This window comes from Dipodomys spectabilis, unplaced genomic scaffold, assembly GCF_019054845.1.
Source record: "Dipodomys spectabilis isolate Male_0828 unplaced genomic scaffold, ASM1905484v1 ptg000115l, whole genome shotgun sequence".
Classification (NCBI taxonomy): Eukaryota; Metazoa; Chordata; class Mammalia; order Rodentia; family Heteromyidae; genus Dipodomys; species Dipodomys spectabilis.
The window spans coordinates 9,716,319-9,988,830 of NW_024870792.1; the positions used below are offsets into that span (position 1 = coordinate 9,716,319).

Below are 272,512 nucleotides of genomic sequence, written 5' to 3' on the forward strand. Positions count from 1 at the left end.
CTCCTGTCTTCTGATAGGAGTTGAATCTTGAATCTACCCTTCTCTTCTCAGGAAGGGAAAGTAGATTTTTTTCGTACAGTGACAAGGCACCTCCGGGTCACTTCTAAGATAATGAACCCAGCTACATCTTTGACAACACCCTGAAGTGGACTATTTAATTATGTATACTTTTATCCCTTATTCCTGTTTAGTAACAGGGACAGATTCTCTCTCTCTCTCTCTCTCTCTCTCTCTCTCTCTCTCTCTCTCTCTCTCTCTCTCTCTCTCTCTCTCTATCACACACACACACACACACACATGTTTGATATTTGCCTATTAAGATATTGCTCTTGAGGGCTAAAATAATCAACTCCACTGTGTTACAAATGTTATCCTGTTTAGCTATATAACAAATATAAAGACTGCCAAAGCACCCTACCAGTGCAAACCAATTAGGAGAATGAAGACATAGCTTTTGTGTCATAGTCATTTTAATCTTGTAATCAAAAATTTAATTTCTTTCCTCCATGTAATTCTCTAAACTTCACTTGGCCTTTTAAGAGTTAATTTTCTTCATTTAAAAAATACCTTATTATGATTTTTCTCTTTTGGACATCTCTAATGAATATATTTGAAACATTTTATCTGTTTAATGACATTCAAAGTAGGATAAAGATAATTTATGTGAAAAGCAATTTTACAGATTTTTTTCAGTTAAGAAGTAAGGAGTATGTTATGTTGGAAATGAACATTACAACTTGGTGAGGGAGGAGGGCAGAGGTGAGGATAGGGAAGGAAGTAGCAGAAAAGGAGGGCGGGGCTAACACTGATCAAAAAGAAATCTGTTCATTACTTTATTACTTACATAACATATACCCCTCTGTATATCACCTTTACAAGGAAATTTAAATTTAAAGTAATAAAAAAGTGGAATAAAGGAATAGAAATGCAATATATTAGTCTGTCCTTACCTGTGGATGTTCCAAAACCTCCAGTAAATGCCTAAAACCCCAGATAGAATTGTTCCATACTGTTGTTATGTTTTCTCTATATATAGACATATATATTATAAAGCTTAACTTATAAATTAGACATAGTAACAGATTAACAATAACTACTAATAGAACAATTGCAACAATATGCTATAATAAAATGTGAGTGTGGTCTCAAAACCTGATACTGTATTCTTCCTTCTTGTAATGATATCAGTTGATTTCTACAGAAAACACTACTGTGGCTTATCTTTGACACATCTGAATTGTCCATTTTGGCATGGGTTGTGGTTTAATAACCCTATAAAGTGGGCATTGGTGTGTAGTCTGGCTAGTATATTCAGGACAGATGAAATTATTTTATTTTCAAGTAAGGTAGAAAACCCAGCATGAGATTGCATGACAGTACTCAGAATGGTGTACTATTTAAAAGTTATTATTTTTTCTTTTTCTTTTGCAGTTTTTTACAAATATTTTTGAACCCTGGTTTGACAGTGGGTAACTGAACCTGAAGAAGGTGAAATCATGGATAATCAAGAGCCATTGTACCTTTGAAAGCTCAATCAGACTAAGTAAGTTTCAAGTTCCAGGACAAACTTAGACTGTGATGGAAGAAATTCCCTTCCATTATTACTACACTTCTTCCATATCTCCTTTCCCTCTCTTTCTTTGACATTATATTCTACTTTGTTAAGGTATCTATTGAAATAGCTGAACAGCTGGAAAAGGAGAGTATATTTCTTTTACCACACAGCTTCACCTACAGAGCATGTGGCTTACTGAAAGAAGCAAGCATTCAAGAAGGTGAGACAGAAAGGCTGTCAAGCTGACAGGCTTAGGGGACAGGGCAGAATGTCAAACTCTCAAACTGTAGGCTTGGCCAAGAAGTTAGTGCCAACTGGGTCTTTCAGATACCTTCTCTCATAGTGCTATTCAAGATTATGTCATACTTTGCTTCCACATGCTGACCTAACTCACGCTCTCTCTAACATAAGACTCGGATAAGTTTGACAGAGTGTGTCCTGAAGTTAGCTGCAGAAATCGTAATTCTTACTAATTGATAGGCATTCAGAACCTTAAGAGAAGATAGAATATACATTTGGTTTGCCTTTCATATAGTGTCTTTTTATTGTTATTATAAAGGTGATGTACGGAGGGGTTACAGTTACATAAGTCAGGTAATGAGTACGTTTCTTGTTAGACAATGTCACCTCTTCCCTTGTTTTCTCCCAGGTTTTCCCCTCTTGACGGCACTCCCCATAAATTGTGTAGCTCATTTTCAACATGAGTATTGCTACTGCATATTTTCACCCTTTGTCCCACCATTTCTGTGCTCCCTTTATCTTTCCCCAAATAGATAAACTTACATACAAGACAAAAGGTACAGTAAATAAAAACATCAACAAAAGAGAAAAGAAAAACAAACAAAAAACCAAAATAACAAAAACCTGTCTTGTTTCTGTTTCTTGGAGTTCATTTCCATAATTTCTTTCTTTCTTTCTTTCTTTCTTTCTTTCTTTCTTTCTTTCTTTCTTTCTTTCTTTCTTTCTTTCTTTCTTTCTTTCTTTCTTTCTTTCTCTCTTTCTTTCTCTCTTTCTTTCTTTCTCTCTCTCTTTCTCTCTTTCTTTCTTTCTCTCTCTCTCTTTCTCTCTCTCTCTTTCTTTCTTTCTTTCTCTCATTCTTTCTTTCTTTCTCTCTTTCTTCTTTCTCTCTTTCTTTCTCTCTTTCTTTCTCTCTTTCTTTCTTTCTTTCTCTCTTTCTTTCTCTCTTTCTCTCTTTCTTTCTTTCTCTCTCTCTCTCTTTCTTTCTTTCTTTCTCTCTTTCTCTCTTTTTCTCTTTCTTTCTCTTTCTCTCTTTCTTTCTTTCTCTCTCTCTCTTTCTTTCTTTCTCTCTCTCTCTTTCTTTCTTTCTTTCCTTTCTTTCTTTCTTTCTTTCCTTTCTTTCTTTCTTTCTTTCTTTCTTTCTTTCTTTCTTTCTTTCTTTCTTTCTTTCTTTCTTTCTTTCTTTCTTTCTTTCTTTCTTTCTTTCTTTCTTTCTTTCTTTCTTTCTTTCTTTCTTTTTCTTTCTTCTTTCCCCTGAGCTCTTCAGCTTAAGGTGAACGCTCTACCACTTGAGCCATAGTACCACTTCCAGTTTTCTGATGGTTTATTGGAGATAAGAGTCTCCCGGACTTTCCTGTCCTGGATGGCTTTGAACCAGGATCCTCAGATCTCAGCCTCCTGAGTAGCTAGGATTACAGGACACCAGCTCATAAACATAATTTTATATGACCATATGAACATAGCTATTGAGTCTTTGTGATTCTTTCCTAAGAATATCCTCCTTTGGTCTCACTGTGCAAATATTTAGAGTCCCGTATAATTTATTATGTCCAAATGTATTTTTCTTCTTCCTCCTCCTGCTTCTCCCCTTCCTTTACCTCCTTCCACTCCTCCTCCTCTACCCTCACTCTCCTCATTCTTTTATAGCAACTATTTCTAATCAATTTTATGCTAAGAACTTTGATGAAGCTCTTTATGAAAGGCAAGATGAAAGGGCAGCCCTCACTTCTGCTCTGGGGCGGGCGATCCCATCTGAAGTCTCCAATCTGAAGTCTCCAAATCAGAAGGTCACACCAAAGATGTGCTTTCCTAGGGAGAGAGAATTGGGGACCACATATCTGGTGGGCCCAGGCAAAGACATTGTAGATACTCAGCTCTGGGTTCCCCTCTCTTCATATTCTATTTGACTACTTTCTCTTTTAAATAAACTGCTCTGTCTGCTTTAAATATGTTCCTGCCTTTTCAATTCTTTAATTGGCAGAGAAAATTAACAAGATCCTAGGTGATATCAATAGTCTTGCTGATTTTTTTTAATCCCTGCATATTCTTAAACTGAGATCCTACTGATTTCTAGCTCCTGAGGACCTGTTCTTACAGGTATGAGTCACTTTGCCCATTAAACTTAATTTTTCACAATTTTCTGCAGAATTTGTATCTATGGCCAATTGCTAGTAAAATATTTAAATATATAGTCTATATAAATACCCTCTCAGTTATTATGACTATAAAGAATTACATTTGCTTTAAAATATTTTTAAATTAAATGTATTCTGAGTGAAGCAAGTTAAGACACTCTCTTAGATATGGGGCAATATAGTATTTTTATAAAAATAATTTGACAATTGATCTTTGGTTTTATTTTGAGGATTATATTGGTTTTGGAAATAATGATGAAGGTTTTAGACTTACTTTATTGTAATTAGGCATTTGCACAGAAACCACAGGGGAATTTTATTATCTGGAATAATATAAAAGGCAAAATGGAAAGCTTTCTGTAATATATAATAACAGATTAAGTAAATAAATTGTTGTTTATAACCTGCATCCTTCATATTTTATTTCTGTTTCCAGTAAAGAATTGTGACGACTACTTCAATTACAGACGCAATGAAACTTGTTTATATATTTATGTAGACATAAATTATTTCATTTTATTTATAGACACCTACATAGATATATTTCTACTATGTAGAATCAACAAGAACTTTCTAGAATGTGAAAGTGATTAAATAATTTATGTCCTCTTCAATCTTATTATCATTATTTTTCTGCAGAGATTAATTTCAGTGCTGAGGATAAAACTCAGGGCTTCCCAAATCCTAGGCAGTGCTCTACTACTGAGCCATACTCATAGACCCTTGCTGTGGAGATCTTAAGAATTTTTAGCATTATTCTCTTGAAGCAAAAATTGAACTGGACAAAGTCATAATGGTAATCCAGTGAAGAAGACATTATTCAAATAGCTTAAATAGGGATACAGGTGGACCCATCGCAACAATGAGATGTACAGTCCTTATGTCGAAAAACGAACTTTACAACTTTGGCAGGGGAGAGGGGAGGGAGTGGGGCGGGGGAGATGAGAAGGGATGGGAAGGGGAAACAAAAGAGGAGGCAACAATGCTTGATAAGAAATGTACTCATTATCTTACTCATGTAATTGTAACCCCTCTGTATGGTATTTTCATAATTAAAAAAAAGAATGCTGGAATATGTGAGAAAAACTAGGACTAAATCTGAAGTCACTACAGAGGGCACTGGAGTAATTAAGCTTCGGAGATGCTACTAAAGGAACACTAGAAAGTGTTAGGGAAGCAGACAGGTAGAGGGCTGAATCAGTGACCAAGAGTATGTACCAATCTTATTAAATTATTTCTTGAATATTCTAACGTATCTCTTTAGAGCTATGCTGAGTTGGCTAATTGACACTTAGGCTTATTGAAGAACTTAGATTCTTGTCTCCCACAGGGACCAAAAGTAAGGCATTATTTTCCTAGATGATTATTATCTAAGAGTGATGACTTCCAGGTCCTTGAAAAAATGTTTCTGGTTCTGCACTGGGCAAGAGGTTTTCCTTACAAACCACACAAAGAGGCAGAGCCTGCATTGACAATTGGACATTTCCTAAAGAAAATGCTCTTAGAAAAGGAAGATTATGGCCCCAAGTCAGGACGACCACCTGAAGTATAGTCAAACTGAGGGGAATGATGGTTGTTGTATTTTTTCTTGTATTTCTTTTTCTCTTTTCTTTTGTTAGAACTCCTTTCTTATAAACCTGAAGTTAATCATTATGCAGATAATACTTAATATGGATCATATTTTGATCTTCTAACATTTCTCCTTTCTCTGTTAGACTAAATGATGTGAAATAAAATATAATAGAGTGATAATTAGTGATAACACAAATAAGAAAGTCACTTTATGTGCTTTTTGAAATGACTCTTTTCTTTTAGCTCACTCTTATAGTTAAGATTTTGATGTATAAATTAGAAAAGGTATTTTTTTATCCTTTCTGCTTCATTTTTTTTTTTTTTTTTTTTTGGTCATGGGGCTTGAATTCTGGGCCTGGGTGCTGTCCCTCAGCTCTTCAGCTCAAGGCGAGCACTCTACCACTTGAGCTACAGCGCCACTTCCGGTTTTCTAGTGGTTTATTGGAGATAAGAGTCTCATGGTCTCTCCTGCCCGGGCTGGCTTTGAACCGCGATTCTCAGATCTCAGCCTCCTGAGTAGCTAGGATTACAGTCGTGAGCCACCGGCGCCCGGCCCCTTTCTGCTTCATTTTATCAATGAACTGGATATATTTTTCAGTGAGGCATTGATGTAAGAACATTCAGTTTCCTGTTATTATCCTTCACAGATTGATTTAGCTAAGATGCAAATCTCTACATGCTCTGAGCTCTTTAGCTTCTTCTTTCCACCATCTAGTTTATAGTATATTTATTCTGTACCTTTGTCTTTGCCAGTATAAGTACATGGAATCTGCTCCATTTTTAAGGTAAGAAAACATTTTCAATGCCTTGAATTGATATTTCTTAAATTTACTTTATTCATGGAAGGGGAGAAGAAAGATATTTCATTCATTACTAGAGTCAGTTCACTGATTAAGCTTACTCTAATAAAAGAAATTATCAAGAGAAAACATATTAATCTCCTTAAAGCAAGTTTTATGGGATATAGGAACTCTCATAAAGAAATGTAGACCAAAAGAAACAGAATATGTATATTTTTATGTTCATTTTGATGAAATTGTTGTGAATTGTATAATTGAACGAAAGGGCATTGGTCGTTAGCAGCTAGCTATGAGTGAAGAGGGGATGCAATTGAACCTCAAATGGAGGAGGAGAATACAAAGTTGTTAAGAAAAATTCCATAATTAAAACCTCACAATTTACAAGTAACCTCTGTTTGGTAGCTGGAGCTAAGACTAGGAATTTCTCACAGACAATCTCAGTAAGTACTTAAACCAAAAGCTTACGTGTTCTCACCAGAGACACAGTCTACTTTCAGTTTATTAAAAACATGTTGTTTACAGGCACTTCAAACTAGTTTTGCTTCCACAAATTAACTAGAAACAGGAGAAAAGCTTCTCTGCTTCCATTTTGTATTTGTCATTGTTCTAAGCCATACTCTCTATAGTCATTTAGTGATCACGTTGGGTTCCAGGAGGGACAAGATAGATTGATAGTATCTTTATAGTAAAGACCGCCCTAAGGAACAGCAGAACCTTGCAGGACAGATCATCTCCAAAGGAATATATTATTTAAAATGTTCAACTTCCACCTGGAAGCAGTAGAAATCATCTCATGGGATGCTTCCCATGATGAACTATGCATACCTTTGTTCCCTGCCTCTAATTCTTCCTCCATTTAAATGCAATGATCATGTCCATACTCTAAAGATTGCTGAAGATTAACTAAAGTGCCTTTTTTCCCCCTTGACATCATGCCATGGGATCTACTTTCTCTGTTGTATTTCTTTTCTAACATCACTTTCATCACATTTCATCTTACCTGAATTCTTGCTAGGCCTTTGTAATAACTTTCTAGTAATTGTGTAATAATAAATTTTAGCAGAGAAATTTTAGCAGGTCTACTGTTGAGACTCTTCCCTTAACCTGTTCCTTTTTCTGGCAATGGATTGAGAACTTCTCCCTTGAACATATTAGAATCAATTTCACAGGATGGGCAGCTAAACTTTATGATTTGGTCTAGGAGAGAATATTTGAGAAGAAGGTAATTTCTTAAATATTAAGAGGCTATATTTTGGTATAATTGTACCAAGTCTACTTCACACATTTAAGAGAGTTTAGCAGGTATCATTTTTTTTAAAGCTTAAAAGTACTTAAAGTGACTTTGATGGATTTTGCTTTCTTGTTGTTTTCATTCAGCATTTTTGTAATGCCCTTTTTGAAAATTCAAAGACTTGAGTACAGGTGTTAGAGATCCATTGAAGGATTTTTTTGAAGATGTTGGTGAGTCAAAACTGTAAAAGCTTTAAAAAATTTGCAATGTTGGAAATAACAATGGTATTGGGATAGAGCATTCTGGAGCAAGCCACTTTGATATAAAATTATTTTGACTGAAAACATGAAAGTTCCTGAAGTCCCTTTGTTACCAGTAGAGGAGGCTGGAGAAGTCTCACAGATAGAAAGAACAGACTGAAACCTTTACCCTGTGTTTACAGATTTTTGTCACCATAAAAAAGAATACAGAATTAAAAAAGGTAAGGAATTGGGAAGAACTTTTATGATAGAGTGAAACTACAAACTCCTAAGTGAAAGCAAGTTTCTCAGATAGTCACATTTCCTGGATTTTGAATAACTTTTTTTGTGCGTAAACATTAATGGACAAGGGATTACTTGTGAATTAAATCTTGGTGAGAATTCCATGAATTGGTTTAATTTCCATGAAATGGAGTTATTACTCCTTTTTGTCTGTTCTTCTATGAAGGTTTGAGTGTGTTATGGTATCAGACATATGATCATAACAACCATTTCTGCCAGGCTAATTATATGGAGATACTTTTAGAATGTTGTAGTGGTGGTACCATGGAGAATGATTTTAAAATTGACAAAAAAATGCAGAGGACCATTTAGTACACTAGAGGATAAAGATGGATCTAGAGTATGAAAATGGAAGGCATATGGATATACAGGGACTATTTGGGGTTCATTTCATCTAACATCAACTTATCTGATGGATTCTGCTTGTGTCAGACATATACTAGTTATTGCAAATAAGGGAAACCATGGGACCTTATGTTTCTTTGGGCCTGGTTTACTTCACTTAATATAATTTTTTCCAAGTCTTTCCATTTCTTAACAAATGGGACAATGTCATTCCCCCAAGATAAGGAATAAAATGTTTTTTCTTTCTTGTTATTGTTTCTAACATATTTATAAGATATTTCTTTGTTGCTTTGTATGTCCCTCCACCACGATATAACCCGTTGTCACTGTATTTGATGTAGGTATAATTTGTGGAGGGGGAGGACCCAATGCAACAATGAGATGTACAAGATGATATGTCGAAAAATAAACTTTACAACTTTGGTGCGGGGGCGTGGGGGATGGGGTTTGGGGGGTTGGGGTGGATTAGGGTGGGGAGAGATGGGAAGAGATGGGAAGGGGAAACAAAGGAGAAGGCAACAATGCTTGATAACAAATGTACTTAATATCTTGCCCATGTAATTGTAACCCCTCTGTGCGGTATTTTCACAATAAACAAAATCAAATTACAAGGGGCTAATTGGAGAAAAGCTAAATAGTAATTAGAAGGTGACAAGAGATGAGAAGATTATGTATAATTTATTTTTTTGTGGATGGTGAAGCAAGGCAATGAAATAGAGAATCAAAAATTAGAGAAAATTTAGATGAAGAAGATGGTATATGAATCGTGGATTCTTCTCAAACATTTTTGTGTTTAATGGGCATGAATATGAATGATTAAAGAATGTGGTCATATAAAATAAAAGAGAAAGGTTAGCTATTGTTATGGTAACAGCTTCTCAGATATAGCCATTGCAATTCCTGCCCTCTTTTCTTAAATGTGTGGGAGACCAATATCAATATTATATAACCCACTGGAGTAAATTATATTAGGGAAACCTTCATTTTACACTCATTTGTTCTCTTCTAAATCATGTAAGAAAAGTAAGAGTAGCTGTGTGTATATGTATATGTAGATGGATATGTGCATATATGAAATATACTTTCATATATAATTGATGCATATTATAAAATGCAATGATCACTTTGGTAACATTTAATGAATATGTGATCTCTTGCAAGGTCAGACAAAAAATTAAGTACCTAGTATTTCTTTTAAAATAAGAGGAAGAAGAGTATGATTGACAGCTGTGTCATCACAGCTGTGGTACAGTGTTTCTCTGTTATCATTGAAAAGAAGTACTAGGGAACTGTGCAATTGAAAATTGAGTTCCTTTAAGCTAATTGGGATGGAAAATGAAGCAAGTTAATGTCTTCTTTTCCCCAGATAATTTTAATTGGCAATTATAGTAAAAAGGAAATTGAATATTTTTAATATATGTTGTGAGACAAGTTCTGGACTATAGGCAGAAGACTTCTAAGAATAAAAAAAAACATTTAAATTTCTTTTTTTAAGACTTGTGAAAGTTGCCATTTCTACTTATCATAAAGAACGTGTTACAGTTTGAATATGAATGTCCCTTGTAGTCTAGTGTAATGGAGCTTTTTTTTTTTCTTTTTGCCAGCTGCTGGGCTACTGGGAATTGATTTGTTCAGAGGTTTCTGGCCTAATCAGTGGATTAAATCCCTTCATTATATGATGACCTCATTGGGAAGTGATGGAAAGCAGGAGAGGTTACTTGGAGGAAGTAGGTGTTCTCTTGAAAGATGTACCGTTTAATTTCCCTTTCTCTTCCCTCTGCTTCCTGGCTTCCATGAGGTAAGAAGCTTTCCTCTGTCACATCTTTCTTTGTGATGTGTTGCCTCACTAGAAGCCTAGAAGCTGGAAGTGAAATGACTATGGACAAAACCCACTGAAAATCTGAACCAAATGCATTTTTACTCCTTTAAGTTGATTGTGTCAGGTATTTTGTCTCAATGATATGAAAGTCTACCTAAGACAGCACTTCAGCACATGGTGTAGTATTATTTTCTTTCTCATATTCATAAAATTAGATCTGTGGATACTGTATTTTCTATGCAAGTCAGAGGCCTCTATAAGAGAAGACAGATTAAGAAGAGTAAAACACACATATTTACTTATCATAAGTTTTATACAACATAAGGACTTTCATAGGAAAATAACATAAAGAAATGAGTAAAGCTGGGTAATCTTGTGCAATGTTAGATAAAGAAAAAGATAATAATGAAGAAGTATGACTGGATAAAAATATGGCCTAACAGTGAGATGCTAGAAGAAAAATGACATGTTTGTATTCTTTTATGTGACTCATCATCTTCAGACATAGCATCATTCTTTTCCTTTTATAGTGGGGATGGCATGTCTCACTTGAAGGTCATATGCTCTGCTGCTAGGGAAGGTCTTGTGTCTGAAAAGAATGGCAAGAGAATGCTGGAGAGAGATCTTTCCACTTCTATGAGCTTTTCAAATTCACTCAGCTTGCAATATTTAGAGTCATGTGTTCTGAGCACTGTCAGTAACAGTCTTAAAATATTCTTTTAAAATATTCTTTTTAGGAACAATGAGATAAAGTACATAATAATAAATCCAATAAAAAAATCCAAGTTTTACAATAACATCCATATGACTATATATTGGATATTTGGAAATTACCTCACACTTTGCTACCTTACAGGCAGAGACAGAATCTAGAGAAGATAAATGACAGCTATGTGGTGGTGAATAATCTAAAGGAGAGATACACCTAACTGAAAGAGCAGAGATCTAGATGAGGCTGGGAAAAGATGTGAGTTGGATTTGAGTCTTCCAGGCACATGGGGATATAAGAGAATATTGCTTCTGTGGACTTCTACATGCTATTAATGATGTTTAATGAGGTGATGGGAGGTGATGTTGGGCAGGTAGGCAAGGACAATAACATAAGCCATAACATAAACAGTTTAAATTTTATCCTGAAAGCCAATGAAGTCATTGGTGTATTTTTTAAAAATTGTCATTATTTGTACAAAGGAATTTCCATTCAATAAAATACCATAGGAATACAGTGAGTGTTGGTCAAGGGGGTGAACATGATAGTTTGAGTTTAGAAAGTCTGCTTGGGAACAGAACAGAGAATGGAAAGGAACGGTATAGAAGAAGATTAAGGAAAGCAGACAGACCAACTAATTGAGAGAATTATAATAACCCATATGACTTAAATCAGTGACTGATTTAATCAAGAAGGGACATAGCTAGATTTATTTAGACATGGGACCCTAAGGACTGATTATGGTGAGAGAATTAATGAGAGTCTAGATGTAACTGCTTTAATCTAAGGTGTGCACAATGGCACTCTGTATTGACAGTGAGTATAGGGAAAGTTGAGCAGATTGCATAACATGTTGATCTCTGTCACTGTAACTAATTTCCCTTGCATTGCTTATGTTCAGTCTTGGATGATAATTATTGACATCTCATGATTGCAACAATGAGAAAAGGAAATTAATTTGGAATTTTTATGAGAACTAAACATGTATTTATGTGTGGAAAGTATGGAAATAACTGTAGTAACAAAGGTATTATGCTATTTTGTTGTATGCTATTTTGTTTTTAGTGCTACAATTACTAGTACAGGGGATGATCAAATGAAAGGAAGTGTTATAATGAGAAGCTCAGCAGATTAAACTAGTTTGGTTTAATTAATTTGGAGAAACAAAATTATTTTTAGTTACAATTTTAAGGTCTTTGTGCATCTCAATATTTTAGTAATATACTAAATATCTTTTGGCCATTGATGTTGATTCCTAAGCGGTGGAAAATTGAATAAACCTTAACATTAATGTAAAGGTACAGATATTTAGATAAAAAGAAAAACAACACAATTGGAAAAGTGTATGAATGATTATAGATTGTACAGTGGATGTAGTGCAAATCCTAACATAATTAGTTCTTAGAATTCTTTAAAATGTGAATATTCAAGTTATGAGAGTAAGCCATTTTGTTATACTTGGAATCAATCAATTAGTAATAGTTTTTAATCATGCATATTCTGTCTAATAATCTTCTTTAATGTTATGAATACAAAAATACATATCTTCTCTAAATATGGACATGTTTACTTTTAATTTTGGACCTAGTATATCTCTTTTTCTCTTATAACATGAAAAAATATCATGTTATATTTTAAAAGTTAATCAGTTTGTACTTATGATTGCTGAGGTCAATTTGAGAATAAGAAAATTAGCTACAGTCACAATGAAAACTTTCACGAGAGCTGTGTAAATATGAAGCCTAATGATATGTCAGTATGCTCTTATAACAAGCCAGAACAAATGCCTTTACAGCAATGAGATATTGGAATGAACTAATTATCCAGATGCAGGTTGATGTGTTAGATTTGATGTATTGTGGTCTTTTCCATTTGTTCCAATTTGCTTCCTTGGTAACTGTTGCTACATCACCAGCCTGGTGCAGTCTGGCTCTTACCCTTTCCTTTTAGTTTGAGATATTCTTTGGTGAAATGCAATTTATTTACCAGAATGTAGTTGGATTTTTGTAAACAACAATTCAATATAATCATATGAATTTTTAAATGATCTTCTCTGTTGGTCTGCAGAAAAAGTATTTTTACATTTGAATCCTTGAATATTCAGTTACTTTCTTAAAATAATTTCCTAATACCTTTGCACATTTTAGAGGAGTGTAATACCTTAGAGTCCTGACATAATATCAAATATCTGGTTCCAAATTTCACCTTCAGAAAACTGACAAGGAAAAAAGCCATGAAGAATATGAAATTTATTGAAAATAATAACCTACACCATATTTTCTTACTATAATAGTACATCATTGAATAATTTTTCAAATTAACTTTTCTTCTTTCATGTATTCCAAAGATAAATAAAAATAGTTATTATGTATTTTTGTCCTGTGAGGAGAATCTGGACCTTGGAGATAGATAGTCTGTGTATCCTGTTACTGCCATATGTTACTTGGTCCCTGGGTAAGTTACCCAAGTGTGTGTGTGTGTGTGTGTGTGTGTGTGCACACGTGTTATTACTGGAGGTTGAACTCAGAGTCTTGTGTTTAAATGCTTTATCATTGAAACTGTATTCCAGGTCTTTTGCTTTTAGTTTGCTTTCAGTTATGATCTTACACTTTTGCTTGTGTTAGCCTTAGACTAAGATTCAACTTTCTATTTCTGTCTCTTGAGTACCTGAAATTGCAAACTTATGTAACAATGCCTCATTTGCATTATTTAGGATGTACAACAAAATAAATATCTTTGTGACAGCTCCTAGTACAACATAAGAACAACAACATAAGAACATGTGAAGTATAGCTTTATTTTTGTTGATAACAGAAAACATTATATTTATCTAGTAAACTTCATCATTTCATATTTATGTTTTTACTTAATTTCTTACCTGCATATAAACTATTTAAAATGATATTTCTGTACATAGGAAAGTGAAAACTATACCATAAATATTTATTATGGGGGAGTTTGAAGATTGTTGATGAAAAGAAATAATAAATGTTTCAGGAGAGGAATCTGATTTGATCATTACATGCTATATACATGTATAGAATTATCACACTGGATCTCTCTTAAGTATGCAAATTATTTTGGTTAATTAAAAAACACAAGAAAGAAAGAAGTAAACTGGGAAATGGCTCAAATATTTAGAACAATGGAAAATTCAGTTTCCCTTTTGAGCTCTTTCATGAAACTCAGAAATACTATTCCATGAAATAGCTGAAAGGAAGTATAATAAAGTAATGTGGTGCATGAAGTATTCAAATTTGAGATGATATTTATTTGTTGGAAAAGAAATGAAGTAATGAATCTGAGCATTTTTATTACCATTACTAAAAGTAAAACATGTGCTATGTGATAAGAGAAATAAAACATTCATGGCTGCCTATGCTTGCATGATTGAAAGAGAAATGACTTTAACTCTAGATCAAATGTGAAGGGAATTTCAATTCTCTGTAACTCAAGAAGAAAACTCCTTTTCCACTGACTCAAAAACTCTTGACAGGAAACTATCAAAAGACTGCATTTTTTCACAGTAATTGAACAGCTATGTAATTTCAGTTTTACCCTATAAGGACACCAGTGAACCCTGGTGATAGAATGGAAAAAAATGAAACTGTGTAAGCTTTACTTGTATTCATTTTCTCCTTCCACAGACAATTATATATAAGATATTTGTATATTGCTATGGAGAAAATGAAATATTAAATTTTAATCTATTCAATATAGTATCATATACAAAATAGTCTAACTTCATTAAAGCCTATGACAAATAGAAACATGTAGGCTTTACATAACAAAATTCTTGTGCACGTTGGAAAGTATAGGAGAAACATCCATTAATTATGTAATATTTGTTAGACTTTGGTGATTAAGCCTAGAGAATAAGTGTATCCCCAACAAACAGCATCTTGGCAGAGATGAGAAGGTTACACTGACCTTCTCCTTCCATTCTCTCCTGAAGCAGGCCACAAAAGAATCTCTGACTTTCTTCTAAAGTACAGCATAAATGCCCTCTCTCTATCCAGAGGAAAGTAAGAGCCTTACCCTTAAAGACACAAGTGTCAAGAGGAAATTTAAAAAAAAGGGGGGGCACTGCTTTTTTCCAGTTTTCCAGTATCAGGACACAGATACCTGCCCTCCACAGCTTCCACTATTTTGTTGACTCTACATTTCTATGACATCTCAACTTACATTAAAATTTGTGTCCTTTATCTTGGTAACTTCTTTTTTTAAACCCAGTAGATTTGAAAGGAAATCTTTTTCTCCCTTACCAGAATATAGTGCTACATTTTGATTTTTTTCTACAAATGTATATGTTTTAAATAGAACTGGTGGTGCAATCCTGTAACTCCTGCACTGAAGAGGAAGGAAGTGTGCAAACTCACCCTTAGTTCCAAGTCAGCCTGGGATGCTTAGTGAGACCTAACCACAACCATACAGAGCCAAACCAAGTCAAATCAAACCAAAGCAAAGTGAAATGAAAACAGAAAACGCAGAAACAAATGTCTCCCAATGTATATGATCTTTAAATGAAAATATCATTCTTTCCTATTCATAGGTTGTTTCTTTATTATGGTAAAACATTTTTTTTCTGTCCAGAAGCCTGTGTAATACTACTATCCCATCTTTCAATCTTGCTCTTACTTCCTAAGTAAACCAACAGTGTAGAACCATTTTTGTATTTGTGTTAGTTTTTGTAATTTTATATTTGTGTAGTTGTGTTAGTCTTTTCTGTGTGTGTCAGGACCTTTAAGTAGGGTTTGCAATTCTCCTTTAGTAATATAGCTTTAGCATTTATTTCAGAACAGTTTTTCTAGTTGTGTTAAATTTTTATGGTTGTGTCTTTATGGAGTTGGATTAATCTTCCTCCTGTGTGTATCAGATTTTGTTAAGTATGTTCTGTAATGCCGGTTTAGTGGTCATGAATTCTATTTTGTTGTTGTTCATTATGGAAGTTTTTAATTAATTGATTAATTTTAGTTTTTCTTTTTAGTTGTGGGGCTTGAACTCAGGTCCTGGGCACTGTCCCTGAGCTCTTTTGCTCAAGGCTAGCACTCTACAACTTTGAGCCACAGTGCCAATGCTGGTTTTCTGGTGGTTAATTGGAGGTAAGAATCTCATGGACTTTCCTGCCATTTCCTGGCTTTGAACTGTGATCCTTAGATCTCAGCCTCCTGAGTAGCTAGATTTACAAGCCTAAGCTACCAGTGCTTGGCTTTTCTTTATTTATAAAGGATAACAAAAGGATATAGTAGTCTAGGTAGGCATTTATCTTCTTTTAAGGCCTGAAATAAATTATCTTATGTCCTCATTGTTTTTAGAGTTTCTGTTGAATAATTTGATGATAATCTGATGGGCTGTTTTTATATGTGAATTGGCAATTGATTGTGTGTGTGTGTGTGTGCAGCTATTATTATTTTCTTATTCTATTTACTTAAAATTATCACTGAAAATATACTGAGAATTAATTCTTTTCTGTCTTGACAGTTTTGTGTCCTAAAATCCTCAAAGATATTAAGGACCATCTATTTTACAATATTTGTTATATTATCTGTAATTATCTTGACTATGATCTATATATCTGTAACTCAATTTCGTTTTACTTTTTAAAATTCCAATTATTCATAAGTTTGGCTTTTTCTTGGTCTTTTTCTAGAAGTCTTAGATTTTTTTTTTCTTGATTTTGTTTCCTATTTCTTGGAGTTCACTTAGATAAATATCATTTTATATGATCACATAACTATGGAGCCTTTGTGATCCTTTCCTAAGAATATTCTCCATTGATTTCATTGTATGAATGTTTCAGAGTCCTGTTTAATTTATCATGTCCAAGTGTAATTTTTTTTGGTATTTTACCATCTTTTGTGTTTACTTGTAGATTTATAGGCACATTCTAATTACTATAAATGAGAGAAACATGTAATCTGTGTTTCTCTGATTCTGTCTTACTTTGTTTAATATAATTTTTCCCAAGTCTTTTCATTTCCTTAGGAACCGGATAATATCATTCCTTCTAATAGATGCATAGAATTCCATTGTTCATATCTCCCACATTTATTTATTTATTTTTTGGGTCCAGGTCGTGGGTCTGAACTCTGGGCCTGGGCGCTGTCCCTCAGCTCTTCAGCTCAAGGCTAGCACTCTACCACTTGAGCCACAGTGCCACTTCTGGCTATTTTTTTCTGCTTATGTGGTGCTGAGGAATCGAACCTAGGGCCTCATGCATGCAAGGCAAGCGCTCTACCACTGAGCCACCTTCCCAGCCCACATATCCCATATTTTCTCTATCCATTTGCCCACTGAGGGGCATCTAAGTTGATTCCATATCTTAACTATGATAAACAATACTGCAATGAACATGTTTGTGCTGGTAGCTTTAGTGTGGCCTGGTTTGTAGTCAATTGGATAAATGCTTCAGAGTAGAATTGCTACATCATAGGGAAGCTCTAAGTTTACTGTTTTCAGGAGCCTCCATGCTGCTATCCAGAGTGGTTGAACAAGTTTACATTCCAACCAACCCTTTTGGCCACATCCACACCAGCATTTGTTCTTGTTAGTTTTCTTGATAATGGTCATTCTAACTGGGGTGATGTAGAATTTTAGTGTTTTGATTTGCATTGCTTTTATGGCCAGAGATGTTGAGCATTTCTTCATGTGTCTCTTTATCTTTTTATGATGGTTTTCATTTCTGCTACTTTGTCTTCAAACCCTATTATTCTGACTACAATTTGATACAATATATCAGGGAGGATTTCACCTGAGTATTTTGACTTATTGATCTTTACATTTCCATAATTTATTTGATTTTTAAATTGAACTTTACCATCTTCCTTGCCTTCTAGCATTTGTTTGAATTGATACTGTCATTTATATTTTATCTTTTTTATTTTCTTTAATCATTTAAAAAAAATTCTTTGCCTTCTATTTGGCTATAATTAGTGGCTGAGAATGGGTCAGTTGTCTGTTCCAGCACTGTTTTTACTTTAGAGGCTTCTCTCTGGCTGCAAGGACCCATGTACTGAATATGTTCCATATATTTCATCATCCCTCACTTTTTTCTTCAGGGACTGGAAGCACCCAACCTAAGGTTATCCCCCAAATATATTAGAAAGGTAGGAGCAAACAGTATCCTGACAGCTACAACACTAGGAAAAACAGGATATTAAGTACTCTGACATTTAGAGTCAGTGCCTCACCCAACAGATTACCACTTTGTAGGAGAAGGGAAACCTGATTGAAATCTCATGAAATTGGATTCCAGATGCAGAGTTTTCATTCCTGTATGGCAGTCTATTCATATAGCCAGTGTCCTCAGTTCTTTCAGACCATTCTGGACAGTCCAGGGGAAAGAAAATTGGATTAAACATGATTTTCTCAGTCGTTTTAAATAGGGATACAGGTGGACCCATTGCAACAATGAGAAGTACAAGTCGTTATGTTGAAAACGAACTTTACAACTTTGGTGGGGGGGGGCGGGGAGGATTTGGGGTGGGGGGGCGGGCGGGGGGAGGATGGGAAGGGATGGGAAGGGGAAACAAAGGAGGGGGCTACAATGCTTAATAATAAATGTGCTCATTACCTTGCCCATGTAATTGTAACCCCTCTGTACAGTATTTTCACAATAAAAAAAAATAAATTTTTTTTAAAAAACATGGTTTCTCTGAAAACACACTTCTTAGTCCTATCAGGAAGCAAAAACGTTGCTGAGTGGCTCTTCTTGAAGCACAAGTACCCACTCCACCTCTGTATGGTTGCTCTGTTTCTTTAATGATCCTCATGAAATGCAACTTTCTACTCACCAGAAAGGGTGGGGCAGTTGCCCTTCACTATCAGAGCTCTTAGATGTTTAAACAGAAGGCCTGTATCAGACTTTCTATCTCTATGACTCACGTGTGCATACTCCCATAGTAAGGCAGGGCAATTTCATCTGAGCAGTGAGTGTTCTTTGATTTCTACTCTCAGAGTACCTCATTTTCAAACAGCAGGCTCCATTTCAAGATATCACCTTTTAGTAGTTCTTAGAGATAAGGGGAGTGGCAAAATATCTTTATCTAAAGATAACCTGTTATGAAGGAGCAATCATCATCATGCCAGGTTTAAGGCTTGTGGAAACTATGTTTTTTTTTTCCTGTGACTAAAATTGCTAGCCTGTCAAGATGGCTGTTTGGCTTATCTTCTTTTTTTTTAATTTTTTTTTATGTTTGATATCTTTGGTTCCCTCCACTACAGTGAACTGAGATTGGAGTTACACAGTGTTTTCTATTTTGCCTTTTCTATTTGCTTTTCATTTTGTCTCTCCAACTCTCTTTTTAATTCTGTCAAGATTTCAATTTTTCTCCACTCTTCTTGAGAATAGTCTCTCCTTTGCTATCCTAATTCATGGAGCCAAGAGGAAGTTATCTCTAACTTTCCATTTCGCCAGTCTATTATAAATCATGCGCTTATGACTATGAACATATTTTTGTATGAAAACATGTTTTCATTTCTTTTGGGGTATAATGTTAAACACAAAGGTAAGATGGTATTTACTATTTCAAAGAGCTACACTCCCCTCCTCCCCCCCCCCCCCCCCCCCCCCGCCCCACACACAAACTGGCTGCACATTTGCCTATTAGCAGTACAGAAAATTGTAATTTCTTAATTTTCTCATCAATGTTTGCTAATACATGCTTTTTTGATAGTCATTTTCATGTGTTAAGGTGGTATTTCTATATGATTTTAACTTTTGATTATTTTACTTTACATGTACTTTTTGGTCACTTGTATACCTTTTTGGATATCTGTCAATGGATGTTTAGTTCTTTAACTAAACACTCAGCCAAGGATCTGTGGGTATATAGAAAAAACACTCAAAATTTGAGAAAAGTGCATAGAAGAAGATGATCTTTCCATAGTGAGAGTTCAGAGGCAGGAAATACATAGAAGAAGCTCACTTGGATAAACATCTTCAGAAAAAGTCACAATAGAAGATACTGTCCAAAATGTTTGAGCTGCATCCTGCCTTGTGTGAAGCATTAAATACAGTCATCTGGGAGAGCAGGGCTCTGAGAGACATGCATCAAGGGTAGGAAAGGCTCAGATCCTTATAGCTACTGGTGAGTGCAAAAAATTACATGTCAACACCTAGAGAAGACTCCAAATATTCAGCTTTTGATTGATTTTGTAGGTAGCTAAGAAGGCAGTATAAATCTGCTTATATTCTGAGATTTTTTTTTTGTTTGCTGGCTGTTTGTCATCTTCTATCCTTGAAATTCACAAATATATCCTATACTAGTATCAAGTAATCAGCTTACTAGCATGTTGTTGGTTAAAAATATAAAATTTATGAATTTGGAATTGATCAACACAATGAATATAGAACTTAAAAAACATGAGTCCTAAGCTTCCTATTCAATAATCTTAGTGAGAAGGATGGGTGAAGAACTGAATTTCTCTGCTGGTTGGATAATAACAGAAAGGACAAAACCTCTCGAGGGGGTGAAAACTGTGGGACATTATATTACTTCATCCTAAGATGCTTCAATAGTAAAAATAGTTAATGATGCATTTAGCATTTCTGCCTTCCACATTGCTTTCCTATGTTCTCATCTAGTGGGTGACCTAAGGTTTCCAGTGAGAAGTATCGGGGTTGAGGTTAGAACTCAGGGAGTCTCATTCCAGTCTTTACACTCAAAACACAGAACCACCTATTCTTTGTCAGGGAAGACAACAAAGAAATAAAAATGTTAAGTTTCCAGTGCCTTTCTCTTGACCTAAGTAAAAGTGGTCACTTTATATCTGCTAACACAGATATCTTATGAAAGAATTGTCTACCTCAAAGCTAACCACTAGAGATTGGAAGGAAAAGCAAATGATTTTTATTTGCCCTAAAAAAATCACTATGCAATTTTTTTCTGATTTAAAAAATTATTTAAATGTTTCCACTTTACAATTAACAGGTACTTTTCCACTTTTAAGTAACAGGATTTGGTAAGTGGACAGAGAAAGAGAAGGAAAGAGAAAGAGAAGAAGAAGCCAGTTAGGTCTGGAGCAATTTTTCTAGTATGTGGAAAAAATTCCTCTACTCTTTGTATGAGGAATATCTGTTATCACGGAGAGTTTTCTTAATAGCTATTAGAGAAACAATAACTTGACTTAGGTGTGTAAAATGAATACTAATGATAGCCCTCAATAAAAGTAACGAAAGCCACTTATCATCCATGGATGATTACCTTATATGTAACAACTATAATGAAAATCATTAGTATCTGTTAATTTATTACTATAGGTTTTATTTGATTACAACACTAAATTATGTTCAAATATGCTCAGGTTCTTTGGTTCTACATCTGAAATTTTAAACTTGAATTGGATATTCTACTCTTTATGACTTCTTTCTCATGAGGATAATAATCTAGGTCAAGTTTAATTGAATAGTTTGATTCTTCTATTATCCTTCTGTAAAATAAACACTGTTCATTTTGAAGACTAAGCAGAATCATTCAAGTGCACAGCAAGTTGGCAAGGTCATTGCAAGCACTATAAGTGTTCATTTGTGTTTGTGTGTGTGTGTGTGTGTGTGTGTGTGTAGCACTGAAGTTAGAACTCAGGGCCTCACACTTGACAGGCATATTCTACCACTTGAATCCTATCCCAGCCAATTTGCTTTGTTATTCTTGAGATGAGGTCTTGTATTATGCTCAGATTAGCCTGGACTAGGATCCTCCTATGCCATGTAGCTGGGATTATAGGAATTGTCCCCGATGTCCAGCTGTTATTAGTTCAAATGGGGTCTTGCCAAATTTTTGTCTGAGTTGGCCTCAAAATATGATCCTCCTGATCTCTATCTAGAGAATAGCTGAAATTACAAGTTTGAGACATCATGGCTTTATGTAATTGATTTTTTATCTCCATTTTAATTTTTCTTCTTTTTAAGATGTTCATATTCCTGACCTTTCATACTCACTTCAGTAACTTTCTTACCTGCATCAATTACCTCCTCATGTCCTTGTCCTTGTAATAAATTACTTCATGTTTCACAAAATTATATCTCTAGGTTCCTGTGTATGAGTGCTCAGTGCTGCAAAGCAGACCACATGTTGATAGATTTATTTTCTTACAAATTCACTTTCTGTATTATGTGAATCCTCAACATCCTTTATTTCTACTTTTACTTATGTTGGCTTAGTTCTCTCTCCTTTGCAGTTATTTGTTACTGCCAAGGTGTATTTTATTCCAGATCTGTCAGATTCATATTTTAGATTACTGCAGTAACATCACTGACAATATGACAGAAAAATGAGTGAATCCTCTCAAATATATGACTAACATTCTCCATTATGGGGCTACATTCACGGAAGTCTGTCTGCTTTCTCAGAGGTGTCCAGGGAATAAATATTTACATACTTTTGATGGCATATTCTTCACTTTGTACTTTGATGCTGTGATCTAAATTATCTGCTATTAGGACCATTCTCTATAAACTTCTTTGCCTCTGACAATATAGATGTCACTCACTCTTGATTTGCAGAAAGAATCTCTATGATGATCCCTTTCTGTCATCTTGTATGTATTTGGTTTTAACAATGTTTATACTTCTTCAATCCAAACATCCTTTTTTTTTTTTTTTTTGGTTGGTCGTGGGGCTTGAACTCTGGGCTTGGACACTGTCCCTGCACTCTTCAGCTCAAGGCAAGCGCTCTACTGCTTGAGCCACAGCACTACTTCCAGTTTTCTAGTGGTTTATTGGAGATAAGAGTCTCACGGACTTTCCTGCCTGGGTTGGCTTTGAAGCACGATCCTCAGGTCTCAGCCTCTTGAGTAGCTAGGATTACAGGCCTGAGCCATGGGTGCCCGGCTTTCCAAACATCCTTTTTTAAGCTCTGGTCTCTCCTTCCTCCTCAGACAACTTCAACATATTTTATTTTCTATTTCTTCAGCTCTGTTTCATTTTTATGCCTTTTGGAACTCTGTTGCAATTGATAGTGCTAAAATTTCCAATTATTCCCTAACTACCAAAATTAAATTTAAATTTAGCCTTAGTTTTGTCATCCTTTTAAAGTATTATATCTCCTTTAGATGCATAGGAGCTTCAGACACACAATTTAAATTTGTCTTTGTTTTCATTTTTTAACTGTTGTTTGGTTTATAAGTTTCCATCCTGTAATTTTACATCTAGATTTTCCTGCCCAATATTCTTTGTGTTTGATGATAATGATGATATTGCACTGATTGATTTGATTTTGGTCTCTCTCTTGGAGGCAACCTTTTTCTTTATCGTTAGTCCTTTGCTGTTGTTACCTCTTCATACACACTCTGGAGTACCAAAGTCACAAAAACCCAGCCTATGTCTGGTGTTCTGTGTTCTGTAAAGACTAGAAAGCCCCCCAAACAATGCACGGAGTCTGATTATTTAGTAGGAAGGAGGGGAGGGAGAAAGAGAAAGAGGGAAGGGAGAGAGTGAGAGGGAGGGAGAGAGAGGAGAGAGAGAAAGAGAGAGAGAGAGAGAGAGAGAGAGAGAGAGAGAGAAACATCAAAGCATGAAGCAAACGTGAATGAAATTTTCAGTCTGAGATTGTCCAGTGATTACTCATTGGTGGCTACATGGAGCCTATCCACTTAAAATTTAGTAAATAGGAATATTAAAATGTATGACAATAAAAAATGTCCTTTGGGCAACACTGTTTGCTTTCTCTAATGCTGTGGCATTCTGTAAGAAGTGGGGGAAAAGAAGAGGATAATAACAAATTGCAAAGATTATGTTGCTGCTCTTGAAAAAGATGACTAATCCACACTCTTGGATTTTAGTGAGCTTCTATAGTTAAACATGAATTGTAAGCCTGGAAACCTGCTTGACCCCCAACTGTCAAGTAGTAGTAGTGCAAGCCACATGGGAGCAGCAAAGAAAGAAGTACCACCCCAGAAAAACAGGGAAAACCAAAATCCATAGCCACTACAGTTATTACATTTCCATTTCATTGTTTATATGTAACTGAATGTCTGGAATTGATAAGATTCTTCAAGTTCTTCATAACAGAGTCTGGCAAAACCTACCTTGCATAATTTCATGGAAAAATGATAATAATGCATAAAAATGCCTAGCATGTTTTGACATTGCTAGTATGCACTGGAAATTTCATAAAATTTCAGACTTCTTTTCTCTTCAACTATCTCCTTTTAAAATGCCTTTCTTTTTAGTTTACTTTTCTTTCATTTTTTTCATTGTTACACCCTCCTTTATTTTTCCCCTACTATCCCTTTCCTCCCCACTTCCTCAACTCTTCCCTCCCCTTCCTTCTCCTGTCCCCCACCACGAAGTTGTAAAGTTTGTTTTCAACATAGTGTCTTATACATCTCATTGTTACAATGAGTCATCTTGCATCCTTATTTCAGCATTTTGTTATTTCCCTTCCCCTTCCCAAATTAGAAAAATACATTTACAAGATGCAGGACACCGGAATCAAATAGTGACAACAGGGGTTATACCATGGGGGAAGAACATACAAACAAACAAGCAACAAAAAAATTACATAGTACAAGTACATTAAAAAGAACAACAGGACAGAGAAAATCTCTTGTGTACCTATCTTAGGGTTCATTTCACTTAGCATCAGGTTATATGGTCATATGTACATAGCTTTCAACCTCTTCTGCTTGTCCTAGACATTTACTAGTTATTGCAGATAAGGGAAGCATGGGACCTATGTTTTTTTGAATATGGCTTACTTCACTTAATATATTTTTTCCCAGGGCTTTCCATTTCCTAACAAATGGGTGGTGTCATTCTTTCTGATGGAGGCATAAAATTCATACACACACACACACACACACACACACACACACACACACACACACACACACACACACACACACACACACACACACTTTCTTGATCTATTCACTGTCCCGGGCCCTCTGCTGCCGCTGGCTGCCATATTTGTTGCCACTGCAAACCAGGGGTGCTCTAATCTGTGTCCTTAACTAAGCTGCTAGATGCCATTGGCATCTAGCTCAATTCTTTTTCTTTTTTTAAAGTCCATTGTCAGGAGCTGGGAAGTTGGCTCAGTGGTAAAGCGCTTGCCTTGCATGCCTGAGGCCCTGGGTTCGATTCCTCAGCACCACATAAGCAAAAAAGAAAAAAACTGGAAGTGGCGCTGTGGCTCAAGTGGTAGAGTGCTAGCCTTGAGCTGAAGAGCTGAGGGACAGCGCTCAGGCCCAGAGTTCAGGCCCCACGACTGGACACCCCCCCCCAAAAAAAAATAAAAAAAAAATAAAGTCCATTGTTAGTGTCATATTTCAGAATCCCTTTAGATTTCATCTATATTACTGTAGTCATCTCTGAACCAATTTTCTCATCTCAGGTCATTCTTCATAACTCATGTTTATCTTTCTAAGACAATGTGATGAGACTGTCTTGCTTAGAATCCATCCTCCTTTGTGGTAACTCTAATTTCTCCTTAACTTTCTTTTCTAAGTCCCTTGAGGGAGGACATTCTAGTCAGAGAGATACTTCAGAAATGATTCCAGTTTCAATCTCTTCTTTCCATCTATAGAACACATTTTATAATTTGAGGAGAAATAAAGAGGGAAATTCTTTTTCTTTCTTTACTTTTTTCAGACAAGATCCCTCTATGTAGTCAAGGTTGGCCTCAAACTAACACTCCTCCTCCCTTAGCCTCTCAGATGCTTTGGTTACAGACATGTACCACTATGCCTGGCTCAAGAAAAAAATTCTTGGGAATATATTTTTAATCATTAACTAAATGTTGTTTTAGCTTTACTTAATGATAAATGATTATGGTAAACCAGATAAGCCTTCAAGACAAAGAGACAAAATTATTTCAGTAGTTTTTATTTCTGTAACTCCTTAAGACTGTATCTACTATTGATTGACTACAAATTATTCAGTTGCAATACAGTATGTGTGTGAATATGATTGAAGTACTTTATATGCATGTATGAAAAATAGAACATTGAAACACAAAAAAAGTGTTTTAAAAGGAGGAGAGGAGGAATAAGAAAGAATAATATGTTATGTGTATGTATGAAAATAACACAATATTTTTTAATATAATTACTACATGCCAATAAAAATAAAAATAAAATCCTTGTAAAGTTCTTTGTACTTTAGATGTTATGTATTTGTATAATGGCCCAATTTCTAAATTAAAAATTAAAATTCTCTTCACCATTTCTTCATGTTCTTATTGATTACAATAGGAGAATAATGTTAAGTGAATGTGTAAAGCTGTGGGTGAAGTTACATACACACTCATTTTACTGCTTTAAAAATAGTGAAGCTAATTTAAAGTGAATATTCACAAGAACTTTAGCTATATTGTCCTTTATTTCCTATGTTTCTATGTTTTGTATCTAAAGAAAGAAAACAAATTGGCTACATTTTAACAGCAACAAATAATAAAGTGGTTATTAAAATCATTAATAAAATATGTAAATACGATTCATATAATAATTACAAAAGTGTAAGCTTATATTACGAGTAATAGATTATAAAGGAATATTAATTTAGTAAAGAGATCATTAGTTTGTTATAATAGAATTATAATGTAACCTTCATTTTAAATTTAATAGACTGACAAGGTTAAGAATATCTTAAAGATAAAATATATACTATATACTTAAATAATTTTGTACTTATGTATAGCTAGGCAGAGATATAATGTTTCATTAATTTTTAGAAGCTTATAAACAGAAAAGACTTTGATGTATTTATTACTAATAAAAACATTACTAAAAGGCATATGAATTCATTATTGCACATTATGATTACAACTAAAATCTAGGTTTCCTCCTGCAAAATGACCAAGCTATTTTATGTTTGGATAACAAATGTTCCTTTTCATTGCCAAATATTCTGCTACATTCTGTACTTCTGGCAAACTCTCAAGACATATGGATATAATGTTATTTTTATGTTTAATTTGTAAAAGTCACAATTATTGCTATGCTTTTAAGTATTATTTATGATTATTATATCTTATGTTTGAAAATATGAATAGTACTCATGTATTGCTTCACCTGAAAATTCCTTTCACTTTTTTCTTTTTCTCCTTTGCTCTTTAACTCTAAATAAACTCTTAAGATTTATTTTATCATTGAATTATATGTGTGTTTTCTGGAATAGCCCTTGGGTAGCATATATATTAACTCCTTCATTTGTAAATGAGGAGAAGATTAATTTGTCTTGAAGTTTTTCAAATCTAGTAAATTGAAAATCATGATGGTAAAATTTGAGGTGTAAGAAAAAATAATGAACTAAAACCAAAGTTATCTTTTAGTTTATATACAAGTAAGAGCTTACTGCAGACACATTTGATAGACTGTTCCAGGTTAAAGGAAATATACTCCTGTTTACGTTACACAACCTGTTCCCAGCCATGATCACAAAGGTGATCTCTTTCCTAGGTGTCCTCACTAGGAATAAATAGTACTGTGTAACATCAGGTTCTGCAGGGTTTCCATTACTCCTGGGGTAACCTTTGATATCTTTCCAAATTAAATGGATGCTATAATTTAAGAGTGGTCTACTCTTCCACTTTGTTAGTACTGATTAACGTAATGTATTGCCCAATGTTGTTAATTTTATTACTATGGCAGGGATAAATTGACCACACTTTGAATCCAGCCTTGCTGAGAAAACTTGAAAGGTACAGCTGCTATATTTCTAATGAATACCTTACAAAATCCTAGCAAAGCCATAAAATGGTTTAGGAACCAGAACCCAACCCCTGAGGAGGGGCCTTTACAGTCTCCCCAAATAGATTTTATTCCTAGCAGTGGTGACATATAATAATGTTACAGATAATAATGTTTTGACCATTGTTTGCCTATTTTTAGAGTGACTAATGCTTTCTCTTGATGCAAAGCCATAGTTTTATCAATAGTAAAATTGATTGGCCTTAATGTTTTTCATCTGGAGAATGTCTATCTTCCTCTGTACTGACAGTAGGCTTATTTTACTGTAACAGAGGTCATAGCCAAAACAATAAGAAAGTAAATGAAGTATAATACTATAATACAAATGTGCCTACTTTTTTTTTTTCAGATGCTCTATCTGCATAGAAAATGAAATGGTTGGGGCTGGGAAGCTGGCTCAGTGGTAGAGTGCTTGCCTTGCATGCATGAGGCCCTGGGTTCGATTCCTCAGCACCACATAAACAGAAAAAGCCAGAAGTGGCACTGTGCCTCAAGTGGTAGAGCGCTAGCCTTGAGCTGATAGCTGAGGGACAGCACCCAGGCCCAGGGTTCAGGCCCCATGACCGACAAAAAAAAAGAAAAAAAAGAAAAAAGAGAAAAGAAAAGAAAAGAAATGAAAGGGGTGACACAGATCAAGATGCATTGTTCACATAAACTGCTTTGTTAAATGGCAAAAAAATCAATATATATCCTACAAAATTAAGAGAGTCGAGGGAAGGGGTGTCTTGGGAGAGCTGGGTGAAAATGTCGCAAGGAGTGACATGACTAAGATACACTACATTCATAAACTGCTTTGTTGAATTGCAATTCCTTTGTACAACTCCTTAAAGATAATGAACATATCTAAAAAAGAAAATGTGGAAGTGTCCATTAACTCAAGCTAATTGTTATTGAGTTGATATTTACCAAGAATTGCTAACCACAATATAGTGTGGAAAATAGTCATAAGATGACATATACCATACTAGTACTTGATCTACTCATATAAAAATAAAAAAGGTAAATTTCTATATGGTACAAATACTACAAAACTCTTACAATCCCCTTGGCATCCTGAATAGTATTAGTTTACGGTTATAAGAAATATTGTGAGAAGCCTTGAGCCAGTGCTGCATGCCTATAATGTTAGCTACTCAGGAGGTAGAGATCAGGAAGAACCCAGCCTGGGCAAAAGCATGTGAGACTCCCATCTCAGTCAATAGCTAGGCATGGTGGCATATACTTGGCATCTCAACTCCATGGAGAAGAAGCTGCAAGGATAACAGTTTCAGGCCAACCCAGAGATGGGGGTGGGGGGAATGTTGTGAGACCCTTGTCAACAAAGGCTGGATTTGGTAACAGATTCCTGACATTTTGGGGGTGGGGAAGGAACATAAAGAGGAGGATTGTGATGCAGGCTGTCTTGGGCAAACATCAGAGACTATCTCAAAAATAACCAAAGAAAAAAGAGTGAAAAGTGCAGCTTAAGGGGAAGAGCCAATGACTAGCAAATGCATGGCCCCAGGTCAAAATCTAGAACAACCAAAGCAACCAAAGCAATCCTAAGATGCTTGTGAGGTATATTACTCAAGGATATGTAATGTCTACATCATTGTTCTCTTTCTTGAAGAGGAGAGAATTGAAGTTTTTATTTTCTAAGCTAGAATTGTTTTAATCAATGGTGAATTGCACAGCCTGGTACATAATAGGGGAGAGACTTCAAAGAAAAGACAATAAATTAAATTTACATGAAGCATATATATCTTTCAGGCATGTCCCTGTGAGGAGAGGGAAGTACTTTCAGAAGAAGTCAATTAGGAAAAGAAGACTGAGATGTTCAGACCTACTTTGCTAGACCAGGGACCCCGGGTATCAACTTTGCTCAGTCTGGCTATTACCTTTATTAACTTGTGTCATATTATTGTATTGATGCAATGCAAAAATGACCTCCGTTTACCTCCTCTTATTCCCAGAGAGATTAGAAGAGAGAAGACAAGAAATCCTAGCTTGAGTTCTGCTGGCCTTTACTATCAGCTTCAACAGACAGATTTTGTAGAGAGTTTTGGCAGGTTTCTTGAAGTGTGAGATCAATGAGCAGCAATTCCCAAAGGCTGCTAAAAATAACACAAAGAACTTTAAAGCTTGAAGAGCTGATTTTCCAAAGTGTGTTTCTGTCAGAGCAAATGGAAGCTTATGGAAGTGTGGCTGAAAATTTGTCTAATTTCTGAATTAGTATATTAATAATTATATCCACAATGCAGATTTTATTTTATTTAGGAAAATAAATTACAATGCAGTTATAATTTTGACCCAAATCCTCATTTTTAACTAGCATTCAGGCTTAAGTGTATGTGATTTTACGAAGTTTTCAGATTTACTTCATAGTTTTATTACTTATTTTTATGAGGTACAAAAAATAGCTCTTATCAATTTTACCATGAGGTACTGATACTCTATGTGCAGGAACAATGAATAATCTTTCCTAAGTAAGTTGCTGAGATTTTGAGAAATCATTGTATATTAATAACAGTAAATCAAGGTATAGTTCTTATAAAATTTTTATAATAGATTTTGCATTTTTGGACTGTGGTTCACTTTTTTCTTTCATAAAGATTTAGGCATTAAATTATATGTGCATTCATTCTTTATTCTAAAGAACCTGAATCAAAACACTATCTTAATAGATTATTGGTATAATATCCTAAATATTTTAATTAATAGGTTACATAGTTGAAGTCATCTTAGTGACAATAAAGGAGAGTTAAAGACTACTAAAATATTATTAAAATTATGTCACTTGCCTCTTATATTAAAAACACATTTAAGTCATTTTCTAGAAATTTTTAATACTAAATTTTAATGAGATGTAAGCAATTGAGGTATGTTTCATAACAGTTATATTTGGAAAGTGTATATTTTTTAGAAATTAGAAATAATTTGTTGAATTCTTTTGAGACATGTCAAACTAATAAGGAGACAGATTTATGGTTGAAGTAAAACCAACATTACAATGTGTGAAGCTGAATTTTTTTTTTTTGGTCCCGTCGTGGGACCTGAACTCTGGGCCTGGCCCTGTCCCTCAGCTCTTCAGCTCAAGGCTAACGCTCTACCACTTGAGCCACAGCACCACTTCTGGCTTTTTTCTTTTTGCTTATGTGGTGCTGAGGAATCGAACCCAGGGCCTCATGCATGCAAGGCAAGCACTCTACCACTGAGCCACCTTCCCCGCCCTAAAGCTGAATTTTAATAAAAAGTAAAGTAATATTGTACAGCAAAGCAACTACTCTCTTGTATGTTAAATACTATCTTCGGCAAACAAAACTAGTTGGTTTAAATAACAAATAATGTAGTTTAAAGATAGAATATAGAGAGTTTCATAATTGCTTGTGTACCTTTGAAATTGTGAGTAGTATTCTTTTTCTTTGTTTTATCTTTAAAGTAAAAACATGAGTTATTTGTATCTCGTAAGCTAATCTGAACTAAAACTGAACCCAATTTTCACCTTTTCTCATAATGAAATGTGAAGATTGTGGTTTCAAGTAATTCTGGGTAGGAAAGTCCATGAAATTCTTATTTCCGATTAATCACGAAAAAAGCCAGAAATGGAGACTATGACAGCTTAAGTGGTAAAGTACCAGACTTGAGTGGGAAAAGCTTAAGGACAGTGCCCAGAATTGGCACAAAAAAAAGAAAAAAGAATAAAAGAAGCTATGTCACTCAGAAATATGAACTCAAGCAAAGATCTGTACTGTTGAGCTAAACAAACTCTACTATTGTTTTGTTGTTGTTGGTTGTGGGCCTTGAATTCTGGGCCTAGGGCCAAAGCTCTTCAGCTCAAGGCGAGTGCTCTACCACTTGAGCCACAGCACCATGTCTGCTTTTCTTTTGGTTTATTGGAGGTAGGAGTCTTATGGACTTTCCTGCGTGGGCTGACTTTGAACTGCGATCCTCAGATCTCAGTCTCCTGAGTAGCTAGGATTACAAGCATGAGCCACCAGTACTCAGCTTATTATAGTCAATTTTAGAAATAGCAATCCAAGTTATTTCTAATGTCTTCATTCTCATCTATTGCTGCCTCTGTTACTGAAAGCTGGCATTGGTTAACTTACCAAAGGTTAAGCAATTTAATCTTCAATTCATTTATCCTCATTTGTATTATAGTCAGCAAGCATTTGCAAAGAGAATGCATTATCATAAATTTCATTGTCAAAATTTAATCAACATTGCTGGGCATGGAAGAGCATGCCCCTAAAACCAGAGTACATAGTTTCAGAAAACAACAACAAAACATCACTGAAAGTAAATATATTTTTGATTCTGTCATCTTTGTGCAATAAGATTCTGAGAGAAGGACTCTCAATGACATATTTAAGCTGAGTTATCAAGGGTTCACTGGAGCCAGTCCTACAAATGTCAGGAGAAATCAGGGATTTTTTTGTTTTTTTCCTGGATGGTTGTGGGGCTTCAACTCAGGGCCTGGGCCCTGTCCTTGAACTCTTTTGCTTAAGGCTAGTGTTCTACCACTTTGAACCACAGTTCCACTTCCAGATTTTGAATGGCTAATTGAAGATAAGAGTTCTCCTCTGGCACTGTTCTCTCCCACCTGGCTTCAAACTGCAATCCTCAGATCTCAGCCTCCTGAGGAGGTAGGATTACAGGCAAGAGCCACCAGCTCCTGACAGGTGGAGACAGTCTTAAGCCCAGGAAAGATAAAGTGATAAATTAAGAATGATCTAGGAAAAGAAAGAACGCCTTCATATCCGAGTGTACTGAACTAGGGGGAGTGGAAGGTGACATCAGGAGTTTAAGGAGGGAGATCATGCCTGGGTCATGTCAACTTGATTTTATTGTTAGGGTAAGGAGAAAGGAAATCATTAAATGCTTAATATATATTGTTCATTATGAAATGTCTCATACATATAGATGTGTATCTACCACTGTGTTTAAGAAATAGAATGATATCTACATAACAAATACTGCTGATGCCTATTTATTTCCTTCTCAGCGTGATCCCCCTCCCTTTCTCCCTTTCATACAAGAATTTTATGCCTTGTCTTCTCTAGATTTTCCTTGTAGACATTTCATTCCTTACAAATACTTGGTTCACTGTTTTCTTCTCTGAACTATAAATGGTAAGATTTTATATTCTATCTATTCCTCTGTGACTTTTATTTCATCTTAATATTAGATATTTGCATAGCATTCTCTAGTATTTTGTTATATAACTATACCACAATTTATTTAAGTATTCTATTATTGATTACTATTTGGTTATTTACTTCCCTTTTCTTGTTCTAGAGAAACTTTGTGAACAAACTTACCTACTGATGAATGTTAGTCTCTTTCTAGAATTGTAGATAGACTAAGTGCATTTCCTGCTTTAATAGGTGATACCAGATTGTTTTTCAAAGAAATCAGACTTACATAAGTACTAACAGAGGGTTATTCTCAGTTCCACTAAGCTAGTATTGTCAAATTTCCTTTTTCTTTTCTTTTCAGTTTCTTTTCTTCTTCCCTTTCTGTGTGTGTAGGGCCTCATGCTCTTGCTTAGCTTTTTTGTTCAATTAGAAAGGTAGCTCTTTACCACTTAATCCACACCTTCACTTGTAGTTTTTTTTTTTTCTAGTTAACTGGAGAAAAGAGTCTTTTGGATTTAACTTCCTGGGTTGGCTTTGAACCATGATCCTTAGATCTATCTCAGCTTCTTCAGTAGGTACTACTGTAGGTGTGAACCATTTGTACCCAACAATTTTTTAAAACCAATTTAATGAGGAAAATAGTAATTCTTCATGATTTTACCTTGTATTTGCTTGGTGTCAAGTTTGTAAACATATTTATGTGCTGTATTAATGCATACATGTGTGTAGATTAAAACCATGACAAATATGAGATATTTTAGTTATAGTTGCAAATATCTTTCATTGTGACTTTTCTTTATATTAATTGTATTGATGATCATAATTTCTTAAATTTAATATAGCCTATGACTCCATGACCCACTTCTGATGGTTCATAGTTTAACCATTTTGTTTAAAAAAGTTTTCATGATTGCAAATAATTAAATTTACCATCTTACATTACTATCTCAAAGCTTTATTGTTTTTCTTTTTTACAAAGATTTGTAATTACTAAGAATCTGGTTTGATGTCTAATATGGGTCAACTTTGTTTTTTCTCATATGAATACTGCATACATGGCTTCTACTTTTTACTCATGATTATTTTCATGTGATTTAGTGGTATTTCTATTTGAAAATGGTTCCCATTTTAGAACCAATTCTTACGTTGGAATCCTAATCCCAATGGAATTCCTAATTCCTTTAGGAAGTAGTAAGGCCACGAGCATGGGACCTTTATAATAAGGTAAGTATCCTTAGGCAAGAGACCCTGAAGAGCTCCCTTTCCTCTTTAGCCATATGAGGACACAGTTTGGATAGAACCCTCTATGACTCTGGAAGAGGACCTTTACCAGACACTGGATTTGCCAGAACCTCAATGTTGAACTCTAGGACTGTGAGAGATGAATTTCTGTTGCTTATAAATCGCCATATCTCTTATAGTCTGCTATTGAAGCCAGATGGACATAGATGCTTTACTGTTTTCTTTTATTATGTTTATTGTAAGTCAAGAGTATACACACATATGTACACATGTATGCATGTGCATGCACATAATCCATGCACACAGATTTTCACTACTGTTCTTAATTTCTTTACATTTTGCTTTTTGCTCGTTCTCTTTGCTCATTCTGTTTTCGTATTTCCAGTGATGTGTGTGTACAACAGCCTTACTTAGTCATCCAAATTTCTAAACTTTCCTCAAATTTTTAATCTCTTTGTATTTTGGTGAATTTCTTTTTTATTTCAATTTTCTCCTCAAATATGATAGATTTGTTTACTAAAGGAATTGTATTTCTAATAGTCTATTTTCATTTCTAAAAACACATCTTGATATTGCTCTAAGATGGGTGATATATTAGTAATGCTTTCTTCTGTTTCTTCAATCACTTGTTTTTGTTTGAACACATTCGGAATAGTACATGATTTTTTGTCATGTTCCTCTGTGAGATTTTTTCCGTACTTTGTGATTGTTGTTGCTGTTTTTTGTTTTTGTTAACACTTATTTATGACAGTATATTTCTTTTTCACTGTAAGGTTATGTGTTAGGAGGAATTAAGGCTCCCAAAGATGTGAAGAGCTTAATCTTGTGAACATTGTAATTTACATGTTAAAAAAAATTGAGATTGGAGATCATATGAGACCAGGAATGAGGACCCAATCTGATCACATGAGATTTGTAAACTAAAGAGCAAGGCCAAAAAGAAGGGAGGAGAATTGAAACAGTAGGGATAGACCATGATTATTGTTTTTGAAGATAAAGGGAGCCATGAACCAAATATTCTGGTAGCTTCTACAAGGAGATAATGACTACTAGTTGATGGCAGGAACCACTGGTTGATGGGAGGAAGGAACTCATGATCTAGGCCCCAAAATAAGAAGAAACTGAATTTACTAATAACCTGAATGAACCTGAATGAACAGGGAAGTGATTTTCTTCTAGAGCCTCCAAAAAGCAATAGAGCCATGATCACACTTTTGTTTAGCCAAGTGAGGCTCAAGACTCAGTAGGACGGAGAGCTATGACTTCCAGAACCTAAGAAAATATATTAGTTTTATAAGGTGCTATATTTTGATAATTTCTTAGATGAACATTAGAAAAATACACCTCATATTTCTACTTACTCTAAATTTCTTTAGTAGAAATTCTTTTACTTTGGAAGTTAAAATGTATTCATCAAGTATATTTCCATTTACATTAAAAAAATGAATGATTATAGGCTGTGTACTTCCAAGTTGTAAGAAATAATTGAAAATAGCCATAGTAAAACATTCTCTTTCATTGATTATTATTCTAATTTCAAAATTAGGTATAGCCTGAGTAAACAGTGCTCCATCTATGTAAGGAAAATTTTAAAATTGATAAAAGGAATCAAATAGTTAAATAAATGGAGATATATATTTGTAGAAAGGAAGACTCAGTATATTTTAAGGTCTCAGTTATTCTGGACTTCATTAATAGATTAAATGAAAATTCAATCAGAAGACCAGCAAGCTATTCATGGTTATAAATAATCTAGTATTAAAATTCATGAAGAAAAGCCAAAGATTCAGAATAGCTAACACAATAACCAAAGAGTAACATCATCATTTAACCGACATGGCCCAATATCAAGATTTACTAAGGTTGGGTATCTTATAAGGTCGGATATATTAACTTTTATCAGTCAAGTGGTAAATGTGTTTTGTTTTTAATTGTTTCATTTCATATGTACTGATGAAAGTGACAGTCTATATATTGTATTAATATACATTTCCCTTCTGTAAAATATCTGCTGTTGTCTTTTTTTCAATTAGATCATCTTTTAGATCAATTTGTGGGAGTTTTTTTTAACTAGTTCTGAAAAGCTGAGGTCATTGTGACATTTCCACACTAGATACAATGTATCCCGATTGATCTCACAACTTTTACTAGCTCTTATATTAATGGTTTATACTAATTGCAAATATCATATCTGATTTTCAGTCTTTCAAGATGTTTTAAAGCAATAGGTGTCCTCAATTTCAATTAGGTTAATTCATAAAGCTCATATGGGAAATAGGTATCAGCAGGAAGGGGCAAGGAATTAGGATGATGAGTTAGGAAGAATATGGCTCATGTAGTTTATTTGCATATATAAAAACAGTGAAACCTGTTGAAATTGTTTTATGAAGGGCACGTGGGATGAAGGAGAGTCATGGTGAAGTTGATAGGGAAACATTGTTTACATGTCACAATGAAATCTCCCTTATATACCTAGTAAATAAATAAATATAAAGTAAATATAGAATATACTTAATATAATATATGCAATATATTATATATGTTACATTATATATTTATACATAAAATGTACATAGCATTTATACTAATAGATTAAAAATGGTTGAATTTGTATATCATTTCTCTTTATTACCTTTTTAAAATAATGTTGAAGGACTAATTTTGTATACCAAGAGATATTTACTTGTATTTTCTAGTTTTAAATTTTTATCTATTTATTTATTTAAATATATAAATACTCAATTAAGTCTTTTATTATGCAAGGCAGTGATAAAGTTTTATTTTTCTTATTTAGATAATTACACTCACCCCTGTTTATTGCTTACTTTATGTAGGTCCTGCTTCTACCACTTTTTCTAATTTCAGTTGTGTAGCTTCATTTCACACAATTCATGTGTCTGCTTCTTTAATGTAATGTTCAGTTTGTCTATGTGTGAACTAAGGATATGCTGTCCTCATTTTTTTGCATTAAAAGAAGATACAAGTTTTAGGAGAGAAATTCCTATCGTCTTCATATATTTCATCAGGAATCGTTTTTCAAACCTTGGCCTTTTGCATGTCGATATAATTTTTAAATAATTTTAATCAGTTCCACTGGAAAAAAACATCTGTTAGCTTCAAACAGAAATTGAACTGCCTGGGGACAACTTTATTATTATTATTATTATTATTATTTTGTGGTATTGAGGAATGGAATCCAGGGCATGAAGCATGTTAGGCTAGCACTCTACCCATAAGCTTTGTTTCATTCTTTATTTATTTTTTCCCCCACAGAGCTTGTAAAAACATTGTTGGATTGATTCATCAGTTTTGATCTTGTGTATATAATACTTTTAATTTGACTTCGAGATTTTTTTTTTGCTTACATGAGAAATGCAATTGACTTTTGTATGTTGACTGTATGCCTGGCTATTTTGTTAAATTCTTCCAATGACGTATATAAATATGAAGGGAAGCTGGGTTTGGTGGCACCTAGCTATTATCCCAGCACTAGGGAGGCTGAGGTAGGAAGATGACTACCATGTAGTTAAGCAGGTGAACATAGTTAATTGACTATGGGCTACCCAGGCAGATATTATCTTTTTTTTTTAAATAAAGGCATGGTGTAAAAGAGTAGAAAAATGTGGCTGGGAGTTGGATTACATGCCTGTAATCCTAGCTACTTAGGAAAATGAGATCTGAGGATCACAGTTCAAAGCCAGCCCAGGCGGGAAAAGTCTGGGAGACCACTAGAAAACTGGAAGTGTCCCTGTGCCTCAAGTGGTAGAGCTCAGCTAGCCTTGAGCTGAAGAGCTCAGGGACAGCACCCAGGCCCAGAGTTCAAGCCCCAGGACCAACCAAAATAGGAAGCTCCACAGTAGAGGGAGCTCAATGAGTTTTCTTAAAAATGACACTTCTAAAGTGAGAGTAACATTTAAAAATTTTATGGATAGAACATGCTTATGAAAATTCTAACTACAGAGAAACATATAAAGGGAAAAGACTTGATTTTCCTCACCTTATTCTAGAAACATGATTATAATCAATGCATCGTTCTAAGAATTGTCTGTTCCTTCAGCACATTCTCTCTGTATGTGTAGGCTATAACTAAACAGGGATAACAATTTACATATTATTTATTCCAAGTAGCTATTTTGGATTGTTAAAATGTCAGATTGATGCATATTTTTACATCACTCTAAGTTGTAATACATTCCCCTATTCAAGAGCACTTGAACAGTATTTTATCTTAAGGATCCTAAGGTTTATTACAGTCCATAATGAGATTCATCAAATGTCGTAAATCATTTGCAGTAGTTTCTACTGTCTCTATAAACAGGGAAAATGTTTTGGACAATAGTACTAATCTCCTTTTCTGTGCAGCTATATCAGACATTGTCATTATATTGTCACTATGGTGAGCCAGTATATTCCATGACAAGCTATTTAATTGATACTGTGTTCAAAGAAATGCCTTGTCAAAGTAAGAACACAAAGATCTAGAGTCATGTTAATTTCATCTTAATCTTTAAATAATCATGCTGTAGTATTAAGATCTCATCTGATTCCCAAACACAACATTACTGCCTCAGGATAGGCTAGAAGTCCTACTCAAATGAATCTATTCTCTACAACTTATTTTTATGTCATCATTTTTTTTGCTTTGTTTTTTCTTTCAATTTACTTAGAGTATTTTGATATTATTTAGCTTATTATTATTGAATTTAATCTGACTTGAGCTTACTTGCTTTTTATTCAAACTGATAACTTTTAGATTTTAAAAGTGAAAATCAACTAGCAGAATAATACGTTTTTTCAGAATTGCTTAGATTATGAATTTCCTTTCTTTCTTTTATTGCTCCTATTAATTTTCTTTCTCTTTTAAAATTATCTTTAAGTGGTTGTACAAAGGAGTTGCCATTTAACAAAGCAGTTTATGAATGTAAAGCATTTTGATCAATGCCATCCCTTCCAACATCCTCACCTATCACTCCCAGCCCATCTCTTCCCTCATCTTCTTAATATTGTAGGATTATTAACTAGATGTTCCCTCTCTTCTCCTCTTCATTTCTTTATGACTTTCACTTTGACCCTATTCCATCTCTTTCAAGTACCTGCTTCTTGGTGTTTTAACTCAATGAACTTTGCCTTTGCCTTTCTATTTGAGTTCTCCCTTGAATCTACCAGTTAATGCATTTGTATACACTTTCATAACCTCCAACGTATTTACTTATGTTTATAAGCTAATTCTAGCTTCCACATATGAGACACAACATGGATCATTTGTCTCTCCAGACCTGACTTACTATACTTAACATAGTATTTTTTTTGGTCTTTCCATTTCTTTACAAATACATGAAAAATGATACTGAAACTTTACTGTATCATTTATAAAGAAATGTTTTTCAAGTATCAAACCTGAAAAATAGTAGAGAAACATCTAAACTTTTTGTTCTGTATTGAGACATTAAAATAGGCAGAGACCATTTTTCTCTGTGTGAAATATGGCATCTTTATATTTGTATTAAGAAAATTATGTGGGATTTATTTCAAAGAAAACTGTTTGTGTTTTCCTGGCAAATGTGTACCATGAAATTTTGAGCAAGGTGAGAGTCTTTGTTTGATGTTGCTGTAAAAGAATGCCTGGGATTTGGTGATATATAAAGAACAGAATACAGTCCAGAAGTCCATTTTTTTAATTGTGAAAATACTGTACAGAGGGGTTACAATTACATGGGCAAGATAATGAGTACATTTCTTATCAAGCATTGTAGCCTCCTCCTTTGTTTCCCCTTCCCATCCCTCCCCATCCTCTCCCCAGCCCCCACCTAATCCTCCCTGTTCCCCCTCCCCCCACCAAAGTTGTAAAGTTTGTTTTTCCACATAACGACTTGTACATCTCATTGTTGCAATGGATCCACCCATTTAAACGATTTGTTTTTCCCTTCCCCTCCACAAATCATACCAACATTAAATACAGTGAAAGCAGGGGTTAAACCATGGGGGAGGGACAGAAGTCCATTTTTTAAACATCCCTATTCTATCTGGTGTAAATTGACTTTCATGTGGTCAGGTGTCTTGCACATGCAAGTATGGATTTACCTATTGAATTCAGTGTTAGAGATCAGGGTTGCATTATGAAAATCATACACTAGTTTTCATAAGTCTTCATATATCCATTCAACCATGTATTGTTTAGATAGTTTTCTAAATTTCCATAATCTCTTTCCTTTATAAATATGAAACTTAAACATAGTTGGCTGTGTGCCAGTGGCTCACGCTTGGAATCCTAGCTACTCAGGAGGCTGAGGTCTGAGGATCACGGTAAAGTCCAGTAAAGTCCCCTTGAGACTCTTATATCCAATTAACCACTCAAAAACTGGAAGTGGCTCAAGTGGTAGAGTACTAGCCTTGAGCACAAAGAGGTTCAGGGACAATACCCAGGCACCAAGTTCAAGCCCCACAACTGACAAAAAAATAAAAATAATAAATAAAATACCTGGAATCTTATTTTTTAATGTATAATTTGAAGCATACAGTTGGTGGATTTTTTTTACCTAAAAGAATAATATAGAGCACTCCCATCACCCTAGAAGTTTATTACAAAAACAAAAAGAAAACAAAATAAAAGAAACCATAATTTCTGGGCTTTTTTTTTAATATACTGGTCCTCAGGCTTGAACTCTGGAAAGCAAAACAACAATCCCCCCCCTCCCCGAATTTCCTTTTTAAATTTAATTAATTTATTTATTTATTTAATAACTGTCCTTGAACTCTGGGCCTGAGTGCTTTCCCTGATCTCCTTATGCTCTCTACCACTTAAGCACAGCACCTCTTCTGTGACTAATTGGAAATGAATCTCAAGGACTTTGCTGTGCTAGCTGGCTTCGAACCGTGATCCTCAGATCTCAGTCTCCTTAGTAGCTAAGATTACAGGCATGAGCCACCAGTGTCTGGTTTCCCAGAAATGTATTGACTTAAAGTTGTAGCTGAAAAGTCTCTGAGAGACATTAGGTGGCATGTAGTGAAGACCTTATTGCTGCATCATCACTTGCAGGATGGGAGAGGATATAGACATGTGACAGGGAGATAGAAAATGCAAACGAACTTATCTTTGCTCCTGGGGCTTAAATTCAAGGCCTAGGCACTGTCCCTGAGCTGTTTTTGCTCAAGGATAGTGCTCTACCACTTGAGCCAAAGTTCTACTTCCAGCTTTTGGTGGTTAATTGGAGATAGAGGTCTCTTGGACTTCCTGGCCCAGCTGACTTCAAACTGAAGAGCTCAGCCTTCTGAATAGCTAAGCTTATAGGCATGGGCCACTGGCACCCAGCTTTTACAAACTCATCTTTCTATGAAGAATCTACTGCCATGATAATGAGCCCAACTCCCACAATGAAGGAATCTAGGAGAGCAGAGGCACAGGACTAAGTCTCCTCTTGTTATTTTCTGTCTTCCAACATTTGCAATGAGGATTAAACTTCCAACATATAATTTCATTGGAGACACATTCAAAATGCAGCAAAAAGTTGTTTACTTGTGCTAAATATTTACTTTACCTTTGTTTTAGTGAGATTTTCAATTCTTGATTTACTTTCATGACATTTCTGGCAAGATATTAATTAATTTAATATGAAAGTCAAAATTTTAGGTCAGCTAGTGCACCACTGGTCATAATAGCACATTTTTTTTTTAATTTAAGAGAGTTCAATCAGCACATTGGTTCTTTTATGGGGATGAGTATGGCATATGTTTACCACTCTATTCGCCTGCTTTTTAAAGAAATAGTCACTATGTTTATTGCAGCTTTATTTACCATAGCTAAGATATGGAACCAACCCAAGATGCCTCTCAGTAGATGAATGGATCAAGAAAATTTGGTATGTATACACAATGGAATTCTATGCCTCCATCAGAAAGAATGACATTGCCCCATTTGTTAGGAAATGGAAAGATTTGGAAAAAATTATATTAAGTGAAGTAAGCCAGGCCCAAAGAAACATAGGTCTCATGGTTTCCCTTATTTGCAATAACTAGTATATGTCTGAGTCAAGCAGAAAAGGTCAGATAAATTGGTGTTAGGTGAAATAAACCCCAAGATAAGAACTCAAATGGTTTTTCTTTCTTGCTATTGTTTCTAACATATTTATAAGATGATTTCTTTGTTGCTTTGTATGTACTTCCCATGGTATAACCTCTGTTTTTCACTGTATTTGATGTTAGTATAATCTGTGGAGGGGAAGGGAAAAAACAAGTCATTTAAATAGGGATACAGGTGGACCCATTGCGGTAATGAGATGTATAAGACGTTATGTTGAAAAATGAACTTTACAACTTTGGCTGGGGGGGGGGGGGGGGGGAGAGATGGCCCGAGGAGAGAGATGGGAGGGCTGGGATGGGAAGGGATGGGAAGGGGAAACAAAGGAGGAGCAACAATGCTTGATAAGAAATGTACTCATTACCTTGCTCATGTAATTGTAACCCCTCTGTACGGTATTTTCACAATAAGATACTTATTAATATTAAAAAATAAATAGACAATATATTCTGAATAATATATACATTTATTATTTTAAAAGTGACCAGATATAAAATTTTTATGATTTGATTTTGCTGATAAATGTAGACAAACATTACTCAGAAATTGGTTCCTTTTAAATTTATCTTTTTATATAACCTGTCTGATAGATGATGCTTTTTACTTACTTTCACAGATATGCTATATCCACATTGAAAATAATATGCCTTTATTTTTCCTTCTTATTACAAATTAGATATTAGTTTGTGAAACATTTCAAACTAAGAAATAGTGCATGAATAAGTATTGAGTTTTTCTGAGTTACCAGTTCCCGTCAGTATTAGCATAAGAATACTTCCCAAACACAGTTGCTTAAAACAATATGCTATTCTCACACTTATAGCACTGTGCACCTGCTGTCCAGCTGAGTCTGATTCTAGATGAAGGTGTATAAAGTGACCGATGAGGCTCTGTTCCAATGGTGGTGGCAGGGGGGAGGTATTGTTACTTGGGGACTTTTTAAATGACAAAAGTGGAAAAATCTCAGGGTAAGTGAAAATCTCTTAAATCTTTGGCTAAATAGTGACAACTCTGTAATTGCTGCCTGCATTCCTTGTATCAATGAAATGGGAAACATATTCCATAGAGTTTAGGGGTAAGGAGTAAATATTTATTGAACATCATCTATTTTACTATTCTGCCTTTCTACTCTTAATCAATAGCTTTGCTTACGATAAATACAGTTGGTATATTACTGTGATCAATTGGAAGTTTAAATTTGAAGAAAAATTCAATTATTTATGATTTATATTTCTTTGTCTTGCTTCTTGGAACAAATATTTTTATTTCCTTGATAGGGATTTTTCCCTAAAATGCATACTATATGTTTTTAACCTTAAATAGTCTGAATTTACAACTTGCTCTACAAACTTTGTTTGAGAATTAAAGTTGTCATAAAAATAAATAAAACTCAAGAATTGTAATTACTGTGGAAAAGGACTTTACTTCCTGATGCTTATTAGGTCATGGAAATTCTACTTTGGCTTTGCATCTCCTACTAATTTGAGTGTAAATTACGGACTGAAACACAAGTATTTTACTTATTGACTGGAAATCCTAAGCAGTTCAATGTTGACAAAATGTTTCAACATTTTGCACTTTTACTCTGCATTCAGTCTATTCTTTCTTTATGCAATTCCTAAGTTTAATGTAATATTTGTGAATAAAATGTGTTTTAAAAAATTTTTTAATGATAAGGTACATATTGTTTGCAAGTAGAAATAGCATTTTGCAAAAATTTATGAAAAAGTACTTTCCTTTTTGTTCATCCTTTTTTCCCCCCCCATGCTTATGATCAAACTCCAGGATGTGTGCATGCTAAACACATACCCTTAACCAGTTCTAGCTACCTGTTAATTGTAAATGTTCTTTACAGCTTTCTTTTGGAGCTCTTCTTCATACTGTTTCTGGGTAGTACCACCATTTCACATGATTCCAGTACATATTTACATGCTCTGCTGATAATATGTAAAGCTTGTATGTCTTTCACAAATTTAAGGTCTACATTTATGAGTTGTTATTGATCATCACATAAATATGAATATGACATAGCAGTATATCATGAACAACTCAAAATCAACATAATAAAATTGGTTATTGTATTTCTTGGCCCAAACATATGTTCCTGCTCATGTCCTAGTTTAAGCAGGAAAATTGATTGTTCTATAATTAAGTAGACATGTCACATCTAACCTTGAGAATGGGTTATCTAGTCTTCCTATTGTCAGGACCTATTAACCTTGTGTTTTCTCTAACCATTCTGTTTTGCTTAACTGATGATGAATGCTGTGGGCTGAATATTTTTGTTCCTAAAATTTTCACATTGAAATCTTACTCTCTGATAAGATGGTAATAAGAAATGAGGCCCGTGGGAAGTAATTGGGTCATGAAACTGGAGCCTTCATGATTGGGATTAATGCCCTTACATAATAATATGAGGGGATACAGAATATCTCTCTTCCCATGTAATTGTAACCTCTCTGTACAGTATGTTCTCAAATAAAATAAAATAAAATTAAAAAAAAAAAAAGAAAACGAGCGTTACAATGTTGGGGGGGGAGAGAAGCGGGGGAGGGGGGATGCTGGGAAGGGATGTGAAGGGTAAACAAAGGAGGAGGCTGCAATGCTTGATAAGAAATGTATGCAAAAAAAAAAAAAAAAAAAAGAAATGTATGCATTAACCTGCCCATGTAATTGTAACCCCTCTGTACAGTGTGTTCACAAAAAATTTAAAAAAAAAAAAAAAGAATATCTCTCTTCTCTGAATCATAAAGATACAATGAGAAAACAGCTCTTGGAAAACTCAGAAAAGGGTCTCATCAGAACCAATCATGCTAGTACCTTGATATCAGGCTCACCAGTCTTTAGAGTTTCAACAAACATTTGTTTAAGCCTATTATATCCTATAAGAGCAGTCTCAACTAAGACAATGTGTAGCATACCAATCCACAGTTAATGGTTTAAAGCAATATACCCTTGCTGCACATTTCCTCTGTGAGTGGATGGCCTCAGCTGGCAGTTTTTATTTGGACACTATCTTACAGTGCCAAGAGGTTGTAGATTAGGTTAAAGTCATTTGCAAGACTGACAGAATTAGACATTCAAAATGCCTTAATAAGATGGCTGACAGTTGAAGCTTTGCAGGTGCTAGTAAGTAAACACCTATAAATAGCCCTTTCTGGTAATCTGGACTTGTCACAGTGTGACAATTGAATTTTCAGAGAGTGTTCCAAAAGCCAGCTTCCCAAGAGTCAGAAAAAGAAAGCAACAAGACAGATAAAGGTTATTCCTCCAAGTAATTTAGCATCATTTTGGTGACATTCTTTTAGTCAGAGTAGTAGAAAGTCACTGGGAAAGCAAATGTTTCCTTATTAGTGAGGGAAAGGTCACACATTTGGGTAGACAGAAAGAGAGAGAAACATAGAGAGAGGAAGAGAGGAGAAAGTTTTGCATCAATATTTGGAAATACAGTCTTCTAAAACTAAATATTTTCATTAGTTTGTTTCCCATCTAATGAGTAAATTGACTTCAGATAAACTTAGCAAAACCTTACTTGGTGATCCATTAATTCACCAAAAAAGTATTTGCCAATTTATCTAAATTATATTTAATTATCTTAAAATTTTAACGTAATATTTAATGGGCCACTTGCAGGTTCTGAACCTACCGACTGACCTAGCCCTGGAGACTGCTTTCCTATGGGCTCCGGTGTCCTCTCTCTAGGTCGACCCTTCGGCTCCTTCTCCTCTGTTTCCAGCGTAGCCTACTTTACAGCAGTAGCTGCAGGCTGTGCTCCTGCTGATTGTCGTTTCCATCTGTCTCCCAGAAGCTGTACTTACTCATTTTCGACAAGGCACTCCTACATTTCTTATTTATGTTATTTACTTTTTGTGTCACTCACTAAATAGAACAACTAGAGGTCAAAGGCAGTGTCTTGTTCATCTTTATAGCCCTATTACCTGGCCTGGCTCAGGGTAGACCATCAATAAATGTTTGTCTATTGAATTACTTATGATTCAAAAAGATCATAATAGCTTCTGAGTGATAACAGAAACAAAAAGGTGAAATTTAACAGTAGTAAATACAAATCTCATTATTCACACACAGATGATTTGCTTTAATTTGACTTGAAAATCAGTCTGCATGTTGACAGTATTTATGAAAAAAATCATCATCGTGGGATTTTGGTAAATGCGATCTCAATATTTAAAAATTTGATACAATATTATATATGCTCAAGACCCTAGACATAATTTACAGAAATATAAAAAAGACTGAGAGTGTGCCTTGGAGAATAGAAAACATTGAGAACTATGATAACACTTTTTTCAAATAAGCTAGCATGTAGGCACTCCGCCAGTTGCTATGTTTATTTTGCTTGTGCTTTCCAGAGGTAGAGGAGTGACCAGAAAACTGGTTTAGGAACCACTGGGCCTACTCTGCAATGGCTCTGTGCTGAAAGTGCTTTTTTTACCTCACCTCCCTAACAACCTGTCCTGACTGGTGGCCGTAGCAATGTTTTAGGTTTTTTAGACATTATGTCAGCTCAGAGCCGGTGGCTTTGTTTTTGTTTTCTTCTAATGTACACTGACCCTATGAAAGTGTTTATTTACTCCTGTAAAAAGTATCTAGTTACATTGGTGAAAGCAAAAAGTTCAACGGGGTACATTTTTGGCAGTGTGCTAGAGTCCTTCCTTCTAGGTACCCGGTTTTTCTGATCTGGAAACTGGCTCAAGTCTGGGAATTTACTGAGGGTCATACTCCTGATGTGTTTGTGATGTGATATAATGTAATGTGATGTGTGGATGTGTGTGTGTGTGTGTGTGTGTGTGTGTGTGTGTGTGTAGTACTGAGGGTTGAACTGAAGTTAGCAGTGCTTGTCCATTGGAGACATACTACTGTCTTTTTGTTTTTGTTTTTCAGTTAGGTTCTTGAGCTTTTGCTGATGTTGGTTTTGGACCATGAACTTTCTATGTCTATCCTCCTGAGTAGCTGAGAACCTGTGGCTTGTTTTAAAAATAGGATTTTGCTACCTATTGTCTAGGTTTGCCTCAAACCCCATTCATTCAATCTTACCTCTCAGAGTAGCTAGGATTACAGTTGTTATGCTATAGCCATGACTGTTTTTATGATGCAAATTAATAGATTTTCTTTTGGTATAGTATGATCAACTAGTTAACCTTGTAGTTCTTTATGAGATAAATTATTACAATTGCTGCTTTGACTTATCTCTCACGTGAGGGAAATGTAAATCCATCTTACCTATGGTGATTGAGTGCTGTTGCTGGGCCTTGACATCTAAGGTCAAAGGCTTCCATTGAACTTAGCAACTGCTAAGTACAATATAACCAAAGGAGACTAGCATCACAGAGCTTTTTGGGCATACTGGAATTCCCCCTCACAAATTTACTGTTGAGAGCCATGTCTTCTGCATTCTCTTTGTGTGACTATGACTTAAGTAACAAATTTTCTCTAACATTTCAATCTCTAAGAGCCTCAGAATTCTTCATCTACACTAAACCAAGGTAGCCTTGGCATTTTAATTCAGTCACTCTGCATTGTTAGAATCTTTCTGATTACCTTAGCTGCAATATTAATGAAGAATCTAGTTTCACACATATTCCCTAGATTACTGTCTGTGCAGCAAAACAAACACCCACCCCCCATCCCAAACTCAAGTAAGTCTCATGGGGTGGATTTTCTGTCTCACTTTAGGACCTTATGGGACTTTAGTGTATTTATAGGCTAGACACAAAGAGCAGAAATGTGGTAGGTCCTCAGGAGACTTGACATTGTCTTGCAGAACATTGGCTCAGAGAGAACACTACAGTTTCCTTAGTACTTGGGAGTCGCCTCCTCGAGCTAGAAGAAAAGATTGATGGTAATTCTAGCCCAAATGCTGGATGGCTTGAGACCCAAGAAGCACGCCTGTTATACTCTGAGAGGAAACATTGGCTCAACAATGTTAGTAAAAGCGAAGGGCTGAGTTTGAAGAAGATTAAATTTTAGCATAGTTTTTAGAGAATTTGTGAAGGGTTGGAGCTGTTCAAACACAAAATAGATTTAACACTGGTAAATCCAGTGTTGTAGAAAGCATTGAGAGTTGAAGGCTTGTGCTTGTCTTATTTTATTGTTTGGGTTTGTGTTTTTTGAAGATGGATGCACATGCTCACCTAACTCATTTCTCTTAAACATTTTCCAGTTCTATGAGCAAGATATGCATTCCTATAGAACCCATGATCCTCACACAGACTTGAGACTCACAATGTGATAAGTAAATTATGAGTTATGAGAGGTACAATTAATAAAATCACAGCTTAGAGGAAGGACTGGGTGAGCTCCAAAATTCTTTCAAATGCCAACAGACTTTGTTCCTTCAAACTGATATGGATTAATGTTCTCGGGTTGCTTTTTAATCTTTTAAGATAATTTGACGCTTTAAGGAATATACTTATTTATTTTTGGCAATTAATGCTAAATTGCTTATGAAGGATACTAGAAATGTATCACATATAAAGATACCTAATTAATCATTTCGGCATAATTCTGGCATATCTTAGATGATCCTGCATTTTTCTTTTCTAACCATAAAATATTTGTGACATGATTTCTTTCAGGCTTGACATCTTCAAAAAAAAAAGTTAAAAAGATATATACTTTAAAAAACCCTGTTCTTTGAGATGACAGAGCTTAAAAAAATACCAGAAAGCAAACAAACAAAACTCCCAAACAATCAACTTTTATTTCTTTACAATATTGGTTTTATTTTGTTAAAAAATAAAAGGGAATTCTTTTCTATATTTGGGTGCTAAAGCCTGACCTGAGGTTGGAAATTGAGTTCTGTGATAGTAATGACTGTAAGTACTAAACTCGCAGGTTAGGATAGGAATATAATAGAGAGCTAATTGCTATCCTTGACTCAGCCTAGAATACTAAGAAAGAAAAAGCCACACGAGCACTACTATAAGAAAGGCAAAGGTAATCTCATGTTCTTTAAAATTGATGAGGATGGCTTGAGAAGCATGATGTATAGCTTCATGCTCTGAACCTTTGGTTCAGAAAGATTTTCTGAAAAATAACTGGGAGATTTCTGTCACCATGTCCCTGGCTTTGGTTGAGGGATAAAGAAAGAACCTAGGTATCAAGTAGATCAAAATTGAAAACTCAACAGCTGGAAGTTATGATATGAAAGAACTTGTGAATAAAATCTTGATGTTGAAACATTTCCAGAGAAATAAGTGCATATGCTAGAAACTATTATCCAAAAGGAAGATAACATTTAAAAATTAATAGTGATAAAATTGGAATATATGTTCCAAAATTCAACTAATGTGGCAGTAAAAGCATAACAGCATTTATTTTGGTATTTTACACAAGGTGGACATAGGTGTGACTGCTTCATTTCTAACTTTAAATTCAGAACATAGATTAAAGATCAATTTTTTTTCGTTCAGGAGTTGTAACCCATTGATATACAGACTATTGAGCATTTACATTTAAAAAATTTTGTCCTTGAGTTGTCTCCTGTTAGCTTTTCCTTATGATAACCTATTCTTTCTTATAGCTATATTCCCTGTGGAGCCATCTTTTACTTGATGCTGGTTACTAAGAAGAGGGGAAAAAACCCTCTACTTCTTTGCTTGTTACATGTCTGTTTTCAGTAGTAACCCAGAGAGGCTGGTGTAATTAAGGAATATTACATTGGAGGAAAAAATAGATTTGTATGCTAGAGATAACTAATCCACAGGAAGACAAAACAAAAACCAAACTCCTTGCAGGGATCACCCATTGTTCTGCTCCAATTTCTTTTTTTTTTTTTTGGGTCTGGTCGTGGGGCCTGAACTCTGGGCCTGGGTGCTGTCCCTCAGCTCTTCAGCTAAAGGCTAGCGCTCTACTACTTGAGCTACAGCGCCACTTCCGGCTTTTTTCTTATGTGGTGCTGAGGAATCGAACCCAGGGCCTCAGGCATGCAAGGCAGGCGCTCTACCACTGAGCCATCTTCCCAGCCCTGCTCCAATTTCTTATAGTGATCTCCTTTGCTCAGATCTGATCTTCACTAATGAGAAGAAAATATCAGATTGGATTTAAAAATTTTCCATCAATATAAAATTGTTTAGCTACAGCATGATGCTGATAAACTGAATAGTATAACTTCCATTGATCCACTCTGACTCCTACAGATTATATAAATGGTAAGCCAGGATTGCCATTGAGTAATTTTAAAACAAAATCACTAATAAGTTGTGTATATTGGAACGTAACAAGCTTTTATTGTCAATTATTCCTAACTTTATAATTTATCTTACTATTGTATACTTGAAGGATATTAAAAATTCTTCTTGAAAAATGCCTACAAGAAGCATATCTGTTTTATGAGGCTTTTTTTTTTTACAAGAAAACATAGAGAATATTAAAAAAGCAAAATGTATAATCTATTTTATAAGAATAAGATGGAAAATCTGAGTAATGAAGCAATATTAATATCAGACATAGAGGAGCTTTTGCAGTTTATAAAGTAGTTAAAATTGTTCATGTCCATCACTTTTGAAAGTATTATATTTATGTGAATTAAGAAACACATTTATTTACCATATACTGAAACAATACTACCTCTCTCTCTCTCTCTCTCTCTCTCTCTATATATATATATCAGATAATTCTCTTTTTTGGTAGTACTAAGGTTTGAACTCAAGGCCTTGTGGGTATGTAGCTGGAGCTCTACTACTTGAGCCACAACAGCTCCAATTCATTCTTTTTGGTAGTTAATTGGATGTAAGAGCCTCACAGTCTTTCCTGCCCAGGCTGGCTTTGAACCTTGATCCCCTCATTTTAGTCTCCTAAGTATCTAGTATTACAAATGTGAGCCAGTGGTGCTTAGCTATTAACTATATTCTTTAATATGGTTTTCTGGCAATTTATAATGCTCATGCTCTGTTCTTTATAAAATTCTACTTAGATTTATAGTATCATGATTGTAAAGAGATGTCATTATGAACAGACACTAGTTCAAGTGATAGGATAAAATACAATTAATATAATTTTAAAAATAAGCTTCTCTGGTTTATTGCTATTTGAGCCACTTAAATCATCTTGAACTTCAAATTTTTTTCTTTATAAGATTGTTTCTTGCTTTAACGATTGTTTATGACACATTCATAAAATCATTTCTTTTTTACTTTGTAAGTCCCTCCCCCATTGTATAACAACTGCTTTCACTGTATTTCATGTCGGTATAATTTGTGGAGGGGAAGGGGAAAAACAATTCGTTTAAATAGGGATAGAGGTGGACTCATAGCAAAAATGCGATGTACAAGTCGTTATGTCCAAAATGAACTTTATAACTTTGGTTTGTGAGTGGTGGGGGGTATGGGAGAGGAGAGGACTGTGGGGGAGGGCAGGAGGAGGATGGGAAAAGGTGGGAATGGGAAACAAAGAGGACGTTACAATACTTTATAAAAAATGTACTCCTTATCTTGCACATGTAATTGTAACCCCTCTGTACATTGTTTGCAAAAAAAAATAAATGAACAAATAAATAAATAAATAAATTTAAAAACAACAAAAAAAAGATTGTTTCTTGCTTTAAAATGTGTGGCTGTATTTGCAGTGCTCATTGTTTCATTGTATTCCTGATCAATGGAAAAAGGCTAATCCAAATTTATAATTATTTTATTATTACAAATAATTGTTTATATGGAAGTAAGTATGCCTTACCATTTGATTAGAATTTTCTGGTTCTAATGATCATTAATTGATATATGATGAATACATGTATGTCCTTTCATCATTCCCATTGAGGAAAATATGAGAAAATCACTTGAAATTATTATTATTATTTTTATTATTATTATTATATTATTATTATTATTTTTATTTTTTTTGAAATTATTATTATTATTATTATTATTATTATTATTTTGTGGGGCCTGTACTCTGGGCCTGGGCGCTGTCCCTCAGCTCTTCAGCTCAAGGCTAGAGCTCTACCACTTGAGCTACAGCGCAACTTCCGGCTTTTTTCTTTTTGCTTATGTGGTGCTGAGGAATCGAACCCAGGGCCTCAGGCATGCAAGGCAAGCGCTCTTCCACTGAGCCACCTTCCCAGCTCCCATCGCTTGAAGTCACTGAAGTCACTTTTACCTTATCTGATGAAAGGATTGTTATATAAATATTTAATATTTAGCTGCTCAATGTCTGCTCAGTCTCTAGGGAAAAGATGGCCATTCTTTTTTTTCTCTGAAGCTGCAGTCACTGAGAGCAGTGTGGATCCAGTGCTGCTTTGGCTTGGCTACATGTAGAGAAACCTACATAGGTGAAAGAAATGGGTGTACTTCTAAGGGTAGTGAATTCAGGGTATCCTCTGGAGACCCTGGCACCCTCACAATGAGAGACTGACCTCCATGGAAAGCCAGTGAGGAAAGTGGCAGTAGCTGTAGGACCTTACTTCTTGAAAGGTATTCAATGCTCTCTTGCCTCTCACCTGAAATAACCAAAATTGTTGTCTTGGTGGATTTTTCTTTTTTTCCTTATTCTTTTGAATTGACATTGAATGGTTTTGGAAGGGATAACTTTCATAAATTGACGTTTTCATAAATTGCCCAGATTTGCCAGTTGTGAAAAGTGAATTTCTAAGGTCAGTTAATTTTTATTAGTTCCTTGTGTTTTGGGGGGTAAAAGAATCCTATCTTTGATTATGCCAGCACATTTCAAATGGATGTGATGGATGGGTTGAGGTACATTGCATGCATATATGGACATGCTAATGTGAAGCCACCTTGTCTAATTGATGCTAGTGAAAAATGTGGAAAAAATTAGAATTGGAACTATTGATGAATTCTCAAAGGTGATGTGCTACACATTCAGAAACATTTCACCTAAAATCTAGGCAAACACAGGAATGTTTCCATAAGGGGCTGGAAAGGGAGCTGATTATGGTTTCTAAGTGCAGGTCCAATCTCAATGCTCCAGGCAGCCAGAAGATGTCACTATTGTGCATAGAATAAGCAAAAGAGAACAAGTTAACTTTTTTTGTAGTTCCATGGTTATCTCCCAATGGTGCTACATTTCTTCTGGAGTTCAAAAAAACACTGAGTCGAAGCATTGTCTTCAAGTTGACAGGCTCTGAAAAATTACTACATTCCTTAGATGGGCATGCCAGTCATACACCCACAGTGTTTCATTTGAAAGAAATAAAATTAAGACATCTTTGCAATAAAATTTCTCCCCAGTTAATAATTTTGTATGGTACTAACTGGAAATTAATAAAATCACAATATATGTTTTGCTTCTATGCAGTATGTCTATCTATATAGCTTTAGTGTAGGTGTCAATTAAGAAATATTGGACTGTTTCACAAATTCCTGTGATTAAAATAATTTAATGTGGAAGAAAAAACCTGCCAAAATATACATTTTGACTTAAGATGAATGGGTGTGATGAATAGAATACATTTTAAAATAATACTTAGTCTGTTAAATTAGAATTCTCTTTATACTGAAAGTGATGTTATAGTTGGTGTTCTGGGAGAGGCTACAAGTGAAATTTAACACTTTCAGAACTACTTTTCTGTTCTCGCAAGAATCAAAATATGGGGAAACTTGTTCCTGGCTGAAGACTTTTTTTGACATATTCATTTCAGGAATAAATGTGAGGACAGGAAACAGGAAGGAATTAAATTCCAAGGGTCTGAAAGACTTGAATAGAAAGATGCTCAGGGTATGAACAGCTGGACTCAAATCAGGTCAGTGGCTGGTTTGACAGGCAAGATATCCTAGGCAAGACAATTAAAAATGATCAGAAGTCTTTTTCATTGAGAACTTTACAACTTTGGTGCAAGGCGGGGGGGGGGGGGGGGGGGGGGGCGGAGGGGAGCGGGTGGGGGGGGGGAGATGGGGAGGGATGGGAAGGGGAAACAAAGGAGGAGGCAACAATGCTTGATAAGAAATGTACTCATTACTTTGCCCATGTAATTGTAACCTCTCTGTACAGTATTTTCACAATAAAAAAAGAAATCTTTTTCATTGAGTTGCTTATTTATTATTCATGGAATGTTTTGCTAAGTTTCCCTTTTGTTTGTTGGAAGTATTCCTTCAGTAGATGTATATATGCATTGGAAAAGAATGATTCAAGTCCTCAAATTAAAAAGTATTCTCTTTTCCGGTTTAGGTAGTGAAAGATCACCAGGTATATTTAAAACTAAAAACATAATAACTCACAGACAATTTATATTTTATCTCATGCTATTATATACTACTTACTATATACAAGAGACCATTCTAATAGCTCCCCTCCTAGCAAGTTTATAAGGAAACTTTTATTATCATTCCTATTTTACATAAAAGAAAATTGAAACACAGGCAGTCTTAATAAATTCTCCAGTGATATTTTGGCAAAGAAAAGCCAAGTTGCCATTCAAATGAGAAAGTTTATATTACAGACCCTGCACCACGCTGCTCTCCATTGCTTCTTTGAGATGTATGAAACATAGGCTGTGGTTGTGGTTACTACTCTGCTGTAAAATTTTTTTCTGTTGAGGTTTAAAAGCAAGTGAAAATGAGTTTTCATAGTGCTCCTTAACTTACCAACATGGACAGAGTGATGAATTTTATTAAGCTCTAGGCAATGATAGTATTTTTTCCTATTTATTAAGACAAATAGAAAAGCGATCTTGAATTTTATTATGCCATTTTCATACATGCACATAGTGTAACATGGTTATATTCGCCTGCTCAGAAGAGCTAGGAAACATTTTATGTTATCTCAGTGGTATGATTTCTTAACCTTGATAAAAGATGGTAATTGTTATAAAAGGATTATTAGAACCTAAAGGTATTTAAATTGTGACCTCATTTAGAAAACATATAAATACATTGTGATAAATAATGGGCTTCACAATATTTTTATGCATGTGTTTAAGGTACTTTAATTGTATTTACTCCCAATGTTCACAATTATCTCTCATCTCTCTCTTCCTGCTCCCCTATTCCCTAACAATTCCCAATCTACTTCCATGTATTTCTTTTAAAAAATCAATATATGAGATAAAGCATATGATACTTGTCTTTTTGAGTCTGGCTTATTTCACTTAATATGATTTTATTTGTTAAGTAGAAAATAAGGATTTAATCTATTTTCTTTTCTAGCTTTGTGAATGGTAGTGTCCATTTAAAAGGTTGAGATTAGGTTGAAATTTGGGCCATTGAAAATTGTAAAATTGAGAGACTGAATTCAAAACAATCTATGCAAACATGTTTTTCTACATAGAAAGTTATTGTAAAAGAGAAGAGAGCCATGTTATGTTTTATCATTTTTTAGGGGAAGTATTATTATCATAATTAAACTGTATAGAGAAAGAGGATTTCCTCATGATAGTTCCATATATGAATATACTGTAATGTGTTTATATTCACCTCTGTTTCTTGAGATATTAATTCCAACCACAATTTTAGATTTCTGGAGATGAGAGGGGATGCAGTAGACTATATTATCTAATAGTGATTTCCAGATAGATGATCACTAAGTAGTCAGTTGAGTCAGTTCAAAATGAGCTTCATTCTTGCCTCCTCCTGACTATGCATGGCACGAACACATCAAGTTGGAATGTTTTGCTTCTTTTACTCATTGTTAATTTTCTGATTTCTGGCTTCTCTGGGGCAGAAGCTTCCTATGTGGTCCCAGCTGCACTCACTTATTCCTGATTACTGAGTCTACAGGCATGCACCATCAGGCCTGGATTTACATTGAGGGCTAAATGAAGAATGAAATGAACAAATATTTATTGATCACCTTAGCATCAGTTATGTAACTGCAACAGGAATATATGACAGGAAAACTCCTGGTGTTACAAATTATGTTTATTTCTATCTTGAAAATTTATAAAATATGTTATTCTTCCCTCCCTACTTCCTTTTATCTTCAGGTTAATCCTGGCTAAAAAAGGAATTTATTTCCTTATAGTTTTTAGCATAGCTGAGCATGCAAATAATATTTCTATTGTCATAAATTCATAGATCTGTAAGAATATGACTAATGACCCAAAGGAAAAGAATATAAAGTTAGATGAACTACACAGGGTATTCTGGGGTGAAGGAAGCATACTATAGACTTAAGAGACCAAGTAATAGTTCATGGATGGGGTGAAGCTTTTGCTGAGCCTTGAAAAATGTTTAAGTTTTAAAAAGGCAAAGAGTCAAGGATGGCTTCTAGACAGAAGCGAATACAGAGATACAGAATTGAGAGAATGATGCTAATTTAATCTAGTGAAGTCAAAAGTTTTAGAAGCTGACTTTGACTCAATGCAAACTAATTTCTATTAGAATTCTTCTTATAATGCATATCATATAGGTAATTAAGATCCATGGCTTGATGTAGTTTATATTCATCCTAACTTGGTATCACTTAAGAGGAAAATGACTCTTTTTATTTCCTTCTCCCATTGGAGGAGAATGTATACTTCCTATCACGTGAACTACAAATTTGATTTATATGTGTATCCAATAGTGTGTTACTCTAGTATTTCTTTTTGTTTTTTCAGATTAATAATTTTTCTTTTTTTATTGTCAAGGTGATGTACAGAGGGGTAAGTAAGGTAATAAGTACATTTCTTGTCAAACTTGCTACCCCTTCTCTCATTTTTTCCTACTTTCCCTCCTCCTCATCCTTCCAAGTTGTACAGATCATTTCCAACATATTGTCTTGTGAATATTGTGGCTACATTAGTTCCCCCTTGTCCTTCGTCTCACCATTATGTTGTTCCCCTCCTTTCCATAATTTAGATAAACATATATACAATACTATGGTGCCAAAATCAAATACAGGGACAACAGGGAATATACCATAGGGGAAGAAAAGAAACAAGAAATCACATAGCACATTAAAAATAACAACATATAAGAAAAACCTCTTGTGTCCATGTCTTGGAATTCATTTCATTTAGCATCATCTTATATGGTCAAATGTACAATTAAATTTGAGATAGAATTTTCTCTCAGATGGAAATTATCTAAACCATCATCTTTAGGAATTAAGCCTGATAGGCAAGTTGTCTATTGAAGCCATGCTCCCAGACTCTTTTTGCCTTAGTTATTTTTGACATGTCTGGGCTGTAAACATGATCTTTATACCTCTGCCTTCCAAGTAACTGGCATTGTAGGTATGAACCACACTGCCAGGTTACATGGCTGTTTTATTTATTTATTTTATTATTAATAAGTTTTTTATTGTGAAAAGAGGGTTTTTTAAAATTGTGAAACAGAGGGGTTACAATTACATGAGCAAGGTAATGAGTACATTTCTTAGCAAGCATTGTTGCCTCCTCCTTTGTTTCCCTTTCCCATCCCTGCCCTTCCATCCCCGCCCCCGCCCCCCCCTGCCCCACCCCAAAATTGTAAAGTTTGTTTTTCCACATAATGTGTTGTACATCTCATTGTTGCAATGGGGCAACCTGCATCCTTATTTAAACAATTTGTTTTTTCCCTTCCCCTCCCCCAAATTATACCAACTTCAAATACATTGAAAACAGGAGTTATACCGTGGGGGAGGGACATACAAAGCAACAAAAAAAATCATCTTATAAATATGTTAGAAACAATAGCAATAAAGAAAAACTGTTTGAGTCCTTATCTTGGGGTTCATTTCGGCTAACATCAACTTATCTGACCATTTCTGCTTGACTCAGACATATACTAGTTATTGCAAATAAGGGAAACCATGGGACCTATGTTTCTTTGTGCCTGGCTTACTTCACTTAATATAATTTTTTCCAAGTCTTTCCATTTCCTAACAAATGGGGCAATGTCATTCTTTCTGATGGAGGCATAAAATTCCATTTTGTTCTCAGTATATACACATTTCAATGAAAATTCATTTAATTCCTATCCAAAGATCCTTGAAAGAATAGTAATATGTCCACAAGCATGCAAATATTGTTTTATGAATATTTACCCAACTTGACTGATAAAATTTATAGCAATGTTAGTTTTAATATAATTGAGTATTTTCAGTATTCAAAAAGGAATTACAAAGCAAACCTCTCTCTTTCATAGGGAAAACTTTACATTCCTTGTCTATATTTCTGTTTAGATCCCTTTCTTCTTGCCTTTTGGGGAAACCTCAGACAATTAGTACTGTCTTTGCATGAAGATATTTCATTTGGAATAAAGTAAAAAAAAAAGAAAAACCTGGAGAAGTTACAGGTCAAACTATATTGGATTTATTTCATTAGAAATGAATATGATATGAGACTGAAAGTTCAGTCTTTTAGCAATTATTTATTTCACTCTGTAATTTTACCCACCCATTATAGATTCTTTTTAATTTTGTATCATGCAATAGTATCAAACAATTACGTTTCAACCCACAGGGGAAATATTTTATTCCCTCAGCACTTTTTGCTAGCTATCAACGAAAAATTTGACTCTGAAGAAATGGAGTATTATCAAAATTTCTAGTGCCTAGGAAAAAAATGAAGCAATTCCAGAAGAATCATATTTTAGCTTCATTCATTACTATGTAAACAAAGAATGACCCCTTAGAAATCATTTAAAATATGAGGATGTTAATATATTTGACTTACAAAGTGTATCAAAGGTTGTGTATATATTTTTACAAAAAGATTTTAGCTTTGGCCAAATTGAAAACTGACTTTTTTGGACATATTTCCATCTTTTATAACTATTTTTAGATTTCCCTTTCTTTATTCCTCTTTTATTTGTCATATGGATAGAGACATAAGGACACATTTTCTCAAGGCTTGAAAAACTCTCTATAGAGAGGGTTAAAATTTTTTTTATTGTAAAGATATTGTACAGAGGGGTTACAGTTTCATGAGTAAGATAATGAATACATTTCCTATTGAGCATTGCTACCTCCTCCTTTGTTTTTCTCCTACTATCCCTTCCCTCCCTACCTACCTAACTCCTCCCCCCCTCCAAAGTTGTAAAGTTCGTTTTCAACAAAGTGTCTTGTATATCTCATTGTTACAATGGGTCAACCTGTACCCTTATTTCACATTTTGTTATTTCCCTTCCCCTCCCCAAATTAGGAAAAAATGTATATACAAGATGCAGGACACCAGAATGAAATACAGTGACAACAGGGGTTATACCATGGGGGAAGAACATACAAAAGAAACAAAAACATTACACCCCAAGATATGGACACAAGAGGTTTTTTCTAAAGAGAGTTTTATATCCTCCTATAGAGAGATATAATGACTATGTATTTTAGTTCCAGGACAGTACTATATGTGTTTGCATTTCAGTGTGATCATTTTTAGCACATTTCTTCACTCTTGGAAGTCTGAGTTTGAGAACAAATTGTATGATTATTCCCAGGACAAAGTTCATTCCCCCTCTTGCTTTTAAAGTCAATTATTTACAATTGCATCTTACAATTATTTAAAAACACAATTTAAATCATTTCAAAACACCATTTTATAAGTGTAATAATACAGATTTTTTTATTATTATTATTATTTTTACTTTTATTGTAAGATGCTGTACAGAGAGGTTACCATTACATGAGTAAGGCAATGAGCACATTGCTTGTCTATCACTGTTACACCTTCCCTTCCTTGTTGTTGTCCCACCATCTCTTCCCTCCCCCACCTCCCCCACTTCTTCAAACCCCCTATCCCCCCAAGTTGTAAAGTTCGCTTCTAATATACTTGTTGCAGTGGGTCATCCTGTGTCCTTGTTTCAGCGTTTTGCTATTCCCCTTCCCATCCCCAGATAGACATATGTATATACAAGATGCAGGGTACCAAAATCAAGTACAGTGACAACAGGGCAAAAATTTCTTTTTATTTTATTTTATTTTGTGAACATACTGTACAGACGGGTTACAATAACATGGGCAGGATAATGCGTACATTTCTTATCAAGCATTGCAGCCTCCTCCTTTGTTTACCCTTCACATCCCTTCCCAGCTTCCCCCCCACCCAGTCCTATCCCCCTCCCCCCCACCAACGTTGTAAAGCTCGTTTTCGACATGACAACTTGTACTTCTCATTGTTGCAACAGGTCCACCTGTATCCTTAAACGACTTGTTTTTCCCCATCTCCTCCACAAGTTATACCGATATCAAATATAGTGAAAGCAGGGGTTATACTGTGGGGGAGGGACATACAAAGCAACAAAGAAATAATCTTATAAATGCGTTAGAAACAAATGCATGAAAGAAAAAAACATTAAAATACATATCTAAGGGTTCATTTTCCTAACATCACATTATCTGACCTTTACTGCTTGACTCATACATATACTAGATATTGCAAATAAGGGAAACCGTGGGACCTATGTTTCTTTGGGCCTGGCTTACTTCACTTAATATAATTTTTTCAGGGCAGAAATTTCTTAATATCACATTTTCTTTTTCTGCAAACATGCCAAGTGCATCCTTAAAGATATCCAGGAGAAAACTATTGAGAAGGCTTTTTGTTATAGTTACTGCAACATAGGAGATTTTACTAAGCAGAGTCTCAGCTTCATATGACAGGGGAGGGAGAGGAAAGGAGACACAAATATCAGCTCAGGGATTGGGTAATATTAAAAGTGCTTAGCAAGGCAGGGAAAGGGGTGGGTTTAAGTAAGGTACCAGTTATAACATTGTAACAGCTTTACAGTTGGGCACAGTGAGGTAAGAAACTGGAAGCTATCTTACTGCGCAAGCTGCTAATCAGAAATTTTGATGAATTGGCTGCTGAATTTGGTACATAAGCTGTTTTAGATAGCTTATAATTTTATCTTTTTGGAGGAAATTTTTTTCTGGAGTAAGTTGCTGGTCTGTTTTTGCTATTTTGTCAGATACAGCCAGGAAACTGGTTTCATTTCTGTTAACAGCTTCAAATAACTTTTATTAAATTGAAATGTAATTTATGCTATCTGTTTAGTTTTAATATTAATTTTTAAAATTTGTTTTGATGGAGAGTTTATACGTTATTGGAGAAGTCAATAGTACTATTTGTGTAGAGTTTCTTGAGGACTTAATCTAGGTGTTCGTGCATCCTCAAACACAATTTTAAATTGTTGGCACTGATGGGAAATTTGAATAAATGTGGGTTTTGCATAAGCTAGAGCTCATATGTGAGTTATGCCATGGATATTACTATCTGATTTTTATTTGTATACCAAATTTCATTATCCAAAATGATGTTTTGAATCATTTGACTTTCAGAGTGTTGGTAAATATGTCTATCTAACTAAGATTATTTGCTTTAAGCTCAAAATATCAAAAATCATTTCAGTTCTGTACTTTAACTCATGAGGAATTTTCAGTTATTAAGAAATACATTATTTTTGTAGAAATTATTCAATTGAAATTTTAATATAAGAAGATTGTAGCTTATTTTAAAACTGTGGGTTTGGCTTCAAAGTGACACAAAATGCCACAGAGTCATTGAAAATAATGTGCTACTTTAATTATTACATAGAATTGAGGTTGCCCTCAAGACTTTTATTTGGTCTTTTTGTTGGAGACCTCATCCCTGACAGCAGAGTGGAGAAAACTGTGGCTAGGCTACTTAAGTCTCTTCTAGGTTTGGATGTCAGAGAGAGCATGCACTATTTATTTTAAGCCTTATACCACAGTTTCACTGGCTCGTTGCCAGGGGTGAATATAAATAAATAAATAATAAAAAGAATTAGGGTATCATAAATCAACAAACAATGTTAGCAATAAATAAGTTAGATTATAATTAAACAATAGAAAAAATAAAAGGCTTTCAGATGTACTGGTTCTTCTAGCTTGAATTTACATATATATATATATATATATATATATATATATTTTTTTTTTTTTTTTTTGGGGTCGGGTCGTGGAGCCTGAACTCTGGGCCTGGGTACTGTCCCTCAGCTCTTCAGCTCAAGGCTAGCGCTCTAACAATTGAGCCACAGCGCCACTTCCGGCTTTTTTCTTTATGCTTATGTGGTGTTGAGGAATCGAACCCAGGGCCTCAGGCATGCAAGGCAAGCACTCTACCACTGAGCCACCTTCCCAGCCCTTGAATTTATATTTTTGAGCTTACATTTTATGGATTATGTTTTAATCAGTTTCTTAAGACTTAGGTGACAGTTTTGGCTTAGAATAAAATTTCTATTGCATTTACCATGGGTCTGTGTCTGATAAAAACTATGTCAGTGCCTGTGTTGTTTGTGTGCAATCTTCAGGCTGATGTAGCTATTATGTACATTACATTGTAAATGAATCTAGTGTGATTACAAGGAAGCCTATTATACCGATGTTCTATAATCTAAATGAATATCAATTTACTGAAGTTAAATTTAAGATGACTATTGTAGTTCTTTAAGTACTATTTGGTTATCTTTTTATGTACTTGCATTTTGATTGTCAGCTGTCAATATGTCTGGTGTAGTAAAGTCCTCTTAGAGGACTCCACTCTTCAATCATTTTTAGCTCCCTTAATTCCATATAGCCCTTGGTTATTGACTCAGAATGGGTTCAACATATATGAATGCCAATTTTAAACTCCTTCAGCAAACATTTATTAAGTTTTTTCTTTACTAGATATCAAATCTTAAATTTAGAATTTCTACATTACTTCCTCTTTGGGGTTGGAAAGTTGAAGTAATGCTCTTAGTTATTGTGGTACAATTTTGACAAATGTTAGCAAACATTCTGTACTATGTTCAATTTAACCCCTCTTTATCAGATTCTCTGTAACTGACAGTGACAATAAGCAATATGATATAAAAGTTGCCTCAAAATACAAAAAATACTGTTATAACCCCCATAAGTTTGCAAACATATCATGGGGGTAGTTTGGCACATAATCTGGGATCTATCAATGTGATGAAAGGGTCCTGGGTGTTAGGTTTTTAAAAAGAGGTAGCCGAGTAAGAACAGCACCACCCATACGGTATTCAGGTAAGGGGTAGGTTTATTCTTCGATCTGGCTGGCACCAGGCCATGTTGGCCTCCGCGTGGTTGGGAAAGGCTTGGGAAAGAGAGGTGGGAAAGAGAGAGCTTGGAAAGAGTGAGAGCTGGGAAAGAACTAGAAAAGAACTAGAAAAGAGAGAGCTGGGAAAGAGATAGCTGGGAAAAGGAAAGAAACGCCTTTGTACAGTATCTTTACAATAATAATAATAAAAAAAAAACCTCAGCTAAGTGTCCCGTCATCCTTTAGCCTCCAGCAATTCAGATTCATTCAGATGCAATGTCTTGAGATCAGTAGGATCTTGCCATCCTGAGTGAGAATGAAAGCCACATCCTGCTGACACAACAGTAAGTTTTAAGGAAAGTGGATCCTTATTTATTTATTATTTATTTAGTGCTAGTCTTGGGGCTAGAACTCAGGGTTTGGGCACTGTCACTGAGCTTTGTGCACAAGGTTAGTGCTCTACCACATGTGACACAGCGCCACCCGTGGACTTTTCTGAGTAGTTTATTGGAGATAAGGACTCAAATGTTTTTTTTTTTTCTTGCTATTGTTTCTAACATATTTATAAGATAATTCTTTGTTGCTTTGTATGTCCTTCCCCCACGGTATAACCCCTGTCTTCACTGTATTTGATGTTGGTAAATTTGTGGAGGGGAAGGGAAAAAATAAATTGTTTAAATAGGGATACAGATGGACCCATTGCAACAATGAGATGTATAAGACGCTATGTTGAAAAACGAACTTTACAACTTGGGCGGGGGGTCGCGGGGTCGGGAGGTGGGGGGAATGGGGGCGCGGAGATGGAAAGGGATGGTAAGGGGAAACAAAGGAGGAAGCAACAATGCTTCATAAGAAATGTACTCATTACCTTGCTCATGTAATTGTAACCCCTCTGTTAAGGTATTTTCACAATTAACCTCCCCTCCCAAAAAAAGTGTCATGGGTTTTCCTGTCAAGTTGGCTTCAAATCACAATCCTCCGATCTCAGCTTCCTGAGTAGCGAGGATTATGGGTGTGAGCTGGCGTCTGCCTTATTTATTGCTTTGTACTAGGAAGTGATTTCACATATTTCATTTTATTTAATATTTCAGCTATTTTAGCAGAAAATGACTCTATACTAGGCAGTGATATGGTGGTAGGTATGGGATTCCAACAGACTGGGTTTGCATTACAGCTTTGCCATTTAGTAGGTAGTGATCCTGCTCAACACTTTAGTAGTGTGTTTATTCTATGTTAAAGAAGAGGAGAGTAGGAGTCAGGAGATTTAAAATCCTCAGTGTTTCTATTCTTTAATCGACTAAACAAGATGTTTGGGGAAACAATCTTAACGGGCTTTAAAGACTCAGAAACTTGCAGTCTAACTTGAGCTTTCCCTCCCCCCTTTTTAAAACCTTTTTCTTTCTCTTTTTTTCTTTCCTTTTCTCTTTCTCATTCTTTCTTTTTTTTCTATTTTTCTCCTTCATTCCTTCATTTGTTCCTTCCTTTTTTCTTTCTCTCTCCCTTCTTCCTTCCTTCTTCCCTTCCTTCCTTCCTTCCTTCCTTCTCTCCCTCTCTCCCTCCCTCCCTCCCTTTCCCTCCCTCCTTTCCTTCCTTCCTTCCTTCCTTCCTTCCTTCCTTCCTTCTCTCCCTCCCTCCCTCCCTTTCCCTCCCTCCCTTCCTTCCTTCCTTCTCTCCCTCTCTCCCTCCCTCCCTCCCTTTCCCTCCCTCCCTCCCTTCCTTCCTTCCTGCCTTCCTTCCTTCCTTCCTTCTCTCCCTCCCTCCCTCCCTCCCTTCCTTTCCCTCCCTCCCTTCCTTCCTTTCTTCCTTCCTTCCTTCCTTCCTTCCTTCCTTCCTTCCTTCCTTCTTTCTTTCTTTCTTTTCTTCTTTCTTTCCTTTTTCCTTTTCTCTCTTTCTTTCTCTTCTCTTCTCCTCGCCCCCCCCCCCCCCATTTATGCCAGTAATGGTGGCACACAAGGCTGGTGCTTTTCCACTTGAGTCACAGAGCAGTGTCTGGCTTTTGGGTGGTTAATTGGAAATAACACTCTCAAGAATTTCATAGTCTGGATTTGAACTGTGCTAACCAGTTTTTACACTCCTGAGAAGCTAGGATTACAGATGTGATTCACTGGAGCCTGGCTTAACATGATCTTTCATAGTATTAATTTTCTGTGTTTTGTGAAACTCTTTATTCTTACCTACTTCTGTTTTGCACCTATAGCTATAATGGCCAGGAAGATTATCTCTCCGATTCTTGCATTCACAGGGGCACTGTTGATCAGTGCTCCTGAAACCCATCATCATGTTTGTTTGAGGTGCATGCCTACAGCAGATGACTAAGGCCCACAGGAATATTAAGGAAGACCCATTGATTAGACTCCAAGATTCCACAACAGACTCCCATAGGTCTGTGTTACAGTTTGAGATTCTTTCCACCAACTCTCCTTTTTTTATTCAATGTCAAACCTTCTTATGATCTGATGGATCTCATAGCTTTTCCTGCTTCCTTTTTCCATTGTGCTCAGAGGATTACTCCCTAAATATCTCTTAAAGATCTAATCTCAACTTGGCATCTGCTTTTAAGAAGCATGCCAGCAAAGAAATCAAATAGCAAAAGACAAATTGTCACATCTTGTTTTCTTCTACATAAAGAAGATACATTTCATGTAAGAGTTGCCATGATTGAAAGATGCAACTTTGAGATGCGTTATTGCAGAGAGCTCCCTTAACCAAAGGCCTCAACTGCTATGCCCTAAAATCGAACACTTTTTTCTTAGGTGCTGGGCATTGGAGCTTGTTTTTCTCTATAATTCCCTTATAATACTCCCTTCCCTTCTTTTTCAGCTGAGAGACCCAACTTTGGAGGTTGTATGTTCACATAAAAACATGGAGGGGCTGATGGGTGTGGTTTTAATTCTCAGATTAACTTTTCTTATGTGTCAGGTTGAGTTTTGAAATCTTTTTTTTGAGTCACTTCTTGGTTCATTACCTTCATGTCTTCCTTTCCCCTCTCAAATAAAAGATACCATTCAGATTTTCCCATGGAAAGCCTGCCCTAGTAATATATCTCTGCCTGCACAATGAGTTGTGTTCCTCACATCTGCTGGTCTTGCTCTCTGAATCTCTCAAAGGTATTTTGCTGCTGTGCTCCCATGGATTTTAACGACCTTAATCTTATTTATGCTTTTGAGTTCTAAATATTACTTTCATCATTTCAATGGCAGTTAGGAGGAAAAAACTGAAAAACCCTGCCCACACTTAGACTGTCATATTTTAGACTTTTTTTGTTATTGATGTAAGTTTATAATAGAAGGAGATCCTAGGACTCTGTTCAGAGAGATCTGGGTCCAAACCACTTACTGCCAATTTGATTGTCTGGTTATTTAATTCAGGACCCAGGATGAAGTACAAAACTTAGTTGCTTGAAATCACAATTACTTTAGAAACTCTAAATAATTTAATTACATCTAAATTGTTTATTATTTTCTTTTGTTCCAAATCTGTCTTTTTGATTCCACATATTCTTTGGTAATATATTAGAAAAAAAATACCCATTGTTTTCTGAGCATTACTATCTTCTCCTGGTATGGAATGTAACACCTATTTATTCTGTCATCAATCATATCTCTTAACTCTCATTAATATTTAATGCTCTCAAAGTCCTAATGCAGCTTGGCTGTAATGGAAGTCACCTAAGGTACTCAACTGAAGCATTTTCTTAAAACAAAAAGTTAATTTTGGAGAGTAGCATCTAACTGTGGTTGTGAAGAGGGATTTATCAATTGTAATCTATTTTGAAAGTTTTCATTTTTAATGCTTTAATTAATGCTCTTTGATCTTGTTCCAAGCTATAAGACTATATAACATGTATTTTAGATTCATAAATTATACATATATTTGATCACTTTTTAGCTTTAATAAATAACTGAAAATATTTCATAATAATTTTCTTTGTACAAACAGTTGGACTTATTACTTAATGGCTCATATTTTAACCAGATTGACTACATTTAAAAGAATGGCATGTGCAGTGGTTAGTTCTCCATTGGAAATTTAAATGTTATATTGAAGACCTATAAATGTTGTCATCTCTTATTTTGAATTTTATCATCTCTTGGAGATATTAGGAATCCTCTGTTTTCTAGCTCAGATATGATATTTTATTATAAATGAAAATCTGAAAATCACTGATATGAAGGAAATCTAAAGAGTATAGCACATGTATACCTTCTCATTAGAAATCTAATTACATTTTCAACTTGTTAAAAAACTTTGCATAAAATTTCAAAAAGTACGTGATTGATTGATGAAGTATTTTTTGTTAACTTTTCCATATTAAGAAAAATGGTATGGAATAAGAGTAAATGGTAATGCTAATATAAAATGCTTATTATCTTTTTGAATTTTCAAATAAGTGAGATTAATTTATTTTTGCTGAGTGTGTCTGGTCTATATTTACTGTACACAAATGAAATCACCTCAATACATTCACACAAACTATAATTGATTAACATAAATACTATAGGCCAGAACCAGTCTAAAGTGTTTTATTAATATTATCATGTTAATTTCATCATAACATCTTTGTGAGATAGAGTTCTGAGAGATCAGCATTCTAATTTTAATATTAGAAGTTAAGGCTTAGCTCTTTTGTTGATGTTGTCCAGCTGGTACTTTCTGGAATGTTAGGCTCCCGACAACCACATTGTTGAGATGTTTGCTTCAAAAATACTCATTTTGCTTGGCCTTTAGAATACAAGCTATATTGTATTCATCCTAAAGATGTGGACAATTTTTTTCAATAGAAGAATGCAACAAGGAAATAAATTGGTTGATTTAGAAATATGAGTTTGAAGAAATGGGAGAGAAAGAAGAAACAGATAAAACTGTATGAAAAGAAATGAACTCATTACCTCATGTATATAAATGAAACCCTTCTATATATCATCTCTATAATAACAATAAAGTAAATTCTAAAAAAGAAAGAAATTTGAATGTGAAATTCTGCCTTTAGCAGTCTGGTAAGATTTCACAGAGCAGGTAAAATTTGAACTAAATCTTCTGTAATGACTTAACAGTTTTGCTAGACCAGGGCTTGGTTTTGAAATTAAAGAAAGAGTGAAATTCTAAGGGCTATGTAACTATTATATAGCTGAGAAACAAATATAAACTTTATGAGTAGGCTGGCTTCTTAAAAAATAAAGTCATGATTTTTGATGGATCTTTTGTTCTCTATCCTAAGTTGTGTGTTAGCATGCACACACATGCATGTCCTAGCATACACACATGCATGCAATGTGCACAAATAATTGTTACTTGAGAAAAGTTATGTTCTGGTCTGAAAAATTTCTGAGAAATGACATATCTTTTCATTCTATTCTTGACATTTTTTTCCTTCTCTTTCCATTTCAGCACAGTGAAATCAGTTTTTATTGGGCACTCTTAAGGGTTTAGAGTGCAGGGTCTGCCCACAGAGTGACTGCAGTTTTCCTCCATTTTTACTTCTTTCCCTCCTTAGCAACACAATTACAAATAAACAGTGACTGCACAGGCACTTTCTGACACTGACGTGAGGAGAAATATGGCCTCAACCTGGCAGGCCTGAGCATTTAAAACTGCAAAGCACCTAAGGTGGAGAATAACCAATTTCAATTTGGACAAGTGATGAGCAATAACGGTTTCAGTGGAAGACCAGAGCAGCGTTACCCTGAGAAAAAACAAAACTGTAATGTCTTTTCTCTAGTTGTTAAAGAATATAAAACTAATAGCAGGGTTGATAGATACCAATTCCTTATTTGGAAAAACTAGCAATATAGTCTTAATTATCAGATAATATTGAAACTATTGAAGGTAGTGCTTTGTCTTTATCTATTTCCATATAATTAAGATGTTCATGAACAATTAAAATTGTTTGTTTTCTAGCATACATAAATAAAAATACTATGAAAAAATTCCATATGGACGAGAAGGGAAGTATCAATATTCCTTATAGCCTTTATAGTCAATTTCTTTATTAATGATAGTCAGTACTCAGTATCAGCACATATCTTAGTCTTATAAACAGACTAATATGTAGGAGTATACTAATAATGTGTACTAATAACTAATAACAGAGGTATACCAGGACTTTTTATACTCTTTAGCTTTGGGTATGTGATAGTGGCCATCACATGTGTGGAATTTTGCCCATCATTTTGATTTAGATATTAAGTGTCCCCTCCCAAAAGCCTCTTATTTGGCTTGGTCCTCAGTGCAGTGTTGAATAGTGGGGTATTTGGGAAGACTCACTTTGGAATAATCCATCGATGAACTAACAATTTGCTTCCATAATTGGTGGAAACGTTGTTTACATTATTGGGTGATGAAGGAAGTTGTATATGTTAATTATTCAAAAGGTTTTATCAGGAGATTGGGTACTACTGGTATGATGAATGAGAAGCTAAAATATTAATATGGTTAAATTTATGTGAAAATGGAATAACGAAGCTTGCTGAGATTGACTAGAAGAGGGGAAGGTGGCGAGGGTGATTGAAGCTATGGGTGAATCAGATGAAGGTATGTTGTATGGGTACACAGACATGCCAAAACTAAACTTTGTTTCACCAATTGATGATAATAAAACATGTAAAATTCTACCTAACCTCAGCACACATTTGTAACCGAGTAATGGAATCTCAGCAAAACAAAGTACCTGAACCTTAGGAAATCAGATTAAAAACCTCCAACTACAGCCAATCCATTTGTCTTCATATCACTTTCTTTTGTCTAGCTATAAACAAAACCTGCACATGTGGTGGAGTGAAACATACCCTAGCTCTCTTTGGTGTGAAATGATGCCATAATATAAAAGCTTTGTATTTAAACTAATAACCTTGCTAAATTAAGCTGGTGTCAATTTTAACACTATCTGGGGTTTCTAAAATGAGAAAGTCAAGCATGAACATGCCTGAGACAAAAATTCCAGGCATCTCAGTTATCATTGGAGTCTCATACTTTTGTGAATTTTACCACTTGGAGTTCCTCCAGGTCCTCAAAGTGAACATTAGAGAAAAATCTTGTGCCACAGGCAGGAGAAGGAGGAAACAATTTTGAAATATGCCAGAGCATTTTGTCCTTAAAAAGATAACCTCAGGAGAGTCTATTTAACTAGAACTTATCCTGCTGGAGTTTTATTACAGCCTAATGACTTGATAGAAGAGAACTCCAGGATCATCTAGCTTCTTATATAGGAGAATGGAAATATACAACTTTAGCTTTCTCTAGCTATCATTCCAACCCAATAGAAGTGAAAACCTGAGGTGCATGTATAAAATTTATAGCCTAGAGGCACACTCTCAATAAAAGCCTGGCACCTAATTGTCAAACTAGAATGTTTCTCTCCCCACTGTAGCTTATTACCAAATTACTGAAGGCCAAGTTGATGCACTTTTAGACCTAGTATATTATGTCTAGCTATCAAGAAAAAGTTTGAAGGTCATGCTAAAAATTGAGCTTATTCCTTCCTTTGGTAAAATTCATCCACTGAACATTTACAAAGCACCTATTTAGTCCCAGGTTCAGAGCACAGCTTATCTAACAGTGAAAGAAACCACATCTTGGATGTTCCTCTCCCATGGTATAACCCCTATTTTCACTGTATTTGATATTGGTGCCCTGCATCTTGTATGTATACTTCTCTAATTTGGGGAGGAGAAGGGAAAAAAACAAAATACTTAAATAGGGATACAGGTTGACCCATTGTAACAATGAGATGCACAAGACACTATGTTGAAAAACGGATGTTACAATTTAGGGTGGGGGGAGTGTAGTTGTGGAGGTGGGAGATTGAAGGGATGTTAGAGGAAAAACAAGGGAGGAGGTAACAATGCTCGATAGGAAATGGACTCATTACCTTGCTCATGTAACTGTAACTCCTCTGTACAGTAGTTTTACAATAAAAAACGTGTTAAAAAAAGAAACCACATCTACTTACAGACAGGAGACACAGACACAGACACCTATGTGAACATGAACATGGGATGACTTCCTGTCTCAAGACCTGCTTGCTCCCTGACCATTCACATCATTCAGGTTTGCTTCCTTCTGCATATGCTTCCTCACAAGAACCTTTCACTAACATTATTTTTAAGTTTTTTAAAAGAAAATTTTATAGGTTTCTATTACTAATAATTTGAAATGACAAAATGGCAGCCACCTGATCTGGTGGCTCATACACGTAATCCTAGCTACTGAAGAGACTGAGATCTTCTCTCCATTTAACCATTAGAAAACCCAATGTCACCCTATGGCTGAAAGTAGTAGAACATTACCCTTGAACAAAAAAGCACAGAGACAGTACCCAGGCCCTGAGTTCAAGACCTACAACTGACAAGAAAAAGAAAGAGAAAAAGAAAAAGAAAAAGAAGAAGAAAAATGCTCTGAGCTATTAACGTCATTATAGAGAATAGTCCATAATTGCTTCTTCTCTGGCAGGGAAGAAACTTTAGTCAAACTAAAGAAATACAAAGCATATTACAATTAAATGCTGAAATTTTGGAGGACTTTCTTTCCCCATTAATTCCTGTATTTTTGTAATATTTAAAAAGTAAATCTAGTAATTTTTGCCCTTCCTCTATGAAACAAGTAGAATTTTTTAAATTGTTATAGAAAAAGTGATCTAAAGAGGGATTGCAGTTATATAAGTTTGGTAATGAGTGCATTTCTTTTTGAACAGTGTCACCTTTTCCCTCATTTTCTCCCAGTTTTTTCTCTCCTGACAACACCCTCCTCACAAGTTGTATAGTTCATCTCCAATGTGGTGTGTAGTGAGTATCACTGCTGCGTTTATTCACCCTTTGTCCCACCATTTCTGTTCTCTTCTTTACTCTCCCTCAAACAAATAAAATTATATACAAGACAAAAGGTTCAGAACCAAAAATAGGAAACAAAGAAAAAGAACAAAAAACTTCTTGTTTTCATTTCTTGGAGTTCATTTTGATAAACATCATTTTATATGATCATATGCACATAGCTATTGATCCTTTGTGATCCTCTCCTAAGAATATCCTTGGTCTCACTGTATGAATGTCTAGAATCCTATGTATTTATCATATCCAAGTGTATGTTTTTGTCTTTTACCATCCAGTGTGTTTACTTGTACTAGTTACAACAAATGAGGGAAACAATGCAACCTATTATTTCTTTGAGTCTGGCTTACTTTGCTTGATATAAATTTTTCCAAGTCTTTCCACTTATGATTGGTACAATATCATTCTTTCTGATGGAAGCATAGAATTCTATTACATATAATGCCAGATTTTCTTGAGCCATTCGTCTGCTGAGAGGTGTCAGGGTTGATTCCATATCTTTACTAACACTAGTGTATTATGTGATATGTATTAATTTGATATTTGATTTATATTTTTAAAATCCAGTTTTTCTTATATTATTCTTTTCTTATATTTGTTTTATATATCTCAACTTAGAATATGAGCAAAAAAAACCTGATAACAGTTTTAGCAGACTTTACAGAGTAGATACTGCATAAAACCTAAGTACAGGAAATGAAAACTACAAAGATGAAAGGAAAACCCACTTTTTTGCCTTTGAAAAACAATTTTAATATCAAAGCATTAAAAAAGACATCATTACAAAAAAAGAAAGAATGGCTGTAGGCTAGAAGACAATATTCTCTATATTAGTAGTTGGAAAGGAAAGTGTTCTAACTACTTTAGAAACTCAAATTTTTTATAAACTCAGCCTACAGTTACAGAAAAAAAATTGTATAAATATCCTAGGCTCATAATTGAATACCCATATTAAGTTTTTCCTTTTTTTTAGAGTTTTATTATTGATTCTTTTTTCCTTAATATATATATTTTGTAAAGATACTGTATAGAGGGGTTACAGTTACATGAGCAAGGTAATGAGTCCATTTCCTATTGAGCATTGTTACACCCTCCTTTGTTTTTTCAATACCATCTCTTCCCTCCCCACTGCCCTCCCTCCCCCACAAATTTGTAAAGTTCGTTTTCAACATAGTGTCTTGTACATCTCATTATTACAGTGGGTCATACGGAATCCTTATTTCAGCATTTTGTTATTTCCCTTCCTCTCCCAATATTAGAAAAATGTATATACAAGATGAAGGACACTGGAATCAAATACAGTAACAACAGGGATTGTACCATGGAAGAAGAACCTACAGAAGAAACAAAAAAATCACATAGTAGATTATAAGTACATTAAAAAGAACAGCAACAAAGATAAAACCTCTTGTGTCCCTATCTTAGGGTTCATTTCATTTAGCATCAGGTTATATGGTCATATGTACATAGCCTTTGACCTCTACTGCTTGTCCCAGACAAGCAGTTATTGGAGATAAGGGCAACCATGGGACCTATGTTTCTTTGAGTCTGGCTTGCTTTACTTAATATAATTTTTTCAAGTCAGAAACCCCATTTTTGCACAGAGCCTTACATGCTAAATATTTTTATATTTACATGTGAAACTTTCTGTCTTTATATGAACTTTAGATTTTTTTCTGTCATATGAGTGAGAGAAGATGTCAGTTACATAGCTTTGCTTGAAATGTCCTCAAAAGTTTGTCAAAATTCATAAGGAAAATTTAATTTTAACTATTCAACAAAACAAATACTAGGAAATGGGTACTTGAAGCAGTGGGGTTATGAAGAAAGGAATTGACTACTAAAGAGAAGAGCGGAGAATTCAGTAAAAAATTCAATGCATATCCTACAAAATTAAGAAAAATGAGGAAGGAGATGCATTTGGAGGGATGGGTGAGAATGTTAAAAGGGGTGATATTGATCAAGATGCATTGTATTCATAAATTCCCTCTTGAATTGCAGCTTCTTTGTACAATTACTTAAAGATAATAATATCATTAAAAATGAAAAAAGGAAGTTGGCTATTAAAATTATTTGAATTGAGTAAAATAAATATAAATTCTCAATAGCTTTTGTCAAGTTATCATTATATCTCAATCCAAAGAAATGATGGGACATAAAAGAAATATATCTATATGGATTGTAAAGCTCTGCCCCCAGTTCGAACTCAATTGATAGAAATGTAAAATCCCATAAAACTCAGGCCAAGAGAAATTCCATTTCTTTCTTGGCCAACACAACAGGACTGTAGAACAGCTGAAAGCCAAATTTTCATGTCTTTGTAATTTAATTCTTTTTTCCCGCCTGCATGTGGCAAACAATTCATCATAACTTCCAACTGTAGCTTTGCCAAGTGTTGGGCAAAGTGGAGAATATATTTAGCTCCTGAAAGCAATTTGATTCCTCAGTTGTGCTTACGTATCAATGATACACGTTCTCATCATTATGCTCATGGCCCATCTAGTATTTCACTACTTTCTCAGTGGAAAGAGTATTGTCTGCTCAGTCTGTTATCATGATATGGACATAATAACTGTTTTTTTTGAAATTGTTATCAAAAGCTCTTCAAGCTAAAAGAAAAGGATGGTCAAAACTTTCCTAAAAGTCTTGGTGTATCTGGCACATTCTAAGCAATGTGCTTAGAAACAAGGTTTACATCTAAATTCCAGGTTTCACCCAATAATTATAGAGATATGTTTATATCTTAAAGAAGTATTTGAGCTATTATAACAATATGCTATATAATAAAATTATATAAGTTATACTTTATAACAAATTACATTACATATTATGATATAATATGCAATTAAGTACATATTACATATTATATATTATCTACTGTCTGCTATATAGAGGGCAGATTTAGGTATACAGTAGTGAAAACTAAGATTATAGAGTGGGGTATAGGCCTTATGAATAATGACAAAAAAAGAATAACAACAAATCCAAACATAGTAAATTGAGATACTGCTGTAAAAGAAAATATTGTAAACTACAGGAGAGTGTAATATAGAAACAAAATTTAGCTAGAATATATAGTGAAACCTTCTCTAAAGGAGTTCTATTTGTTTTAAGATTAAAATAATGAAAAGTAGGTAATTGACAAAATAACTGGGGTTAAGAATAAATATAATTAGTGATAGAAAACATCACATACAAATTTCCAGCACTTAGAAGGAGTTACAAACAGAGGGTGGGTGAGAATGTTGTTAATTCTGGCTGGAGATAAAAGAAATTGATGTACATATATACCTGCAGGAATAAGGAAACCTTAAAGGAAAAGATGATGACTTATCTTTGGGACATGTTTGGTTTCTGCTAACTTTTTATTTGAGCAGATAATCAAAGAGACCTTTAGATGTGTAGAGCTAACAATAGTAGAGGCTTAATATAAAGACATAAACTTGGGAATTATCAGTAGATGAATATCTAATGAATTATAGAAATAGCTTAGATTGTCTAGGAAGAAAGTGACACATAAGAGAGTAAGATACAAGAACAGGAGAAAATAACTGATTATCTATCTATCTATCTATCTATCTATCTATCTATCTATCTATCTATCTATCTATCTATCTATCTATCTATCTTGTTATAATGAGGTGTGAATTCAAAGCCTCATATAGTACTTGCTCTACCTCTTGTGCCATTCCCTCAGCCCCATTTTTCTTCTCAGACAGAGTCTTGCTAACTTTTTGCCTGTATTGGCCTTGAAATCTGAGCCTTCCAAATAACTAGGAAAATATTGTGTGAGCTACCTTGCCCAGCCAATAATTTATTCTTCAGGACTATCAATATTTGTAGTCTAAGTAAAATATCAGAGACAAGTGATAGATGACTCAAGAGTGTGTCAAAATGTAGGAAGAATGTGGTCAAGTATATGTTAAAACTGGTAAGAAACTGATAAATTGTTTTTGAGAATAGTTGTACTACTTTCTATTTCTACCAGTAACATGTGAGTTTTATATCTACATGATTTTGGTAGCACTGGATAATTTTTTTCACTGTTTTGGTGAATTTCATTGTAGTTTTAATTTACATTTTCCAGAAATATGAAATACTTTTTCAGAACAAAACTAATTGTGAGAAGAGACAGAAGATTAAAAATAAAAGAATGCTTGACTCTTAGACATAAAAATCTTGGCAGTACTGAATGAACAATTATTGATTATTTTGTATTTAATACAAGTACAAAAGACATTGAAAAATATTGATTTACTTTTTATTCGCATAAAAGGACCAATCAAGACTTAATAGTTGCTGCAGTGAGTGCAAAGCACAGTAATTATTTTAGCTGAGGAATGGAAAGATTATACCAAAAGAGTTGAACTGAAATTTTGTGCACTGTAATTTCTGTCTTAAATAAAGTAACAGTAACAACTGTGATGTTATCCATTTCCCTAACTCAAATATCTATAATTAAGCAACTTACTTCACCCACCCCTAGTTATTATGAATGTCAGAGTTTTTAAACCTTAATAGCTTTCACAATGCTTTTCAACTGAACAAAATCTAATAGAACAGAATAAAAATATCCAAGTGATATCCAAGAGCTAATGAATAGATGGCTTATTTCCTTCCTTATATCTTTATTAATAGATACAAAGGCAGCTATATTAGGTAATTTTCTGTAGAGAGCTTGAAGTTGCTGCCTTTCCCTTTCTTCTTTAGTGCATTTATTCCTTTTGCTATTTTAGAATTCAATACCAAATAAAATACTCAGAGAAGTGCCTTGTTACAGACAGAGAAATAAGAAATTGGCTAAGAAATTAATGAAGGGCAACACTTGTCTGGGCTGGATATTAAAATACACAATTAAAATCCTTTGCATATTAACTTGGAAATGTTTCAAAGTAAATTCTATTGACTTATTCACAACTCTATCTTGAGCAGTAACAAAATAAGGGTTGACATTCCCATTGTTTATACTTTATACCTTATAAACTATGGGTGGCAAAGGTCAGACCTAGTTCTGAGCAACATTAATTGCTTTATTTCTCCATATTTCTCAGATGCAATATGACCATGTGTAGCAGTCAAAAAGCAAGACGAGATGAAGCAACACATCTGCAATCCTTAGATGTGATTCAATTTCCTGAAAGGGGAACTTTAAAAGTCACCTTTTATTGTGCTATTATAAAATAACACTTTTAAATACATTTATTTTATATTTAATGAAACAAAGAGTGATTTAAATCAATTTGTGATGCTGACCTTTTATTTTCACATAAATTTTGTGAGATATAGTTATGATGTTGACCAGTCATCTCAAATTAATGATCCTTTTGCTTTAGTTTCCTGAATACCTGGGGTTATAGGTGTGCGCACCATGCTGAGCTTCACATCACATTTTAATGCAAGGCTTATGATTTTGTGGGAAATCTATGAATTCATAAAGTGGATAAGATACTCTTCATGGAGATTCCTTTAATATACTATGTACTACTGAGCTAAACTGACAAGCCTAACTGTAGCTATGACATATAAGCCAGAGCTCTGAGTTATTCATTGATTGCTTAATAAATTTAATGAATGATAGAATTGAGAATAAGACTTTAATTCTTCTAATGAACAATTCCATTAAATTACTATAAAAATAAAATTTAATCTCCAACCATTCAGGCACTGTAAATAAATTCCCTGATAATTATCTGGTTTACATGTTTTACTGAGGAAAAGAAGACGTTAGGCCGTGTTATTCTTAAAAGTTTGGAAAAGTAGTTTAAGGTATTCTGCTAAAACTCCAACAACTGTCAAGTTGACTTCCTCTTATTTAAAATTGCTCCTGCATTGACTCATTCCAACTCCAATATTGCATTAGTCAGCTTTACAAAGGAGTAATGGAGAGATAAGGGGATTAAAACTTTTGGAGACATATTTGGCAATAAACAATATTAAATCTTCCCCTAGGCTTCTGACAGCATTTGGACAACATACAGATCAAATCTTGAGGCATTTCAACCACAGAATTAAATTTAAGGGGCAGAGAACCAATGTAAAATGGAGCTCTGGGTTTCAAAACACCTGGCACTTCTGGGTGTCTAAACATAGGAGTCTCTACTTTTTTTTTCCCACACAAAAAATTCCAAATGTAAGCATCACTGCAATGTGGGAGTTTAGATGATAGAATTATTACAGCACAAGAGCTCCTTAAAGAGAATATATGAAAACAATTTCTGAATTTTAATTTAGCCCGTATTTTCACAATTTTTTTCAAGGCCTTTGGGGCTTGATGTGTCATCATGTTTCTCAAGAGATGTTAGAAAAGTTCAAAATGTATTTAAATATAAAAATTTTGGTGAGCTGTCCAAATTCTATGATATTAATAGGGCAGACAGTGGGGTGTTGTCCTGACAGGGTGTTAGATTTACCTTTATAATTTTAAAGTGGCTTTAGGTAAATGCTTATAGCATATATTGTCAATTCTAAAAGTTGTTAGAATATTTCATCTGACACTTTCTAGTGTTATTGTTTATCTCTGAAGGCAGCCCATTATCCACTCTTTTGGCCATTTCTTCCGGCATTTGTCTCTAAGCTTAGAGTAGCTATGAAATTCTGTATTACAGTGTTTTGCTGGATCATTTTTTATTAATATATTTTTATTGTAAAATACTCTAGAGAGAGGTTATTGTCAAATTAGTAATGTATCCAGCCTTTTTACCCCCTCCTTTGTTTTTACCTTACCAGTCCCTTCCCTTCCTACCTCCCCAACTCCTCCCTGTCCCCACCCCCAGAGTTGTAAAGTTCATTTTCAGCATAGTACATATCATTGTTACAATGGGTCAATCTGTATCCTGTTTCAGCATTTTGTTATTTCCCTTCCCTTCTCCAAATTAGAAAAATGTATATACAAGATGCAGGTCACCGGAATCAAATACAGTATAATCAAATACCATATAAGATGACGCTAAGTGAAATGAACCCCAAGATAGGGACACAAAAGGTTTTATCTTTCTTGCTGTTGTTTTTAAGGTATTTATAATGTATTATGTGTTTTTTTTTGTATGTTCTCTCCTATGGATTACTTTTTGTCTTTGTTTTGTGGCAATTACAGATTTTACTTCTGTCCTTTCCTGCTTCCTTTAAGTGTATGTAGTGATATTATCCTTTTTTCATTAAATCTAGTTACTTTTTCATGATTATGATAGTATAAAAATGGATGACATATATCCCCTTATTTCATTGAAAGCTGCCAAGGCTCAGAAAAGCAAAGGGAAAGAGCCTGAGCTATTATTATGGTAAGAAGAGTTTCCCATACGTGTCCTGAAGAAGTGGCAAGTCTTTCATTTAGAGAATTCAGCCAACACTTTTCATAGGACATGACCAGCCAACGGACATGGTGGGTAGAAAAAATGCGAGGTCTATGTTGAAAATGTGGGTGAGGACAGGAAGGAAAATTTCTAACAACAATAAAAAATTAAAAAGGACACATATAACAAAATTCATTTTTATTTTGTCAGAATCTTTCATCACTTTTACTAATAAAATTAATTCTTTCTTAAAAATTCAAACAAAGCTGGACTCTGGTGGCTCACACCTGTAATTCCTACCTACTCAGGAGGCTTAGATCTGAGGCTCACGGTTCAAAGCCAACTCAGCCAGGAAAGTCTATGAGACTCTTATCTCCAATTAACCACCAAAAAACCGGAAGTGGCACTGTGGCTCAAGTGGTAGAGCACTTGCCTTGAGCTGAAGAGCTGAGGGACAGTGCCCAGGCCCAGATTTCAAGCTCCACAACAGGCAAAATAAATAAATAATACATATGATTATAGGCATTGGAATATATTTTTCCAGAAGCATTATGTATAAAAAGTCTATGCATAAATTTATTTATTTTAATCTTATAGGATACTACTGTGCATACTAATCTACAATTTCATTTCATAGTTACTTGAATTATAGTTAATAATGAAATTTTAGAAAGGCTTTAAAATATTTCAGATTATAATATCTGATTTTCATATTGGCATATCCACAAAACTCTTGTTAGTTACAAATGTTAAAGCCTAATGCGGAAAAGGATTGCCTTATAAAATTTGTCACTGAGTCTCTTGTTTTTCTCTACATTTTTACAAATAGATTTCAGTTTAAATAAGTATTGAATATGTTTAGTAGCAAAATACAGAATACCAATATTACTTCTTAAGCTCCATTAAAATTATGAGCTCTTACACGTCTAGGATAATTTTACCAGACAAGCAGAAAAGGTCAAAAGCTAGATACACATGACCATATTAGCTGATGCTAAGTGAAATGAATCACAAGATAGGGATACAAGAGAGTTTATCTTTCTTGCTGTTCTTGTTAATTTACTTATAATGTACTATGTGTTTTTTTTGTTTGTTTCTTGGTATGTTCTTCCCCCCATGGCATAAACCCTGTTACTTCTGTATTTGATTCCAATGCCCTGCATCTTATATATACATTTTTCTAATTTGGGGAGGGGAAGGGGAAATAGGAAAATGCTGAAATAAGGATACAGGTTGACCCACTGTGACAATGAGATGTACAAGACACTATGCTGAAAATGAACTTTACAACTTGGGGGGAGGGAATTGGGGAAGTGTGGAGGGAAGGGATGGTTGGGGAAAAACAAAGGAGGAGGTAACAATGCTCAACTGGAAATGTACTCTTACCTTACTCATGTTATTGTAACCCCTCTGTATAGTATCTTTACAATAATTAAAAAAAACTTAAATTAAAAAAAATCACCAGGGGCTGGGAAGGTGGCTCAGTGGTAGAGCATTTGCCTTGCATGCTCGAGGCCCTGGGTTCGATTCCTCAGCACCACATAATCAAAAAGAAAAAAGCCGGAAGTGGCGCTGTGGCTCAAGTGGTAGAGCACTAGCCTTGCACTGAAGAGCTGAGGGACAGCACCCACGCCCAGAGTCCAGGCCCCACGACCGGACCCCCCCACCCCCAAAAAAAATCACCAGATCTTGTTTTGGAACCATGGGGAAGGAACTTTGCTGAAAGTTTTATATTGCACACTGGTAGGAATTATTATATATATGTATATATATGATCATTGATTTAATCCTACATTTTAAACTATATTGTCTGTAGATTTTTGTGAGGTAGAATTATTCTTATTCTATTGAAGATTTGAATTCTTTTTTTTTTTTTTTTGACAGTCCTGGGGCTTACACTCAGGGCTAGGCACTGTCCCTGAGTTTCATTTGCTCAAGGCTAGCACTCTACCACTTGAGTCACAGCACCATGTACCTTTTATGTTTATGTGGTACTGAGGAAATGAATCCAGGGCTTCATGCACACTAGGCAAGCACTTTAATACTAAGCCAAATTCCCACCCCTGAAGATTTGAATTCTTGATAGGGATAAAAATGTGAGAGCTAAGAAAGGATAGTAAAGCAGACAATTATATTATCTCTCCATAATTTCATGATTGGAAATGCCAGAAAACTACAGAGAAAACTTAAATCATCCAGCATATCCCAATATCCCATTTTGGGGGGAGGGGTCATGATTAAGCAATGGCCTGGTCATCAAAACTTTCTGGAAGAATCAGCAGAGGGCATTTGAGGAGAAGCACAAATGTATGCTAAAATTTAAAACTTTTAAATACATTTCTAAGCTTTTTCTGAACTGCCCATTTCTCCCAAAGTTCTTTCAGAATCTCCTTCCCTATACCTCCATCCCTAGTAATGACAGAGAAAGGGCTACGGAGAAGACATTTGTTAGAAATCGGTCACGTCTTCATTAGAATGTTCTGTACTAGAAACACAGTGGCTGTGGAGTTTCCTGTAATATTTGACATGGTGTTTCTTTCAGTACTTTATCTGTGATGTTCTCTTCCCTAGTGCATGGAATGGTGGAGCTACACTCCTGCTAGCATGTGTCTCCAAATTTACTATTCATAGATTGGCCCCTTTGGGCCATTATGAACTCTGGCCCTGGGCGCTGTCCCTCAGCTCTTCAGCTCAAGATCAACGTTCTTCTACTTGAGCCATAGCACCACTTTCGGTTTTCTGGTGGTTTACTGGAGATAAGAGTCTCATGGACTTATCTGCCGGTGCTGGCTTTCTCAAATCTCAGCCTCCTGAGTAGTTACGATTACAGGCATGAGCCACTGTGCCTGGCCTTGAACTTTTGCGTGATTTTATGCATGGGAATACTGTGCACTAGTTCTTGGTCAGTGTAGTTATATCTTAAATTCTTCATTAAATATGACAGACTAATCATCTTATACTACATCAGAACATGTTAAAATTACAAATGCAGCAAATTCTGTACTTCTATTTAAACAGCCTTAGATATTAAAAAAGGTAGTCTTCTGAGTTTTTACCTTTAATTGCTTCAGCACTACTTAAACAGCACTATATCTTTCCTCCCAGGAAGAAATATTACCACAGTTATGTTATATCTCCTACAGACTCACTAGAGAAACCTCTTCTTTCATTAAAATATATTTTTAAAAAGTTATAAAAAATTAAGTTGCATTTTGCATACCCAAGTTTGAAGCTGATTTCTCAGTTTATAAGATTTGAAATGGTAGGAACTCATTTGCCTTAAATTCTGAGAACTGGTATTAATCACCATGCAATTCAGTTTGTCTGGTACTTGTATTTTGTTTCTACGATCATTTTGGGCAGTTTTTTTTTCTTGTAGAGAATATAAAATGATATGCACATGAAATATAGTTTTTACCAATATTCACAACTTGCAATATCCTACCTTCCTAACTTTGTCATACCTTGATGAATTTGTGGTGGGCTATCATTTCTGAGACACTAGAAAGATTATTTTTCTTTTATAAAAATAAGCTCTGGAGAGGTAGCTTTTCATGAGCAATTCTTGAAAACACTGGCTACCAACTTTTGAACAGATGTTAGAACTGCCATAACATGATGAGAAATATGTGTGCATTGAAAATGTCATTGTCTTAATGAAAGGACTTAGTAACAACACACATGTGGAGAATATATCAAGGGTGTGGATGGGATATTTTGAAATGTTGACTGGCCAGTTTTGTTTTGCTAACTCATTATGAAGTTATCATGACTTGGTGTAGTTTTAAATAGTTACCCAGAAAGAAGTAATTCTTTTTTTTTCTTTTTTCTTTCTTTCTTTTTTTTTTTTTTTTTGGGTAGTCATGGGGTCTGAACTCTGGGCCTGGGTGCTGTCCCTCAGCTCTCCAGCTCACGACTAGCGCTCTACCACTTGAGCCACAGTGCCACTTCCAGATTTTTATGCTTATGTGGTGCTGAGGAATCAAATCCAGGGCCTCTATACCACTGAGCTACTTTCCCAGCCCTGTAATTCATTTTTTTAAGTAACAACAAAAAAAAAAAAAAGAAAAAAATGAACAAAAACTCTTACAGATGTATAGTAGTTTAGTTTCCGAAATATGTCCCAAGATTTTTAAATTTAACATAAAACTCAAAAAGGTTTCTAACTCATTTATAAGATTATTTCTTTGTTGCTTTGTATGTCCCTCCCCCACAGTATAATCCCTGCTTTCACTATATTTGATGTCGGTATAATTTGTGGAGGAGATGGGGAAAAACAAGTCATTTAAGGATACAGGTGGACCCGTTGCAACTATGAGAAGTACAAGTTGTCATGTAGAAAACGAACTTTACAACTTTGTGGGGGAGCTGGGGAGTGTTTGGGGGGGGAGGCTGGAAAGGGATGTGAAAGGTAAACAAAGGAGGAGGCTGCAATGCTTGATAAGAAATGTACTCATTATCTTGCCCATGTAATTGTAACCTCTCTGTACAGTATGTTCACAAAAAATAAAAATTAAAATTAAAAAAAACTCAAAAAGGATGTTTTTAAAAAAGAAGCAGTCTTCTATAAAAGTATGCACATACTAATGTAAAAGCAAGGAATCATCCAGAAATATACTGTGGCTGCAATTCCATTGATGGGGTATATTTATGTTTTTCAACATTTTAGGCATGATTTAATAGACCTCATGTACTATACTTTGGAAATGTGAATTGGTTTGTCTTCTCTAAGGATAGATTATCTTTTATAAAATTATTTATTCACAGTATTTATTAGTGATTTTTATTCTATCTGATATTTTATTTTCATAAATTCTTTCTCAGGGCAAATCTGAACTTGGTTAAATAGTAATTTAACATGTGTGAGTACAAGAGAAGAGTGCAAGTATGACACACTTTTTGGAATTGGCAGTTATAAAGTAAATAACTATTCAAATTACTTGCCAGTTGGGAGTTTACCTGGTAAGAAAAATATTGAAACTAAAACAGGAAGTGTTTAAATTTGCTTTTCAAGACTTGGAAAAAATAATATTAAGAAACATAGTCCCATGGTTTCCCTTATTTGCAATAACTAGTATATGTCTAGGACAAGCAGAAAAGGTCAAAAGCTATGTTATATATGACCATATAAGATGATAAGTGAAATGAACCCCAAGACAGGGACATTAGTGGTTTTTTCTTTCTTGCTATTATTTTTAACATACTTATAACATAGTATGTGGGTTTTTTTGTTTCTTTTGTATGTTCTTCCCCCATGGTATAGCTTCTGTTTTCACGGTATTTGATTCTGGTGCCCTGCATCTTGTTTCTATACTTTTCTAATTTGGGGAAGGGAAGGAAAAAAACCAAAATGCTTAAATAGGGATACAGGTTGACCCATTGTAACAATGAGATGTACAAGACACTATGCTGAAAATGAACTTTACAACTTGTTGAGGGGAGGGAGGGAGGAGATGGGGAAGTAGGGAGGGAAGGGATGGTAGGGGAAAAACAAAGTAGGAGGTAACAATGCTTGATAGGAAATGTACTCATTACCTTACTCATGTCACTGTAACCCCTTTGTACACTATTTTTACAATAACAATGAATTTAAAAAGTTTGCTTTTCATTTGATATATAAAAATGTGCATTGCTCCCTTATGATTTCTTTGCAGTATTATCTTCCCAATGGCATATTTGCTTTATGGATTCACAACCCAGTGTGGTATCTGGTCAATTTAATTCCTTATAACTAAAGGGAATTTAGAAAGACCTAGTGCATGAGCTTGCTGAAATTTCTTGTTAATTAATTTTAAAATCCAAGAAAAATCTCAGAGACACTACTCTGGAGACTAATGACTTAACAACATTGACAAATGTGATTTTTTTTGCCTTTATTATTATCTTTATGTAACACTCAGTAAATATGAAAAAGCTTCATTTCTGTAGCTGATTTAATGAGGAAATTTAATGAAGTTATTTGATTAAAGAAAATATGTTTTTACCAAGTGAAAAACATTGAAGATTTCACTTGAGAGATATTTAGCCATACAGATGTTTAAGGATTTAAACTCTATTTTTGCTAATTTTCAAAATAGCATATTTTGGGTCAGTAATAATGTTTTTGCTTCTGTTTCTTATAGTTGATTATGGGTATTTTAGGCTATATCATTTCTTCCATATTTTTATATTTATATTTTATTTTATTTTATAAAATTATTTTCAAAAGTTAGGAGTTCTGCAGGGTGCTGGTGGCTCAAACCTGTAATCTTAGGTACTCAGGAGGCTGGGATGTGAGGATTTCAGTTTGAAGCTCAAGCAGGAAAGTTTGTGAGATTCTTATCTCCAATTAACTATCAGAAAACTGGAAGTAGAGTTATAGCTCAAAGTGGTAGAACCTTAGCCTCGAATGAAAGAGATCAGCTACAATGCCCAGGCCCTGAGTTCAAGATCCACAACTCATATTTTTTTTAAAAAAGGAGCTTTGTGGAAGGATTTCAGAATGCTAATGAGAAATAGAATCTACTTTGAGTTTTGATTTTTCATCTTTAGTTACAGATCTTATTATTATACCAACTTGTAAATATGATGAACCAACAATAAGTGTAATTGTGTATCAGAATATAAAAAGTTCTTTGAGTAAATTATGTTTTTGATCATCACAAAAATATATTGAGATAGTAGACAGTGTGTTTCCACTAGCCAAATAATAATTACTTGTATTATCTGTCCGCAAATTTGGTGGTTCCCATAAAAAAAAGTCAGTATCTTTAGTCCATATCCTATGGTCTTGTTTTATAACTCACTGTTTCTTGACAGGGAATGAAAGCATGTTCATATAGAGTATTAGTCTTCTCTTTTATTTGAAAGTAATGTGAGCAGCAAATTTATCAAGGACTATCCAAACTGCAAGGAGTTTGATGTCATTAAATACAAAATGAACAATACAGTGCAAACCGTGTTACTTTATCATTTAGCTTCTTTTTTTAAGTAAAAGATCAGGATTCATAAAAGTTATATAACAATTCAGAAAATTACATTTCTTAACTGAGGATATAGTTTAGTGGCAGAGGGCTTAACATAGGTAAAGGCAGAGTTTTAGTAAGCATCAGGATAGGTAAATAAAAAGTCTCATGTATTACAGCAAACATTTGATTAAATGTTGGTAGCATACAACACTTTAAAAATTCAGTTAGAGTAAACTTATGAACATCAATTATTACCACTTCTCTTATTAGTCCTATATAGCAGAGGCAGATGAGTTAAATTTATTTTAATTGGGTAGTCTTTTGTTTGCCATAAACATTTCTTTCATTTTTTTAATTTTTATTTATTTTTTATTGTGAAAATACTGTACAGAGGGGTTACAATTACATGGGCAAGATAATGAGTACATTTCTTATCAAGCATTGAAGCCTCCTCCTTTGTTTCTCCTTCCCATCCCGTCCCATCCTCCCCCTCCCCCCCCCCCACACCAAAGTTGTAAAGTTCGTTTTCGACATAACACTTGTACATCTCATTGTTGCAATGAGTCCACCTGTATCCTTATTTAAATGACTTGTTTTTCCCCTTCCCCTCCACAAATTATACCGACATCAAATACAGTGAAAGCAAGGGTTATACTGTGGGGGAGGGCCATACAAAGCAACAAAGAAATTATCTTATAAATGTGTTAGAAACAATCGCATGAAAGAAAAAAAAAATGACTACATATCTTAGGGTTCATTTCCCTAACCTCACCTTATCTGACCTTTTCTGCTTGACTCAGACATATAGTAGATATTGCAAATAAGGGAAACCATGGGACCTATGTTTCTCTGGGCCTGGCTTACTTACCTTAATATAATTTTTTCCAAGCCTTTCGATTTCCTAACAAATGGGGCAATGTCATTCTTTCTGATGGAGGCATAGAATTCCATTGTGTATATATACCACATTTTCTTGATCCATTCATCTACTGAGGGGCATCTGGGTCTGTTCCATATGGGATTGCAAACAGTTCTTTCTTTCTTTTGTTTTTTGGGGGGGTCCAGTCATGGGGCCTGAACTCTGGGCCTGGGTGCTGTCCCTCAGCTCTTCAGCTCAAGGCTAGCGCTCTACCACTTGAGCCACCTTCCCAGCCCTGCCATAAACATTTCTTAATGTTACCAGTTAAACAATGAATCTTTTCTAGAATTTTTTTAGAGTAATTTTTTTTATTGAGATAAAGTGATAACATAAATTTCACAGTATTGTGGACTAATGATAGTTAAAGTCACAAACACATTTTAATCTTCACAAGGAAAATTGTCATTATCGTGGCCTATAATGTTTGGATTCTATGAGCTTTGACAATACAGCTATTTCATCCACATCGGGTGATATGTACATTTCTTTCCTTTTGCTTAGTGTCAGCTGTTCCCTCTTTCCCTCTCATTCCCTCCCTCCCATGGCTTAGTTGCTTAGTTTGTTTTTATCAATGTCCAGTGCAGCTGATGGGCCCTCTGTTGTATATTTTCCCGTTTCCCGCTGATTCTGTGCCCTCCTCATAGTTTCCCTCAGATGTGCGCACACATGCACACGCACACGCACGCATACACACATGTACATACCATAGGCCAGAACATGGAGTCCTTTAGAAATGATACAGCAAATTGAGTGGAGGTTTTTGTTTTTTGAGTCTTGTCTACTTTGTTATATCTCCTTGTATTTTGGATTTAACATCCACATATCAGGGAGACCATATGTCATTTGTCTTTCTGCTCTTGGCTTACCTCGCTCAAAATGATATCTTCCAGTTCCATTCATTGCCCTGTGAATGCTATTATTTTGTCCTTTCTAATGGCTGCATAATATTCCATTGTATATAGATAACACATTTTTTGTATCCATTCATCTATAGTGGAGCATCTGGATTGTTTTCATATCTTGGCTATTGTGAACAGTGCTGCAGTGAACAAGGAGGTGCATGTGTCTTTGTATCCTGGTTCCTGTTGCTCAGGGTAGAAGTGGAGGAGTAGCAGGGCTGGGTCATGGGGAGATCTATATTTAGCTTTCTCAGGAATTTCCAGACTGTTTTCCAAAATGGCCGTTTTAGTGTACATTCCCACCAGCAGTGCAGTAGGGTTCCTCTTGCTCTAAATCTCCGCCAGCATTTGTCGCTGACTGAATTTAGGATGTGGGCCATTCTGACTGGGGTAAGGTATCTCAGGGTTGTTTTTATTTGTATTTCCTTTATAGCCATGGATGACGAACATTTCCTCATGTGTTTCTTTGCCATTTTAACTCTTCTTCTGAGAAGTCTCTTGTTAGCTCCCTTGACCATTTAATGATTGGTTTGTTAGATTTGGGAGGGATTAGTTTCTTGAGTTCCTTTTATATACTGGATATTAGGCCATTGTCTGATATATTCCTGATATATATTTTTTCCAATTAGTTGGCTGTCTTTCCAGTTTGGTAGCTATGTCTTTAGCTGAGCAGAAACGTTTTATTTTAAGGTAGTCCCATTTGTTGAGTCTTTCTCCAATTTGTTGTGATCCTGGGACTCTATTCAGGAAGTTCCTGCCTGTGCCTATGTCTTCAAATGTCTCTTCTCTAGAATTCATTTTTAATAATTATTGTTAAGCAGTATACAAAGGAGTTGCCATGTAATGAAGCAGTTTACAAATACAATATATCTTTGATCCGTCCCTTCGTCTCCTCCCTCCACAAAAAAGATCAGAGGAGAAATTTATTTTTCAAAACTGGTCTAACTGGTAAGTCAGATGATGAAATGGAGTGAGTGGTAAATGCTGTTAGAGTCTGGCCCTGGGAATTATGCAGTCATTTACCCCTCAGCAACAACTTGGGAGCTGAGGGCTTTCTGCATGGTGTGGGTGCTGACTTCCTACAGGGGCATGTTTATGTAGTAGATGAAACACAGGCGGCTTGGAAGGCTTTAGATGGTTCTATTGGGTCGAGGATTAATGAGGTTAAATTAACTCAGTCACTTAATGCACATTTTATTGAAGTTCAAGCTGTTCAGCCTGATGCAGTTAATATGAGTAGCCTAGAATGTTGCCAGTTAAACGTAAGTTACACATTAGGGATGTCAGGGTCATTAAACAGAGTAAGGAAGCAATTTTATTTGGAGATAGCATTTATCATAAATGTGTATTGTTTAGAGAATGTTTATTATTTGTATGTGGAATATATATATATATTTAGGCTAAATAGACACATGTATGTATGTGTATAGACATAATCTCCAAAAGGTCATTTATTGGGAGATTTGTTATGCAAGGCAGAACTATGATTGTATATGCTAGCTCTACTTTTGTTCTGATTTTAGAAAGCATGAAAAGTGCATGTTAGCAGTATAGTGCATATAAAAAGAGAAAACTATAGTATCATGGAAACAATGTTCTGATAAACTATACTGAGAAGATATATGTTAGGCACATTTGACAAAACCTGGGCATCTGTTGTTTAACTCACTGCTTATCGACCACCTATTATGAGCTACCACTTCATGCTGTGTAGCTTCCTAAGGTTTAATATGCCTATTAGCTTATGCCATTACATATGTGCATATTTGTATGCATACATATGTATATGTATGTATTGATGTCATACAAGGCTTTGCATTTTATCACAATTTACCCACAAATATACTGCTGGCTTAAAATATCATTTCTACATGCTTGTGAAATGAAGAAACTCCTTAGGTAATAGAACCAAGCATTCAGATGAATTTCTTTGTATTCTTGACAGCCAAAGAAGGTTTAGGACATCACAAATGAAAACATCTTTCGCTACCAAAGGTACTAAATACATACTTTGTTAGCTTTTTGTGTGAGGTAATGTGACCTCTCATAGCTTATAAAATCTCATTACCTATTCCATTTTCTATAGGCTGACTTATCACTTCAAATATCCCTTTTCCTTACAGCACACACACACACACACACACACACACACACACACACACACACAATGAACAAAGCACTCATGGCCAGGTTCCAAGAGCCAACAGGAGAACCTGCCTGGGACCCCTGCTGCCCTGTATATTGCCACATCACTCCAGTCCCTGGGCCAGTACTCCACTGTGTGGGAAATTCAGCTCTGCCATCCCTACTGAGAACAGGGTACTGAGAAGTAGTTGCCAGAGGGAAGAAACATTAGAGTTGCCAACCACTGCCGCAGTTTTATTGTTCCACTTGTCATTTCCCTATGGTTATTTTCTATTACCCTCTAGCTTAAAGTTGCAAATGGTATTTACTTAATGCAACAAATTCTTGCTAACTTCCAAGTGTTTTATGGGCTCTTTAAGTCATGTATTTGACTTTGGCCCTTTAGGCATTTTAGGGCAAATGAGAAGATCAAGGACAAATAAAAATCATAGTGATACGAAGTAGTATTTGATAATCGCATAACAAAGGACACTAAAAGTGAGATGGCCGGACAAATATCATCAGTGAAGACTTCAAGAAGGAAGAATTTGAGAGAACCTTTGATAACTACATTTATGTAGGAAAGGCCAGCTTGCTCAACAGCAGAAGGTAGGTAAAATAGACCCTGTGCAAAGTGTGGGTGCTAGTAGGGTAGTGGGAGGGGGCAAACTAAGTAAAGAGGGTGAGGAGGGTGGTGAGCGTGGTCAAAATAGAGCTGGTCTCCTTGTGAAATATGAACTATGAGGCCTTTTGAGATGGGTTTGGGTGGGGGAGAGGTGATGAAGGAGGGTAATGGAGGGAGTGAGTATGAGCAAGGTACGTTATACGCTCATAGGGGTGTGTCCAAAGTAACCCCCGTTACAAACCTAATTGATGCCAATAAAAATATTCCCTTATTTGCAATATCTAGTATATGTCTGAGTCAAGCAGAAAAGGTCAGATAAGGTGATGTTAGGGAAATGAACCCTAAGATATGTATTCAAATGTTTATTTTCTTTCATGTGATTGTTTCTAACACATTTATAAGATTATTTCTTTGTTGCTTTGTATGTCCCCCCCCCCCCCCACAGTATAACCCCTGCTTTCACTGTATTTGATGTTAGTATAATTTGTGGAGGGGAAGGGAAAAACAAATCGTTTAAATAGGGATACAGGTGGACCCATTGGAACAATGAGATGTACAAGTCATCATGTAGAAAACGAACTTTACAAGTTTGGGGGGGCGGGGGAGAGCGGGGAGGATTGGGGTGGGTGGGGGGAGGATGGGAAAGGATGGGAAGGGGAAACAAAGGAGGAGGCTACAATGCTTGATAAGAAATGTACTCATTATCTTGCCCATGTAATTGTAAACCCTCTGTACAATATTTTCACAATAAAAAAAAAGAGAGAAGAAAAAAAAATCTGTGAACAGAAAAAAAAGCAAAAATGAGCCATATGATGAATCAACATGTCACATGGAAACTCATTCATATGTGCAATGCTTATGTTTTCATGTATCAATTAAAAATAAATTTAAGTAAGGGGCTGGGAAGGTGGCTCAGTGGTAGAGCGCTTGCCTTGCATGCATGAGGCCCTGGGTTTGATTCCTCAGCACCACATAAGCAGAAAAAAAAAAGCCGGAAGTGGCACTGTGGCTCAAGTGGTAGAGTGCTAGCCTTGAGCTGAATTGCTGAGGGACAGGGCCCAGGCCTAGAGCTCAGGCCCCACGACCGGACCCAAAAATAAATAAATAAATAAATAAATAAATAAATAAATTTACGTAAAAAAGTTGGACAATTCTAAAAAAACAAAAAAGAAGAAAATAAAAGAAAATTGGAAGGCTGTTAGCCCAGAAGCCTCCTCCCTCATGGCTTAACATGCTCTTTCTCTAGACAACACTAGGCCCATGTAGTAAAAGCAGCAAATGGTCAGCCCCTACCCCACTTTCCCTCAGAGAGCACCCTGTTGGGATAGCTATGAGGATATAAGGCAGCAAGATCCTCTAAATCCCAGAGGTTATAAAAGGTCACCTGGTGAGATGGGGTCTTGCAGGTCGCCTTACTGGCAAAAAATCTTTCCTTTGTTCTTCCTCCCTGGATGTCCAGGTGGCTTTCTGGCTGATTCTAATTTACTCTAACAAAGGCTTGATCTGGGAATAATAAACAGCAGTGTCCCTGGAATGTGGAGAATACATGGAGAGCCAGAGTGGTTGGACAAGGGTTGTTAGTAGACCGGGCCCAAGCAAGGAAGATATCTTTTTGGTCAGAACAAGAATAACTGTGGCTTATGGCCATTTCACTGAGAATACTGAGGAAAGTACATAATACTCAGCACCACAGCCTTCTCATCTAAACTTTTATAGTTTCTTAATATTGTAACAAAAGTACACATACTATATTTAAACTACAGAGTTACCTTTTGTGCTGCTAGGAGTTTGTCTAGTTTATCTAAATTATCTATTTTGTGCTATACAGTTGTTCATAATAATTTCTGATAATTCTTTTAATTTCAGTGAATTTGGTAGTTTCCCACTTTTATTTCTCATTTTAGTATCTTGAGTATTTTCTTCATTTTCCTTAGTTGATATCACTGTGTTTTGTCAATTTATCTTTTCATAATGAACTTGCAATTTGATTTTTCTCTTCTGTTTTATCATACTTATGTCTTCTAATGGCTGTCTATAATCTTTATTATTACATTCTTTATGATTTAGCTTGTTTTCATCTTCTAGTTCCTTAAGTTATGAAATGAGGTCTTTTAAATATATTTCTAACTTCATGTGCTCACATTAGCACTGATTTTGATCCTGTAAGTTTTGATATGTTGATTTTTTTTTGATATGTTGTTTTTTAGGTATCTCTTAAGATTTTTCTAATCTTCCTTGTAATTTTTTTTTGATCCACTGGTTGTATAAAACTGTGTTTGAATTTTGATAATCTTATCAGTTCTTCAGTTTCACTTTTTAAAAAATTTCTATGTTCAGCAATTAGAATCTGAGAAGGTACCTTTGTATAAATGTTTTTAATTCTGGGGAGGCTTAACTGTGGCATAACAAATTATATGCTTGGAAATAACCTATGTGGCCTTGAGAAGAATACTATAATACTATGCTATTATAGGGAGAGTTTATGTATGTGGGATCTAATAGTTTTATTATGTCGAAGTTTCCATTTTCTGACCTACCTTGCATCTAGCTGTTCAATCCATTATTCAGCATGAGAAATGGAAGCGTCTTACTATGACGATAAAATTGCACGTTCCATTCTTCCATACTGTCAGTTGCTCCTTAAATATTGATAAGTAATTGTTTACAATAATTGTATTTTCTTGCTATACTGAATCTTTTTTATTATTATTATTATGTGTGTGTGTGTGTGTGTGTGTGTGTGTGTGTGTGTGTGTGTGTGCAAGCTACTCTAGGGGCTTAAACTCAGGGCCAGGGCAATATCCTTGATCATTTTTTTTTAATTGTGAAAATACCCTACAGAGGGGTTACAATTACATTGACAAGGTAATGAGTATATTTCTTATCAAGCATTGTTCCCTCCTCCTTTGTTTCCCCTTCCCATCCCTTCCTTTCTCCCCTCCACCCTGCCCTTCATCCCCGCCCTCCGCCCCCCAAAGTTGTAAAGTTTATTTTTCAACATAACGTCTTGTACATCTCCTTGTTGCAATGGATTAACTTGTATCCCTATTTAAACAATTTGCTTTTTCCCTTCCCCTCCACAAATTATGCCAATATCAAATACAATGAAAACAGGGGTTATACCATGGGGGAGGAACATACAAAGCAGCAAAGAAATCATCTTATAAATATGTTAGAAACAATAGCAAGAAAGAAAAACAATTTGGGAATCTAGGTCCTTCTCTTGGGGTTCATTTTGCCAAACATCAACTTATCTGACCATTTCTGCTTGTCTCAGACATCTACTAGTTATTGCAAATAAGGGAAACCATGGGACCTATGTTTCTTTGGGCCTGGCTTACGTCACTTAATATAATTTTTTCCAAGTCTTTCCATTTTCTAACAAATGGGGCAATGTCATTCTTTCTGATGGATGCATAGAATTCCATTGTGTATATATACCAAATTTTCTTGATCCATTCATCTACTGAGGGGCTCTGGGTTAGTTCCATAACTTAGCTATGGTAAATAATGCTACAATAAACATAGTTGTGCAGTCTTGTTTGTGATCATTTGGGTAAATGCCCAAAAGTGGGATTGCTGGGTCATAGGGGAGCTATATGTGGAGTCTTTTGAGGAACCTCCATACTACTTTCCAAAGTGGTTGAACAAGTTTACACTCCCATCAACAATGCAGTAGGGTTCCCTTCTGGCCACATCCCCTCCAGTATCTGTTGTTATTAGAGTTCTTGATTATAGCCATTCTAACTGGGGTGAGATGGTATCTCAGTGTAAGCATTTCTTTTATGGCTTGAGAGGTTGAGCATTTCTTCATGTGTCTATTGGCCATCCTTCTTTCCTCTTCAGAGAAGTTTCTCTGTAAGTCTTTAGCCCACTTATTTATTGGGCACTTGTTTCTTTGAGAATTTGACTTATTTTTTTGAGTTCCAGGTATATTTTAGACATGAGACCCTTGTCCATTGTATGGCTAGTGAAGATCTTCTCCCAATCCATGGGCTTTTTATTGATCTTGCTAGCTATGTCCTTTGCCATGCAGAAGCTCTGCAATTTCAAGCAATCCCATTTGTCCAACCTTTCTTTGATTTGTTGTGTTTCTGGGTCTCTATTAAGAAAAATTTGGCCTGTGCCAAGGAGACCTACATTCAGTCCTGTAATGTTTTCAGAGTGTCCGCTTTGACTTCGAGGTCTTTGATCTATTTGGAGTTTATTTTGGTGCAGGGTGATATATAAGGATCTAACTCACAGGTGGACCCGTTGCTACAATGAGATGTACATTGGCGAGGGGGGGGGGCAAAGGGGGCAAAAGGGGGCAGGGAAGGGGGAAGATGGGAAGGGATGGGAAGAGAAACAAAGGAGGAGGCAACAATGCTTGATAAGAAATGTACTCATTATATTGCCCATGTAATTGTAACCCCTCTGTATGGTATTTTCACAATAAAAAATTGTCCCCCAACAACAACAACAGCAACAACAAAAAAAGGATCTAACTTTAGTTTTCTACAAGTGGTTAACCAATTTTGCCAGCACCATTTACTGAAGAGGCTGACTTTCTTCCATTCTATTTTTTTTTTAGCTCCCTTATCAAAGATTAGATGGCTATAAGTCTGTGGGTTCATTTCTGGTTTTTCAATTCTATTCCATTGGTCCTGAGGTCTGTTCTTGTGCCAATACCAAGCTGTTTTGATTACTATGGCTTTGTAGTAGAGTTTGAAATTTGGTATTGATATTCCTCCTGCACTGATCTTTCTGCTAAGGATCTTTTTTGCTGTTCGTGGTCTTTTATTGTTCCATATGAATCTTTGGACTGCCTCTTCTATTTCCTTGAAGAATGAGGTTGGAATATTGATAGGTATCACATTGAATTTGTAGATAGCCTTGGGAAGTATTGCCATTTTCACGATGTTGATCCTTCCAATCCAGGAGCATGGGAGTTTTTGCCACTTTCTAAGTTCTGTTTTGATTTCCTTTTTCAGGTTTTTAAAGTTTTCATCATAGAGGTCCTTCTCTTCTTTGGTTAAGTTAATTCCTAGGCATTTTATTTTTTGTAGGGCTATTATGAATGGAGTTGCTTTCTTGATTTCAGCCATGCTTTTCTCATTGTTGGCATACAGAAAGCCATTGATTTTTCCCAGATCATTTTTGTTCAAGGCTAGTGCTATTCCACTTGAGCCTTAACTGCATTTCTGGCTTTTTGGTGGTTAACTGGAGATGAGTCTTGCAGGCTTTACCTGGTCTGGCTTTGAACAACGATCCTCAGAATTCAGTTTCCTGAAGAGCTGTATTATAAGCATGAGCCACTAGTGTCCAGCCAGAATTTTTATTTTCATCAAAGTTATAAAATATTCTTTATTTGTTATATGCTTAAAAATTTAAGGTATACTCAATTTGATATCGTAACTCTTTTGGTTATCATTTGAATGGAATTTCATTTTTCATCCTTTCACTTTCAATCAGGCTTTTCTAAGCTGGATTGTACATAGTCATTTTTAATTTTTCCACTTCTTGAAGTTGCTCCTGAACATTTTTTTTCTTTAATGTCTGATTCTTAAATTGTAAAATGAAAGGGAGCTAAAAGATTATTAGCCCTTTAAATACCCTGAAAGTCTTTTTATCGTTGGAACTCAGGGCCTGGGCTCTATCTGTCCCTGAGCTCTTTTGATCAAGGGTAACACTGTACCACTTGAACCATACCTCTATTTCTGGTTTTTGAGGGGTTAATTGAAGATAAGAGTCTCAGAGGGCTTTTCTGCCTAGCTGCCTTTGAACTGAAATTCTCAGATTTCAGTTTCCTGAGTAGCTAAGATTACAGGTATGAGACACCAGAGCCTGGCCTGAAAGTCATTTTTAAAGAGTTTTTTTTGTTTTTTGTTTTTTTTGGGTCCGGTCGTGGGGCCTGAACTCTGGGCCTGGGCGCTGTCCCTCAGCTCTTCAGCTCAAGGCTAGTGCTCTACCACTTAAGCCACAGTGACACTTCTGGCTTTTTCTTTTTGTTTATGTGGTGCTGAGGAATCGAACCCAGGGCCTCAGGCATGCAAGGCAAGTGCTCTACCTCTAAGCCACCTTTCCAGCCCATTTTTAAGGAGTTTTAATTGAGGTTTTATTGCATATGTATGATTGATTAAGTCAGTGGTTATTGGTGATTGATTTGATTTTTATTTGATTTCTGCTCCCTGTAGTTTACAGGCCAAGCTGCAATTTCCAATCCTTTAATTATACTTTGCTCTTTAAAAAAATATTGTCAAGGTGATGTACAGAGGGATACAGTTATATAAATGAGGTAGTGATTACATTTCTTGTCTAAGTTGTTACCCCTTTCCTCATTTTTCTCCCTCTTTCCTTTCCCCCCAGTTCCTCTTCCCAAAGTTTTATAGTTCATTTCCAATATTGGAGTATCACTGTTGCATAGGTTCCTCCTTTGTCCTCTGTCTCACCATTTTGTTGATTCCCTTCTCTTTCCTAGTTCAGATAAATGTATATCTGATACACAGGGTAACAAAATTGAACACAGTGACAAGAAGGATTTAACCATAGGGGGTAAACAAAAGAAAAAGAAATCACATAGTACATTGTGAAGTAAGCCAGACCCAAAGAAACATAGGTCCCATGGTCTCCCTTATTTGTAATAATTAGTATACATCTAGGATAATCTTAGCAGATGAGTAGAATACCTCAACAGCTATGTACATATGATCATATAAGATGATGCTAAGTGAAATGAACTTCAGGACATGGACAGAAGAGGTTTTTATCTGTTGTTGTTGTTCTCAATGTATTGAAAGTCATTTTGACTGAGGGAAAGGTTTAATAACTGTGGCTTTCACCTCTTTGTCTATACCTCAGGGATCAGAAGCACTAGTCAGTGTTCTAGGCACAGATCTTCCATTCCTGGAGAGTAGATTTACTTGTGTTCCCTATGTCCTCCATGAACTCATGCAAACCTGCATGCCAAGTAGCACATACTAGTTGCTATGACAAAATCTAAAGTTGACTGAAATGAATGCAATTCATCACCTCACTATTCCTCTGGAACTTTCAAGCCTCAGTAGACTCTAAAGATCTAAGATAATTGTATCAAGAAAGTTTTGTCAGTTTCTGTGCTTCTTATAACATTCTTTTTTCAGATTCTCCTTCTTCACTCACTTTCTGAATTCTTATAATTTAGTAAGATATGTAGGACCGGTGCACATTATATCTGCAGCTCTGTTCTTGTGGACACTCATTCCCTTTATTTATTCTTTGCTGATCTCCTTTATCTTCTTGGAGCTATGGTTTATAGAGAACTTTGAAAAAATAGAAATGTTTATTATACACTCAGTTTTCTATAAAAAGGAAATTATTGAAATATATTCCCATAATACATAGAAATTACAACAAAAGCAAAAATTTTAAGTAGTCCTAATTAAGAAGTAAAAGGATGTATAGACTTAAAAATATGCCTAGGGATATTAATCACTGAACTTTTCTGTATATATAATATGTTCAAAGTTAAGATAATATCTCCAGGTAGATTATACACTAGGAGTGGTAAATGTAGAGTTCAAGATGTAGTTCGGTGGTAGAGTATTTTCCAGCATATATAAGGTCCTAAGCCAATTTCTAGTACCACCAAAAAATGGTTAAGTATATAGGTATTAGAAGTTATATATGTATTAGAATCCTCAGAAACTTTTGTGACACAGAGTAAAAATGAAGGAATTCTAAAAGTAGGATGAAAGTGAAGTGATCAGAAGTTTATTAACACTTAACTTTCAGAACATAATAGAAAGAAATAAACAAGAGAAGAAGATATGACTTGATTCATTCAGGTTTCATAATATGCTATTTAACACTGTTACAGGCCCAACAGTGGTAAATAGTATATTATGAAATCTGAACGAATCTACCACTGAGCTACATCTCTAGCCCTACATTTATCACTCTTCTGTGCTGAAAGTGACATTGTAAAGGAGCTTTAAACATACTAAAACCTGGCAACAAGGTCAGGAGATTTATAAAACTTTGTGTGTTGACATGACAGAAGTACTCTATCATTTAATGTGGAGCTTAGATGGATCCTTGAAAGTAAAACCAGTAACTTTCCTTTGATGGATAAAGTTGCATTAGTGAATGTATGAGGACATGGAAGCTAATATCTCCTTATTATTTAAAGAGCATTACATATAAATATTTGTTCTTTATAATGCAAGGAATATTTATGAACTTCTTATTTTTCTCCATTGTAGGAGAGTTGAGGGAAGCAAGCAGAATATTTTGTTTAACATACATTGAAAAGAGTAAAGGAATATATAGAAAACAAGCTAGGATGAAGTAGACAATTTATGTAAGTTAAGTACAGAAGGTACACAAGGCTTGGATTTTGGATATTGCCTATTCTCCACCTGTCTTGTTTCCTTCTCACCCATAGCACATATTTTGCTACAGAATGTTGTACTGTTTGTGTCAACATATAGTGTGCAAAGTTTTACAAGAATCTTAATGGATGTGTCTTAGAATTAAAACAAATTTATGGTAAAATATTTGAATGATTCATAGAACATCCTAAAACAAAAGCCACTGAATAGCTGAATAGCTAAGTAAATAGCTATTTACTGAATAGCTTAAGTAAAATGTCCCTGTTACAATGATGATATAATACAAGAAAATGCAGATGAAACTATACTGTATACTCTTAGTATGAAAGCCTGATGTGTTGTATTATTTAACTATGGCAGCACAGAATCTTGATACAAAGATCCCAAAAGAAGTGAAGAAAATGACAATACCCTACTTACATAAATAAGTTGAAAACAAATTTTGTTGGAAAATCGTCATATAATTTGAGCCTAAAATATTTGGACAAATCAACAGATATACAATGTTTCTTTTTATTGTTTTTTGCCAGTCTTGGGGCTTGAACTCAGGGCCTGGGCACTGTCCCTAAGCTTATTTTGCTTAAAGCTAGCATTCTACCACTTGTGCCACAGTGCCACTTCCAGGTTTTTCTGTTTATGTGGTACTGAGGAATTGAAACTCAGTCTTCATGCATGCTAGGCCAGCACTCTACCACTAAGCCACATTACCAGCCCTGAATGTATTTTATAATAAAATAGAAGTATCCATTTTCTTTATTATTTTTTCATTTGGTCCTAAGTAATTTATAGCTAAAAGAAAACCGTTGTAGGAGAGATAGACACAGTGCCCAGACTATAGAATATTAAGCATGTCAATGATGCTAAGAGATGAGTTCAGAGGACTAGAACATCACAAAAACTTAGATCTTAAAATATTTCTGGATTTTATTAATCACCTGTTCAGAAGTGATAAGCTAAAAACTGCCAAAGTGCAAGTTTTCTAGGTTAATATATCAGATAAATTGCATGATCTTATTTTCATTCCTTCATTTACTAATTGTATGTGTGTGTGTGTGTGTGTGTGTGTGTGTGTGTGTGTGTGTGTGTATTTGTGCATAGTTTGTGCCAGACACTCTGCTAGGCATAAGGATAATTATTATAGAATGTAACCAATAACAGGTAGAGAAATAAATGTGGCAATTGTTTTGAAGAAAATTTATGATTGACATAAATAGAGTATATAAAGGAGTATGTTGACTTACACAGTGTGTGCAAGAGAAATCTTCCCCAAAGAAGTAGCTTTGAGATTAGAGACTAGAGGTTTGGCTCAAGTAGTAGAATGCTAGTCATGAGCAAGAAAGCCAAGTGAGAATATATAAGAATTAGTTGAAGAAATGAAGAGTGTATCTCGGAGGCAGCAGATTATGTGCTAGGTGTCTGTGAATGCAGGAGTTGTAGCATGTCTGATGAACTAGGTTGTTGCCCTAGGACTGGCAAGTTGATGACTCAATCCCTAGTGCCTTAGAATAGGAACATATTTGGAAAGAGACATTGCATATGTAATTGATTGTTAAAACGAGGCCACATTAGAGTAGGATGGCCTCTTAATTTGCTATATATATTGTAAAAAGAATAGGAGAGACATAGAAAACAAACACAGAGGAAAGTGGAAATTTTAGAGACTGAAATGATAACTCATGCTCCAGGAAGAGGCAATGGATCATTCCCCCTTACAAATTTCTTAGGGAGCCTATGCTCCCAGTTCCATTACTGATTTTAGACTTAAAGTTTCCAAAACATTTGATAATGAATTTCTATCATTTTAGTTTATGGTAATTTTTATGAGCCTCCCTTTCAAACTGATTCAGCATGCTGGAGAAAATGAACAAATCTAATATGGAAATTGTATAATATATTAAGGAGTTTGGTCTCTTAAGAGAGAAATGACTGAATAATTTCAAGCAAGTAGTTGAGTTGATCAAATTTGCATTTTCAAAACATTACATTTACAATTGAGTAAAGGCAAAAATAAATGTTGAAAGACTGCTTAGAGAGTTATTATACCAGTCCCATTAAGAGGCCATGAAAAAGTGGCCTCGCGACCTTACAGTGTACTAGAGGAGTTGCAATGTTTTAACATATTTTTCAAAGTGAATTTGATAGCCTTGGTCGGCAATTGTAGAAAGGAAAGTTGTGTTGAAAACAACTCTGCTAGATACTGCATTGTGTTTGTAGATGGATGGTGGTGTCATTCACTGGCAAAGAAAAGACAAGAAAGTGACTACGTTTGGAAGAAAATATATTGGTTCAATCATATTGAATTCTAAATGTATGTAAACCACCGAAGCAAAGATGGCAGTGCTGGAGATAAAGTTCTGGAGCTCCAAGGGTGGCATGCTGATTTACAACTACCTCTAATGATTAATAACATTGGCTTTCACTCTCAAACATGTTTCAGTTTGGACAACAAGCTATATTGTTTCTCTGTTACATAACATATATTGAAGCTCTTTCCAAATTCTTACATGGTGCATTTTTAGAAGATATATGATGGTTCTTTCCTAGCACTCATTCATCCATTCATCCTTTATCTCCTAGAGTGCTTTAATGTTCCTTTAAAAATTCATATTGCTTTCATTTTCATTTATGTGGGTTGTTCAGGGGTGTGTCTAATTTGTCTTTATTATTAAGACATATTCAATTAGGAAGGGATACATGGTACATTTAGAGATCTGAAAATGCAGTGTATTTCAAGACCCCATGGAAGAGAAAAGAGAATTCCTTCCTTTGGATGACAGAATTTTAGTATGTGACAGCTGAATGTATAGCTAATCCTTATTACAAAAGGAATAATCTGAATCTCATGCTGCTAGAGGCTAAGGAACAAAGAACAGTGTATGTCTTGAGGATTGTAGGTACCAATGCTGGTTGAGAGTCAAAGAGAAACTGGTTCAAATATTGCTGAAATCCAAACCTGCTACTGGAGTTTTATTTATGTGAATTAAAATTTATCCCTTTATAGGCCATGTTTTATTTATGTGGATTAAAATTTGTCCCTTTATAGATCAGCTTGACTTGAGTTTTGCTAATTACAAAATTAGAAGTCATAAGTTTTATGTTGTACTATTAAATTTATGTCTCCTATTGATGGTAATGGTGAAGTTAAATAAGCAGTTTGTTGTTGATTGAATAAAGGCAAAGGATCAATTATTATTCTATCTGCAATCCCCCTCGCCCCAATTGCAGATTGAGAAAGAAGCACAGTGATTTAGAGGCTCTTTAAAGGCACAGTATTTGACAGATAAACATGGAAGTGTCTGGTAAATGTAAGAACAATGCTTTCAAAGATACAGCAAGTATGATGGTCAAAATTACTTCAATAACATCTTTAGGCTGTCCACCCTTTGGCATAACGGGGATCTGGCTCACTAGTGGATCATTATTTTGTTTTAAATTTATTCATTTTTACAGATACAGACCCTTCATATATTAGTGGCTTTTCTTTTAACATTTAATTAGTCTGATGTATTGGGGGATTTAAGTAGATTATATATATATAATTTTATTTTCAAAATATTACATTTACATATATATTATGTTGCATATATATTATATTGCATATATGTGAGATATATATATATATATATATATATATATATATATATAACAATTTCCTTATCATTCCTCTATCTGGGCTGATTCCATATTTTGGCTATGATGAATAGTACTACATTGAATATAGTTGTACTGGTGCCTTTACATTGTTGGTTTGATTTGAATTTCCTTTTTGGCCATTGATGTTGAGCATTTTTTCATGTGTTTTTGTCCATTTTTAAGAAAGGTACAATTAGGTTAAGTAAAAAGTAGAGAGCTAATATCTGAGAATTGAATCAGCCCATTTGAGCCATTAGTGATTATGAAATTTTCCATGGATATTTAAAGGGAGAGTCTACATTGAGTGACTTTAAATGAGAGAGGAAGGACTAGAATTGGAGGCAGAGACTGGTGCCGGTGGCTCATGCCTGTAATCCTAGCTACTCTGGAGGCAGAGATATGAAGATCACAGTTGAAAGCTATCCGGGGCAGGAAAGTCCATGAGACTCTTATCTCCAATGAGTCACTAGAAAACCGGAAGTGGCGCTGTGGAGCGGTAGAGCACTCGCCTTGAGCTCAAGAGTTGAGGGACAGCGCCAGAGTTCAAGCCTCATGACCTCACAACCGACCGAATTGAGGACAGAAAATTCCAGGAGCTTTGCTCTAAAGGAAGCAGAGAATTAGGGGTAATAGCTGTGATGAAAAGCAACATAGTGTTGATTTAAACAAATTTCAGCTTGTTCACTTCCAAATAGAGATCTATCAATTATTTCCAACATTTCATCTTGTTAAGCAGCATTTCTGTGAGTAATCTTACATAAATGTCTTTGGGGTTTTTTTGTATTTATCAGTTGGCTTTCTCAAGGATAGTCAAAATTTTAAACTGAGGTCTCTCTCTCTGTCTCTCTCTCTGTCTCTCTGTGTCTTTGTCTCTGTCTCTCTCTCTGTCTCTGTCTCTCTCTCTCTCTCTGCTACCTACAGATACTTTAATAACTGGGATCTCTGCCCAATTAAGCCATGCATTCTAAAATCTCGTTTTAGATTGGGATGATAATGGACCATACAAAGTTACAAATTACTAAAGACTTTTCCTGGCCAAAATTATTACAAGTCATGATGTAAAATAATAACAGTTAATATTGTCTACTGTTTCTTAAGTTTTTATAAGGAGAGGACAGTTCTGGACCATCTGTTTATTAAAATGTTTGGTCTCACTTTCAGTTGATATTGTACCCAGAGTTAGAAAACACAGCTTCATTCATTTCTACAGCTGTTTGGAAGTAGTTAAAATGAAAATGTGAATTGTCCTGTTACACACTACCCTCCATATAATAATGCCATCTATTAGGGGTGTTCTATATAATCCAAACAGTACAATAAAACTGAGCATTTGTGTCATTTGAAGTCTTATAAGGGAACAGTTTTCAAAACCAAGAGTACTTTTTAATTCTTTTCTTTTTCTTTTCTTTTCTTTTTTTTTTTTTTTTGAGATAGTACGTTGCTATGTAGCCCAGGCTGACTGTGAAGTCTGGACTTTTGTGCTTTCCTGCTTATATGACCCAAGTACTGGGTGATGGGATAAAGAGGCATTCGTTACCATGCCCAGGTGATAGTAAATATTTTATTATAAAAATGAGTGTGTGTATTTAGGTTCTTAATTGCCTTAACATTACGAACATGTACATTCCCATAATATCTTTGAGTTTTAAGAGGGTGTTTTTGTACATAGTATATTGTACAATTTTGGGGCTCAGTCTCCCTCTGCTAACTTTGAAAGTGAAAACAAAAACGTTTTCCCTTATTTGCAATAAAGAGTATATATCTGAGACAAGCACAAAAGGTCAGATAAGATGAGGTTAAGCAAAATGAACCCCAAGGTAAGAACACAGGTGGTTTTTTCTTTCTTGCTATTGTTTTTAATGTATTTATAAGGGACCACATGATTTTTTTTTGTTGCTTTGTATGTTCCTTCCCCACAGTATAACCCCTGTTTTCACTGTATTTGATGTTGGTATAATTTGGGGAGCGGAAGGGAAAAAAACAAATTGTTTAAATAGGGATACAGGTGGATCCATTGCAACAATGAGATGTACAAGATGCTATGTGGAAAAACAAACTTTACAATTGGTGGGGAGGGAGGAAATGTAATTGTGGAGATGGGAGGGAGGGAAAAGTAGGGGAAAAAAAAAGGAGGAGGCAACAATGCTTGATAAGAAATGTACTCATTACCTTGCTCATGTGATTGTAACCCCTCTGTACAGTATTTTCACAATAAAAAACTCATTTAAAAATAAAAAATAAAAAATTAATTCTATTCTCTTCCCATCCAGTATCTTAGAGTGTTTATTTTTGTCAGATAATCTAGTAGCACTTGGCATTTGTTCGTTTTTTGTGGCATTAAACACTTATGTGTTTCCTTTAAGATATTTATCATGAGGAATTTCTTATCAAAGGCTCTTGAGATGATTGTAAGGCACTGCATTAGCCTATATTCAAGGTATGGTTATTTGGTATCTGTTTAAAAATGTGCATTTATTTTTTCCTATTACCTTGTTCATTCAAGCTCTGCTCCACATCAAAAAGATGCATTATTCATCCACTAACTATCAAAAATATAGTATATGTAAAAACCTGTGTGAAGCACTGGTAATTTAGGCATGTATTCATTGTTAAAATAGAAAATAATTGTAAAGAATATGTACATTATGTATGTATAAATTGATTACAATAATACATATAGTCTTAAGTATATAATTATAGTTATATATAATACATATATACTCACATATATGTGTGTTGAGTTCAGCATCTGGACATTGTCCCTTAGATTTTCTGCTCAAAGTTTATGCTCTATCACTTGAGCCACAGCTCCACTTCCAGCTTTTTAGTAGTTAATTGAAGACAAGAGTGACTGGACTTCCTTTCCCCGGCTGTCTTCAAACCATGATTCTCAGACCTCGGCCTCCTGAATAGCTAGGACTGCAGATGTGAGCCACTGGTGCCTATCAAGAATATATATGTGTGTGTGTGTGTGTGTGTGTGTGTGTGTAAATTATATATGTAGACACACATATATATGTACACACATATTCTTCTGAATCTGCATATGTATGTGTTATGCCTTTATTTTGTGTTAATTTTTAGTCGATGAATTAAGCAGGTCTATTGAAAACCACAATGAATTAAACTTACTTTTAGCAAAAAATGGACACTGTCCTTCAACCTACTTGAGGGTTCACATGCAAGTTAGCATTTAAGACTGGCATTTATTCCATTTCTCTTCCTAGGATGTGGAGCGTTCCTATGACCAATAGTCAGTGATGGGTGGGAGTTGGTGAATAAATAGACATTCTTCTTCCCCTTCATCCCTTACCATAATTTGAACTCAGGGTCTTGCATTTGCTCTGCTGTTGCTGTATCATTTGAACCATGCCTCTATCCCTCATTTTTGCTGTTATTTTCTTCTTATTTTTTTATTGTGAAAATAACATATAGAGGGGTTACAACTACATGGGCAAGATAATGAGTACATTTCTTATCAAGCATTGGTGCCTCCTCCTTTGTTTCCCCTTCCCATCCCTTCCCATCTCCCACTCCCTCCCACTCCTCTCTGCCCCCCCCTCCCGCCAAAGTTGTAAAGTTCATTTTTTGGCATAACAACTTGTACATCTCATTGTTGCAATGGGTCCACCTGTATCCCTATTTAAACGATTTGTTTTTTTCCCTTCCCCTTCACAAACTATACCAACATCAAATACAGTGAAAGCAGGGGTTATACTGTGGGGGAGAGACATACTAAGTGGAGTTTAATAGTCTTTTTGCCTTGTCTAGCTTCATCCATCTCTAGATTTCACTCTCCTTTGTGTGTAGGATTACAGATATGAGCCTACAGATATGAGCCTATAACACTGGGCCAGATTAGCAAATTCTGACGTGCATTCTATACGCCCTCAGGAAGGTCCCAGTGGAATGTGAGCCAGTTGCTGTATTAGTCACATTATTGACTTGGTCCTTTTCCATATGTGCTTCCATTCTTGCTAACTGGGACCATTTTTACAAATAAATCACTTGGACTTAAATCCTGGCTTAAGGTCTGCTTTTGTGAAACCAAATAATATGTAATAAATTCAGTTTATGTATTTTCTCTTTTCAGATATTTCTTATTTTGATCATTTTCTTATCAAACAACTTAGAAAGCAGAAATTGGTTTGGGTCTCTGATACATTTTGTTTGTTTGTTTTTATTTTACTAGCTGACTCAAGTCATCTTCCTGCCTTGGGCAAATTGAAAAATGACTTTTTCTGAGGGGCACCGGTCACCCATGATAAAGCATCACTTAGCGTTCTGTTTCCCCCACTGTATATTTTTTATAACTGCCTCAGGCAAGTGTTAGAATGAAAGGGACAACTGGTGGTTTCTAAGGCCATAAATATGACATGGTTGCTTGTAGGATTATGTGTCATGTGTAGATTGTTTGTTTAGACTCTGGGTATTGTTCCTTTTTCAGATTTTATTCTAATAGACTTTCTTTAATTCCAACTATGTTTTCTTTTGGAATAATTGACATATTATAAAACACACATAGATATCTCTTTATTTTTAATAAAAAGAAATTTTGATTATATGTTACTGACAAGACACAAGTTCTTCATATCCTTTAAATTTATGTGTATTTATATGTATAAACTTATACATATATACATGCATATTCAATACTTGCATATTATATATACACATTCACACATGCAATGAAGTACAGAAAAGCAAAACAAAAGTAAAAAGTGATCTGAAGAATGCCATTTTTTCAATTTCATTTTTTTCTGTCATTGATATCTACAATTAGAATACACTGTAAATATAACACATTGTATAGCAACCAGAGGAATGTAAATATACTGATTTAAACTTTAATTATTTTTCTTTGACAATATTTCAAGTTGCTTTAACCTCAGTTTGTGAGTGTTATAATTTGGCACTTTAAAAAAAAAAAGAATAGTAAGACAGTACAAAGAAGATAGAAGTTTTAATCTCCCATGTTCTTCTAGTTGAAGTTTCCACAATATTTAAGAAAGATTGTGAAGTATCAGGTTTATGGCATATTTTCTGTCTGAATTAGGAATGTGTCAAAAATTCACACTTCTCATCGCCTGCTCAAGATACTGAGTCTATCCCTCTGCTGCACTCAAGGAGAACACTAGCTGAAAACACAATTGTAGTGGTGGGTGCACTCATTGTGGAAAATCAGTGTCGTCACTAAGAACAATCAATGCCACTACTCCAGTTAGAAGAATAAAGTAGCAGAGGACACAAGCTAGGAAGAGTCTAGTTCATATAGTCTAATGGGAATGGGATAGGAAGGATGATACTGATCAATAAAGAATGCAGTATTGGTGGCTGAAGCACATAGATTTGGATATTGGAAAAGAAGGAGAGCTAGGTCAAAAAGTTCTTTTTAAAGAGAAAAATGAAAAAAGAAACTTAGAGAAAGAGAAAGAGAAAAGGTGTGATCTGGCAGTCTAACAACCTGCTAAAAACAATAACAATGAAGACGTTAGGAAGAAGAAATAGAGAAGAAAATTTAAAAAGTGGACAGAAAAAATATAGAAAGGACACAAGACAAGAGGAAGTATAGAGATGGCTGAAAAGGGAGTACTAAAATCTGGCTGTTGTGATTCATGTATAATAAGTATACAAAAACAAAAAGGTAAAAAAGAACAGAAAAGAATGTAAGAGAACAGGGATAATACGTCTACAGAAAAGGTTCTAAGGTTGAAGAGTGGCTTCTTTTCTTCCCTAGAACAGCTTGTCTAGAAAAGTATAAACTGGTTAGACAAGTAATGACAATCTAGTTTCAAGATTTAGCTTGATGACAGATAAGCTATCCAATCACTGGTAAAGCTCTAAACCAGGGATGGGCACAGAGATATGGACTTAAAATTCTGTGTGAGAATTCCCTTGCTAGCTCCAAGGGCCATGGTTTTAAATTCCACTTCAGTTGAATTCCCCACTTGAACCGTGTTGCCCTCCAAGACTCCCCAAACCCCTCCAATGCAAAGTCTGTTTTTTTCTTCACCCAAGTGATTCATTACCAAGCTTTGAGGTTTGCTGACTTGATTATGCCACTAGGGTTTCCAAGACACATCTGGGGAAAGGGGCAGGGTTTTGCTGTCCTCAGGGGCTTTATCTTTTGAGTCACAGAGGTGTCTGTGATCTGATTTGTATGCTTTTTTTTGGGTTGAAAAGTCTTTGTAGCAGAGCCAGCAAGTCTGGCCTAGGGATCCAAGCCACCTTCTTACTCTCACTATTCTCCTGGATTGTGGATTGTGTGCTTGTTCTGTACCTGCCAGATCCACCTGACAGGTGGTCTTGTGTGAACAGATACATTGCATTGATATTTCTAGTTTTCTTAGCTCTTCTGAAGTTAATTTTGCCTGAGAATAGCTATTCAATTTGGTGTGTACTGGGAGAAGTTGCTAGGGAATATTGCTCAGCTTCCATCTTGACTCACCCTCATACTTTTTATGTGCCACGTAGATTATGAATTCACACAACCTAGCTATTTTGTGCTAAAATTGTTTTTAGTATTAAGATTCTCTACTTACATTTCTGAAATGTACTAAACTTTGATTTTGAATAATAACTCACAAAGCAGTAGCCCTGTCAATTAAAGTCAATAATCTTTAAAACCAGGAAGCAAAATTTCATTATCAACAAGGGGAAAATTCTCTCATCTAACAAGCAATTCCACAACTTTGCACTGATTTAAGAGTAATGCCATTATGTTGCATTTTAGTAGATAGTTCAACTATCTACTAAAAAAGAAGCAAAATCCACACATACTGTGAATAATATGAATGTGATGAATATGTCTTGGGTGAATGATTCTGAAATGTGCTTCAAAGGCCACTAAAAGTAAATTTCTTTTTATTCTTCCAAGTGCAAGCATTGAAATCGTTTTCCTCTTTAGCTGTGTTGCTTTTATATATATGACTTTTATTAAAATGCCATAATTTTAATATTAGAATAATTTATAAAATAATTTCTATTCTTTGGATTTGTTTTCTTTTTTAACTGTATTTTTTATTTTTTTTTTGTCTGTCATAGGTCTTGAACTCTGGGCCTGGGCACTATCCCTTAGCACTTTAGCTCAAGGCAAGTGCTCTACCACTTGAACTACAGCACCACTTCTGGTTTTCTGGTGGTTTATTGATGATAAGAGTCTTACAGGCTGGCTTTGAACAATGATCCTCAGATCTCAGCCCAGAGTAGTTAGGATTACCCGGTGCCCAGGTAACTGTATTTTTTTTTGTCTTTTCTTTTTTGATAGTGGGGATCCAACCTAGAACTTTGTAGGTTTTGCCACTGAGCTACATCTCACCCTAAGAATTATATTAAGTGCAGTAAGCCAGACCCAAAGAAACATAGGTTTCATGGTTTCCCTCATTTGTTGTAACTAGAACATCCCTATCAAACTACAAGTGAGCATACTGGATGTTAAAACACACAAAAAATATACTTGGACATGATAAATTACACAAGACTTTAGAAATTCACACAGTGAGAACAAAGGAGGATATTCTTAGGAGAGGATCACAAAGATTCAATAGCGATGGGCACCCAATCATATAAAATAATGTTTATTGAAATGAACTCCAAGAAATGGAAACAAGAAATTTTCTGTTATTTTGTTTCATTTTTTTAAAGTCTCCTTTGTCTCTGGTTTTAATATCCTTACCCCTTGTCTTACAAGTAAGTATATCTGGGTAAGGAGGAGTACAGAAATAGTGGGACAAATGCAGCAGTAATACTCACTAGACGCGATGTTGAAAAGGAACTATATAAATTGTAGGAGAAGAGGGAGAGAGGGAAAAACTGGGAGAAAATGTGGAAAGAGGCAAACTGTTCAAAAAAAGATGTACACATCATCTGACATGTAACTGTAACCACACTGCAAATCACCTTTACCATAATAAAAATTTTGCAAAATTGCCAGAAAGTAAACCCTAAGTTTCAGACTAGAGCAAATTAAAAGGTAAATCCATGGAAATTGTAATGACAATGTTAACAGATTAATCAGGGTAAACTTTACAATGAAGTATTTCCTGATGATCATATACTCAACTTACCAGCATTGTGTTTCCATAGCAACTGATGATTTATGTATACTTACATAACAGAGAAATGTAAAAATTATTCTTAAACAGCAGATTATAGGATTTGAGGCAATATTTGAAATCAAAGTAAAATACTCATTTATTACTGTTTAAAATATTTGTTATAAGTGTAAAATGTAGCAGAATAAGTTAGAAACTTGATACACTAGTAAGAGTAAGAAATAATTGTATTATCACTAAAAATAAAATCATTTCCTAATATGATTCCTGCTTGGTTATTACCTAGTTACATATCATCTGACAGATAATCATTGGACGATGAGTAATTACTAATCATTCTTCCAAGATTATGGTGTACACAAAATTTTCCTATTTTGCTATGTGTCTGGGAGGGTAGCAACCAAAAGCCTCATGTAGCCAAGATATATGACTTCATTTATTCTTCCACATTTATAGAGCTGTCATTGGGTAAAAGGGACTTTGATTGGGCTGACATGATTTGTTGTCTGCCAAGTCATGTTGGTTATTACCCTGCCTCTTGTACTTTCTAGGGCTTTGAAAACTGCTGGCTGGGGATTTCTTCTGATATCAGGAAAAATATTGACGTTAAAGCAAGCAAATCTCTAATTCCAAACGAGCTTTCATATTCTACCTCATTCTTCAGCTGCTCACCCTCTAGTCTCTTTTTGTCTTAGGAAAGAAGAAATACATGTAATGTGCTTCAGTTTCAGATTATTAGGCTATGAAGACTTAACATACACATGGTCGTAGTTATACATAGGCATACAGTCATAACTTTGAACAGTTTACTAAAACCCTTAGTTATATATTATCACTAATAGTTAATATTTCAAAGTAACTTTTTTTTTTTTGTCGGTCATGGGGCTTGAACTCTGGGCCTGGGCACTGTCCTTCAGCTCTTCAGCTCAAGGTGAGCACTCTACCACTTGAGCTACAGCGCCACTTCTGATTTTCTGGTGGTTTATTGGAGATAGGAGTCTCACAGTCTTTCCTGCCTGGGCTGGCTTTGAACCGTGATCCTCAGATCTCAGCCTCCTGACTAGCTAGGATTACAAGCGTGAGCCACCAGCGCCCGGCTCAAAGTAACTTTTGAAGTAATATTAAACCATCTTCATAAGTGTTCCATTATGTCACAGATATTTAGGACTTTTCATATTTATATTTGTTCTTGAGCAGCAATCTTTGAAAAGCCAGGGGAGATCTTTCTAAACTTTTAGACTATATAAAAATAATGTACCATGTGATTTTTTTGTTTCTTTGTATGTTCCCCCTCTCCCCCACCCCACGGTATAACTCCTGTTTTCCATGTATTGGATGTTGGTGCCCTACATCTTGTATATACACTTCTCTAATTTGGGGAGGGGAGAGGAAGGGAAAAAGCAATAAAAAATAAGGATACAGGTTGATCCATTGTAACAATGAGATGTACAAAACATTATGTTAAAAATGAACTATACCACTTCGGTGGGGGAGGTAGTTGTGGAGGTGGGAGGGAAGGGATGGTAGGGGGAAAACAAAGGAGGAAAGAACAATGCTTAATAGGAAACATACTCATTATCTTGCTCATGTAAGTGTAACCCCTCTGTACAGCATTTTTACAATTAAAAAACCTACAAAAATAGTAGAGCATAGATTTCAGACTATGTAACAATCCTTTTCTGTACAACTTACTTGAAGGAATAATCAAAATACACTCAAAACCAGTAAAAGTAGCAACTGTAAATGCAAATATAAATATTTTTGTTCACTGATCTTTCTGACTTTGTTTTATTTTTCATCTTACCAGTAATAGGTCTTTATTTATTCATTTTAATTTTATTATCTTTAAGTGGGTTGTATGAGAGAGTTGTCATTTAACAAAGCAGTTTATGAGTTCAGTGCGTCCTGATGTGTGCCACTCCTTTCACCTTTCTTAACCTTTCCTCACTTTTCTTAATTTTGTGATATACATATTTTTATAATGTATTAACATTTAATTATTAAAGAACACCATCCAGGTTTGTTCTTTTACATGTTTTTCACGTTTTAAAAATATTTTATTTTATTGTAAAGATGCTGTACAGTGGGGTTACAGTGACATGAGTAAGGCAATGAGTACTTTTTTTTTTTTTTTTGCTGATCATGGGGCCTGAACTCTGGGCCTGGGCGCTGTCCCTCAGCTCTTCAGCTCAAGGACAGGGCTCTACCACTTGAGCCACAGCACCATTTCCAGCTTTTTCTGCTTATGTGGTGCTGAGGAATTGAACCCAGGGCCTCTTGCATGCAAGCCAAGCACTCTACCACTGAGCCACCTTCCTAGCCCATGAGTACATTTTTTTTGAGCATTGTTACCCCCTCCTTTGTTCTCCCACTATCCCTTCCCCCCTACATCCCCCACTCCTCCCCACCCAAAGTTGTAAAGTTCATTTCCAGTATACAGTCTTGTGAATATCATTGTTGCAAAGGGTCATCCTGTGTCTTTGTTTCAGAGTTTTGTTATTCCCCTTCCCCTCCTCAAATTAGACAAATGTATATACAAGACGCAGGGTACCAAATTCAAGTACAGTGACAACAGGGGATATAACATAGGAGGAAGAACATACAAAGGAAACAAAAAAATCACATACATTAAAAACAACAACAAAGAAAGACCTCTGGTGTCCATATCTTGGGGTTCATTTCACTTGGCATCATTTTATATGGCCATATGTACATAGCTTCTGAGTTTTTCTGATCATCTGATAAAATTATCTTAGATATATACTGATTATTGCAAATGAAGGAAACCATGGGACCTATATTTCTTTGGGTCTGGCTTGCTTCATAACTAAGATATGGAACCAACCCAGCTGCCCCTCAGTAGACAAATGGATCAAGAAAATGTGATATATATTTAGATAGATAGATATCTATACTTTTTCCATATCTATATCTATCTATAATAGAATTCCATGCTTCCATTAGAAAAAATGACACTGACAATTTGTTAGAAAATGGAAAGACTTGGAAAAATTATATTTTGAATTAAGTGTGTACTCCCTCCCCATTCTCCTCTTCATTTTTCTATCCCTTTCAAGTACACATTTCCTGATGTTTATCTTGTTCAACTTTGACTTTGTCTTAGTTCTTACCGATTGTAGTTCTTGAAACTTGACCTACCAAGAGTGTTTACATTTGTTTTCTAATCAGACATTGAATCCACTTGGATATCTTTGGATGCAGTCACTGAAGAATTAAGAACTCCTGACAGTGTTGTGCTGCCTTGTTTTTTCCTATTTCTGTGATTCTGCATTGATATTTGCACATCTGTTGGGATAGATATCTCTTCGCTTTTATGTGAAGGCCTTCTTATTTTATTGCCTTCTCTTCAGGTCTTAATTGCAAGTACCACTCAGGGAGAAGAAAACAAATCCCTAACAGCAGCCAAAACAAACTGGGTACATACCTACAATAAAAATCAATTAAAGCCAACTCCTATACCCCAATAACAATAATTTTTTTAAAATTTCTGTTTTAGGTATCAGGGTTATGAAATACCACATACTTATTCAAATTTATTATTTTACATAATTTTGGTAGTCATTTTGGGTATGTGGTAACATAACATAAAAATTTAATTTGGAGAATAAAATGTATATTTGCTACATGTGTTAAAAGATGACCTTTTGGGCCACAGTGAATCTTAATTCTTTATACAAGTTATTACTTTTATTTCTGCCACATTGGTCATTTTTAATGGTATGGATTTATGACTTACTTTAAAAAGAATACTAGTACCAGCACATGACTATTTTCTTACAGTACTGATATATTTAGGTATAATTTCCTCAAATTTCAATGCTGATTGATAGTTCTTTTCTTTCAGAACATGGAAATATTATGTCACTTACTTTTGATTTCCATTGTTGCAGATGCCATGCCTCTCTCTCTAATTGCTTTTTTGATTTTTGATTTTCTCCTCACATAGCCTCCACTGACACTGATATGTGCTACTGCTTCAAAGTGATTTTTTTGTGCTGAATCAAATTCATGCATTATTAAATGGTCAGTAATTATGTGATCTTGATTATATGAATCATCTAGGTGTCTCTCATAAGTATTTTTAAGGACTCTATCTCTGAGCTACAGTTTAATCTTACCTTGAATATTTCTGGAACATAATTATAATACTTGTCAAACTTGTAAATTAAAATTAAATAAATAGTAATATTGAATGATGCAAACACATACTTTTTCTTTTATTTGTATGGTAATTACCTTTTTAGAATCTAGATTTATATATTGTTAAACTCTAATCTTCAGAAAATACCCATAAAACAAGAATTTCACTATTTTTTTATTAGCTCAAGAGCTTGAACTCAAGGCCTGTGTGCTGCCCCAGACCTCTTTGGCTCAAGACTAGCGCTACATTACTTTGAGCCCCTTAATTGGAGATAAGAGTCTCTCGGACTTTTCTGGGCTGGCTTTGAATGGCAATTCTCAGATCTCAACCTCCTGAGTAACTAGGATTACAGATGTGAGCCGCTAGCACCCAGTGGAAATTTACTTTTAAATTTATATGAGGAACAAATGTAAGAATGGAGATTCTGAAGTAATATATTTCCTACTAGGGAGATAATAAATTACCTTGATCTTGCCAGATGCAGTAAGTTTGTGTTCATACTTATCTTACCAAAACCATCTATGACACTTAGCAGGTTTTTACAGCCATTTATTAAAACTTCTTTTTCTTTTTTCAGTTTTTGCGTAAATATAACTTTTAAACAATACTTTTCTCATAATTCGTTCACAGTGTTCTTTGAATTGATTCATTTAATTAAGTGTCTAAACTCTTTTGAAAGCAAATTTTAAATTAAAGTTTTCATTAGCATATCAGTCTCACAAGTGAGAGTTCAGTGCTACATTTCCACACAAGCATACAATGTACCCCATGAACCTCATCAATCCCTCTATCGTTCTCTTTTTCCTCCTTAACTTTTCTTTTTACTAATTCTTGACTTTTTTTTCAAGTATTATATTAAGTAGATATTCAAAGAGGTTATATTTCCATAAGTCAGGTTATGAGTATAATGTATCTTGATCAATGTCACTCCTTCCATTCTTCTTTGAATATAATGGCTGCATTTGCTCACCCTTCTTCCCTATATTTATGTTTTTACTTAATGTACTTTGAGTGTAAGCACTGTGTTTGCCCCCTCTCCTTCCTTTGTTCATGTGCTTTTCCTCAGTTCCACCCCCCAATATGTTTTCAGTTGGATTTTGTTGAACGGTTCATTAGTTGGTCAAAGGAGTTACACTAGTAGGCTCCACCCTTAAGTATAACATCCTTTAGTCTATTTGTTTGTGGTATAGGCATAAAACCTATGTCCTTTTGAATCCCAATGTTCTTCCTATCATATGATATTGGTTCCTGTGGCTCTGTACTAGTCATAACCCTTTACTACTTCCTGAATCTCTGCATATAATCATCCCATAACTGTCTCAGATTTCCCATTTCTTAAACTTACTATCCTCTACTAAGCTTCCTCATTCCTCTATTCTCTTTGTGTGAAGATCCACTGTCTTCCCACACCACAACCCTGATAGCAGTTCCAGATCTCAACCTCAATCATCCAGGGAGTCACCATCCCTTTTAATTCTACAGTCTTAATCTTTTCCTTTCCACTATACTATCTTCGTGATGCTTACATGAATACCGAATATTGCCAATAACACATAATAAAAAGAGAAATACTTGTCTTTTTATTCTCACAGAATAATACTTGTTTAAATCTGCCATCTGAGATAAGCCACAGGGGAAGTCAGACATTCTTATATGATAGTGTTCATGTTACCTTCTTGTTTGGTAACAAATTTTCACACATCATTGCTTGGAAAAAAATGATGTCCCAGCTCCATAGGGAAAGGACAGCAGAAGCTATGTGTTTGGTATTTTCTCATGAATTGTTGTGTGTGTGTATTTGTGCTGTACTAGGGCTTGAATTCAGGGACTAGGTACTGTCCCTGAGCCTTTTTGCTCAGGAGAAGTGCTTTTCCATTTGAGCCATGGCTCTACTTCCAGTGCTCTCTCCCTTTCTCTTTCTCTTTTGGTATTGTTTATAAAAGTCTCATGGACTTTCTTGCCTGGGCTAGCTTTCAACCAATATTCTCAGACTTCAGCCTCCTGAGCAGCTAAGATTACAGGCATGAGCCACAGGTACCTGGCCCCTTTGTCTGAATTATTTCCTTGTAATAAGCAATGATGTCTCTCAGTGAGGTCTTTGAATCTTTCTAAAGGATTTTTAAAATGGAGGGCACTGAAGATCTCTTAAACTTGCAGTCGTCAGATGTGGAGCAGGGAGGGAAGGGATGGTAGGGGAAAAACAAAGGAGGAGGTAACAAGGCTTAATAGGAAATGACTCATTACCTTACTCATGTAACTGTAACACCTCTGTACAGTATTTTTACAATAAAAACATACAGAAAAAATATAAAAAGAAGTGGAGCAGACTCTTGTAGACAGGGCTACTTCATACTTCATAGTTATCCAACTTCTTGTTACAGAACTCAAATTCTAGAACATCATAAATATTTATTAGGCATGCAATTGATTGGAAAACATTTACCATGCCATCGTGCGTTGAAAATTGTTACTAATTTGGAAAACAGCTTGTGATTTATTGAGGATGACAGTAAAGTCAGGGTTGTGATTTAAAGCTGTATCAGAGGGAAGCAGTCATAAATGATCAGGGCGTGGAGCTTGGGGGATATACTTCCTGCACTTTTTTCTTCAAGCAGATTTATATTATACAATTTAAAAATAAGAATCCAAGTAAAATAATGGTTAATAGATAATGGATAATAGTTATTACTACAATAAATGATAGATATTACAATGTTATCAGATATTAGATCACTCAAATGTCTTCTGTGCTTTTCAGTTTTTGCCATTCAATTGTATTCTTTTTAAAATCCAAGACAATAGCAGAAAGATGTTTTATGCAGTACTGAAGAATGAATTTAGAGCTTTGCATGTAGTGGTTGAAAAGAATTGATGTGACAATGTCACAGAAGATGTGATGCTAGGAAATCATCATGTACAGTTGAAAGAACAACACTTTAGGAACTTGTTGCCTGGCTTGGGGTTTAAGAAAAGTAGTTTGGGAAATGCTCTCAACGTTGAGCTCCTGGTTGGAGACTGACGGAGAATTAGCAAAGATCTTGAGATTCCAATTCATTTACATATAAGTGGATTACTATCTTTGCCTCCTATCAAAGTATTTCCTTCCTTATGGGAATATGCATAGATGAATCGATGATCATAAAAGAGCATCGAGATACATTCTGCAGGCTGTGGAACAGTCTGGTGATCAAAGCCTTCTATATAGATACTTTGCCTTTAGTCTTATTACTGCTTCAGAGAATCCTGGGTAAACTTTAGCAAATACTCACTTCCTAGATCCCTTTTCTAAGGCCTATGTAAGAACACTCTGACAAAGGGACTTTTTGTTCTAGTTATCTTGTTTTCTAATTACCACGTTTCCCATTGGTTAAATTAAAACTGCCCTTCAAATCTTAATAGACTTGATCAGCTTTATAGGTTTGGGTGTTCCTACTTTGTCTTTTCTCATAGGAAACTGTTGAAGATAATTAATCTCATCTATTATGTATTGATTACAGGAGCTTAATTCTCCAAGGACCAGTTCTCATTCTTTTCTCTTTGATGTATATTCTCTTTCTCTTCTCACTAGATGTTATGTTTAAAAAGTATGATTTAACAAGGCAGGATAGAATATTTTCTTGTTAGAATACCTTCTCCCTAAATGGCATTTATTATTGAATGGGAAAAGTGGGACTTGTTATTTCTGCTTTGTGTTCTCATAAAGGATGTTTTTCCTTTGTGCTAGCAAAGAAATGAAATATATAACTTGGTTTCCTGGTAGCTGTTTTGCCACTGAAATATTTTGTAGGTTACACTAATATGGAGATTTTATTTTTTAGCAATTCAAAGAAATGGTGCTTCTGAGCACACTTTTTTTGTTCTTTTTTACTATTCAATGAAAACTATGGGAATACAGCATCCAATTTTGCTTGATAAGAACCTGGTTAGTGGACCACACCATGATGTATTTTTGTTTGCTATCTGGTTGTTTACACTGTGCCATGTAATTTATCAAAAGGACTTTGAAAAAGGAAAATATGACAAACCAGATACACATAATTAATGAATAGTTTACTCTATTTAAAAGGGCAGGTAGTGGACAGTCTGACAAAAAACAACATAGACATGAAGATATTTTTCCTAGTGAAGTTCAGAATTTTATGTGCAATATGACATGGTCAAGTTACTGAAAACCATCTTGAGACAGTAGGCAGGTAGCCTCAAATTTTGATCCTCTTGTATAATTCCCCTGAGTGCTGGGAGCAGTAGTGAGCACTGGGACACCTTGCAAAATGCAATCTTTTACAAGCAGAGTTATGCTACTCAGGAGGCTGAGATCTGAGGACTGTGACCAGACTGACTGGTCAAGGCAGGGCAGGAGAATCCATGAGACTTTTATCTCCAAAAAGCTTCAAGATGGCTTTGGCTCAATTGACAATGCATTAACTTTGAGTAAAATAGCACAGGGACTTTCGCCGCTAAGCTCAAGGACTGGCATGTAAAACAAAAAAAAAGAAAAGAAGAATTGTACTGGACAAAGTATTTACTGAAAAGAGAAGAATGTAGAGTGAAAATTGGGCCAAATATCATATCCTTTCCAGATTCACCCCAACCATGCTCTTTCCTGAGGAAGCTGAGTGTGTCAGTGTGTCACTGTGCTTCTCTGCTGTCTGGATTCAACTGGGATTTGGCCATGGTGATTTACAGCAGGCAGTGGAAAAGATGAAAAGGGACAGTATTACTTCATCCAAGTCCCTCTTTGGGATTGGCTGTGTCCCTTAAGCTAACAGTGCTATTCCTTCTGGGTTGATCCATTGTGCATGAATTTCTCCTTTTGATATGTGTGTGTGTGTGTGTGAGCCTGTCAGTTGTGAATTCTGAGCCTGGGCGCTGTCCTTCAGTTCTTCAGCTTAAGGCTTGTGCTCTACCACTTGAGCCACAGTGCCACTTCCTGCTTTTTCTGCTTATGTGGTGCTAACCCAGGGCCTCATGCATGCAAGGCAAGCACTCTAACACTGAACCACCTTTCCAGCCCACCTTCTGACTTTTTAAAAAATTTCTTCTAACTCTTCTGTGGCTAGCCTCATGTTCTTACTCTTCCCTAAGATTCTCTGTATCCAGTCACCCTTTTTGATAAACTTTTCTTAATATATCTCATTTTGAGTATTAATAGTCTTATTGTTAAGTGCTTAGGATGCCTAATTCTGAACAACAAAGTAAGAGAAATAACAGCCTAAGCTCAAATTTTTGTTCCTTAATAAGGTTTCTGCCTGCATTTTCTTCCTAGTTCAGCCGGACTTAGTCTAAATAGGACAACTCAAGAAAATGAAAGTTTGTTTTTGTAAGTGAAGGTTAAACAAAACAAACTGTATAAATATTCATGAAGTTCCTTTTTTCCTGGATTTTTCTCTCCAGCTTTGTATTGTTCTGGTCAGAATGGGATCCCTCAGTTCCCCGGTCCCCTCTTCTGTTCTGTTTCGAGGTTTTTCCTGGATTGGACCCACTGCTTCCCATGTTTTACGTCTTTGTCTTTTTTGTTTTGTTTGTTCTTTTTGGTTGGTTGTGATAAGCTGAGGAGACAGATGTCTGTGACCAGAAAATTGTAAGCTGCAATACTTTTCTGGGACATCTGCAAATCGAGTCTTCAAGTCCCTAAGGAAATGATTTCTAAAATGAAGTTTGGTTCAAAAATCTAGGAAAGTTCTGTGTTTCTAAAGATTTTTTTTTTTTGAGCAAAAGTTTATGGCTGGAATGGAAATGAAATCTCAGTGGTTTAGCAGAAATCTTGAGTTTCAACAGGAGTCATGAAGTTTTCAGGAAAAGCCACACAAAGATATATTCTGTATCTTCTCTGTATGGACACTTCTGTTAAATTCTGTTTCCTTAGCCAGAACCATTACAAATGTAACACAGATGCTAGTGGTTTTTATTTGTTAACCCTTAACCCATGTTTCAATGACTTCTAAGATGATTGGTGGGAAGTTAACTTCTGCACTTCTGAAAAAATCCTTCACTCTAGATTGATTGGTTGTCTAAATATTAAACTTGAAGTTTCTTGCATATTTTAATGTGATTTCTTTATTTTTAAAATATAGGGTTTTGGTGAGAATTGCATATTAATCTGATTTCCATTCTTTTGTAAAAGTTAACCTAAAATATTATTCTTTCTTCTTTGTATTACCCCAAATTGTCTAATAAAGTATCAGAGGTTTTTTTTTTCCCTTCCTTTTTTTGTTCATTTCAGTTTGAAAGCTTGTCTTCTCTTACAGCTGGGAAATGATTCTCTTTGTTTTTAAATTTTTCTTTCATCCATTTTCTCATTTGGAAATTTCTGTAAGATAAATGTTGAATTCCCTGGATGAATTCTATGTGTATTTTTCTCATCTATTCCTTTTCTTGTTTGTTGGATCTATGTTCTGGGAATTTTCTTGGTTTTGCTTCTAGCCATATCAGACATTTTAAATTTTAGATATTATACTTGTATTCTCTTCCAAGTTGTTCTTATATTATTGTTTCCACTCTCTAGTATCCTATTATTGATTTATGAAAGTAATATTTTCTGAACTCTCTCTGAAGAATCCTAATTATGCTGTTTTTTCTCTTCATGTTCCCTTGGGCTTAGCTTCTCATTTTTTGTCTTGGTCCTTGTCTTGCATGTTCTAAATTCTCATAGACTACTGATTGTTCCTTGTCGATTCAGAATTTTCAGTAAAAGATGAGTTGAAAATTTTTCTCTCTCAATGCACACACACACACAAATAAGCGCTCATATAAAGGATACTCACATGATTATATACTCTGCATATTAAATTCATGTTAATTTTCATCACTAAATTGACATTTTGATTTTAAATACTGTGTGAGAACTATCAAGATCTTCATTCAAATGGCTAGATATGAGTTCCTATGAGCAGGTTAACAGAACTTTATTTTGGGGTACCAATATTTGTACTCGAGATATTTATGTATTTTCTGCATTTTTACAAAGATTTTCCTTCTATTACTTGCCTGGCAGAAGATGACTGATGGGGAGAATTCTGAGAGCAAGGAGCACTTTACCCTTCAGTTCTTTCTTTTGTTCCCATGATACCCTGCCCTGGACCTGTGCCCAATGATTCTGTAACATGCCTATTTTTAGATGCTGTTACTGTGTTTTATGGTCATCTGTTAATGTGTCTTTCCTGCATTACCCTATGAACACTTGGTCATGGCAAGTGCAATGTATTATTCATCTCTCTGTCATGTATTTTACTATCTCTGTAGGATTAGAATGCAGAAGACTCTTTGATATTGAAAAGCACTTTCAATGTTCATACAGATAGCTCATCAGAGCAGTTACTATTTAGCAAAATGCTTGGATTATGTTTTTCTCCTTTTGTGATTTCCCTTGCTCTGTGTTTTAAATAGTCTATGGTATTTGCAGATATTGCTTCTGTTTATAATTTTATTTGTCAAATGATTCAGTCTTATAGCTTGTTTGGTACATTTCATTTGTGATTAATTTTGAGAGGAAAATCATATGATGTTGTGTTTCTAACGCCTTTATAAGATTATTTCTTTGTTGCTTTGTATGTCCCTCCCCCACAGTGTAACCCCCGCTTTCACTATATTTGATGTCAGTATAACATGTGGAGGAGATGGGGACAAACAAGTCGTTTAAGGATTCAGGTGGACCTGTTGCAACAATGAGAAGTACAAAATGTCATGTCAAAACCAGCTTTACAATGTCGGAGGGGGGGGGAGGGGGGGTATGATTGGGTGGGGGGGAGGGGGGAGGCTGGGAAGGGAGGTGAAGGGTAAACAAAGGAGGAGGCTGCAATGCTTGGTAAGAAATGTATGCATTATCCTGCCCATGTAATTGTAACCCCTCTGTACAGTATCTTCTCAAATAAAATAAAATAAAATTTAAAAAAGAAAAAGAAAAAAGAAAATCATATGATGTTTATTTGTCTTGTTTTACTACATGGTGATGGAAAATTAATTGCAATTTTCTTCATGATATGAGGACTTGAATATTTGAATATAAGGATTCTCCTTGAGATCTAATTTCTGGTGTCAATATGGTAGATGTAGTGTTAAACTGTCCAGGTGCTCTTCCACAATAAAACTGTTCTGATGAAAAAAATGTGTCACCATACTTTCTGGTCAACCTGCATAACTTTAGACTAAGTCATGCATGAGTCTTAAGTCCAGACCATTTTAGATTGTTAAGAGAGACCTTGGTGGCAATAGTTGCTCCTGAACTGGAGTTGAGTTAGCTAGTTGGGTTAGTTAGACTATACCAACATCGAAGCAGGCCTAGGAAAGTGGCACAGTGGTAGAGTGCTTGCCTTGAGTGCATGAGGCCTTGGGTTGGATTCCTCAGCACCACATAAACAACAGAAGCCAGAAGTGGTGCCATGGCTCAAGTGGTAGAGCGCTAGCGCTAGCCTTGAGCTGAAGAGCTGAGGGGCAGTGCCTGGGCCCAGAGTTCAGGCCCCACACCCGACAAAAACAAAAAATCTCTCTGCTCTGTTTTTATCCTGTTCTGTTCTTATATGTTGATGCTAAATAAGCCAATCCACCACTGAAGCTCCACAGTCTCATGGTTTCCCTTATTTGCAATAACTAGTATATGTCTGAGACAAGCAGAAAGGGTCAGATCAACTTTGATGTTAGGCGAAATGAACCCCAAGTTAAAGACTCAAAAGTTCTTTTCTTTCTTGCTATTGTTTCTAACATATTTATAAGATGATTTCTTTGTTGCTTTGTATGTTCCTCTCCCATGGTATAACTTGTGTTTTCACTGTATTTGATGTTGGTATAATTTGTGGAGGGGTAGGAAAAAAACAAATTGTCTAAATAGGGATACAAGTGGACCTATTGCAACAATGAGATGTACAAGTCGTTATGTCAAAAAAAGAACTTTACAACTTTGGCGGGACTGGGGTGGGGGGAAGGCAGGGAGAAGGGTGGGGGAGAGGGAGATGGGAAGGGATGGGAAGGGGAAACAAAGGAGGAGGCAACAATGCTACTCATTACCTTGCTCTTGTAATTGTAACCCTTCTTTACGGTATTTTCACAATAAAAAAACATGAAGCTCCACTTTAAAACCTGCTTTTGGGTCTAAAATCATTGGAGACACTTGTATTCTCTAGACCAGGGCACCTTCCTTTTAAGGACACTGTTCTTAGGCTTCTACTACAGTCTTCTATTATTTTACTAACTCTGAAAGCTTTTCTACATGTTTTAGATCAAAATAATGACAGAGGGTTTTTTTTTTCTCCTACAAACGAGATTTGACAATATTTTCCTTACACTCTAGATTCTAATCTTAAAATGCAGATTCTATCCATGTTAGGGCCTAGCAGACCAATTTTGTTCATGGCTAAGATGATACAATATTAGACATTGAACAGCATAATACAAATTTGCCTTGTTCTCATACCGAGTACTGTATGCTTTCCTTGAGCCTATCAGTCTCCGCTCTGTCAGCTACTGCTGGAAGCCAGTTAGAACACCTGATCTCTTAAATTGGTCTTATTCTGAACTTGTTTCCAAATATTTTGTCACCATTGGAGTCATGGTTCTGCTATAAATGATTGAAGCTAATTAATCACTTAAACAAATTAATTCTCTTTTATGATTCTGATTCATACTACAACGTACCATTCTCTTATTGGCTGGATTTTGTTGTTGTTGTTTTTGGTTTGTTTGTATTACTTCCAACATTTGAAACTTGCACACAAACATACATAGACAGAGGGAGACAACTTCTTGCAAATTTTATGCATAAGAAAAAATCTCATAAAATCTCTGAAAGAAAGCCTATATTTCCGAAAAGAACTAACAAATTGCAAAAGTGTCTGCAAAGAACAACTTGCTTTCTTCCCTCAATTCCCTGAGCTCTGCTGTGATGGGATTTTGTCTCTCTGTAATCCATCCATGTCCTTATGCTTGAATTCCTGAGACTTATCTAGAATTCAAAAGATAAAGTAAAATCTTCTTTGTGGGTTTTTTTTTCTTCTCTTTCATAGTTTTATTTCTGTCTCTTGATTTACTTGGGGTGAATGTGTTTTTTTAAGCAAAAGACAGTACAAAGAAAAAGTTTCAGATATGGTATTAGTTGTTAAATTTAGAACTTTGTTTATAAAAACCTTTATGTAATAGAGAAATTAAGGATCACAAGATGGCTAGGCAAAGGTAAAATTATTTGCTTTAGTTCTTAAAATACTAAAGACAAGAATATATCGTGGTTAACAATTTGTGGTTTACAAGTCAAGTAATGTGTAAATATTTTTAGTAAGCAAATAAACTAAATATCTCAGCATTGTAGTAAGGAAGAACATTACATGTACCAAATAAAATAGAGACCTAAACATTTCTATGGGTCATAAAATGTGAAGTGAGTGTTATATTCATTAAACATAGGCTTCTTTCTGGACTATTAATGTTAATGCTATCTTTTCTTCCTGATTATGAAGACTATTATTCCCTGATGGCAGAAAACATGCTAACTTCTTAGTTCTAGCACACATCTACTTAATAGCATTGTTTTGCTTTGTATTGTGTTTCTTATATCATCTCACAAGAAGTCATGTAAGAAAATTTGACACACTGATAGAAATCACAAATAAAATAATCCGTCTATAATGAGCAAAGATAGAAACCTGAAGGGATCTTAACTGTGCAACATAGGTGATTTCCTATAAATATTTGCTTTTGTGGTTTTAGTTTAAGAAAATTGGAACCATAACATATCAATTCCTATGCATAACAATAAAATTTAACAGCTCAATAAGGTAATGAATGTTTACAAAAAAGCATAAAAGTCAGTGAACTACAGTAAGTTCATTTTATTTGAAGATTTATTACGTGTAGTTTTGTCCAATCATGGTAAAAAATTAATAAAAATAAAAATCAAAAGAAATTTTAACTCTTTCCCAGCTCTTTCTTTCCCAGCTCTCTCTTCTCTCTCCCAGCTCTCTCTTCTCTTTCTCACCTCTCTTTCTCAGCTTTCTCTTTTCCAGCTCTCTTTCCCACCTGTCTCTTTCCACCTTTCTCTTTCCCACCTCTCTTTCCCAGCTCTCTCTATTTCCCAGCTCTCTTTCCCAGCTCTTTCCTAGGCCTTTCCCAGCCACGTGGAGGGCCAACCTGGCCTGTTCCCAGCAGGTCTACTGAATAAACTTACCCCTTATCTGAACAACAACAACAAAAAAGAAATTTTAAAAGACTTCAATATAGTAAGGAAAACCATAAAATTCCTTGAATAAAACCAATACATTACAGACAGCCTGAGTTGCCTTGACTATTTATCAATCATTTTGGGTAGTGTGAATAAGAGGATTATTTCTTTCAATAGAAGCTCATGGGAAGCCTTTCCACATATTTGTATCTTTAATATTCCTTATTAATGCTTTAAAATTTTCAGCATGCAATTCTTTCACTTTTTAAATTAAGTTTATTCTAAAATATTTTTGTTATGTAAATTAAATTGTTTTTATAATTTATTTTTCAGATACTTTGTTATTAGAATACAACTGAGTTTTTGTTTTTTGTTTTTGTTCTTGACCAGTTCTGGGGCTTCAACTCAGGACCTGAGCATTTTTCCTGAGCTTCTTTTACTCAAGGCAAGCACTCTGCCCCTTGAGCCACAAGTGCCACTTCTGGCTTTTTGTGTGCATGTGATACTAAGGAATTGAACCTAGGGCTTCGTGCATGCTAGGCAAGCATTGTACCACTAAGCCACATTCCCAGCCCATGACTGACCTTTATATTCTATAATGTAAAAATTGTAACCAGTACTTCTAGCTCATTTCTTTATTGAGATATAACAAAATAAGAGAAGGCAAGGAATTATGTGTTAAAAAGAAGAAGCAGGAGGAGGAGGAGGAGGGAGAGGAGGAGGAGGAGGGAGAGGAGGGGGAGGAGGGGGAGGAGGGGGAGGAGGGGGAGGAGGGGGAAGAGGGGAGGAGGGGAAGGAGGAGGAGGACACATTGAAGCTTAATCCTTGCTTACCATGCTATTCTGAGTCACTTCCGCATCAAGTACTTTCTTAACATTTTTCTTCCCTGTTGTTGGGGAAGGTGATACATAACCTGAACTCTAAGTAATTGCTGAGATTTACTCATGTGTTTCAGATGAGGACCATGTACACTATGTGTGTGTGAGGCATGCTTATTTAAAAAATTGTTTGTTTTTCTCTTGTTTATCTATTTTTTTGGATCCCAATTAAGAACTCAGAGGAGTAACAATTTATTTTTTTTTAGCTTACAGTGCCCTAATCTCTTCTTATAAATTAGATTGGATTAGAGCCCACTGTAATGGCCTCATTAAACTTAATTACCTCTTTAAAGGCCCTGTCTCCAAATAGAATCACATTCTGAGGTACTTGATGTTAGGGCTTCACATTTGAATTTTGAGGGGACATAATTCAGTGAACATTGCATTTTCTTTTATGAGGAGCTTGCTTCTCTTACTTCCCTTCCTGCTCTTTCCCTTTCCTCCCTAAATTCTTTCATTCTTTCACTCCTTACTTTCTCTCAATATTTGTTTTAATTAATATATGAGAAGGAAGAAACTAAAGATGAAATTACTGCATAATTTATGATTATAAAAAATACTTAGCAGCATTACATTGATTGTGGTAGATAATACTAATATGATATTGCAGCCATACAATGGTGATTTCTTTTTGAGGGCTCTAGGTTTGTTAAGCTTTGAGCAGTCTTATCTCACAGAGACTCTAAAACAAGATGTATATTATGAAGCTAACACATTACTCAGTTGAAAATAGTGAGTGAAAATACTGGGAAACAACCCAAATCACAATGTGAGAATAATAATGCTTAGTTATACAGATTAGGAAATTTCTTGATTTATTTTCTGGAGAGGAAGTTGAAATAATAAATGCTGCTTAAAACAATCAGATAATTATGAATCTTATCTTTACCTCTGACTGGATCACATCTGCAGAGGATTTAGGTAATTGGGATTTGGGATTTAAAGGAGCTCAATGTCATTAACTGTCTCCTTTTTCAATTCACTAAATAAATTCTGCTCACATACCCACATACCATTCACAGCTCCTATTTTGCTGTGCAAATGACTCCTATTTTGCTGTGCAAATGGTATGGTCATCTGCTTTAAATTTGAAAAAAAAAAAACACAAGAAAGAACATTGATCCTATGTGGCTTTCTGAATTTGGTCAGGGGCCATCTGGCACAATTTTCAAATGGATAGGTTTCCACATATTGGTTATAGTACTTGTGAAAGCCAACCTGTAGATAATTTTACAGTTTGCAGATGGGAAATCTGACTGTCGCCACCTGTTCTTATCTATAGTGAAATTCTTACAAGGTAGTTCTCTGAATACTTGAGACTTCAAATAATTGTTATTTGCTTTCCTCTACTTTTTATTTTTATTCTAAGAGAAACAGTTCATGAATAACCCACTAGTAAATATTTTCCCATTTATTTACTACTCAGATTCAACTTACAATTTTATTTTGAAAATAATGGCAGGAATGACACCAGTAAGATGACAGAATGAGAGTTTCTAAACTTTATTTTCTTTTAATATGATGATAAGCGAAATGAACCCCAAGATAAGGACACAAGTGTTTTTTCTTTCTTGCTATTGTTTCTAACGTATTTATAAGGTACCACGTGATTTTTTTGTTGCTTTGTATGTCCCTCCCCCATGGTATAATCCCTGTTTTCACTGTATTTGATGTTGGTATAATTTGGGGAGTGGAAGGGAAAAAACAAATGGTTTAAATAGGGATACAGGCTGACTCAATGCAACAATGAGATGTACAAGACGCTATGTTGAAAAACGAACTTTACAATTTAGGCGGGGGGTGGGGGCGCTGGGGTAGTTGTGGAGATGAGAGGGAAGGGATGGTAGGGAAAAAACAAAGGAGCAGGCAACAATGCTGGATAAGAAATGTATTCATTACCTTGCTCATATAATTGTAACCCCTCTGTACAGTATTTTTACAATAAAAAACTTATTTAAAAAAACCCAAAAAAACCAAAAAAAATTTATTTTCTCCCATAGAATCTAGCCAGGATTTATCCACAGGGAAGAATGCCATCCTCCATACAACAGAATTTGGAAGTAAAGCCTAGTCACCCTCTTGGACTTCAGAGCTGAGCAACGTCCTGATTTATAGGTAAGAGAACCATCATCTTTGACTTCGCTTCTCCTCTTTGAAGCCCTCAATGACTCAGAGTATTCCAGTAGACTTGGTGTTTTTATAGTTATTTTCATAGCTTTCATTGAGTTCCAGTCATGCATTCACCTTCACATGAGATTCTTTCATCCCAAGGGAAATATTAGAAGTATGAGCTGTGCCTTATTAGAAACAATGAAGAGAGGAGGAGTTTACCACGACCAGGATGTAAAAATTGGTGCTAGCTCTTCGTGATGATCAATGGAGGTACCACACTATGGAAACTAATGAACAGTATTTCAATGAAGGACATATAACTCACAATTCTTCTGCTCCCCGATTCCTACTCAGTTCTTCCATATAGCTAACTGTTCTTAAGTCTTCTCCAGAATGAGGCAACTTCAGATCAGTGATTACCTATGAAGGGAGCTTCTGGTCCCATTCAACCCCAGATTCTGAGTGATGACCTTCTCAAATCCTGGTAGTCAAGCATGTTTATATCTGTTCCATACCAGGAGGCAAGTACATGTCTACATATATCTATAGAACATAGCCTTTGGTCCTGCCTTTCCTGGGTCACTACTCAATAACTTCAGAGATGTCATCCTACCTTGGAGCTTATCACCTAGGCCTTCTTAACTAGACATTCAATGAAACAATGCAGTCTAGCCAGGGAAGACAACCTAAAATCTTGGAGGCAGCCATTTAGTTGTCTTACTGGGCCACAGGATTAACAGAAGTGTTTAACCTTAGAACACAGAACTTACTGATACTGATGAGAAAATCTGACACCAAGGGCTGCCTGTCCATTTTAGCTAACAACCATCTTCTCTGAAAGTTCTGGCTAGAATTAATAGTAAAGTACTTTTACTATCGAACGACATTTGCAAAATCTGAATGAGGTTAACAACTTCTCGAATGCTTAGGTATGAACACAAATGCACAAGGATTCAAAAAAATCAGAAGGATATGACACTATAGAAAGAGACTAACAGAGCTCTAATAATAGACCCAGAGAAATGACTGACAAAGAATTCAGAGGCAACTCTGAGAAAATATGAATAGAAAATTAAATACAATTTGGAAACTAATTCCGAAAATAAATGAAAAGTTAGATGCAAAATTGTTAAAACCAATAGAAATTCACGCAAATAAGGCAATTACTGACCTGAAAAATTCAATAGGTAATTTCAAGAGCAGATTTGATTAGGTAGAAGAGAGTCAGTAGGTTCAAGATAGGATATTCAAAATTGCTTAATTAGAGGATACAAAAGAATTTAGAAAAATGTGAGGAAGATTGAAAATTATGTTATACCAGATCATCACACAAGCTACTTTTTGCTTAATAGGAATTTCTGCATTTATGAAGTAAAAGGGTAAATGGCCTCAAGCATATAGTTGAGAAAACCTTTAAAATCTGGGGATAAAAGGAAATATCTAGGTACAGGAAGCTCAGAGACTATCAGTAAAGTTTGGTTAAAAAAAAAAAAGTTCAGATGGGCTCTGGTGACTCACGCCTGTAATCCTAGCTACTCAGGAGGCTGAGATCTGAGAATCACAATAAAACCACTCGAATAAACCACTCAGAAAAATGAAGTAGCACTGTGTGGCTCAAGTGGTAGAGCGCAAGCCTTGAGCTGAAGTGCTGAGGGACAGTGCCCAGCCCAGAGTTCAAATGCCATGACCAACCAAAAAAAAAAAAAGTTCAACAGGACACATAACTAATCAAAGACAAAGAATACTGAGAGCAGGAATTATGTCTCACTCTATTTCTTTGTTGACTTCTTATCATGAAACATCACATTTAGCCTTGATAAAGCTTTTGGTAGATTTTTCAGTAGAAATCCTGAAGGGCAGCAGAAAAAGAGATTACATATTCAAGGTGCTAAAAAAAAAAAAAAAAGACAAACCAGAAAAAAAAAAGAAAATACTACTATGAAGATTTACCTGATAACAATGTCCTTCAGAAATAAGGAAGAAAAAAACAAAAATCTTCCAGACAAACAAAAACTCAGTAAGCATATCACCATTAGGCTTACTTGCAAATTTGTTAGCTGGAGTTCTTTATGCTGAAGAGAAAGGCTACTAATGAGCAACAAACACAACAAGCACATATGCATAAGTAACAAATTAAAGTTAAAATCTCAATAGTATGTGCAATTGACAGGAACATTTAGAATTCTGTAATACTATAAAGGAGACATGCAAAGAATTTATCCTTATTAGCAAGGATAAATGTCAAAACTACTGAAAAATAACTGTGCTCATAATAAATTATTAGGAGACATGAATTACAAAACAATATACACTTTGATATTAAAATAATAAAGAACAGTCAAGAGGAAGAAATAAAGTATTGAGTCCTTGAATTCAAAGCATATTCTAAAGCATTTATAATCAAAAGAGTATGATAGTACCATAAAAACAAGACATTAGCCAATGCAATAAGATGGGAAATCCAGGAATAAGCCCATATATGTTTGTATATATGTGTTTGTGTTTCTGTGTGTTTGTTTATATATTGTCATTAGATTTTTAAAACAAGTATTAAGAATACAGAATAGGGAAAATACTGGATATTTACAGGCAGAAAAATGTGATTAAATCCATATTTTATACCATTTATAAAAATGTGACAATTGTAATTAATTAGCTTTGTATAACATTCTACATGTATATATACATTAAGTATATATAATGTATATATACATTAAAACATCACATTGCATCCCATAAACATGTAATTATGACTTGTCTCCAATTTAATATCAATAGTAAATGTTTATTTAAAAAATTATTTCAACATGCCATCAGTATAGACAAAACCCAACCATATACAAAATATATATTGCATTTATAGAACTGTCTTTGTAAATATGAGTTACATTAAAAATATTTAGTAGGAAAAACATGTAACACTTTATTTAAGACAGAAATTGCATTGGCATTTGATTAGTCAAAGTGTAATTTGTAGCATTTGTAAATAAAGATGCTACCCATGCAAGCTATTAACATTTTTTGTTAAATATATTCCTATGAGTTTCTAACTACTTTAACTAACATAATACACTATACTTAAGAAATAGCATTTAAAAACTCAAAGCATAAAAGAGCTTGTTTGGAGGATCTATCAGGGGAGTCCAGCTACTGGTTGTACCCTTGACTGAAGACCAGTCCTCTTCTATTGAGGATGGTCTTCCTCTTTAACCATGTCTGCAGCTAGGAGTGGTGAAGGAGGAAGTGGATATTGTCTACCCAGCCAGGTCAACCGAATCAATCCTGGAGATCAATGGGGTGACAGGTGTTGCAGCCAGATTGCCCTCCAAAGATTCCATGTTGAAAAGGAACTTTACAACTTGGGGGGGGGGGAGAGGGAGGGGGCGCCGGGGAGAGGGAGGGGGTGCCAGGGAGGAGTTGGGAGGTGAAGAGGGAAGGGATAGTAGGGGAAAGACAAAGGAGGGGGTAACAATGCTCAATAGGAAATGTACTCATTACCTTATTCATATAACTGTAACCCCTTTGTACAGTATCTTTACAATAAAAATATTTTTTTAAAAAAAGCATAAGAGATAAGAGTAAAAAATATTTCTTTACCCAGTGTCTTCCCCACTCACATTACTTATTTATTATCTCCTTGACCACTTGAGACAGCACCATATAAAATTTGTAAAGACCAGGGGAGTATGCATTTATAATTAGGAGCATGAAAGAAAATTTTTCTTCCCTATCACTTGTTAAGTAAGCATAATATTTGTGAATAAATTCAAAAGTCCTATTTTATTATTCTCTTTGCCTTCCAGAAGGAATTAGAGAGTTGTTTGTCAAGTACATTGGAGACTGAGCTGTATACAGGAGACTTGTGCAGTGGGGTGTCTCTCTGTATTTTGTAATACCACAGCTTCTTTGGCAGCAAGAAACAGCAGATTTGGTAGGGCAAGTAAACAGCAAGGCTCAAATCAGAGAGAACTTTCCATGGAAGCAGCAGAACAAATGATTCTAGATATTAAGGTGATTTACTGGGAATCAAAATATTTGAACAGACAATTCTCAAATTTCTGCCCATCTGGCTCATGAAGAATCAAGCTGCTCTTAGCGTAATCTGATGAAATAAAACAGAGATGATAGTGCAGGCAGTAAAGTTTATGGAGTGCTTCATACTTAGTTTTACCAGAGAACTTCTAAATTTTCCTGCAGCAGTAGATAAACTGAGGGTTGCCTTAGAATTCCTAGGAACTGGGGAAAACTTTTTTATTTACCATTTGCAGAAAAGGAAATGGTGCTTGAGACTACAAACTTAAAAATTCCATTTTGGAGGACTTAAGATTATAGTAATGATATAGTAAGTATAAAAAAAGCTTGTAGATGAACAGCTTACCATAAAGTTCTTACTATTCAAATTATATGTTTGTTTTTATTGTCTTGATTTCTTAATAATCTGCAGCCAGGAGCAAATATCATGTATTTACCCCATGATTTGCATTCAGATTGTAATTTATTACAAAGGAAAGGAAGCATGCAGATGCCTTTTGATATAGTTTTAATATTTAAGTCCTATTTAGGTTGCTTCAGAGCTCTTTTGCATACCTAAATACTCCTTTTTTTCTTAGCTAACTAAAGGCCTGCTTCTTTTCCTTTTCTTTTGCTGGAGAGAAAAGGTAGAGATAAATTTGAGAACACAAGGAGTGCTTTCTATTTCCTACTACACATCCCGTCATATGAGTCTTACCCCAGTCGCCCCGGTTATTGTACCAGATAGGCCAGGGGGCCCAACAAGCTTAGAGAGATTGGGAGTTTTGCTCAGGTGTTCTCCAAGCATTCAGCACCACTTGGTATGTAGCCATACCTTACAGCAGTATCATTATCTCACTGTGGCTATTCACACACAGTTGAAGACTATACCTGTGGTGGACTTTAAACAAAACTATAGCAAGTCATCTGCAGATCTAGTTGGATAGGTTTCTGGCAATCTTCCTGTACTACATCTCTCATTGCTAATCACATATTACCCCATCACAAAGTTATGTAGTGTGGTTTCTGAACGGAATAATCACATAGCAAAACTATATGGCTCCTTGTTATGAAGCATAAAAAGAATTTCTTGCCCAGGGCTAGGTCCTTGTGAGGAAGAACATGCTGTTAAATAATACTGAAGCTGTGGCATGATTCATAGTGAGACAATAAGCTCTTTGATATGTTCATGCAGAATTTATTTTTATATCTGAGGATTATAGGTTTAATATTGTTCTAGTCTTGAATACATTTTGTGTTAAAATGCAAAAGATGAGCTTCCCTATGACCCAGAAATTCCACTCCTGAGCATCTATACAAATGATCACAAACCAGGCTACACTAAAGCCACCAGTACAACCATGTTCATGGCAGCACTGTTTACTGAAATATGGAATCAACCCAGATGTCCCTCAGTGGACGAATGGATCAAGAATATGTGGTATATATCTGCAATGGAATTCTATACTTCCTTCAGAAAAAATGACATTGCCTCATTCATAAGGAAATGGAAAGATTGGAAAAAATCATACTAAGCTAAGTAAGCCAGATCCAAAGACATGCAGGCTGCGTGATTTCCCTCATTAGAACAAGCAAACCCAATGAGCAGTAAAAGACAAGGACAAAGACACCTGGATATGATTAATTAAACAGCAGTCTAAACATTCATGCAACGAGAATAAAGAAGGATATTCTTAGGAGAGGAACACAAGGGCTCAGTAGCTATGTGCATAAGATGATATAAAATGATACTTATTGAAATGAACTCCAAGAAATGGGAGCAAGAGGTTTTTTATTATTTCAGTTCTTGTTTTTTATTTCTTCTTTTTTTTTCTTTGATTTATTCCCTTCTGTCACTGTTGTAATTTCTGTACCCTTTGTCTTATACACAAGTTTACCTGATTTCAATAGGGGAAGGAAAAGTACAGATAGGTGGAACAAAGGATGAACCAATTTAGCAGTGAAACCAATTAGATACTATGTTAGAAATGAACTATACAACTTGAGATAGTCAGTAGGGGAAAACTGGGAGAGAATGAGGGAGGAAGTGACACTTCAAAAGCAAATGAACTCATTATCTGACTTAGGTAACTGTAACCACTATATATATCACCTTTACAATAAAAATTTAAAAATCTAAAAAATACCCAGATAAATCAAAGGCTATTTAATTATAACAAAAAGATGTGTTATTCCAAAAACAAAATAAAATATAATAAAATGTAAAAGATTATAAATATGACAACTACAACATTTAAGAAAAATATTTGCTATCTAAAGCGTATAATAGTAATTAAGTAGGAATTTCCATACCTCTATGTGAAAAAGGCTAGATATATATTAACAAGAATATCTATCCCTCTATAGATCTATCTGACATCTATGTATATTGCGTATGTAATTATAAGTAGAGAAAATCATCACTAACTTTTCCATTCATTCATTCATTTATCCATTCATTTTTTTAAACATATACTTACAATCTCAATGATGGCAAAAATGGTGACAAAGCTCTGGATAAAATCCTACTGAATTTTGAAGGAAAATGCACAGAGAATGACAACACTTAACTAAATTTCTTATCAGAAAATGTAAAATAGCTTTCCCAAGAATGAAGAAGACAAAGTAATGATCTCAATATATTTTAAAGCTATTAGCTACGTTTTATATATATTTAAATTGCTGGAATATGCTCATTCGGGCTTGATTGCTCTGAAATACACACCAGAATAAAAATCAAAAATAAAATGGTATCAGTGATGACAGCAAAACTTGTGTTTCATTTTGAGAGGGTAATGAAATCTTATTCCATGTTAGGAAGAATGGATTAAGAAGAGTACTTAATTAGTGGGAGAGATTGTCTAGCCTGCTGAATGACTGCAGAATTACATAAAGGCAATAACCTACAATTTTGCTGAATTTTAAACTCCATCACATTTTGTTTTATATTCTGAGAAGGGGCTTAACACTTCCTTTACATTTAACTCAAAGGAAATGACCATTAAAAAAATAGAAACTTAACAACTCCAAAATTGACAAAGTTTCTTGGAGATTATCTGGTCAACCCTTTCACAGCAGAATTGGTACTGGACAGTGTTACACAGTCAAGGAAGACTGTCTCAAGGGCAACGCAATAGACAAGCGTGATTGAAGGAGACAACTATTTAAACAAGTGACCAAAGCAATATTTTTGTTCATTTTTTAATTAGTTCTTCCCAGTGGAAAAATCTGTGATAGGAGATGGCTTTAAAACTTGGGACAAGATATCCACCAAAGTTAAGCTCCTGTCCTTCTGCAGTTGTTGGCATTTCACTTGATGGTTCTATTTCAAAATTGGCAAGAAACTTTTGTAAAAACTCAAAGGACAGAGAAAGAATTTATAATTGTAAATTATATGCTTCTTTTCCCTTTTTTTAAAGTGAATGCTATAAGAAAAGGGAAGGAAGGGATTTTTTTTTTTTTCCGGTTGTGAGGCCTGAACTCTGGGCCTGGGTGCTGTCCATCAACTCTTCAGCTCAAGGCTAGCGCTCTACCACTTGAGCCTCAGCCCCACTTCCGGCTTTTTCTGCTTATGTGGTGCTGTGGAATCGAACCCAGGGCCTCAGGCATGCAAGGCAAGCACTCTACCACTAAGCCACCTTCCCAGCCCAAACAAAGGAAGGGATTTTTGGGATTGATCATCTAGATTTTCTGAGTTTGGTGAAAGAAAAATCAGTAGAAGAAAGAAGTGATTTGTTTAAAGATTAGACAAGCTGAGAAAAATTCTAAGGCCTTCTCAGTCAATCCCTGTATCTTAGAGATAAAGGAAGTGAGAACCAAAGGAGAGAGTGGTATTTCCATCACTAATTGTTGTGTGAAAAACAACTACTATAAAGATACCAATTAGTGTGGAAAACAAGCTAAATATACTGCCAATTCTTAACATGCAGCAGAGGGATGGGGGAGAATGATGAAAATAGTTACATTGATCATGATTCATTGTTTTAATGTACTACTTGGTTGAATGGCAACTTTTTTCATAGAACTATTTAATGACAGAAAAGAAAGTAAGAAAAATAGCTATCGTTCTGTAATCTGTTTTGTTTCAGACAGTTGTAAACAGCTTTATTAAAATATTATTTACTGGGCTGGGAAGGTGGCTCAGTGGTAGAGCGCTTGCCTTGCATGCTCAAGGCCCTGGGTTCGATTCCTCAGCACCACATAAGCAAAAAGAGAAAAGCCGCAAGTGGTGCTGTGGCTCAAGTGGTAGAGCGCTAGCCTTGAGCTGAAGAGCTGAGGGACAGCGCCCAGGCCCAGAGTTCAGGCCCCATGACCGGACCCCCCCCCCCAAAAAAAAATTAAAAAAATATTTTATTTACTAAGAGTTAAATATGTAATTAGTTAGGTAGGCTTAGATGTGTGAAGTTTTGAAATTTTATCACTAAAATCAGGTCAAGGCAGTAGAAAGACAACACCTCTCAATTTTTTTCTGATTGTTTTTGTTTATATTTGTAAGAATATTTAATATGAAATCTATTATCTTAGAAAACTTTACAGTTCACATAGTAGATATAGGTACCATGTTCTACAACAGATCTATGTAATTTTTATTTTTACCCTAACTGAAACTTTTATATCCATTTCAAAATTTCTTATTTCTCTACCATTTTCCTCATATCTTCACAACTATGATTAAATTCTCTTCTGTGTCTGAATATTTTGATAACCGTATAAATGCAACAATTCAGTAATAAACCATTTGTGACTAGCTTATTTCATTTAGCATAGTGTTCTCCAGATTTATTCATATTGCTGCAAATGGCCTCTTTAAAAGCTGAATATAAAAGTGGCACTGTGGCTAAAGTGGTAGAGTGCTAGCCTTGAGCATAAGAAGCTCAGGGAAGGGACAGGGCGTAGGCCCTGAGTTCAAGCCCTAGGATGGGGAAACCAAGCAAACAAAAAACACAGAAAACAAAACCCAAAAAAGTGCAAAGGAAAAGTCAACAGGTTTGATTATGTAAAACCTGAAGAAATGCAGCAGTGGTACTCACTAGACACTATGTTGAAAATGAACTATATACCTTGTGGGTAGGGATGGGAAAGAAAAACTGGGAGAGAGTAAGGGAAAGGGTGACATTACCCCAAAAGAAATGTACTCTTTACCTGACTTATGTAACTGTAACCCCTCTATCACCCTTAAAATAAAATAAAAACATTTTTGAAGGCTGAATAATATTCCATATATTCTCGATTTTCTTTTTCTTGTACTCATGTTAGAAGTGAGATTGAGATAACAATAATAAAATTTATTTGCAAAATTTATTTGTCCTTTGATTATAATGAACACCCATGAAAAATTCTACTCACATTGCTTAAAATGTTTAATAAGAACAAAAACTTTTATAATAGTTTGATTGTAATTTTTGTGATTTCTCAGAGAATATGCCTGACAACTACAGTGATATCTGTTCCTTGTTAGTGAAGAAACATTCACTCTACATATTTGATATTGACAAAACTGGAAATTTTTATTTATATAAATTCTCTAAATTTATTTGCTATTTTTTAAATTTAATACTTGGAAAAAATCCTAACCACTAAAGAGCATCACTATTATTTCTATGGGATTGAGTTTGTGTGTCTATTGTGGACATTACCTTGCAGGTGAGGATGTTAACATCAAAATGATAGAGAGCTTAGTTTATTTCATTTATGTAATTATATGTATATACAGATTTATTTAAAAATATTTATTATATATTGTAGTCTCATAATCATTAGTGTATTTGGTATATAGTCATAGAAACAATAAGTTAATAAATAAGTTAATGAGTAAATAATAGTTATCATAGAACACTTAAACTAAAACCAACATCTACAGCTTAGTACTGGTAGACCTAAATTAATTTATGAAAATGAAAAATGAAATCAAATGTCTGTTAGAATTATGAAATTAGAACAGTAATGCATCTTGGGTATTCTAACTTTAAAAAGATTATGCCCATATTGACTGAGCAGGAGTCTTGGCTTCTTTACAAATTAATCTAGGGCCTACTCTTTTGAGTCCCTCTCCTTAGAAAGTCTTTCTCCTTTTGTGGCTTTCCTTTCACCTTCAAATACACTTGCTTCATCTAGTTGAATAGAAAAAAATTAATCTAAGAAAATGAATTTTCAAATATTATTAATACAAACTACTTCTCAATTCATAAACCCTGTTTCCTAGTAAATTATGTGAATTTAATTGTTTTGTTCTGGAGATGAAAACTCATTTTGTTTTCTGCTTCTAATACATGTAGAAAATAGCTATATAACAATGATATGTAATTCAAAAGTTAGATTTGAAACAAATCACTTTATCCTGAAGCACCTGGAAAGGTAGCATAAATGACTTTTCTAAAATTTCACAGTAAATTATAGACACAGATACAGTTGAATACTGGTGTGTTTGTCCATTTATGAGTGTAAATTTTTACTCTCATAAAGACTTTCCTTTAATTATGTGAATTATGTCAGACAATGATGAGCAGATGAGAAAATCCCAATAATTCTCAGTATATCCTCGTCAAGGTTTACAAATGGTCAATGACAAGAACAAAAGCAACAAAATTCATTCATTACTAAGTAAAAATGTCATCTCCTTGAACTACCATAATCTTTCAATCAGCAGAGACACTTATGTGGATTTTTCCTGGAGTCTCTAGTAGATTATTATTATTATTATTTTATTAGAAGTGAAATATTATTATTATTTTATTAGAAGTAAGCCATCAATACTATCTAATATTTTATTGTTTTATTGCCTTATATAATTCTTAAAGATTTATGATGCATATAATTACTATGTGGTGAGGATCCTAGACTCATGGGGTTGGAAAAAAAAAAATCTGAAAATTCAAAATAACACCACAGACTTGGGCATGATTAACCTTGTGACAAAAAATGAGTAAGCAACAATTATAACCACCATAAAAATGTCTATTTTTGTACGCAGTATAGGTAAAGATGATTTAGGTGGTTATTGAGCTGCAAACATATTTTGAAGCCATGACTTTTTTTTTATGAAAGAACAATTAGAATACCTGAAAAATTCCATGGCTAGTAAAACTTCATTTAAGGCTGTTTTCTCCTCTCCCCCAGCCAAAAACCATCTTTCAACACTGCTTTAATACATATACATATGTAGATAGACAGACAGACAGACAGACAGATAGATAGGTAGATAGATAGATAGATAAATAGATAGAGTCTGGTGAGATATCTCTAAAAGGAAAAACTTGTGTGTGTGTGTGTGTGTGTGTGTGTGTATATGTAGAGCTACTTTGTTCCTAAGGAGTTACATGGGGAATTGTTTGTTATACATGGAAAAGTCTGGAAATTTATCAGTTTCATAATAAAAACTAGTAGAGCCTTTAGAGAGTAGGAGAAATACCGTAAGACATTTTGAAAATTTCTTGGAATTTTCCATCTTAGAGTTGCTTATACTTAAGTATTTGCTCACTTCATTCATCCTTTTCTCACCAAAGCAGACAAAGAGAAAACAAACACTGTACACCAGAAATTTTCTACACTGTACTTCATCCCATCCCTTGCCCAATGTGCGTGAATGTGTTGACGAGCAAGAGGAGTTCAGTGGCAGAGAGAAATTCCACATGCCTAGCATTGGGCGGACTGAAGCATCTCATTGAATCCCCCATTTCAAACACAAAAGACATAATCCACAAACTTCACTCAGGTGGAATTTCCCTATAATTTATTCTATTTCATCAATCCAAGTGTTACATAGCACAACCCAGGGTATGTGGGTTCATTGGCTCCTAAGGGAAATTAAATGGCAGAGCAAATTTCCACATGCCTAACCCTGAGGAAAACTATGTGGCTGTGGCTGTTTCCCACCTGTCCCCAACACAAAGGAAAGAAACAGCATTAGGGCTTCTCTGTATTTTACCTTTCCCATGGGTACTGTCAGGGTAGACTCGGCACATCTCAAGCATGGCAAAGTGTGGGCTTCAAGAATGTCAAAGTGCTTTCTGACCCACTAGCTGTCTGCAACTGCTCAAAACAGGAAAGAGGAGCTACAGAGTTCAGAAGAACAGAGCCATTTTGCTGGTGAAGTCCTGACAGGCATTCATACTTTCCAGCAAGGAAGAAAGAAAAATTGTCTTTCTTCTTTCTTACTATCTTTCCCTCTCTCCCTTTTATCTATCATTCCTTCCTTCCTTCCCTCTCTCCCTCCTTCCCTCTTTCCCTGCCTCCCTTTTATCTGTCCTTCCTTCCTTCCTTTCTTCCTTCCTTCCTTTCTTTCTTCCTTCCTTCCTTCCTTCCTTCCTTCCTTTCTTCCTCCCTCCTTCTCTTTCCTTCTTTCTTTCCTGCCTTCTCTCTTTCAACTCTTTTAGTTATTTCTTCACTCTTTTTCTACTTTATATGTCATTTGTATTTCCTCTTTTCATTTTTCTTTTCACTTACAAGCCATTCCACTGGTAGCCTTTTCTGTCTCTTTATCCGTAACTTTTCTACATTCGCAGTATTTGATGGTATCATCCCTCTCTACAACTGAATTACATACGTGCACACTAGTTCTTTATATACTCCAGTCTTCATACTCCACTTTCCTCCTAATCTTCCTTCTTTCATATCTCTTCCTTCACCCCCTTATTCTTAACACCCTAATTTCTATCCTGTACACAAACTATTCCATTCTTCTTAGCCCTCTGTTGTACCATAGAAAATGATAGTCTCCTGTGCATATAGTGTGATTTTACTACTAGGAAATTATCTGGTTGGATATTAAATCTGAGAATTTTTAGTTCTGAAATTACCCCACACCAGTGGTGATAATAGAACAAAAAATGCAGGTAACACTCAGTCCTTTGAGAATATAGAGAATAAACCAATAGTAAGGCTTCAGTTTCTGAGTGAAATTTTCAAAAATGTAGTTTCTGGATATGTGAATTGTAATTTACTCAAAGAATATGATGATTGCTATCTGGAATAAAAATACGACTTTCAGGGCTGGGAAGGTGGCTCAGTGGTATAGCACTTGCCTTGCATGCATGAGGCCCTGGGTTCGATTCCTCAGCACCACATAAACAGGAAAAAAAGCCAGAAGGGGAGCTGTGGCTCAAGTGGTAGAGCCCTAGCCTTGAGGTGAAGAGCTGAAGGACAGCACCCAGATCCAGAGTTCAGGCCCACGACCGGACCAAAGAAAAAAAAAAAGAATACTAAAAAAAAAATGTGAGTTTCGCTCTTAGAAGGCATTCTTTATTGGCAGGTAATATTATGTTCTTCTTTCATGACCATATCCAGAAATAACTTAGTGTAGGGACAGCATATGTAGTAAAAGTCTAAAATCCCTTATTCAATAACCTGGGAACAGATGTTAATTTAAATTTAAAAACTTTACTATGTTGAAGGAGTGTTTATTTTATTTCAGTTCTACATTAATTCATTGTATTTGCTGTTTTATCTTTATCTTTTATCCATTTTAAATTCTTGGATTTTGAAGATATTGTTAAACACAATGTATGTGTGTGTGTGTGTGTGTGTGTGTGTGTGTGTGTATGTCTGTATGTGTGTGTGCTATATTTCAGAGTCTTGAGAAAGTAGCATGAGTTTTCCATATTATTCTGTTTTCCATTGTATCTCACAGTACAGTACACACATAACATGAGGCTCTATTTAGATGTCCTTTTACCTCAAGCTAAATGAAATACACAGTGACATTGTAATCATAAAAAAATTCTCAATGGAGTTTTTTTGAATTTGGTTTAATAAGTGGACCTAAAATATACCAGCTGGGCCTAATTATTAATTTGAATCCTGTTCAAAATAAATCTATTGTCTCTTAGAATCTTGTCCCAAAGGCTGTGACAATCTCTTTTTATTCTCCCCTTCTTCATGCATATATGCTTACTTTGACAGGCATCATGGGACTTACCAAAGCAGCAGATGGTCTGTGCACAGAAGCCACAAGCATAAAACAAAATCTCTGTATTTGTTGTCAGGACCTTAAATGAACACTGCTCTACCTGATCTTTTACATCTTCTGGATTTGGTGTAGGAATTCAAATGAAAACTATTTGTATAAAAGAATTAATAGTACTAGGTGAGCTAAAAGAGCAAGGACCTACCTAACATCATTAACATTGTTTATTTGATGATCATTCATTTTATTTTCTCATAACCTCTGATTACATCATGCAAGGCACAGGCATTTTCCCCCTATATAGAATAATATCCCCAAGTCTAAACACTTACCTTCTAGCTTAAGTTCCTTGTGATTCAAAGAGATGACAGTAAAAGGAAGTTAAATGCATATAAAACTGTAGAATATTAAACTGAAATTTCATCTATAAGAGTTATTTCTACTTAGATACTAAGATGGTAGAAATTTAGAATTATGGACACTTGCAAAACTTTATATTCCAAGGTAACAATCCACCAAGTTTGAGCTTATACAGATTGTTCAGTTTGGTTTTCCTACTTTGCTTTTGATTTCTTTACTTTCTCAAGTCTAAAAGGAATGTGAAATGGCATAGAAAAATTAGAAATCTCACTCCAAAAAAGAAATTGTTTCCAAGGGTAAAGAAAGTTGTGCAGAAAATGGATTTCTTCACATTTGAGTTCTCACTACACATGAATTTTAAGCTTGGTCTGAGTTACCCTGGTTTGAATTCACTTGTTAGCAAAGGGTTTGGGTTTCGAGTCATTATGCTTCTCTGTGTAGCACATGAAGGTTACAACAGTTAGAAGCATGTTTGTTTTTTTAAGTCTTTGTTAGGTTCTTCATAATACTAGGACTCATTTCAAGCTTGTAAACTTTCACAAGGGATGTGATGGAAGAAAAGACTTTTAGGTTAAATAATCCATGAAACTTCAGTGATATAGCTTTGACTACTAGTAAGGGTAAATTGTGTAAAGTTTGGGGAACTGTCCTAGGTCAGCGAAGAATAAGAAAAGAGAATATGGACTATGGTACTCTTTATCTTTACAAAACTTAATGTTTAAATGGTGCTGATTGTTTATTTTTCTCTTATTCTTGTTCATTTATGACTATATATAGTTACAGCTAAGTGCATACTAATTGTCTAGATCTTTACTGGCCTACATAAAAACACTTACATTTCACTAGTTTGACTAAATATGATTAAATTTTAGTTTGTCAGTTGCGCTAGATACATTTCAGGTGCACAGTAGCCACAAGGGCCTAGTGGCTATTCTACTGGAGAATTCAAAATGAATATTTCCCCCATCACAGACAGTTCTAAAGTATATCACTGGTCCAGATGCAAAATACTGAGAAGTAGTTTTCTTCCTTCCCAGGAACAAAGTAATCATAGACTCTAGAGTAAAATTCATTAAAGAACGCTCTGTATGTAATTTTGAAACGTATGTTACAAATTGTTATTAAATACTGTTTGTTTTTAGATTATGTCTTCTCTCAACATAAAACCATCTTTGATTACCAGCTAAACTATGAAATCACTATACTAATAATAATGAATAAATGAAGGCTTGTTTCAGGTTCAAGACTGCCTAAGAGTATTTATTATTGGAATGTGTGAACTGAATATATTTTCTATTACATCTATATTTTCTATTAGATTTATATTTTCTATTACATCCTGGTATATTAACCTAAGAAGATCAAATACAATGTCTTTTTATTACTGGTATTTTTGAGACATTTTGCGGTCAGAATTGAATACTTGTTTGCCTTTTTGGGGGGACAGATATACATATTTAACATAATGAGACTTTTCATGAGGAAAAATATTCTTAAAATTATACTCTAGCTTTCAGTGATGAGAGAACCTATAAATATCAGAGTGCAGTTCAACTCCATTTGCAGATAAATGTATTAGGTCTTAGAAAAAAAATAACATGATTTGCCTATATTCACACAGCATATGATTTATAGACACAAGTTGTTTTCATAACTAGATTTGAAGTATTGAGTCATGAAAACAAATCTTTATAAATGCCTATATTCTATATTATACATAGTAAAATGTCTACAAAAAGAGGCTTCCTCATATAATTTGTGAACATTAATTTTAACAGAATATGTAGTCAGAAAATTTAAATAATAATAGAAATACTAATAACTCACAAAGGGTGTGTTAATTTATTGACTTAAAATGTAAAAAATGGAACTGTCTTTTATCCTATCATGTCTTCAAGAATATTATTTTTGTGGATAATTCAATATCCTATTATGTTATTCTAATGCAACTTAATTATTTACAAACTTTAAAAAGGCAATTAGATTTCCACTTTAAGCAGTAATAATATTACAAGGGCTTTCATTATATATAACTAGAAAACTGAGTAAAATATACAAATAGAATTTTTAATACAATTTATTGTTATTATTAAGGTATTATACAGAAGGGTGGCATTTCATAAGTCAGGTATTGAGTACATTTCCTTTTTGGACAGCGTCACCCCTTCCTTTGCTTTTTCCCTCAGTTTCCTCTCCCACCTCTACCCACAAGTTACATCTTTCATTTCTCACATAGTGTATTGAATAGCACGATTGCATTTCAAACTGCATGTTTTTTATAAACATGGGACAAAGTCAGCACAGGATGATAACTGCCAACAGAAAAGCAACAGAGATACAAGCTTCACACATTTCTCCATTTTGTGTTCCCTGTAAGCAGTTTCCAGAACAGAGTGAAGAAGGTAACCTGAACATAGCCTTTGGGTCTCCCTGAGTTAAATACAAAGAATGGAGGGGAAAAGTGTGAGAGTACTTCAGATTTATAGGTAAAGGATCATAAAATCAGTAGCTGTTTTATGAGAGATTGAGGGGATGTGTGGAGGGCTTCTCTTTAGTCTTTATAGAAGTATTAACTGCACACTCTGTAAAGTAAAAACACTAGGCCCAGGTTAAAATAACATGTTGAGTAGGAGACTGAACAATTGCCAAAGTTCACACAGGGCTGGAAATAAAGTTACTGTAAGTCAAAGGTGGTCTTGTAGGTATGTTGTTTAGTTTTCTAAAGAGAATCATCCTGGATAATGGCAGCAGGCTAAAAGGTCCTTAAAAATGCTTAAAAGGTAGAGGCAAATATTTTCCAAGGAATTAACTAGATAATGGAACAACTAGAAAGTATTTTTAAAAGAATGTCCAGATATAGCTGTTATGACTTCAATATTCCCCTGGAAGTCATGTTAGACTTTAAGCATTATGGTAAGGTATTGGGAGGACTGGAACATAGTCCCTTTGGAGGTGGGATTTTTGGGAGGAGATTACTTTTGGGCAGGGACTCTGGGATGGGTCTCTATGAAATACTAATGACATTATAACAGGATGGAAGGTTCTGGAGGAATGCAGGCAAGGAGACATATTCTCACATGCACACAACCAGTCTCTTGTCATGTGACATTCTTGCACCTTCTGGCAGCTCTGCTAGCATGAACATCATCATCACAGCTGGCTCCTTGTCGGCAAATCTCCATTTCCTTTGTGAGTTACCTAGTATACAGTCTTATGTTATTAACAATAGAAGAGAGATTAAGATAATAGCCCTGGACAATGTAATACATTATTTAAGATTCAATAACAATTACAATACAAAAAATCCATGTTGTGCTTGGCTTAAACACCATTAAATATATAAAATTTTACTCTGTTACATGTTTAAATGTTGGTATAAAATACATTAGAAATTAAACACTTTGTTATTCATACCACAACAGCCTGCACATAACTTTAAATTTATCATACTGCCATTGCCCTCTCTGCTTTTAAATCCCACAGGGAATGATGCCCCAGTGAGCCCAGTGGGTGCTGCCCATAAAATGGGTTTGTGTGCAGCCGAGAAACTGGGGATTTAGGATACTCACAGTCACAGGATCACATTTACAGTTCTGCTGGATACTTGTCCCACGTGGAGACATCGTTATTATAATGGTTAGGAAAAATGTACCTTCTTTTCTTAAGGGAGACACTATTGCTAAACTCCAAGTTGCTTTCTATGGAAACATTTTCGAACTGGGTACCAGTGGCTCTTGTCTGTACAATTAGCAACTCAGGAAACTGAAATCTGCAAGAGTGCATTGGAGGTAATCCCTGGCAGAATTGTCAGTTAGACATCATCTTCAAAACGAACTAAAGCAGGACTGGATGTGTGGCTCATAGAGTAGAACATCTGCTGATGTTCTACAGGGTATCATATTCTTGGTACCCTGTGTTCAAAGCCCATTACTGCTAAGCAAAACAAAATAAAAAAAAAAAACAAAATAAAAATCACAGCAGCAAATTTGAAAAGAGACAAAATTTTACATAATATAAATGTTTTAAATTATCTCTCAACAATCAAAGCATAATGCCCAATATTACTTGGCATACTCTAGTTTATATATATATATATATATATATATATGTATATTACCTATGTTTGTATATCTATTTTCTATACATCTATTCAGTGTCTTAGGAATGAATATTATACATAAAAATCATTCCCTGTATGCAATGAAAATTAAGTTTTTGCATAAACTGTAAATTAACCATTTGGCTAAGGTATTATGATGCAGGATGCCTGGACTCAACTAAGAATAGCTTCTGCCAGGTATGGCGGTACACACCTGTAATCTCAGCATTCAAGAGGCTGAAGCAGGGGATGTTGAGTTTAAGGCCAACATTGGGTGTTCCAGGTCAACCTGAGCTGTCTTGGGAGTCCCTGTCTCAAAAAATAAGACAACTTCCTGCCTTTTCCCCTGCCAACCCAAATAGGAACCAACCGTAGATTTAAAATTTGTTATAAATAAATGTAAAGCAAAATGATTTATAAGTAACTAGTTTCACTATAAATATTATATCAAAATTTTATATCAAATATGTCAAAATAGTAGAATTTGTCCAAATTGTTTATTTTTTATTTATTTATTTATTTTTATTGTGAGAATACCATACAGAGGAGTTACAATTACATGGGCAAGATAACGAGTACATTTCTTATCAAGCATTGTTGCCTCCTCTTTGTTTCCCTTTCCCATCCCTTCTCCAAATTGTTTTGATGTCATCTATCTTACTAATTAAGATTTTTTTGTACATTTTTTATTGTAAAAATGCTGTACAGATGGGTTACAGTTACATGAGCAAGGTAATGAAAGTTTGGACCAACTTTTGAGTCTGGCTTTGAAGAATGAAAAGTATAATAGATCATAATTTAAAAAAAAATCCAGATTACAGGTTGATGACTGTGGCTCTGTTACAATTTAGCACCTTGTGTTTAGTGCATTAGCTTACATCACTTTAATGAAATACTTGCAACGATCTAATATTATAAAGAAGCATATTCTTTCACACCCAGTTTGGGGCATCCAAAGACATGGCACCTGTACTATCCGTTATGTGAGGGGCCTTTAGGAATCCAGTGAGACCTGTGAGGGGCTAGGCTCAGGTTTTGTTTTTATTTATTTTTTATAGCAACCCTCTCTTTGGGACTACCAAGGAGCCTCATAAGTACTACTTTAATTCCTTCCAAAGGGTAACATCTTTACTTAGGGATCTCCATTTGTTCCTGCCTTTTAAAGGTGTTTCATCATCTTTCAATATTGACATCATGGAGAGTAGGCTTCTAATGCCTGCACTTTGGGAGGATACATTTAAATCGTTCTAGTAATAGCACATAACTTCAATAACGTCTAAATTTTATGAGCAAAAACCCTCCTCAGTCAAGCATGAAATTGGGTCTGCAACAAGTTTCGTAGAATTAAGAAATAATAATGGTTATTATGTACAAAAACAGCAATGTTATTTTTATCATCATAAAAATCTCTGCTTAATCTTTTTACACACATTCTTTCTCATTTGATATTCATAGAACATATGCAAGGATGTAATCTCCTTTCAACAAATGGTGAAACAAACTCAAAGCAGCATTGTGGTTGACTCTAAGCAGCATGAATTAACAGTGCCAGGATTTGAATGCATGTTGGTTAGACTTCAATAACCATGCTTTTTCTTCTGTCAGACTATTTTCTTCCTGTATAGTTCAGAAAGTTTCCAAAAAAAGGGCTTAGAAAACTGTACTCTGTAGAGTCAAGCCTGAGAGACCCCAAGTTTTTGTAAGTAAAGTTTCTTGGTACTCAGCCAAACTCATTCATTCATGGTCTATGGCTGTATATGAGCTGAATTAGCAAAGGTGAATGCATGGTGTTGTTGTGACACAGAAAATGTGTTAGAAAATTTATTCTCCAGACCTTTATAGAAAATGTTCAATAGCTTTTAATTTGGAATAGTTAGTTACCTGAGTTTATGGGTACATACATGACAAACAAAGTATGTACAATAAATTGAGAATGAAAATGGATCAAAATTTCTTTATTAATCTTCAGGACATGACATTTGTGGAGTTATTTTTGGAGAGAAGCATATGAGTTCCTTACTACACAACTAGTGGACTGAGCCAACTCTCCACTAAAAAGATGTTCTGCAGTGATCCTGAACAGAAGAAGGGCTAAGGGAACTTTATACTAGTAATGATTTAATTTATTCTCCAGTAATGATTTAATTTATTCTCCAGATAAAATTATGTTACTTAGTGAGGTTTGAAGAAAATGTTGGATGATGGTGGTAGGGAAATGAAATTTTAGTCACTTGGAAATTTTGGATATGTTAAATGATTTCAATTTTTATATTGAATGAGAGCGAGCAATCTGCTGTTTTGGAGAAACATTTTAGTAAAGGATTAGTGGTTTTTTAAAGATGACAGCCACGAAACTGGTTCTGAAATTCACTTCCAATTGTTTCCTAAGAAACTCTATTATTAAAAGAAGAAACTTCTGAATGAGCTGAAAACATGTATCTGATACCTACATATTCTTCAGATAATGTGTTTCATACCTGAACAGCACAAGATTTGTTCTAGCCTTAAATTTCCATCAGCTTGTAAAGTGTGGTGTGAAGGCTTTAGTTGTCTTCCTTTTCCTCCCCAGAGAAAAAGAAAACCTGAAAGCATAAAATGAACTTTAACATTTTATCTTATGGTAAGGGAACTTAACTCTAAATTAATTAAAATGGCACATCAAATCAGAAAGTAATTATATGCCATGTCACAGTTATGTTCTTCCTAGTTCTCTACCAAAGCAAAATTAAATAAAGATATTGGAATGCTAATTACTTCGACCCCTAGAAGAAAACACAATTTCAAAGCCATCACATAGAACAAATATTTCATTCTAGAATTCTTACTCTTCTTTCTTAACATATTATCCGTGAATTAAGAAATCATTACCAGTTGTCTTTGTTAAACACTTATTCATCTCTTCATTTTTATACAAGGCTTGTGAAGGAGATAGGCAAGTATGCATGGTTATAAAGTAAACCTTGTTTAAAATGTTTTTTAAGCCTTTCCAGGTTATCTGCTTGCTATTGTTCATAGAAGATATTTTATTTGTTCTGATCGCAAATATACTGCTTTATATAGTAGAGAGGTAGAAGGATAACTGAGGGAAAGTGAGGAAAGTAACTGACTAACTGGAGGGGAATTCAGACTAAGGTAGAGATGAATGGAAACATTGGCATGCTTGCATTGTTGGATGAGTCTTTGGGAGTTTTGCAAAATGATCAGATTTCTACTAGTGATGATTAGTCATGCTCCCAACACTTGGTAATGCTTTGGGTTCAATATGCTCACTTAAGTCTCTTACCACCTACTGATACACCTTGGTGCAGCAAAAATATGAATTACAATCTAAACTAAGGAAGACTATGTGGAGAGTACTGTGAAAGCATAATTACATAATGGTACAGGATCTATTACTGAGGGAATAAAGTTTTTGATCCCTTAAAGGCTGAGTACGAATTATTCAAGTGAAAGTTTAGGATAGTATGAACATATCCTTAGTTCCTTCTGGAAGAACAATTTTGATTTAGTGGCAAAGGCAAAGACACATGGCGAATGATTAAATGTGGGATTAAGAGATAAATGTGTGAGAAAGAGGGAAAGTGGACAGATATGGAAGATATGGATAAGAAACTGATTAAAACTCATTTAAATACGGTCTTTGAAGTTTAAGAAGGGTAAGAAGAAAGGTAAAGATATACTGAGGATTATGGTATAAAAGGGTAACACATGGAAAATTCTCAATATGAGGGCTGACCTTTGGATATTTGTCTCAGTAATTTATTAATAGATAAGCAGGTTGGCCAGACCAGAAGGATATTGAATTAATGACTTGTAATTGATATTGGAGTTTTTAGATACATTATGAAAACTAGAGGAGGAAAAAAACACCATTAAAGTTGAAGATCTAGGCAGACAAAATAAATGACAAAATTGAAGGAGCAAATGGATGATTCACTCTCTATCCTGTAGCATCCATAAGAACACTGATTATGATTTTGTGATGCAAATGTGATTATACACAACCTGAGAAACCTAATGTTCACAAGAAGGAGCAGTGTGTATGGTGCCCACATTTTACTACAATATGGGCTTTTTTTTTTTTTATCATTTTGTGTTTGTTTTCTTTAATACTTTATTTTCTTCTATATTTCAACTTTTATGGTCTTTAAGCTGTTGAAAAATAAGCAATATTTGAACTGTGATCTAAGGAAAGAAGAGCTCATCTTTGATGAAAATCAAAAGTTGAAGATGCTTCCTGTACTTGTGAAACATTATAATCTTAAAGATGGTTCATATTTTAACTTTTTATTAAGAAATAAGCAGCAGTAGAATATCATAAAGTTTTACCCCTGGTGCATATGCACATGATCTATACGAAGTGAATTGAATTTATAATTTGTTACTACATTGACTCGACTACATTTCTATTATTTCTGACTCAAGATCCCTATACTTTTTGTTATAAAATTAGCTATGACCATGTAGATCCATATTTATTCATTTCAGGACCAACTGTAGATTTTGAATTTTTAAAATTTGAGCATTAACAGGGGAAAAACAAAGGAAGAGGTAACAATGCTCCATAGGAAATGTACTCATTACCTTACTCATGTAACTGTAACCTCTTTGTACAGTATCTTTACAATTAAAAAAATGAAAAAGACAGTTTGCATGTATCATGAACCCCCAAATAAATATGAAATTAGAATTTAGGGAAGATCTTACTCGTTCAGGTATTAAAAGATAGTTTAATATGAGAAGTATATAATCATCTGTTGTTGGGCACATAGGCTGGAGAGGGTGATATGGGGAGTTAATAAATACATTAAAAACTATGAGAAAGAAGGAGGAGATAAGAAGAGGATCAAGAAAGAGTTACATATAGGGGCAAATTGATTAAAATGCATTTATAAGCATGTTATAAAATCACAACAAAGCATCTTTGTACAGCTAATTTCCGATAATAAAATTTTTAAAGATATTAAGTTTCTTTGTCATAAATGTTTAACCTAGTATATGCAGAGTTCACGATGAATGAAAAGTGCTTTAAATTAATTATAGACCCAATTAACTGCAAATATCTTAGGAGAACAAAGAAGGCTTTAGAGCTGGGTGCCGGTGGCTCACGCCTGTAATTCTAGACATTCAGGCAGCTGAGATCTGAGCATCGTGGTTCAAAGCCATCCCAGGCAGGAAAGTCCATGAGACTCTTCTCCCCAATAAACCACTTAGAAAGCCGGAAGTGTCGCAGTGGCTCAGGTCGTAGAACACTAGCCTTGAGCTAAAGAGTTTAGGGCCAGCGCCGAGGCTCAGAGTTCAAGTCCTATGATCAACAAAAAAGAAAAAAAAGTAGGCTTTAGTTGTTAATATTGCAAAAATTATACAAAATGTCTATTTCCATCATAATTTTCATGATAGCTCTCTTCCTTAAGAACACATTGAAATCAGTTACCCAAGTTCACCAAACCTGTATACATCAAGAGTCAAGATTCAACTCAGGGTTTTATTTTTTGTTTGTTTTGTTTTGTTTTGTCTTGCCAATCCTGACACTTGAACTCAAGGCCTGGGTGCTGTCCCTGAGCTTCTTTTGCTTAAGGCTAGCACTTGAGCCAAGTGTTACTCAAGTTTTGAGATTCCAAATCGGATGCTCTTTTTTACAATTTTATACATACAGATCTCAGGGTTTGTACTGAAAATTATAGTATATGATAGGAGTTATCTTACCCATTATACCAAATTCTTGTGAGGGTTAATTCTGTATAAAACTATAAAAGTGAATTTCTTGTACAGTGGCAGTGATCACTAAAAAGCAAAATATTGATCATAGCATGGAAAACTACATTTGTGAACACTTACATCTCCCATTTCAAGTCACATTTGGTGGTAGTATCTGTGAGAGTGCAGTTTGAGTATATAGTTGCTCCATTAGCAATTGGTCTGTTTCATATTTTTCTTTAAAGCGGCCTCATGGGGATTCTCATCCAAGTGGAAAGAAAATAGCAGAGATGCAAAATGGAAGCAGAATAGCAAAAGGAAAGCTAGTGCTTTGTGCAAAGTAGGTAGGTATGCTTTCAAGACTGGTTGGAAATTAGAAGGAAACAATACATAAATAATGATAAAGCCAAAACATAGTTTGGAGGTATTATGAAGCAAAATGAATGCATAGATTCTGAGATGACTTGAACAAATTACTCCATGCTTCACTTGGCAGCTAGTCAGCCACAGTGATACACTGGGCAATACAACAAATAGAGACATGATTTTTGGATAGCATTGGTGAGCAAGTATAGCTTAAATTAAACTAACTTCTAAATGATTACAACTTTTATAATTCTTCATTGTTCAGGGCTTTGAAGAATTTCATGCTTTTCAAATCTAAATCACTGACTTTTTCAACTATGTAGCAACTATTGTGTTACAACTTCCCAAATATATTTTATGCATTCTCACATTTTGTTACCTGAATTGACCCTTTACTTTTTGTTTTCTTTGACATGATTTGAGGTCCATTTCCAAATCCAACTCTGTGGTCTTTCTTGATTCATCTGTAAGAAACGTTATTTTTTCTAAGCCTCTCTGGGACCCTGTGTTTTTTTTTTTTAGCGAGTAGTTTGGATCTTCAGTGAGAAATTTCATGCAAGGATTATAGAAAAATTAGCTCTCTGAGAGTTAAATTTTATAATCAGTGCTAAGAAATCAGTGAAGAGGTAAAAGGGCACCCAGAGGAGTAAAAATGGTTCTCAGTTGTTCAAGACATGTTCATAATCCTCTTGAGTGTCTTAACTTACTGAAGGGCAAATGATGCAATCAAATCAAACCAGAGTTGGATATGGTAATGAAGAGAAGTTTCAGGCACATTTTGGCAGTAGCACTCAAAGGAAGCTTGAAAGCGGAAGAAGCCTTAAATAGTATGGCACAAAACAAAAGGGGCTAATATTATCTATAAAAAGAATACAGTTCTGTCATTTGTAATAACACATTAAGTTAAATGAAATAAACCAGGGACAGAGGGACAAACCCCATATAGTCTTACGCATTTGTGGAAACTGAAAAAGTAATCCCTTAAGCAATGGAGTAGTGGTCACTGAAGACTTGGATTGGGACAGAAAAAATAAGTTATATAAAGTATACCAAAGCACGGTTAGATAAAAGGAATTAGTTATAGTTTCTTTAGTATACAATAGATACTGATTTCAGAATATCTATGGTATATTTCAAAGTATTGGGGAAAGTAGTATATGCAAGTTTCAGAAACATTAAAAAATAACATTGCTAAAGATATATTGTATTCATAAGCTGCTTTTTAAAATGGCAACTCCTTTGTACAGTACATAAAGATAATAAAAATTAAAAATAATGCCTTTAAAATGACTAATTATATCTTCTTGATTATTTTTCTGAATTGATCTTTACATATTATATGTATGTGCTCAATTATCATTCTGTACATAAAGATATACAAATCCACGTCACAAAAATAACTTTTTTTTAAAAAAAGAGGAAACATTAATTTCAGTATATATTAGCAGGCAAACATAACACTTGTATATTAAGGAATACTATAAGACTTCAGTAGTAAAAAGGTCTCAGGAGAAAATAATCTGAGATTGCCTATGTGTGCATCCATTCTCCCTTTTCCCCTCTGCTCTCCTGATGTCCTCCTGTAATAGACTTGGCCCTTGCCTAAATCTTATCTCAGCACCTGTGTTCTCAACTCGGCCTCCATTCCTTCTGTTCAGACATTGTGACCTGTCCATAATTGCTTCAGTTCCTATGTCATTAAGTGTTCAAATATAAACATTAGAAAAGTGAGCATCATCTTTAAAAATTAAAGATTTGCATCACCCAAAGGACAACTTTAGGCAAGAATTTATGAAAAAGGAGTTTATTTGAGAGTTTCGCAAAACGTTATTATTAGAGGAACATAAAAGTGCTGCAGGGTCGAGAAGGCAGTCTGGGAAGTGATACATTTAAAATCCACTCTTCCTTAGGTTGGGAGTGAATAATTCAATCCCAGTATCTTTTCAAAAGGACTCACTTTGTGTATTTGTTTCTAATATTTTGGATTTTTCCACCATGTGAATAATGAGGTCATTACAGATGATATCTAAAATTTGCTACCATGCTATAATTTTACCATTCACTATGTTTTAAGAAATCTAGAATATGTCATACCACTTGAAACCATTTTGATTTTATAGTCTTAACAGTGAATGCTATCTTGCTGAAGAAAACCTGATAATAGTTAGAATTTACCACATAATCTGTTAGAATCTAGAATCTGTAGCTCAAAATTCAAACTGTACAGATTCAAAGCCAAGAGCTCAGTTAAAAGAGGAGCAGATTCAGGGTCCAGAGCTATTACCTAAGAATTGGGAGGAAAAACATAGAAAGTCATTTCTGATACCATAATTTAATTTGCATTCCCAAGAAACATTTTTTGATGTGTACATGTGCTTTCTATGATGTTTTAAAGCTGGTTACTTTTTTGCTTATTCATTTGATCCAAAATCCAATGGATTTCCAGCCAAGTAATATTTCTCTATTGTTTTTTGGTGTCAGTCTTGGGGCTAAGGGCCTAGACGTTGTCCTTGAGCTTTCTTTGCCCAAAGCTAGTTTTCTGGCACTTGAGGCCTCAACTCTACTTCCAGCTTTTTGGTGGTTAATTGGAGACGAGAGTCTCACAGACTTTCCTGTCCTGGCTAGGTTTGCACTATGACCCTCAGATCTCATTCTCTTGAGTAGCTAGAATTGCAAGCATGAGCCACCAGAGTCTGGCCCAAGTATGACCTTTATGAAAGTCAAAGAATATAAAGCAAAAAGTTTCACTTTTAAAGAATATATGCAAAATTATCCCATAATGTAGTTTTGTAGCCTATACCCAGTATAGCAATGTTGTCTACAATCCTTCAACTTTCTAAAAACTCTAGGAACGGATCACTGACTGCTGTAGCTGTATATGTAGTGAGCTCTTTCTCTAACTCAGTTTGATTTTTCTTTACTGTCTTACCTCACTGAACTCATTCTAAGCTTCTTCTGTTGCTTGCAATCATATCCTCAGGTGCTTCTGTTCTGTTTCTACATTTAGATACCAATTCATGTATTTCTACCTCATCGGAATAAAAGACCTTCTGAGCATTTCCTTTACTTTCTAGATTCATCTCTATGTATATTGTTTTATCTTATACCACACTCTATCTTATATTGACTGTTCAAAACAGTGTATAATAATACTACAATTTTTCTCAAAATACTGTGTTTATATTATTGCAGTTAAAGACCATTCTGAATATATTGCATTTTTATTCCATGTATCTAAACTTGGAGTAGTAGATTTCTGTTTTCAACTACCTCTGAAGCAAATTTTAGATGAACATTGGCAATCTCCTGCCAAGAAACAGGTGGAGTCCTGATCACCTTCACCTCAGATAGTTGCTGAATTTAGAAATACAAAATTTTATGTACACTAACTTTCACAGGGGATATGAAAGTCCATTTAATAACATGGTTATTTGATACAAAGATGAATTCATTAACTTCAAATTAAGTATGATTGATATTTAAATGTTCTGTTAATTTGAAACACCTGTGTATGCATTTCCTAAATTTCTCCATTGGACCATGTACCTGATAGTTTGCGATTATATTTGTATTATAACCTCTTTTATCAGTGATTCAGTTGCCATTTCTAAATGCCCTGTAGGTAGAGAAAATAATGCATTCTAGCATCACAAGTTTTTAAAGAAGTCCTGTGCCTGGCAGCAGATCTCTCAGGACACATAATGGGAAATAGATCAGTCAGTGTGTGTCCTGACTGTCTCTGGGCCAATTGGCTCCTCACATGTGGCTAACTTGTAGATCAGCAGGCAGGGAGCAATGTCAGGCTATTGTGTTAAGATGCTATTTTGTCTGCAAAGAAGTAGTCTGCTTGTATTCCTTTAAAGTTCCAAGGAGCCTGATTTCAGCAATTTGGATTTTTTTGTGTCTGGTGAAATAACAAGCTGTGCAGAAGTCACAAAACTGAATGCTAAAATGTTAAGGGCATATATATATATATATATATATATATATTTCTGCTTGAGTTACTAATTTTTGTTCCAGTTGAATGTGAATACATATTTTAGAGGACTTGAAAGCTATTAAGATCTGTTATTAAAACAAACCTTGTTAAAGTTAGAAAAATTTCTAGAAGTAATATTCATTCAAATTACAGAGACCAGTTCAGACTCAAAAGTGAGGTCTCATAAGAGGATGTTTATAATGTAGAATGACATCCTGGTTTAATCTGGATATAATGATAAGACTTCTAGCCATTTTAACACACAATGCCAAGTAGAAAAGTGTTAATTTTTCTTCTCTCCATTTTGATTTTGCCTGTGCTAGGGATCAAAGTCAGGGTATTAAGCATACTGGCAAATACTCTACTATTGATCTACACCTTCAGCAAAAGATCAGAGTTTTCTAATTTTAAATAAATCAGTTGATAACTATAAATATAGTCATTTCTATCATGATCACATAGGAAAACTTAGACTAAGAACAGAAAGAAAATACCTTTTGTGCTTTAAATTTATAATACTTAACATAACTATCTTATTTATTTTTTATTGTTTTATTATTATTTTTTGGGGTCCCGTCATGAGGCCTGAACCCTGGGCCTGGGCGCTGTCCCTCAGCTCTTCAGCTCAAGGCTAGCGCTCTACCACTTGAGCCACAGCGCCACTTCCAGCTTTTTTCTTTCTGCTTATGTGGTGCTGAGGAATGGAACCCAGGCGCTCTACCACTGAGCCACCTCTTATTTGGTATATAAGATTAAAATTAAAGTATAATGTTAATTTAACTCACAGCAAAATATGATTGCATTTTAAGTATATTTGTGAAGGGTTTCAAATTTTTCCACAAACGCATAAGAATTTTGAAACAGCTGAATGTCCTTGTTAATTGCTTTGGTGACCTATTCCAATTTGCAATGACACTGACAGGTGTTAAATAACACCATTCCTTCCTCATTTCTACTGACCGCCCACCCGCCAACATGAAATGAAGGTGACAGTCTTAATCAGATTTCCTCACTCATTTACTTTTATGTTTACCTTTCATGTTTCTAGTCACTATAGAAGAGCAAAAAACAGAATGAATTTGTTCAAAACCATGATCAGCTATTATTTATTTTTTGTTTTTTGATTGATTGATTGATTGATTTTGAAGTTTGAACTTACTAGGCAGGCTTTTACCACGTGAACCACATTCATTTCTTTTATGTTTTTGCTTTCTTAGCTTCAAGTGCAAATTCTCCAAATGTCTGCTTTCTGAGTAGCTGAGATTGTAGCCCATCAGTTGCCTTTTTAATTAATTAATTTTTTTATTGTGAAAATACTGTACAGAGGGGTTACAATTACATGAGCAAGGTAATGAGTACATTGTTGCCTCCTACTTTGTTTCCCCTTCCCATCCCTTCCCATCCTCCTCCCTGTCCCCCTTGTCCCCCTTACCTCCCCCACCCCACATCCCCATGTCAAAGTTTTAAAGTTCGTTTTTTTGACATAACGTCTTGTACATCTCATTGTTGTAATGGATCCACCTGTATCCCTATTTAAACAATTTGCTTTTTCCCTTCCCCTCCACAAATTATACCAATATCAAATACAATGAAAACGGGTTATACCATGGGGGAGGGACATACAAAGCAACAAAGAAATCATCTTATAAATATGTTAAAAACAATAGCAAGAAAGAAAAACAATTTGAATCCTTATCTTGGGGTTCATTTCACCTAACATCAACTTATCTGACCTTTTCTGCTTGTCTCAGACATATACTAGTTATTGCAAATAAGGGAAACCATGGGACCTATTTTTCTTTGGGCCTGGCTTACTTCATTTAATATAATTTTTTCCAAGTCTTTCCATTTCCTAACAAATGGGACAATGTCATTCTTTCTGATGGAGGAATAGAATTCCATTTTGTAAAGGTTAATATATCTGATTTATACATGCAAATTTAGAAGATTCTGACTACCTTTCCCAAAACCAAGCCCATCAACAGAAATAAATTCTTTAATTCAAGATAGCCCATTGTGTTACTTGGCAATCCCTTTGTACAATTAAAGATAATACAAAGAATTTGATGTGACACTGGATAAATGTGCAATATCATATATTTAAAGTTTACTTTCACAGTAAAATCTATATAGTAACACTGAATTTTTAGAATTTAAAAATCAATTACAGGAAGTGGTGCTATGGCTCAAGTGGTAGAGCACTCTCCTTGAACTGAAGAGCTCAGAGACAGGGCCCAGGCCTAGAGTTCAAGCCCCGTGACTGACCAAAAATAAATAAGTACATAAATAACATTTACTTACCAACTGTTATCATCTTCTCTCTTTCCTATTTTTTAAATAGATTTTCATAATTACAGCTTATGAACAATCATTTTCCTGAGACTAAGTATTTCTTTCTGCTATGCCGTAAATTTAGAATTTTGAATACTGAAGGTGATTGAATAATTATTAAAAGATTCTTCAATAATTTATGTGATGATTCTTGTATTATTATATTTTATTTGAATAGTTTAATTGATGTAGGTGTAAGTTATAGAACTACAGAAAATTCTTATAGTAATTGTTTTGAATGACTAATGTCTTCCTTGGTACAAGTGTCCCTGGGTATTAACTTGTTACATGGGACTCTGAAATTGACCATGCGACATATTTTGATAAATGGGATAACAAATCAATGATAAAAAATAGATACTTGAAAAGAAGATATTCAGCAAATGGTCCTGGTAAACATATTATCTACAAGCAGAAGCAAATAGACCTTTACCCTGCATCCTTAGCAAAAATCAACTCTGAATGAATAGGAGCTAAAACTTTAAAAAACTAAGGCCAACATAGACAAAATCCTAGGAGATATGATAGGTAATGATTTTCTGAATAGGACTACAATTGCCTAGGAAATAAGAGCAAGAGTGGCAAATGAGACTGCATCAAATTAAAAACGTTTTGCATGTTGGGCGCCAGTAGCTCACGACTAATCTTAGCTACTCAGGAGGCTGAGATCTGAGGATCACGGTTCAAAGCCAGCCAAGGAAGGAAAAGTCCGTGAGACTCTTATCTCCAATAAACCACAAGAAAACCAGAAGTGATGCTGTGGCTCAAGTGGTAAAGCACTTGCCTTGAGCTGAAGAGCTGAGGGGCAGCACCCAGGCCCAGAGTTCCAGTCCCATGACTGACCAAAAAAAAATGTTTTGCACATTAAAAGAAATAATTTCAGAATCAAGGGACATAGGAGAGAAGAAAACCTTTTCAGCCACTCATCAGATAAAGGATAAAGATAAAGGATACTTATCATATAAATATCCAGAATATATAAGCTTTTGAAAATTTTATAGAAAATAATAAATAATGGCCAAATGAATTGAACATAAAGTTTTCAGAAGGTATTCAAATTAGTTATAATTCAAATTGGTAATAAGTACATGAAGAAATGTTCAATATCTTTACCCATAAAGGAAATTAAATGAAAACATAACAGCCCAGTGAGAATAGTAACCATAAAAAAAAAGACAAATGCTGATGTGAACTTGGAGGAAAGGAACGCGTATGTACTCTTGATAGGAGTGCAAATTAGTTTAATAGCTATGGAAATTAGTATAGAGGTTTCTAAAAAAAATGCAAAATAGGCTTACATTATAACCCCAACATACCATATTTGGATAACTATTCAAAGAAAAACAAGTAAATGTACAAGAAATACATCTGTACAACCATGGTTATTTCATATCTGCTTACAATAGCTTACAACTGCACACACATGCACACACACGTGCACACACACACACACACACACAAACACACACACACACACATCACACGCTCTGCATATGGACCTACCAAATATTGTTACAAAAATGGGAGAGGAGGCAAGGGAACAATGGAAATATGGTGGAAGAGAGAAATGTCTTCAAATTTCCAAGTGTGAGCGTATGCAAATGTCCTAATAAAGTTTACTTATACTATAAATATACAGTCATCAAAAACTAAAATACTACAAAGACAAAGGCCTGCTAGATCTCTGGAAAAGCTGCTGTTCTATGAGGAGGCTCAGGCAGCTATTGTTCTGGAGACATGGGACTGGTTATCAGCTAGCAGCAGCTTCTAGCCATGTGGTGAGCTAGACATATGGGTGAGGACATTTATTTATGTCAGTGTGCAATTGAGTTAAAACTCATATGGCCTGGAAGAACTATACAGGGAAACAAAAGAAATTCTAACACAGTTATAGATTGATAAGATGGTTAATTGTGCTACTGAGTTTTGGGGATCACAATTGAAACTGCCAAAACAAATTGTCTTACCTCATCTTTCTGACCAACAGAGAGGACCCCAGGATTAATTGACACCTCAGCACAAGGACCAATTCCAAACACCAGGCTTCTGCGGGCAGAGAGGGAACCAGAGAGAGCTGGGAGCAAAGAGAACAGTAGACAAATCTTCTAAGTGACCGAGTTGCAAAGAGATTTTGCACAGAGAATTGCTGATGTTCCCTGAGAGGAGGGATAAATTAAGTAGTCATCCTTCTTTGCCTTTACCTTGTAGGAAAGTTGGAGATAGTAAATAAGTATATGCCTTGCTGCTTTTTGGGGCTGAACATTGGTAATGAGATTTCAGGGTAAAAGCCTGAAATAGTAATTATTTGTATAGATAATATATAATTCTTAATTACTTTAAAATCTCTTTTTAATTAAAAATATTTCAAATATATAAAAACTAGCATCATCAATTTACACAAGTCCAGAAGGTTAATATTTTGATATTGGTTTCAAATCAATTTCTTGCTTTTTGAAATAACAAAGTGTCAGATACAATTATCTCCTTCTTCTTCTGTTTGTCACATGGGTTCCAAACAAGGGCAGTAATTACTGATATTAGCAGTTTGCCAAGGGTGGATTGAGGCCCTTTGCAGTCTCATGAGCAAGACTGAGGTCTCCTGAAAGAGAGGACCAAGAGAAAGGCCTAGAACTGTTAATTATAATGTAAATGGAATTGTTCTCAAAAGTTATAAAAAATTGTTGTAAAATTAAATTTAAAATGAAAACTTAAAAGATTATACTTAAAGACAGAAAAATGTGCCGGAGCTGGTAGTTCATGTCTGTAATCTTAACTAGTTAGGAGGCTGGCATCTGAGAATCTAGGTTCTGAGCCAGTCTGGGAAGACAAATCATCAAGACTTTTATTCCCAAATTAACCAACAAAAAACTGAAAGTACAGGTATGACTCACGTGGTACAGCTGCAGCTGTGAACAAAGAGCTGCATGAAAGCATGAAGCCTTGAGTTCAAGCTCCAGTACGGGGGAGAGGGAGTGAGAAAGACACCAAAATATCTTATTTATTCCCTTGTATTATAGAATTAAAAATTAGTCTTCCTCACTGTAATTCTTTTTTTTTTTTGGTCGGTCATGGGGCTTGAACTCTCGGCCTGGGCGCTGTCCCTCAGCTCTTCAGCTCAAGACGAGCACTCTACCACTTGAGCTACAGCGCCACATCTGGTTTTCTGGTGGTTTATTGGAGATAGGAGTCTCATGGTCTCTCCTGCCTGGGCTGGCTTTGAACCGCGATCCTCAGGTCTCAGCCTCCTGAGTAGCTAGGATTACAGGCTGTGAGCCACCAGCGCCCGGCATCACTGGAATTCTTATATGAGCTATGAGGTAAAATTTATACTTTGTAATGATACAACAGTTTCATGTTATATATGTGTATATGTGAATGTGTAGGGGTTATGTGGGTGTGTGTTTGTATATGAAATTGGAGATTGCTTGTAATAATGTAAGATTTTCTAATATTCTTTGATTTATTTAACTAGTCCATTAAAATAGTAAAGTTGTAATTACAATTTTACTAAGTTTTAATAATTTTTAGCAATAGATACTCCGAATCTTCTGATTAGTAGATATTTATATATAAAAAGATATCTCTCTCATAGTATCTTTTGGCTCTACATATAGGCATTTTCTGGTACCTAAATGTTTGTATTGCTTTTGTTTCATTTTCTAATGAAATTTAAAAGCAGTAATTGTCTATGTAAATAAAGGCTGACATGCTTTACTTTTGCTTCATGGATTTACAGTTTTGAAAACTAAAAACTAAAAGCAATTAAATTTCACTTCACTTTTTAGTGTTCTTTTGCTGGAAGTACTGTATTCTGTTATATTATGACTGGGTTTTGCTGACCAAAAGTTTTTGAAAATTTACTATGACCTGTGTTTGGATTGAATTCTCTTGGTAAGGATTAAATTCTCTTGTATCAGAGATAGAAGTTGATAGAAGTGCTTTGAGACCAGCCAAAAAATAGATTTATTCTGTGTAGTTCTATTAGATTTGAGTATTAGATTTATGTACTTCCAAGCTTTATGATTGGTTTTGACACTCATGTAAAAGATATGCTAAAAATCTGCAGTTTCCAATAAGAACTCATGTCCCTAAACTGTATTGCTTCTACTTCTTTGTCATTCCAGTTAAATATTTTATGTTTGAGATCTAACCTTTAACAGGATGAGCTGTTAGCTCAATCCTCCTTCTTCCTATACACTTTCTTATCACTAGTTTCTGGGATCATCAGTCTCAGAAAAAGGTATAAAAAAGATGAAAATAATTATAGAGGAGGCAGATAACCAAATTCATAAGTTGCTTGAAAGAAATGAAAGAGGTGGTCAGATTTATTGTTTAAAATTTTTCTATTTATAAATCATTAAGGATGGAATAGGAGAAACCCTAGGTCTCCTTGATGCAGGCCGAAATTTTCTTAATAGAGATCCAGAATGACAACAAATCAAAGAAAGGTTGGACAAATGGGATTGCATGAAATTGCAGAGCTTCTGCATGGCAAAGGACATAACTAGCAAGATCAATAGAAAGCCCACGGATTGGGAGAAGATCTTCACTAGCCATACAACAGACAAGGGTCTCATATCAAAAATATACTTGGAACTCAAAAAATTAAACCCCCAACAACAAATCCTCAAAGAAACAACTGCCCAATAAATAAGTGGGCTAAAGACTTAAAGAGAAACTTCTCTGAAGAGGAAAGAAGGATGGCCAATAGACACATGAAGAAATGCTCAACCTCCCTAGCCATAAAAGAAATGCAAATCAAAACAACATTGAGATACCACCTCACTCCAGTTAGAATGGCTAAAATCAAGAACTCTAGTAACAACAGATGTTGGAGGGGATGTAGACAGAAGGGAACCTTACTGCATCCTTGGTGGGAGTGTAAACTTGTTCAACCACTTTGGAAAGCAGTATGGAGGTTCCTCAAAAGACTCCACATAGAGCTCCCCTATGACCTAGCAATCCCACTTTTGGGCATTTACCCAAATGTTTACAAACAAGACCACACTAAAGCTACCAGCACAACTATGTTTATTGCAGGATTATTTACTATAGCTAAGATATATGGAACCAACCCAGATGCCCCTCAGTAGATGAATGGATCAAGAAAATGAGGTATATATACACAATGGAATTCTATGCCTCCATCAGAAAGAATGACATTGCCCCATTTGTTAGGAAATGGAAAGACTTGGAAAAAATTATATTAAGTGAAGTAAGCCAGGCGCAAAGAAACATAGATCCCATGGTTTCCCTTATTTGCAATATCTAATATATGTTTGAGTCAAGCAGAAAAGGTCAGATAAATTGATGTTAGGGAAACGAACCCTAAGATATGTATTCAAATGTTTTTTTCTTTCATGCGATTGTTTCTAACACATTTATAAGATTATTTCTTTGTTGCTTTGTATGTCCCTGCCCCACAGTATAACCTCTGCTTTCACTGTGTTTGATGTAGGTATAATTTGTGGAGGGAAAGGGAAAAAACAAATCGTTTAACTAGGGATACAGGTGGACCCATTGCAACAACGAGATGTACAAGTCGTTATGTCAAAAACGAACTTTACAACTTTGGTGGGGGGGGGGGAGAGGGGCGGGGAGGATTGGGGGGGCTAGGGAGGGGAGGATGGGAAGGGATGGGAAGGGGAAACAAAGGAGGAGGCTACAATGCTTGATAAGAAATATACTCATTATCTTGCCCATGTAATTGTAACCCCTCTGTACAGTATTTTCACAATAAAATTTTTTTTTCTATTTACCTGCCCAAGGAAAACTGAAGTGTTCAAGGAAATATATTTCTAATGTTGATTCTGGCTAGCATTTTAAAAACAAATATAATGCTTTAGTACTACTCTATTTCATCAAAACCTTGTTACAAATTAATACCAGATTATAGCCATAAATTGATTGTCAGTCATGGTTTTCCAAGTTGTAGAAGTACTGATTATTGTTCCAAAATCTGTTGTATTTTACATTGGGATGTTCAAAATTTCTGTATTAGGGATAATTGAGAGTTCATATTTTAAAATGAAGATAGTTCATGATACTTTCCACAGTTCATTTTTTTTTGTAGTTTTCTTTTGGGGGGGGGGGTTTCCGGTCATGGGGCCTGAACTCTGGGTCTGGGCGCTGTCCCTCAGCTCTTCAGCTCAAGGCTAGCGCTCTACCACTTGAGCCACAGCGCCACTTCCGGCTTTTTTCTTTTTGCTTATGTGGTGCTGAGGAATCAAACCCAGGGCCTCAGGCATGCAAGGCAAGCGCTCTACCACTGAGCCACCTTCCCAGCCCCTACAGTTCATTTTTGTAAAAAATAGACTTTCCTTTCTTTTTTGTGTGTGTTGGTTTTGGGGTTTGGACTCAGGACCTGGGTGCTGTCCTTGAGTTTTTTTCACTCAAGGATAGAGCTCTACTACTTTAAACCACAGCACTACTTCTGGTTTTCTTTTGGTTAACTGGAGGCAAGAATCTGACAGACTTTTCTGTCTGGGCTGGCTTCAAACCATGATCCTCAGATCTCAGCCTCTCATGTAGCTAGGATTACAGGTGTGAGCCATTGGAGCCCAGCTCAGACTTTTCTTTATATTGCTCTAGTTTACATTTTTTGTATTTTAGTATTTCCCTCTGGGGTCTAATTATGAATTCCTACTAGACCTTTTCTGAGTACTAATAGGATTTAAAGTTTTGTGAGTTCATTCCTAATAGTTCCCCTAATTTACTGGGAAGAAGCTACATCTTTTATCATTTGTGTGTTACTTGACCTTTGTGGACTTTCACTGAAGTTGTTTAACTTTAAAATAAATTTAAACAATTAAAAAGGCATGACATGAATCAAGATGCGATGTATTCAGAAACTGCTTTGTTAAATTGAAAATTATTTGTGCAACTATTTAAAGATTATAAATAAGTAATTTTAAATAGTTTATATTTAAAATACTCTAAGTTTGTCAGTAAAATTGCAAAATATCATGACAAAACTGGAGAGGTAATAGATTTATACCCTCTAGAAGTAGAACCACACCGATAAAGACTGACCAAATATGTCAATGTCAAAAAATTGAACTTCTTATTCTCTTTTCCCCTCTTTTCTTGTAGACTGCCTAATGAGCTCTGGGACACTCCTTACGGGGAAGTGATATTTAGAAAAATACAGGACTAAATCATCAGGAAATTCCATTATGATTTGTGCTTGATAAATAAGAAGAGAGCTGGAAATTGAATATTTTCTAAATCCAAGTGCTCTGTACTGTTGGTGTGCCTGGTCTTTTCTTGTGGGAATATTTACAGGAAGGAGAAATAAATAATTCTGTGCAACACCCCAGCTCAGCTTCTTGCTGAGGAAAGACTAAGAATAGCAATGATGAGTCTGGAAGCTTCCAGGATCCCAAACAGTTTTTTCCCACAGAGAACCACTTTTGTCTGCTACTTTCCCACAAAGATCCACACTTTGACTTCTCCACTGCACATCTTGCTCAGAAGTATAGCCACTGTATTAGCCCATTATACTTTTCCACATATTTGACCTGCCTGTCAAACTGGTATGGGAATCAGAAATGCTCTGTGCGCATTCAACTTCTCATCACACCATGCACAAGCGAGGGCCTCCTTCTGAGCAAAGTCGCCAGCTAATATGCTCTGTTCAGAGATAATAGGCCAATTGTCTACCCTCACTGCTGAACCTCTGCTATTGCACAAAGCAAACAGAAGAAACAATGAAAGCTCTTATTTTAAAATTTAATACCTTTTACTACCTGCTGTCAAAGTCAGTGCCACTACAAATCTGCTGACATTTTAAATTCTACTTTGAAAACTTCCTATTTCAAATATCTATGTTACTCAAAATTTTATATAAAGTTATCCTCTCCACATACTGTCAATATAAAAGTTCTTTTCTCTTTCCTACGGCATTCTAAGTCACTTCTGAAACCAGCTCCCTTAAGAGAAAAACCACTAAATCATGCTGCTTACACAGCAGCCCCAAATCTTACCATAGTGCTTGTCAAAGAGAGAAATATTTTTTTGTGTAAGCTCCTGCAAGGTTCTCGGGCTTACTAGATTGTGCTTTCTAGCTAATAGGAATGAAAAGAAAAAAGGCATAAACCCCAAGAGAACCTTCTGGCAGAAAGCAGATAACACAAAATAAAAACACTTTTATTTTATTAAGGACCTTTGTGAAGCTTCATTTGAAACAATTTAGTCTGTCTAACATAATTAAGCCACTAAGCAGCATCAGATAGTAGCCAGCTACAGTTTTGGATTAATAATGTTTAATTCATCTCTAGTCACTTGTATACATGTCTAAGATGCATACACAGCATTTTATGAAATACAGTATGGTGAGGAAGGACTGTTGAATGATGATTCATAAAATAGATTATGAGTTGATATTTCAAATTTATGACTTACTGCTGGCAACCAGAGGATTTTTAAAATATGAACTAAATAAGCACAATAAAGTTGTCCAAATAAGAGATGTGTAGCCAGAATATGAGATTTATTTCTATTTACTCCATAATTTTAAGATAGTCATAATAAAATAATGTTTAGGCAAGCTCTCTGGAAGCAAGGTTACGTCTACTGAAATCTACCCAACAGCTAATATTTTATATTCTTAATAGTTGATATTGTCAACTATATTAAACTGAGCTTGATTAATTTCAGTAAGAAAGATGATAAAGGTCAGAGTTAAATAGAGATTTTCAGGGTATACATATGTATATGTGATTAGGACTTGAACTAGAAATGGTAAGGTATTTAAACTCATTATGGATGACTATATGATATAAAGCTAATCAAGACGTGATTTCTATATTTGAACTTGAAATCTATAGCTCTTCTTTATCTAATATTTATGTAGGAAATCCCTGCAGAAGTTTACAGCTTCTGAGTGGGAGCTAAGGTAAATTAGGTCGTTGTACCTTTTAATTAACTGAGTTCAAAACTTAATCTCAAGGTAATTGCAGCATCTAGAAAACTGTACTTTTGAAATTTCTGAAGCTGCACATTGCAGCAAAACTTCAAGAGGACTAAGTTTTTATTCTACTTCTACTTGTCCAAAATCTGCATTATATTTATTGGTTTAAAACTATTCAAGTATTTTTTGTAATGTATTATTATAAAAATAGTTTAGATTTTTTTCAGATGACATAGATCTCAGTTTAGTGGAGTTCCTTCCTTATCAGGTCTTTGTCTCAAGAAACTGGAGATGTACAGATCTAATGGTATGAGAGCCTTGCTATTTGAAAATTTGTTGAGAGAGAGAAATACAAAAGAAAACAGGCAATAATTCTCTGCTTACAATTCTGGCTGGTTATGTGATCCATTTCCAATTGGGTGAAAATTTGAAAGATTCAAAAGCATTTAGGAAGAAGTGGTCCAAGGATCTGCATATACTTAGATAAAGGTGGTAAATGTAGATTGATCATATGAGCAAGATGTATCTGTTTTATAGGTGGATTAAGGTATGATGCTTTTATGATGCATTTCTTCCCATCAGGAACACTCACTGACCTTGTTACAAGAATTATGGTTGGTTAATAAAAAACACAATACATTTATTTCATCATAATTTTATGTGACCCAACAGCCTTCACAAATAAAGACTCAAAGTTGTAGGAAAGATATGTCTGTTTTTACACATTCCTTTGATGAAGAATGAGTAGACAAGTAGAAATGGAACTGAACAAAAAATATGATCTAAAGTCAACAGGCTGGAAGGGGAAGCACAGAAAATCTCTGTTCTGATTCTTTTGGATCTCTTTGTGGAATATTCTTCTTCCGTTCTAAGTGTGAGGTAAAGAAAAAGTATTTCTGGGAAGACAATCTTGTGACTTAATATAGTCATATAGTCATAGAAATTCTTTATGGCCAGGTGCTATGCAGAAAGGCTGGGAAAAGAGTGATATTTCTAGCTTCTTTGATTGACTTTGAAGAAGAGAAATTCTGATTTGTGTGGATTGCTTTTGGAAGAGAAACAAGTTGGCATGTGAAAGAATCTTCTGAGGTCTTTCTAAAATGCCCTTCTGTTCAAAGTTCTCAGCATGTCACAGCACCACACATTAGGATAATATTTTACAACATTCAACAACTCCAAGTTTTGTGTTTCATTTGGTCATAAAACAATGAAATGAAATATTAGTTTGTCATGTCCTAAGTTTTGATGTCAAGAATAAGCGAGTAAAATAATAGAAAATGTTTTAATTTCATATAAACAAAGATTGGGATCAAGGCAGATACTAGAATCTTCACAGAGGTAACATCTCTCCATTTATAGATTTATCTGACCTTTTCAAAACATTGGTAACATATCAGTCTTCTCAGTAAATAGTAGGATCCACCCTACTTCTGGAGACTGGCGTGTGTGTGTGTGTGTGTGTGTGTGTGTGTGTGTGTGTGTGTGTGTAAAGCCCTGCTCTATTACAACCAGCTTCTTTTTATTAATAAATTTTTTATTGTGAAAATACTGTACAGAGGGGTTACAATTACATGAGCAAGGTAATGAGTTCATTTCTTATCAAGCATTATTGTCACCTCCTTTGTTTCTCCTTCCATCCCTGCTCTCCCATTCCCATCCCCTCACCCCCCCCCCCCCCAAATCCCTGCCAAGGTTGCAAAGTTCGTTTTTCAACATAGCATACAATACATTTCATTGTTGCAATGGATCCACCTGTATCCCTATTTAAACAATTTGTTTTTTCCCTTCCCCTCCACAAATTATACCAACATCAAATATAGTGAAAACAGGGGTTATACTGTAGGGGAGGGACATACAAGCAACAAAGAAATCATCTTATAAATATGTTAGAAGCAATAGCAAGAAAGAAAAAAACCATTGAGTCCTTATCTTGGAGTTCATTTTGCCTAACATCAACTTATCTGACCATTTCTGCTTGACTCAGGCATGTACTAGTTATTGCAAATAAGCGAAACCATGAGACCTATGTTTCTTCAGGCCTGGATTACTTCACTTTGTTCATGCAACAAATATTTCATAAATAGCTGTGACTGGCAAGAATTAATATTTGGAATTAAAAGATAATGATAGAATTGAAAAATATATTGACATTCATTGACATGCTTGAGTCTCAATGGTAGTGAATAGAAAATAAGTTTAGCATTGACAAAATATATTGTTAATTTTGAAGTATGTAGATACCTAATGGAAAAGTAACTATACATTTAATGTCTGTTGTGTGTTTCTTAGCTATGGGGTCATCTATTTCAAAAGAAAGGAAGAAATTTGTTCCTAGAAATAAGTTTTTCTTGTCAGGTACTGGTAGCTCATTCCTGTAGTACTTAATACTTGTGGGGATGAGAACAGGAGAATCAAAGTCCAAAACCAACATAAACAGAAAAGGCTGTGATCTACTTGTATTTCTGTGTGTTGATGAGGAAGATAAGTGTGCTCCTTTGCTCACAGCTATTGTGAATCCCTTCATAACTGGTATGTATCACCACACAGAACCACTGAGTAAAATGGAGTCTTGTGATATTTTATGCCCTGGCTGCTCCTCCATTTCCACTTCACAAGTAGCTATGATAACAGATTTGAATCATGGTGCCAGCTTTAACATGTTCTGTGTTTTTTAGGTTCAGATAGTGCATAGAGCTATAACCATAAAATACCCTTGGAGTAAATTTTGGGTACAAAAATTGGAAATTACCTTTCTAAAGTGCTCGAAAAGTTAAATTCACTACCACCTGTCAACTGGAAATTTGTCATATGTTCTTTGTATGTATCTTATAATTCATTCATAATTTTGTAGTGATTTTTGTGATTAAGCTACAATAAAATTAAGAAAATGGTGACAAAAGGTCATAAATACATTAAAATATATATTTATAATAATCATTGTTCTAATTTTTTAGCATTATTGTTTAAGATCAATTACACCTGACTTCATTTCTGTTTTAAATTTAATGACTTCACCAAAATTGGTGAATTTGATATTAATTGCTTTAATTTTGACCTATTTCAGAAATTTTATTTTCACCAACACTTTCTCATTTTTTGACATAGAAATAACTAATAAATATAGAAGTGACATGATTACTACTCCCTGCTTCCCTAAAAATTGTATATAGTTTTCATTTTGTATCTTAAAATGATGACTACTATTTAAAATATATTCTACTCTTTTAATGTTAAGCAAGTGAAATTATATGGAATCATTAGCTTCTTGAATCTTGGCCAAGCATGGGCCTTTGAAATAAGAGCTTGGAATGCTCTTATTAATCTTAAACTATTAGATTTTCACTTATCAATTGGACCTAAATGAAAGTATTTCCCATGGGGAAAATTTTATTGAGCTGCTTTTGAAGACCAAAACTTGAAAGGAAACATAGTTGTACCCATAGTTAATTTACATTCAAGCTCTTCATTTTTTTCTCCTCCTCTCCAAGTTAAAAAACATGTAACTGTGAATTACATGTTGAGATGTATTTTCCTTCTATGTCAGTGCTTTGATCTTAGGTAGAGCTGTCTTCTTTCAATTTGACAAATATATTTGTTAACTCCTTCCTCCTTTTATCATTAACCTCATTTTCTAGAAGCCTTCTTAGTTTCTCCAGCTAGAAAGGGAGTTTCTTTTCTTTGTATTTAGAGATTGCCAGGGATAAACCAATGGAAAATGAAAACTGAAATAAAGTAAGAACGAACTAGATACAGCACATTGGTGACATCAAGGTTGACAACTAAAAAAAAAAAGACTTGTTTCCATGTCTTGGAGTTCATTGTAATTAGCATCATTTTGTATGGTCATATGTACATAGCACTTGAGCTATTATGATTCTCTATCAGGACTAACTTACGCATAGACTAATTATTACAAATGAGGGAAACTGTAGAGTCTATGTTTCTTACTTAAAATGATTTTTTTGAAGTCTTTCCATTTTCTTACGAAAGGGGTGATGCCATTCTTTCTGATAGAAGCATAAAATTCCATTGTGTAAATATTCCACCTTTTCTTGATTCATTCATCTATTGAGGGGCATCTGGGTTGGTTCCTTATCTTAGCTATCATAAATAATGCTGCAATGAACCTAGTTGTGCTGGAAGCTGTAGTGTGGCCTAGTTTGAGATCATTTGGATAAATGAAATGCCCAGGAGAAGGATTGTTGGATAATAGGGGAGTTCTACATTTAGTCTTTTGAGGAACCTCCATATTGCCTTCCAGAGTGGTTGAACCACCAACAATGTAGTAGTGTTCCCTTTGGGCCACATCCCTACCAGTATCTGTTATTATTTGGTTTTTTGATAATGGTCATTCTAACTGGGTTGAAGTGGAATCTCAATGTGGTTTTGATTTGCGTTTCTTTTATGTCCAGTGAAACTGAGCATTTTTTCATGTGCTTTTTGGCCATTCTTATTTCCTCCAGAGAAATCTCTTTTTAATTCTTTGGCCCACTTATTACTTGAGTGGTTGTTTCTCTGGGGATTTGTTATGGGGGGGTTCTGAATGGGGATTTTGTATTATGTTTTTGTCCTCTGAAAAGAGCATTCCTCTCAATTTGATTAAATCTCCTGGAGATGAATGAATACATTGCCCTCTATACTGCCCTCTTGTCACCATAGGACCTTCCAAAGTAGTTCACCCATGGATATTCACAGATATTTCTTAAATATTTTTCTCATGCTGCAACTAATAAAAGAGCCTTATTATTGTTTATTTTGATCATAGTATCTTAAACTTATTATTCATGTCAGATTTTCTAATGCTGTTCATTAGAGCTCCTAGTAAATCTCATTCTTAGTTGTAAATATTTCCTCTTTTTTCTTTATTAGTTCTTAGTAAACTTCTGACAAGATGACTGTCTTATCAGAATTACTTTGCACTTAAGAGGACAGATTGATGATGATGATGATGATGATGACGATTTTGCTGTCCTAGCGCTTGAAATCAGGGGCTGTGTGCTGTCCCTTAGCTTTTGTACTTAAGGCAAACATTCTACTAATTGAGCCACAACTCCACTTCCTACTTTTTTGGTAATCTATTGGAGATAAGAGTCTTATGGACTTTCCTGCCTCGACTGGCTTTGAACCATTATTCTCAGATCTCAGTCTCCTAAGTAGCTAGGATTTCAGGTGTGAGTCACCAGTGCCCAGTGGATTTATTATTTTTTAATGTCTCATCAATTTCTAATAATTTTCCTTTTCAGAATCATGGGGTTGTGGAGCAACCCATTTGTATTAATATGATTTATTGAATGCTTTTTTGGGGTCTGGAATATATATCAATAGGACTGTTCTGAATAACAAGGACACAGCATCAGTGGAAGAGATTCATGATGAAGACTGAAAGTTTGTGTTTCACCTCCATTCTTACACTAAAATCCTAACTCATCATCCAAAAGTGTGTGAAGATGGTTTATTTTAAGAGTGATGTAGTTTTGGGGCAGAGCCCTTATATAGAGCTACATGTATTCTTATAGACAGAACATTCTTTTCTTTTTTCCTTCCTTCCTTCCTTTCTTCTTTTCTGATAGCAACTGTCAGAATGTAGCCTAGGCTGGCCTTAAACTCTGCAACCTTCTGTTTTTTACCCCCTTAGTGTACCAAAACATCCCATGTCTCTTAAATAATGACCATCTATATACCAGGAAGTGAGATCTAACTTCAGATTGCATCACATCTGTCTCCTGACTAACTAGGATTACAGGTGTGAGATACTGGTACTCAGCTCATTTCATTCTATCCTCTAGTGTTTTCCTTTTATTCATTCCAGCCTACCTTTCTAAATGCATTTCCTGATGCTGTCAGTGAATAGAAGGTAGAAAGTTTTAATATGTCACCATACACTCACCCAATTAATCACAAGGCCTCTTAATGAGACCTGCAAATTATTACTGAAACAGATATAATTAAAGCAATAAACAAATTCAGCAAGGTGGGAAAAAAGACAAGGTTGATCAAGAAACTTATAAGATCTTTGTTTAGAGGTTGAATAGAGTAACTGAAATACCATTGGTATTTACTATAAGATTTTCTGTACAGTTTTATTTTTTTTCCTTTAAGTGAAAGTCTATTCTTAAAAATAAAAACACCTAATGCATTAAAAAGGGTGAAACAACAACTAATAGTGTTGTCTCTTGGGGAGCATTTTAAGAATGACTCCTATCCTTGTATATTACCCTGCACCACAATCAACTCCAAATGGATCAAAGACCTCGAAGTCAAAGCAGATACCCTGCAAACATTATAGGGAGGAATAGGAAAAACTCTAGAGCTCCTTGGCACAGGCCAAAATTTTCTTAATAGAGATCCAAAGAAAGTTTTGAAAAACAGGACTTCATGAAACTTCAGAGCTTCTGCATGGCAAAGGACATAGATAGCAAGATTGATAGAAAGATTGGGAGAAGATCTTCACCAGCCATAAGAATGAACAAGGGTCTTATATCTAAAATATACTTAAAACTCAAAAAATTAAATCCCCCAACAATAAATCCTCAAGGAAACAACCACCCCATTAATAAGTGGGCTAAAGACTTAAAGAGAGACTTCTATGAAGAGGAAATAAGAATAGCCAAGAGACACATGAAGAAATGCTCAACTTCTCTAGCCATAAAAGAAATGTAAATCAAAATCACATTGAGATTCCAATTCACCCCAAGAAATCTAGTAACAACAGATGCTGGAGGGGATGTGGCCAAAAGGAACCCTATTGCATTGTTGGTGGGAGTGTAAACTTGTTTAACAACTGGAAAGCAGTACGGTGATTCCTCAAAAGACTACACATAGAGCTGCTCTATGACCCAGCAATCCCACTTTTGGGCATTTACCAAATGGTCACAAACAAGGCCATACTAAAGCTACCAGCACAACTATGTTTATTGCAGCATTATTTACTATAGCTAAGATATGGAGCCAACCCAGATGCCCCTCAGTAGATGAATGGATCAAGAAAATGTTTATATATATATATATATATATATATATATATCACAGAGAGATATATGTATATATATGTATGTATATACACACACACATACACACACACACACACACACATATATATCTGTGTGTGTGTGTAATGGAATTCTATGCCTCCATCAGAAAGAATGGCATTGCCTCATTTGTTAGGAAATGTAAAGACTTGGAAAAAATCATATTAAGTGAAGTAAGCCAGGCCCAAAGAAACATAGGTCCCATGGTTTCCCTTATCTGCAATAACAAATTTATGTCTAGGACCCGCAGAAAAGATCAAAAGCTATGTACATATGGCCATATAAGATAATGCTAAGTGAAATGAACACCAAGATAGGGACACAAGAGGTTTTATCTTTCATATATATATATATATATATATGTATATATATATATATATATATATAGTAAATATACTGTACAGAGGGGTTACAGTTAAATGAGAAATCTAATGAGTCCATTTCTTATGGAGCACTGTTACACCTTCTTTTGTTTTTCCCCACTATCCCTTCCCTCCCTACTTCCCCAACCACAAGAAGTTTTATCTTTCTTGCTGTTGTTTTTAATGTATTCATAATATAATATGTGACTTTTTCTTTTGTATGTTCTTTCCCCTATGGTATAACCCCTGTTTTTACTGTATTTGATTCTTGTGCCCTGCATCTGTATATATATTTTTCTCATTTGAGGAGGGGAAGGGAAATAACAAAAAGTTGAAATAAGGATACAGGTTGACCCATTGTAACAATGAGATGTACAAGGCACTATGTTGAAAATGAACTTTCCATCTTTGGTGGGGAGGTAGACAGGGAAGGGATGGTATGGGAAAAACAAAAGCGGGGTAACAATGCTCTACTCATGTAAGTATAACCACTCTCTACAGTATCTTTACAATAAAAACTATATATTATTTGAAAAACGACTCCTTTTAGTTTTCTTAAACATTAGCCATCATTTGAATTTACACACACACACACACACACACACACACACACACACACACACACACACACTATTTTTTTTAGTCATGGGGCCTGAACTTTGGGCCTGACTGCTGTTCCTTAGCTCTTCAGCTCAAGGCTAGCGCTCATAGGTGAGTTGCAAATATATAACAGAACTTGTAACATATATAATTGACCTTACCTTTAAAGTATATATATACATATATATATATATATATATATATATAGTTTTCATTATGTAAATATGTAGATTTATGTTTTGTACAAGATATGTGACAGAATAGTTTCAAAAAGTAAATGGTAAAGAAAATTCATTGTTACTACATAAAAAATCACTTGTTTGATTTAAATGGGTAGATCAATTGTTCTGTACTAATTATATCCATTATCTAAGAAGAAATAGAGAGAACACTGACATTAAAGGTGCCACATGATTCCTTTCTTATGGATTTCATGTACTGCTAAAACTTTCTCAAAATGAACACATGACTTTGATTATGTTGGTTGCCATTTGTTTGCTAGATAAGTTAAAAACTTTATTATGTATTGATTTCCTTCTGTGAATGCCTGAAAACCTTTGTGTTCTCAACACAATCATTGATCAGATATAATTATTTTTTCATTCTCAGGACACAGAACATATTATACCAAGTCTAAGTTTATCTGGTACATGCTGAAGGGCCTGACCCCAATTTTTCTGTTAAAGGCCTTTTGCTTCAGTTTAAGAGCAATTTTGTTACTGACAATATTTCTGGTGGTGTTCTTGCCTAGGAAATCCACTTCGTCATTTATTTGACTAGAAAGAAGGACTAAAACAGTGCTGTGGAAAATTTTTAGAGAATTTGTGTCTGTAGTTTCTGCTTTAATCAGTGTCGGTACAAATGTTTTAGGATTGTTTTATGTGGGAAATAAGTTCTTGTAGTAGTAGCCCTAAATTAAATTTAAGTGATAGATTATTTGAAAAAAATTCAAGTAGGAACAAATGAACATATATATCACATCTTAGATTGTATTGCATATGATTTCAGTATTCCTTTAGATGACGAATAAACATTGTCCACAGAATGACAACTGGACTTACAAAATAATTTGTTGATTTATTTCTTATATTGTAGTTAATTTGAGATTCCTATTTGATTCTTGACTACATATTTGAAAATAAAATGTGTTATTTTAGGAGAAGAAAATTAGAATAGTATATGAATATTTTAACCTGATCATTATGAGATATCGAACAATCTTAACTAACTTAACATTTTAATATCTTCTAAAATAACAATTGGTTTAATATGAGTCCCAGATGTTTTGTTTTTTATAAATTTTGGGGTTTGAACTCAGGGCCTGGGTGCTATCCCCGAGCTTTTTTCACTCAAGGCTACTGATATATCACTTTGAGTTACAGAACTACTTCCTGTGTTCTGGTGATTAATTGGAAATAAGAGTCTCATGGACTTTCCTGCCCAGGCTGGCTCTGAATTGTGATTCTCAAAACTCAGCCTGCTGAGTAGCTAGGATTACAGGCATGAGCCACTGGTCTCTGGTTGAGCTCCAGATTTTTCTAAGCAAGGTTTTCTCATAATCATGGAACTTCTAACATATCTGATGAGAATATTAGACAGAAACTTGTACAGTATAACAAGACTTTTTACGCTACTTGAAAACTAAGGGCATCAAAAAAATTGTAAAGGTCTAACCTGAAGTTAGGTCCAAACTGATTTGGAAACTGCTTTATAAGAGTTTTTTATCTATTGAATACCTTCACTTTTCTCATTAGTATACAAAAATAAATGAAATTATGGCTGCATATAAGATTTTTCTGGTACATAATAGTTAATAGAGTAAAAAGAAATCAATGTTTTCATAAGACTGATTTACTTGAATAGTGTTATCTTCATCTTCACCTGTGAGCTTTTTGACAGATAAATATAATCTGATAATCAATGAAAATAGTTTCATTATTTATGAAAGATAAAACAGGAATTGCCATATGTCATTTTAAAGTTAATATATTTAATTGGTTTTAGCTACATATTAGTAATATTTTTATTGCTTTTTTAAATTTAATTTTATTGTCAAGGTAATGTATAGAGGGGTTACAGTTACATACATAAGGTAGTGAGTACATTACTTGTCAAACAGTGTTTTTTTATTATTTAATGAGATTTAACATATATTTATATTTTTTCTTTTGGTTTTTGTTATAGTAGTGCTAGGACTTAGGTCCATGTTGAAGTGATTTTATTTTTGATAACCAAAAAACAGATACCTACTTTCAGTCTTGTGTATGTAGAGATCCTATTTTCCCAACGTTGTGTTTTTGATGACTGTAGAGGTGTAGGCCTATTTCTGAGTCTTCAGTTTTATTTCGTTGGTTTCATTTCTGTTTTAATGCTAGTACCATACTGTTTTTGTTTTCTGTGGTCCTGTAATATAATTTGATACTGGATACTATAATATCAGTTGCTTTTAAGGCAGTCCTTCTCAAATATCTATGAGTCTATGAATGACCTAGGCAATTACAAGAATTCAGATCCTGAGTTGTAGTTCCAGAGTAGGGCCTTATATTCTCCCTTAAAGAAAGGAAATGCACTACTAATGTCAGTACCTGAGAACCATGGGATGGAGTAAGTAGAACAAGGCTCTATGCACAGATATTGCATGATATACCTTCCTATTTTCACCCATTATATGCTGTTCTAAGATACAGTACTAAGTTTAAATATCCAATACTTTCTATTGTTACAGTGGCTTTATCTTGAATATTCTTCAATCTGTTGTATAGTTTATGAAATCAATATTTCTCTTATTTACCCTTGTGACTTCAACACACGCAGTTCCAGAAACTTGGCAATAAATGCCTACTAGCAAGTTCATCAATTTCGTGGTTAACTTCACAGGTGAAATAATAACCAGAATGCAGAGACCAATAGCCTCTACATGAATGCATTGATGACCATAGCTGCCAAGAAAATTCATGCACATAACCCTAATTTCATGCACATAACCCTAATTTGGGTATCAGCTGCCTACTTGAGAAAATATCTAAGGTTATGATGAATGTTTAGTTTTGTATGAAACTCCCCGAGTATCTTTCAGAGTGGTTATATGATATTGCATCCTCATCATCAGTGAATGAAAGCTTCTGTGGTTTACAGTCTCATTCTTATATGTCTTATTATCCAGCTTGAAAACCTGAAAAAGAAAGTATTTGTGGGCAAATTAATCAGAAATGCTACTGGCTAAATAACTTGTTTTTATTACATATACATATACATAATGTATAATATGTAATATATGTTATATACATATATATTTGTAAGTGAGATTTTAATTTTTTAAAGTACTTTAGTACAAAAATTTGAAAACTAATACATATAAATAATAATCCATTTAAGAGAAGATCAAGATTAATATAATTCCTTAAGTGAACAGAAACCAGAACTAGATTAAAGAAGGTATTTGAACATTATATTATGATTTAAAAGAATTTATCATTAGAGGTACACTAGGAAAATGTGTTATAGAAATGTTATTTCAGCTGTACTGAAGCACCTGGTGAGGAATGATGGGAAGCTCAGGGCTGTGTCAGAGGAAGTGTCTCTTTCACATAAATCATACTCCAGTGACAACCATCTTCTTAAATAAAAATAAGTTTTGGGTCTTACAGAATACACTTAAAGAAAAACATTTGGTAGGCAAATTACTAAGCACCTAGTTTGTCACTGTAGGAAGCACATATTTTTTAAAAATTATTTTTTATTGTAAAGATACTATACAGAGGGGTTGCAGTTACATGAGTAAAGTAATGAGTACATTTCCTATCCAGCATTGTTACCCTCTCTTTTGTATTTCCCCTACCATCCCCTTTCCTCCTCAATACCTCCCTCCCCTCCCCCCAAGTTGAAAAGTTTGTTTTCAACATAGTGTCTTGAATGTCTCATTATTACAATGGGTCAACCTGTATCCTTGTTTCAGCCCTTTTTTTTTTCTTATTTCCCTTCCTCTCTCTAAATTAGAAAAATGTATACAGAAGATGCAGGGCACTGGAATCAAACACAGTGACAACAGGGGTTATACCATGGGGAAGAACATACAAAAGAAACAAAAATTCACATAGTTCATTAAAAACAGCGGCAACAAAGAAAATTTCTCTTTGTCCCTATCTTGGGGTTCATTTCACTTAGCATCATCTTATATGGTCATATGTACATAGCTTTTGACCTTTTCTGCTTGTCTGGTAATATTATCCTAGATGTATACTAGTTATTGAAAATAAGGGAGTGTAAACTTGTTCAACCACTCTGGAAAGGAGCTCCTCCCTATGACCCAGTGATCCCACTTCTGGGCATTTACCCAAACTATCACAAACAAGGCCATACTAAAGCTACCAGCACAACTATGTTTATTGCAGCATTATTCACCATAGCTAAGATATGGAACTAACCCAGATGCTCCTCAGAAGATGAATGGATCAGAAAATGCGGTATCTACATCTATATCTACCACATATATATTCATATATATATATATATATATATGAATTCTATGCCACCAATCTACTACATATATATATATATAAATTCTATGCCACCATCAGAAAGAATGACACTGGCACATTTTTTAGGAAATGAAAGACTTGGAAAAAATTATATTAAGTAAGCCAGACCCAAAGAAACATAGGTCAAATATGTTTTTTTTAATAAACAAATACTCCAGACTTTCAGGCTTAAAACTAATATGCACCTGTTTTATTTTGTTTTCATGTAAGAAAAAAAGAAATGTTCAAAGAGAAGTTTCTCACATAAAGTGTGGAGGTTGCCTCATTGTGCTTCTAAGGTTGACACTCCAGAGAAAATTACATAACAACAGAAATGAAAAAAAGCCTTAAAACCAACACACTAGATTCTCAAAGACATACTTATTTACATAGATATTTGTAAAGTTTGTGCCTTGGAATTTAAAATTTCTGTGCAAGCTTAATATTTCATATAAAACTCTTGACAAAATATATAAAAATATATATACTATTAAAATGAATAATTTACAATCAAAATATAAACATTTGTTTTGCCTACAATCCTAGCAACCAAGAGACTAAGGCAAGAAGGTTGCACGTTCAAAGTTAGTCTGAGCTACACAGCAAGAGTTTGCCTTATAAATCAAACGATGAATAATCATGTTTGATATTTAAACAATATAAAGATTTAATTAAGATTGTTTTGGGGTTTAATATAACAAATTTACTTATAAAAAATACTATAATGTACAAAATATTGTCCACATTTAGCTTGCATTTTAAGAAGTTGACTTATGGATGAACTAGAGAAACTGTAGTAACAATCAAGATGATGTATAATCTTTTCCTCATAACCTTACCTGTCCTAGTGTCCTTTAATTTCATTTGCTAGAATAGAATTTCATCTTTATTGTATGTGTCAGTAAAAGTTTATTCCAAACTAGAATGTCATTCAGTGAAGAGGAAGGTTTTATTTCAAGTGCAGGCTTCCTAGGTGTTCATTCCTCCACAGGCATATACAGAAAAAATTGAAAGTTGAAATGGATGTTCTTTTGTATAGTTATGTAGGACATGTGTGGGTGATAAATATAAAATTTTGCCTGATATTAATATTTCATTATTATCTTACATGTAGCTAAGAAAGTATACAGACATTTTCTTAGCAAAGAATTTATCCCATAGTCATAAGACATAACATTAACTCATGAAGACACATCCTTACAAGCATCAGTGAATGAGCAGCCACTGAGATTGTAAACACTTGTGCTTATCACTGTTCCTGGAAGGCTCATGGGCTGAAGTCTTGGTCACCATGTAAAGTCACCAGGATCTTGAAGGGGTTGAATGGCTATTGTGAAGTCTATAGGAGATTGGTGAAATGCTCTTGAAGAGGACTATAGGAATGTGTCCCATCCTCTGGCTCTCTTGCTTCCTGGCCAGATGTTTTGCTCTGGCTCACTTCCACAAGGATGGGCCTATTACCACAATCTAAAGCAATGGGGCCATTTTGCCATGGACTGAAACCTCCAAAATTAACAAACAGAGAACAAAACAAAAACAAAACAAAAATATTTAATCCTTTTAAGTTGATTACCACAGAAATAGCAATGGAAAATGGACTAATATAGGTGTTTTAAATTACCAGAGTTAAAATAAAGAAAATCAAAACAAGAAACCAACAAAGTTTTACTATTGGTTTTAGATCATCAGGGAGTATAAGAGGTTTGACATCCTTAGTTCATACTCAGGAATTAAATTTATCTGAATAAAACCAATTGGAAAGATTTTTTTTTTAATATCTTAAGCTTTAGGCCTTTTTTCCTGCAATAACTGCAGCCATTTAAAGTAAATTGCCCATTAAAGTACCACTCCAGCTTTTGACAAATTGGATCAAACTGTTTTCTTTCTCTGGGGAGCCACAAACCTGAGTCTGGTGATTTTATTTTTTCTGCTTGACATATAGGTTGCTTGAACTAGTGGGCTAAAATGCTTTTAGGTGATCTATAAAATAACCCAAAGAAGTTATATATGATCCAGTAGAGCCCAGGTGAAGATATTGAATTCTAGCAGCTTATCTTGTGTGCTGACAAATAATTGGTCATGCTCTCAGATCATTTATCATTTTGAAAATCAGTTCTCACTTGTTAGTTAAGAATGTTGTAACTTCACTTAATATATTTTTTCCAAGTCTTTCCATTTGCTATTGTTTCTGACATATTTGCAAGATGATTTCTTTGTTGCTTTGTATGACCCTCCCCCACGATATAACCCCTGTTTCACTGTATTTGATGTTGGTATAATTTGGGGAGGAGAAGGGGAAAAACAAATTGTTTAAATAGTAATACAGGTAGACCCATTGCAACAATGAGATGTACAAGACGTTATGTCGAAAAACGAACTTTAGAACCAGCACGGGGTTGGGGGGATGCGAAGGTATGGGAAGGGGAAACAAAGGAGGAGGCAACAATGCTTGCTAAGAAATGTACTCATTACCTTGCTCATGTAATTGTAACCCCTCTGTACAGTATTTTCACAATAAAAAACTTACTAATAAAATAAAAAAAGAATAAAAGAATGTTGTAACAGAACTGATGAAGGCTATAAATTTTACTTTATGTTTAAAAACATTGAAAGTTATGGAAATAAGTTAAACATCTGGCAATGTATAGACTCAAAATACTATAGTTAATAGTTACTATCTTGTTGACCAAAATTCAAAAGTTTTTAAACATAAGTAAAATTAAATAAGTTTTGATGAAGATATTTTAACCAAAATTAAATGAACTACAATCAGAAGTTAAAAGGTCACCATAGAACTGCAGATTAGATACTAATGGAGTTAAACATTTGTTTTTTAAGCTTACACCATCTTAGCCATCTGAACATGGCATCTGAATTTTTTTGTTTTTTTTTTTGTCAGTCATGGGACTTGGACTCTGGGCCTGGGTGCTGTCCCTCAGCTCTTCAACTCAAGGCGAGCACTCTGCCACTTGAGCCACAGTACCACTTCCAGTTTTCTGGTGGTTTATTGGAGATAAGAGTCTCACAGACTTTTCTTGCCCTGGGCTGGCTTTGAGCCACAATCCTGATTTCAGCCTCCTGAGTAGCAAGGATTGTCAAAGATTACAGGCGTGAGCCACCAGTGCCTGGCAGCATCTGAATTTTTATTAATAATAGTAAAGAGTACTTAGAATGTTCTTTCTATACAATATATAACAAGAAAACAACAAATACTGTATTTCTTTAACAGTTTTTAATTTTATCAGTGATCATTGACTTATTGTGGTCATATAATTTTTTAGTAAAAAACAGCCTACCAACTTAAACTTCTACTTATAAATGTGACAATATGAGTACTATATTAAAAGGAACTAATAAGTGACTAAGATTTTAGGGAATTATAACATTTTGCAGTGTATAAAATTCATTATGTCATATTTGGTCATTGTCTGCAAAGTTCTAAGTAGTTCTTTGATGTTCAGATCTATGACATTTTGAAGACTGTAGGCCTATAATTTTACAATCTGATCTTGAACTTAGGCTAGGTCAATGTTTTCTATTAATTAGACTCTACTTATGAACATTTAGAAAAAGAGATTCTAGGTAAGGTTTAGTTACTGTCAGAAGCAATGTAATTTTGATTTGTTTCATTTTTCATAATGTTAGCTTCTTGTATTAAAATTATCTCTGTCAGAAGTCATGATGAAATTACTAATTCTACTTTCATGATGAATAATAATATTATGGTAAGATTCATTGTGACTGTGTAAAGGTCTTTCTTTATTAAAATTTTGATCTATCTATTCATTTATTTTCTTAGATCAGTTAGCTGGATTAGAAAAGTTACCAGTTGGAGCTCTCTCCCTCTTTTCCTCCCTCCCTCTCTCTCTCTTTGCTCTGTCATTCCCTTTCCTTCACATCCATCTTGACCTTCCCTTCTAAATTCTTACTTCCCTTCCCTTTCCTTCCCTTCTATTCCCTTTTTTTCTCTTTTGTCTCCATTGATTCAGTTGGAGTATGAAACAAGTCATAGCCTCTCTTGTCTCTTTTCCTATAGTCTTCTACCATCACTTTGGCTTTGAGACATTAACACTTTCACCATGAGCGTAGGTATGATAAAAATCAATTTAGTAGGGGTTTTTGTTTTTCAAAAGTTTATAGCCAAACTGACCTTTATCACCTATTCTGCTCCTTTTTTTCTAAGTTTTCCGAGCAGCCATCCTTGAAGTAGTTGAAAGTTTTCCAGTTTTGTGTACTGACAGAATTATCTGAAGCAAACAAACAATAATAACAAATCACAAAGCAGTTCCTTCAGCCCCACTGCCTCCTAATCTAAGCAAGGGGATCAGCTAGTCAGTAGGAGATGGATATAGCTCAGAGAGCTTACACTGCATATTCTATAACTCATTTCAAAACTCTGTCATTGTAGCCTCAGCAATGACATCTTTATAAGAAATTGGAAGTTTATTGAATCTAATGAACTTTTGTTAGCTTTGCTTTTTTTCCTTGCTCCTTTCACGGCTGCTAATAGGGGAAACATTGAAATCAGCGTTTCTTGCTGTGAGTAAGCTAAAAATGGCTTTTGAATAATTTTTCCACCTACTTAGCAAATTTCTCTTGTGACAATTGGATGTTATTTGGGATTTCAAACCAAGCCACAGTCAGTCATTTTGAGCATAAATATTCTCTCTATATATTTGTAACTGCTATTTTCTTTCTTTTAGAGATTTATGATTGATACTTGGCACACGGGCCCTTTGTGTATTGCTCTGCAGAAAACAGCCTAAAAGTGAACTTTCCAAGAGTTATGTGGAGTTTTTCTTTGGTGGGAATTCCAGTCTCTTTCCTCACCTGAGTGCCAGTCTGCAGAGAAGCAATGTAACAAAGCAAGGTACAAAATACATACAAAAAGTTCTGCCAGAAGACAACTGCATTACATCTATGAAAGCTTGTTTAAAATGATTGGCTGCTGAAAAAATTTGGCCAAAAATTTTAATCATATCTCTGTTTACCAAAGTTAAATGAAAATTTCAAAGGAGAGCAATCAATAAGCAGAGATAAAAGCTTCTCAAGACCAGCTTAAAGGAAGTCATAAAAACACTCACTAAGCTCAAGTGCCTCCTATCAGCAACCGCTGATAAAATATTAAAAGATTCGCCTTGTGGAATGTATCTGGAGACCCATCCTGCTGATGTACCAGACCATGATTGACAACTGTGAGACCTTGCTGGAAGCCACAAAAGTGTAGCTTTCACATTGTGCTTAAGTCTTTCTTCCTAAATGAGGCTAGAAATAGCATTCCACTGAATAACTAGCTTTTAAGAGGTTGAACATTCTTTCCAGTTCTATCTGAAGGTTAATTTGCTTAGAAGTAGACATTATGTGGCATTAGAACTGTGAAAAGCAATCCTGAAACAAAATAGGATGTTGTACTAAGGATATTAAAAGTTTTACAGCAGTTAAAAAATTCACTGGAGTAAATTCTAAGTTAGGAGGAAATTTTGTTGTCATATGCTGACACATTCCATGTGCCCGATACTGAGTTAAATGATATACTTGTCTTTAATGGTCTTACAAAACTTGGTACATTTGTAACTACATTTCTTTTCTTTTTGTGATGTGGCACTGAAGCTTGAAAGAGCTGACAAACTTGTGCCCAAGATTATAAGTGGCTTAATATGAATTTGAACCCAGATCAACCTGGCTTTAAACGGTATGTTGAACTGAAGTTGAGTCTGAGCCTGAAGACAAGGTAGGCATAACCAGAACATTTGGGATGACTTTTAAGCAGAAAATACCGGCCAGAAAATACAGCTAGTAGAGTCATAGAAAAATGAAATAAAGGGAAGTGTTATCAGCATTATTACATGAGTGACTGTGTTTCCTTTTTTTAATATATATTTTTTATTGTAAAGATACTGTACTGAGGGGTTATAGTTACATGAGTAAGGTAATAAATACATTTCCTATAGAGCACTGTTACCTTCTCCTTTGTTTTTCCCCTACCATCCCCTCCCTCCCTACCTTTCCAACACCTCCCCTGCCTCAAAGTTACAAAGTTCGTTTTCAACTTAGTGTGTTGTACATCTCATTGTTACAATGGGTCATCCTGTATCCTTACTTCAGCCTTTGGTTATTTCCCTCCTTCCCCCACCCAAGTAGAAAAATGTTTAAGCAAGATGCAGGGCACTAGAATCAAATACAGTGAAAACAGGATACACCATGGGGGAAGAACATACAAAAGAATAAAAAAAAATCACGTAGTATATTATAAATGCATTTGAAACAACAGCAAGAAAGATAAAACCTCTTTGTCCCTATCTTTGGTTTCATTTTGCTTAACATCATCTTATATGGTCAAGCGTACATAGCTTTTGACCTCTTCTACTTGTTCTAGACATATAATAGTTATTGAAAATAAAGGAAACCATGGACCTATGTTTCTTTGGGCTTAACTTACTTCACTTAATATGATTTTTTTCCCCAAGTCTTTCCATTTCCTAACAAATGAGGAAGTGTCATTCCTTCTGGTGGAGGCATACAATTTCACTACACACACACACACACACACACACACACACACACACACACACACACACACACACACACACACACACACACACACACATCATATTTCCTTGAGCCATTCATCTTCTGAGGGGCATCTGGTTTGGTTCCATATCTTAGCTCTGGTGAATAATGCTGCGATAAACATAGTTGTGCTGCTAGCTTTAGTATGGCCTTCTTTGTGATCGTTTGGGTAAATGCCCAAAAGTGGGATTGCTGGGTCACAGAGCAGCTCTATGTGTAGTCTTTTGAGGAACCTCCGTACTGCTTTCCAGAGTGGTTAAACAAGTATACACTCCCACTAACAATGCAATAGGGTTCCCTTTTGGCCACATCCCCTCAAGCATATGTTGTTATTAGATTTCTTGATTGTAGCCATTCTAACTGGGATGAGGTGGACTCTCAATGTGGTTTTGATTTGCATTTCTTTCATAGCCAGAGAAGTTGAGCATTTCTTCATGTGTCTCTTTGGCCATTATTTCCTCTTCAGAGAAGTCTCTCTTTAAGTCTTTAGCCCACTTGTTAATAGGGCAGTTGTTTCCATGAGGATTTGTTGTTGGGGGATTTAACTTTTTGAGTTCTAAGTATATTTTAGATATAAGACCCTTGTCCGTTGTATGGCTAGTGAAGTTCTTCTTCCAATCTGTGGGCTTTCTATTGATCTTGCTAGCTATATCTTTTGCCATGCAGAAGCTCTGCAGTTTTATGAAGTACCATTTGTCCAACCTTTCTTTGATTTGTTGTGTTTCTGGGTCTTTATTAAGAAAATCTGGCCTGTGCCAAGGAGCTCTAGAGTTTTTTCCTATTCCTTCCTGTAATGTTTTCAGGGTTTCTGCTTGGACTTCAAGGTCTTTGAACTATTTGGTGCAGGGTGATATATATGGATCTAGCTTTAGTTTTCTCCAGGTGTTTTACCAATTTTGCTAGCACCATTTACTAAAGAGTCTGTTTTTCTTCCATTCTATTTTTTTAGGTGGCTATAAGTCTGTGGGTTCATTTCTAGGTCTTCAGTTCTACATTCCTCAATATAATAAACACAGTGTATGACAAACCTCTAGCCCGCATTATACTTAATGGTGAAAAGCTAAAGCCAGTTTCTCTAAATTCAGGAATGAAACAAGGATGACCACTCTCTCTGCTTTTCTTCAATTTAGTATTAAAATTCTTAGTTATAGCAATAAACAAGATGCAAACATAAACGGGATCCAAATAGGGAAAGATGAAGTAAACTCTCCCTCTTTGCAGATAACATGATCTTGTATTTAAAGAACTCCATGGACTCCAATCCCAAGTTACTCAAGTTGATTGGAAACTTTGGCAAAGAAGCAAGGTATAAAACTAACCTTCAATAATCAATGGCTTTTCTGTATGCCAACAATGAGAAGAGCATGGCTGAAATCAGGAAAGCAAATTCTTTTGTAATAGTCCCACAAAAATTAAAATACCTATGCGTTAATTTAACTAAAGAAGTGAAGGACCTCTATGATGAAAACTTTAAAAACCTGCAAAAGGAAATTAAAGAAGAACCAAGGAAGTAGAAAATCCTCCCATGCTCCTGGATTGGGAAGATTAACATTGTGAAATTGGCAGTACTGCCAAAGGCTATCTACAAATTCAATGAGATACCTATCAATCTCCCAACCTCATTCTTTAATGAAATAGAAGAAGCAACTCAAAATTCATATGGGACAATAAAGACCCCGAATTGCTGGAAGAATATCAATACCAAATTTCAAACTCTACTACAATCCATAGTAATCAAAACAGCTTGGTACTGGCATAGAACAAGAACAGACCTGTTTTTTTTTTATACTACATGATAACTTGCAAGTGGGACTAAAGAACACTGTGATGAACAGAGGCTATTGTTTTGGCTTTGAGAATACTTGGTAACAGCTGGTCACCCTTTCACAGAGGATTAAGTGATATGAGGAGCAAAACAGGCTTTGTCAAGTGATTTTTCAAAAAATAGATATGTAGGATTGAGACTATGAATAGATGTGCTTTTTGGATTAGAAATTCATATTCCAAATCTTCCATTAATTAAAAGTTTGGTTGTGTTTCCTGGGAGATGGAATTTTACCATTGTAGATCATTTTCATTTCTTCAGTATCAGTTTTTTAGATTTCTTAAAACAGATTCAGAGTAGACTCACTCTATAGATAGCCGATTTTAAGTAACTACTTAATTAATATCTGGACCTCTGTTTAGTCTTCACTGAATGTCTTGTACTGAAAGTGCTGGCAATTTTTGTAAACTAGAAATTGCCTCCAGGTAAAAGTCATGGGACCTTCATGATACACATCATCCCCACCCTCCACCCCCTTGCTTCGAGGGTAATGTTTGAAATTAGACTTTTCCAGGGCCCCTTACATACTAAATGGAAGCTCTATAATGAGTCTTGTATGTATATTTAAAGCAGTGTATATATTGGTCTTATCAAAAATTAAATATATTCTTATTCTAAGGCTATATAGTACTAAATAATATAATTACAGTTAAATCATTATAAGTAAATTCCTTTCAGCTATTTTATCTAAAACTATACTAGCTCTATTTTGTTGTTGTTGTTGTTTTGTCGTGGGGCTGGAACTCTGGGCTTGGGCGCTGTCCCTGTGCTCTTCAGCTCAAGGCGAGCTAGACTGCTTGAGCCACAGCATCACTTCTGGTTTTCTAGTGGTTAATTGGAGAAAAGAGTCTCACGGCTTTTTCTGCCCGGGCTGGCTTTGAACGGTGATCCTCAGATCTCAGCCTCTTCAGTAGCTAGGATTAGAGGCATGAGCCACTGGCATCCAGCTTATACTAGCTCTATTTTGTATTGTAGTAAAATTAGATTTCAACAGAATTATGTAATTAATTCATGAAACTTGATTTGTAATTTTTTTATTTCATAGAAATAATTTTATTTAAATTTAATTATAATTAAATGATGAAATTTTCCATTAAATTGAGTGGCTGTATTGAATATCATATTTTTAAAAAGGTTATATAAGGTTAATTAAATGTGCAACCATTTATTCTATAAATATTAACCATTATATTTGTAAATACTTCAAAGGTATTTAGATATATTAGAACAAGTAAGGGGAAATAAACTTTTAATCTGTTGAGCTCTTGAGAAAAACCAAATTCAGTTATGGAGGATGCTGGGAAAGAATATCTCAAAAGCTAACGACAACATTATATCTAAAAATAATTTGACTAGTGTCTGGGAAGGTGGCTAAGTGGTAGAGTGTTTGCCCCTCATGCATGAGGCTCTGGGTTGGATTCCTCAGCACCACATAAACAGAAAAGGCCAGAAGTGGCACCGTGGCTAAAGTGGAAGAGCACTAGTCTTAAGCTGAAGAGCTGAGGGACAGTGCCCAGGCCTAGAGTTTAAGTCTTATGACCGACAAAATAAAATTAAAAAAAGTAAAAAAAAATTGACTGACCAGGATGGAAAATATGTAAAGAAACATATCTCACAAATAGATGCAAGGTTTCTGAAACTATATCTATATCTATATACACATATATATTCATATATATGTGGTTCATATCTATATCTATATCTATATATGACCAGTAAATTCCAGTCTTGGTTTAAAATGCCAGCTTGGATATTGTTGCATAGTATAAAATATTCATTAGTAAAGTTCACAGAGGGGAAAAATCAGCTCTACACATTGATTTTGAATATGATTTGTTTTTCTAATTTCTGTCACTGAAAAAATGCAACCAATGCTAAGGATTTGTTAGGAATTTAATAACTAACTTTGGGGAATATATCTATATCCTACTAACTTTTACTAGGAAGTTATAGTCAACGAAATAGATAACTAATGTCTATCAAAATTGTATAAAAATTACTAATTACTCTTTTTGAAATTGTTCCCTTTTCCTCTTTTGTTATAAATCAGTAGATAACAATTGACTCTTATATAGTTCAAAATTGAGATAGTAAAATATAAGACCTTCTTGACTTTCTTTTCTAAATCTTTACTGACCAAAGAATAGGTAGAGCATTGTTTTTGTGTGCCAACACTGGGGCTTGAATTTAAGGCCCTGTATTCTCTCTTGGCTTTTTCACACAAGGCTGGTACTTTCTCTGGAGCCACAACTCTATTTCCTGCTTTTAACTGAATTTAATTCAATTAGTTGGAGACAAGATTCTCACAGACTTTTCTGCCTGTAATGGCTTCAAACTGCACTTCTCAGATCTCACCCTCCTCAGTAGCATTGCAAACATGAACCATGGGCACCACCTGGCATGTATAATGTTTTAATGCACATTCTGAATGTTCTTTCTTCTTTATATTTATGCTGACTCGATATCTTATATTTTCAAACATTTTCTAGTATGGTACCCTGCTCATCAAAATATCAGATAGACATTGAGCAGACTATATCATTTTTATTCAATTTCCTAAAAGTAAAATTTCTATCTAAGCTTTAAATCTAAGTTATTTGGTACACTCATGTATCATTGTTCATTAAATTGTCTATGTTCTGAGAAAAAATTGATATAGTAAAATAATTAACATGGATTGTTACACATTGTAAGGAAAGGACACCTTCTTCAAGATCTGTAAAAGTTTCAATAATAGGTTCATTGAGTCAATAAAAAAGGAATTAGCTTTCTAAATTTTGTGAAAGTAATTAAGATGAAGTCTCTAAGATTATTAAGAACAAGAGAAAAAGCTAGAACAAATCTTTTGAAAGAAACAGAGTTGATGAACCAATCATGACACTGGTATTTTATTTATAAGAAAGGATACTTCTACTGATAAAACTGAGAAATTTTTAAATAATACTTTGTATTTTTACTTTCTGTATTGATTTAAATGAGTTCCTGTAATTTAGTGAAATATTACGTGATAGTAGCTCTTTATGATTTTTGGAATTTAGTCTTAATCTAGAAATATCAATCTTTCAAAAATATCTGTGAGACTTTTAAAAACATACTTTATTTTTTTGTATTAGTTTTAGGTTCAGCAAAATTGAGGTGAAAGTACAAAGAATTCCTATATATATCATAAGCCCCCACATATACACAATCTCCCAGGTCTATCTACAATCTACAACCCACATCAGTGTCTGACTTGCCTTATAATCAATGAATCTACATTGATACATTGCCGACATGCAAAGCCTACAGTTCACATTCAGGTTCATTATTAATATTGTCATTTCTGTGAGCCTTGGCAAATGTGTATGACAGGTACTCATCTTTATAGATCCATACAGATTTTTTTTTGTTTTAAAAGTATTCCATGCTTCACCTATTCATTCCTCCTTCTTCTTCCACAAATGTGTGTGTGTGTGTGTGTGTGTTGTACTAGTTGTGGGGCTTGAACTCAGGAGCTGGGTATTGTCCTTGAGCTTTTTTGTTCAAGACTAGCATTCTAACACTTGAGCCACATCTCTACTTGTTGCTTTTTGGTGGTTAATTGGAGATAGCAGTCCCAAGGACCTTCCTGACCAGACTGGATTTGGACCATGATCTTCAGATATCAGCTTCCTGAGTAGCTAGGATTACAGGCATGTGTCACCACTGCTAGTGAACAGATCTTTTCACTGTATCCATTGTTCCATCTTTTCTAAAACTTCATGTCAATCAATTGTTGTCTACTTAGTTTTTCAATTGTATGTACTCTTTCCAAATGTATCTTTTACTTAGCTCCAGGAATAGGAAATTTCCTTAGAGTTTTTTTTTTTTTAATTGTGAAAATACCATACAGAGAGGTTACAGTTTTTTTTTTGGGTCATGGGACTTGAACTCTGGGCCTGGGCACTGTCCCTCAGCTCTTCAGCTCAAGGCTAGTGCTCTATCACTTGAGCCACAACACCACTTCCAGTGTTCTGGTGCTTAATCAGAGATAAGAGTTCCATGGACTTTCTTGCCCGGGCTGGCTTTGAACTGTGATTCTCAGATCTCAGCTTCCTGAGTAGCTAGGATTACAGGCATGAGCCACCAGTGCCCGGCTAGCTCTTTTCTTTATATCTGTATATAATATTTCATTGCTTAGTGTATCTGTTTGTCCATTAACATATTGAAAGACATTTTTTTTGCTTCTTAGTTTTGGCAAGGACAAGTAAAGGTCTTATAAACATTCATGTGCAGGTATGTTTGTGAGTTTTAATTTTCAACTCATTTGATAAATCCAAGGAATAAGATTGCTGAGTTTTATGTGAAGATACAACATACTGTTTGACTTTGTAATCAATTGTGAAATAATCTTTTAAAGTAGTTGTTCAATAACATTTCCTCCATATGATTTATTTATTTTTGATATAAAAGTAGGAAAGAAAAAGCCTCTAGAGAATGAGAGGTAAATCTATGGAATTTTAAATTTTCTAGTAGATACTCTTTTTAGTGTCCAAGTTCATATTTACATTACATAGTTGTCTCATATTTTGAGCAACATGGACAATGTAAAACTGTTGGTATCACATCATTCTTCCATATATCTGTTTATTATCATTTTCACTGCATCAGAAAGTTCATTATCCATCCAGCTTTCTACATTTCTCTTGCCATTCATATCATGATCATTACTAAATAGAGTTGTCCCATCAATACACTTTTCAGCTATATTTAGCCTATTTGATTCTAATATTCTTCGTACTGATATTTTCTTTCACTGGTATGCAGATAACATCATGCCAAAGAGCATTTTTTGGCACATTCATGTCTAATGGTCACTGTACAGTGATTGCAAGGTAATATGTATTCAATAATTATTTATTTATAAAACAAAGCAATATTTAATGTAGTGGATACTATTGAATGCTCACATAGCATCCAGTGGAACCTTCTCATAATCCTTCTCCTTTCATATTGAACCCTATTTTGTTCAGGTAATCCACTACTTTTCAAAGCCTCACAAAACCATCAAGCCACCTTCCATCTGTCAATAATCCTTATATAAATAAATACATGTAGGAAATGCTGGACCACAGAATGTGAGGTGAAATGAATCATTTCCTTCCTTCAGATCGTGTAATAGTTATGTATAAAATAATACTTATGTAATACTTAGTTCTCTAAAAGCTCTTCTTTAGTTAAGGAGTAAACTAATACAAAAACACTAGGTATGGTTGACGAATATAATAGAAAAAATAGGTCCTTGAAATGCTTAATTAAGGGAGCCTAGGCTGCTGCTATTGATATGTTCTGTTATGTAGATTACTATATCTTTCTCATTATTAACCAGTCTAACTAGAGTTCTGCCTACTTATGCTCAAAACATCACCATAGATATATTTATATTAAGATATTTAGAGGAGATAGAAGAAAATAAAATCTAAAATATATTTAAATTAAATTAGCATAGTAAAATTAGAATAGTATAGTAAAATTAGTATAGTAAAATAGCATAGTAAAATTAACTTATTAATCCAGTAAACTTTTGAGGAACCTCCATATTGCTTTCCAAAGTGGTTGAACAAGTTTACATTCCCACCAACAATGAAGTAAGGTTCCTTTCTGTCCACATCCCCTCCAGCATCTGTTGTTGTTAGAGTTCTTGATTTTCGCTGTTCTAACTGGAGTGAGGTGATATCTCAATGTTGTTTTGATTTGCATTTCTTTTATGGCTAGGGATGTTGAACATTTCTTCATGTGTCTATTGGCCATCCTTCTTTCTTCTTCAGAGAAGCTTCTCTTTAAGTCTTTCGCCCACTTACTTATTGGGCACTTGTTTCTTTGAGGATTTGTTGTTGGGGGGTTTAATTTTTTGAGTTCCAAGTATATTTTAGATATGAGACCCTTGTCCGTTGTATGGCTAGTAAAGATCTTCTCCCAATCCGTGGGCTTTCTATTGATCTTGCTAGCTATGTCATTTGCCCTGCAGAAGCTCTGCAACCTTATGCAATCCCATTTGTCCAAACTTTCTTTGATTTGTTGTGTTTCCGGGTCTCTATTCAGAAAATTTCGGCCTGAGCCAAGGAGACCCAGGGTTTCTCCTATTCCATCCTGTAATGTTTTCAGAGTGTCTGCTTTGAGTTCAAGGTCTTTGATCCATTTGGAGTTGATTCTGGTGCAGGGTGATATATAAGGATCTAGCTTTAGTTTTCTACATGTAGTTAACCAGTTTTGCCAGCACCATTTACTGAAGAGGCTGTCTGTCTTCCATTCTATTATTTTAGCTCCCTTATCGAAGATTAGATGGCTATAGGTCTGTAGGTTCATTTCTGGGTTTTCAATTTTATTCCATTGGTCCTGAGGTCTGCTCTTATGCCAATACCAAGCTGTTTTGATTACTATGGCTTTATAGTAGAGTTTGAAATTTGGTATTGATATTCCTCCAGCAGTGTTCTTTCCGTTGAGGAGTGTTTTTGCTATTCGGGGTCTTTTATTGTTCCATATGAATTTTTGGATTGCCTCTTCTATTTCCTTGAAGAATGAGGGTGGAATTTTGATAGGTATTGCGTTGAATTTGTAGATAGCCTTGGGAAGTATTGCTATTTTCACGATGTTAATCTTTCCAATCCAGGAGCATGGGAGGTTTTGCCATTTTTTAAGTTCTGTGTTGATTTCCTTTTTCAAGATTTTAAAGTTTTCATCATAAAGGTCCTTCACTTCTTTAGTTAAGTTAATTCCTAGGTATTTTATTTTTTGTGGGGCTATTACAAATGGAGTTGCTTTCCTAATTTCAGCCACACTTTTCTCATTGTTGGCATACAGAAAAGCCACTGATTTTTGGGTTTTAATTTTATAACCTGCTACTTTGCCAAAGTTTTGAATCAGCTTGAGTAATTTGGGAGTGGAGTCTATGGGATTCTTTAAATATAAGATCACATAGAACTCCCCTATGACCCAGCAATCCCACTTTTGGGCATTTACCCTAATGTTTACAAAAAAGACCACACTAAAGCTACCAGCACAACTATGTTTATTGCAGCATTATTTACCATAGCTAAGATATGGAACCAACCCAGATGCCCCTCAGTAGATGAATGGATCAAGAAAATGTGGTATATATACACAATGGAATTCTATGCCTCCATCAGAAAGAATGACATTGCCCCATTTGTTAGGAAATGGAAAGGCTTGGAAAAAATTATATTAAGTGAAGTAAGCCAGACCCAAAGAAACATAGGTCCCATGGTTTCCCTTATTTGCAATATCTAGTATAGGTATGAGTCAAGCGGAAAAATTCAGATAATGTGATGTTAGGAAAACGAACCCTCAAATATGTATTTTAATGTTTTTGTTTCTTTCATGCATGTGTTTCTAACGAATTTATAAGATTATTTCTTTGTTGCTTTGTACGTCCCTCCCCCACAGTGTAACCCCCGATTTCACTATATTTGATGTCAGTATAACATGTGGAGGAGACGGGGACAAACAAGTCGTTTAAGGATTCAGGTGGACCTGTTGCAACAATGAGAAGTACAAAATGTCACGTCAAAACCAGCTTTACAATGTCGGAGTGGGGGGGGTAGGGGGGATTTGATTGGGGGGGGGGGGAAGGGGGAGGCTGGGAAGGGAGGTGAAGGGTAAACAAAGGAGGAGGCTGCAATGCTTGGTAAGAAATGTATGCATTATCCTGCCCATGTAATTGTAACCCCTCTGTACAGTATGTTCTCAAATAAAATAAAATAAAATTAAAAAAAAAATCCAGTAAACTTAAATAAACAATGCTGACACTGATTAAGAGATACTGATTTAAAGTTTTCTTTTGGTTTTATACCTGAGTAAATTTATAAAAATTGACAAAATACCCAAATTATTCATTTCTTTTGTGATTTTTTCCATTAATTGTCTTTTCAAGTTAAAAAACTATTCTTCTCCTTCAGTTTAGATTCTTGGTATGTATATATTTCCTGTTTTTATGATATCTTTGAGTCTATTTTCAAGGACAACTAAAACCTTTAGTTTTGGAAGAATGTCTGTCTTGTAAGTTATTTTGAAGTCTTGGCATTGACTGGTGTTTATCTTCTGAACTTTGAATTAAAACCTCTGCATTTATTGCCATTCCAAAACTGTCATAGCCTATGTTCAACCTGTCATATACGTGGAGACTTTGACATCACCAGAAGATATTTCCTTTTCATGATACCATTATCATTCAGTTGCTCTTACAAGAATGTGACTTATGACCTAAAATGTTTACTTCAAGGACTTTTCCTTGCAATTTATTATAAACAGACATCTTTCTAATAGTAATTTTAAGCAATCACTGGAATCAACATACATGTGTTTCAAAGAATGAGAGAAGAAAAATATTTCAATAAAATTACTATAAAGTTTAAAATAAGGTTTTTCATGACTAACTCACATGCTATTTTTTATATTGTAACTTAGAGCACTCAACTGATTTTTATAGGATGATCTATACTTGCTAAGGCATAATGACAATTGATACCCAGGACATAATAAAGAAATTGAAGAAAAAAATCTGACATTAATTCACATAGATGTTTCTACCGGGCTAAATGGGATTATCTTTACTTTCATGGAGGTGGAATGGAATGACTTATAGAGTCATTAATACTACTAAAGTTAGGTTAAGAATAGATGGATAGGCTGGGTTCCAGTGGCTCATGCTTGTAATCCTAGCTACTCAGGAAGCTGAGATGTGAGGATTGTGGTTCAAAGACTACCTAAGCAGGAAACTTGATAAGATTCTTATCTCCAACAAACCACCCAACAGCCAGAAGTGAAACCCTGGCTGAAGTGGTAGAGCACTATTCTTGAGCAAAAGAAACAGGACAGTGCCCAAGCCCTAAATTCAAACCTCAGGACCAGCACAAAAGAAAAAAAAGAATAGATATGTTGATCAACATGCACTGTACTTATAAACGTCTTTGAAGATAGTTTGTACAGATTACAGATTAAAAAAAGAAACCTGCATTGCAGAAAAAAAGAAACTGGCCTGAGGGAAATGAACTTGGGTCAATTGGGCTATGGACAACTGGAAGAAGAGCTTACTGGGGAGGCTTTAAAGTCATCTATTGGGGAGAAACTTTGACAATAAATATATCAAAAGGCCTAAGTAAAATGTTGAATTATGAATTTATTTTACTTGTCAGATGCTTTCTAAATTTCTCCCCTATGGGAAATTGTTTGCAACTCTGTACAATATAGTAAAATGCTTTGTTCACACGTCACTCAAAACTTAACAATGTAGAAGAATAAGAACAAAGAGAAATCTGACACATAAAAATATACATTGTGTAATAGCAACTGCTGTGGATTATGGAAAGTGTGAAGTAGGTAATAAGTAAGAGATGTAGGCTATTGTTAAAGAGTTGAAGTTTAAATTAAGATGATAATAATAGATCTACCTTATCAGTAATATTTTTCAACATGTAATTAATCTTTACTATATTTAGATAGTCTAGTACTAAAGCTTAACAATGCATGAACTATCCTTTACTTACACAAGATCACATACACAAATGCATAATTATCTTTTCTATATTATTTTGTGATATTGCTATTCTGAGCCTATTTTATAAACAGTACATAAAACTCAGAGTTGTTAAGTAACTTGTCTGAAGTCAATTAACCATTTCTTTTAGCCTAAGTTCTTTCTTTGAGTTGTGCTTTTTAACTCACCCTTAAATTTCTATTTTTCCTACCCAGTTGGATAGCCATTATGAAAAATCATATTTGATTACTCTTGGACTGAATAAAATTCTCTGCAATTAATGTGATCAATGGAAAGAGGCAAGATGTTATGAATACTGTTAGTATATCTAGATATTTATGTTTACATAGTTGCTAGTAGCTTTTCTAATGAATATGCAACCTATATTTATAATCCTTAGTGTCGATAACCCACTGTATTTATATCATGCAGTGTCAGAACAGGTATAGAAACAGGCAAGATATTTTTGATTAGAAAGAAAGTACCTCTAATAAAAGCAAATGTCAGATGCAATAGCAATCTCATCTTCCTGAATTATTAGCTTATGTTCATCATTTTAAAAGTTGCCAAAAGTTATTAAAAAGAATTGATTTGAAATGGTACTTAGTACAGATTATTCATATAGAAGCAAACATTTAATTCAGAGTAATAATCAATTTTGTTTTGTTACACATAATGCAGCAGAATCCATGATTTGCTTTTATTAGAAGTACTCGGTAATGATTGCTAGGTATTTCACAAGGGTTTCTGGAGGATTTGAAATAGAATTATAAACTTTCTTGAAGATTATAATTACATGGCACCACAATTACAGCACAGGCGCTGACAACCAGAAAATAAATGTTCTATTTATACGTTGTCAGACAAGAAAGATGTAAAATTAATTTTTATTTAGGGTCTGATTTCAAGCCCTAATATTGGAAAATACACACTCACTCAGGCACACTCAGGCACAATCAAGCATGTGATCAGTAAACTTGAAAAAAAAAGAAAAAGGAAAACACAGTAAATAGACATCTCATGAATTAGTGGAAGATTGTCTCCCAAATAGCTAACTCTTTCCCATTTAGGAGAACTCATCAACCTTTTGGATCCCAGACCAATTCTAGCTAATGAGATTTTTTTTTTTATCGCTTTTATGACAAAATAAAGTTAAATTAAAATAAAACAAAACAAAATTGAAAACAGTGATAACCTCTTTTTGAGTTGTAAATGTTTAGTATGTATAGCTTATTTCCAAAGAACAAAATATATCCATAAAAGTATGATAAATGTATACAAATGTATTAACTGAAATATAGCAGATTTAGGGGAGATCTCAAAATAAATACCAGGAAGTGGGTATTTGAAAGGAATTGGTGGGGCCAGGGGAAGGGGTAGATAAATAAAGAAGAGAAGATTGGGGAGAATGTAGTCAAGAATTCAATGTAAATCCTACAAACTTTATGTATCCACAAACTACTTCATTAAGTGGCAACTCCTGTACAAATACTTAAAGATAATAAAAAATAAAAAAGTAAAAGTGTTATTTGAAGTCAAGGATAAAGCAAGACTGTCACTTTTCCTTATGAACTAGGAAAAATGTGTAAGTTTCACCCATACAAAATAAAGGAAAATGCCTGAGTAGAAATCTAAGTGGAAATGAAGGGCTCCAGTCAGTTCTACACTGGAGAAGACCATTTTGTGCATATTTGCTCATTTACATGGAGCTTTTATGAGAAATACATATTTCTTTAATGGAAAAATATTATCCATCTATGTCTCTGAGGTCTAATGTATGTTGGCTAACATGCTATTTATGTATTTAGGATACTTAGGATTCTGTTCTAATAGAAATAGAAATTGAATTATCATTGATGATATTTAAAATGTTTTGTCCTTCTTGATAGAAGGTGACATTATTTAATATCAGAATGATGAATAGCAGATAATTCAGAGAAGAATGGCCCAGAACAAATACAGAATTACCATAGGATTGTTACCTGTGGCTATAAATCCAAAAATATTTTCACTTTTATAATCTTAACCACTCAAGAAGCAAGTGTTAACATAATTTATTAGCCTACTTTGAATTTATGAACCTTTGTACTACCTCAAATTATGCCATCTTGCTTAAGTGGTTATCATTTTGCATTAAGTAGTGTTTTCTACCATACAACACTGATAGATTCTTTTGGGAGTGAAATAAAGAGGTTGCTAACACTCTGGCACCCTAATTCTTTCACTATCAATATTTCTAAACATAGTTTGTTCAACTATGTAATACCTTCCCTTGAAATCATGCTTCAGTTTTATTATACATGTATGTTCCACATAATAAGATTCTTGGGAGTCCTAGGTTACTGTCATTTTCATTTACACTTTTCTACGTGTATGATTGCTTTCAACCCTGAGTGAGCAACAACTCAATCTGTGAGGGGTAGGGAAACAAAAACATGCTGAGAGAAACCAGCCTCCTTCTCCTGTCCCACTGAGTATCAAGCTAAATACGAGTTCTAAGATTGGGCCCTGCCATTTTGCTTGTGAAAACTGTTCACAGATGAGCATAGAACTGAATTAATTCAGATTGCTTTCTTAGGTTATGATCTAAAGGGGAAAAAACAGCTTTTTCATCATTTATAAAAGGAGCTTTTTTAAGGGATGCAGAGATCAGCAGAGATGTCTAACAGAAACCACGTGGAGATGAGGACAGACCACAGGAATGCTTTAGATCCATGGCCTGGATACATGGTAGCTGCCTCAAAAGGGACTTTTCTTACACTCTGCTTTCTGATGTCTTTTTATCTTTCCAAATCAGCTTCATTTTTTCTCAGCCTTTCATAGACTGCCATGCTGTTTTCCACCTTCTGAGTTTATATTTGCGTATTTCAAGAAACTTCTTAGACTAATTCTTGATTTTCATTTTTTTTTTTTTCAGTTCTAAGATAGGGGAAGGGCTCCTGTGCTTTCAGTCAGAGTCCCAAACTTTGTTCAGGGCCCTGGTACGCAATGATACTGCTTGGTGAATGGATGGAATGCATGGTGTGAAGATGAGGGTGTAGAGAGAGATAAGGCTGCTGTGCACACAAACCTACAAGGTTTACTCTATACATAAGGAAAGTTAGGGATCATTCAATAAATGCCATTAAAATAATTGAGTCCATTGATTACACAGTCCTCTTGATGAGTTCTTGCAGGAACTTTTCTTGAGTACATGATGAAAAGACAGCTAATGATCTATCTGCTGTTTGTTATATCCAGAACACTGTTTCTGATTGCATTCTACCTTATGTCCCAATTTAAACTTAATTACTTTCACGGGAGCTCATTTTCAAACAAAGTCACATAGGGCTATAATCATAAATAAATGAATGGCTTTAGAGGAATACAACATTATCTCCACAAAAAGGACTAAATTCAGGCAAATTGATTGTTCTTATTTTTCTTTGTTTTTTATTTTATTATTTTATATGTTTTTTATTGTAGAAATACTGAACACAGGGTTTACAGATATATGAGTAAGGTAACGAGTACATTTCCTATTGAGCATTATTACTTCCTCCTTTGTTTTTCCCTACCACTCCTTCCCTCCCCATCTCCTCAACTCTTCCCCTGTTCCCCTCCCCCAAGTTGTAAAAGTTCGTTTTCAACATAGTGTCTTGTACATCTCATTGTTACAATGGGTCAACCTGATCCTTATTTAAGCATTTTGTTATTTCCCTTCCCCTACCCAAATTAGAAAAATGTATGTACAAGATGCAGGGCACCGGAATCAAAAAGAGTGAAAACAGGGGTTATACCATGGGGGAAGAACATACAAAAGAAACAAAAAAATCACATAGCACATTTTAAATACGTTAAAAACAACAGCAAGGAAGAAAAAACCAGTTGTATCCTTATCTTGGGGTTCATTTCATTTAATATCATTGCACATAGTCATATGTACATAGCTTTTGACCTTTTCTGCTTGTCCTAAATTTATACTAGTTATTAAAGATAAGGGAAAACATGGCACCTATGTTTCTTTGGGCCTGGTTTACTTAATATGATTTTTTCCAGGTCTTTCAATTTCCTAACAAATGGGGTGATGTCATTCTTTCTGATGGAGACATAGAATTCCATTTTGTGTGTTTATGTGTATATTATATGTAAAACACATTTTCTTGATCCATTCATTTACTGAGGGGCACCTGGGTTGGTTCCATACCTTAGTTATGGTAAATAATGTTGCAATAAATATAGTTGTGCTGGTAGCTTTAATATGGCCTTGTTTGTGATCGTTTGGGTAAATGCCCAAAAGTGGGATTGCTGGGTCATAGAACTCTATGTGGAGTCTTCTGACGAACCTCCATACTATTTTCCAAAGTGGTTGAACAAGTTTACACTCCCATCAACAATGCAATAGGGTCCCCCTTTGGCCATATCCCCTCCTGCATCTGTTGTTATTAGATTTTTTGATTATAGCCATTCTAACTGGGGTGAGGTGGAATCTCAATGTTGTTTTGATTTGCATTTCTTTTATGGCTAGAGAAATGGAGCATTTCTTCATTTGTTTATTGGCCATTCTTATTTCCTCTTCAGAGAAGTTTCTCTTTAAGACATTAGCCCACTTATTTATCGGGCAGTTGTTTGTTTGAGGATATGTTGTAGGGGCATTTAGCTTTTTGAGTTCTAAGTATATTTTAGATATGAAACCCTTTTCCGTTGTATACCTAGTGAAGATCTTCTGTCTTACCTGGAACTTTATGACCCTCCTCCTGGGTTAGTTCAGTGGGAGGGAGATCTGCTTTGAGTATTACAAAAGAGGGTGATGGCTGTTTCCTCTAGCTTGAACTTTCTGTGATGAGGCTAGGTTGTGGGTAGGGTTGAGACCTGTCACCAATCAGTAGCTTTTCCCGAGGGGCTAGCTCCTGAGACACTCAGAGCACAGCCTGGAGCTGTTCTCAGGATTTATGTTTACTGAGTTTCAATTGTTTTTCTTTTACCCCTCCTGCTCCTGGGCCTGCTGCCTAGGCTGCAGTGGGGAGTTAGCCAATGAAGAAAGTTACTCCCCCATGGGTGGAGCTTCCTCAGCCAGGGAAGGGCAACTTTCCCCTGGATGGAGCTAAGCTGGGCAAGTCAGGTTCCTGTGACCTGTTGAATGGCTTCTATTGTATTCTTTCAATGCCTGAGTTGGAGCTAGCTGCTCTGGCAGGGTCTTTGTCAGTATCAAAGATGGAGTTCTCTGGTGATGGAGGAGGGACTACCTTCCCACGGCTGTTCCATGAGAAGGACAGAGTATATTTCGGGGTACTCATGCCTATCCCTTGATTTCCTGGCCATCTACAGTCTGTGACTGTCTGTGGTCTGCAGGATGAGGAATCTGCTTCTTGTCAATTCTTGTTGGTAGTGAGTAGAATGCGCTGGTGCACTTCCTCTGATGCCTTTGTCCCAGGCTCTTCCCTGTTGATATGGATGCAGAGGCAACAGCAGCAGCTGCTGCCATCACTACTGCCACCATGGACACCAGTAAGTACTCACATCTGTCTCCTTAATCAAGCTGCCTGGATTTTTCCTCCTTGGCCAACCTTTTTGTATTATGACGGCACACTATCTAGCCTAGGACTTTTCATTGGAACACTAAAACTGCTTTCTATGTGAGAGCATGTTTAGCCCCAGCTTCTACTCTGCCATCTTTCTCCCCTGTTCCCTTTGTTTTGTTTTGTTTTGTTTGTAGGCACAAGAACTTTAATTCAGGGCCTTGCATTTGCTTGCCTTGTTTACTCAACTGGTACTCTACTACGTGAGCCGGACCTCTAGTCCTGAATAATTTTTTTTTCTGATGATATTTGGAGATGATACCTCATGGACTTTTCTACTTGGTTTGACCTAGAATTATGATCCTCTTGATCTCAGCCTCCTAAGTCGTTAGGATTAGAAGTGTGAACCACTAGGGCTTGGCCATTGTTATTATCTTATTTCAGATTTTTAAAATCTCTTGTTTAACAATGATTTCTAAAGTGTCCCATAATCTTTATTTCTTTATTGTATGTTTATCAGTGCTATTGTTTGATCATCATAATTAAACTTGAGATTTGTAGCATGTCTAAAAATGATTCTATAGAATAAAATACAAATTGCATATTATGATATAAAATGCCCTCTCTTATTTGTCTGCTTCTTGCTTAACTCTATTGAATAAAACATAGACTGCTTCTCATGTAAGAGATGTCTCTACAAGGAAAAGAAACTTTGTGTTCAAACGACAAAAGAGAATAAGATACACAAAAGCAAGCTACCCCTTAAGCAATACTAATAACTACCTGTAATCCTGGGGAAAAGAGACAGATGGAGATAGAGACAAACACAGAGATGATGAAAGAACTGCTAACATAATGAAAACATAGTCAGAACTGGGGTTCTAGTATTCAACAACTTCAGATATACAAGTCAAGCATGATAATGCATGCTGGTAATCTGAGGGTTTAGGAAGCTGAAGTAGGGTGATTGCAAATTTGAGGTCAGTTTGTGCAACATAGTAAGACCCTAACTCAAGCAAACAATGTCCACAGACACATTCAGACACATCTAACAATGTTCCATTTGTTAATCATCACAGAATGTAAGTGTGTGCAATTGTGACACTAGGGAAACTTAGAAAGGAATGGAGTGTGGGAGTGGGAGTTGCTGGTTATAGGGTTTGGATTTGACTTTGGAGGTGTTTCAAGAAAGTTCCTTCTGGATGTTGGGGCTGTGATATAATAATGCATCTTGATTTTATTTTTACTCTAAAGGAGAGAAAGAAGGGAAGAATGGCGCTAGAATTTTCATTGGCAGATAAATAATCATCATCAAAGAGATAATCAGCTAGGGAGAGATGAGTCTAGTTGTTTGCTTTGTGGTTATGTGAGGTATGTTTTGGTTTTCTGTGGTTGCTGTAAAGAAATTCCAATAGGAGGTTCCGGGAAGATGGTGGAGGAGAAGCTGGAGGCTAAACAAGCTCTCGCATAGAAAGCAGTTTTAGTGTTCCAGTGAATAGTCCCAGGCCAGAGAATTTCACCAAGTGTGCCATCACAGTACAGAAAGTTTGGCCAGAGAGGGAAAATCCAGGCAAGGAGACAGATCTGAGTACTTGCCAGCAGCCGTGGCTGCAGCTGCTGCAGTGGCCGTAGCAGCCATACCTACAACACAGAGAGCCCAAGATAAAGGTGCCAGACACAGCGGGCGAGCGGATTCTACTCAACACCAGCAAGGACAGGAGCAGATTTCTTCATCCTGCAGATCACAGACCAGAGACTACCCAGGAACCAAGACTCCGGTGTGAGTAGAAGCCTGACATCTTCACGCCATCTCAGGGAGCAGAGAAGGTAAGGCCACCATTCCTCCTCCCCCTACTACCGAAGATCTCCATCTTTGATACTAACAAAGGCCAGGCTGAGCAGCGAGCTCCAACTCAGGCCTTGGAAGAAAACAAAAGAGTCATCTAGCAGGTCACGGGAACCTAACCTGATCTGCCAGGCTCAGCTCCACCCAGGGAAAAGTCATCCAGTCCAGGCAGAGAAAACTCTGCCCCCCCCAGGAGTGGCTTTCTTCACTGGGTAAACAGAGCCAGAGGCTGCCACTCCCTACAGCAGCCTAGACAATCAATTGAAATTCAGTAAACACAAACCCTGAGAATGGCTCCAGGCTGGGCTCTGTGAATATCTCAGAAGCTAGCCCTTCAGGAAAAAGCTACTGTTTGCTGAAAGGCCTCAACTCTACCCAGAACCTAGCCTTACCACAGTATCTCCAAACTAGAAGAAACAGCCATCTCCCTCTTTTGTAATGCTCAAAGCAGATCTCCCTCCCACTGAACTAGCCTGGGAAAAGGATCACAAAATCTTGGGTAAAGCAGAGCATTTTTTGCCTGCCCAAACGAACTGACTTAAGTAACCAATCAAGCCACAGTAAAACCAAACACTACAAGCAGATCAGAGACTTCACCAACTGACTGATTACAGACACAAGGGAGATACAGGATCTTCCCCCAAAAATCAAAGAACTCTTTTTTTTGTACATTTTTAAAATTTTTTTAAATTTTTTTTGCTTTAATTTTTATTTTTTAAATTGTTTTCTATTATTCTTTTTTTTTCCTTGTATAATTTTTATTTTAGGTGTATATGTGTGTGTGCTCTTCTTTTATCTCTACTGACCTTTTGATCCATTTTCTTTCTCATTCTTTTCACTTTTTCTTCTCTTTCGTTCTTTTTTGCATGACTTAATTGCTGTTTTGCTCATCCTCAGATATACCCATCATCGATTATTAGGCCTTATCCCCCATTGTGTACACACTTAATCCAGAAATTTATTACTCAATTGAAAATCTCTTAGACTTAAATTCCTTAATAGCAGTATTACCTCTTTATACCCATATAATATTTTAAATATTTTTATTTTTTAGTTTTTCATGTCTCCTTTCTATCCCTCCCCTCCTCTCATCCCATCCCCGTTCTTCTCTGAATACTACTTCTTTAAACTTGCAGTTTTTAAGTGTTTTACTTTTTAATCTTAAATTTTTGTTTTTCCATTTTTTCTTGTCTCTTTTTTTTCTTTTTCTTCTCTCTCTCTGTGCTATCATTCTGTCCAATCCATTTTCCTCTTTGAGATTAGGACTTGGTTAATTTCACTCTCCCTTTACCTTTCCACATCCTTTTAATCCTATTTTTCCCCACATTTCTCCCTAAACCTAATAATTTCTTGCTTTCCAAATTCTTCTTTGCTGTTCTTAGGCCATTAAGACATAAGTTGTTTGATGTTGAATAGATTGTATCTGTTGAACTAGATTGTATCTGCAGACTTTTGACTGTGCAACTACAGACTTTAGTTGATGCTTGCCTTAAATTAGTGGTCTAGCACAAAACTGGTGCTACGTTCATCCCAAATGGGCAGAACAAGCCTGAAAAACACAAGAAAAATGGCAAGTCTGGGTATCTCAACTCCCACTCATGATAATCAGGGGATAAGATAATGAATAATCCAGAGGAGAGTTCCCAAAAAGCTCTACAAACACTACAGGTAAACATGGTAAATGAAAAGAGTGAAAACCTGCAAAAGACTCAGTGTGAGCATGATAGGGAGAGAGAGGAGGCAAACCAAAGATCAATACAGGAATCTCATGAGCGTGAGGAAGTTACCCAAAGATACATGAATTGTGTGAGCAGATTGAGAACACTCAAAGAGAAATAAAGGAATTGCGTGAGCAGGCTGAAATCAGTCAAAGAGATAGCAGGCTGAGAGACAAGAGAAAGTCAGGAATGGAGTGATCAGGCTGAGAACACTCAAAGAGAACTATAGGAATTGCGTGAACATGAGGAAGCTAATCAAAGAATAACACAAGATTGAGAGAGCGGGATGCAAATAGACAAAGATCAATAGAGGCACTCATGAAATCCATAAACAGAGAGATGAAAGAAGTCAGGGAGACCACAGAGAGAATACTGAATGGAGCCCAACAGAAGGAATGGGAGTCCAAGGAAACCATAACCAATCAACTAAGTGATTTGAGAATAAACACTGATCACCAAAAAAAGGAAGTAAAGAAGTTCATACAGGAATCTAAAACAAAACTCCAACAAAGAATTTGAAGCCATCAAAGCTGACCAATTAGACGGAAAACAAACAAAAAATGAAGTAGAAAGTCTTGACAGCAGATTAGACCATGCAGAAGATCGAATCTTGGGGATTGAAGACAGCCTAGATATTATAGAGAATGAACATACAACCATCCAAGACAAATCCAAGAAATATGATAGATCTATGCAACATTTGGAAGACACCATCAGAAGGCCTAATCTGAGGATAATGGGTGTGGAGGAGACCTTAGAGACAAAAGTTAATGGTCTAGGAATTTGTTTAACAGGATTCTAGCAGAGAACTTCCCAAACATGCAAAAAGATAGGTCTATTCAGATAAGAAGCTTTTAGAACTCCAAATAGACCAGACCAGAACAGGACATCCCACAGTCACATTATAATCCTCACAGATTCAATTCAGACCTAGGAAAATATCCTTAAAGCTGTCAAGGAAAAGATCAATCACCTATAAAGGGAAACCAATTAGAATCACCACAGATTTCTCAGCAGAGACAATTAAAGCAAGAAGAGCCTGGAATGATGTATGCCATGCCATAAAGATAAACCACTATCAACCAAGAATACTAACCCAGCTAAACTTTCCTTCATAACCGAAGGTCAAATAAAAACCTTCCATAGCAAAGAAAAATTGAAACAATATATCTCCAACAAACCAGCCCTACAAAAGATTCTTAAAGATGTCCTACACATAGAAAACCAACAAGACCACAATAAAGGCCAAGAAACTGCACCCAAACTGAGAATCCAAGAACCATAGGAAGAACTCTGTTGCCACAGCCCCCAAGAAGGTGGATTAAATGGCAGGAACTCCTAAATACCTCTCAGTCCTATCTCTTTAACATTAACGGACTTAACTCTCCAATTTAGTGACATAGACTGTCTAGTTGGATTAAAAAGCAAGATCCTTCTATCTGCTGCCTTCAGGAGTCACACCTTGCCTATAAAGACAAACATATTTTGAACGTGAAAAGCTGGAACAAAATCTATTAAGCAAACGGCCCACATAAACAGGCAGGAGTTGCAATCCTAATATCAGATAAAATAGACTTCGAACTAAAATTAGTGCGAAGAGATAAAGTCGCTACATACTAATTAAGGGATCTCTCAAGAGATATTACAATTCTAAATCTCTATTAGTCAAACAACGGAGCATCCAAATTTATCCAAGAAACACTACTTTTTCTCAAATCTCACATATATCCAAAGACATTAATTGTTGGGGACTTTATCACACTAGATAGATCAACTGGGCAAAAACTCAACAGAGAAACCACAGAACTAAACAAATGCATAGATCAACTAGATTTAAAAGACATCTACCAAATATTTATCTCATCAGCATCAGAATACATGGTTTTCTCAGCAACACATAGAACATTTTTCAAAATAGACCACATTTTAGGTCACAAAGCAAACCTGTCAAATTCAGAAGCATTGAAGTTATACCTTGCATTCTGTCAGACCACAAGGGAATAAAATTAGAACTCAACACCAAAAGCCACCAAAGAAAGTCCTGTAACACATGGAGGCTGAACAACACACTGTTGAACCACCAGTGGGTCATCGAAGAGATTAGAAACAAAATTCAAATGTTCATGCTATTCAACAAAAATGAACACACAAATTACCAGCTCCTCTGGGACACAGCAAAGGCAGTACTCAGAGGCAAGTTTATAGCTCTGAGTTCCTACATCAACAAATTGGAGAGATCTGAATCCAACAATTTAATGAGACTTCTGAGCCTCCTTGAAAAAGAGCAGCAAGATAAACCCCAATCTAGTAGATGGAAAGAAATAATTAAAATTAAATCAGAATTAAATGAATTAGAATTCAAAAAAACAATAGAGAGAAGCAACAAAACAAAGAGTTGGTTCTTCGAAAAAATTAACAAAATTGACAGACCCTTAGCAAATCTTATCAGAAAAAGAAGAGAACACACCCAAATAAATAAACTCAGAGATGAGAATGGACACATCATCACAGAAACAATCAAGATTCAGAACATTATAAGGGAATACTTCTCAAACCTTTATGCTAATAAGTTTGAGAATTTTGCAGAAATGGACCTTTTCCTAGCAAATATTGACATGCCAAAACTAAACCAAGATGAGTTAAACTATCTTAACAGGCCCATATCAAGCATTGAAATAGAAACAGGAATAAGAGACCTCTCATCTAAGAAAAGCCCAGGACCAGATGATTTTACAGCAGAATTCTACAAGGCCTTCAAAGCAGAGCTCACACCAGTACTCCTTCAACTCTTCAATGAAATTGAAAGAGAAAATTCACTACCGAACTCATTCTATGAAGCCATCATAACCCTCATCCCAAAACCAGGCAGGGACTCATCAAAGAAAGAGAACTATAGACCCATTTCTTTGATGAACATTGATGCAAAACTTCTCAACAAAATTTTGGCCAATCGACTTCAACAATTCATCCAAAAAAACATACACCACGATCAAACAGGATTCATTTCAGGGATACAAAGTTGGTTCAATACAGGCAAATCAATTAATATAATTCAGCACATCAACAAGAGCAGGGATAAGAACCACATGGTTATCTCAATAGATGCAGAAAAAGCATTTGACAAGATCCATCACCCCTTTATGATGAAGGTTCTGGAAAAATAAGGAATCCATGGAACATTCCTCAATACAACAAAGGTTGTATATGACAAACCTACAACCAGCATTATACTCAATGGTGAAAAACTAAAGCCATTTCCACTCAACTCACGAATGAGACAAGGATGTCCACTTTCCACTGCTCTTCAATCTACTATTAGAATTCCTAGCTACAGCAATAAGACAAGATGCAAACAGAAAAGGGATTCAAATAGGGAAAGATGAAGTAAAACTCTTCCTCTTTGCAGATGTCATGATCTTGTATTAAAAGAATCCCATGGACTCCACTGCCAAATTACTTAAGCTGATTCAAAACTTTGGCAAAGTAGCAGGGTACAAAATTAAACATGAAAAATCAATGGCTTTTCTGTATGCCAACAATGAGAAAAGTGTAGCTGAAATTAGGAAAGCAACTCCATTCGTAATAGCCCCACAAAAAAATAATACCTAGGAATTAACTTAACCAAAGAAGTGAAGGACCTCTATGATGAAAACTTTAAAAACCTGAAAAAGGAAATTGAAACAGAACCCTGAAAATGGCAGGAACTCCCATGCGCCTGGATTGGAAAGATCAATATTGTGAAAATGGCAAATGAATCTGGGCAATCAAGGATGGTCTCCTTGTCCTAATCTCTTACTTCAATCTCATCTGTAAAATCTGTTCCCCTCTCCTCCAAAATATGGTAATAGACAGATTACGGCAACTAGAACATGAGTCCATACGTAATTCAACCCACAGCATGTCACTTTATTCAGTCATATATGTAGTTATGTATATTGGTCTACTTTAGATAAAATTTTGCAGTTGTATTGGTTTTGTAATATTATAGTTATAATCACTATTATATAGCAAAATTGCAGGTTTCCTCATTTATTAAGAATGAAAATTCAAAATATATCTTAAATTTCATTAACTTAGGAAAAAGTATTTATATTATAACCACTGAAATAAAAAAATGTAATCAACAAGCAATATTGTAGAGAGGAATAAACACAAAAAAGAAAGCAGAAGTATGAGTTGTACTTTTGTATTTAATAAATTAATATAGGCTAGTTGTTTTATTCATTTCTCTTCTCGACTTTATGATTTTTTAATTATGATTACTAGTCCAGGAGGGCAGGTCTTTTTGTTTGCTACTAAGTTTACACTGTGCAAGTAGAATAGAGACAAATTTTGCTAACAGATAAATTAGTTGATGATGAAATATGAATAACAGATATAGTTGAAACCAGACCAAACTATTAAAAATAAAACTATTAAAAATAAGCATTTCATGATGTAATACAGAAATTTCACAGTAAACACCAATACTCTCTATATATGCTCAACATCAATGAGACAAAACCTAGACAAAATGTGAAGCAAAACAAATTCATGAGACAGAGAAGATTATATTTTCCTTTTCTAGAAAAGGAAATGTGAAGTAGTCATAACATTGATAAAGGTGGAGAAAATACCATGCATAACACATGAGAAAGATCAAACTAGTTACACCAAAAATTGTGTTTTGGAAGCAATAAGCAGCTTTCCTTCAAGGGCCAGTGGATACTTGTATAAATTAATAAATTTATACAATTAATAAATTTATAACCCTGAAATTCTGATCAGAAAACAATAGGTGTGGTAGAAAAACCACCTTCAGAGTAAAGTGTAATAAAAATGCTAAAAATTTCTGCCACCTGAAAAATTTATATTTAAAAATCACAAGAACATCACTGGGACATGAAATAAATCAAAGAAGTTTTTGTAACAGACCTAGAACAAGTGAACACCATAAACATTAAAACATACCTAGCATGTTAGCAATGCTTGAATAAAAATGTGAGCCCTAAAATGTTTCAGGAAGCATTTTATTAATTGAACTTTAATTTGCATACTTTTTCTTCAAATTATGCAAATTAATTTGAAAAGTGAAATGAATAGAGGTTTCTCTTTTTGGAAAATATCAAACACATATTTTTCATTTTCTTTTGGAGGGATAACAGTCACTTGGCTTGCATGCTTCTCTGGCACTCTACCATTTGAGCCATGCCTCCAGTCTGGCTTTTTGAAATTACTTTAAGGATAGAGTCTCACATACTTTTCTGCCAATGCTGGCTGCAAACAATGAACATTCTGATCTCAGCCTTCTGAGTAGCTAGTACTGTTGTGTGTCCAGCTTAAAATGTGTAGTTTTTATGAGAGGAAAAGTTGTAACACCATATTCCATATAGAAAATAGAAAAATGAAATAAAGATATTCTATCAATCTATATTGTATTGTTTCATATATAAACTATACATTTATAAAAACTCATAAATAATATATTATTTATAAGCATTTATAAATACAATCTGTATTTTTTAAAATATTTAATAGTTAAAATAGTAGCTAGACATGTGTAAAAGATAATTCCACTAGATCTTTTTTTTTTCACTAGATCTTAAATGTACAGAAGATCCTCATGCTGTTAAATTTTGCAGACCATTGAAGAACTACACAGAAACATAGAAAAAGGGAATAATAAAAGGAAAGAGGAAAATTATTGAACAAAAGAAAGAAATACTTCCAAATTATTTTTATGAATAGCAAAGCCTGTAAAGATACACAGAATCAAATAAAAAAATCAGAAACTAAGTCTAATTTTGTTTCAGAAGTAAAAAGAAATGAGTAAGAAAAATACAGATCTAATTAAAAATAGAACATTAAATAAATCAATTAATCTTATAAAATGATCTAATATTAATAAATCATAATTTCAGTAAATGGTGTCAATGTATTTGTTTATATTTAATAGAATGGAGTAAATGATACCTATTCATATGATGAAATATATGTAGACATGAATTAGAAAGTTGTTACTGTACTTAGTGTAACATGTAATTCTCTTATATTAAGAGTGAAAAAATTATTTTTATTTTGGATTTGTACACAGTAAAATAATTCAGAAGTACATTGACTGTAGTGTTGATATTAAGTCAATTTTATTATATGTAATTGATAGGCATTTAGAACCTATTTTGGAAGGAGAGCATGGTAATAAAAACAACTCAATAAATAAATGTTAGTCATATGTCAGCTAAGGTATGACAGGAGTGTTATTCATGTGGGTGACTTGTCATTTACTTGTTCATGGTTTAATACTTTTTGGTTTTAATCATAGAAAAAAATCAAATAAATTACAAGTAGAATAGTATAGTGAGTGTCCTTTTATATTTAATCCAACTTTAGTAACTTTGTCCAATTATCTTGTTTCCAAACACCAACAAATTTCCCTACTTCATTGCATTTCTTTTGCATTAAATCTCAGCTCCCAAATGATTTTATATATAAATAATGTAGCATGTATTTCTAAAAGATAAACTGTTAATTTGAGCTAATTATATGCTTACCAGCAGGCATGCATTTCCCATTGCCTCTTTTGCACCCTGTCATTTGCAGCCAGTGATGATCATTGGATTCACTTTTCTCTGTGAGTCACGAAATGAGACACTGCTCTTCTTATTAATCACAATTTCACTGTCTTTTAAATAATTGTGGTCCAAAGGATTATTATTTCAATAGTCTATATTAACCTAATTTCTTTTACTGTACTGTTGCAATTGTTCTATATTATTGTTGTTGTTAAGCTCTTACTAGCCAAATTTGTAAATTAAACAATATAAAAGGTTTATATATATATATATATATAAATCCATAATATATAATATAGTTATGGCATGTATTTGACACACACACACATATATTCATGTATACATATTGTAGAGAAGCTTTCAGAGGTGTTCTGGGTCTATGAAAACACAAACTATTAATTTTCTGGCAGAGAGCAACCATAGTTATAGAAGAATTATGAAATTTGTTGTTAATAAGTAGGTGGAAAATAAACTTCAAAAGACATATAACATATTAGAAAAGCAGGGAACTTACGAGAAGAAACAAATGAGGGAAAGTGGCTACTGGACTTTTCCATAAATCTGCATTTTTGTAGAGCCTGCAAAACATTTATTTTAAGGTTTCTGTGTTGTTTTGACTAAGTTCTCTTTTCTCTTGTTTTAAATGCACTTTCTATTCTGTTATAAAACAAAGCCTTTAGAAGGCTGGATAGTAGTGGTTTACCTCTTTAATCCTAGCTACTTAGGAGATAGACTTGGAAAAATATTAGAGAGCTCCCTTCTTAACAACAACAACAAAAGTTGGATATGGTGTTAGGCACCTGATATCCCACTTATGATGTGAGACTCCACCTAAAAAATAACAGTCATAGAGAGGGATGGCGATGTGGCTCAAATGATAGAGCACTTGTCAAGTGAGTGTGGCACCCCGAGTTCAAACCCCAGTACTAAAAAAAGCAAAGACACCTCAGCTAGTAATTTCACAAGAGGAACTATCTTATATGTTAACCAATAAAATAAAATTTTAGAATAAATCTATACTACATGGCTATGTACAATTTTTTTATGATGCAATGGATACAAGTCTTTTATGTTGTGTTGAGTTTTATTTCACCTCTGAAAAGATAGTAAAGATAGAAGTGGCATTGTACTCCATCTCTTTTTAGTCTTAATCACAAGCACTTGAAACTGAAATAAGTGTTTTATGTACTATTTGAAAACATTTTGTTATCAACATAGTATTTTGCCTATGCAATATAATGTACTTTGTAGTGGATTATCATGAAACAAATTTAAAACCAGTGTCACTAAGGGGGAAGACTATTTTTTTTTTTTATTGTGAAAATACTGTACAGAGGGGTTACAATTACATGGGCAAGATAATGAGTACATTTCTTATCAGCATTGTAGCCTCCTCCTTTGTTTCCCCTTCTCATCCCATCTTCACCCGGACACCACAACCTTCCTCCCCACCACCCCACCAAAGTTGTAAAGTTCGTTTTGGACATAACGACTTGTATGTCTCATTGTTGCAATGGGTCCACGTGTATCCCTATTTAAATGATTTGTTTTCCCTTCCCCTCCACAAATTATACCAACATCAAATACAGTGAAAGGGGTTATTCCATGGGGGAGGGTCATACAAAGCAACAAAGAAATAATCCTATGAATGTGTTAGAAACAATCGCATGAAAGAAAAAAAAATTGAATACATATCTTAGGGTTCATTTCCCTAACATCAACTTATCTGACCTTTTCTGCTTGACTCAGACATATACTAGTTATTGCAAATAAGGGAAATCATGGGACCTATGTTTGATAAAGAAGATTGATATGGTTTCTTTATAGTATAACTTATTTGATAAGTATTGATGTATAAAATGTTAAGTATAGAATTAAAATAAAATAATTAGCATCATTAGAATTATTTTTGGATCAATAGATTTATCCTAAATTCTAAACTTACCATTTTCATTTTAAAACAATTGCTGCTTTATTAATGGCGATAATCAAATATCTTATCTCACTTAGAAGTATAAGAGGAACTTTATCTAGTTAAAAAGTTTTCTAATATAGAAAACTACAATATATGATCCGATGCTTCATTTTGTATTTTACATATTCACTTTATGAATATATTTATAGATAAACTAGAAGCAATAATAAAATTCTTTCCTTTTCTTTGTCAGAGAGCCAAGTTATTTTCTCTCTACATTGTCACTTCATATTCATAACAGCCAAATACAGAGGTTTTTCTTACTGTTTCTATTTTAGGTTGGGTTCATGAGAAATAGATTCTGAGATGGGAATTTGTGTTCACAACTTTACTGGATAGTTCTCTGGGGAATGACTGTTGTTAGGAACTGAAGGAAGAAAATTTGTTGAGAGGAAAAATTTGAACTGAGTCCAAAAAATTTGCACTAAGTCCACTGCAAGTTATATTTTGCCTGGAGTTCCAAATAGAAAATAAAATAAAGGGCACATAAGGCATATAGCATAAACAGATCTGGGAACTCATTTTCTGAATACTTGATATTCTGGATTGTTAGAGATTATGATCACTTTCTTTTCAACAGATAGTCATCTCATATTCACCCTGAATGAAAACAGATCAAATTAAAATGTAGCTCCTTTTGATTTGCATGTTTGTAGTTTTTCTGTTAATTAGGTAATCAAAGAGCTCACTTATTTTATGGTCTAATTTTGTTGCAAACAATCAACATTTGCTTTTATATATAGTTATAAACATTTTGCCAGTTTATTAATATTTGTATTTCTCTTTATTAAATCTGTTCATCAAAATTTTATAGGCCTATCTGTTCTTATTTCTCTTTTCTTGAATTGAATGTTCAATTACCCACTTTGTTTTTGAAAAATGCAAATGTTTAAACCTGAATAATCCTTCTCACTGTTCTAAGTATATGTAATAACGTATCAGTAATTTATCTATATCTGCTTCTGTCATTTCTTTGAACTGACATAAGAATAAAATACTTAATAATGATGATATCTAAGACAGCCTTGACTTTCTCATAAATCATAAATATTACTAGCACTGTAATAGTCACAATAGAAAGTTAAAACACAGAAATAAAATTATAGACAGAGATATAGGGAAAGCTTTTGTCACTTTGTGTCACTCCCCACTTTCACATCAAACAAGATCTTAAACTAAGAAATAGATAAAAATTACCAAGATTTTTATGATCCAATTTAAAACAATTAATTTTTTCAAAAGCAAAACCTTCATATTATAGCAGAAAACAAAGCAGAAAATTTTATTAGGTTCATATGTAGCTTTTTATATTAAGATCATCAGTGTCATACATTTCTTTTAACTGTTAATAATAATAATAATAAAATGGCTACTAGGATTCGAATTTAATAGCATATTTTTAATATATATTTGTTGAAATAGAAAATATTTTAAAGAAAAACTGACAAAATTTCCATTTAAGGGAACTATTCTAAGGAAAATTCACTAAATAATACTTTTAGAAATCAAACAAAATACTATTTAAAGCTAAGAAAAGAAACTAAATAAGAGTATACTTAGAAACCCACTAATAAATTCATCTAGAAATAATGTATAAGACTGCAAATTTTTCTCAGTGGGATCATAGAAATACTAATTAAAAGAATATAAAATAAACAGTGGAAAGGAACTAGAAAGCGAGAGAGAATGAGTCTTTTTAAGAAGCCTGGGCAACATTGATCCCTGTGAGTTAGCATTAAATAGGTTGCAACAACCCTGGGATTGAGCGATGCTGAACCATTGCTCGTGGGAAATATGAGGAGTCTTCAGGAGTGAGCTCATCAAGTGACACTTGTATATATGTATGTATGTGTGTGTGTATTTATTTATTTATCCAGACCTGAGGACTGAACTCAGGACCTTGCACTTAAAAAAGCAACAACATGAAGTTAGCTTTAGACATTATAAAAAAGAGAATAAATGCCATAAAATAAGAAGAAAAATGTGAGCAGTGCGCGCCAGTCGCGAGGATCTGTGTCTTGCTTCAACACTGTTTGGACTGAACAGACCTTGGGACTCCTCTATTCCCTCACTTACTGCCTTCGAATCTCCTCGCTCCACCCCCTCTGACCCTTCCTTATCTTCTCGCTTGTCTCCTGCTTCCAGGACCAATCAACACCCTTTTTTAAAACGTGGCTAGCTCTACATCGACGACTAGCTGTGACCTCCCAGAGTGGTTAGAATGAGTCCACCGAGGTGGAGGCTGCTGTCAACCCCTGGTGAGCTTGCATTTGCAGGCCTCCTACACCTACCTCTCTCGGTGAAGTGCAAAGGCGCCTATGGTCTCCTGAAGATGCAAAACCAGCGCGGCAGCCCCGGGCTGTTCCAGGGCTTGCAGAAGCATTCTCAAGATGAGTGGGTAAAACCGTGGAAGCCATGGAAACCGCCCTGGCCCTAGAGAAGAGCCTGAACCAAGCCATTGTGGATCTTCATACCATGGGTACTGCTCTCACAGAATCCCCCCGCCCCCCACTCCCCCACCCCCACCCCCAGCTCCATCTCTGTGACTTCCTGGAGAACCACTTCCTGGTTCACCCATCAAGAAGATGAGCGAGGCTGGGAAGTTAGGGGCGACCACTTAACCAACCTTCTCAGGCTGGTGGCCCCTGAGGCTGGGCTGGGCAAGCATCTCTTCGAATGTCTCACCCTCCAACAGGAGAAACCCCGAGTCCAGCAGCCCTTGAAGGACCATCTCTGCCTTGCCTGACATCAGAATTTCCACCTGAACTTTTCCTTCTAGCCACTGGGAAACTTCCTAACTCACTCACCAACCACCAGTCTGGAGTCCTTCCCAAGCCTCAGACCAAATGAAATAAACCTTTGTGCAGAAAACAAAAAGTGAGTTAGAAGAACAGGTACTTTTATTTATGAAATTCTAATTTAGCTTGGAGTTGATCAATTTTATCCCCCCACTGAGGCAGTATTTCATAATGCTTATGATCTCTAAATAAATAGCTAACATAGTCCTTCCAATTCCCATTATTTTATAACTACGTTACAGAAATTAGGAGTCACTAAATAACACAATCTTAATTGGGTGTACCAGATCTTTTTTTTTTTTCTGAATTAACTCAGTGTGGGATAATCATATAAAAATTCTAAGTATTTAATGTCTGTAACTTCTTTGAGAAGTTAAATGTGTGTGTGTGTGTGTGTATGTGTGTTGTGCTAAAAACACACTCACCCACTTGGTTATATATACCTTAAGTATGTCTGTATGTGTATGTACTGTGATAATATCTGTCATTTATCTCTCAGTCTATTGTCCATATCTTATCTAATATTTATCTCTCTCCTTTAGTGTGTTTAGGAAACAATAAGCGAGTGCAATTAAGTTAGAAGAAAGAGGAATAATTTACGTTAGTGGAATGATACTTTTATTTATTCATGGAGCAATGAATAGCATGGAACTACATCTAAAAATATTAAGACATTTTAGCCATAGCAAATTTATTATTTTAAGAAAAACATTGATGGCTTTTATTTTTCTATAGTTGATCCTGCTTGAGACTTTTTTTATGTTAGTTTATGAACAAATCTATAACAGAGGTCTGTTCTCTACCTGGATCTTGAGTTATCTATGCATCTTCCACATCAAGTTGACAAAAAGAGAACACATGAGATATCCAAGGGATTTTAATGGATTAGATCCGAGAATGTATAACAAAACTTCCACTTCTGCCCACATTAAAAAAAAAATCATCCTTAATCACCCCCATCCACTTAACTCAACAGCAGTGTGTGTGTAAATTTACATTGTGCTAGGGGGGATTTTCTATTTTTTTCAGGAGGAAAACAAAAATATTACAAAAACATAGTACATTGAGTCATATTCTCTAGAGAAGAACTGTAAGATAAATAAATCAATGGTTTTATTTAAAATTCAATATAATTAATAAATATACTAGAAGAAAACATTTGCAGTTGAAAGGCTGTAAAAATGAAAATAACTGGAAGTGTTTTAAGTATGCATGAAAAATTAAGGAATAATTAAGGTGATCTTAATTGTTATGTTTATGATAGGATCTGAGAGGACTCAATATTGAAAAGACATCCTCTCTTCCTATTTTATTGTATAATTTTGACGTTTTTCTTTTTAACGTGGCAATATGAATTGGTAGTTAGCAAAAGTGGTTCTACATTTTCATTAAAAATTTATGAATATTTTCAATAAATTGTATAAAAACCTGTATGGATATGATTTATACTATTAAAACTAATTTAAAGTGTGCTGCAATAAAAACTGATTTGACCAGTAATTTCAAGCCTAAAAATTTATTATATAGATAAGTATAGCATATAAAAATTTTGCAGCCAGTACTATAGTGGAACTGGTACATCAAACTGTGTGTTCAATCTTAAAACCAATGTCAACTGTAACCAATATTTATGAATGTACTGTGGCATGTACTCGCTGATATTGGTTCTGTAAACTATTTTTATAGCAACAATATGTACTATAACAAAAGTCAGAAAAAGTCACAATTCCCAACTGAATAAAAATTGATACAATATACAACTAACTATAAGAAGAATTAGTTTAAGTGAAGTAAGCCAGGCCCAAAGAAACATAGGTGTCATGGTTTTCCTTATTTGCAATAATTAGTATATGTCTAGGACAAGCAGAAAAGGTCAAAAGCTATGTACATATGACCATATAGATGATGCTAAGAGAAATGAACTACAAGATAGGGACACAAGAGGTTTTAACTTTCTTGTTGTTTTTAATGTATTTATAATGTACCGTGTGATTTTTTTTTTTTGTTTCTTTTGTATGTTTACCCCCCATGGAATAACCCCTATTTTCACTGTATTGGATTCCAGTGTCCTGCATCCTGTTTATACATTTTTCTAATTTGTGGAGGGGAAAGGAAATAACAAAATGCTGAAATAAGGATACAAGTTGATCCATTGTAACAAGGAGATGTAGAAGACACTATGCTGAAATTGAACTTTACAGCTTGGGGGTGGGGAGAGAAGTACCAGAGCTGGAAGGGATGGTAGGGGAAAAACAAAGGAGGAGGTAACAATGCTAATAGGAAATGTACTCATTACCTTACTAATGTAACTCCTCCATACAGTTTCTTTACAATAAAAAATATGTATACTAAAAAACGAAGAAAAAATTAGATACTATGTATAACCTCAAGGTCAATGCAAGGTCAATGCATATCACATTATGCTACTCTATTTTTTGTTAAGAAAAAACTTTTAATTTGAAATCATTGTAGATTCAAAGGAAGGTGAATCTAGAAGCCCCATCTACCTTACACCCAGGATTATATTCACATAATTATAGAACATTAATATAAAAACAAAAATCTGGCATTGTGCAATGTGTTCATGTAACTCTGTATCAGTCTAGCATATGGGTGGGTTTTTATAACAGGCTCTTTAATAGAAATACAGATTTACCCTATCAGTACCAGCTTCTGCCATATTATACTTTATAAACGTTCTCATCCTTATCACACTTAATTGATTTCCTAAAATGTTTTCCAGCTTCAAGAGATTGACATTTCAAAAATGTTCTGTGAAGAGAATCATGTGCTACGTCACTCTGAGATTGGCTGTTTTGCTCTGTAGATATCATAGAGTTGTAGAGATTCATTTAGGTTGCTTAGTAGGTTAGTTTTTTCTTTATACAGTGGAATAGCATTCCATGGAACAAATATTACAACAGTTGATTCTTTTACATATTCACTCATCAAGGGCCTGTGTTTTTTCTAGTTATTAACTAAAGCACTGCTATGAATATCATGAGAAGGTTCTGTAATAACAGTTATTTTCATTTCTCTGGCCTCAGGGTACATTTCTTGTTTGCACCCAGGGTAAATGAGTTTAGTTTCTTGAAGAAATTGCCAAATTAGTTTTCCAGAGTGACTGTATCATTTCATATGCCCACCAGAAGTGTGTGAAACCTAGAGTCTTTTGCAGCCTTGCTGACATTTGGGTATCAGTTTCTATAACTAACACTATTTGCTAAACATATTTAAGCAAATGTTTTTAAATCACCACTTTTATAATTTAATAATCCCCACTTTTAAATTTTTAGCTGTTTTCATCCTTGTGTAGTGATAACTCATCTTGCTTTCAGTTTTGTTTTTGCTTTAGTTTTGATTTTCTAAGACAATCATACTATGTAGCCCAAGATGGCTTCAAACTCATGATCATTCTCCCTCGATCACCCAAGTGCTGGGATTATAAACATGTGCCACCATTCCCAACTTCATATGAATCATAATAGTAACTTTGAACATCTATTTTCTCGCATGTTCTATGAGTGGAGATTCTATACTCTTGGTTGATAGGTTTTTTTCTCTATAAATGATTGCTGTTTTCTTACTAATTTCTGTTCATATATCTTCTTCTGTGGAATGTTCTGTTGGCTGTTTCTTCATATTTTGTGGTATTTTTTAACTTGATTGAAAAGAGGGTATTAGATTGAAAAGTTGAGTATTGAAAATTCCTTATTCAGATTTCGGATTCTTTTGTCACATATTTGGTTTTATAAGTAATTTATCCACATTTGTAGCTTGGTTTTTAATGGAGTCTTTCATAGAATGGAGGCTTTAATAATAATGAAGTATAATTTAGCAATTTTTAAAAATTTCATGCTTTGGTATTAATTTTTAAAGCTTTTAAGTAAGTTCTTGAAGCCAGTGATTTTCTCAATGCTGTTTTGTATGTGAGTGTGTGTGTGCATGTGCAAAGAGATTCTGGAGCTTGAACTCAGGGGCTGAACACTATCTCTGTCTCTGAGGGGTGTGTGTGTGTGTGTGTGTGTGTGTGTGTGTGTGTTTAACTCAAGGTTACTATACTTGAGCCACAGGTCCACTTCCAGCTCTTTGGTGACTAATTATAGATAATAATCTCATGAGCTTTCTTGACAGATCTGGCTTTGAACTACACTCCTTTTTTATTTTAATCTGTTTTTGGGAGAGTAAGGGAGACAGAAAAGGTGGGACAAAGTGTGAACTAATTCAGCAGTTATACTCACTAGACATCACTACACAGTGAAAATGAACTATACAACTGTGAGGGAGGGGTTTGGAAGGGGAAAAAGAGGGAAGAGGAAGAGGTGACACCTGTTCAAAAACAAACATACTCATTACCTTACTCATGTAACTGTAACACTTCTGCACATCACCCTTACAAAAATAAATAATTTTTTTAAAAAAAGAACTCATGAACCCTCTTGTAGGAGCTGGCTTTGAACTGTGCTCTTCAGCCTCTGGAGTAGCTATGGTGTGTGCCTCTGAAGCCCAGCTTCTCAATGCTATCCTGTAGGGTTGTTGTTATTGTTGCTTGTTTGTTTGCTTTTTGCTTGTCCTGGGGCTTAGACTCAGGGCCTGGGCTCTGTTCCTGAGCCTCTTTGCTCTTAAGGCTAGCACTATATCATTTGAGCCATAGCGCCACTTCCTGCCTTTTCTGAGATGAGATTCACACAGACGTTCCTACCTGGCCTGGCTTGAACCATAATCTTCAGATCTCAGCCTTCTGAGTAGCAAGGATTATGAGCCACCATCGTCCAGTTTAATTTTTTTTTTTTTTTTTTTTTGGTCAGTTGTGGGGCTTGAACTCCAGGCCTGGGCGCTGTTCCTCGTCATTCCAGCTCAAGGCTAGCGCTGTACCACTGGAGCCACAGGGCCACTTCTGCTTTTCTGGTGGTTTATTTGAGATAAGAGTCTCATGGGCTTTCCTGCTCCGGCTGGCTTTGAACCATGAACCTCAGATCTCAGCCTCCTGAGTAGCTAGGACTACAAGGCAAGAGCCACCAGTGCCCGGCAAATCATTTTTTTTTTAACATGTAACTTTGTAATCTATTTTGATTTTAAATTTGCACACGACATGAGACCTAGGTCCAGGTTTTGGATTCTTCATATTTTATGTGACATATCCAATTGCTGCAGCACCATCTCTGCACACTCCATATACTTTTAATTTGCTTTTTACTTGGGCCAAAAATCAGTTGGCTGCACTTTCATGAAGCTATGTCTGGATTTTCTGTCTGTTCCATTGATATGATTTTGTGTGTTCCTCTGCCACTTTCTTGCTATCTTGATTACTGAGGAGATTAAAAAGACAGAAATTAAGCAGAGTGTGTCTTCTTACTTTTTCAGACCTGCCTTAGCTGTTCTGATTCTTTTGCCTTTCTAAATCATATATTTGACCATTTGGGAAAAACTTACATGGTTCCTGTGTTAAGTTTTTCAGTCTGTAAACACAGAATATTTTCCCCCTTATTTAGAACTAAAAAGAATTCCCAAGTCCTTCCAATTTCTTACAAATGGGGTGGTGTAAATCATTCTGATGGAAGCATAGAATTCCATTTTAAACATATATCACATTTTCTTGATCCATTCATCACTGAAGGGTATCGAAGTATGCCAGACCCAAAGAAATATAGGTCCTATAGTTTCCCTTATTTGTAATAATTATTATATGTTTAGGATAATCTTAGCAGATAATCAGAATAGCTCAATAGCTACACACATATGACCATGTAAGATGATGCAAGGCAAACTGAACTCCAAGACATGGATATAAGAGGTTTTTCTTTATTGTTGTTACTTTTAAAGTAGTCCATGATTTTGAATTTCTTTTGTATGTCCTTCCGCCTATGGTATACCCCTGTTGTCACTATATTTGATTGGGTACCCTGGTATTGTATAGGTTTATATGAATTAGGGAAGGGAAGGGCACCAACAGAAGGGTAAGACAAAGGACATGGGAAGAAACCAGTGCAACAGCAATATTCACAAGTCAGGAACTTCTGTACCAAATCGAAGGGGGAGTTTGAGGGGGAGGGGGAAAATGAGACAAGGGGTAACAATTTTGACAAGAAATGCATTTATTGCCTTACTTATGTAACTGTACATCCATCTGTACATCACCTTGAAGATAAAAAAATTAAAAAAATGTTTTCCAAATAGCTTGGTAGTTTCAGCATTCAAGTCTAGGTCTTGTTTTGTTGGACAAAATCCTAGCATTTAATATTTTTATGGATGAATATAAATTGTGTTTTCAATTTTGTTTTCCATATATTCTTTTCTGTCATAGAGCAAGATGTGTTTTTGTTATTATCTTTATGTGCTCTTACTTAACTGAATACTAGTAAATTCTAGAAATTGAAAGATTTCTTGTGGTTCTCAATGTAAATCTCTGCATGATCTGTAAATAAAGTTGGCTCATTGTTTTTTTTACTTCCTATCTTTAAGTTTTAATCTCACTTTATAGTTCATTATGCTGGCGAGAAGCTTCAGTACTGTGATGAATAGTAGTAGGTGCAGATACTTTTACATTGCTCTGATCTTAGGAGGAGCTCATTCAAATTTCTGTCATTAAATTTAGTGTAGCTTTTTATGGATGCCTTTCTTTAAGAAGAATGAATTTGCATAGCTATCTAGCTTCTGAAATATTTTTATTGCAAATGGATATCAAGTTAGATCTAAAACTTTTTCTTTTGGGGGGGGCGGTCCAGTCCTGGGGCCTGAACTCTGGGCCTGGACCCCTAGCCTCAGCTCTTCAGCTCAAGGCTAGAGCTCACCACTTGAGCCACAGTGCCACTTCTGGCTTTTTTCTTTTTGTTTATGTGGTGCTGAGGAATCGAACCCAGGGCCTCAGGCATGCAAGGCAAGCACTCTACCACTGAGCCACCTTCCCAGCCCCTAAAACTTTTTCTGAATGAATTGATTTGGTCATGTGAGTTTTACTTTTTGTCTTTTATCGTGGCTGATTACGTAGATCATTTAAACAATATTATTTCCCTCATATTTTATATATTGCTGAAATATATATATAATATATAATATTTGCAAAATTTTCTTAACTTTAAATAATCTTGAGGGATATTACCCTATTGCCTAAGAGTTGTGGTTCTCTCTCTCTCTCTCTCTGTGTACGCTGTCATAGCCTGGTTTTAGCAGAAGCTTATCAAGATCATTTGATTCCACTGTGGTCACACAACCTACTGTGTGTGACCTGAAGTTACCCACTAAGGGTTGGTTCTTTCTTTGTTTCTCTTTCTTTCTTCCTTCCTTCCTTCCTTCCTTCCTTCCTTCCTTCCTTCCTTCCTTCCTTCCTTCCTCCTCTCTTTCTCTTCTCTCTCCCTTCCTTCCTTCCTTCTTTCCTTCCTCTCTCTTTCTCTCTCTCTCTCTTTTCTTTCTCTCTCTCTCTCTCTTTTCTTTCTCTCTCTTTCTCTCTCTCTTTCTTTCTTTCTTTCTTTCTTTCTTTCTTTCTTTCTTTCTTTCTTTCTTTCTTTCTTTCTTTCTTTCTTTCTTTCTTTCTTTCTTTTTCTTTCTTTCTTTCTTTCTTGTCCTGGGGCTTGAACACAGGGCTTGAGCATTGTCCCTCAACCTCTTTGTTTTCAAGGCTAGTGCTCTACCACTTGAGCCATACCTCTACTCCCTGCCTTTCCTTAGTATGTTTTGGTTCACATAGCATTTAGTCTCTTGTCTTTCTGCTTTTTTGCCATGTGAGGACAAAATAGAATGTCCTTATTGTACAACCAAATGAATCTAGATCATCCAATTCATAAGATATAAATTTTATTCTTTCTGAATTACCTAGGATAATTTTTTGCTATAACAGCACATATCTGAGCAAGATATAATAAATTACAAAACTAATTTAGAAAGCTTGTTCATATGAACCACTCCTCCTGGAATCACACTCAAAGCCAAAGTCCACCAGGGTTCAATGAAGAAAGTAGAGGAAACAGTAACAGAAGCCACTTCTTAGACAGTAACTATAATCTTTCAGCTCAGAACCTTGAAATTCACATCATTTTCCCCAAATCAAATCTCACTACAAAGATATTTATGTCCTTCTGCTAGGATTGGATCAATGATTCTGACTCCTCTGCCATGTAAATAACATTATCCACCCACCTGATTTTGACCTGTGACCAAGGATGCTTAGAACCACTTGACAAACTTCCAAAACTTTGAACTTTATGGACAGGAAGTTGGGTCCTTCACACAAGAAAGACTTCTAGTGTTCTTATGGAATCTGTCTATCTCATTTAAATCATGGAGTATTAATAACAGGTAACAGTATAGTGATGCTATGTTACAACCAATTTTTGCATAAAGATTTATTTCATTTAAATTTGTGAACTAATCAGAGCTTTTCAAAAAGCTTCTAAAGAACACAATTACTGTTCAACGTAACTTTTTTTCCTGCCTATATAGAGAACTGGCAAGAGATTCCTTGAATTAAAAAAAAGACCTCTATCATATTTAATGTTCTACACACTGATAATAGAACTTTAAAATTATTTGGTTATTCTTAAATTTTCTTACTATTAGCAAATCCTGTCAATTTTATAAAACTTTAGTAAAAATTTACTTAGATTTTGACATGTAGAGGCAGCTGATTCCTATGAATCACTAAAGGTAAAATTAAATATAGAGGCCAGTTTGAAGAAAGTTTTCTCAATCTGTTGACTCAGAAAACTTTTAAGACCCACTGAGAATCTCTGTAGACATTATATACACAGATACTATATACCACACACAACTATTTGTAAGTGTACATATAGATACTCAATTTATAAATTCAGTAATTTGAACAATTACATATATGTAATATATACACACAGGAATATTTATAAATACTCATGCACGATTCTTTGGAAAAATCAGTCCATATTATTGCCACATTCTGAAAAGCATCATGGAGTCCCAAATGGTTAAGATCATTGATGTAGAGAATACCACCTTAGCTAAATTATTTATAAATACCAAATAGACAATGTAAAGTTGTAGGTATTTAGTTAGATGGACATTAGATTACAAGAAGGTAGAAGCAACAAATTAAAGAACTGAAAATCGATGATGCAACAAGAGAGTGTGAAGTTATACAGCAGAACTGATGAGGAACAGGAAAGAGAGTCAGAACACAGATGCAGATGCATTCAGTCTGGTACAAAGACCTCTAAGAGACTAGCAAGAATTTTTCAGCTCATATTTTAATTCATTTCTGTCTGTTATTTTAAACTGAGAATAGAACACAAAATTTGGAAAAAAGAAAACTAAAATGTTTCAATAGAATGTATATGTGTGTTTGTGGAATTATTGATGTATGAACATGTTTTTTTTTCTAACACTACAAAATAAAATGGTAAAGAGTAGTGTAGGAGTATTAGAGGAGTTGAACATTATCTGCCTAGTAATTTTTATGTCATCATGAGTGAAAAAAATTTAAACAGATGATGGATTGACTTGAGCTCCAGTTTAGCTTTTAGTCATAGTTACAGTCAAAATTCACTCTCAGGCAGAGAAGGAATAGATTCAGGCCACTGAACTGCATGATTAGATCTTGAGATATAAAGGTAGCAGGTTGTATTTTTGAAGATAACTCTGAAAACATCAAGTAAATGCTGCACATAGATACTGTGTTTTCTTTGTATTTCATTGAGAGAATCAAACTATATATCCAGTTATTAAGGAACAAAGTGATTTAAATGTATGTATATAAGTATATATCTATATTTTTAAAAATCAGAATTGTTCATATATTCTTTTGTAGAATTTCATGTGAAAATATTTGTTTGTATATACATTAGATATGGAGTTTGTACATATGCTAGTTACAAAGGAAACTTATTTTCCTTTTAACATTTTTTATTTCTCTCCGTACCGTAGGTATTTAATGTGATCTAAACCATCAGACTATGGTACAATTGGGACAAAGGATAATTTTTCAAGCATAAAGCCTTGTGTCATGTTTGCTTTAATTAAGGAATTAGGAGGAACATGCAAGAAAAGCAGCCTATTTTGATTGCATATTCACAACCTCTGTCAAAGTCAATCATTTCATAAATGCAGGTGTTGTCTTTTCTATCTATTCCTCTTTCACTATCCTAAAGCAGTTGCTACTTAGATTTGCTCATTTTATAAATTCCTGTAATTGCTATTCTATATGAATAGTTCACTTCATATGGCTATCCATGACATTTCATGGATTTACCAATGCCATTGCCTGGTATAGTAATTTATTTATTTATTTTTCAGAGCTTGGCACATGCCAGGCAGTTGGTCTACCACAGAGCTGTTTCCCCAGTCTTGTCCTTTTTTTCCCTCAGTCCCTGGGCTTGAACTCAGGGCCTGGCTGCTGTCCCTGAGCTTCTTTTGCTCAAGGATAGCACTCTACCACTTGAGCCACACAGTGCCACTTCTAGCCTTTTCTGTGTATGTGGTACTTAGGAATCAAATCCACAGCTTCCTGAATGCTGGGCAAGCACTCTATTGCTAAGCCACATTCCCAGCCAGTGATTTATTTTTGTAACTGATAAGTGTTCTGTTATACGATCGTATCTTAAATTTTATTCAAACATATTTAACTGAGGTATATTTTACATAAATTTAGATGAGCAGGTTTTAAGAATTAATTTGGTGAATTTCGATAAATTCTTACATCTTTGAAATGAAATGTTCCCAAGCCTCCTTATTATTATATTTTTAGTAGTTGTACAAAGGGCTTGTTGTTGTACAACATGTCAGTTTATAAGTACAATGCATTTTAACCCCTTTTGTCACCCCTTTTACCATTTTCTCCCATCTATCCCAAATTCATCCATCATCTCAATTTTCCTAGTATAACTTCTCCGTATATGCATGGAATATTATGACTGGACTGAGTTTCTGTATACCATATGCTGGCTTTGAAACCAGGATCCTTCCTGTCTTAGTTTCCTAAGTAATAGGATTACAGGCACATATCAACCCATTATTTCAAGATTCAGGCTATAGTAATAAGATTAATCAAGGTAAAAGTACTTTCATAATAATGAGAAGATTACTGAACCCTTTGTCTTCAGTGTCCTGGTCATCAGATAGTCACATATCTGGCTTTTCCAGGGAAATTTTATTTGGCAAGTCCCTATACGCATACAACTTCCCTTGATCAGATTGAACCCCTCTGATGTGTTCCTTCATCTCCCTTCTCTCCTTCCCAAATTTTAACAAACTTTATTGTTGCATTCTCATATTTGTACATAAAGTATTTTGACTGTATTCTTCCTCCTTCATTCTTTCCATTCATCCTCCCCTCCTTCCACTAGTACTAATACCCCAGAAAGTCTGATTTTTTCATTTTAGTGTATGCTATTTGTTCCACAGGGGTTTCTCCATGGTATTTTATAAATATATCGACAATACTTCCATCTGATCAATCCGCTTGCTTACTCTCACTATCCCCTCTGGTTTGGTTTATTTTTGTTTTCTTTGTTCACCAGTGCAAAGTATTTCTATAGTGTAAATCTTCTAAAATTGTCTTTTCCTTCATCCCTTGACTTCAAATAGTTCAACAATTATGAATATGTTTTATATATAAACTTCTATATATATTCACGTATAAGTCTGTATATATGATTTTATTTACTATAGCTTAGTTTTTCATTTCTGAATTTATAGATACATTTAATCATAAGATATTTTTTCCATCTGGTTACTTTTCTTCTACAATATTTTAGGTTTTTGAAAAATCTATCTATTATAATTCTTATTTTTCTCTGTTGTATGAATCAGTAGTTTATACTATTTTATAGAGTACCATTACAAAAAAGCATCAACATTTAAATATGTGTTGTCTTGTCAATAGACATTTACATTGTTTCAAGTTTTAAATAATTATGAACACAACTGCTGTTGAATGGAACAAGCAGACAGGCATTAATTACACAAAGGAGATGGCAAGCTGATAGTTACATATCCCAGTACATTTTGCCAAGCATCTTGTTCCACTATTACTCGGAATTATGATTGACCATGGTGGACCAATTTCTTGTACAGCAATCAACAGCCCTCAGCAATGGCACCTTCCCAGGCACCACCAGGCACCTTCTCCAGTCCAAATGTTAGCCAGAGGTCTCATTTACATCTCAAAATAGTTCTAGCTTCCTGGAATCACACCTCCTCTCAAATCACCATCTTTGCTCTAAACACAGTTAACCACTCCCTCTGCCCCAATTCTTGAGAATGCTTACCCATGTCTAAGAATTCCCTGTAATTATGTATGGATATGTAGCATCATCACTAAACACTGTCTCCAGTATCTATAATATCTCAGTGCTTGTGACCCATTGTGTGAGCACTCGACTCAACCTGATATGCTTCAGTTTCATTTCAGGTGTATTTTTGCTGTTTTACTTGCCTCTGCCTTCATAATCTTTGCTCTGTTAAAACTCTGTGTGTCTACCCCCAAAATGTTTTCTCTGCTGAGATCAAGAACTTGTCATTTGTCTCTGCTGACCTTGTGAAAATTCTTTCACAAGTTCTTTTGAGTACATGAACATTCACTGCTATCTTTTGAATATTTGTTCCCTTTAAAACTCATATTGAAATGCAACTGGCACGAGCATTTTAAGAAGTAGGACTTTTAAGAAGCAATTAGTCCATGAGAGGCAACTCATGCATGGAGGTTACACTACTAAATACTCTCCAAGCATTTCTTACTGGTTCTGTATCTATCATCCCATCAGCACTTAGGTTACATTTTATGTTGCACTTTGCCACTGTAACCTCTGTTTATTATTTATACAAATTCAATCTGATGTCTATGCCCTTTACCTCTGTGTTGTGCCCAGACAGCAAGGATGTTCACACCAAGTGCTGCTGCTTCCAGCTTGGACTTCCCAGCCTCCCCAGAACCGTGCTGACACAAATTTCTTTGATAACCTTTCCAGTCTCAGGTATTTTGGTATGTCACCACAAATTGAAGACAGATATATACTCATCAGAGGTTTTTCACTGGATCGCAGCACACACATATATTTCAGTGTGCATCCATTTGCTGAATTTAGTTGTAGCATGTTTCAATACATCTGAACAATGGCAGTGTTTTCAGTACCTCTCCATCTTTTCCTAGTACCTCTATGCCTTTTCCTGCACAAGGCAGATTGAATATTTTAAAACTCAGCCATTTTTGAGGGGATGCTATATATCTCATTGTGGTTTTAATCTGTATTTCCTTGATGGCCAAAAATTAGCAATACTTTAAAACTATCACATATCCTTCAAAGAGAATATGGTAAGCAGATCAGAGTTTGCATTGCCATTTTTTAAAAAATTTCTCCAGATCTCTGTCCACAGAAATCCTCACACCTTTCTCAAACAAAATCATCATTTAATTGGAACATTAATGCATTTTTAAGCCACTTAACAAGTGGAAAACCATGGTGCTATTACATTCTCATCTTTTTTCAGTAGCAATGTTTGTAAGTGTTGTGTCCATCACTCCATTTATTAACAAAATGCCTGGATTTATTATGAAATTTTTGCATGGTATAGTTATTTATAGGAACATTTATACCTCATTATAGTAGAATTTACTGTGTATTTTTATTCTTGTTACATTTAATGTATTTTGATTTCTTCCTGCATCCAGCAATTTTACTGTAATGGTTTAATGTATTTTTGTCATGTTTTACGATTTGATAGTCTTTATGCTTGCATAATAGGCAGATTGAAATATTTTATAATTATTTTAAAAAATCTTAGTGCTCAGCTCTTCAAGTATTTCTTACTGGTTCTCTCTCTATCATCCCATCAGCACTTAGGTTACATTTTATGTTGTACTTTGCCACTGTATCCTCTGTTTATTACTTAATTTTGGATTTTACTTTTTTCTTTTTGTGCTTTTGTTAGATGCTTATTTTTGTGCTTGTCCACTAATCTGTCTTTATTAATGACTATTTAGCAAATCATGAACTCTTTTGAAAATTTTAACATTGCTTAATTTTAGAATTCATCATTTTTTTATGGCAGTCCATCCTTTGGTGAACTTCTGACAGGCAAATATACTCATATTTGACTTGAAGGATGTTCAGTCCATGTCAGTATATTTTGAATGCTGATGCAGAGAAATCTTACATTAGGTTTATTCTTTAAAAGTTTATGTAAATTTTTTTGTCTGTAATCTGTAATTATTTTAATCTTGTAATCCAATAATATCTCCATGATTTTTCTTGTTTTATATTCACAATTCTTGATTATTTACTTATTATAAAATGACTCTTTTAATGTCAGATTCCAGTCTATTATTTCAGTAGAATATAGAATAAAATTTAGGTAACAGTTGTCCTCTCTGATTGCTTTGGAAACTCTAAATAAATGCACTTTGGCTATCTTTTCCCTCTTTTGTTCTAATAGTTCTTTATGCCTTTGGTGGTTTTTTTCACTATTTAGTTTATATTGTTTGTATTCCCTACTTTGTCTATATTTTCCTATGTTCTTTAAAATTTTGTCTTCAGTTCTATTTCTAAAAAATGAAGTTCTCTCAGTTTCTTTTAAAAAATGTTTTAATAAGTTTTTTATTGTGAAAATACTGTACAGTTACATGATCAAGGTAATGAGTACATTTCTCATCAAGCATTGTTGCCTCCCCCTTATCATCTCTGTTCTCCCAAAGTTGTAAAGTTCATTTTTCAACGTAGCATTCTGTACATATCATTATTGCAGTGAGTCCACCTGTATCCCTATTTAAACAATTTGTTTTTTTCCCTTCCCTTCCCCAAATTATACCAACATCAAATACAGTGAAAACAGGGGTTATACCGTGGGGGAGGCACATACAAAGCAACAAATAATCACCTTATAAATATGTTAGAAACAATAGAAAGAAAGAAAAAAAACCACTTGTGTTTCTTAATGAACAGTTTGCTTACTTTATTACTTGCTTTTAGTTTTCTATGTTCTCTACCGCCTTTTTGCATAAGAGAAAAGGGCAAATAAACTCCTCCTGAAAACTTTATGTATAGACAACTAGTGCCTGTAACCATGGCACCTTTCAGTAGCCACGATTATTTTTTCTGAAAAAAATTATGTTCCAGGGAACATACTTCAGGTTTTGGATGTCTGTCTGCCATGTGATATCTCATGGTCCTTCATTTGGCTCTGTTCCTCCTTCCTGCTTTTGGATAAATCCCAATGCTCCGTTGTTTCTGTTAGAAATTAGCTTGAAGAGTACCCTTTAGGTTCAGGTTCTAGTACTTCATTGTTGTTATTGTTTATTTGTTCTGTATATTTTCATAAAAAGGATTTTAAAAATGAGTGTGTGCATGTGTGTTTGTGTTTAACTGTGTTTTATGTTATAGTTGGACACATTTCAATACTTTGAACAGCAACCATCTACATGCAACTATCACTTTATTTATATAAATTAGAACTTTGAAAACTGTCAAGATATAGCTTAAGAAATTTTGAATCATTTCCAGGCGCAAGAGAGTAGACAGGATGGGGCAAATGATGGGAAGTGTAGCTCTGACAAGAAGCACTGGACAGATTAAAAAAGTTAAAATTGTGAATTGTGAATCACCAGAAAGTTGTATTTAGGTTGTACTCTAAGATATTTCCTCTCCACATATACTCATCTTCCCCAATGAGTACCATGCATACCTACAGCTGTGGTCTCCCCTTTATTTTCCTTGCAGTTCTTCTGAGCATAAATTTATCGCTATCGTCACAAGCTGACTTGGGCCAGTGGCTGCAGAGATGAATGTTGCTCAGCCTTTTTTCTCTGCTGTCATGTCTTAAGTCCAGATTTCTACTTTATTCATCTGGGATGTAAATAGTTAAGAAGCAAACACCCCACTTGATTCTTCTTTCCCAGGTGTAATAAAGCACTTAAAGCTTGTGACAATGCTCCAGGTCACTCCTGAAGCAGGCCTGTCCTCTTTGAACCTGTATTTCCTACAAGATCTTGTGTTTGGATGCTTCATGGTCATGCCAGCTTTCCTTAGACAATTCCATGCTCTGCATGAACAGATATTAGTATATACATTTATAGTATCTTCCAGTTGTTTGCAAGTTTCTCTCTTTTTGTCAGTTTATTAAAAACTTTGCCTTGTACTTTCTTGCTAATGGACTTCAGTGAGGAGAGAAGAGTGAAAACATGACAATCTAATTATTTTTAACTTTGAATTCATCACTTATTCTTTAGTAAATATAAATACTTGGATGTTAATTATGAACTATGAAACTTAATACTAACAAATTCTTGTCACCTTTTCAGACACATCATTAGTTTTAGAAAGGAATGTGGTAACCTAAATAATTATGCTAGTTAACATATTGAACTCTTTAATACAAAACAAGATAAAATACACGAATTGGTAATTATTTCATATGCTCCTTTTCACTTGTTTCTTACAATTATTGAACATCTAATGAACCCCTTGTTATACAAAGGGTCTTAAGAATTCACCGTTTTGTGGAAAAAAAACAAAAAAAAACTAATGGGACCAGGATAGTAGGGAAAAAGGAATTGAAGAGGAAGATCCAAAATAAAAACAAGTGGCAATAAATAATAGGGAAACTGAACTGAGAAAGATTATCAAGGTTAACATACCATTCATGTTCTTGCTTTTTCTTCATGTAGACCTTTTTCTATTTACATTATTTCCTTTGATGTAAAGCATTTTCATAGTCTCAGTAATATTATTCTTCAAAAACAAACTCTAATGTACACCTCAGGGAGCTTCTTCTTGACTTTCTTCTGTTTAATGTATTAATCTTTCCTTAGACAACCATTTCATGGCAATTATTGTTTTCTTAATTTGTAGTTGACAGTCACTATAGTAGACGCTAAAATTCATGAATTCATCAATGATCTATGCCTTATTTTGTGAAGAGTTATAGTCTTGGCTTCTTATTGCATTGCATGTAGTCAGTAAAATATTAACTAGTGCCTATATAATTGCATAATCTTGAAGAATTTTCAAAGCTACTATAATATGTTGGCTATAAAAATAAATGTCTAAACTTTCTCATAATTGTAGCAAACATCAAGGAGTGGCTTAGAAATAGAAGTAATTATTTGTACTGACACCTGGACTGTATGAAATTAAGTAACTGTGATTCTTTGAGCTTTGGATATCTTCAGAATGAATGGGGAGGGAAGAGGATACTTACAATGGGTACTGCAAATTGATCAAGATTATTAGGAAACTGAATGGGCACAGGGGAGAAATTGAGGGTCTTAACAACAGGCAGAGCTTCAATTTGTATTGAAAGGAATTTTAGAGTCCTATTAATTATTATTTTTTGAAAGAGTATTTTCAAAAGTGAGCAGAGGTTTGGGATACTTGGCAGTGAATTTATTCTACTACAAGTAGGATAAAGCATAAAGTATAATTCATATGGTCAGAGTCACAATTTAAAGAAAAGAATTTTGGGCTTAAGAAATTATTGTTAGCCTTTTGTGAAATATCGTGTACTTTTTTGTAAGATTTATGTCTAGAGATTTTACGCTTTTGGAAAAAATGAATTATTTTAATGAGGAAAAGTAATGAGGTCTTTTTCTCTTCTCCAAGTATCGCAGTCTGAGATGCTCTAGCCATACACCATAGATTGGATAACTTATAAATGACAGTCCAAAATCAAGTCAAGAGCATATTCAGTATCTAGTGAAGGATAAATTCCTCAAAGACAGCCTTCTGACTCTAACTTTATATGGAAGATGGATTAGAGATTGCTTTTTGAGCTCTGTTATTAAAACACTGGTTCCTTTCACAAGGGCTTTGGTCCAATGACCCAGTGAACTTATAATCAAGTTTATATATGATTCCAATTAACTTCCTATCTCAAAACCTCAAGTTTGAGGATTGCAACATAAGAATTGGTTGGAGCATTAATATACACTGTATGCACCACTGCACCAGGAGTAGGTGAAATATAATGGGAAGGAGAAGCAAAATTTTACTGAGAGTAGACAGAGCTCTTCTGTAAGTGATATGCTTATATTTGGAACAGACCCAAAAGTCCAAATATGCTCAAGCTACTTTACTGAGTAGGAAAAGAAAGGAAAGTAACTCAATACTCAATTGGCTGTTTTTGCTTTTATTTTTGTAGTGAAAAGTTAATGGGTATGTATACTAGGATATTACTACTAGATTATGACTTCAAGGGGAATTGTTTAGTAATAGAAATAAGTATTTGTAGATGGCTACCAGGAGCTCCTGGTACATGGGAGGCTGAAATGTGAGGATTATAGTGTTTTATTTGTTTATTTTTCATCAGGTAGAAAAGTTCCCTAGACTCCAAGACAAAGGAGCATTAGACCTTGAGTTCAAACTTTAATACTGGCAAAAAAAATTGAATTCAGGGGGCAGGGAAGGTGGCTCAGTGGTAGAGCGCTTGACTTTCATGCATGAGGCCCTGGGTTCGATTCCTCAGCACCACATAAGCAAAAAGAAAAAAAGCCAGAAGTGGTGCTGTGGCTCAAGTGGTAGAGAGCTAGCCTTGAGCTGAAGAGCTGAGGGACAGCACCCAGGCCCAGAGTTCAGGCCCACGACCGGACCCCCCCCCCAAAAAAAAAAAAAAGAATTCAGAAGACATGGGTAGATATAGATCTTCCAATTATTTAGTGGCTTTGGGAAATCACTTAATCCTCTAACTTCTATGTCATCATCTATAAAACAGATGTAAAACACTAAAAGTGTTTATCTATTAATAAGGTTGTTTATTTAATACAATGTATTCTATAAACAATATATAGCTTAAATGCTTTTAAAATATGTAGATTTAAAACAGCTAATGCTTTAATAAAGTATGCTGTTAACTTAATAATAGAAATGGGGATATTTTACATGTTAACTAGTAATATGCATGTACTCTTTATATAAAGATTTTAAAGATATATGATCCTAGAATATTAACTACATAATAATAATTTCCTTCCTTCCTTCCTTCCTTCCTTCCTTCCTTCCTTCCTTCCTTCCTTCCTTCCTTCCTTCCTTCCTTCCTCCCTTCCTCTTTCTCAAGATACTCATTGACCCCTGACATGAAAATGATATATATTTTCCAGTACAGAGTGCTTTTAAGAAATGGTACATTGTTCACCGATAGTCCTATAAATGTGAATATAAATACTTAAGAATATAATACCTAAGCTATGTATGAAGGCAGAACTAGATTAATTTCTTATCATTTTCCTAGCAGTAGCATGTGAGAGTCACTGCCGCCAGTTTATAAATTTATTTTTAACATTTTTATATGCTTCTCTCTCACTTAAATATGAAAATTAAAAACTAGATAGTATGGAATCATGTATGTAATAAAAGCTTATTTTTCCTGTATTTCATAATTATGATTGTCTATTTTTCTTTTTATATTAAAGAAGTTACTAAATATTTAATAAAGTATGATATAGAAAAAACTTACTTAGCTTATTTAGCTGTCAAATAAATAATTTGAACATAATGAATATTTTCAAAATGTTTAACACTAGATATCTAATATAAATGGGATAAAATGATACATTTTGAAAATTTCACAACAGCTGGATAATGGAAATAATCTAAATGTCTATAAAAGGATGAATAAACAGGAATGGTAGATATACACATTGGAACAGTATTCAACCACAAGAATTGAATGAAATTCTGCCATATGAAGCAACAAAGATAGAACTGGTGATCATTATATGGTCATTATCAAATAACCCAAGAACAGAAAGACAAGTACTTCATGATCTGCGTGCTCATGTGCAATCTAGAAATGTTAATCTCTTAGAAATTGTGAAAATTGTGGTTATTATCAGAGGCTGAGGATAGTAGAGGTGATGAGAAATGGGGGAAAGTTGATCAATGCTAAGTTATAGTTAGGTAGGGGCAAGAAGTTCTGGCATGCACTTGCACAATAGTGTGACTGTATGTTAACAATTACATACTGTATGTCTAAAAAAACAGATAAAGAATGCACAATGTTTTTCTCCAGAAAGAAATGACACATAAGGAGTAAATATATTTAATTTGATTTAAACAATATTATATATATATATATGTGTGTGTGTGTATATATATATATATATATATATATACATATATACTGAGTTACATGATACTCCACCAATAAGAACAAAATTTATACTTATATACATATTTAGATAATATCTACAAAATAGGTGAAATTTGGGAAAAAATCAAATAAATCATTGCTTCACTCTGGCATATATTTAAAATTTTAAGAGCACATGTTTGATATTTGATGATGGTGATATAAACATATTGAACTTATATTTCTACCCCTAAATATATTTTTTACTGCCCATATTCAGTCCCAGCATTTACTGTGATAGTTTGCTTCAGAAAATAGCATCTGAGCCATAATTTGTGCAACATTGGACTAGAAATCAGAAAAAGCTATGATCCAATCCTACTTCCCTTTCCTAGTTTAAGCAACAATGAACACATCAATATTCTTTTCTGTCTTACTTGTGCCACATATAAACTGTAAACAATAAAATTGTAGAGATTTGTAAAAACTGCATTATGAGGATATCCAATTTTTCAAAAAGCTAAAGCAGTGCAATAATTTTATTCCCAATCGTTCTTTTCTGTGCACTTGTTATGATCATACTCAGCAAAGCTTTCACTATTCTCTAAGTGTAGGTCATAAACACCATCTGGATGCTATTTTCAAGACTGTGATTCCAACTCTACCCTTTCTTATGTGCTATTAGCATTTACTTGTGTAGTTTCATGTCTTTATTTATTTATTTATTTATGGTCCCTAGACTTGAACTCAGGGCCTGGGTAGTGCTCCTGAATGTTCCCCTCACCCCAAGGATAGCACTCTACCATTTGAGCCATAGCAATTCATGTTTTTTGCTGGTTACTTGGTTACATACTTTGCTGTCCAATTTGTCATCCTCAGGTCTCAGCTTCCTGAGTAGCTAGGATTAGAGGTGTAAGTCAGTAGTGCCCTGCTTCATGTCTTTTATTTTAAGCATCAACAGACTTGATCTGTGTAGTCCACTATTACTCTTCAGTGATGATGCTCAAGTAGAGAAAAGGATCACAAAGGCAGAGAAAACTATTTTGATCATCATTGTTCTCAGCCCAATTGATAGAAAAGGTTTAAAAAGATTTTTATTTGAGTAACAGGTGATTGAAGCAGTTTTGTTGGTTGAAATAGAGAACATGACATTTAGAAGAACAAAACGAAACAAAACAAAACAAAAAAAAAGGATTTCCTTGGCAGTATGAGAATTGGGGCTACATTCCTGGTTGGCTTTGTTTTTGTCTGTAAATGCTTGGGTATTTCACTTAACTTCTGGATTTCTGCTCTTTCATCTGTAAAATAAGGTTTAACTGACAAACTCAAAAGCTGTGATTATGTAATTTTCTACTTTACATGTTCAAATCCGTTGGTAATCTTCAGAAATGGCAGTGAAATGGTTCAGAGAAGTGCCTTTTAAAATTCTGCTTTACTCCCAAACTATTTATCTATGACAGTTTCCTATCCCAAAAACAAATATGAGAAAATCAACATATAAAGAGACAAGATTTATTTTGGCTTACTGCTTTTGGCATGCTCTGTTCAGCTCCTCTTAGCAGGCCTTACCCATTTCTCCCTTTGCTCCCTCTCCATGGTTTCTGTTGGAGTTTCTGCTTCCTCCCACAGCTCCCTCCTCGTGCTGTCAGGGGATGTTTGCTGACTTCTGCAGCCTACTTAACTGACTGCTGAAGTCTTAGTGGTTACCTTTATGGCCTCATAATTCCTGTGTTAGTCATTCCTTCAATAACAGCATGAAGTGACAATGCCAAGATCTGCAGGGGGCGGTTCCGACTGAACCATGACCTAAGTGGTCTCTCCCTTGCTTGCTGGGTTAGGCAGTTCTGGGCAGGCATAGTACCTTGGAGATCTCTAAATGCTCTTCCCTGGAAGGTCTTTCTCATAAAAGTGTCTGTCAACAACATTGTGTCTGTAATGGTTTTGCTCTGGCTGATTCCACAGATCCTTTAAGATACCTTTATTATTATTCCATTGCAGATCACTTCGCTCCTTTTGATGGACAGCAATTACCACCCCATCCTAGCCCACCCTTCCTTCCTTGCTTCCTTCCCTTCCTTCATCCCTCCCTCCATCCCTCCTTCCCTCATCTCCTTCCTCATCCCCTCCCTCCTTCCCTCCTTCCTCCCCTCCCTCCTTCCCCCCTCCCTTCTTTCTTTCTTTCTTTTTTTCTTCCTTTCTTTTCCTTCCTTTCTTCCTTCCTTCCTTCCTTCCTTCTTTCCATTTTCTATTTTTTGGTAGTGGGGCTTGAACTCAGGTCCTGGGTACTGTGCCTGAGGTTTTTTGCTCAAGGCTAGTGCTCTATCACTTTGAGCCACAGCACTTCTGGTTTTCTTGTGGTTAATTGGAAATAAGGATCTTGGATTTTCCTGCCTGGGCTGGCTTCGAACTGAGATCCTCAGATCTCAGTCTTTTGAGTAACTAGAGTTACAAGCATGAGTACTGATGCTTGGCTCATAGCCATTTGTTTACATGCACTCTCTCTGATCGAGTTCCATTTTTTTCAAATTTTTTATTGTGGTTAAGTGGTTACATAATTTCCCAAATTTCACAGTATTGTGGGATAGTGATGCTTAGTTAAAGTCACAAACACATTCTAACTTTCATTGTCTATCATGGTCTATAATATTTATGAGTTCTATGAGCTTTGCGATACAGTTATTTCTTCCACACTGGGTGATATATACATTTCTTTTGTTTTGCATAGCATCAGCTGTTCCCTCTTTCCCACTTGTTCCCTCCCTCCCATCTCTGCCATTGTGTTGCTTAGTTCATTTTGGTCAATGTCCAGTGCAGCTGATGGGTCCTGCTGTTGTATGTTATTCCCTGATTGCCTCTAGTTCTGTGTCTTTCTCCTGGTTTCCCTCTGGTGTGCACATATATACCATACATGTGATCAGCAGCATGGGGTTATTTAGTAGTGATTCGACCAGATGAGTGGAAGTCCTTTCTTTCTTAAGTCCTGTTAATTTTGTTGTATCACCTAACACCAAAATTTTAAAATCCTTTTACTCTGTTCCTTTTGTTTTCTAATCTGGCTATAGATGGTTAGCAAAACCCACCTGCAATCTGACTACTGTGCTACCTTAAAATGTTCTCCTCTGAGTGTACTAGCTTGTGACTTTTTGTTGTTGTTGTTGTTCAGTAGTGGGGCCTGAACTCTGGGCCTGGGTGCTGTCCCTCAGCTCTTCAGCTCAAGGTTAGTGCTCTACCACTTGAGCCACAGTGCCACTTCCAGCTTTTCTGCTTATGTGGTACTGAGGAATTGAATCCAGGGGCTCATGCATACAAGGCAAACATTCTACCATTGAGCCACCTTCCCAGCCCCAGCTTGTGACCTTTAAGTTTAGCTTTTCATAAAGTCTCAGGGCATGGCAAAAGGCAGCCACAATATAATACCTGAAGCTTCAGTCCAGTCTTGAATATAATCTTCCTTTCCCTCTGAACCTCTTCAGCTGCTAGTTCTACATTCCTATCAGCATTCTGATCTTCTGGGGACTTGACAGAGTTGCCAGTGAACTCTATTTGCTGCTCTCTTGGTTTATTCCCACTCCTCCAAACATTTCCAAATTCATCCCATAAACCAATTCCAAAGGATCTCCTCATCACTAGATGACACTGGTTTCTTGGTTTTAATTTTCTTTGTTAGTTTCTCGCTCCTGTAACTAATACCTGACATAACCAATTTACAGAAAAGGTTTACTTTTATGTGATTGTTTTACAACTTTTAGGCTGTGATCATTTGGCCCTATTGTTTTAAATGACAATGACAATGATGGTGTATACCTGAGAAGTATGAGGTGAAACAATCTTGTTATTACCTGATAAACCAGGAAGCAAAGGATAGAAGAAAGGATCCAGGGTACCCCAGTCCCCTTTGAGAGCATATCTTCAGTGACCCAAAGATCTTTCACTAGGATCCAACACTTAAAGTTTCCACCACTTGCTAGTAACACCATAGAGGGTGGATCAATATATGTTAACTATGCCAAACTACTCCAACATATGTTCACATCCAAATGTATGCTTCAAGATTCTTATGTCAAGCAGTTGACATCCACAAGATCTCCCTATGACCCCCCCCCATTATTTTCCACATAAAACAATGTTGTCATAGCATTTGGGACACATGCCACAAATTTGTAAACAAAAAGGTAGATTTTAAGCCTGTCTTTTCACAAAGATAATTTGTACATCTCCTCATAGACCAGTTCTGTTGATATTCTTAGAAGTTTATTTCCTGCCTAGTGCCTTCTTTTCTCTATATGACTCAGTTAAGTTGGAAATTGAATTTATGTTTCCAAACTGTCTTAGTCGTTTTGACACTGTGTTTGACACAGTCATTATGACACATCCTGAAAGAAACAATTTTAAAGGAAGAAATATTGGCTTACAGGTTTTAGATGTTTCAGTCCAGAGTTGCCCGACTCTGCTGTTTCTGGGTCATGATAAGACAGAACATCACAGTGGAATGGCATGCTGGAGCAGAGTTACCTGACTGTGGCCAGAATATAGAAACAGAGGTAGTGTGGGCCGAGGGCAAGGTATATACTCCAGGTACTCACTTCCTCCACCTAAATTCTATTTCCCCAGCTTGCACTACTTCCTATAATTCTATTCAAGTATGAATCTATCAATCACTATTCCACACTCCCACACTCCAACTTTGAACACACTTTACTGGGGAACCAAAGCTGCAATGCATAACTGAGCTTTTTGATGGACACTTCATATCCAAATCCTAGCACTAACTCATTTCCTTACTTCCATAACAATAGGTACCTATGGCAGTCGAGTTTGTGTTTTCCTTGTGCCTTAAAAATAATTAAATTAGAATATGTTAGAAGAGAATGTAAATCTAAGATGCAACATTTCTCTTTAAACCTTAAGAGAAGGTAAAGCCAGGTGCTGGTAATCCTAGCTCCCAAGAGGCTGAGATCTGAGGATCACAGTTCAAAGCCAGCCCAGACAGGAAAGTCTGTGAGACGCTAATCTACAATTAAGCACCAGAAAACTGGAAGTGGTACTGTGGCTCAAGTGGCAGAGTGCTAGCCTTGAGTTGGAGAGCTTAGAGACAGCACCCAGGCCCAGACCCAGAGTTCAAGCCCCATGACTGACCAAAAAAAAAAAAGGTAAATTTTAAGAATAATATTTAACTTATTTCCTAGATTTATGACCTCACTTCTTCTTGTATCACTTTGTGTGCAGTGGTCGACTTTCAGTTTTAGCTGCATCTCTAGTCTCTCAAATTACTTTAGATAATATCAATATGATTAATAATATAACTAATATAAAAAGAATATATTTTAGTGCTTATTTCCAATTTTCTAGTTGGGATTAGAGATCATAAATAAATGAGAATTCATATCTCATACTTATTTTAGCTTTATTAGTAGATAAATATTTAGCATTTATTCCAGACATGGTGAATCTTGTTACCATGTTTGTGTATTATTGGTATATTTTAATTGTATGCTTGATATAGTCATGTCACATTATGTCTCAGAAATTTTTTTTTTTTAATTTAATTTAATTTTATTTGTGAACATACTGTACAGAGGAGTTACAGTTACATGGGCAGGATAATGCGTACATTTCTTACCAAGCATTGCAGCCTCCTCCTTTGTTTACCCTTCACATCCCTTCCCAGCCTCCCCCCTCCCCCCCTAATCCCAATCCTTCTCCTTCCCCCCCTTCCCTCCCCTTCCCCCCTCCCCCCCCCCCCCCCCGCACCAACGAAGTAAAGCTCGTTTATGTCTCAGAAATTTTTTATATTTTATATGTAAGAGTTTTCCTGCAATGATTACAGTAATACCAACTCTTCTTCAAAAATAGGACTAATTGTCATGCATAAAATTATGCAAATACTGTAGATATTTCATTAAAAGTGCTTCTGGATTGCTTTTATGACTTTTTTTCATGCCACAGGGAAAACCAGTTCTGTCAGTTACACTATTGTTCCCATGAGCGTTCACTTTTGAAAATTGTCAATGGTATGTATAACATTGCAACAGAAGTATTGTGACAGGTACTTTTGCTTACCAGCTTCTGATGGCATCTTAAACAAATCTGAGACTATACCAGTACATTGTCATAAATTTCAGAATATTAGTTAAGAAAATGGGTTTATGAGACTATCCAGTTAAAGATAGAGACAAACAAGAGTTAATTACCTAGGAATGAATGACATACTGATGTCCATTTTTTCTATTTGGAATATTGTTGATTTTTTTTGTGTGTGTGGTAGAACTGGGGTTTGAACTCACTCCCTTTAACTTTCTAGGTAGGCATCCTACCACTGAGTTCTGCCTCCAGGCCTTTTCTGAACTGATTATTTTTGGGATTGAGTATCAGTTAAATTAGTCAATCTACCTAATTTTGGTTTTCCCATTTACCTAAGATAACGGGTGAGGGCCACTGCATCCACTTTCTTTCTATTAAGATGGTATGTCAGGAATTTTCCTGCTCATGTTGACCTGGAATTGTGAAACTCCCAACCTCAGTTTCCCATGCATGAGATAACAAGCAGAAACCAACTGATTGAGAAGGAGTGTGGTCCAAACTATCATACTATAATCTTACACTCCCAAATACCTACTATAGGTGTCAGCCATCAGTGCTTGACTTGTTGAAATTTTGAAGTCCTATTTTTTTCTATATGTTCAGGGCCCCTATTTCTTTTATCTCTTACCTGTAGTAATTTAATACACTATGCTTTTATTTTATGTGTGTCATATTCATCTGCTTAGGTCATCTAAACTTTTAAATCTCTTTTTCTATCATTTGGATGTGTGTTTCTAAGGACCCATGTATTAAATGCTTTTGGCCAGTCAGTTGTATACTTAAGAGGCTGGCTGTAGAACTTGTAAGAAGTGGGGCCCAGGCATACCAGAATGTACCCTTAAAGGGAATAGCAGGGTCTTAAACACTTACCATTTTTCTTTACCTCTCAGCTCCCAAGAAGCAAGCAGTTTCCTCTGACATAAGCTCCAGCCTTGATGCATTGTCTCACCAAAGGTCTGAAGGCAATGGAACCAACCAATCATATGCTGAAACTGTACTTCCTCATTGAATAAGTTGTTTAATTTTTGCATTTATCTCAGTGACAGAAAGCAAACACACTGTCATTTCCTCACAATCATAGCTTTATAATTTACTTCTGAGATTCTCAAGTACTGAGATTATAGGAATGCAACACTGTGCCACACTTACAATTTTTTTTGGTTCAATACCTGTTTATCCTTCTTGTTACTGAGCATAATTAAATTTTTGGTTCTGACTAAATTTTACTTCCTAGAGCTAATATCCAAAGCCCTCTTGGGAAAAGTAGCTGGTAGCTGATTTATAGAGTTCAGAGCAGTGGTAAAGAGAATTCTGATAATCCCAAAATGCTCCCCACATTATGTTTTCTTAGCTGTCAAAAGATATCAGATTTGGTTGAAATTATCTTCATATAAAGAGATTGTGCTGGATTGTAAGTAATTAGGTGCCTTTGTCAATGTGGGAAACTCTCTGTGTGTTCATATACTCAGAAAAATGGAAAGATTCAGCAATCATCAAGAATGATGGTTGCTGACTTTGAAAATGGAAGTCCTCATCATTTATTAGTCAGTCATCTAAAGGGGACTCACATAATTCTAAAGTAGTGTTTATTTAGAAGTGAAGTTTGAACTCTGAACCTTACTCTTGCCAAGAAAGTGCTCTACTACATGAGCCATGCTCCTGGGCCACTTTGACTTAGTTGTAATAGGGCCTCACATTTCTGCCTGTGCTTGCAATCCTCCTGTGTAGCTTGGATGACAGGTATTCACCACTACACTCAGCTTTGTTGACTAAAATGAATTGTTGGTAAGATTTTCCCTAGACTGGCAGTCACCCTGGTCATTAATTGCTAAATAGCTAAAGCAACTATATCTAGCCCAGGATTAGTGGTTCATAGATGTTAGAATTCTTGAAACTCTTCAATGCTTTATTAAGATAGATGTCAGACTTTGTCCTCATTAAGTTTAGGACAGCCAGAACATTTGCATTTCTAATAAGTCCCCAAATAATGCTGATTCGGCACATCTAGAGCATGACTCTATGAACTATGGCCACAAACAATGGACTGGAATAGAGATAGCAATATGACTGAGATTCTAATATCCAGATACTCTTCACAGTATCTACTACAGCAACATTGGTGTGTGCATAACATACTCGCTTGTAGCAATCTTCAGAATAAAACGGTGATAGGCTCTACAGGGTGATAAGCTCTATAGGGTGAGTTGTAAACTATCACAACCATGTGATTTCAAAATGATTAAGGTGATTAATGTATACTTAACTTTAGGAAGTAAGAAGTTTGTTCTTGTGTAATTATTATTTGAAGATTTATAATCAATATTCTCTTTCATTTGTGTCATAGTAATAAGCATGAATAATATTTTAGCTGATTTCTTTATATTGAAAGAAGAGTGAGGAAGACTGATTATTATGACATCAATTTTATTTCATTGTACTAAGAACATTTGGTTGAAAAGATCAAACAATCAGTGAACATCCATAAACTATGTATTTAAGATTATAAGCCTTTAAATTTTATTCCACAAACAGGTTGATTATTGCTATGAAGACAGAATGGTCTAAGAAGTAGAATTACAAACAGTTTTAAATTTAATATAAATCCAGATGTTTAGTCATCTCTAAAATGGAAATTGATTCATGCAACACATATCTTGGTTCATTTAAAACCCATCTATAATTTATAAGTGTAACTTTATAGTTATTTCTTTTACTGTCCTGTGAGAAAAGATCAAGGAACATGAAGTGTTTGTTTTTTCTGATAATTGCTTTCTTTGTTTTTTGAAGAAGAGTTTAATTTTTAACCTTATTAGATTTTAACTAAGTTTAAAATATTTATATATGCAGTATTATTGAATTTAGTTTTTGCAGTACTGTGGTTTGATCTCTGAGATTTGTGTTTGCAGACAAGTGCTCTACCACCTGAGCTAATCCAAAATGTTTATATTTGATGTGTGATATAATATAGTATCACATATATTTATATTAATATGAGATATCATTTGTCTAAAATCTTTAATTGTGGTTTCAATATCTATTTAAAAGGTTCTTTACTATACTAACATAAAAGAAATAATCGCTTGGCAAAAAGATCTACTGGATTAAAAGTAGAATTGCTTCTAAGCAAAAGTATCATTTTTAACAAGTGCCCGTGTTTTCTCTCACAGTGGACAATATACTGTTTTCCTGAAATGCTTTTCATCTGTGCAATAGAATTTTATGAACTACAACTATTATTTGAAAACTACCATATGTCAGAAAGTATGTCCAAAACTAGGATCCCAGTGGTACAGACACAATCTTCATCCTTACAAAATTTACAGACTTTGGACATGTCGTGGCTTGGGTATGTATTGTTTCCCCAAATGTCTTACAGGATAAAGGCTTGACCCCCAATTAGTGAGGGTCAATTAGTAGGGGTGACTTTTTCAGGAAGATGTTATGGTCATCAATGTATTAACCCATTGGTTGAACTTAGTTGTAGTTAATAGGTTATGGGGGTCACACCTGTGAAGAAGACCTTGTTGCTAGCACCTTCCTCTCGGTGTTTTAGTTTCCATGACATAAGCATCTTTCAACTCTGCTATGTCTTTCACCAGGACATTTCTTCATTGCCACAGCCTAAAGAAAATGGAACCATGGAAGCAAAGACTGAAGCTTCCAAAAGCAAGAGGCAAAAATCTTTCCTCCTTTAAATTGTCATGTTAAGTACTTTGTCATAATGTAAGACTGGATAACACCAAAACTTAAGTGGGATCATTATGGTTGTGACTATTCCTGATATGTGGATCAAAAGCAGTTGGGACGCAGTTGGGACTGCTTCATGAGAGAAATTCAGAAAGGCTTCGAGAAGTAGGCCAGAGAAAGCTTAGAAATCTTAGAAGCTCTTAATTTATGGAATAGTGGCAGCTCAGAAGACCAGAAAGCTTAGAAAGAAGCATGCAGACAATAAAGACTGCACGCCTTATGTTTCAGCTGGTGGGTTAGTTACATTTGCATAGCTGTGACATAGATACCTTTGAGAACAAATGATGGAGAAAAAGGATATTTAGTCTCATGGTTTCAGAGGGTTCAGCCCATGATGGGCTGGATCTATATTCTTCTCCAGAAAGAAGATGATGGGAGCAGGACTTCCTTGACTTCATGGCAGAGTGGAAGCAGAGAGCAGGAGGGAGAGGGCTGCAGCAAAATATAACCACAAAGTATATGCCCCAGTGACTTATGTTCTTCATCTATGAGAGAATGGTAAGCTTCTGTGCTATGGCTTGGATGTCATTTGGATTTGTTTCCAAATAATTCATATATGAATTTAATAACTATTTGAAGGTAGTAAGAAGATAGAAACTTAGCACAAAATACTATATTTAGAAAGAAAGCATTAAGAGTATTAGAATTAGACAAAGCCCATCAGGATTACTGAACACAGTGATTACATAGAAGGGGAGAGGGAGACGAGAGGTTACAAACATGTCCTTCCCCTCCGCCTCTTGTCCCATGATAGCTGCACTGCCCCAAGTCTCTGCTAGCAAAAAGGATTTTGGCCTGTCAGCCTCAAACCATCAGCAACACTAGACAAAATAAGTCTCTTTCCTTGATAATTTACCTAATAACAAACATTTTGTTATAAAGAGAAGCAAGAACTTCAGATTATTTCAACTTTATTAGGAAAGCTGAGAATGAGTCAATTGACATAAAAAATAGCCTAGTCAATAAAAATCAGTTATTTTAACAAATTCGTGTATGCTCTGTGTAAGTTTGTGCATCTGATTAGGTTTCATTCACAATGACTTTCAAATTCTTTTCTAGAGAGTCACTGGAGGCTCATAAAAACAAGACACACACACAAATAATAAACTAAACAAAACAAAAACCAGAGATGTAGCTCAGGGAACAAGAATAAATTTCTATTTACTTGAACTTTAGAAAAGTTATAATAACTTTTTATGTGTAGTATTAAATATGCTATAATGTAACCAGTTTAAATATGTTTATAATAATTATATGCAGCTTTAACTATTACAGAAATAAACAGAAAATTTTCATTTATGCAGAGTTACATATTTTTCTCTTTTGAGAATCAAATATCAAACTTATTCAGTAGTTCATTTGAAAAGAGAAAGAGTGCTAATTGTGCTATAATGAAAAATAATAGATAAGTAAAAAATGTGTGGATGTCACAGGAATGAATATAAATAACATTTAAAAGAGTCTATGCTATGATTACTATAGCAAGTCTTGTTCATTTGTATCAGCATTTTAATTTTCACATATAATTTAGTGAAGAAGATAATTTAATGATAATAACAGGAAGGAAGTTTAGGCAATTTTCCTTAGATTTGAGAATTATCATTTCTGGCAAAGGAATTTCTCATTATTATTTCTCCAGTTATTTATTAGTGTTTAATAAATCTTTTTTTCTGCTGTAAGCAGGTGTGCATTCCATTGTTTATTTGTATATATGATTGTCCACAATTTTGTATATATATGTAATGTCCACAATTCTACACACTACACATTAGTACATATACACACTATACATTAGTATTCACACTACATTGTACATATACATTATATATTAGTATGCTTTCCACATTATACATTATACATACTAATGGAACCTCAGTAGAAGGGTTTTCTGAAATTGACAGATCGATTCAGAAATTGAGAAGGAAGTTCAAAAACATTTTGAAAAAGAATAAAAAAATTATTTGATTGAATATTTATGTCAAGCTATGTTAGCGAAGAGATTGGGATATTACTGAAATACGAGTATGAAGGTAGATGGTACCAAATAGAACATTCAGAAGCCTATTTACAAATATATGGTCAATATTCTCACATTTACATAGTCAGTATATCTACACTGATATTATCAGCGTATGGACCTTTATATGCAATAAAGATGTAGAAGAACTGGAACTCATACTCAGTTTGTTGGCATGATGGTTAATCCCAACGGTCAGTGTAATTGGATTTAGAAGCATTTAGATGAGTAAAGTATACTTCTGGATGTGAGGACTTCCAGGAATGATTAGATCAAAGGGTCTCTGACTTAAGGAGTGATTTAATCCACTGATAGATTCAAACTTTGAAAAGATTATGGAGGAGTTGTGGATGCTGGAAGGAGAGATGTGGTTGGAGGCAGGGCCTTTGGATTTATAGTTTGCTGACCTCTTCCTATTACTACCCTTCCATGTTTGCATTCTGCTATGAAGTGGACAGTCTCTTCCTTCACTTGTTTCTGTTAGGCCAAAGTAACTACATTTTTTTTCTAGGCAGCCATTTGGTTTGCAAAGTATAAGTATGAGCTGACCATGCCCACGCCTGTTGTTTGTGCAGTAAGGGCAAGCAGACCCTATCTGTAAGGGAACCAAAAGAAGTTAAAAATAAAACTTCTGGCAGCCTTTGTCCCTTCTCCATCCTTGCTAAAAAGCAAAAGAAAATTTCTCCTTCAGTCAAGTTTACCAAGTTGGCAGTTTTGCAGAAGGCTACTGACAACCTTGAGGCTTATCACCAGCTGCACTGAGTTGCAGCTTATAATAAAAATAATTTCTGTAATAGTGTCAATAGCATTGATAGTATTGGTCATGCTGACCAAGTCAAGATTATGTTTTGCCTATGCTCCTGTGACTCAAGGCTATGTTTTTGCTATGATTTGTTTCTGTAACTTCGTTTGCTTGCCTCAGTAACAGAGCCCAGAAAAACAAAGGTGAGAGTCAGGTCAGTGGAGGCGTCCAATCAGTAAAAAGCACATTTGTAACCCTTCTGTTTTAACCAATAGAAGGAAGATTAGCTTCATGCTTGCAGTTAATTTATGATTTGTGGTTTTGCCTTATAAAAGCTAGCCTGTAGAACTGGGAGGGGTTGCTCTCTCCATACAGATGGCCTTCACCAGTCAGTTCAATTCTTGATGCTTGGCATGAAATAAAGCTTCACTTAACTTTTGCTTTGTATCAGCCTCCATCCTTTGATCATGAAACTTATCAGTTTCCACCTCCACAATGTTCTCCCATACCACAGACTTAGAATCATAAAAGCCAAGACTATGGTCTGAAATTAGGTAATCAAAGTAAATCCTCCTCCAACTAGTTGCTTCTGTCAGTAGTTTTGTGCCTAGCAACAATGAAACTAACACAGTAGGAATGCTAAACTCTATAGACAACTTTAAAAAAGTATTCTGGTGGTTTCTTGTAAAGAGACGCATAGGCCCATATGACATAGCAATTCTATACCTTGGTAATTTCTCATGAAATTAGAAGACCTTTATGTGAGTGGTTTTAGCAACATTTATTTTGTAATAATCAAAGATATGTCAACATAATGTCTTGTACATCTCATTGTTGCAATGGGTCCACCTGTATCCCTATTTAAACTATTTGTTTTTTCCCTTCCCCTCCACAAATTATACCAACATCAAATCAGTGAAAACAGGGGTTATACCATAGGGGAGGGACATACAAAGCAACAAAGAAATCATCTTATAAATATGTTAGAAACAATCACAAGAAAGAAAAACCATTTGAGTCCTTATCTTGGGGTTCATTTCACCTAACATCAACTTATCTGACCTTTTCTGTTTGTCTCAGACATATACTAGTTATTGCAAATAAGGGAAAGCATGGGACCTATGTTTCTTTGGGCCTGGCTTACTTCAATTACAACTTTAGGTGGGTTGGGAGGGAGGGGAGAGGGTGGGGGTGTGTGGAAGGCATGGGAGCGGGGGAGGGAGATGGAAAGGGATGGGAGGTGGAAACAAAGGAGGAGGCAACAATGCTTAAGAAATGTACTCATTACCTTGCCTATGTAATTGTAACTCCTCTGTATGGTATTTTCACAATAAAAATTATTTAATAAATACATATAAATATTGTGGCATACTAATAATATAGAACCATACAAACAATAGGAATAATGTATTGACACACAACAAGAACAGAAACACACACATACACAAACATGCATACCAGCACACACATTATGACATAGTGTATGATTGCAGAACACAGAGGGGCCAGGTCTGTAGTAATAGTTGCCAGAGTCCAGAGAGAAGAAAGGAATTGACTACAGTGGAATAGAAAAGACTTTTGGGGTGCTAGATATATTTGTATCTTGTTTACATCTCAACTTTGTAACACATTCATTGGCAGAGTCTGTCAATTTATACTTTTCATGATGAATTTTATTATTTTTAAACAATCATTTAATAAAACTGATGTAACAAAAACACAATTTATTTACATTTTACTTGAAATTTTATTAAATTTGATGATTAATTAAAGGCAAACTAATATTGAGAACAGGTTAGTTTACTCTATTCATAAAGAAAGTATACAGCTCCATTACTTGAATTCTCTTTTCATATAATAGTTTGCTCTGCAAATATTACTGTTTTCTTTGTTAGGCTGATCATTAGATATTATTATTGTATTTGGTATTTTCATTTCTATTATATTTATTTTATTATCAGCATAACTTAATGATATTTATTATTTTTATTAAATCACATATCCTTTTAACTTTGTTAAATTTTGCTTTTTCTGATGTGATATTGGTTTATGCCAAATTATGATGCATCATATATTTATCTTAAACCATAGGGACAAATATATACATAAAGAAATGGACAAAGAAAGTCACATTTAATATAATTATTTCACTAATAGATCTAAGATCTAACAGACATAAACATAGTCATAAAGGAGAATTCTCAGGAGAAGTAAAAATGGCTAATAGATACATAAAGCAATGTTCAACATCTCTGGCCATAAAAGAAATGCAAATCAAAACAACACTGAGATTCCACTTCACCCCAGTTAGAATGGCCAGTGCCATGAAAACAGGCAACAACAAATGCTAGCAAGATGCAGCCAGAAGAATGAGAATGTAAGTTTGCTCAATCACTCTGGAAAATAGCATGGAGGTTCCTTAAAAGCCTAAACACAGAACTAACTATCCTATGACCCAGCAATTCTACTCCTGAATATTTATTCAATAAACACAAACAGGTTATAGTAAAGCCACCAGCACAATCATGTTCATTGCAGCACTAGGCACCATAGACAAGGAATGAATCAGCACAGATACCTCTCAATGGATGAATGTCAAGAAAATGTGATACACACACACACACACACACACACACACACACACACACACACACTGGAATTTTATTCATACATTAGTAAAGAATAGAGAAATGCTAAAAATATTATTCATTATGTAACACATGCCAAATTTTAAACATTTGGGTTATTTTAAATTATCACATGAAAAACATAAACAATATTTCTATTTTAAGCATATGAAAAATTAATATGAAGATATAAATTTATATGACTTTGTTAAATCATAGTTCAATGTTAGAACTGGAATTCAAACTGAGATAGTAGTTTCAGGTTCAATATTCATTGATTGGTGTTATCATTTTACCAACAGGCATGAAGCTTTTACTTACAATGTACACTTAGCAAGTAGAGTAAAATGGAGCATAAATAAAACATTCTCAAAATTTATTCAGATATTCTTCCAAAGTATAATTTGATTTTCACCAGGAAATCAAAATACATGACTATATTCTAAAACCACAGGGATTTTAAATAGAAGCTACTAGCAGTGGAAGAAAAATGTGGTTGTAAAATAAAAGTGATGCAATGTAGTCAAAGTATCACATACACATAAATACCTCCAACCAGTTTAAAAATAATTTTCAGAAGCTTTAGTGGGGAATGGGAATTCGGTCAAGTAGTAGAGTACTCTTCTAAAAAACCAGAAGGTTATGAGTTTTATCCACAGTACTACAGAATAAAATCTTCAATGGATATTTTGTCTCTATCTTAATTTAATTTGATTCAATTAATTTAAATTTAATATTTTATTTGTTATCTTTATTATTTGCTATTTCCATATGTATTAGAAAATTATGTATGTTGAAAAAATACATTTCAATTCATGATTCATTAGAATTGTTTGACTAATATGTTGCTATTCAGTGAATCATTCCAAAATCTAGTAGGCAAACAAAAACCTTTATTACCTCATAGTGTCTTCAGATTGAGGACCTGAACAGTTAAGTAGCATTATTTTCCACCTGAGAGCCTCTCATTATGAACAAAGCACAGATTCATGTTTTGGTTAGTTAATGGTTCAACTAAAATCCATTCAGTGGTTCTCGAAAGCCTTAAAAGTTTTATTTTCAGACTCTATAGTCTGCAAATGTAGCTGCAAATCCAGGCCTATCTCAAGATACAGAAGCCAAGTACTCACCCCAGAGAGAAGCTTTTTATAATTTTATCTCAGTGGCATCACATCACTCTTGTCTTACACTGTTCATTAGAAGAGAATCATAGGCAAAATGAATATATTACAAAGGAGTGTGACTATCAGCAGGCAAAACATTAAGGGTCATGATAGAAAGATTTATGTCTCTCCTACATATTAAAAACCCAAGGTTGCTGGGCACCAGTGGCTCACGCCTGTAATCTCAGGAGGCTAAGATCTGAGGTTCTGAGTTCAAAGCCAGCCTGGGCTCTTATCTCCAATAAACCACCAGAAAACTGGAAGTGGTGCTGTGGCTCAAGTGGTAGAGTGCTAGCCTTGAGCTGAAGAGCTCAGAGACAGCACCCAGGCCCAGAGTTCAAGCCTTAGGACTGACAAAACAACAACAAACAACAAGGTTCCCCAAAGTTTTATCCCTTTACTACCTGCTCAAAGCTTAGAATCCCGTTATATTTATCAGTCCTCTATGTGGATGGAGTTCTTCAGGTGCAGTTTAAAGTATATTCCATCTCACTCTAAGAAACTAAGAAGGTAACGTATTTACCCCCAAATGATTGGAATAGATCTTTCTGGTTTTTAAAAAGAGAAAGTCACCAGTGACAGAAAAGTTATTGTCTCTCAGAATTCTAAAATCTGTTTAAATGTTGAAAGAGTCTCAATTGAACATCAAGGCTGAGCTAATTCTCCATGGTATTCATCTCTGCTCTCTGGGTCCCTTGTTTCTCTCTTATGAACTGTGCTTTTTTCATGAAAGATAACACTTTTTTTCTGTTAAGCAGATGTCTGCTTTCTATAAATGGAATCTAGAACTCAAAAGGCCGCTTTTCATTTTGTACTCCTTTAAGTTTATCAAAAATTTCAATTTGGAGAAATAAGAATATTTTTATTGTTATTGTTAAGGAGTTGTTCAAAGAGGTTATAATTTCATTAATTCAGGCTGTGAGTATAATGCTTCTTGGGCAATGTCACTCCTTCCTTTGCTCTTTCCCATTCTCCCTCTCCCATCCTTACCCCCACATTAGAGAGTTTACTTTTTACATAGTGCCTTTTTTACAAAGACTGCCTTTATTCACCCTTCTCTACATTTGTAGGCCTCTCCTTTCCTAACCAAAGTGGAGGAAAAACATGTTTCCACTTTAGAAATTTTAAGTGATTAAATCTTAGTTCTTTTAACGTCACTTTTCTTTTTTAAGGCTTCTTAATTTATTTTTATTTTATGTAAGTAGTTATACAAGAGGGCTTCAATTCAACATGTCAGTTTATGAGTAGAATGAATCTTGATCAATGTCACTTCTATCATTCTCTGTGATCTGTTCCCAATCCCACTGAAACCTTCAAATTACCTAATTCCATTTTCTCATACAAACATTGAATATTATGGCTGTATTTTCCCATCCTTTTTCTCTTCCTTTTTGTCTGCTACCCCTCTGACTTCCTCTTGCTCTGACAAAACGTGTTTCAGTTTCCTGGCATTTATTTTGTTAAACTGTATGCTAGTTGTTCAAAAGGGTTACACTATTGGAATGTACCCCTGAAGACAGAGAGTATAGTTTGGTGTGTTTGTTTGTGTATATATGCATGCACCTGAAAAAGGTACATTAAGTGAAGTCAGACTCAAAGAGACAAAGAAAACATATTTTCTCTCCTGTGTAGCAGGTAGATCTAAAGTATAAATGTAAATGAAACATCACTTTTCTTTGGATTTATGTCTTTATTGTTGCAAGTCACTACTAGAAAAAAGAAAGCCATTTCAACACTTTTCTCAGACATCTTCTTAGAAAGATCACACAGTTCATTGGACAGATGGTTTTATATTTTATGAAATCCTGTTTAGTATTGTTAGTTCTGCTAGTAAACAATAAGGATTCTTTATTATTTTTCCAGTTTGAAAAGACCTTGATTTTTTTTCACTTTTCTGGAAGCTCTTGTAACAGCATACTCAAAGTCCAACATGTCACAAAAGGGGGTTTGTGGCACTGGTATTTTTATTAACATGCCTCTCAAAGATCACTACACAATTTTCTCATGTTGTGGGTTGTTGCCATGGCAATCCCAATATTCAGGTACTAAATTCTGAATTGCTAATCTGTTTATGCTTAATAAAATATGCCAGAATCTGGTGGTTGAAGAAACAAACAGTTTCTGTGGGTCAGGAAACCAGGAACAGATTTGCTGGTGTTTCTGCCTTAATGACCCCTTAGGAAACTGAAATCAAAATGTCAGCTGTGACTCCAATCATCTTGTATTTACCAAACATATTTCAGATTCAAGCTTATTCTTGTGATGCCAACATGCTTCAGGAGATCTGTGTTTAGCTACAGGAAAGGAATGCTGCATGCCATGCTAGCTCGTCTCCCCCAAACTGAGAGAAGTGAGACAGAATTTCAAAATCAAAAGCCACAGTCTTTTTGATTTTAAATGAAAGGTCACATTTCTTCTTCTTCTTTTTTTTGCATTGTCCTATTTGCTTGAAGTAAGTCAATACACTCAGCCCGTAGGCTTGAGTATTAACAGGTGACAGGGATGGCTGGGGTTAAATTCAGGATGTGTTGAGAGCTGGGTGTAGGAGTGACCCTGTAGAATGTGTGTGTGTGTGTGTGTGTGTGTGTGTGTGTGTGTGTGTGTGTGTGTGTAGGAGCTGGGACAGGTTGAAGGATGGTTGGGTTAGAAGTGGGTGTGGAGATGGGAGCAAGCAGCCTCTTCAAGGACACACTTAAAAATATGTATAACTATATACTGGAGTTGTCCATAATATTTGGTTAACTTGTTCACAATTCTAAGGTTTTAAAAATATATTTTATACTTCATGTCATAAAGGGGAGACTACAGATATACTTTCTTATATTCCCCAAATATTTGATTCAATACTTCTATGATAGGCTCAATGATTTGCATACATAGAAAGGTCCCCTTTGCTGCTGATAGTGCTGGAATTTGCTTTGTGTCATAGAAAGCTCAAGTTCTAATGCAAATAAAAGCCTGGCTTAGCTCAGCAAGAGGCTCTTAAGAGTCCATTACATATAAGATAGGATCTTGCTGGTCCAAAGATTCAGATTGTTCTCTTCTCATAATCCTCATCTTTCTGAGTCACCAGAGTTACCTTGCCTTGTGAGGTCCATGGAGTTGGGTGAGGACAGCTTATCTGCAGTGGAGTCAGATTCTTCAGAAGTTAAGAGAGGAAGTTCTTGTTTGACTTTCCTACTCATTCTGGGATAATAAAGCCTTCCTACACACTCTGGGAGAGTCAGGCCTTTTTTAGCTTGGAGAATTGATGGTGAATATGCATAATCACCAAAAAGATGGAAAAAAAGCATCTTAAATGTAGATGGCTGTGAGTTTTTAACTTTTTCAGTCAAACTAATATAGTATCTAATATCCAAATAAAACATGAGGTACAGAATTACAGTGCCCTACTCAACCATAAATAAAAAGGAAAGAAAAAGATGCTTGCAAATCTCTAAATTCTTATATGGTTCTGAAATAATTATGCAATAAATCTACCAAACAAATTTTATAAAAAGTGACATCGGATGCAATTAAGGTAGTTAGAGATCTTCTGAAAGGTAAAGATTGTAAAATCCATGTAAAATGGGTAAAATTGACAATTGAATTATATGAAATTCTTTCAGATGCAAACATAATCTAGTATCAAATTATAGTTGGTTCGATTAAGAATTCATACTGGACCTATAAATTCATTGTTAAATTATAACATTAAAGTATTAATACTAAAGTGCATTGAAATGCACTGCATCGTCAGATACATTTCTTAAATATACATATATTTTGTTTTCTTTGTTCTTAATATATATATATATATTATTGTAAAGATACTATAAAGAGAATTTACACTTACATGAGCAAGGTAATGAGTCCATTTCTTACTGAGTATTGTTACTCCCTCCTTTATTTTTCCCCTACCATCTCTTTCTTCAGCACCTCCTGAACTCCTCCCTGTCTCCCTCCACTAACCTACAAAGTTGTAACATTCGTTTTCAACATACTGTCTTGAACATCTTATTGTTACAATGATTCATTCTGTATCCTTAATTCAGCATTTTGTTATTTCCTTCCCTCTCCAAATTAGAAAAATGTATATACAAGATGAAGGAAAAGGGAACCAAATACAGTGACAACAGGGGTTATACCATGGGGGAAGAACATATAAAGAAACAATAAAACATCACATAGTACATTATAAGTACATTACCAAGAAGAGCAAGAAAGATAAAATCTCTTGTGTCCCTATCTTGGTGTTCATTTCGCTTAGCATCAAGTTATATTGTCATTTGTACATAGCTTTTGACCTGTTCTGCTTGTCCTAGTTATTGCAGATAAGGGAAACCATGAGACCTATGTTTCTTTGAATCTGGCTTACTTCACTTAATATAATTTTTTCCAAGTCTTTCTGTTTCTTAACATATGGGATGGTGTCATTCTTTCTGATGGAGGCATAGAATTTCATCATATATATATGTATATTATATATATATATATATATATATATATCACATTTTCTTGATCCATTCATCTACTGAGTGACATATCTTAGCTATGGTTAATAATGCTGCAATAAACATAGTTATGCTGATAGCTTTAGTACGGCCTTGTTAGTGATTGTTTGGGTAAATGCCCAAAAGTGGGATTGCAGTAGGGTTCCCTTTTGACCATATCCCCTCCAGCATCTGTTGTTATTAGATTTCTTGGGGTGAATTGGAATCTTTCTTGATTATAGCTATTCTAGCTGGGGTGAGGTGGAAACTCAATGCATGTCTTTTATGGAGAGAAGTGGAGCATTTCTTCATGTGTCTCATGGCCATTCTTATTTCCTCTTCAGAGAAGCCTGTCTTTAAGTCTTTAGCCCACTTATTAATCAAGCAGTTGTTTCTCTGAGGATTTGTTGTTGGGGGATTTACTTTTTTGAATTTCAAGTATGTTTTAGATATGAGACCCTTGTCCATTGTATGACTAGTGGAGATCTTCTCCCAGTCCATGGACTTTCTATTGATCTTGCTAGCTATGTCCTTTGCCATGCAGAAGCTCTGCAATTTCATGCAATCCCATTTGTCTAACCTTTCTTTTATTTGTTGTGTTTCTGGGTCTTTATTAAGAAAACTTTGGCCTGTGCCAAGGAGCCCTAGAGTTTCTCCTATTCCTTCCAGTAATGTTTTCAGGGTGTCTGCTTTGACTTCAAGGTCTTTAATCTATTTAGAGTTGATCTTGGTGCAGGGTGATAAATAAAGATCTAGCTTTAGTTTTCTACAAGTGGTTAACCAATTTTGCCAGCACCATTTACTGAAGAGGCTGTCTTTCTTCCATTCTATTTTTTTAGCTCCCTTATCGAAGATTAGATGGCTATAGGTCTGTGGGGTTCACTTCTGGGTCTTCAGTTCTATTCCATTTGTCCTCAGGCCTATTCTTGTGCCAGTACCAAGCTGTTTTGATTACTATGGCTTTGTAGAAGAGTTTGAAATTTGTTACTGGTATTCCTCCAGCTCTATTCTTTCTGCTAAGGATTGTTTTTGCTATTTGGAGGCTTTTATTATTCCATTTAAATTTTTGAATTGTTCCTTCTATTTCCTTGAAGAATGAGGTTTAGATATTGATAGATATCACATTGAATTTATAGATAGCCTTTGGCAATATTGCTATTTTCAGGATGTTAATCCTCCCAATCTTGCAGCATTCCTTAGTTTTGCTTTAATTTACTTTTTTGAGTTTTTAAAGTTTTCATCATAGAGGTCCTTCACTTCTTTAGTTGTTAGCTCCTAAGTATTTTATTTTTTGCTTTCCTAATTTCAGCCACTCTTCCCATTATTGACAGAAAAGCCATTGATTTTTGAAGGTTAATTTTGTATCCTGCTACTTTGCCAAAGTTTCCAATCAGCTCAAGTAACTTGGGAGTGGAGTCCATGGGGTTCTTTAAATACAAGATCATGTCATCTACAAGAGGAAGAGTTTTACTTCACCTTTCCCTATTTGGATCCCCTTTATGTTTGCATCTTGTCTTATTACTCTAGCTAAGCATTCTACTACTAAATTGAAGAGAAGTGGAGAGAGAGAGTACATCCTTGTCTTGTTCCTGAATTTAGAGAAAATGGCTTTAGCTTTTCACCATTAAGTATAATGCTGGCTGTAGGTTTGTCATATAAAGCCTTTATTATATTGAGGAATGTTCCATGAATTCATAGTTTTTCCAGAGCTTTCATCATAAAAGGGTATCGGATCTTGTTGAATGTTTTTTCTGTATTTACTGAGATAATCATGTGGTTCTTATCCTTGCTCTTTCTGATGTGATGAATTATATTAACTGATTTACATATATTGAACCAGCCTTGCATCCCTAAAATGAATCCTGTTTGATCATGGTGTATGATTTTTTTTGATGAATTGTTGAAGTCAATTGGCAAATATTTTTTTGTTGAGAATTTTGCATTGATGTTCATCCAATAAATAGGTTTATAGTTCTCTTTCTTTGATGAGTCCCTGCCTGGTTTTGAGATGAGTGTTATGATGGCTTAATAGAAAGAGTGTGGTAGTGAACTGTCACTTTCAATTTCATTGAAGAATTGGAGGAGAATTGGTGTGAGTTCTTCTTTAAAAGCCTTGTAGAATTCCCCTGTAAATCCATCTCGTTCTGGGCTTTTCTTGGGGGGGAGGTCCCTTATTGCTGTTTCTATTTCCTTGATATGGGTCTGTTAAGTTGGTTTAACTCATCTTGATTTAGTTTGGGCGTGTCAATATTGGCTACAAATTCGTCCATTTCTTCTAGATTCTCAAGCTTATTAGCATAAAGGTTTGAGAAGTATTCCCTTATAATGTTCTGAATCCTGGTTGTTTCTGTGGTGATGTTACCATTCTCATCTCTGAGTTTGGTTTATATTAGTGTGTTTTCTTCTTTTTCTAATAAGATTTGCTAAGGGTGTGCCAATTTTAATTCTTTTTGAAGAACCAATTCTTTGTTTTGTTGATTGTTACAATGTTTTTTTGGACTCGAATTAATTTAATTCTGATTTAATTTTAATTATTTCTTTCCATCTACTGGACTGGAGTTTAGCTTGTAGCTCTTTTCAATGGAGCTTCAGATTTCTTATTAACTTTTTGGTTTCAGTTCTTTCCAATGTATTCTTGTAGGAACTCAGAGCTATAAACTTGCCTCTCAGTACTGCCTTTGCTGTGTCCCAGAAGAGCTGGTGATTTGTGTGCTCATTTTTGTTAAATATCATGAACATTTGAATTTCTTTTCTAATCTCTTCCATGAACACTTGTGGTTCACCAGTGTGTTGTTTAGCCTCTATGTGTTATATGATTCTCTTTGGTGGCTTTTGGTGTCGAATTCTAATTGTATTCCTTTGTGTTCTGAGAGAATGCAGGGCATAATTTAAATGTTTCTGAATTGGACAAATTTGCTTTTTGACATAAAATGTAGTCTACTTAAGAGAATGTTCCATGAGCTGCTGAGAAGAACGTGTATTTTGATGCTTCTGTGTAATATTCAGTATATGTCAGTTAAGTCTAGTTGATCTATGCAGTTGTTTATGTCTGAGGTTTCTCCATTGATTTTTGCTGGGTTGACCTATCCAGCAAGGATAGTGGTATGTTAAAGTCCCCAACAATTAATGTCTTTGGATCTATGTGTGATCTGAGGGAAAATAGCAATTCTTGGATAAATTTGGGTGTTCTATTATTTGGTGAATAGATATTTAGAATTGTAATATCCTCCTGAAGGAGAGATCCCTTAATTAGTATGTAATGACATTCTTTATCTCTTCTGACTAATTTTAATGTTTATTTTATTTACTTATTTATTTATTTTTTTGGCTCTGAGGCTTGAATGCTGAGCCTGAATTCTGTCCCTCAGCTCCTCAGCTCAAGGCTAGAGCTCTACTGCTTGAGCCACTCTAGCACTTCTGGTTTTCTGAGTGGTATAGTGGAGATTAAGAGTCTCATTGACATTCCTGCTTGGGCTGGCTTTGAACCACACTCCTCGGATTTCAGCCTCCTGAGTAGCTAGGATTAGAGGCTTGAGCCACCAGTGCCTGCTAATTTTAATTTGATTGCAATTCCTGACTGTTTATGGGGGCTGTTTGCTTGGTAGATTTTATTCTAGCCTTTCACTTTCAGAATGTTTGTGTATGTGGGCAAGGTATGTCTCTTGAAAGCAGAAGATAGAAGGATCTTGGGTTTTGATTCAACTAGACAGTTTGTCACTTAATTGGACAGTTAAGTCCATTAATATTGAGAGTTAGGCCTGAGTGGTCTTGGTTAGTTCCTGCCATGTTATCAACCTTCTTGGGGGTTGTGCCAACTGGGTTCTTCTTATGCTTTTTGGATTCTCTGTTTGGGGGCTGTTTCTTGGCTTTTATTGGGTTCTTGTTGGTTTTCTATATGTAGGACATCTGTAAGTATTTTTTCTAGGGCTGGTTTGGTGGATATATATTGTTTCAATTTTTCTTTGCTGTGGAAGTTTTTTATTTTAACTTTCATTATGGAGAGTTTTGCTTGGTACAGTATTCTTGGTTGACAGTTGTTTGTCTTTAGGGTATGGCATACATTATTCCAGGCTCTTCTTGCTTTGTCTCTGTTGAGAAATCTAAAGTTAATCTAATCCCTTTATAGGTGATTGATTTTTTTTCCTAGTCAGCTTTAAGCATCCTTTCCTTGGTCTGAATTGATCTTGTGCAGATTACAATGGGATGTCCTGTTCTGTTCTGATCTATTTGGGGTTCTAAAGTCTTCTTGTATTTGAATAAGCCTATCTTTTTACATGTTTGGGAAGTTCTCTGCTAGGATCCTGTTAAATAAATTTCCTAGACCATTAACTTCTGTCTCTAGTTGCTCTTCTACACCCATTATCCTCAAATTAGGCCTTCTGATGGTGTCTTCTAGATGTTGAATGGATCTATCATACTTCTTGGATTTGTCTTGAATAGTTGTTTTTTCTCTGTAATATCTAGGCTGTCTTAAGTCCCAAGAGATTCTGCATGATCTAACCTAGCAGAGAGTCAAGACTTTCTACTTTGTTTTTTATTTCTTTTCCTTTTAATTGGTCAGATTTTATGTCTTCAAATTCTTTTTTGGAGATTTGTTTTAGATCTTATATGGACTTCTTTACTTCCTTAATTCGGTCTTCAGTGTGTATTCTCCAATCCCTTAGTTGATTGGTTATGGTTTTCTTGGACTCTCTTTCTTTCAGTTGGGCTTCATTCAGCATTCCCTTTGTGGCCTCCCTGGATTCTTCCAACTGTCTATTTGTGGATTCCAAGAATGCCTCCATTAGCCCTTGTCTATTCTCATCTCACTCACACAATTCTTCTATTAATCTTAGATTAGCCTCATCACACTTGCGATATTCCTGTATTAATTTAGTTAGCCTCATCATACTCTCAATATTCCTGTATTAATTTTGGTTAGCCTCATTACACTCACGCATTTCCCTATCCCACTCACAGTGAGACCTTTGCACGCTTTCAAACTTTTTATTCAGCATGTTTATCAGTAGTGTTTGTAGAGCATTTTGGGAACTCTCCTCTGGGTTATTCATTGACTTCTCTGTTGCCTGATTGTCATGGGTGGAAGTTGATATACCTGGACTTGCCATTTTTATTGTGTTTCTGCTTGTTCTGCCCATTTGGGTTTGATAGCCAAACTGATGCTGAGCTAGAACACTATTTTAAGGCAAACATCAACAAGAGCCCTGAAGTTGCATAGATTGTTTGATCCAGACAAAACAGGTATAGATACAATGTAGTTCAACAGATATAATCTTGTACAACAACAACAGCTAAGGATCAATGGAGTAAGAAAAAAGAAAGAAGGGGTCAGTGGACCAGAAATTAGTAGGTTTAGGGAGAATTGTGAGGAGAAAATAAGATTGGAGAAACATAGGGAGGGAAAGTGAAAGAGTGATTCAAAGAAAGGGCAGGATAGCAGGAAAGGAGAAGAAAGAAAAAGAAAAATAAAAGTGAAATACTTAAAAATTATATAAGTATAAAGAAATAATTCTACAATTAATGGAGTTAAGGCTGGGAGTTTGTGAATTGAATAATCAATATCTGAATTAAGTATGCACACAATGAAGGATAAAGTCTAATACTTGAATACAGGTATATATCTGGGGATGAACAGATAAACAATTAAGTAAGGTAAAAAAAAAAAAAAAAACCAAACCCAAAAACAAAAAACAAAAAACAAAAAACAAAAAGGGCCAGGCGAGGGTGGCTCATGCTGTAATCCTAGCTACTCAAGAGGTTGAGATCTGAGGATCAAGTTCAAAGCCAGCCCGGCTAGTAAAGTCCATGAGACTCATCTCCAATAACCCACTAGAAAACTGGAAGTGACACTAGTGGCTCAAGCTGCAGAGCACTCACCTTGAGCTGAAGAGCGCAGGGACAGTGCCCAAGCCCAGAGTTTAATCCCAACAAACCAAAAAAAAAAAAAAAAAAGCAAAAAGGACCAAAAGGGAAGCGTCTAAAGAGAAAACAAACAAAAAAAGAACAACAAAAAAGAAATACAAAAACAAAAAACAAAGTAAAAATAAAAAAATAACAGTTAAAAAATATTAGGTAGAAAAAAGTTCTTTGCATTTTTTTTGGGGGGGTGAGAACAGGGGCATATCTTGTGTCTCCCCTGTGTCCATAACCAGTCTCTTGGTGCTGGCGTCTCTGGTTTGCTTGTGTTTGGTTGTCCTGTGACTTGGTTGGTTTCTTAAATGTGTTTGAGCAGGCTTAAGGAAGCTCTGTCTTACCTTCCTCCCAGGCTAGTTCAGTGGGAGGATGTGCGCTTTGAGTATCACAAAAGAGCAAGGTGGCTGTTTCCTCTAGCTTGGAGTTGCTGTGAGGGGGGCTAGGTTGTAGGTAGAGCTGTGGCCTGTCAGCAATCAATAGGTTTACACTGATAGGCTAGCTCCTGAGAGACTCAATCAATGAGCCTGGAGCAAATCTCAAGATTTATGTGTAAAAAGTTTCCAATTGCTCTAGGGCTGGAGTTGCTTCCTGTGCAGCAGTTGGGTAGGGAATCTTCTGGCTCTGTTTACCCTGAGCTGCCTCTGCTTGGGAGGAGCAACTCTCCCCAGGGTGGATCTGAACCCTGTTGCAGGTCAGATCCTTTTGACCTGTTTAATGGCTCCTATTGTCTTCTTCCCAGGCCTGAGTTATGCTAGCTCCTCTAGATGGGCCTGTGTCAGTATCAAAGATGGAGTTTTTCTTTGGTGGTGGGGGAGGGGCTACCTTCCCACTGCTGGTCTGTCAGATGAGTGAGGGTGTCTTGGGCATACTCACAGCTTTCTTTTAGTTTATGGGCCATCCACATCCAGTCTGTGGTCAGCCCGAAGAAGAGTTCCACTCCTTGTCAGTTCTTGCTGGTGGTAAGTAGAATCTGCTGGCTACCACTTCGGTGCCTTTGTCAGGACTCTCTCTGCTGATATGGTTGCCAGATGCAGCAGCCGAGGCCACTTCCACTGCCATGAACAGGGGTGCTTGAATCTAGCTGCTTGAGTTTTTCCTCTCTGGCCAAACTCTCTGTTTGGTCACGCTTGTTGTGACTCTCTAGCTTTAGATTTTCCACTGGAATACTAATACTGGTTTCTACAGGAGAGCTTGCTTAGCCTCCAGCCTCTCCTCTGCCATCTTCCTCTCTTTCCTATGCATATATTTTAAAGCCTTGAAACTATATATATATATATATATATATATATATATATATATATATATATATATATATATATATATACAGGATCACAAATATAAATTTAATTCATGAGCAAAAGGCTTCTGTTTTAGAAAAATGAATCAAATAATTTTCATGATGAATAAAATAAGGATAATAAATAAAATGATCTCTTTGGTTTCAAAATTGTTACACTTTTTGTCCCATTCTGAAAACTCTGTTATTGCCAAGTATAAACTCACATGCCATTTTGCAATAGTTATGACAGCAATATGTTTGTTCAAGAATAATAAGGAAAACTGACAGTTTGAAAGATGTAAAGCCTAAAATAATCATACACATGTCTTAAACATGATCCATTCTTAATAGGATATAACTGGAGGGTTACTTTATGTATTTAAAATCCTTAAGCACATAGAACAAATCTTTGCCTAAGAAATTACATATTTTATTAAAAGAGGATAGATAGTATAATGGTCAATCTCACAAAATTTCTGGAGACTTTTTTAGGGGGTGGGGTCGATTGAAACAGTGTTTCACTATATAACCTAAGTTGACATTGAACATCCTAGGTAGTCAAAATTGGCTTTGAATTCATGTCAGCTACCTCTAACAACAAAGGAATGTCTACCACATCCAGCTTCAGAAAAATTTATACGAGGTGAGTGCTGTGACTCATGCTCTAATCCTAGCTATCTAGCTGCTTACTTGTGCTTCAATTCTAGTTTCCTCTTCGAGGACAACCAGAGCAGAACATTCCATGAGACTCTGTCTTCAGTTAACTTGCTAAGATAGTATTGGATACTATTTCTGATAAAGCACAGAAGAGAATTTTAAAAACAACCATTATTATATGTCAGGGTCCCGAGAATATATGAGATGTTTAATAGTGATATAACTGGAGCTTGTAAAGTAGAAGAAAGTAGTTACAAGTTAATAAGTGAATGCTTCACAAAGTTGTGGAAAGTGATTAACTTATATAATGTGATTAACAGATCCCAAGCAAAAAATATAACTAAAAAGAGAAAAGACAATTTACAATCCAATTCCTAAATCAGCAGGAAATGGAAAAATCTTAAAAAGAGCCATAGTAATATCACACAACATGAAGAAATAAATGCACTTTTCACTTTTCCTTGTGTTGATTGGTAGGATAAGTCCTAGAGCAGTTGATAGTAAATTGTATCCACATTTTATGCTAAAACAAGAGGGAGTTTGGACTAGACTATGTTTCAATGTTTAACACAAAGTTCTTGGTGTGGAATATTCCTTGATCTTAGTTCACAGCTATTGGTTATGTTAAATGCAGTACTGAAAAACGTAACATTTGTGCTTTTATTTTCTAAGGGTTTTATTTTTATAAAGGATGTGTTTTGGTGTATTGAAGTATGCTTTTCATCTGTCTTTAATTATTGAGTCCATTAGTTACATTGCTTCTTGCACAGAGATTAGCAGGGCTGTTCTTGGCCTCTCTTTTGGGCTAAAGGCTGTAAGTTATATTTTACCATCCCACTGAGTGCAGACATTGAAACATAGCTCAGTAAATATTTGATATAGTTTCCCCTAGCACAGCTAGTAGCATCATAAGCAGGAAGTCCGGTGGGTAATTTAGTTGTAGCTTTTGAGACCTTAGTTACACACTTGCAGTTAGGTACACACATGAAAAGTCATCACCATTCTCTAGCTTCTCTCACTGAAATTTTTCCTTGTTGTAAGTGGCAGTGTTCTCTAAGGAAGCTCTGGTGGCCGTGGGAAGTATTCTCACCAATACAACCCTTCAATACTGGGGGATACAATTTTTTAGGTTGTGTAAAACTGATAAGAAGAATTTTGTACTTCCTAAATTTGTTATTAAAACTACCTGGATGGTATATATCATCATTTCTCTTTCAGGATGATATACAGAACTATTTTACTTCTCCAGAGAAGAATTTAAGAATAACATATATTTATGTATGATTTGAGTACTCTGTATAACCAATTTAGAAAACTATTTTGCAATTTTAATCAACATGTAACCCAGAAATTTCATTCTTGGTTGTCCATATGAATTAAAACATATGTCTACAAAAATATTTAAACAAGAATGTTCAGAGTTCTTTTAAGAGATTGATGAAATAATGTATGGGTTGTTTATTTAGTGAGTAGTGCTTGTCAGGAATAAATTATGTATCCAATAAAGTAGATGAATCGCAAAATCAAGATATTGAGCATAAAAGGCCAAATGCAAAATTGTAGTAATAATTTTTTTGTCCTTGATTGTGGGGCCTGAACACTGGGCCTGGGTGCTGTTCCTCAGTTCTTCAGCTCAAGGATAGTGCTCTACCACTTAAGCCACAGTGCCACTTCCAGCTTTTTATGCTTATGTGGTGCTGAGGAATCGAACCCAGGGCCTCATGCATGCAAGGCAAGCACTCTACCATAGAGCCACCTTCCCAGCCCAGTAATAATTTATATGAAGCTTAAGAAAGACCATACTTTTCCAGGATGATAGAAATTAAACACTGTTTTCTAATAAGAAAGAACAGTCGAGTTAAAAGGAACCTAAAGAAACGTATTAGGTCTAAATATTAATAAAAACTTTATTACAATCCTTTTATTTTGTGTGTAAATAATATTAGTGTAAAATGAGGTCAAGATTAAAGCATTATTTATCTAACATACTACTTTTCAGAAACACAAGGCCCTTTTTTTAAGTTTTTTCTTAAAAATAAATGTACTCTACTTTAGGATTAAAACATGATGTTACTGAATATATATAGTAATAAAATAGTTTCTATAGTGAAGTAAATTAATATGCCTAGCATCATTCATAGTTTATTTTCTATATGGTAAGGCCAAATAATACCTACCAATTTATAGAGAACCCCTATACACTAGAGTTTTATAAACCATCGTCCTATATTGCATATCAGATCTATTTGTTCATTATGTATATCTTCAGATCTCACAGCCCCACCCATGTTAACCACTTTTTTATATTTTATTTTTTTATTTGAAAATTTAGATGAACACATATGATAGAAAATGCCATATATTTCATTGCTCATTCTATATGTATTGGACAAATGGCAATATGACCTCCTTGGACAGTCCATGTTATTCCATTAACTACATAGACCACATTTTCTTTAGTAAATCATTCTTGGGCACATTTAAATTATTTCAATGCCATGGCTATGGTGAATAATGCTTCAATGAACATGTGAAAAATTTGACTGTCTGACTTAAAATTATATTCCAAAAGCAGTAATAGTTAAAAATGTATTGCACTGGCTTAATATTAGAAATCTGAACCAAACATATATAAGCAACTGATTTTCTACAAACACATCAAATAAGGATATGATAGGAGAGATAAGGTATCATAATTGCAGAGATTTCTGCCCATAAGCAAAATCTTGCTTGTAACCTGTTCCTGACCAATATGACTTCCCTATTTTTTAATTGTCGAAAAGGCTCAAAACAAGAATATGCTATTATATGTGAATATTACATAAAATTCCAATTTTGGTACTATGTATAAATTTTCCTCAGCTCCCATTCACGCATGTGGTGTGGCAGCTCTTACGTTCCATAGTATGTGTAGCAGTTTTGATAGAAACATTCTCCCTAAAAAACCTAAGATGCCTATTAGCTAGTCCCGCTCATAAGAAGATTTTCAGCTCCTTTTACAGTTCAAAAATTTAAAAAATCATTAAAGCTGGATGGTAGAGGCACACATCTCTAATCATACCTATTCAGGAAGCTAAGGTTTGAGGCTCTTGGTTCAAAGCTAGTCCAGGCAACAAACCCTTGATAAGAGTCTGGAAATGGAGGTATGGCACACATGGCAGAGCATCAGCTTTGTGCAAAAATGCTTAGTGAGGGCTTCAACTGCAGGCTCCAGGTTCAAGCACAAGCACTGATACATATACATATATGAAAAGCAGCAAGCTAAGAACTTTAGTGTTTCACAGCAATGGGCTAACATTTAGGAGATTAATATTGCTTCTGGAAATTTTAGCTTTGACAATTTTTTAAAAAATCATGTAACACCCATTTTTTAAAATTCAATCTGATGTTTTCTTTTAACATCTTTATGAAGAAAAATATTTATGTTTATTGTATTATCTTTAAACAGTTGTACAAAAGAATTGCTATTGCTCAATAGAGCAGCTTATTAACAGAGTATGTCCCAATCAATGTCACTCCTTTCAACATTCTCACTCATTTCTACCCTATTCATCCCTTCCCTTTTTTCTTATCTTTATTATAAAGATGATGAACAGAGTGGTTACAGTTACATGCGTAAGGTAATCAGTACATTTTTTTAGCCCTCCCTCATTTTCTCCTACTTAACCCTCTCTACTGCCCTCCCCCACAACCTATATAGTTCATTTCCAACACAGTATCAAGTGTTGCATTAGATCATTCTTTGTTTTGCTGTTTCTGTAATTCCCTTTCCCTTCCACAGATCAGATAAACATATGTAAGACAAAGGGTACAGAAAAGCAAAACAGAAAAAAATTTAGAAATAACTGCATACAGGACATAACCCAATTCCTCCAATGAAAATCCTCTTAAATAAAGTTTTACCTAGGACTTAAAGTTCTTAATAATTCCAGCCATTTCTCTTCAAAAGTATGTGAATGGCTGCTTGTGAACTTAATTCTGAATTTGAAGAAAACAACTCTTTTGCCATGAAAATATCTTTAAAGAGTACCTTGTTCTTACATAGTAAATCATTACATCCCGATGTATGTAAACCTTAATGCTTTTAAATTTTGATAGTGATATCTTTTGTTATGCTGAACGTTGGCTTTATGAGAGTCTGTTGTCTCAGTCTGGTAAACATTAGTAGTCTGGACCACAGAAGGAAAGACACTTTCCTTCTACTGTCAAAGAATGTATACCATTGTAAAGTTCTCTCTTGAAGGTACTTCTACAATAGATTTCCTACCAAGTATTTCTCAAATGTTTTTACTGAAAGGATCTGTATCAGTAGATTATATTGATATATCAATCTATATTAATAGCTTATTAATCTCTTATCCTAAAAAAATCCTTATCCAAAACAATGATTATGCCCAGTTGTCAATTTCTGGATCATAAGATGTACATTAAGATGACAGAC

The 272,512-nt window shown here is 35.0% G+C and overlaps 1 long non-coding RNA gene across 1 annotated transcript; it reads left to right on the top strand.

Moving 5' to 3' along the window:
- The first annotated feature begins 6,224 nt into the window (after positions 1 to 6,224).
- Positions 6,225 to 186,305, top strand: LOC122115069. Its single transcript, XR_006148688.1, has 3 exons — positions 6,225 to 6,284; positions 128,786 to 128,900; positions 185,763 to 186,305. It is a non-coding gene; the product is annotated as an uncharacterized LOC122115069 (long non-coding RNA).
- The last annotated feature ends 86,207 nt before the right edge of the window (positions 186,306 to 272,512 follow it).